The following is a 288358-nucleotide window of genomic DNA, read 5'->3' as shown; positions in this document are numbered from 1 at the left end:
CAGAAAAGTTCCTGCAGTTGCTGTTCAGTGGAAGTAACCTGTTGTTTAACACATCTTCTTCTATTTTCAGAACTTCTACTAAGCAAGAAATCTTTATTTGGCACTATGTCTAACCTGTGAGTTAATTTTAGAGATGTTTTCCTGAAAGCCCCTCAATGCTGGAGTTCAAGTTAATCTACAGCAAGTATTCAGCTGATAAATGTATATGTATATATATATATATATATTAAAAAAAAAAAAAAAGAAAAAAAGTTCTTCTATAATAATGTTGGGAATTACACTGTGCACTTAATGGATCCCCTGACAGCATTTATGTGACCTAGGTTAGGCAAAGTCAGTGACTCTATCACTGGAAAGAAGACATGCCTAGGTAGCTAACTACTACTCTGTGACCTGTATAATGAAAAAGGCATGTTCCCACAGAGTGGGTTAATGTCTTTAAAAAAAAAAAAAAAAAAAGGAAAAATCAGAGAGCTTCAGCACATCAGCAGCTATATCTTGCTGCTGTAATCTGGACAGAGCTCTTTGATATCAAATGACTGTTTTGTTTTAATATGTTTGCCCCTCCAGGGCAGAAGTTGTCAGGCCTTTGGTCCATGGAGTACAATGAAGTGTTTTATTTCCTGATATTTTGTACAAACTGTTTCCTACCCCAGTTCATTAACTAATATAAACTTTTTGAATGATTCACCTCATAGTCAAATGGTTAAACCTCCATTCGCTACTGTACTGTACTCCGCTCACAACTACTTAATGTTGGGTTTTACTGAATTTTTCTTAAGCTTTTAATGAACCTCAACCAAACTGGTGGGAACCATCAATTTTGGTAGCCCTCCATGAAGCAGAAAGGGGAATAATCACTGCAAATCTGGCCATCACCAAAAATTCAATGCATTTGTACTACAGTAGATAATTTCTGAATGTTTTCTTGTAAAGATTTTGTCATAGTTTTGTTTGCTGTTGTCAAAAGCCTATCCAAATAGATCATCTGCACAATTCATGAGGGAATGTTGGATGAGTCTGTGACAGTAGATATTAGACTGTACCCAAAGGCTCTTTCAAAGAAAAATGTTCATATGTATATTGAACTACAAATTATGAGAAGAAAATATATTTTGTTTGTCACACAAACAAGCATTGCACGGTAACTGCAGAAGACGAGTTGTGGCATTAAGAACACAGTGTGTTCAGATTCACTGAAAATGAAAAGTTGAAATCACCTTTCACTGCTTCTTGTGTAAATGAGATGTCTATAATAAATTTAAGAAGAAGCCGAATAAAGCACAAGCCCCTCCCCAATGAAGATGCTTCAGAAAGCCCGTGAGCTTTTTATCTCCCTCACATATACTTACATTTTTAATGCCACAAAGCATACATTAAATTAAAGATTCTTGTTTATGCAATTATAGCATTTTAAAGAGTTTGTTCAGCAGCTGTTGAAAATAAGTATCAGCCACTCTGGGCAATTAAATTTCATGGCTCAAAACGACAGAAGGAGTATTCTCCATTAGCACAATCAGTAGGGAAGCAGATATTATCTGAACTTGGAAATTATTCTCTTTAAAGGAAAACTGGAAAGGCAGTTGCCAAATAAAATTATTATATTTAAAATATATATTAATTTATGCTGTATACTGGAGGGACAAAGAGTTGCTAAATCTACTATATGCTTCATTTATCCGTGATGCATATCAGAAAGCTTATCTGTGTTTTCAAGAACAAGAATTTTCTTCTTGACACTTTTTGTACCATTCTCAGTACAACTGAGCTCTAGTACCTGTGAATGTGCACTATAGTCTATGATAAGATTAATTATTTTATTAGTGTAATGATGGAAGAGCTGGTGGGGCTTTTTTTTTTTTTCTGTTTTCATTTTCACAACAGCACAAGGACTTCAATTAACTATCTACACCCTTACAACATTCTCACCCTCCCCAAATCACAGGTTGTCTAAATATTACATATTGTTTAAAATTAGTGGGTTGATCAGGAAAACAAGTCAACATATGTTTTTCATATTCAATAAATCTCCAGATGGTATATATATATACGGATGGTATATATATATATAACCATATACTGTAATTACATGATGTACAACATGATGTACAAAATTTAGATTATTTACATTCTTAAAAAAAAATAATAATAATTAATACAGGAGATGGTGGCAGAGATGCTTTCTAGCATCAACTACTGTCTTGTCACCCAGAAAGACAGTATCTGCCCAGCTTTGTATACTGTTGCAGATGAGTAGTTTCACATTATACCTGAGTCTCAGACTCTGAGACACACACAAAAGATATGACATGAACAGACTAAGTCACAGGCAAGGTGAGACCTTGAAGAAAAAAAAAAAAAAAAGAAAAAAAAAAAAGTATTATAGGTATTATAGAGGGGATCTGCTAACTGATTGCCCATAAATCAGTGGTGGCAAAACCCCGCAGTGTTAGAGCCTGCTTAAGCAGTGTGACATGTGCCCCAAACTGAGGGTCATACTATGAGTCCCAAGCTTCATGATATGCTTTGGAGAATGGTCTCTACAGAGACTAGGGTGCTGAAGATATTTGTCTTTATTCTTCTAAAATTTGTCTATAACATTGCTTTCTTTAGACTAAAACTATCCTGCAATGCATAAGGAGGAACCAGGCTATATCATATTAGTGTACCTGTGCATCCCTGTTGTTTGAGCAGGAAACCTGGGTTTGCCAGTTCTGGGCAGGGACTGATCACCCCACTGATCTTAAATGTCAGAGCAGCTCCAGCTCCTAAATCAGGTACCTATGGCATGTCATCTGTATATAGCCCTTTGTTCCCACTTTTTGTGCAGGTTCAGATTAACATGCTTCCAGTTAACATCCACAGTGCACTTTGGCATTGCATTCCTATGACAGGAGTAAAGATAGAAACATTCTTTATTGTGTTATTTTACATCTTAATTTTGCAATTTATACTTTTTTCCATCTGCCATGTTATGGGCACAAAGATCAAGCCCAGAATATTTAATTTCTTATACCAGGTTTCCTTTTTGTGTTTTCCTTATAATTTCAGGTTAATAGCCATTCTGCAAAATTTACCGATCTATTCTCTGCATACTATCTAAGGATTTGCATACATAAGTCTTATCTCTGTTAATGGTGCTGAGAAGGATGTGCATAAATCCCTGCATAGGGAGATAAAAGAATGGGACTCTTAAGGCTTATTTATTTCATACTGGAAAACATGATATAGTTACTGCAATAATCTCTATAGCTCAGATTTAGTATGTGAAAGAGCAGGTATTCTATATATTGCTATGTAACTTCTTTTAATGATTACTGTAAAACCCACAAAAACCTTTCTGTAAGAAATTTTGATGCATTTCAAGTGCTTCTCATCCATTATAATATGTATTTTGACTGGTAATTAATACTCTCTTTTTTTTTTTTCTTTATATATAAAACATTTTTTTCTTTATATTATAATACAGTCTAGATACAGTGTATGCCATTTTAGGTTAATAAAATTAGACTCCTGCAATTATTCTTCACAGAATCTAGTGATAGTATTAATCATTCCTTCAAATTGTTCTTCCAGATAATGTAATGTTCTTCCAGTAAAATGTACAAGATGTTCTTATTGAACATTTCATTAACTAGTTCCCTTAGTACTCTTTGGAGTATGTTTACTATGACATCCGTGTGTATATAAAATATTTAGAGCTTTCCTTTAAATTCTTTGTATGCCGGCCTTGATATACTTTTTTTTTTTTTTCCACCAGAAAGGGGCTTATTTATGCATTATGCTATAGTTACATAGCCCTATTTTGAACTTCTGCTATAACCTACCCATTTCTTTTCTATGTGAGTAGATAAAAAATATGGGTCAAGGGTAAATCTTATCCTAGTGGCAGTGAACAGTGAAAGCTGAACCTAACTGATCTGGTAGGTGTCTGTAATCATGTGAGCTGAAATTGCTGTGGATCAGATGTCAATTCTATTTGAATATTTGGAGAATCAACAAAGTGAACTTGCTGCTAGCCAATAAACATTTGTTAACTACAATGGTTAATTTTTAACTTGAAGAGAAGGGCTAAAAGTATAGCAAGTTATTAAACCCCTGGTTTTTAAAGTAAAATGCTTCTCTGTTTTTCAGTAACTGATGACAGAAAATCAATACCTTAGGGTATGTGCATATATTCATGGGCTCAGCAAATAAACATTCTTGAACTTTAATCTGCAGGCTAGGAAGTATGGTCAATAGGGTTTAGAAAAAAAATATTGTAGCCTGAAAACATTTTCTTTTCTGAAAAAAAACAGAGGGGTGTTATCCCTTGCCCTTGGTTAAGATAGTTGTTCAAATATTTAAGTTTCTGAATGGACTTAAGGAGCTTAACCAGCAGATGTCTTAATCTCAAGTGTGCCCCCATACATGTCACAGCATCCAAAACAAAAGTATTTGTAGACACACAGAAACAGAGGAAATTTTCTGAGTTATGCTTCTACAAAGATGTGAGCTCCAAAGCATGAAAAGGAGCAGAGGATCTTAGAGAAGCAAGGAGAAAAAAAAAAAAAAAGGAAAAAAAAAAAAAAGAAAACATGCAGAGAATCTATGAGAGAATGTATGTTGAGTAAGAGATATTTTTATATATATATAAATGCCTGAAGAGAGAATGCAATGAAGGAAGACCCAGGCTCTATCAGTAGTGTCAAGTGCCACAACAAGAGGCAATGCACACAAACTGAAGCACGCGAGGTTCCATCTAAGCATCACGAAACAATTTTTACTGTGCAGGTGACAGAGGACTGGTACAAGTTGCCCAGAAAGATTGTGACATCTCCATCCCTGGAGATTTTCAAAGCTGCCTGGACATGGTCCTGGGAAACCTGTTGTAGGTGGACCAGATGATCTCTAGACATCCCTTCCAACATCAGCTGTTCTGTGATTCTGTGAGAGGAGAGGAGGAAATATCAGAACTAACTGCTGGGGGAGAACAGGCTGTCACCCTGAGCTCCATCCCAACTCATACTTAGCACTGGAGAACACGAGATTGTAACTACACATTGCAACTCACAGGCACTGCAACCCTACCAGGTGGTTCCCCTGGCTGGCTGTCCCCACTACCTGACAGCTCATGAGCAAGACAGGACATCTATCCCAGCAGGCCACCCCCTGCAGTTTCATAATTGGGGCATTTATGGATAGGCAGATCAGAAACACTGCACTTCCACTGTGGCGGAAGGAGTGGGGTGTCCATGCTTTCACTCCACCACTCATGTGGCACCAGGTTAGTGGTCAGTCTGGCCACAGCTGTGCTGGGAGGTTTGAGATGTTAGGCAGAATTTAGGCAGCTTACTGTAACAGAATTTGGACAGGAACTGCAGCCACTAAGGGAAATTGCAAAAAGCTGTCAGGAAAGATCTAACACATATCAGTGCAGAGAGAAGCAGCAGCAGCCACGCTGGGACATAAGTAGAGTGAAGGTATTTTTGTTGTAAGGCAGGATTTCATAGGATTGGATTTAATCTGTATGATCTCATTTGCATAGGTGGTGAAATCCTTTTGGCTTCAATATTTAGATCAGGGATATTATATTATACTATATGACAAGATATGGATTGAAAAACACACAATTTTTAACAACCGTTTTCCAGAATTCTTCTTTGATGCAAATGGTTATATTGATACACCTACATAAAAAGAACCATCTCCATAGAAACCTCCCGAACCTTATGTCTTAAATAACTGCTTTAAAGGGCTTATCTTGAGAGTTATTGAGGACACTTAGCTCTCACTGTCTCCTAAAATAGTAATAACTAAAAACTGCAGTGCTATTTTCCCCTTTGTATTGACAAAAGCATAGCCATTCAGTGCAGATTAATGTAAAGAGTTCAATATTTTAACAAATCAAAAAATAAATCAATTTATGTATTTAGCTATATCCAAATCTTCTTTAACTTATTTTATATTTTATTTTGAGCTGAGCACATTCATGCAATGCATATGAAACTTTAGATGCCTTTCCACTAGAAGGAATTAATCATCAGATATTGGTCTCAGACAGTCAGCCCATTCTCTGTCGTCAACACGGAAAAACAGATGCTTGAAGACAAATATTTATTCTATCTGGTTCAGATGCCTTCTTTGCACAGGGTATCAAAGAGGTCTTGGTGAGTGACACAGACAAGATGCCTATCTTCTGGATGACCGAAATTGGGTGAGATGAATCCTGTTTCTTGTTCTAGTCAACTGCTAAAGCCACAGCCACCATCATTCTAGCTAAACCAACATGAGGTATCCAGCTGACATTAATTGTTTCCTATAAAAATACAGTAAGCAAAAGCTCTTTGAAAATGATACGTATAAAATAGTTTTCAAATACCAATAGTTAATACATTTAGTGAGAAGATGGAATTATTTACAAATCTGTATTACAAGATATTTTCTTGGTTGTGGGAAAATTAAACAGCTTATTCAAATCCTTTGTGTATCTCTGTTTATTAGTTATGAACATGTACTCCTTGAAATCAGCAGGAATTTAATTGTTTTGTGTCGGCAATGTAATGCAATACATGGTGTAACATAAAGCCCAATACTATGAAGTATCAAAAAATGAAGTGCTGAGTGCCTTCATCTCCTGTTGGTTTAAGCAGGGCTGAATGTTAATGGGACTTGAAGTCCTTCAAGATCAGTTCTCTGAGGGCCTGTTCAGCTTCCTCACCTAGACAGTACCTACCTGAGAACTGACTAGAAATTTTGGGAGGTTGTTTGCTTCTGTTAGGGAAAAGCTTTTACCTCTCCAAACCAACATCATACTCTGACCAGGAGCTTTACAATACCCTACTAAGTACTATCAGTGCACAATATTTTGATCAAATGTGGAGCCACCCATAATAAGTGAAAACTGAAAACTGCACTTCCAATTGCTGTTTGTAAGTCTGTTAACAAGTATCCTCTGTTAAGTACTGATACCAGGTTACTATTCTCAAGCACCTTCGCCAGTCTGAGAACTTCGTCTTTCAATCTTGAGATTTTCCTCAGCCTGAGAGCCAACTGAGTAAAGCTGAAGTCAAATCTTACAATACAAAAAAGAAAGAGAGAAAGAGAGAAAGAGAGAGAGAAAGCAAGAGAGAAAGAGAGTAAGCAAGAGAGAAAGAGAGAAAGAGAGAAAGAGAGAGAGAGAGAGAGAGAAAGAGAGAGAGAGAGAGAGAGAGAGAGAGAAAGAAAGAAAGAAAGAAAGAAAGAAAGAAAGAAAGAAAGAAAGAAAGAAAGAAAGAAAGAAAGAAAGAAAGAAAGAAAGAAAGAAAGAAAGAAAGAAAGAAAGAAAGAAAGAAAGAAAGAAAGAAAGAAAGAAAGAAAGACAAAAAACTCCTTCACTAGCCACCTCCACAAATAAAAAGAGAAACAAAACTTTCATTTTAAACCAGGTATGTTGCCTACTCCTGAAAAGCTACACAGCTTAATCCTGGAGTAGCTAAAAGCAATACTTGGTATCAAAGGATAAATAACAAGATTTGTAGATAGAATTAGATACAGAATTGAAGACTATCTCAGATTTACTTATGAGCAAGGATTTTCCTCAGACTCAGTCCTGAAGTCATTATTCAGGAATGCTTCCCTCAGTGACGATGTCTCAAAACAACTAGTATAAAGCTGCCTGGAAGGCAAGTGAAGCAGTTGTGCCATGCTGCCATGGGTTCTAAAAGGAGAGTAATAAAGCAGATGTCTGCTCAGGATTAGAGGGCACTGGAGAAGTAAGTATTGGTAATAAGTATGCAGGAGCTTATCCCCATAATATCCAAGCAACTTTGAAGCATATGATCATTTACTGCTGTCTTTATTTTAAAGGAAGCAATAAAATGCATGTTCAATTAGGTGGAGATTTTTTTTTAAATTAACTTGTGATTTGATTGTCAGGGGCTTTTTAAGGACATCACTGACTGGCTCATTTCAGGAACATATCAAGCACCAACCATTTGGAATTACCCAGACTCATCTAGTTGCTGAGAGTTATGCATCTAAAAACATTGTTCATTTCATTTACAAAGAATTTAGCTTGTATGCATAAGAATAGTGATTCACTCATGAAAAAAATAAACAAACAACAGCAAAAAAACAACTTTTACAGGATGCCTTGTATGAGTAGCTTCAAGCATCATCTTCCACAAACAGCCACTCTTTTGACCCAGAGGACAGCAGATTTCCATAATGATCTGCAACTCCAGTTAATATATAACATAACATAAGTGTAACAGGAGACTATGGGATAAAGGGGAAAGGCTAACTCTGCTTCAGAAAAGCTTTGGTGATCTAGTATCTACAAACTGCTCTACTTCTTTGGAAGTGTGCATACACATTAAATTCTATTTACCAATTCCACTAAGGTTATATTAAAGTAAGCATGAATAAGTTTTAATTACCAAGGCCAAAAAGGAAGTGTTGTTCTTAATGCATTGCCTAAGCACATGGCACATGTGTGTTTTATATATGACTTTAAACCCTGAAAAGATTTCTTTTGCATCATCCTAAATTAAATACAGGAAGGTGATGGGACAGGATGGTTTTGCTCAAACCAAAGATGACCTTAGTGTAATAAAACAGAGCATTTCGTCCCAGTTGTTCTTCTACCTTTTGCAAGATCACAGACTATGAAAGGTAAGGACTATCTCTTTCTCATTTTTCGCCTTCTACTCAACACTGCAGGAGCCAGGAGCTTCTGGATCCTACCACAAAATGGTAATGATAAATACATGTTTGGATACTAAGAAACATGACAGCAGTAAACACATTTTTAAATGTTTTGCCCTGCAGTTAGAATAGGTGTTTGCTCGTTGCAGCACAGCATGTTAGCTGAGGTTCAGTGACTCACTAAACTGTAGTCACATGGGCTTTTTGTGAGCTTAGAGCATGGACAGAGGTTGCTTGTGTCTGCCTGCACTGCATGCATGGATGTAATCCGAGTCCTTTGTGGGTCTGGGTCTGAGTTCTAGAGCTGCACGGATAATAGATCTTTTTTTAACATTGTTGCTGAGTCAAAAAGTGTGTATGTTTGCATACATGTATGTGTGGTGAAGCCAGCAATGTGCAAGCAATGGTATTTCATTCTGCTTTAGCAAGAGTAGTTTGATTTGAGGGTAACCCTCCAAGTGGCCTTATTTCTGACAGTCTGTGTGAGTTTCTGCTTTCACAGGGCTACAACCTCTGATCAGACTGTAGGAGCAAAAGTGACAGTAACTACATATTGCAAACAAGACCAGATACTGGCATTACAAGATGAATCTGGATAGCAGAGGTTCTTGCAGAGAAAAGTTAAAAAGTGCAGCCAACACAACAACACCAAAACTTCTGCCCCATCAGCTTCACCATACTAGCACTGCATGCTTCATTAGTGTAGCACTTTGGGGAATTCTTCATATTCCCAGTGGAGACCAAGGGTGGATTTCCCTCAACAGTTTCAGGCTTTTCTATGTTGGAACTGTGGAGTGCAATGAACAGTCCAAATTATGAAGCAAGAGAGACATTGCACAGCCCATCTTTTCCTCCTTTGACATTGTAGCTCTAGACAGCTCCAGGTGCATCTACTTGTGACCAAGCATTTAACACCAACTTACATTGTTCAAAGACAATTTCTTTCCTGCTTCCTGTTAGCAGGACATTTTTGATATTAAAACCACTAGTCAGAGACAAATCTTTACTCATCAGCTAGTTTCACGATCAGGCTATCACAGGAGATGGGCACAAAAGCCACAGCTTGTTCCCAGCCTTATGTAAGTTCATAGGAAATGCTGCTGGTATGACATATTAAGCATAATGTACCTCCTGCATTGCTGATCAGCCAGTCATATGCACCCGACACACATGTACAAAATGCACATCCCCTCTGCTGGGAGTTTCATTTCAGTGCACTTGTGATACAGGTTTATTCTGAGTTTATTCAACAAATCACAGTATGAAAAACTGTTTTGTACAAGCCATTGTACCCACCCTGTTGAAATAGGTTTCTGGTTTAGAAAAATACCTGACACTCTCCTTGGCATTCATGATCTCTTTCCCGTTGTCATTGCTGCTTTCTACATATAAAAAGAGTTTGAAGAAAAAAAAAAAAAAAAGATATTTGATATTTTCAAGTTACTATTCTTAACAGATTGCATCATACTTCCTACAGCCAGCGTCAATGGTTTGGCCAGCCTGAGGAAGGCTCTGCCCAAGGCACCCAGGGTGCTAGAAAGCGAGTGAGCTCAGCGCCCAGCATGATCTGGCCATGTCACAACAAAGTGACCTGGTGAAGGAGCAAGTGGGCAGTCCATGCAACTCTTTGGAAACAGGTGGCAGCATGATCATGTCATTTCCTTTGTACCAGAAGCCTGGCAACTGCCCTCTGAGCCAGACCTGGAGCTCTGGTCTCTGGCCAGTGCAGGTTTGTGAGCTCCTGCTGTAAAGGTCAACTACAGCTTCCATCAGCAAAAGCCACCTCCTCCCCCCTCCCCCACCCCCACCCCAAAAAAAAAAAAAGTAAAAGAAAGAAAGCTAGAAAAATATGCTAAAAGTTTGTCTCTCAAAGCAAATGGGCAGCTGTGTGCTAAAGGTCAAATTCCAGTTGTTGCAAATTGCTTTTGTAGCAATCTTGCAAGAGCAGCTACCAGACTGTCAGTGGGGAGAGTCCAAAGTGTGATGTGCCTAACATTTGAGGAAGCCACTAAGAAACTACTGTATTAAAAAAAAAAAAAAGGCTTGTTCCTGCAAAACTATTAATAGAATGGAACGAGTTACTACACTAAACATACCAGTCAATGTAACAAACTAAGAAGATTTCTTCACAACTGTGTATATAACCAGAATATTTTTGAACAGTGTAGTTAAACCACCTATGATAGCTATTTTGGAAAATACAAATTCTACCTGCACATGATCAAATAGCCACAATTTCATTACTTCATTGCTTTAGACAATAAGATCAAAATTTTATCCCCTAAGTTTCCAAGTGTTTATATATATATATATGTATATTTTCAAAATTGTTAGTAAAAAATTTTTTCTTCTATTACTTGTTTTTTTTTAACTTCAGCAAATAGAGTTCAGCTATTTCAAAACAAAGAAATAATTAAAAAAATAAAAAGATAAAAAATAATAATAATAAATTCTGTCCATCTTTAAAAATTGTTTAAACCTCTTTATAGAAAGGCTATGAGTGGAGCTATAAGCACAGTATCACAGTATTTTCTAGAAAATATTTTTTCCACTCCCATAAACTGCTACCTTTATGTAATCAGTACTGTACATTTATAAAGTCTCCATTCAGTGGGGTCTTGAAATCTAACAGCAGAATTCTCCGAAGATTTGTATTACAATGTACACTCTGTCCCCTCAAATTCCCGAGATGCTTATTTGTCAGACCATGAGTGGGACAAAGATCTTATGAAATAACAGTGATTGCCTAATGAAATATAGTGCATCATTCACACTTGGCAATAGATTGCAAGAGTTCAACTCTCTTCATTGTTTCTTAATATGTGATCTCTTAATGGGACATTTTAAATATTTGCATGATTATTTTGGTCCTTTAGGTAATGTGTTTGCGCCAAGCTAAAGTACAGATACATCAGAAATGTTATATTTACCTTTCACTGTGCTGGGAGAGAGGTTCCATGAGAAGATTCCATGGCTAGTGCCACACAAGGTAGTGCTCAAATTGGAAACCACATAGCCATATCAGCACAAATGCCATTCTAGGCCTGGCCATAGAATTACACCATTGCAGCCCTTTTGGGATTCATTCCTGTGTCAAGTCTCTACATAACACTGATCAGACATAGCTAGACATAGCCTAAAGTAGCATCAGAACTGAAGACTTGTATTAGCAGACATATTAACATATAAGTTCAGGATAAAACCATTCCTTGGCACTCGAATATAAGAAAACCACCATATACACAGAAAACATCATTATTTCTTAGGCTAAACTATCTGAAATGTGATGTTGGTGTTTGGGAGAAATGAGATTAGACATTTTAAAAATATATTAAATAAAAAAATGTCTATGAGGTAACCTCTTTGAAAATACTGAACACCTCCTAAATCAGTTCAGATAACAGATATTGATCTCAGAATAATATAGAAATTGAAAGACATATCCAAGACAGCTGAATAACTTTCATTAATCAATTGTGTTATATCACAGAATCATAGAACAGCTTGGGTTGGAAAGTACTTTAATTATAACCCCCCTACCATAGGTAGGGATGCCACCCACAAGATCAGGTTCCCCATGGCCCCATCCAATCTAGTCTTGCACACCTCCAGGGATGGGGCAGACACAACTTCTCTGGGCAACCTGTACCAGTGCCTTAACACCCTTTGAGTAAAGAATTTCTCACTAATATCTAAACTAAATCTCCCTCTTTTAGTTTTAAACCCCTTGTCCTATCACTATCTGCCTGTGTAAAAAGTCACTCTCCAACTTTTTTTATAAAAAAGAGCTGCTGGCCACAGCTTTGTTGATGCAGCCCAGAATGTTGTTGGCCTTCTGGGCTGGTATGGTTCATATTTTGCTGATAGAAGTGTGTTACAGGCCATGAGTATTGTCACCTCAGTGGATGAATGGATGAATGAATGAATGGGTGAATGAATGAGTAAATCATTACAGAGTCTATTAAGAGCAGACTCGGTGTTATAATCAAGCCTGGGAACAGCCTGAGATTTCTTAGGTAACTGATTACCATTAAAATGAAAAAGCAACCATACAGAGTCCTTTACAGGAAGCTTTTTCCAAACGTGTTTATTTTTGTATTTGAGATTATTTAACAAAGCCAGATTGATGTGTGATTTTACAGCACTGAAATAATGTAAATTAATGTGAGGGAAAATAATAAACTTGAGCTTTACAGTGTATTTGAAATCATTTTATCAAAAATAAAACTGAGAGGGTATTATAAATGTCAGCTTTTAGGCTAAAATTCTGTATGATAAAATAAAATCATTAATTTAGATTTTACTTCTTGTGGAACAGTTGTGCATCTGCATGCAAGTCACTCAGCCTTTCTAGATGGATTTCTTCAGCTTTATTCTGTTTGTGCCTTTGCCGTGGGTCATATATTGCTCAAGCCTATAATAGCAATTAAGGTCTTTGAGACGTGACCCAACTCTTGAAATTGGTTGAAAGTGGTTCGTTAGGGGTGTAATCCTATAAGCCTAATTTTTTAGGCTAAAAATACACCACTTACTACAACTCTTAAAACAGAAACAGACAGAGGATGCAGGCATACACACTCCTGACCTTTACAAGGGTTTGAGGAAGAGAAGGGTCCTAATCCTTAATCTCTGTTTGTGATACCCAGAAAGTAGAAATATTTTTGTCTTGGCCAGTCTGAAACCAAGACACGTGAGAAGAAGGTGTTTTCAATTGTGTGTATGTACGTATATATGTATTTATTTATTTATTCCTAATAACTATAAAATTTTTGGATTATAGAGCAAGTGTTAAGTGGAAGAATCACAATGCTACAGTGAGTTCCCTAATTTAGGCTCTATTTCTGAATAATGGTTGAAACATTAAATTTATTTGTAGGCATCTGCAGAGAAACATGAACGTTTATGCTTATTACATTTCTCTTCAGTCACACAGATGGTGAACACTGTCTACTTAACCATTAAAAAGGTTACATTACTTTTATGTTATGAAGTATTTCAAATGAAAGGCCTAGCAATTTACAGGAAAATCACCAGTCATATTGGCTAAATGAAATAAAAAACAGATATTATTTCCTTATAAATATTACAATGTAAAGCAGCATCAAAGATTTAATCCTGGAAAGCTGTTAGCCAATTTGATTAGTAGAAATTGTAACAGTGCTCTGAACCTATAGTGGAAATGCTCAGCTCATTATGAAGTTGTGGTTACTTGAAAGAAATTCAGCAATGATAAACAGCTGCTTGTTTCTAGATCATTCTGAAAACACAGACTTCTTAAAATCCTTAATTTTAAAATATTTTTTTTCTAAGAGTGTAGTCATTTCAAGCTCTCATCTGCTTTCTTTTCACAAAATGAGCAAAATGCCACCAAAATAAATAAATAAATAAATAATCACTTTTTCATCATCACTCTTTTTGTTCTGAGAACAAGAAAATCTTATAGTTGTGGAAAAGGTCAAAGGCTTCCTAAGTCTTCAGCACCTAACACATCAAGTGACACTCCCCTGATCATAAGATTAAATCAAGTCACAGGATGTGTGCCCTAAGGGTATTGGTTAAACTATTCTGGAGCTGAGTGGATTAGACTGGCATCCTGCATTTTACTTGAAAGTGTACTATGCCAAAAAGGTCAACAATGTTACAAGGAAGTTGTTAATTGAAATCAACCAAATGTGACAACTCTCTTCCTGGAGGAAAACTTTGTCCAGCCCTGCTTTGCCTTTGGAATATTATGTATCAGAATTCGCATTTAAAGCTTTTTAACCAAAGTATTGCTGTTGATCAGCTTGCACAATTCATGCATTTTTTCAAATCTCCCTTACCTTTCAGAAAACTACAGAAGTTTTTCTATATATCTTGATTATTCTTATTCACACACACACACCAAAAAAAAAAAAAACAACAACAAAAAATGATGATTTGAGGTAGCAAGCTTTTATTTACTGTAAGTTTGTAAATTTGTAATTAGGGCAACTTTTGTCGTGATCTTATCAGTACCCTGTTAGTTCTTGCAGATGTTTGGATTATCAATGCTTTCTGGGTAGTTCCTAAGGAGTTACTCACTGACAGAGGGTTTTAGGACCAGTTTTATTGGCTTTGTACTTGAAGGAGACACAGGTGTGCTAATTTTCAAAAGGAATATAAAACACAAAGTAGAAGCTGTGACCAGTTGTGGTCAGTATCTGGGCACTTATTTTTTTTTTTCCTCTCTTTCTCTGTGTTTTTTGTTTGCTTGTTTTCTTTTTCCAGGAAAAATTAAAACTTCATTTCTGGAAAAATGCCAACTCAGTAAGTCTTATTCTTTCTGTCTACAGGTGCAAGTAGACTTATAGATGAGGCCCTTGGGAAGGTTACAGGTAGTCCTTATATCTAAGCCATTTCCAGGAGAACACAATTGCAAGTTCCTATCATCATCACTGAGACAGGATTAAGGTTTTATGCATTTCCCCTCTTTTATCACAGCAGCAGTGATATTTTAGTATTTAAAAAGTGACCCCAGTCTTACCTAAACAAGCTAAGTGGTGATAAATCTTTAGAAAGCACTTTGAAAATCCTTCAAATCCTTCATGAAAGGTATGCCTTTAACACACTGCCCTCATTGGAAAGAGTTGCATCATGGACAAGTTGTTGGCTCTTCATGCCGTTTAAGGGCCAAATCATGCTACATGCATATTCTTCCCATAGTTTCACTTCTACCAGTGGATAGTTGGCAAATTGCTTCAGTCAGATAATGTATCCAGCAAGTCTTCTTGAATGTTCAGTTCTTAGAAACTGGAGAAATAATTCTCTCTGAACAGTGCAGTTCTGGTGGCACCAGGTATCTGGGAAGATGTAATGTCTTCTGTTAGGCCAATGGATACAACTGGGAAAAAAAATATATGCAGAATATATAAAGAAGTTTTTCTTGTAGTCCTTATAATGAGAAAAAAGTTTTGTCTTATCCTGAGAAAAGACTGAATTTTACAGGTGGTGAGGGCTGAATTGTGATTCCCTATTCTCCTGTTAGACTTCATCTCATAAATGTTGCTGCTTCACACAGAAATTGTGCTTTAGATCCCTACCAGTTTGTTCCTCTGTTTTTTGTTCTCTTTGAAATATTTCTTCTCAAGTGTTAAATTCTTTGCATGTCACAGGACGGTATGTCATGTTTCATAAATTCATGCATATGCATAGAACATGAATAAATATTTTTCAAATATATTTTTCCAAAATTTTGATGCAGAATTTCTTGATATCCAAATGGTCCATTTGGAGTCACTCACATGTCAAGGGGAATTAGGTTCATCTTATCTAATTTTTGATGATTACTGTATTAATATCTACACCTGAGTTGATGATACAGAGCCTATTTACACTAAATGGGCCGTAGTTGGGATATCTGCATCATAACTGATTAGATGTGGTTTATATGTCTACTTTGGGTTGAGTTGAATTGGCCTCTGAAACTGGAGATTTATTACTATTAAAGGGAGCCAGGTGTGAAGTTTAGATACAGACCTGTCTGCATTGCAGGTGCTTAAAATCTTGCACTTAATTACATCCAAGACATGAGAGTCATACAATTCAACTAGTCATTAATTTCAACTTGTCAGAATTCAGCTTAAAATTCTATTCCCAGCCCCTTTTGTTACAATATAACAACTTGATTCTGATTCACATTCCTAGACATCTATTAATATAAGAGCATCATCAGAGAAAACTTTGAGCACGGAATAATGTGATTTCCACTTATCTTGGAGCATTCTGGCACTGGTGCTGATATCTGTAGACTGGTGTCTACAGTTGTGTCTGCCAAAGGTCTGGCAAAAGTTGCCAGATGGCTGGCTAATTCAGTTCTATTTACTTGTTCACCATGAACAGGTTGCAATTTTTTCCCAACATTCTGTCAGAAGATTTTGCAGATTTGTGGTTTACTGCTAAGAAAACTAAGCAAATAAGTCAAAATTAAAATATTAAAGGGCTGAATATCCTTTTCCATAGTGGTAGTGCTGAAGTTTAACTGAAGATAACAGCGTGAAGGTAAGGAGAATGAATAAGAATCTCAGATATTCCAAAATTAAATTTTCTTTAAGGACTACATGCCAAATGTTACCCATATGTTTTACAAAAGTGTCCTAATTCAAGCCAGAAGATTTTAGTCATTTATTTAGACCCATGCTGCAACAAGTCCTATCAATTAGAAATCTCTCCTTATTAAAGTCTAGAAAACTAGTTTTCCAAATTAATGACAAAAAGGCTTTTGTTACTAACTTTCAAGCACACATTTTTTACTCATGTTCCTCCTTCTGTACTGTTTTGTTTCACTGTGCTCAAGAAGTGGTGGAAAAGTTTGGCTCAATAACTATGGCTGACAATTTACACCAGATTCTTCAAAATAAACATCTGTTCTAATAAATTAGCCACTTGAGTAAGCTTAACCCTGTGAATGTAATATGAATATGGTGACAGGAGTATATTGTCAATTAACTTCTTCATTCCTGCCAAACACAAAGAGTTCAGCAGTAGCATTATAGAGATGCTGAAACAGCCATGTGACTGAGACAGCAAAAATGTAACACAATTTTGGAGGAAAAAAAAAAAAAAAAACACCTGCTGTGAGACTTCCAAAAAATGAACTATCCACTGAAGTGAGAGTACTTTGCTCTTAGTTACAAAATCATCCCATCACATGAGTTAGTGAAATTAGTTAGTTAAATGAAGGAGAAGAAATAGTAGTATATGTAACACTGACAGCCTCATACAAATGCAGACTTCCATCCTCTGTAATTACTTTCTCAATTTTTTTTCCTATAAACTTAGTCCCATATGAACAGTAAGAGTCTCACCTGCTTATATGTCTACTTACTGGTGTCATGGCTCTCTGTCATGTCAGATGCCTCAGAAGGAATAAATAGCCCATTGCATAGGCAATTTCTGCATGCTTGCTATCTGGCATGCAGCATTACTGTACTCAACACCGTTTCATGGCTATCTTTTACCTTCATACCATTATGCTTTTTTTGACTTTTGATTTCTTTTTCACAAGTGTTTGTCAGAAAGATGATGGTGTTGGAACACCTGTGCTTTAGCTTCATTTCCCTAAATAGTCCAGCCTAAGTTGTGTTTATTTATATGTTCCATACCTACAGCGTGGCTTCACTCAGAAGGACAGCTTAATGACAAGGAAACTACCCTTATTTTAAAGACTGGCAATTTTCCTAAATCTAAGGTCTGATTAATGTGGGGGAGTTTTAAATAATATATGATGTGCTACATTTCAGTGCTCTATCATATATGTGGATGAGGATTTTCCACCTTTGACATTTGACAGGACATCAGAGTTTATCTCTGAAAAGAAAAAAGCCAGTTTCCAGAGAAATGGTTTCAATAGCTATTTTCAGGGAATACCCAAAATAGTTTAGCTAGGATGAGTCAGAAAGACAGAAGCACTTTAAGACATCTTTATTGCCAATACATCTGGGGGCATCTAAACATCAAAGCTGTTCCCAGATTGCTGCGTTACTGTTTCTGCACTTGCTGTGTTTATGGGGAAATGACCAGTGGCTCCTCTCTGCTAAATGCTTTAGCACTCTTTCTTGGAAAGTGGTGTTAAGGCTGAGGTGATCTGTGCAACACAAGGAACAGTGGGCTAGCAGTGGTGAACAAAACCTAGGCAGAGAGAGAGTAGAGAACAATCCATATACATGGAGGACTCTGCTTCGACTTATGGTCTAAGGCTGAGTGACAGCAGTGCTCCTAAGGAGCTCTCATTCTATAATAGTTACATCACTGCAACTTATTTTTAAAATATGTTGCCTATTAAATAGATAAGGACATTAATATAACATATGATTATAGTCTATGCACATATGTAATATACTGAAGTAGTACAATGAAGTTCTTTCATTGACTGAATATTGAATATCTGAGAAATTGAGCTCTTCCCTGAGAGGTGCCTCTGCAGTGGAGAGACCTGGCACCCGGGAAGGTGCTGGGAGAAGAGCTAGCCTCCCACTGGTGGCAAGGGTTATTCAGTTTTCAGGTGTTATCTCAAGAGCGTTTACCATTCAACAGAACACCTTGTTAGTATGTCAGCATGAAACAGCCCCAGCTGCACTGGCATTCTCTCAAAAATTATATCTATCTGCATGTGACACTCTCTGAACTACCACACACAAACATTCCTGGTCTGAACTGCTTTTAGGCATTCTGCCACCAGCTTCTGCAGGCCTGACCTGAGTGATCCTCACTCTGAATCACATGTTGGTCACTGCAATCATTTGAGTGAAAAAAAAAAAAAAAAATTCCAGAGTACAAACTGGAATGAATTCAACTCTCATGTGACTATGTCCTGTTCATTGTATGCTTCATTGACTTTAGCACAGACACACTGTACTTGCTACAGATATTTTGTAAATACCATCAGCAACATAATTTAAGTCTGCTCAGATGAGTGTGCAAGAATTTTCTTATGTTGTACTTTTAATTATCTTTTTTTCCTGGAAGGTACAAAGCTCAGCACATACTTTCTCAAGAACACAGTGAGTCGTACTAGAAACACCATATACAAGAAATGAAGGTTACATGGTTACAATAAATAAATAAATAAAACCTGAACATAATATTTTATTACTGCAAGTAGCATTTTAGCATGTGCAGATAACTATAAGTTACTAGATAGAAGTAAATCCTTCCACTTTCTTAGCAAAAGTATATTTTAAATCGTTAATGAGAAGTACATCATATCTCTTGATTCACGTTCCTAATGACAACCTGTTTGTTTGTTTGTTTGTTTTTCTTAAAATCCACCCAAATAAACATAGTCCTCTCATTCTCTTAGTTAAAACCTGGGAAACACAAATTTAGAAGTTAAAATGATTTTTATTGCTAAACAACAACAGCAATGCAGGAGTGGGAGGGGGGAGGGAAGAGAGAGAGAGAGAAAGAGAGAGAGAGAGAGAGAGAGAGAGAGCAGGAAAATATGGACACTCCTGTACATGTAAACAATACCACCTAAGTACTTTGATCCAAAGTCATTTCTAGTTTACACAACTGTTAATGGGATTATTCCAGATTTACATGAACATGGCCAAGGAACAGAATTTGCTCCATTCAGAATCTGAATCATTTTTATATCTGAATCATTTGCTCCCTTCTGAGTATTGGACCCCAGCTAGGATATAAGCCTTTCATAATTTCTGTGCAGCATGAGAGAAAAAGGAGTAAATATGTTCAGTCACTGTTAGGTCAGAATAGATCATCAGTCACTCTGGTGAAGCACATTGACTCCACAAGCACTAAGATAAGAAAGGGTGAGACTCATCTCATCAACTTAGCCATCAGGTATTTGGTCTGAAGAAGTAATTGTTCTACAGCCAAAAGTGAGACAGGCTTCCCAAGGGGAAATATCCCAGCAGGCGTTATGCCATTATGCCTGTCTTAGACACCTGTCTTAGAATGGTAAATTTCTGGTTGGATTACAGCTCTCAAAATAAAAATAAAAATAAAAATAAAAATAAAAATAAAAATAAAAATAAAAATAAAAATAAAAATAAAAATAAAAAATGTGAATTTCTGATTGGATTCATCTGTATCTGATTTTCTGAGTCCTTTTTTCAGTGATGATAATATGAGTTTGTGACAAGACCTCCTTTTTAAATGGTTATGGTTAGGCGACTTAAATCCCATCTGCAGTGTGACTAATACCACCTGAGTGCTTGAGGATATTGGGTCTTTAGAGGTTAGGTGACGGCTTAAAATTCTATGTCTATTGAAGTAAATGGACTGAAAAACTGAAATTAACTAAAAAAGGAAAAATGGGAATGGAAAATCACCGCAACACAAACAGAACCTTGATATATAAATGAGTTGCTTGTAAACAGAACTGCTCTTCACTCACATGCACAAAGTTAACTGATTGCCAAATCTGTGGTCAGGAAGAAACTCTCCCCCACCTCCCTCCCCAACATATCAAAAGAGATATAAATATTTTTGTTGTCTTCTTGGTCACACTGAGTCAGGCATCATCTGCTCCATCAAGTGGGCAGGTCCCCATGACCAGTATTAGGTAATTCTAAGTAAGAGTTCAGACTGCTGGCTACAGCTTCTTCCACTTCTCTAAAGGTTTATGATTAAAGACTAACTGAAAAATGATGAAACAAATAATAAAAGAAAAGAAACACTTTTAAAAATGTATTTTAAGTGCTAAACTTAAAAAGGCACTTTGCTTACACAAAGAACAGAAGCAAAGGCATGAGGAAGTTTCTTTGGTTCATAAATTTAATTAGGCTACAGTTATGCCAATTCTTCTGACTAATAGGGAATGATGAGATGTTGGCAAGCCCTTTAAGAACTCCCCTCTCAGACATGTAACCCTTCACAGACCAAAGACACCACATAATAAATAAACATATTTGCAGGTTGCAGTCTTTATTTTTCTACATGAAAAAAGAAAACTGAAGGTTTGCTTAAGCTGCCACAGAAGACACCCATCACAAGAATAAATGTGATGAGGTAAAAAAGATAGAGGGAGAAAAAAGTATAGTGAGAAAGTACTTTCTTCATTTGCCATTTCAGAAATTCATAAAAGTAGTACTTCGAGGCAGAGATATTTTTCAAAGGTATTCTTCCAGTTATCTTATGTCTGGCTCAGTGGCTAGTGTGTTAACCATGCCATTGACAAAACTATCAAATAAACAGACTTTTCTTTCCTGATCTTCTATTGACATAGGTTTTTCAAACATCTTACAGCAAACAATGACCAAAAAATGAATATTTTTCCATCACGTGTTTTCATATTTTGAGTTGACTTGGCTAAGATATGTCTTCATAACTCATTGGAATGGCCAGTTTAACTTGCTATTTGTCAGGTTTGTCTGGACATGGGTGAAAAGAGCTGTCTTCAGAGGAAACTAGGAACAAAGTAGTGTTGTAAATCATCACAGTCTATTTACTGTAAGGTCTCTATTGTTGTAGGTTGTCTCCCCATGACATACCTAAATTTGTTATTATTAGTAGATTAGACAATAGAATAGCTGGTAAGAATGTTCTTGTAAGACTTTTATTGCCACCTACCATGACAAGAAGTTAACAGTTTAGAACATTGTGGCCAGGCCCAGTTCTTAGTTAATGCAAATCACCTTACATTCATGAAAATGAATGGAGCTAACTTGCTATACGCAATTAAACATTTGACCCTTAAAGAGCACAGATGAAGAGCTGAACTAAATCACTTGTAAATGAGCTAAAACAGATGTTCTTAGATATCTCTATATGTTCAAACAGCAATGTATGGCATACTTTAAAGTGGCATATCACAGAATTACAGAATTATAGGGGGTTGGAAGGGACCTCAAGAGATCATCAGGTCCAATCCCCCTACCAAAGCAGGTTCCCTAGAGCAGATTGCCCAGATAGGCATCCAGATGGGCCTTTAATATCCCCAGAGAAGGAGACTCCACAACCTCCCTAGGCAGCCTGTTCCAGTGCTCCATCACCCTCACCATAAAGAAGTTCTTTCACATGTTAGTGCAGAACTTCCTGCGATACATTTTGTAGTCATTGCCCCTTGTCCCGTCCCAAAAAAACTGTGAAAAAAGGTTGGCCAAATTCCTCTACCTCCCACACTTAAGGTATTTATAAACGTTGATAAGATTCCCTCTCAGTCTTCTCAAGGCTGAACAAACACAGGTCTCTCAGCCTTTCCTCTCAGAGAAGATGCTCCCGGCCTCATCTTTGTGGCCCTCCACTGGACACTTTCCAGGAGATCCCTGTCTTTTTTGCACCGGGGAGCCCAGAACTGGACACAGTACTCCAGGTGAGGCCTGACCAGAGCGGAGTAGAGAGGGAAGGATCACCTCCCTTGAGCTGCTGGCCACGCTCCATTTTATGCAAGCTCCTTTTTATGCATTATGGCCTGCCATAGACAGGATAGGATAGAATAAGATAGGATGTCCTGAATTACCTTTTGAGAGGTGTTTTTTACTCACTGACTGACTCCCAGGTGGCAGGACACTAAGCACATATCTTATAATGTTCCCAAAAGACATTTCCCAGCCCTTCCTTTAAATTCCAATGTTCAATGTATATAGAAAGGGATTTAATGCTTTTTTTTTTTTTTAATTATTTTATTTTTTGATGAATTTAAACATTTTATTAGCTTTCCTTTGCAAATTTTTTATCTGATAATAGATGTTATGTTATTTATTATTGTTTTGCAAGTCTGTAGTCTAGACTCCTGGATGAATTCTGGAATGTAGGTACAATCCAGGGTTCACAGTTGCTCTTCTGAGGGAAGAACTTAGAGGAGGAATGTGGGGTTTGAGACTTAATGTTAATCCAGTTCTGAATTTCCAAGTCATTAAATATTCTTTGAAATAATTTCACAATGTAGAAATGATTTTATTTTTTTTCTCAAATAATAATGACACACTTTGCATCCATCCATTGATCAGAGCATACAAGTAAAATGGAACTAAAATCAAGACACTTGAAAATCTCACTTATGGTAACTATACCACAAGTGAAACACTATAATGTTTTATTACTATAGTCTTTGCACTGCCTCTCATCATTCTCATTTGCAACTCTGGCTGCTCCATTTGTTCCATTTGCTGCATCTAAGCTGTGAATTATTTGGTGTGGGAGCTGGATCCTTATTCTGTTCTTTACATGGAGATCATATCAACAAATTCTAAGGTAGAATTTCACACTGTTCCCACTGCTGTCAATGGACATTTTACATTGAAATCTGCAGAAGAGTATGACCCATTCAACACACTTCTGAAAAACCCAAGCCCTTCATGCATGAGAAGTAATAAATCCAGCTTAGTTTGTTCTTTTTCCCTGTTCTCATTACTTTAACCACTTTCAGCATAGGAGAAAAGAAACTTTCACAATCTAATTTGCAATTAACTTTAGCTTGCTCATTTTTAGGTAATAGTGTTTTTGCAAACCAGAAGTGTTACTCAACTTCATTAAGCTGATTTTACAATACTATTCATTCCTATGCTCTTCTGAGAAGGTTGTGAAGTCTGGTGATCTCAGCAAGTCTTAGAAGCAAAAGGTCAAAGTTCTAACAAAGGAGAGGAGTTGATTCACTAAAGAAACCATGAGTAAACCATCTCATCCCTCTGTGTCACAACCAGATCCACTGTAAGTCTGGGGAAATGTGAAACATTACAAGGCATGACTGTTTGCATTAGACTACCTGATTCCAACACATTGGCTGAGATTTCCAAAACTGATGAGGGAAATTCCCTCACTGGATTTGAAAACCTCAAACACTTTAAAAAAATGTATTTGCATTTCATATGTGGAAAGCATGGCATACTTTATGGATCATTCATTGAATGTTTTGTTCATTACAAGTGCAGGAACTTGGTGTTCACTGTGAAATACTTCTTTCATACACTGCCTTGTCCTTTCATAATGCCCTTGCAAAAAAAATGTCACTGTCAAAGTATTTTAATCATTATTAGAAAACAGCACATGGAAGCATAGTTAAACAGAACTTGAATTTTTAAAGGTGACCATCAAATATTTTGCATGTATTGTGTCAGAGTGAGCAAATCAGGGACATCTTCACTTCTAGCTCATTTCAACTTTCCCCCAGTTGTCATGCAATTATTTACCAGAAGGACAGTGGAAATGACGATTCTGCCACAGAAGTCATTTTTTGTATGCCTGCTTATTCAGAAAATTTTCAGTTCACTTTGTAGGCAGGCAAAAATATTTAAAAAATTGACTAGAGCTGGAAATCTCTGAGAAGCTATGCTCTTTCCTGTTAATTCAGATTCAAGGCAGGCAAAGCCTGTGAATAATGGAGGTTGTTCGAGGGCATAACTTTGCTTACAATGGAGGGAGTATGAATCAGCAAAAGAACAAGCACCCACTTATGTTCAAGAATGATTTACACAAGCCCATAAATCATCCAAATGAGGAAAGCGAGAAGTGGAAGTCAAGAATGCCACATGTGCCATGACACATGGTGTATTATTTAAAGATCCTCTTACAGAATGATTCCAAGTACCAGCACAGCTATCCAGAATAGAAAACTTTGTCAATTAGAGGGCCACCGATCTAATGCTTGCAAACATCACAATTTACTCACCATCATACTGTGGTGATTGTGGAGTTGCTGAACAGGGTTATTAGCAAGGTTTCCTGATTTAATACTTCATTTACAGACTAATGTGTTTGCCCATTGTGAGCTCAGTCTTCCAGTCTTGGGGCAGCAATTAATGCTGCCTCCCCCAGAAACATTCACTGGAGGTCAGAGCTGTGGGGGAGGCTTCCAAAAATTCCCTCTGCCTGGACACTGCTGCCACCCACAGTTTAAGAGACAACCAATAACAAAAACAGTTGTTTTTTTTTTTTCCTTTCTTTTCCCAGCAGCTTTTAGAGCTCTTGCAGCTCTTGATTTCTCAACACAGTGACTACGTCTCACAACAGAACACCTTGAGTCAGTCGCACCCAAGCTTGGACACAAAAGAGTAACCTACCCTGACTATACTGGTACTCATGGTGTGCAGGTTCATCTCAGCACTTCAGTGCAAATTACACCGCATTTATATGGATTATGAAAACTCCTTACTTAAATTGACATGATGTTCATGAGGAGAAAAATAGGCAAAAATAACATGGAATCATTCATTGATTCAACATAGATCCATATATATTGTAGATGGAAATTTATCTGCACTCCCAGGACAGTTTCAAAGTAAAGCAAAGAGTTTTGTTGCTTGAGTTCCAGTAAAATTGTTTGAATTTGTGCCACTAGAGCCTTTCTAAGCTTTTCAAGATTTCCTCTGTTTTCTTAAAATGCTTTGTAACAAACAGCATAATATCTACTCCCTGGGAACATCAGTATTCCACGGGATATTTCAGTCTCCACAAGGAAACAGTGATTTTTTTAAAGACTATGTATAGCCTATAGAAAATGAACACTATACACAAACTGCTGCCTTCTCGCTATTCAATATAACTGCAGGGACTCTCAGCTCTGGGCCACAGTGGGCAAGGAAGAGAGGAGGAACTTTCCCTGCTCCCCTGGACAGGAGCCATGTTAGAGGAGCCATCCCTCCCTACTGTGGGAGCACCAGGACTGCCCTTGCACAGTGCTAGGGAAGGGGGCAGCGAGAAGGCTGGTGACAAATCCTTCTCTTCCCCACATCAAACTGCACATGAAGAAATACCAAATGACAGAGCACAGGTAGAGGTTGCAGGAAGCAGACAGCTACCTCTCAAGGGTAGCTGTAAACCCATGCCGGCCAGTGGCTGGATGCTGTAATTGCTCTTTAATTTTCATGCTATTTATTTTTATTTCCCATTTTATAAGGTAAGGTTAAACTTGGAGATAATCTACTGAAGAACAGATCTGCAAATACAAAAAGGATGTCTTACTGTTATTTTTTATTTGTCACTGCATTTTGGTTTCTGTTTTATTTCTCTGAAGTGCTGGAGAAAATGATCTGAAGATGCCTTGACTCTGTGAAGCATCTTAATAACTATTGCTTTTGCAACATTTTTTCATGTGTTGTCTCAACCTTAATTTTAGTGTTATTATTACTCACAAGAAGTCTCAAATATGGATCCTTTGGGAGATATTTTGGAACCAAGAAATGCAGAAATGCACAAGACCATACAAAATTTCATAATAATGAACATTTTCAGATGTTAAACATTACACTCCATTGCCTTCCCAATATGGCTCTTCAAATTCCTTGCCTTCTATTAATTTAATATTAAATCCTATAAAATCCTTGTGTAATATATTATTATTTTACCTCTACCTTAACTGTCTAGGCTGAAAACATACATCACACTGTGCCTTGTGAGTTCAATCAGATTTACAATAGAACTAGATCCCTTGATAGCTTACATGAACCAACTGCATAGCATACACCAACTGCATATTAAGGATCTGGCCTTCTGAGGTTCTTTTTAGGCTGTTTTGGATAAATAAGTGAAAAATTGTGAAGTACTATGTTTGCTGTTGCATGACACTCAGCACCAATTAAAAATATTTTGGATTAATCATTGACCCTTCTGCCTGGAGATACACAAAAAAACACATCTCACCCACTACCTTTTGTTATTTACCATACATATGAAGAAGAGGGAAGAGACCTGTTAAGATGCTATCTGGAAAAAGCGATTGTGACCTTTGCTTTCCATTGTCTTTTTTTTTTTTTTTTTTTTTACACTAAATATAAAGCAGAAATTTCCAAAAACAAGCATTCAAAAGGGGGAAAAAAAAGAATCCTTAAACAAACTACTGTGGTTAAAGAAAAATTACTCAACATTATGGGTTAATCTGACATGTAACATATGTAGCAACACAAGTTCCGTATACACTTGTTCTTCAGTGTCCATATAAACGCCACACTGATAACACACTGTACTTCTAATATTGCACAACAGTGGCTGTAGCACACAGAACATCACAGAGGAACAGAGTTTTATTCTGCAGTTATAAAAAGCAACTGACAAAAAGTAAATGCAAAAAGAGCTAAAGACAGTATAGAATTCACTTGATATTAAAAATATTTTTTAATGGCTTTTTCACTTTGTTTTATAAATTTAGAGCTAAATGAATAAGCTTCTCTCCTGTTTTCACAGTCACTATAGTCATGAGGCCATAGAGAAAATCTAAGTATGCAGACTGGATTTTTAAAGGGACATTGTGTCTCATAACCTTTGTAATAAATGTTTGAATGTTAGCAGTGTGGAAATAGACATAGGAAATGGTTTCCCATGCATTATTATTCAATCCAAGAATTCAAATTCCATATGTTTGTTTGATTTCTAACCTGAAGAAATCATGTTTTTCACAAAAAATTAAGAGTGAGGATTTAACAATATCATTTATATTTATTGTAGCTTAGAGTGACACTTCAGATTTTCATCTCTTAGTTCTGGAAAAACTACACATGCCTGTTCATTAAGACTATCATTCAAATGATATAGCACCATGTCTGCACTAAATGAAAATGCTTATTTACCTGATTACCCATCAGAGTCATATATCAACATTAAGTTCCTCATTTGTGGGAAACCAACTTACATAATAAATTTCTCATTTCATATCAAAGATAAAGCTTTGGAGCTTCTAGAAATTTTATTTTAATTGGTAAAAGCAATTCTACTGGAGTTCTTTGTGTAACTGGCTCAATATTTTCCAGATTAAATGCTATCTGAACCTGTTTATTTAAAACAAGGTTACTAAAATCATCAAATTTTCAAAAGCCTTAACTGTAACAAAACTTCAATTGTCAAATTAAACAATTAAATCTCATGATTAAGCCATATAAGTGAAATCTGATGTTCTGGAGAATTTGTCTAAGAGGTAATTTAAATAATCCCAGTTCTTGTTATGAAATTTCTGTCATTAAATGCTTCAATGCATAGCTAGCTATCAGAAGACTAGTTTTCCAATATCTTTCTCCACCATTTTGAAAAAAGGTACAACACAAAAATATCATTAACGAGAGGATGAACTAAAGAGAACGTGTATTGGAAAACCTGTTTAAGCTTATCTTTGGGGAAGTACATGGGGGAAAAAAAAAAAAAAAAAAAAAAAGAAAAAAAAAGGAAAATCCCCAAACCAAAGAACAAAGAAGCTTTCTTTTGTAGCAGAGGGGTTCTTCTTATTGAGGTTTCAGTATAACAAAGAGAGGGAAAGACCACAGGAGAGAAAAGGATTTGGGAAACAAGCTTTATGAGGAAAGAGGAGCTTGGCCCAGCCTTACAGAACAATAAAGAGAGGCAGGGCCTCTGTCTGGTCCCAAACCCATAGCTACACTAATTCTGTCACAGCTACACTGAGGAAATATAAGCAGAAACAACCTGCAAGGGGTTCTCTGTTCTTTAGTTGTATCTCTCAAATGGAGTGTCAGAGAATACTCCAAAGCTCTGAAACTCACTCGTCCACAGTTACAAACTGCCAAGATGGTTCCTGAGATGGGACCTGTGCCAAACTGGAGGCTCCCCCAGAACCAGACGTTCCATGACAAGTAGCCAGTTTGGATGGAGCAACCTTATTCTTTTTACTGTGAGTTGTGCTGGCTGCAGAGCCTGAGAACAATACCAGAAATTATTATTTTACTGGTAGATATAGTCATTGCTTCCACAGATCACTGGTCCCTCCTCAGGCTCTGTGTTCTGATGAGGAAGCATGTTTGGGTACCATGTGATGGCAATGGTATGGGAGATGTCCAGTAGCAAGTTCCTCTCACAAGTAAAACTTTCCTCTGTTTCATTTTGAATCTAATAATAATAATAGTAATTACAAGGTAAATCAGAAAGAGATGTTTTCACTGATTGCTTCTTTTGTCCTCTGCAGGGGTGACCTTGCAAAGTTTTCAGTGAAAGAGAAGATCCAAAGATCTATTTTTATACTGACATTGATGGATGCTGCTGAAAAGCCAAGGTAACATACAGTCAATGAATGACCAGTCTATGATAATAACAGATTGGAGATTGTCTTTTAATATCCCACCTTTCTCTGGTTCATTCTGTATAACTATATATTTTTGTCCAGACTGTCAACATCCATGTGTTTTTCACCACTTCCATGTAATTTCCAATAGAGAAATAAATAGATTCCAGTAGCGTCAAAACTGTAGTGTCTATTGAAATATGCAAGCTGCTTAACCTTCAACCGGCATACCAAGGTCCCTGTGTCCAGCCTCAAGAATGATGTGTTGTTGATACATTACTGGAATGCATCCCACCACATCCCAACATTACAGTAAGCTCCATTTATGGCCCTATGTCCTAAAGCTGGACGATAATTGTGCCATTTTCCATTGTCCAACTGCTGGTCCCCTGCTCCTTCCCTCCCACCACCACCTTTTCAAATACTGTCCAAAGTCACAGATTCTACAGGCACTATATACCTGGTGGCTCACTGTAAGTGTTCTCATTTCTTTTTGTCTGTATTTAGAAGAGTTGTCCTGTAACCTCTGTTTTTTGCCTCAGACACAAAAATGCACATAAGTTTCCTCAGACCATTTAATAATGTTCAGATGGTAAATGAAAAGCTTCATAAATGCTTTCAAGGCCTGGACTTCTGTTGCAGCACCTTTTCACTTTCTTTGAAAGGTAATTCCTACCATCCCAGGGGCATGACTGAAAAATAATGGCACAGTTCTCTGGCAGGAAGGATGTCTTACTGTGTAGCCCTTTGAAATCGAAGGTAGTGGACACAGGTACTGCCGGAGACTGGAGCCACATAAACCCTGGGAGGTAGAGTAAATGGCAGGGATAAGAAATTGGTCAGAATGACACATTGGAAAGGAGATTTATTATTACCCACAATTTTCCCTGTGTTTTATGTTCTAACCTCCTCATTTTTGCTACCTGGACAGATTGAAAACTTTACCTATTACATCTGCAGTGTGAACTTCTTTTCTCATGATATACAACTTCCACATCCCATTCCACATTTCATCAAAAGGCACCAGGAAGACCTACAAGATCTTTTACCAACAGAAGTACAAATAGTGAAGATAAGCACTGCAGCTATAGAAGCTTTGACCTGTAGTGCTCTTGCAACTCAGTTTTGTCATCACAGATGATGAGTTAACAGAGCTACGGGTACCAAATTCTGTAACACAGAGGAAGCTTGAGCTGAATTAAATTCAATTCCCATAATACAAATTAGCTGGAAAATAATGACAGAGATCATGTCTTAAATGCTTACTCTGAATCACACCCTAAAATTGACAAAACTCAATTTTAAGGGCACAAATATTTTCTACCTTTGTGAATACAATGCAATGCTCTTAAGTTAATGTTGGTTCTTCACAGCACATAGCCTGTTATCCAGATGACTAAATCACAAATGCATGCTCAAAACTCCAATTTAGATTTGGCTTGGCTGTCTCTGTACACACTGTATCTGTCATGTTTAGCTACTGCTGATATTTTGCTATCAATATAAATGAATCATCCTCTGAATCACATCAGATTTTCTCTCAGAGCTCTTTTAAGAGCCATTATAATATTGTTATTCTGAATGTCAGCTCTCAATGAACTGAAAGGTCTGAAGTCAGTGGTAAGATTCATCGGCAGCTGGAACAGGCTCCAAATGTCACATGACAAATCATCTTTCCAGTGTCTCTCTGTCTCTCTTTTTTTTTTTTTTTTTTTTTTTTCTTTTAACTGTTTTCTCCTCCGTGTCTTCAGCTCTTTGCTTGTCCTATCCTGTATGCCAGATTCATAAAATTTCAGGAGGGGCAGTTCCTCAAGTTATTGAATCTGTAATATATAATTGATGTCCAGACTAGCACAGATATTGACTATAAATCTGAAAGGTGAAGATAGCTTCCCACTCCACTGGAGCAGGTGTCTGTGTTCTCTGAAAACATTTCTCTCCTCACTACAAATGTTAAATTGTCTTTCAAAATTAAGATTTTTTTCCTGCTTCTAAATGAAACCTTAAAATAGAAAATCTTACCAGTTGAAAGAAAAACTAATGCCCTGGTAGTGCATCATTGTCACCTGAATTTCAGCCCATGTTTTTGTAACAGCTCTGATTCTTAACTGTGTCTTCAATCAGCAGTTTTCATTTCTTACCATGATTAATTTTTTATTTTTTTCTGGAAGACTATGTTTGTTCAATGCTGTTTATGGGAAAGACATTCAGCACAGAAGAGCTGAATGAAATACTTGACTGAGTATATTATTATAAAAATATGCATTTTTCCAATATCTGTATATTTCAAAGAAAAGTGCTAATCTCAAATAAAATTTGTATGCTGAACAAAAAAAAAAAAAAATCAATATTCTGACGATTTTTATTATTGTTGTTGTTGTTGTTGTTGTTGCTGTTATTTTAGTTTAGCAAGAAGTTATGGCTCTTTAATTTACCAGGCTGGAACAATAATATTTTTAAAACACCAGAATTGCCTTTTGAATAAAATACTTATTTTCAACTAGTTTCACTTAAGAATACATTGGTGAAACAAATCTTCTAGGGAAGTACCTTTTGTTTTATGCAGTATGTACAAGAAATTCTGCCTAGGGCAACAATCCATGGCATAAATACAAGGAGGTCCAGAAATGCATGATTGCAGCCAAGGAAAGTTAATGTCTCCAGAAGGGTGATGCCCACACAGATCAGGTTCAAAGGCTTGCCAGGCCCACAGAGCACTGTGAGTGGCGACCTGCAGCTCTCAGAGTTGCTGTTCCTTGTGTGAGAACAGAGCATCCACAGGACAGAAGACCCAGCAGGCTGGCACACATCTGGATCTAGGTCAGTCCCTCCTACTGTGATATATTTACTACCTCTGCCACTCTTTATCAAGTATCTTTTCAAATGACCAGATACTCAAACCTCAGCAAGGAACAAACAGAATCAGCTCACCAGCTGGTAGTGCTCTTTATTCCATCTGTAAACCTCTCAGTTCTAAATTTTGGTTTCTGCAAGCTTTACACAGCACATGGTAAGAGGTTTCACTGTGCCTTCCATCACTCTGAATTAACAGTGATAATAATAATACTTAACCTTCGTAGAGTTCTTTTTATCTTCACAATGCTTAACTAACATTAGCTAATCATATTACAATAGCTGGGCTGCTTATCATTCCTACTCTTGACAGTGCCATGAATAATCTGATAATTATTTCTTTAGCTCATATAAACAGCTTGTCCACTCTCATGTCATTTTCTATTTTGCTTAAGCTATAAATATCTGATATTAACTGAAGAAATGGTGAAGTTTGCCAAGCTCATCTTAAACTAAAGCATAAAATTGCATTAATAAGGTATGTCTGAGACTGAATATAAGCAAATTCTGTGCATGTTCTTTTGCTGTATTTTTTATATCTATATCTCTAATTATGGGAATTTGCTAAGGATTGTATTGTGTGAGAGTTAGAATGACTGAACTAGTTTGCCTAGAATCTGTTCATGCAGATTTTTTAAAACCACTCTGTATTTATTTCAAACATTGAGTATTGGTGTACTATTTGATACCAGGCTGTGGTAGTGTATACACAGTAGTAGGCAGAGACCATGGTTTAATCAGTTTACAGCTTAGTGTTCAGATTCTGTTTTATTGTTGAGAAGCACAAAACTCTGTGTCTTTCCAACACACTAGTCAGAAAACTAGCCTTAGGTAATCAGCAGTAGGATCAGGAATAGGAATTGCGAACTTCCTGTGTTTTATCCAGTGTCAACTCTTCTTGTAGAATGACCATTTTGTAGGGAAGAAAACACTTCATTTCAATATTCAGAGGTGAAATAGATTTCTTTGGAAAATAACTCTCTCAGTGCCCCAGTTTTATCCTTTTTCAGTGGAATAGCACCATTGCATTATCCCATGAGATGTATTGTGGTTTGGATCATGGTTGTTTGCCAGAGGCATTGAGATACTCAGCTGTAGATAATGCAAAATATTTGCACTGATGGTGCATTTACTTTGGGTCCCTGGCCTCTGATTATTGTTTAACATCAGATTGCTTTGAGCTTTCATCCTTGGGTCTTTATGCTTTACACTCCTTGCATTGTCAGTCCCCTGCTTGATCCAAGGTAGACACAAATGATACTACTACATCCTTACTAGCATCTGTAACTGAATCAGTTATCCCTGCCCCGTCTCTAAGAGACAAGAAGATCCCATTATTATTACTTTATTAATACAGTTTTGCATGCATGGTGCTTTATAAGGAAAAGATGAGTCACTGTTCCAAGAGATCTCACTCTATAAATTAGATGTGGCACATGGAATGACGACAGTGAAATGATGGGGGAAGGAATACATTTTAATATATGAATTTATTGAATGATTTTATGAAAAGAAAAAAAAAAACTCATTATGAAAAAAATCTATGCAGCTCTCCTGTCTAAGATATACAACTCAAAACCAAAAGCTAAAGAACTATGTTCAAAATGGGGCTAGACCCATTCCTTCTGCATACTCAGCTCTGCTGTAAGTTTGGAGAGGACAGCACTTGTTCCAAAGAAGGTACGGCAGCACTTCAGTAACAACTTTATTCTTAGTCACCAAAAGAGATATTAAAATTAATAGTGACTCATCTCAGCAGGCATTCAACTGCAGCCTTAATTCCAGTCCTAGTGGAAGGTTAGCAGTCATAATGCTTTAATGTAAGAAGCACACGTTTTTACAAAATTACAAATACTCCAAAAGCACAAGTGAGCATTTCTTCTGTTTCAGTCTGTGAAAGACCAGCTTCCGTTGTCTCTGCAGCAGGGCACTTGAATCTGACAGAAAACCTACTCTGGCACTAAAGATGTGCCCTGAATATGCTCCTTTCAGCCACCCAAGTACCTCTGCACCATCTAGTGGTACAAACTGCTACCAATAGGAATCAGGGCAAGAGAAGAGAATTTTTACTTCAGGCAGAAAACATAACAATTATTGAAGAGGAAAAAATAGCAGTTTTGGCTGTCCTACCCATACACTATAAGCATCTTGTACACCTGTATACATGGACTACATAAAGTGCTTATCATCCTAGGTGTTCCTTATGCATGTTAAAGTCAGATTCACTTAAGTCCTTCAAGCTAAATTAGTACAAAGCAAAATATTTAAATGCTTGTCACCTGAACAGTCACACAGCTCACCAAAGGGAATGTTTCATTGAAAAGAAGTAACACTGTCACTGTGAAGCTCAAGAGAAAGCCACAATCCAGGAATACTTGGAGGCTGGGCATGCCATAATCATGCATGACTGCACAGTTAATTAAAGGAATTTCCCTCCCTGGAGATCTTTACAAACTGTCTGGACATGGTCTTGGGTGACAGAGATGTTCCTGCTTGAGCAATGATTGTTAGACCAGATGACCTCCAGAGGTCCCTTCCAACCTCAGCCATTCTGTGGTTCTATGAACAAAGAGAGGGGATTTTGGATACAAGCAGGGGAAGAGAAGGTGAAATTGAGGAACCATCAACACTCTTGGGCAGCATTTATCTTGGTTTGCTGTGGTAGACAGCTTTCTTACAAGTCCAGCAATTTGGTATAGATGCATCAAACAGCTACTAGTGCAGAGAAGGCAGGCTTTGTGGAATGCAGAAGCTCCTGAGAGGCATAGCACAGGGCAGCTCCCAGCAGCACATCACGAGGCTGCCTGCTCTATTTCCTCTGGCAGACCTGGAAGAAATTCAGCCTGGAATGAGCATGGCTAAACTGTAAATAAGTGCAGTGTGTTTGTCTCTGTCTGGAAGGTTTTGCATGTATGAGAGTCCCGCATGAAGCATGATGTTTCTTCAGGACCACCCTGTCTTGTTTTGCATGGTGTTCACAGAAACCTGAGTGTGATGCTAGTAAATAGAGACAAGACTGTGTCTGTGTCAGGAAAGCTGGCTGCTGGCAGCCTGGAGAAGCTCCCACTAGCTGGCCATCTGCTTATTTTGTGTTCTTACATTGCCACCCTCTGACAATCTGGTGGATTTAAACACTGCCACTCAATGGACAGCTGAAGTTTGAGAAAGGCATGTACATAAAGTACAAGCCTGAATACAACACTGTAGAAATGCATTGCTACTGCCATTGTTTCATGTGAATTGAGTATCTTTCAGGTATATCCCTTGTATATTTCTCATCTGCTGCTGTGAAAATTTGTTTAAAAGCTGATTTGGTGATGTGTAGCAGAGACTGAGAATGTGTAACAGGAAGAGATGGGGATGTCTAGCAGGGAGAGATGGGGATGTGTAGCAGAGAGAAAATTTGACTCAGTGCAAAAAACAGATTAGTCTCCATGAGTGTTCTCCAAGCCCTCAGAAGAATTAGATACAAGAAATGTTACTCTGTGTATTGTTAAAGAAACTACACCATTACTGTTTAGGGAGGCACTCTTTGTCAGGGTGTGTAGTGATAGGACAACAAGTAATAGTTTAAAACTTAAAAAGATGGATTTAGATTAGATATAATGAGGGAATTCTTTACTCAGAGGCTAGTGAAAGACTGGCACAGGCTGTCCAGAGAAGCTGTGAAATCCCCATCCCTGGAAGTGTTTAAGGCCAGGTTGGATGGGGCTTTAGGTCTAGTGGAGGGTGTCCCTGCCCATGGCAGAGGAGTTGGAACTAGGTGATTTTTAAGACCCCTTCCAACCCAGACCATTCTATAATTCTATGAATGAAAGCAGGGAGTATTTATTGAAAGTTTGTGGAAGCAGGAATATGAAAACTTTAAGACCAAAACACACAAGTACACTGTACACAGAAACTGTGAATATTAATCCTAGCACAAAAACAGAAGCTACCGCTGTATCATGTTGAAATCTGCTCTTTCCCAAATATTGAAGGATATATTCTCTATTCTTGGCCTACCTTTCTTCCTGACCTACCTTTCCACCAAGAGCTTAGCTATGAAAGTCAAATAACATTTGTAGCTCTTTGAATGTCAAATGTACAACAGATAAAGGGAAGAAAGTGCAGTATACTGGGTAAACACTTGTATCTTTTCATATAAAATGTTCAAAGTAATTTTATATAATAAATACCTTCACCCAGAATTGCCTACATCTGAGAGAGTAGTGCATTAAGAATAACTGGAAAACAAAAAGCTATGCATATATTTTTTTGCAATGGGAGGGATGTTGTATCCATTTCAGAAATCATTTCAACTCCCTTTCAGTATTTGTGGCTTTGTTAATTTCAGCTGTGTGTGGCATTTTATGTATTTATTTTTTTAACAGCATCTTATCAGTAAAAAAGAGATGTCAACAATAGTGAGCATAGTGAAGGCTTACCAAGACAGTTAAGGGGACAGGGACAGAGTCATATACAAGGAGATCCTGAAGAAACTAATTATTTAGCATAGATAATAGAAGACTAGTTCAGTTTTCTAACTTCAGTTATCTGAAAGGCTAAAGACTTTTCATATGTTCATATGTTTTCATATGCTCCTATGTTTATATTTTCATAGCCAGACTTTTCATATGGGAGCATAATGAAAGAACAACAGGTAACAACCATGAACTGCAGCAAAGTGTTTTTGTTTTGATTTGTTTTTCTTCTTTTATTCCCTTTCTGTTGTTTTATTATATCAATGGAAAGAGCACCTGAAGCTTAAAAAAATAAAAAAAAATAAATAAAATAAAAAAATAAAGAGCATTTCTGGCCTGAGTTTAAATACAAATGAACAGAGACCCTTAAAAAAGACAAGCATACAATAAGATTATGAGGTTCAAATTCTACAATTGACACACTATGGTAGTAAAGAATAAATAAATGTGGCTGCTAAAAATAGTTTGATTTCCTCTGATTATAAGAACAGGTGCTTCTGTTTATTCACGGGAATAATGACTAGGCTTTTTACACCATGTTTATTGCCATAGTATTTAACTGGAGTTGAGAAGATTCCTAATTGCTGTTCTGTTTATTTACCCATCTAAGAGATTATAGTTATATCTTAAATTTTTTATACCTTAAACCATATTGTGATAAAAAGCAGATGTTAAGGACCCTGAAGTTAAAATCAGTTCTCTGGTTAATAAAAAAGACTGAAGTAGGAAATAAGCTTTAGAGCTTGAGTCATCTAGTAAAGGAATAAAAATAACCCCGTAATTAAGAATTATCAATAAATGAGAAAACTCAAATAAATAAACTAAATAAATAAATAAGAAAAAAATGTATACTAACATTTTAATGAACAATTTGAAAACAAAATGAAATATATATTTGTTTGAAAGTGATTCAGGATTAGAAAGCAATAGAACACAAAATATTTGCTCAAATATAAAAAGATATTTATGTTCAGTGTTAGCCTTGGTTTTGGTTAAAACTCAGAACTTGATTTTCTGTACCTGAAGGGTCTATATTTCCAAAAAATCTAGATTTATGAGAAGGAACATATTTGCCAAAAGAAAATATTATGCAATGGGGTAAGTATGGCCAGCTGAAACCCAAGTAAGAACTAGACAGATAATCACAAATAAAGATCTCTCCTCTCTTGGATTGTCTACAGCTAAAAAGACATAAAGAGAGATGAAATGAGAAGAGATTTGTCTTCTGCTCTTGTATGAGGAGTCAGGAATGAAGGAGTGAAGTTGAACCAGGAAAAAAGCAGGGGGTTGAGAGGAAGGTGTTTGACTTTGTCTTTGTTTCTCACTGTCCAAATCCATTTTCACTGACACTAAATTAAATTAATTTTCCCTATCTGTTTAGCCTGTGACAGTAACTGGTAAGTGATCTCCTTGTCTTTATCTCAACCCACAATCTTTTTCATCTTATGTTCTTCCCTTGCCCTGTTGCAGAGGGGGAATTAAAGAGTGGCTGGGTAGGTGTCTGGCAGCCAGCCAAGGTCAACTCACAACAATCACAGAAGATGGTGATGTCACAAAAGAACATTAAGCAAGAAAATACACTGGTCTAATCAGGACTGGAAAGCTACTGATACGTGCTCAGATAAATTCTTTTGAGAATGATCTTCAGAGACAAAGGAATTAGTTCTATATATATTAAATACAACATTCTGGATACATGCAGGTAAAGGACATGTCTACAGATAAATAGCGAAATGATATTCACAACCAGATAAAAATAATGCATATACAACGTGAGTATTATGGTGTTTTCTGGCAACTGTGATTTTAGTTGTAAGGATTTAATAATAAATTGACAACAGAAGCAAGAACTATACTTAAGCTGTTTCGTCATGGAAAAAACATGATTTTTTTTTTTTGGCTTTGTGAAACTAAATTGTCTAATTTTGTTGCCTTTCCCGAGAAAAACTCTGGTCCAGAAAGGAATCATCACAGCAAAAATCAGTCCAATTTTTTCTTGCTTTGGAAAGCTATGAGCACGAGAAAGCATGAGGTTATAGTGGAAACTGTTTTGCAACTGTAACTACAGTGGCCTAAATGAGTGCATGTTCTGATGTGCAAAGATGTCCCAGATGAATACTTCTACTTCAGAAAGTATCGTTGTGCTCAGATCCCAGGCAGCTGAACAAAATGTCCTTGGTGTTTCCACTGCAGACAGCACATAGTCTCAGTATGTTGCTCTGAAATGGGAAAGAGTAGGTGTACACTGGGGTGTTCACATGATTTCCTGTTTGGGGCGGTATTTGTCTGATGTTCATTTTAACATTCTACTTAGGGTAATTTTACTTCTAAATTCTCAAAGCACATAATTAAGGAAGAGGGTTAAATGGTTGATTTTATTAAGTTAAAAGCTCTATCTAAAGTATGTGCCAGCTTCCAAAAAAAAAAAAATTAAAAAAAAAAAAAATGGAAAAGATTCAGTTTTATCCTTACTTTCCGGAGTGGGCATTCTTCCAGACTCTGAATCAAGAGAAAAGAAAACCTGCTTAGAAAACCTTATCAAGTCAATACACATTCTTCTTCTCCCACATCAATGTCTGCCAGATGCCTTGAAGTGCCAGCTTTAGCAGCTTCCTGCCTAGTTCCCCTAGACCAGTAATCTTTTGAGGATATTAGTAGGAGGAGCATTGTAATAGCACCGATAGGATTCTAGCCAGGGCTAGAGTCTTGTTCTGCAAGAGCTGCAGTCCAAGAATGGCAAGACTGAAATCGTCTATCTCAAAAGGCTTAACAGAAGCAGGACGTTTAAAGAACAGAAAATGAGACCCTTGAACTCTGTTCCCATGCCATAGGTAACCTTGAGAAAGCATACGCAACTTTCCCCTCTCTTGAGTGGAAGAGGTTGAGAGCCTAAAGGTGCTGCCAGCTGGACATGACTTTTAGGTACAGGTAGCTTGGAGCCTGTCTCATCTCTTTTTTTTCTCACCGTCATCAGTTGCTGCATAGTATCCCAGCTATAGTGTGCCATGAGTTTGCATGGGACAACATCTAAACTTTGCCAGTTGCAACTTTGGAATGGTACAACTGAATGGGAAAGTATTGCAGCATGGGCATGGAACTTCAAGCAGGAATAACGGCACTGACCTCACATAACCTTAGCAGACCTCACATCTCTCATCCTCTTCTAGGGTGACTCAATGTGGCATTGACATAAGCGATCCTCAGTGTTAACCAATGGTATACATGGAAGGAAAGGGAGGATTTGGAAGTAAACAAGTATTTAGGTGAGGGAGCCTTTTTAAAACACAAGATGCTTTGCTTACACTGTATTTCAATGAGAAAGGAGGACTCTGCTGAGAAGTGAGACTTGAAGAAGATGAGACAGATAAAAGCTGAAAAATATGAAAATGATGTCAAATCTAAGCAAATAGGGCAAAGTGACAAACTGCCAGACAGACATGGAAGATCTGCAATTAACAGTTTAAAAAAAAAAAAAAAAAAAAGACACCCAATTAAAACAGAAACAAACCAAAAAAAAGTATCCACACAGGCAGACTAAGTTCACCTCCTGATATTTCTTTCTCTAACTCTGGTGTCCTTATTAGTAAGATAACAATTAAACAACTGTATTGAAAAACCTGGTGAGGAGTGTTAGGTCTTATCTCCTACATGAAGACCTGCTACATGTGGGTTGGATCACGAGGTTTGTTCCATGGCAGAGAGCATGTAAATTTGTTTCCCATGAAATCATGGAAATTCCACTGTGTGAAAATATTGGGAATCTAGGAGTACATAAGTTTCTTTCTCTAAACATTTTTTTCCATGAGAGAAAGTAATACAGCTCTACATTTTTTAAAGATAAACACTGTAGGTTCTTTCTATGGACATGTATACTTAGACTATCAAAGACAGAACATGTGAGAAAATATGTTTATTTCACTTGCAAGGGAAACATATAGTTCCTCTGTCCCCTTCAAGTTTCAGACAGACATATGCATGACCACTATTTTATGTCTGTTTTGGGCACCAAATAGATTTTTTTAACCTTGGAAAGCCTTAGCTGGAAGACTTGTGTTTCAATATTAGCTGGAACAATAACAAGTTGAAATACAATATGTATCTTGGTCTGGAAGTGAAATAGCTGATACCAGTAATGAGTTGGATAGAATTTCATGAATATGTACCCGTTCACATTAGTTCTTACAACATAAAAATTATAGGGCATAGATAATAATAATTTTCCTACTACTTAATTTATGTTGCAAAATGTTCTAGGAAATCATTCCTTTGTTTGTTTGTTTGTTTCCTTGCTTGTTTTTCCTATAATATTGACTGAAAAACAATTCCCTTTTTGACTACATCCATAACCTTCTTCCAGCAGCTTTTATTAGCAATGAGAAATTTGTTCTATCTTTGCCAGTATTGGTAGAACTAATAGATGTTAGAGGAAGAAACAGGTGACAACCAGGCCTCCACTAACATGCTGTAGAACTATTTTACAGAGTTCCACTGCTGTTCAGATGAGAGGTCAGAGCAGAAGTGGCAGGCTTTACTGTCATGAAGGGAGGGGTGTGCATATGGTGCTTGTTGTCTATGAAGTGGTTGCCCAGCTATTCTTCTGATAACCAGGGTAATGTTGTTGCTTAGAAACATCAAAAGGAATATTTTATCAGGAAACCAGTATTCGCAGCAGAATGTGGCTAGTGGCATGTGGTATTTCCACCTTCTAGGTCACCTCTTTCTCTCTCTCTTTCTCTTTCTTCCTTTCTTTCTAAATTTTTTGTAACCACAAAACTTTTCTGGAAAGGTAGGGGGAAAAACACCCTCAAAATCAGTGAGCTTCAGGCCTGTAATGCCAAACTGCATTGATGGAAAATAAAAGAGGAAAAAATAAAATAAAATAAAATAAAATAAAATAAAATAAAATAAAATAAAATAAAATAAAATAAAATAAAATAAAATAAAATAAAATAAAATAAAATAAAATAAAATAAAATAAATAATAAAATAAAATATAAATAAAAAATAAAATAAAATAAAAAATGAAAAGAAAAAAAAAAAAAGAAAGAAAGACTGAGTCATTCTCAATGGAAAAACTGCTGCAAACTTTGTGCCATGGCAATGGGTTCAGTTTTGTAAGGGCTTCTACAAACATTTAAACAGTGCTCTTGTGAACTACTAGTTAGAAATTTGAATAACTGTCTTACACAGAGCAGTAATTCAGCAGTTGACATTTTCCCATGTTTAAACAGTGAGACCAATGCAGTTTAAGCCAACAGAGTTTATTGGGATCAAAAGGAAAACACAATAATACAGCAAGTCAAGGAAACAAGAATTAAATGGCAACATGCAAAATTACCATTCTCTGCCCCAATTTACCAGTCCTCTCCCCAGTCAAGATAGTCAAGATCACTATATTTTCACTGCACTTACATCTAGTTCATTGCCCCAGTTGGCCAGATCCCTCATGGTATGGACAATTTTATTGGACTCCACAGGTGATTTCAGCTGAAGCGTTCTAAATTCAGTGACATGCACTAGTGCACTGGTGCAACTGCAGCTGCTCTGCTCTGGACTGTTTTGTGCTGTTGGCCATGGGTCGTTGCTCAGATCCCAAACTGCTGGACACATCTCCCACCCATCTCTTTAACTGTTGTAGAATTATAGGCAATTTAGGCCCTCAGTGAGTCCTTTGTCTAGAAGAGAAACATTTCCCTAGTCAAATGTCACTTTCTTCCTCATTTTTATCTTATTTTCATTTTCTTCTGGCTTTTTCCAGAAACCATCTGTAGTGGGCAGGGGGACTCCCCAACCCTGGGCATGTTTGACTTTCAAAAATGAAAACCAACATTATATTCACTTCAACAGTAAAACTTCACAGCTTATTTTTAAACACAAAATTTATAAACTGTTACACAATTGACATGTAAAAGAGGCCTGGCCTATGCAGTTAATTCTCTCTTACTTTTTTTTTTTTTTTAATTTATTTTTTTTCAACAGCTGATGAAGGCAGATCATTTCTTGACTTGACATGAGTCTCTGTACCTCTCCAGGCATTCTAGGTTTCTTTTCTTTCCTACTTCCATGTCAGGTTTTCAATAAGCTCATCCTCTTTCACAACTCCCGACTACTTGCTTTACAGCAAATTATAGCAGCTCTAGCACCTCCAAGATAAACAGATTATAGATAGTGACATACACAAGTGATTCCATGTATTCTTACATGCTCTGTCAGTGACAGGGACAGAGACCATCCAGAGGCAGAAGAAATACTTGGATGAAAGCTGGGTTCCCACACAGCAGCTAACCAGGCTGAAGTAATCCACTGTGTCTCCTGTAAAGTAGCTCCTAATATAAGAAAAAATCCCTCGGTTCTGGCAACAATTAGTACTTCTTAACCTACTTTACATGGTGAGGGAAAAAAAAAAAATAAGGAGTGATTGAAGTTCCAGTGTAATAAACAGTCCCCTCAGCCTGAAGCACTGCAACAGTGGACTGAATAGGGGGGTTACAAGAAGGACACAGAAAGCCCAGGTCTCCCTGGTCTTAGTGGTTGTCTACGTGATTGTGGTTTCCAATACAGAATCAAAACAGTTTCTACTAGCAACTAGTTGTAAACATTCAGGATCCTGGAGGTAATGAACTCACTCTTCAGTTAACAAACAATAGAGTCATCAAGTACTACAATTTCAGTGCTGTAAATATAACACCGGTGGATATTGGTGAGCTGCTTCAATCCAAACACCTTACTTGGGGCTAGTGCTTTTCTTTAGAAAACAAACACAAACAGATGGGATTTGTTGTCAGAATAGGATCAGGACTGTAAATGAATGAAGGTCATTCACAATTATGCTGCTTCTGTAGGAGCAAGTCCTTGCTAGTTGCTAGGCAGAACATGTTGTTTTTTATCGGGTAAACATATAATGTTAGTCTTCCTCCACTTAGACACAGAGCCACTTAGTGAAAGAGTCATGTGGACTACTTTTCAAAACTGTAGAGGAAGTCTCTTCCTTTTAACAATGAATTTGCATAATAGATGGAATTCTATTGCAAATGAGAGGTAAATACAAATCTGTTGTGTCACATGACTTCTATCTCCATTCACCTCAAACACTCTTCTCAGGAAATTGAGCCTTGTTACACCTGGAAGCAGTGGAGCACAGGAAAGTGATGCAAACTCCCCAGGAAAGGAGTATCAGCAGCAAAAGCAGACTTCTACATCTGAGCCATTGTTCTGTGTATTTATCATGTGGTAGTGTAGAAATCTTTTGGTAGCTTACACTTAAAGACACTGAGAAGAAGCAAGATTTTTTTAATCTTTTTTTTTTCCCCAAACAACACTGAAAATTTGGCCAAATATGCCTTGATCCTCCTCGTGTGGTTTAATGGACCCATCGATATGATTGTGATATATGTGATATATCACTAGCCAGGTGATATAAATGAGCAAACTTTTTCCTTTGGACTTGTGTCCCTCTCCCCGCAAATTGCTGAGGGAGTCTAGGGGTCTGTTACTACCTTTGATGTCCCATAAGGTACCTAATTGTATATGAGATATACCTGTGCCCAAATGTCCAAATTAGATGTGCTTGATTCTGACTTCATCAGGCTGTCACACAGGTAACTTCAACAGAACTACTTTTGTGCAAACAAGATTTAAGATTTTAGAGGAGGGCATTCAGTGTATTTTAGTTCACTCATCTGAGATCTACTTCAGGATAGCCAATTTCTTTCTCATAATTTTTATGGAGATTCATCTACCATAAAAGGATTTATAGGCTAGTATCATCATGTACATTAGATACAGGATTGAGTGTTTATGTCCAGGCGCTCTGCTTCAAAGGACTGTACAAAAAGTTATTTTTCCATGAACGGCTGTGTTGATCTCTTCCCAGCACTCTTGGAAACTCACATAACATACTTCATATGGGTGCAGCACATTCTCCCATCCCACTCAATATCTGGCTAGATCTGCGATAGCCTCTTTTCATTCTTCTCCACTTCCACATATGTCCAAAATTGGACTTGGAGTGAACACAGCAATCAGCCCTGTTTAAGGAATGAGGGAAAATGAAGTTTTCTGGACAATCCTCCTGTTTCCAAAATCGTACAGAGACAAGAACTCATCGAAGAAATACTTGACAAAGAGATTGAAAGGAAGCTGAGGACAAAAAAACTTCTGAGAAGTGACTCATCCATGAGATAAGACCCTTCCTACCTGTGATTGATAATGCCTATTCTAGCCACAGCTAGAATATACACCACTTAGATTTATTTTTTTTTAGAGTGTGATAGAAAGGATGTGTTGAAAGAGGATATTATATTTACTTAAAATATGACATGTATAGGGTAATGACACCATAACTCATTAAACATAAATTCCACAGTGATCTATAAGGGTTAATCCCTCACAATACATCCTATATTTTACATGTAACATAATATAGTTAGCAAATTGTGGAATCCCAGTGTTTTCTTATACTGGAAAAATTCAGAGCTAGACAATTAGGTAAGTAGAAAGAGGAATCGAAAGCTGAAAATTTGATGCTAGAAATGCTGGAAATCAAATGTTGGAAATGCAGGGCCTCTATTATCACCGAACAGGATGGGCTGTGTATACAGAATAGCAGCACCAGTGCCTCATCACTTATTTTTTAATTTGCTAGGAAAGAGTCATATCCTTGTTATATATGACATTTGGCCAAAAACTCTGTACTGTGGACAATATATAAATATTTTTATGCACTAAACGTTCAGAAGAAACTTAGATCATACTGTTTTTATGGCAGATGTGTTATTGGATTACCCTCTGATTCAATGCATTTTGAAGAATATAAGAAACAGTATTGTCAGGAATCCTGACAACTATATCAGTTTTAAATTATGGAAACATATGGAGGGCAAACCATTTACCATGGATACAGCCTAGTGTTCAGAAATATTGAATTATGTGACAGGATGTAGAGGAAAGAGTATGACCAGCAATTTATTTTGTTTCAGGTATATTGTCATTCTCATCTTCTCATAACACAGTTGAGGTTGTATTTCAAATCTGTGTCAAAACCAAGAAACTTCACAGTTCTTTTACCCCAGAACACATTTAGAAGTGTCCTTCTTAGAAATGTCCTTCCATCTGATCACTTAAAATCTTGGAGCAATAGTCAGTTTTGTTGTTTTGTTGTCAGTAGAGGGAATGCCTCTTTACATGTGTTGATAGTCAAAGGACGAGGGGGAATGGTTTATACTAAGATAGGGGAGATTTATGTTAGATATTAGGAGAAAGTATTTCACTTAAAGGGTGGTGAGACACTGGAACAGGTTGCCCAGAGAGGTTGTGGATGCCCCATCCCTGGAGGCATTCAAGACCAGGCTGGAAGCGGCTCTGGGCAGTCTGTTATAGTGGTTGGCAATCCTGCCCAGAGTAGGGGAGTTGAAACTAGATGATCTTTAAGGTCCTTTTCAAACCAGGCCATTCTATGATTCTGTGATTCTGCTGTGTAAATTAACATGCACCAAAAATTCTGCCACTGGAGAGAACGTCAATCAAAACAAGAAGATCCATGTAGAAAGCAAGAACAGATGGTAGGTGATGAATGCTGATTTTGGAAAACAGAGGAAGTCATATAAGAGAAAGTTTTGCCCTACTAAATGATTTTTATTCTGGCTGCCACCATTTGTTACATAAGCAATTTTTGCTATTTGATATGTCCTTTGAAAATGATTTAAACTCAGTTTATAAATCAGACATACAGAAGCACATAGATTATAGATTTAAAATGAGAATTGTGGACAAGTATGTCATGGTGGAATCTGCAAGAGGTGAAGTAGTTTTTTTATGTTGTTTTTAGGGTACTGTTGCCAGTAATTGAAATCTGGAATGACAAGTATTATTCAAGCAAAATACAGAATAAACTATTTCAAAGTGAGAAATATATTCTGTAAAATGTTTCTGCTTGTCTGAAACTTCACACAACTTTAAAATTTAGGGTTATAGGTTTGTGAATTCTCTTTAGACTGCATAAATTATTAAAAATCTCAAATGTTGGTATAGATCACCATCCATGTGTGTAGATCTTACATGAAAATACTTTGCTATAAATAAAATTAGAAAGAATTGCACTGTGTAATCCAACAGGTCTTTTTTTTTTTTTTTTCATTCTTTTCATCTTCTGCATATACTGTAGAAAAGAGTCTTAGGGTCAACAAAAAAAAGCTGAAGCCACATTTTCTGACCTCTAAGCCTAGCTGCCATAAAAACTAATTCTTGATTATGTGTATGCATTGTTTTCTGTGGCCCAAGTTTCCTAAAGTCTAGCAATACTGGGTCCTGCTCTAAATCCCACCCTTAAAGTTACACCTCACGAGCAAAGTATTTCAGAGGTACAGAAACAATCCATGAATCCTAGAATACCATGACTTCCATGTAATAGATCACTGTTGCACCATGGTGTTGAACAGGCTACAAAAATCTCAGGGAAGAGCAATATCAGTGTCTCATAAACTACCTATCAATAACACATAGAAAAAAAAAGTTATTATGAACAGCTGTAATGTGATGGATACTTGCAAGCTTACATAGCAAATGAAAAAACATCTTTACTACCTCTGAAAACAAGAGAGGATAAATTCTCAAAGGGCCTGAAACTCTGCTGCAATAATAAAACATTGGATTTCATTTTAATGGATGAAGAAGATTTAGTCATTAACCTAGGAATCAGTGGCTGTTCAAGCAGAGGTGATTATGATTTAGTGATATAATTTCTGTTCCAAAATAGAATGTAGCAGTAACCAGTGTTATGTAAAGGGACTTTAGTGCATCAATTTCCAAAGAATAAAGTGTTGTTGGAATTACAAAAATGAGTAGTGCAGGCAAAATTAGCCATCCAAAATTATTGATTCCACTGATAGGAACAAATGTAACATAGGCATGTTACACAGATACATGGAAGCAATGTTAAAACATCAGCAAAAAATGACATAAATAATGGGGGAAAAAAGGAAGAAAGTAAATAGGAAGGATTTATCATTTAGTAAACTTTATGAAGCTAATAAAATAAAAAGGAATTTCATAAAGGAATTATTACAAAACAAAGCCACTAGGCAATAGCTTAAGTACATTGTTAAGTATACATAATGAAACTGAATTGAATACAATTTTATGTGAAAAAATACATTTTTATGCAAAAAAAAAAAAAAAAAAAGACAAAAATACCATATCAGTGGAACAGCAAGCTTTTCTTTTGGGAAAAAAAAAAAGGGGGGGGGGGGAGACTGTGAAGAAGCAGCTGCTAAGGTTGAGCAGTTATGAAATAGTATGTTCATACTTCAACCAAAATCTTAAACAAAGAGAGCTAGAAGTACCATAAACTATTAATCGTCTTTAAACAAATTCAAGAACACTTCAACAGACTCAGAAATAACTGATGTTCTTCCAACATTTAAGAAGAACAAGAGGCATTTATTACCTGATGATTGATTCTACAGGGAATTAGGAAATGGTAATTTGAGATTTAACAAATAAATAAAAGTTATAAATATAAGAAGGAAAGTTAGCATGCTTGTTTGCAGAAAGTCTGCCTGATCCAAGATTTTTTTTTTTATTTTTTTTTCTGGAAACACCATAAATCTATATTGGAAAATGCAACTACATTGATATTTTAATCTTGGACTTTTTTGAGTCAATTGAATTATTACCTGGACATTTGATTTAAAAAAAAATTGTAGAAAATAATACTAGCAGGGCATTTGTTTCAGACTAAAACTGGCTAAGAAGTCTCAAAAAGTAGTTAATGTAAAGTTCTTGATGTGTAGGACTGTTTCTAGCAGAATTCCTCAGATTTTTTTTTATTTTTATTTTTGATCCTGTGGAATTTTATCAGTGACGTGAACAGGGATAAATTGTCTTTTCTGGCCTCCCTAGAAGACATAATATTTGATAGGGTAGTAAATAATTAGGGAGCCAAATCATGCTAAAAGAATAATCTGAACCGTGCCTAAAAACAATCACAAACAAGTAAAATATGCTTTAATTAAACATGCAAATACTTTGTTATGGGAAGCGGTGGTTTCACCATGTCTTTAAGTGGTTAATTTATCTGTTTTTTGTGAACTTCATCCAGTTTCTGCAGAAAATCTTCAAGGATTGTGAATACAAAAGTTTGGGCTGGATTATCATGACCAGAATGTCTTCTGATTAGGAAGTACCTGATGGTGGCAAACTTTGAATCCCTCTCCTTTGGGATCTGAAGAGAAGGTAAGAACTTCTGGCTGCATTCCTTTTTCTCATAGTTTCTGAAGCCCTGTGTTATGAAAATGCCTATATCTCATCTGGCCCTGAAAGATATATATATAGTGATTTCTTTGTCATGTGAATGATCAGCAGCTGTCCTTACAGATTGCAGAGGGGAAGCTGGACAAGGAAAATGCAACAGAGGGTGTGAACTCGACAGAATAACTTCTCTGTCATATGTCTGGGTCTACAATGTCATTGAACTCTTCAGAACAAACTAATCACTGTATTTCAGGTCAGAAATCAATTTCCATAGATTAGGTTTGCAAGACTAAATACAAAGGTGCATGGGAACAGCAGAAATACATCTCTGTGTAAGATGTAATAGATATCACCAAGATACATCCAACACAGTTGGCTTCTAGCAGGAGAACTAGACCACGGTGGGAGTTTGGACCAGCTGTCTGAGGCCTGAAATGATTGTATCTGAGGGAAGCTGTTGTGCTTCTCAGTCCGCTCTCCAGGTGAGTGTACAGAGGCCATCAGACAAAAAATCTTAACAGTTGTTTTTGGCCTCAAATTCTGCTAAGTGTCTGCCCTACCTATTCGAGGTTTCAGACTTTTTTTAGGTCTTTCCTGCTTTGCTTGCTGAAGACAATAGTTGATCAATTGTTCAAAGAATATTCTACCAAAAAATAAGCAGAAATTAGATTCAGCCTGTTTTCAGAAATCTGTGTGCTTTGAAAGAAGAGAGACAAGATAGCAAAAGCAACCAAAACAAATATTTTCCTCCTGAAATCTCTTTCAGCTAATTTAGTTACATGTAGTGATAGTAGATTAAAAATTCAGACTGAAGTGTAGCTTTGAAGTATCTTTCCCATCTCAATATTTTTTCCCCAGCAGTATCAGAGACTTTGATTTGGAATGTACACAACAAAGGTATAATCATTCAATTCAGATTAAAGAAAAACAAAAACACAGTTCTTGTTGTGTGAAGCCGGTAGATTGTCCAGGCTTTTGCATTTGTATCATCCGGAGTTGGTCACCTGGGATACAAAATTATAAAACTCTAAATCCTGCAACCAATCACCATGTCTTTTAAGGGGGTGTTGATTTCACGTGCAGAAGTGTGTGCACCAGTTTATAGCAACTAAAAAAAGCTCCTTTCTGTTTGCCATAAACTGAGCTGAATCAAGTAACTACAGTAAGATGGTTGTTTAAAATGGGTTTCTCCATGTGTGGCATCTTGATCAACATCTGGTTCTAGTTAACTTCTTTTCTGATGTTTTTGTTTACATTGCTGTGTTGAATTCATATTTAATTTTAAAACAAGACAGAGTATAAAGCTAGAAGTTCATCTGATTTGTACAAAGAAAAAGACCACAAAACAAATGTTATTGTCCAGTTTGTGCATAGAGAATTAGATGCTATCATATGATGGTTTTTGACCTAAATCTGCTGTTTGTGATTTTTGCTAGAAAGGTTCACTTAACTATCCTATATAGCCATGCCTAAGGGTGCATTGAGGTCAGCTTTCTCTAAGATCTTTTATTCACCACCTTGCGCAAAGTAAGTTTTCATGTACTATGACTGCATGCAGCTTTTGTCTGATAGAATCGGAAACTAGCATTTTTTATGGAATAAAATTAAAATTAAAATGTAGTGGTTTGTTTGCAATTAACCAAAATATATTTTTATAAAAAAAGAAAAATCACATTATATATCATAGTTTAACATTTTAACATTTAACAGTTTAGATTTAATCTTTTAAAACCTACCATTAATACATATATATATATATATTCATCCATATTTCAGCTGGCTAGGTGGGTTAAGCAAACTAATTTTTACCATTTGGGCATTTGTACAATCACATCTCACTTCTGTATCATTTTTCATGTGATTTTTAGTGACCTCAGAATAACATTTCAGCTTGTCCAGGCAGCACATCACTCCTGTCAATCAAATGGCTTGACCTTATCCTAACAAACTACTGGCAAATAAACTGTGATTAAACCAACCATTCCAGAGGACATCACAATACATATTTTCTGACAGAATTTAAAAGCACAAATTTCACATATATGTATTCACAGAACCAACAATCTGTATTTAGCTTTATTGTATCTTTTTTCATTCCCAAACATGCCCATTTTCTGACATGAATTTCCTGCCACTGCAGACCACAGGTGCAACACAGCACAATCAGCAAAATCTCAACAGTGAAAGCAGGTATTTGGTTTAGCAGCAGCACCAGCAGAACATTACTTCCTATTTCTGTGGCTCCTCCCACCATCTGAACACAGTGATTTCATTAATTCACCCCAGTGTATCAGATTGCCATCATTTACATTGACTGACTTTTCCAACACTAGTTCACTTGTCTTGTTTTTTCTCTATTATGTCTTTCCTTCTTAGAATTTGAATCTCACAAATTACTTACTAACTTTTATTTTCATTATTGTGATACTTATTAACTCTCCCAGACTACTTATGAAAATACTTGATTTAATTCAAAATACTTTTTCTGGCTTTAATTCTCAGAGATCTGCAGGTCAGCCTCACCTTCATCCCAAGAAGGTAATGGAACAACTAGATCTGGAAACCAAATCCAGGCACATGAAGAACAAAAAGATGATTAGAAGGAGTCAGCAAGTGTTCACCAAGGTGAAGTCACGCTTGACCAACCTGATAGCATTCTATAATGAAAAGGCTGGTTTGGTAAACGAGTAGAGAGGAGTAGAAATTGCCTACCTAGACTTCAGTAAGGCTTTTGACACTGTCTCGCATAAGAACCTCATAGAGAAACTGATAATGTGTGAGCTGGATGAGTGGACAGTGAGGTGGATAAAAAACTGGCTGAATGGCTGGGCCCAGAGGGTGGTAATAAGATACATAAAGTCTGGTTGGAGGCCAGTGATGTACCGCAAGGATCAACTCCAGCTCCAGACCTGTTCAACATCTTCATTAATAATGTGTGTGATGTGGTAGAATGCACCCTCAGTAAGTCTGAAAATAAAAGTGGGAGAAGAGGCTGACCCCAGAGGGTTGTGCTGCCATCCAGAGTGACCTGGAAACGTAGGAGAAATGGGCAGGCGGGAAGCTCATGAAATGTAAAGTCCTAGAGTGGGTAGGAACAACCCCATGCACTAGGACATGCTGGGGGCCACACATCTGCAAAGCATCTTTGCAGGCAAGGACCTAGGAGTCCTGGTAGACACCGAATCAAACATGAGCCAGTAATGTGCCCTTGCTCTAAGGAAGACTAATGTTATCCTGGGCTGCATTAGGCAAAGTATTACAAGCAGGTTAAAATACAATTTCACCTTTGTACATCAACACTGGCTACTCCCAATAAAATTAAAACATACATATATACAAATATACATATTTAAATAATTAAATAAAGTGTATATGGCAGCCATTGAAAAACCTGAACAATAGTTTGTTTGTTTTTCCTCCTCTCCTTAATTTGGTTTACATTCTGTAGTCTAAGAAAGAGGAACAAGGATAACTTCTTCCACACAGCTTCCTAAGTAGGAACCTGAATGACCTTAAAGAAGGCCAAAAGAACTTCTGCAGTTCCAGCTCTGGGGACATTATATGACATATGCCTGAAAGGAAGAAATAAGAATTTTTGTCATTGAGAATTAAGAAAAGTATCGAACAACAGATTCCTTAGGGAATATGGAAGCTGACAATTTTTCAAAATCTATTAACTGAAAAGTAAAAATATGCAAATATATCAATAATCAGATATTGAAGCATTTCAAATTAACTCTATGACTCAACAAATTCAAATATGGATAAGGACATTATCTGTTTTCCATGGAATAGCTACATGTCAGTCAATAACAGAGATATACTACAAGGAAAGCAGAATTTATTATTCATCTGAACTCAAACTAATTCAACAATATAGCTTTCAGGCTTTAAGATATATATGTCACAATGTTGGATACTGGGTCTCCGAGACATTGATTATTAGATATGACATGAGAGTAGAAACTTCCTCATTTATGAAAAGAATTTAAAATATATTCAAATATTTTTGCATGAGGAATGAATGGAACCCAACAATTTAGTTCTACTGACTTCACTGAAAGCATCAGCATGAAGAGAACTTTGCAAGGTAAACTTTTAATAATCCCTACTATCAGAAAACTTATTCTATTGAAGAGAAAATCAGAGAAAATCTACTTGTTAATAAATTATATTATGTCTTGTTCTATTTGTACTCTCTTCTTCTACATATATTTTTAAAAAAAAAAAAAAAAAAAAAAAAAAAAAAAGAAACATGGTACAATAACAGGTTTCATAAAATAAATGGTCAGAAAACTACACCAGAGTGTACCATAAGAAAAATATCTGTGTCCAGGTTTGTTTGGTTTTGTTTTACTTCCAGATCATTACTATGAGAAAGCATCAGCTTGAACTTAATACAGTCGCATTGGTGATTTTTATAGAGCTCTTGCCATTATTGAAAGTCGACTCACTACTTCCCCTAAGCATATGCCTGAATAACTGAAAGATCTGTGCATCAGAGTGGAATTAAAGAGGGGACAGAGTCATATTAAAAATAGTGCATAGGGTAGGGGAAAATATTTTTTATTTCTTTGCCTTCTTTTATAATAATGTAAGGTCAGTAAAGAGACAAGTATATTTTTACTTTAACAAGATGTGAAACCAGGTATTAATGCAATTTGGCCTATAGTGAATAGCCTTATCACAGAGATAAAGTTTTTTAGAGTCTGCCTCTGTAGTTCTCCACTTCTAGAATATTATTATAGAAAGTATGTTGAAATCAGATTCTACACCTTCTGCTGAGGACTGACACCAGTCTGCAAGCTCCAGAACATCTGCTAGTGCAGGAAGTGTCAGGTCATCTTGTTCTTAAGACTGTAAACAAAAATCAATATGTCTGAGAGTAGATTAAAAATAGAAAAAGGTTCTACATAATTACAGATTTTTACAACTGACAAAATATTTTTCATTTTAATTAACCTCTCTCCTGCCCTGGCTTCTGAAAATATCCCATCTGAGACCTTAGTCATTTGTTTAAACAGAAGCAAAATATTAAACCTGCAATTTCACACTATGGAGGTCACCTTCTATGAAAAAAATACTGAACCACTGCATAGCATTACAAAGTGTTTTGCTGGCAAGAAGTACTTTGTTCACAGTATTTTCATGGAGAATAACCTGAAGTTTGAGTTTAAGAAAATATTCTCTGATAAAGATCCTAACTATGACTCTCAAATGACTGAATAGAATATAAATCTGATATCTAAACTGTTCAAGGTCTTCACCTTGCTATAACACCATTTTTTGTTTGTTTTGTTTTGTTTTAAAAAAAGTCATAATAAAGATTCTCTCTACATTATCATTCAGAATAATGTCTTTGCCAATAGCAGGGGTCTAGAATTATATGATCCTTCCAATGCAAACTATTCTACAATTCTATGATGATTCTAAGAATCCAGAATAAGGGACAGACAGTATACAGTTCTTTTAGAAGTTCAGAAGGTGCAAACAGACAATTTTATATTCTTTCCAGTATAGTTTCAAAAAAAAAAAATGCTTATATATTTGATTTTCTTACCCTAATTGTTTAGTTGATTGTCTAAAGAAAAAGAAGAAAATAACAATAATGAATCACAAGAAGCGAAGAAAAAAAAAAAAAAAAAACGAAAAAAACACCTGTTTTTAGATATTGTTTCTGTACTATAAATCACGTGTGAAGAAAAAAATAGAATATTCATTTTCAAATATTCTCTGCCTCTGCTTAAAAAATTACTTTGCAAAGTTGCTGAAGAGAAAGTCTTGAGATAATAATGTAACTGTAAATCATAAATGTATATTGAAAAATAGCACTGATCTAGAAATTAAAGGAATAACAATTGGTCTTTTTTTTTTTTCTTTCATTTTTTGATAAATTTTTGGGCATAATTTTCGAAACATATTCTGGAAATCTAGACATTAGTCTGCTTTGAAAGTTCTTTCTTCCTTTCTCTCTTTTCCTTCCTTCCTTCCTTCCTTCCCTCCTTCCTTCCTTCCTTCCTTCCTTCCTTCCTTCCTTCCTTCCTTCCTTCCTTCCTTCCTTCCTCTCTAACACTTTTTCTCTCCCTTTCTTTTTCTTTACCCTTCTTTTTCTTCTTATTATTATTATCTGAAACAGAACCAGTAAAAACTTTTCATAATTTCCTCATAAATTGTCTAACAGAAGGGTTTTGCCTCAGCCTAAATTGCCTGCTTGCACAGTCTTAATCTGACAGGCTGTTCAAAATATTTTTTAAGCCAGATGAAGGAATGGAATAGGTACATTTCTATGCAGCAATGAGTCAGTGGAAAGAGACCCAATGACTCCAGGGGAAACAACTTACACATTTACTTGTCTTTTGAGCAGGTATTAATTATCTGGGGGAGATTATAAACTTGGTAGCCTGGATCCATATTAAACAGGTATAGTAGCTTATTTGTAAATGATTCATCATTTTGTAATGTGTTCTTCCTTTTTTCAATTAGCCTTGTGGTCACTTCTATATTTCATGTGATTGAACAGAAATCTATTACTTATGCCACCTGAGAGATTATTTTAATATTGTATTTTACAAATTATTTTCTTCTGGTGGTTTGTCTGTACACTTCTTGCTTTAAAAAGATAAGCCCAAGAAAATAAACAAACAGTCCTAAGAATTTTCTGATTTAAATACATTCTCCAGCTTCAGGGTTCCAAGAAAGCATGAATCTCATGGCTTTTCCAGGGCATTGCAACACTGAAAGAGTATGTGCAGAAAAGCTTGAGATATATTCTAAACGATATGCATTTAATCTATGGAGGGTTGCACTTCTACCCTTAATTCAACAAAACTGAATAATTTGATTATCTGTGCATATGAAAAATCCCAGTGGGAGCTGGTGAAAATATAAAATTCCCATGTGTATCTGGCATGTAAACCATGTTCAGATCCATATGTAGCCAGAAATACTTCTGAGACCGAGACAGTCATTTTAAGTTTAAAACAGAAATTCTTCCACCTGTTTTGTATTTCCCATCTAGCAAGTTACAACTCTATTTACTCATGAGGAGAAGATCCTTACAGTGCCATCATACTCCTGGTAATGGGCAATGCCTGGTACTCCAGTATGATGTTCACTGAATACAGTAAATGACTTTGTAAAACAAGAAAAAGAAATGTTATTAATGAAATGAAATGAAATGAAATGAAATTAAAATAAAATAAAATAAAATAAAATAAATAAATAAATAAAATAAAATAAAATAAAATAAAATAAAATAAACAGCTAAAAAAGGCTTTTGTAACTAAAACTGTATATATTCTTATCTATGCATTTACAGTGAGGGAACTAATTTTTGCATTTCTGTGTATATCTCATTAGACAAAGAATCTGATTTTGACATTCATTTTAAGGTTCCCATGTTTTCGTTGCTTACAGCAGACCTTTGAGATTCAGCAAGAAGAAAGTTCTGGAAGATAAATATCTCCATTGTCTCCTATGAAAAATTTGTCTATGTCACAGGTACACGTGGTGTCATTCCCATCTGTCAGCAAAGGCATGGCACCACGCCAAAATAATAACTGATCTTGAATGCTCGGACAGCACAACCAAATAAACAGCAAAATATGCTACAACAGGAGCTCTGAAAATATAACCTCCCTTGCAAGAGAGCAGAACAGAGAGCGAAGCTTTCCTCCCTAAGAGACTTTCTCCTTCAGACATGTTGCATGAGTCTTATCCTTGTGTTTGAAGGAACCACGAGAATGAAGGTTTTCTTATTCCTTCTCCACAAAAGCAGGGACTCAAACCAAACTGCTGCAACCATTTCACAAAGCCAATACAAGGCCCTAGTATACATTTCCTCCCTCATCTCTTCCTTCTTCCAGATGCAGTAGTTACTTGGAATTCAGCCTGACTGTGAATGTGCAGTGCTTGATAACACTGACAAACCTATGTTATAAAGTTGCTATAGATGCTTACAACAGAACCATTTCTAACCTCGGGAAGAAACATAGGCAGTGTATTTAACAACATTAAAATAAAACTACTGTTCTGGTTGCAAAATCAATAATCTGTCTGTTACAAAAGGCCAACATTAAGACTTTCCGATTCATTGTCCTCTTGCAAGTAACTGAAACATTCCTTCACAACACGTCATGGTGCTTTTCTGCATTCTCTGTCCTATTGGTCAAGTGGAGCAGTGCAAAGGAAGATGGCTTAGGGCCCAATGACTATAGCTGGTGACTGAAGGTTTTCCTGACATGTTTCTTCCAGTAGGCTTGATGGACTCTTCAAGAAGAAGGTCACTTTTGTGGTTCCCCCAGAAGTTGCTATAGAGAAGAGCTCTGGCCTGTTATTTTCTGGGTCACAGATTTCTTACATAAATCTGTAAAAGTTTTCTTAGATATATATAAAGTACCGACAAAAGATTGTTATTTATGTCCCACTCACTGTCTAAACATCTACAAAGGAGACATTTGAGAAGTTGACCTGACAAGGGCTTCACAGGGACTTCTTGCTGCAAAAAGAGATCAGCAGTAGCTAGGATTGTTGAGCACTTTGGGATAAAATAATGCATTGCTATAGTACACACCTGAAGAACAAAGGAAATCTTAAGGAGGACTGAGTGGGTATGTAGAATTACACAGTTCATTTAAACAATTTTCTTCCTGAAGATACATTTGGAGTTGATTAACATATACATAGACATTTGGCACCCTGGCTGAAGTGAATTTCCCTTCAAGCAAAGTAACAGCTCTTTTATTTCTTTTCATTCACTGAGCTCCATCAGGAAAAAATAAATAAATAAAAAAAATAAGTGTACCTGGATTCTGCAAAGGGCCCCTGTGTCCTAACACAGCAGAAACTCCAGCTTCATTAGCACACATCATTAAACATTTCATACAGAAAGGCACCATCTGCTCTTGAAAACGCTGGGACCTCTGCACATAAGGTGTTTGATTGCCTTCAGCCAAGAGGGACAGACTTTTGACTTTACCTACTAGACTCAGAGCTGGGGTTATTTCACCTAAGTGAATATTTTTCTCTTTTGCACAAACTACTGCTCCCCAGTATCAATAGCTGACTCCAGCTCCCTCATACATATTCTTTTTGGTCCCAGAGGATGGGAAATCATGCACTGGTTGGGCAGTAATATTCTAAACTATCAGTTACTTACCCATTTCCCCTCTTGCAATCCTCTTGTTAGATAGCTCTACTCTTACATCTGACCATACAAAAAGCATGTTCAGAGGCTTACAGTGAAGCAATCACAAGGGCTGTTCTCAGCCCCTTATTTTCTACTTTTCCCTTTCATGATCCCTGATCACTGCCCCAAGACTAAGAAGGACAGGGCTCACTGCTCAACCTCCATCCTACCTCACTGTGGCCAGATTAACAGGTGTTATATGCTGTACTCTTCAGGGATGCCAGAGCCCATGGATGGTGTTATGTCAAAATGCCCATGAGCTCCTCAGGATGGACTGTAACATCAAAAACCTCCTAACTATGTGATTAATGCCTTAAATTTGTGCTAGAAGAGTGATGTGATACACCTCTTCTCTGATTTGTCAGAAAAATGAATGCAGAAAACAACTTTCAAGACACAGAAAACAAAACTTTCATGAAGATTGTACACTCCCTTAATTGATCAGATTTGTATTAGGGAAAACAAAAACAAAAACAAAACAAAACATAATTTCTGGATTCATTGGAAGAATTTGCATATTCTTAGTACAGTTACTTAGTAGCTATTTTCTTCTACTCTTCCTTCACCCAGTTACTTGTTATGAACGTATGGAATTATCTGAACTGTGAAGAATGCTGTTCCCTACATTATTAGTGTGTAACTGGTTTATATTTTTAATTATTTTTTTTTTCGTGCTTCATTTTTAAAAACTTTTTTTTTTTTCCCTTAATCATTAGAGTAGACTGAAACATTTCCATTTTTAGTTCTGGGAATACTTATCAACCATATAAATAGTTACCTTTTTTTTTTTTTTTTTTTGCTCAGTTCTTCACCTGCCTACCATCTGATTGCAGTGACTCCAGCACTGCTACGCATGTTCCAGCCTTTTGTTCATAGCAGTTATTTACAAAATTCTGGGACCATTTTTTCACAATGTAAGGTCATTTTCCTTATGTATCTGTATTTGCCAAATTTTATTAACACACCTAAAAAAAATAATAAAAAAAAAATAAAAAAGATTCATAAACTTTCCTGTAAAAAATATTCCTGGTTTCCTCAATACATTTGATATGTAGCTGTGGCACAGAGTCATTCCTAGTAAACAGAATTAGCATTCCTTCAATTACTTATCTTTATAAGAATTAAAATTCTTTCCAGGATATTTAGTTCTTAGAGCATTTTATCACAGCATGTTTCAGTTATAAACATGCTCTTTCTTGCTAGGAATGACACTAATTTTCCAGTTAGTTATCAAAGCAAATTATTCCTAAATTTATAGCAGTCTGCCATACATTTACAGAATTAGATCATAAATCTATATTGTTATCTTCAAAAACATGATGACGTGCATTTTTCCAGTCACAGTGTATAAACAGATGTATTATTTTTTCCAAGCAAAAAATAGAATAGAATAGAATAGAATAAAATAAAATAAATAAAATAAAATAATAAAATAAATTAAAATAAAATAAAATAAAATAAAATAAAATAAAATAAAATAAAATAAAATAAAATAAAATAAAATAAAATAAATCCTCTCCCTTTATCTAAAACATATCTGTCTATGACTTTATAAATATGTTTCTTTAATTGTATCCTCACCTTCATGACAAGAATAATTTCTAATGGGAAAGACAAGACATAGACAATATTGATCTGTTGTTCCCTAAATTTGTACTATATCCATGAAGTGACATTGAATTAAAGGATAACATATCATTACTAATTCCTCACAAGTACAGAACTAAGGAAGATAGTCCACTGTGATGAGCAAAGAGAATCCTACAGTGAAAATTTAGTGGGGGAGTAAGACTGTTATTTCAGTATCAGGTCATCTGTCTTGGTTTCCCACCTCTCCCTCCCATGGTTGATTAGGTATATGCTGATGATTCTTTGTAATGATTCCTTTGCTCAAAGCATGAGAAGCTCTTTCACTCCAGGACAAAACAGAAAAATGCAAACAAAACACTTCTTTTGCATTTCTGAGGGGCCATTGCTCTTCTCCCTCTAGTTGACTGGCACTATGCTCACAGTCATGACTCTGCCCTATTACTAATATTAGCCTTTGGATTCTTCAATAGCGAGCAGTAGCCTGCATTTTTTCATGTTTTCATGTTTTTCATGTTCTTCATGTTTTTCTCTTCTGACTCTCCACTCTCACAAAGGAGAGTGAACCCCTACTGTCTTCTTATGCAGTGGCCTTTGTTGGATGATAATTGTTTTCTTTATTCTTTTCCCTTTTTAACCTATTTTCTCTCCTGGTTTGTGCAACATCTGCTATTGACTTCTGTGTCAACAGAACATTATCAGTAATAAAAAGGGAACAGAACAGACTATTTTTTTACTGAAAGTTTTCCCTATTAAACTGAGTTTTTATTTTTTGAAGGTAAAAAGAATTCCTTTTGAAATATACAAGTAATGTCTTTTGGATAAGTTTTATGTATGTTATGGTAAGGTAGTCTTTTCATCCAACCCTCTAATACAGAGATGAATTATTTTAAATACTGTGATGGTCCCCTGCAATATTGGCATTAAATGATCAATAGACAGTCATTTAGATGAGCCTCTATTGTCTTCTCCTATATTTATTTCAGGAAAATATCTAGTGCATCTCTGAATAGCATGGTAGAAATACATATTATTGTGACTGACAAAACAAGTTTTAAAAGGAAAAAGTTCTGAAACCTTAACTGCAGCATATGTAGAAAGAATGTGTTGAGAAATGCAAGAAGGTCAAATATTTATTAAGAATTTAATTCACTGGAATCTCTACGGAAAGGTTTGCAGTTCCTTTATATGGCAGTGCAGACACACAAACACACATACACTTTTAAGTGGTTGTTTATATACCAACTAACATATTTACATTCCTAATAAAACATTGAAACATCTTAATCTGTCATCTCAGGATGCTCAGAGCCTGATGAGTGAAACATCAGATACAATTTAGAAATAATGACTAAGAACAGCATAGGTACCTTGTCCCTTCCTGATGTATCCAAAGACAAACTGGCAAATGTCACAAAAAGTTATTACTACATTATCTTTATGATAATTTGCTACTCTTGAATCATCACTATGTCAGTGAGCCAAAGGTCATTGTAGCATTACGATACATAATTTAATATAAAATCTATACTTTGCAGGGAAATCAGCTTTCACCCTGCTGTGGCATGTGATATCATAAGTAAATATCCACACAGAGTATCTGGCATATTTTGAGAAGACTTGGAGTAAATAGACAGAAATTTGTCATCAAGGTTATTTTCATTAAAACAGAAAATGCTTGTTCCATAAAACTGATTTTTCCAGTGTTTATATTCAGTTTTCTGTTCTGTTATTGAGAAGAGAGCTACAGATGTTCATGTTATAGCCCCCCACATCTCAGCCTTTGAGGAAAGCCACAAAGTTGACAGAACTCCCTGATCAGGCATCAACAAAGAAGAGCAGGACAAAGACTTCACATTTAGCTGCTAGTAACTCCAGTAGAAGACTAATAGAAAGACTAATAGACTTTCACTTATGGAAAGAGGAAGAGGAAATTGAGCAGTACTTTCTGGGCAGCCAGACAACTAGCACCCCAAAACTTTCTGTAAACACCTTTTTTTTTTTTTCAGAAATCTCTTTCTGCTAAAATGAATAAATAACTATATATAATGTTTGGGGGTGGGAGGGGGGATTGTTCATTTTACTTTTTACCCCAAAACAGAAGAAAATCATTTTCCAAACTCAGCCCAGCAGATTTCTATTTTCCAAACAGATCTAGCTAGGATCACTCTGGTTTCTGACCAGGTGCCAAACGCACAACACGTGTCTATATGGGGTTTTACTAGAGGAAGGTTTGCATGGTTCGGTAAAATCAGTTCCACTCCTCTGTGCTCCCACCAACTCTCCCAGAAGCCATGTCCTGCCCACACATGAGGCTGCTTTTCATCTTCCCTGCTCAGTCCACCCTGCTGTACACCCAGAAGGACCTCATCCTGCGCAATCCTCACCTTGGTCTTGTCCCCAGGTGCCCTAATCCTGCTAATATTTCACAGGCATCTACTTGTGTTTCACAGATGTCAATCCACTTTACTAATAAGGAAAGGGGTTTTATTCACTAATTTCTTTGTTATTTTCTTAGTGAAAGTCAATAGTTGCATGGAAATCAGAAACGTTTGCACGGTTTAGTGGCATTCTGAAATACATGTATTTATATGTCATTTGTAATTGACTTATCTTCAGCATTTTATATGGTCCTAAATTTTTATTCTACCACACTGTCTTATATATATACATATATGTATACATATATATATATTCCTTTTTATTTTTTTTTATTATTATTATTATTAAAATATATATTAACTCAGTTTCTTGTCTGGTCTCTAGCTGGCAGATTTTTTGCTTTGACAAACAGCTGTTTAAACAAAGTAATCTTTTTACAAAGGAATTAATAATGAGGTGAACAGTGAGCAGAACTGATGCAACATGTAGGGCTTAAAATAAATAAGGGGAGGTTGCTATGGCTTTTCACAAATAACTTTCTGTATAATACAAACAGAAGCACAAGCTCAAAGGGTGCCTTCCATTAACATAGCTGTGATTTTCTATCAATGCGAAGAACAAAAGTCACAAGCTGACAGAATCAAGCTACTTACACAGGTAGCAACTTTTAACTGTTTGGGAAAAAATATATTTAGTTAGTTATTAATATGTTCTCATAGTTATAGCAGAAATTAAATTAATATAATTTAGAAGAAAAATAGTATTTTTTGAATAGTCAAACAAGAAGTCAATCAAAGAACTTTATATTAATGTGCATTTCCTCAAAGCTGGAGCAGGCCCAGGGTCAGGTATATCGATAGGTGATAACTTGTTAGGCTTCCACAACTCTACTGTGTTCAGCTGTGTACCCTGCAGCTTATTAACAGTGTTGCCAGCTGTCTCACTCATTGTATTGATTCTTAACTTTTGCTATTGATATTTCACATTTGTGATATGCAAACCTTCCACCTGGGTAGTACCAGCTACATCTGAACCAACAACTCCCACTCAGTGGTGGAGAACATCAGTAACTGTCACATTTTATAAGCTCGAAATGCATTATAAAATGGGGGGTTATAAATTTACCATATAAGTCCACTAACTCAGAAAAACAAGATAACGTACATTCCTGTGTGTTTACCACTGTGGGCCCCAACACATAGAGATAGCTGCTTCAGTGCACAAAAATAAATGCTATGTCTTGAATCCTTTATGGGAATACAAATTTTTCTTTCAATGTGTTCTATGTCATAATAACATATTCAGGGAATTTGCGATTCTTACAGATTTGAGTCACTCAGTTGAATCTTAGAAAGCATCACAAAAGGTTATAAACTAATGAATGCACTCTTAAATAAGGCAAAACTAAATAAACATTGGCTTTTGTAGGGGGTGTGAAAATATTCAGGAGGAAATTATGCTTGATGCTGTCAGAGTGTGACCTATCAGAGCCCCCAAAGCAATCATGTACATGACTGAACAAAGGAATTCTGACTTAAACTTGTGAACATTTTAATAAATTATAACTTGTACAATGAGTCATAGCACATGGGATTTAGCTACCATTGGTTTACAGAGAAAGAGCAACTCAGGTTAAAATATTCAGCTGAGATATGTAAAGAATCTTTATGGATATTAAAAAAAATAAAAATAAAAAAAAAATCCTGATTTTCTCAGGACTAAAGGACACACACACTAGCTTATATATCTTGAGCAAATTACCCCCTAATACATCTCAGCTGATACCACCCATTATAATCATATTCACTTCCTCACTCACTTTCCAAGAACGGGACAGCTTCAAGCATGAATTTAAAGCAGTCTTCTCCATTACCCTAGGAAGAAAGAATGTGAAGTCCTTCCTTCATGCCCTGCATTTGTAACACCAAGGCAGTCTATAATTAGAGAGCACTGGGACCAGTGACTAACTCATATAAAGTTAAAGCACAAGCAGCTACAGTGTTTTCATTACTTTTAATAGTAGACTGGAATACTAGATGTCCTGATGCTATTCCTCATACTGCAAATATTGGCACACCCTGTTCAAATACAACCACAGAAAGAAAAAACAAAAGAGAGAAAAATACCAACTGCAGACGCTGTGTCTTCTCCTCCAGTATGTATAATGCAAAGGTTCACACCTAGTGTGACCATACTCACAATACAAAAATCTCATGCCACCTCCATAGTGACTCATTTATGCTTGTGACCAAAAAGACATCAATTTTAAGTTGGTCTAGCATTGGCTTTGCTATCTTCTTCCTCTCCTTTCACATTTTCATTGTGTGCAAGAACTTTTTGATATCTTGGAGCCTTAACTGAATATAATTGAAAACAATAAACAGCTGCCATTATTATTCACTAAGACCTGAAATAACAACTTTAATAATTCCTTTGTTATTACTTTCCCCTTCAAACCAAGCAGCATCTGCAGTACTAAATACTCAGTCACTGGACTGTCACCTTCTTCCTGGTAAACACAAAACTTGAGTAAATATTGTGTAGTTGCAGAAAGCATGGATGTTTTGACTGATGAAGTGGGAGGGGGGGACAGCTGGCTAGAAAGAATTGTCCAAAATATGTAAACACAAGATAAAAAATGATACATTGTCCCAGCAAAACCAGGATAGTTGGTGTGTATTGCTATGTGTGTGTATCTAAACAGACTCATATTTTCTACACAGATATATAAAATTTATTGATTCTCATGAGTTTTGCACTTTGGTGAAATCCAACTCAGTGCCAGGAACTAGTTATAGGATCAATGCACCTTTGAAGTAGTGCCTAGGTTTATGTTGACCTTTGATAAGAGGATAAATTTCACCCTGTGTCATTAGTGCTGCCCACAAACATAAAAGGGATATGTTTGCCTTGCCTTAACATCTTTGATATTTACCCACTGCTTTGCTTGAGATATCAGGTATAAAGATGACCCTATCTTTCCTGACTATGTTGAAAAGGAGAGATATTTGTATTTAAAATAAGGTTCAAACCTAGGCCAGAGAGTTTTAGCTCTTGCTGAACCTTTTCCTAGCATAGTACAAGAAGCCAATGTAGGTAAGCTGATGTAACTTTACTGTAATACAGCAGAGCTCAAAAAACAGTGATGATTTGTCAACTTAGAGGCCAAAACTTACCCTGAGACGGAAGGTCATGATACTGCAGAGATCAAACATTACCCAGTGACTGCATGACCCCAGCAGAGGAGAAAAGCTCAAACCCATACTTTTCCAATGTGTGACAAGCACAGGTTTAGCACAGGTGCAAATCTCACTGCCCTGCTGCTGAAACCGATGGTTGAATTTGACTACTCTAGGGTAATACTGCTTCTTCTCCCATCACTCACAGCATGTTCCCAGTGTCTTCATCCTGCTATGATTTGGTTTGGGTAGTGGAGTACAGAATCAGACACAAACATTTTAGATACAAACACTACTACTATCCAGAGGACAGTTTCTGGTTCCTCAAGGGAGCTTGTATCTTCCTCAAAATAACTAGGTCCCATCTCATAATCTTCTCAGCCCTGCCTCTTCTCATCTTTAGATTTACTTGTAAGTTAAAGGCTTTCTGAGGGCTGGCAAGCTGACTGACACACAACAGATAATGCAAGCTGCCTGCAGAAGCTGAGTGACTGAGGCCATCTCAGCCTGTAAATAAAACAGGCCTTGACCTGTCTTTTGAGGCTGTTTCATGTAGGGCTTCTGCATGTGACTAAAAGGCACGTACACACAGAATGCAAAAATGAAATTGATCTGGGGATCCTAAAGGATGAGGGTAACAAGTGAGCAGGCTAAGGTGTAAATTCCCTGTGTGACACACATGCACAGATTATGGTATTCTCAAATATGGAGTGTTAATTGACAGAAAGTAAAATATAAGAAAACAAGTGTACAAGTATACATATTTTATTATAGGGTTCACTTAACCCACTAGTAAGACAGGATTCCTACTATATACAAGGAATCATATCTGTAGTCAGTCTTTTATTAATTTAGCATCTTTCAACTCCATCACATAGGCATGATATCCCTGTGAACCCTTCTGAAAAAGGGGTCCCCAGAATCTGGAAGGTCACCTAATTACAATTTAAAGATACCCACAGCAAGGATGATTAACTAAAGACAGAAGTCTCCTGAGAGCATCATGAAAAGAGAAAGGACTGTGAGAGGAGCTGTGGGTGTTAGAGAGAGGTTTCTCTTCTCTCTGGGTGAAATGAGGAGAATTGCACTTGTCCTGAAGTTTTGCAGTCAGTGCAGTCAAGGTACCTGGAGTTAGGTTTGGACCTGCTTGTTTTTGTTTCTTTCCTTTGCTATATATGGGACACATATTTATATGAAAAACTTATACTGATTTTTATGGAGTTTTTAAATTTACATGTGTTAACAAAAACAAGAGGCATAAGGGATGCCTCCTGATCATGCATTCCCATCACATGCCCATCATAGGTATTGCAAACTATGAAATGGCCTAGTAGAGTGACCAACTGATTTAGAAACAGCTGAGATTGACTGCCATCAAGCCCATTTATTCTTCTTTATTGCAGTCATCTTCTACTTGACTCACCTTCCAACCTCACCTGCTTCAGCAGCATGGTTGTGAGACAGTGCACGCCTGGGCACATGTGGGAAACTGCATTATTAAGCTGAGACCAAATGGGGCCACCCAGCTCACACCATACAGATAAGATCTTTTATCTCTCCTAAACTGAGTGGCCTCACCCATATGGCTTGCAAGGAATGCTTCCTGGCCCACAGTATCCCACAAATGGATCCTGGACATCATTTCAGGTAGTGCCAGTGAGCCAAAACTGTTCCATGGGGCTACTTTACTGCTAACATTAACAGTTAAACAGGGGTAATTGTAGGCCAGATCAAGTTTGTGCCCTAGCATGTTTATCAGTAAGTCATAGCCTAACCCTTCCAGTGGTTGCACAAAAAGCTCTTTCTCATCAAGGAGAGAACCTGTAAGTTCTCACAAGAGCATATGAAAGATTATTCAGTGAAAGGATTTACTTGGTTTAGGACTGTTCCCACAATTTCTCAAACAGCAAGGGGGAAATTAGGTAGAGCAATGAATAGACCAACCAGTAGATAAATGGATAAAAAGATACATTGACATGCTTCACAAATAATTAATAATACAACACAGTACTCATTAGAAAACTCTGAGCTGTCTATTGTTCAAAGAAAAATAGGTCTTTTCAGCTTTAGTAATAGTATCATTAGTACTTATCAACATCTAAAACATTGATCTGTCACTAAAATTATTTCTAGAAATGGATCCTAGATTTACTATGTAGAATTCTGTAGAATTTTCTCTCTCCTCTTATATTGTCAGTTACTTGTTCCCTAATTTTACTCTCCACTAAGTCTGAGAACCCAACAATACCTTATATGTGCTTAAAGAAATGATAGCATGGATTGTAGCAGCTTTGCACATCTGCACTGGGTTTATGTGGCAAAGGCTTGGTAGCAGAAGGGCTGGAGGAGTGGCATCTGTGAGCAGAGCCCAGAAGCTTCCCCATGTCAGATAAGGGCCAGCTCCAGATGACTCCAAAAGGGACCTACTGCTGGCAAGAGCTGAGCCATGAGTGACACTGGTTGGGCATCTGGGAGAGTAGATTTGAGAAAAGGAAAAGGAAAAAAAAAAAAAAAAAAAAAACTGAAACACTGTTGTGCAACAGCAGCTGGGACAGTGATGAGTAAGAACCAGCCCTGCAGACCCCAAGGTCAGTGCAGAAGGAGGGCAGGAGATGCTCCAGGCATGCAGCAGCAGTTCCCCTGCGGCCTGTGGAGAGGGCCCTGGTGGAGCAGTTCGTCCCCCTGCAGCCAATGGGTCCCACATGGAGCAGATCTCCACGCTGCAGCCTGTGGAGGAGCCCCCGGTGGAGTAGGTGGATGTGGCCTGGAGGAAGCTGCGGCCCATGGAGAGCCCCTGCGGGAGCAGGCCCCAGGCCAGAGCTGCAGCCCATGGAGAGAAGCCCCTGCAGGAACAGGCGATCTGGGGGGAACTGCCGCCCGTGGGGGACCCATGTTGGAGCAGTTTGCTCCTGGGGGATGGACCTTGTGGTACAGAGCCATGTGGGAGCAGTTCTTGAAAAGCTGCTGCCTGTGGGCAGCCCCCACAGGCTCAGTTCTGGAAGGACAGCATCCCATGGGAGGGACCCCAAGTGGAACAGGGGCAGATAGTGACCGTGAAGGAGTGGCAGAGACAAAGCATCAGGGACTGACCATGGCCCCCATTCCCTGATCCCCTGTGCTGCTTGCGGGGAGCATGTAGAAGTGAATGGATGGGTGGAAAGTGTTTTTACTTTGCTTTTTGTTCTTACTGCTCTAGTCTGTTATTAATAGGCAATAAGTTATACTAGTCTCCCTTATGCTAAGCCTGTTAGGCTTGTGACAGTAACTGCTGAACAATCTCCCTGTCCTGATCTCAACACCTGATTTTTTTTTTATATATATATATATTTATTTATTTTTTTTTTCATGGTATTTTTTGTCATCCTTTTGAGAAGGGTGAGTGAGAGAAGCATGGTGGTGCTTAGCTGCTCATCAGTGTCAAACCACTATAACGTCTTCATCAGCATCAGATCAAAATCACTTCAGATAGCTGCCAATTCCCAAGCCATGGCTGTGGTGACATGGAACCTCACTGCCTGAGGGGAAATTCAAGAACTGGTTGCACCCAGGTCCAGATCTTTGTGGGATGGGTGAGTGTACTTCCTTTGGCTTACCTCTCCATGCCTCAGCCTGTTCTACCCATGCTTCTTCATCTCTTTTAGGGTAATGTGTCCTTTGACTATTATATGAGAAAAGTAGTCCATATTATCCTCATATAAGGAAGACGAATTATTTTTGCTGTATTTCATATACATTCTTGCTAAGGCACTATAAATACTGGTTTTATGATATTGGCATAATCCATAACTAGAGTGGTGCATGTTTGTGTTTGATTGATTTATACCAATTTCCTTTAGAAACCCACTATTAAGAAAATTATTTTTTGGAAGAATTAGATGAAGCACGACATAGCATTTCATGAAGTTACTTGTTCTGGTGCCTGAATTAATGGCAAATCACCATGCTGAAAGATGGATTTATGGATGATTTAGCTTCAGCTCAGTTACTCTGTTTATCAACTTTCCCAATGGTGGAAAATACAGTATTCAAGCAATGCCACAATAAGAAAAAAATAAATAAAATTTATGATGACAATTTTCCAGTATAATTGTCCCAAATATTTTACTATTTTGACATCTACATTAATAAACCAAATTGCTTCATTTTCATCCAGTGACTGACACTGGAGCTTCAAATCTTTCAAATGTCAGTGAAATGCATGTACATGAAACTTCCACTTTTTTTTTGATGTACAGTCACCTTCTTGGGCAGATCATCTGTGCAATGAATATTGGTTGCCTCAGCATCATGAAAACACAGATGTACTGCTTTCTGGGCTGACTTGGCTCTGGCATTAGTATTATATCTTCTATATGACAGCCAGACTGAGCTAAAAAAAAAACTGTATGGGAACTGATGTGGCTTTATGAAGGACAAACAGCTTTGAAATCCTTTTCCAGTATTGGGAGGCCATAAGAAAACATACAGACAACCAATTGACTCCAGACTGAACTGCTACAGGTGCAATTGGGTTTATTAATTTATATTTTGTACAAATCCTCATTAATTTCATGATAAAGCAAAGAATGGCAGCAGCTCTGATGGCTGCTGGAAGCAGAGGAAAGTGACAGGTAGTATCTGCAGCATATTGCTCGGTGTAAATTAGCTCATGTGTAGAGCATGACCAGTACATAGAATCACCTGGAAACTGGTGTTGCATATAGTCCTGGAATTCAAAGCACTGGGAAATATGGAAATATAGAAAACCACTGGTGCATCTGCTTGTAGTGAGCAGCAAATAAGAACATAGGAGCACTGAATGAAGCTTGGAAAGGAGCTCTGAAAGTCATTTGGTTCAAAACCATGTTCAAGGCCAACTTTGAAGATAGATCAGTTTGCTCAGAATCAGGGTATTGCACAGAACCAGCCAAGTAATGTGTTGCCTGGGACTTTTGCCTTTCTGTATGTCCAAATTCCTTTAAATTAAATAAAAAAGGAAAACCACTGGATAAATTCTAGAAGTCCTGAATTATGTTCTTCAGCCTCCTTACTGACAGACTGTTTCATACCATGACATAATGAACCCAATTCTAACTTTTCTTGTTTTTGAGAAAGCCAGTAATAAATCCACTAAAGTCAAGAGTAGTTCCATAATGGGAAATGGGTATAAACAAACAGAAAAAACAAAGCTGGATTCTGCTTACGGCAGCAATTTTAATGGAGAGAAAGTTCTGCTACATGTTTTCTCTCTAAGTCTTCTTCCCCAAGGCTCTACCTAAACTCTATACACTGTGTGGTTCTCCAAGCCAAGACTGGTGGGAAGGGGTGCACAGAAGTGTACATCGATCTCCTTTCTGAATTAAGAAACTCTCAAAGGCTTCATTGGTCTTGTTTCATTTTACTCCATCCCTCAGCTTGCAAAGCCTGGAGAACACTTTGTGGTTATACTGGTTTTCAGTGTATACTGGCATAAGGTATAATGGTTCTGTCAAGATGCAGGTTGCCATGTCCCAATAGCGTGGTTTCTCTGTAAGTGTGTTCTGTCTATCTGGAATAAACTGTCTTTGTACAAGAACCTATAAATTGGTATAACTGTATTGTGTTAAGTTTATGCAAGGCAGATATTAGAGAATAATTACATCCTTGGGTGGTTTTTGTTTGTTTGTTTGTTTGTTTTTGTTTATTTTTTAGCTAACGATATAAATCATTGCACTTTAAATAAAACAATTACTAAATGGTAGCTATATGTAAGTATAGTACACATGGCTAATCTATAGCAAGACAGCTGGGAGCTGGAAGCAATTTTATGACAGCAGAAAGGAGTACTGCACAATGTAATCTACTAGAGATTAACTCCTTCCAGTGACACAACAAATCTGACCATTCTGATCCCTCTTACAAAATAGTCTGTAGAACAAATAGGTAGCTTCTTTCTTCTTAAGTGTCTGAATCAAGGTGCATATATGAGGTGTATAGATTCAATGCAGAGGGGAAAGCATCATAAGAATGCAATCAAGCCCTCTTAAACACTCTACAAAATGAAAGTCATTAATTCTGCAAGAGAGAGCTTCAGGAAAAAAAAAAAAAAAAAAAAAGTAGAAATTTGTTGGAAGAGCTTCTAGAACATCTATTCCTCGTAAAATTAGTCTGAGGAAATCTATTCAATCTGCATCTCTATGCGTTCATGATATTTTCAAAGGTCTGAGATCTTTCAGGATCTAGTTTCTACACTCTTTTTATTGTCTTGTGAGCTACAGCAGCCAGTGAACACGCAATAAAAACTCAAGTTTTCCCCTGTTCAAGTGGTTTTCCAGGTATTTGTTGAGATTAAGAAACATTTTTACATGAACCTGGCCTACAGAAAAGTGTTCAAGAGTACAGAATTTAAATAAGCTAATATCCCCAAAGCAAATATAATCAGAGGCCGAGAAAGCCTTGAGGTTAAACTCAGACTTTGAAAAATCTAGTGAGAGACCTCACGCATATCACAAAGTCTTTCTGTCTCCATTCTCCAGCTGTAACACATAGATAATTTTTCTGTAATTATCCATGAGTTTATAGCATAAATTCATTAACATTTACAAGGCATTCAAATGTATCTAGGAGCAGAATAAGAAATTGCTGCTGGTGAATGAAGGTCTTATAAATTGTTATATAAATAAACTTTGATTCCTTTTATATTTCCTTTGGAAAATTAAACTTTATTGTGGAAAAGAATATAAGGATAGAAAATGGGTTCTTTGATTTTTGTCACTGGAGATCACTAATATCTCTATTGGTGGAAGGAGTAATAAAAGGACCACTATTAATCTTTGTTTTTTAAAATTAAATCTTCCTAATGTTTGCAATCTCAGCTCCTCTCCCATTTCACTTTCATATTATTTCTACCTTTCTTCTACTTTTTCTTTTGCCTTTCTACTCCCTGTATTTATTATGTGTGCCAAGAAAAACCTTCCATGTAATATAACATCAGGTTATTTTAGTGAGACTGTCTGAAATTTAGTATTAATAATAATTAGAGATAAGTGATGAAATCAGTTATGGCCTCACTGAGATCAGTGGGAGTTTTCTGTTGACTTAGCAGAACTAGAACTTCATGTAGAATTCAATACTGATCCCTTAAACCTGTTGGCAAATTTGATATATCTTTAATTGAGAGTGCTTTGACTTTGCTACGAATCCTAACAGGAATAAATGTCTTCAAAATCACTCTTTGAAATGTTCATTTTCTAACCACCAAAAATAATGGGTACCCAGGAAACAGCTCATGTAGGAGAGTACACGTCGTCTGATTCCCTTATTACTCAAGCAATAAATGAAGGTAATTTTTAGATGACTTTTAAACTCTTTTATACTTGAAGGCCTGTTCACAGGCAAACAGTAGAACGTATTAAATACAAGGAATATAGGCAGGCTGGAAGAAAACTTCTCAATGTAGCTGTGAAATCAACAAGTATTTAAACATGTTGACACCTGTTGATGAATACATGTTGATCAACATGTATCAACAAGTATTTTTGAACATAAAAGGGCTCAGATTTTTATCATAACTGAAGTGCTAGGCTATAAGAGCATGTGACTGGTCAGCATGATATAACCAAAATTCACCATGGAAGTGAAAATAAATAAATAGATAGATAAATAAAAATTTCAAGATAGTTAAGATAGTTAAACTGTTTGAAACAGCCAATTAACAATGTTAAAAGCCATTAACACCTTCCCTTGTGTTATCTTCCTTTTTGCTTCCAAATTCAATAATATTCTTCAAGCTGTGACTTATAAACAAGCATATCATTGTTCATCATGGAGAATATTTTCAGCTACAAGGAGCTAACTGTGGTGTCAATTATGGGTACATACGTATTACAGATTACAGATTACTTTTCTCTATTTGATGGAGGTTTTGTTTCCCCAGATATTTCTGTTAAGATAGAATTTAAAAGAAATACATAATTTAATGATAATAAAAATGTGCCCCATCTTCACATGTAGCACCTGTTGTATTAATTTGGGGATAAACACAAGTGTCAACAACAGAAGAGTGAGTGACAGGCAAATTGAAAAGTATGTAAAATTTAATGAAAAAGACTACAGAAAATAAGAATGTAAAGAGAAGTTTTTGTAATTGTAAAAATGCAAAGTAAAGATTTTGATGAAAAATCTTTAAAAAAGCAATGTGTTATTTGACATTTAGGAAATTTGCTGTTATCAATGTGCTGTTTATTTTGATCTTTTGAGTAGTGCAAATACCTATGGCCCAACGTATTGACTGTCATTCATTCTAAAAGCTCTAACTGAAGAATGCACTTTTTACATTACTGAACTCATCCCAGTGACTTGGAGATTTTTTGTCTGATTTCAGTGTTTAACTATTTTTCAATATAAATCCATGACAACCTGGGCTGTTGTTATTATATCTACCTTTGTAAAGCATTTTGATTCAATATGACCAGTTCTATACAAATATGCATGTCATTTTTATCTTTCTTTGTTGACCACAGCTCCTATGAAAGAACTAGATCCTGCCAATGTAAATGCTAGGAGGAAAACTGAAGGGGTACCCAAGAAGTCTGTTAATTTACTAATTAGTTAAGAGGTAGGTGTAATGTTCCCTCCTGCCTGAGATCCTAATTCCATTTTGACTGATGGACAATGATTCATTTTTGTAAGTCTTATTCATAAGTACCAGACAACCCCAGGGGGAAAAAAAATATATAAAATAATAATAATAAATCAATTATGGCATTCAAATCAGAACACAAAGTTCCCATGGACCTATGCCCAGAAGTTATTTCTGTGGATGCCCAGAAGTGTTTTGGTCTGAGGACAAACAGTTGCCCAAGTTCTGATATAACACAGTAACACCCTGTTTTTATAGTGTAAAACACAGTTACTATGTTTTTGTGTACTAAAATTCTGTTGCTATCCTACCCGTCATTTGGGAGTTTTGTCATAAAGCATGCTAACAGTTGTCATTATCCCACTTTTCTGTCCTTCACCCTTGATTAATTTAATTGGCCTGGATTAGAAGATAACTGATGATGATAACGACTAGGATGAAAATATAACAAGTCAGAAAGAGAAGTCAAGAAAACATGCACTAAAAATTAGTGTCAAACATTCAATCTTTTATGAATTGATGAACGTTCCCAGAATGGTGGCCTGCTCCAAGGACTGAAAGAGCCATCAGGCAACTGCAAGATTCAGTCTCACCATGTAGTGAGGCACCAATCAAAATCTCAGGCCACTATACATCATATCTCGAACTGTGTTTTGAAATGCAAATTAGCATTTTAATCATCATTTTCAGCTGCCAGCAACTCAGCTGATGAGAAGTCAGCTTCTCTTCCAGCTGAGTGATGATCCTAAGGATCTTACTTCTGCTTCTCTACCCTCCCCATAGCATACCATGACCCTGTGTTTTTATCTTGTTTATATTTTGTGGCTTGCATTACACCTTACAGGAGCACTGAAAGCAGAGTATGCCTGTAGTAAAAGTAAGCACAATTTGCCTCTCTTTGATAAACTGTTGCATATCCTTCTTACTGCAGTTAGGTTATGTACCAGCTGAGAGAGATGGAGGGGAAAACACTTTCACTCAAGTTTCACAAGAACACCTTTTGCACCACTTTACAAGTGAGAGTCAAAGAGAAATAGAAATATATATTGTTAGTAGTTAAAGCAGGAACTAGAATCAACACCACCACCTCCCCTTCTCCCTCCTGTTCCTACAGGTTCCAAACGGGCAAACAAGGAGTTATGGTATGCTCCAGCCAGGACTCTGGCTTAGGTAAGCCAAACAATAGCTCTGGAGGGTGCAAGAAGGCTTGGTAAAGCCATGTTTCATATAGCTAAAGCCATCTGTAGAGAGCATGTTTAGAAAGGAGAACGAGATGTAAAGTATGGAAAAGCATCAAAAGTGGCTTTATCATTTTTATTCTTACTAGAGAACAGTTTGGTCCATCCCAAAGTGCAGAAATGCCAGAAGGAAAGGATTATCAAGGGTATAAATCTGACAACACAAAGTAAACTTAATCCTGGAAAGGAAGGGTGAATTTCCACTTCTATCCTCAAATTCAATGATATTTCAGCTCTTTACAGAAGTCATAGTCCAAGAGACTATGAGAAACCTTGGCATCCTTTACAGAAGATAACATAAAGCCAGTAAAAGATTCATTTGTTTCAACTGGTATTTACAAAAAAACTATGAAGGTAGCTGAAATGCTTGTCAGTGAGGAAGTACTTGCAGTTACATTGCAATGTGGGACCAGTCAGTTGCAATTTTAAAATAAGTTTAGACAGCTGAAATCAGAGGGTGTTCAGAGCTAGTGAGCAGGTGTGATTGACTGTACTGCAAGAAAGTAAAGTACACATACATGGTCAATGCAGACTAACAGCACACAGATGCATAGTGTTGGTCTTGTTTTGCTCCCTGTTATGTAAGCTGAAGCCAGGACTCAGTCCCTAGAGTATTCAGCAATTATATCTTGTGACATTGGGACACAAATTTGCCATATCTGACATTACAAAATAGAAGTTAACTGTATCTTTATGAAATTGTGCCATTTGTTATTGACAGAAAGATCAAAGCATGACTTCAGGGTCACGTGTAAAAATCTCTAAACAGAAGCTTAAACCAGTTAAGAAGAGCATGACCAAGCTACTATTGCAGTGTTTGAAGCAAGTAAACAAGAGCAACTTCTTGTTGCTATTTCATAATGTTTTAAATAAGCAACCATTTGAAACACAGGATTTTACACTGAAAGGTAGGCAAACCATGTTTCATTATGAGCATTACTTTATGTAATCAGAAACAGCACCAACTAGATCAAAGTTGTGGCTCTTTATTGATTAGTCCTCGGTGTGTGTTTAATCAGCTACTGGCCTATTCCAGGTGGACCGAGGATGGTAAATTAACATAGACACTCATCTGATCTGTTCTTGGAAATCTCATGTTGCCAGTCATTAGGAGGTACTTTAACTAATGTGCAATGTTTTAAAAGTGAATTCACATGACCGTGGTCTAATTTATCAGCAAGCAGAGGATCAGAGATGTGCTAGTTATCAACTAATAAACAAACAAACAAATACTTTGTATAGTATATAATTATACTGTTAGCCTTGACAATAAACTAATCTCTTTTCTTCCTACAGTTGTCTGTACTAATGAAACCAAAGCATATCTTTAACTGAATTTATTAGGTACTGTATTGCTGTTGCTAGATTCAGTTATAAGATTTCTGTTGCATGGAAAGCCCCAGCAGGGATTTTAAATGTTCAAAGAGCTACAAAGTGAAAAAAATCTCTCTTAGCTTCTTTTAAATAGTTTTACTTTCAAAAAGAAGTTCTCTATGTTCACGTGTTCTGAAGACAGAACTAGACTGTTTTCGAAGGTTATGTACTTGGTCCACAGAAAATGTTCACCCAGGTTTATCAATCCGTCTTACAATTCTCATACCAGAAATTCGCTTTGAGTACCCTGGTCATCAACTAGTCAGTGCACTCTCCAGTTTGCCTGTGAAATACCTATGGCTCAGATTATAGATAGGCTGTGTTACACAAGGATCAGTAAAGTTCATTGTCCAAATGATAGGAGACCCAGCGCTCTTGTTCCAGGAATCAGCTCTCCATCATTACATGGCACCAGCACAAAGGCAGGTGGGCAGTGTGACTGAAGCCAGGCTGACACAGCACCCAGACCCATTTGCACTGAAGGTCTGTAGGTACGTTGCTCTCACTTCACATTTGTAAGCCTATGGTCACTATCCTGCACATGAGGTCAGTCTGGCCTTGGTGAAGCTCGGGTCTATACTTACATGGGATACACATACAGTAAAGCCTTTCATTACTCAAGCTGGACCAGGTGTTCTTATGCCAGTAAAGGAAGGTAGTGGGTGGCACAATCTCTTTTTCCCATAGATGTAGAAAATGCAGTTCACTGTGAGTTCAAGGGCAGGGCCTCTTGACCCCCAAGCCCTTCCAGTCTGTTTCTAGTAATCCTGCATGCTTTCAGCTGGTGTAGTCTCACAAATAATTTGGGCTTATAACATGTTTTTGCTATGAGCTTAGTCCTGCTTATATTGTAAATGCAGTATGTGTAACTCATTTATAGCGAGGCATTTTTTTTTCCAACCTTTATAGAAAGTTTGCTTTCATAATCTTTCTTCCTACTATTTTACTGGGAAGTGCCTCAACCCAGAAGAAAGTTTTGGAGTTGGGATGTTAGTTCTGGTGAGCTCTTTTTTTCTAATTTCTAATCTTTAATGCAAGGTCTCTGAAACTTTGTCTTTAAGGGATAGAAAAAATTGTTATGTGTGTAAGTGAGGTCAGAATGTAGTCTTTATTTGAGACCTTGTTTGGCATTTATTGATGTTTTTAAGTTCCTCAGGGATGTTCAAGCTTCGGGACATATTACTGTTAATGCTGTGCCAGTCTGCTCACTGCCCACAATCCAAGACCTCCTGCATTTGTGCACAGCTTAATCAAGACACAACGTGGCTTAGTTTTCCTGCTGTGATAGGGATATCCACACAAGCTCCCAGCATGAGTACAGGTGTCACACTTACCCTTGTCACAGTTACACTAGGGAAGGGTATTTGAACATTTCAGAGCCTGAAAATGGGCTATAAAGGAGGGGAGTATTAACACTCTTTTGTAGCTCATGAGGTAAAATACAGACTGTGTGGACTGAACCACATGACAGAAAATCTCAGCCTCAGCAGAGATTCAATCTGTTTTCCTAGGCCTGTGCTTGTTTTGTAGGGGATTTCTTTTAAATTAGCTGTGTAGTAACAGGTAATACCATATAGCAGATATGAAAAATTGACAGTGATGATAAAAGCTCTTCCCAGAACAACATCCTTATACCTTTGTTGGAAAACTCCTTTCTCAGGGAAATAGTACTACCTGATTATTACCCAGAGAAGAAAATCAAAGTGACAGCTATACTGATCCTGTCATATTAAGGGGTTTTAAGCAAATATTAAATTTAATGAATTCACTTCTAGGGCAGTTCTTTGGCTCAGGGCAATGGAAGATGAGAACAGGAAGCTCTGAAATTGAAAAGCCAACCCTTAAAGTGACATAAAACAGTTGGTTGAATTTGCAGCAGTCAAGGTGACAGCACTTCATTTGGAAATCAAAAGGATATGTATGTATGACTAGCTGTAAATCTTGTCTGAATAGAAGGGGGGGCTATGTTTTCTCTTATAAATTAGTATTTTAGTTGCTGTGGTAATGATCCTTGTATAACTTGTCTATGTAAATGAAACTCAATCCCTGCTGTCTCCAACCACAAAGGCTGGAACAAAGGAAAACAAAACTGAACCAAAGGAACCCAGTCAACTAAAGCCTTACGATGAAAAATGTAAGAAAAAGTTAGGAATAAAAGTAGTTAGGTACTAGTTTATGAGAACACAAGCACATTTGGTCTTTTTGTTGTCTTCATTTTGGCAAGAAAAATAAATTTTGGAAATACTTTACAAATGGGAAACATGGCAATGATGTTAAAACAATCATGAGCAGCTGCATCTGTCTCTTGCACCTGCCTCTGGTGCCTTGAGTAGATGTCTTAGAGGAAAAACATAGAGGTGCTGACTAACAGGTGATAGAGAAGTTTGGGGATGGTGGTGAACAAAGGGTGGGGTGGAGTACTATGAGATTACAGGATGGATTTGAGACCAGATAATAGTCTACTCTCACTATAATTGATTGCACACAGTAATTTTATTTCTTTTAAAAATGCAAGGCAGTTGAAATCCATCTATCCTCAGTACACTGGAAATTTCAAAGCAGAGACAGTTATAGTTTAGTAAATAGCACTACACCATAACCAATGCTTTACTGACTTTATCACTATGTGTAAAGTGTTGCACAAACAGATTCAAGCTGATGTATAATAAAGCAAGAAATTTGTACTGAGTGTAGCTGCCACCCTACAGTAAACAACCCTGGTCTAATCATCAAATATTATGAAGCCCTGGGAACAGTTTCTGGAAGACACAACACAGAGCTTTATCCAAGTGGCTGAAGCTGTTGGCTGTGGCACAGCAGTAGCTCAGGTCCCTCAGGGAAACCCGTCTGCTTCCTGACACTCATGGCTTTCTTTGGCTAAAGAGGATCCAAAAAAAGCAAAAGCAAGTGGACAAATGTCAGGATTGTGTAATCAACCACCTTATTAATTGTTCTTTTCCCATCTCCAGCAAAGGACAAGGGATATTAATATGATGTATGCAAGTCAGGAGGGAATGGCTTATTTCTCTTTGTATAAGTCACAGATTTAACTCTGTCTTAATAGCATAGGTTTTCATATGCCATGTGTAACCATAGACCTAAGTAATAAAGGCTTTTCTCCTTTGCTGACATGTAACTGAGCTGTAAAAGAAAAAGAAAATTCCTCTGCTGTATCCCTTTGTAAAGGCAAAAATTTCTGTCCTCATAGTGTTTACCTAAGATTCCTGTATTGCACAGATCAGTATTTGCTGTTAATCATTAAATTATCTCTCCACCTAATTACCTACCTCTCTGACTAATTGTATCTGGGAGGCCAGTGAATAAAAGGTAGAAAAGTTTATATCTATTTATCTTATATTTGCACCTGGCTAGTAATGTAAACATGGACTCCTCCCATGGTTGAGCTGACATGGCATAACATGCTTTTCCATAGGAACTACATCAAGCAGTTATTTCCTTTCAGACTATGCTATCATTTCTAGACATGTCTTTTTTACCTTGGGATGCTAAGTTCTCTGCATGTCCCTAGATCCTGGGATCATCTAGTGGCCCAGTCTGATGGTTCATGTAGACTTCCTGAGAAGAGCCATACACACAGACAGTGCTCAAACCCAGTGTCTGGTGAATGTTTCCAGGTGGATTTCAAACTGTTTTGGTTCTTCAGCCTATGGGCAACATGTAATAATGTCTCTGCTGCTCAACACAGAGAGAAATGAGGGCAGTACATGTTTTCGCTTCTTTCCTCCCCTATCATTTCGGTAGGAATATATAGTATGAAACAGTTGTACGCCTGGAGTGGTGTACAACCTAAATTCCAACTGAATGGAGAACACCCATACGCTGCAACATCTCACAGCTGAGAACAGAAAAGATGCTTGTGATGAAATCAACATCAACAAGAGGAACTATCAAGAAGAATTACCCCTATCATTGGTTATAAAACCTGTCCCATATGCCCAGGTCCAAAAGAGACTAGATTATTTTTAGACTGTCTTTGTTTGGGTGTGCTGTATTTTTGGTTTTGTTTGTTTTTGGGGGAGGAGATTGTGTGTTTCTTGCTGTTGTTACTTTGTTTTTTACATTTCTGAGCATTCTTCACTGAGTACGGCTTTTTCATCTATTTTTGAGACAGCTGGAGCAAGGATGAGTTAAAATCAAAAGACTTTGGGATATAATATTTATAAAACACGTTTTGTCAAAGCTTACAACTTTTTTCATTTCATGAGACAAACAAGCAGAGATCTCAATAAATGCTAAAGCTACATTATCAAAATATTAATAGGTAAACATATTAACAAAAATGCTGGAAACTGATGAATCAGCTGTAGTTTGTTTGTTTGTTTGCTTTTATTTTCATAGATGAGAACCCTAATGTAGACCACTGCCAACCTCCTTCAGGGCTCAAAGCTACACATAACTCTGAGTTCCACAATTCATCCTATTTGTCTTTGCTTCCAGAGTGCAGGTCAGTTCATCGTCAATGGTACTGGAGGCAGCTGACATGTCTAAAAGAATCAGAAATGACACCTGATCTTCATCCATCATTGACAAGGATTATCAGCCAACACAAATATGTGCTGTGAATTCTGTTTCAAGTGGTTTGTAAATAACCATGCATTATGGACTGAATTTCAAGTGAGCTCAATCCAAAAAGAAAAGCAGACTAAAGCTAAAGAGCACTTATGTGTGCTGACAGGAACTTACCCAAAATCAGTGCTCATAGCATATAGAGAGTAGGATTATCTGGACATTTACTGAAGGATGTGGGATCTGACACAAGGATTTAGGACCAATTTCCTACAGAGCAGAGATATTTAGGAAACAGCTAAGATGAAAGTGATGCATGTCATTGTGTGGAAGAGTGTCAGTTTTTAAACTTAGATTTATTGGGTACAATTACTGTGAGAAACAAGTTCAGAAACATTAAGTTTCAGTCTCTCGAATCAATAGTCATATAGAAAATGTTCATTTGGCACAATAATTCTCCAGAATCACTCTGAATTCATGTTACTTATGACTCTAGGGTTATTCTCTATGTTATTTAGTCCAAAAAGGGTTATTGTAATTGCTGCGAACAGAGGATAAGGGAAGGGATGTTCTTTGCAGGGTGACAGGGGGACAGTTTTGTGTACACGTATGTGCCTCCTGTAACATCAAGGCCCATATAAAAAATATTTGGCAGGGAGCAGATTGGTAACCCTAACCTCCCCCTCACAGCCTACTGCCCTCAGTCCCCGCCGTCCAAGGTCTCAAATTCCTGAGTCTTTCCACCTAAAAACTCCTCCAGACTCTTTCAGTTACTAATATCTTGTTCCATGTTGTCATTTCCAAAGGTCTCCACCACTCCAAAATACCTTCTTCCCATACCAAAGCCATCCATATTCCTTCCCAGCTCTCTCTGCTTAGATTACCTTCATATCTCAGTTATTTTGCCATACCTTTCACCAACGCAATCGTCCTATTCCCCAAGTTCCAGTCTTCTCAATCCCCAAACCATCACACTAGAGAAACAGGCTATTCCCAATCCTTTTTGAACCCCAAAACTCCTTTCTCATCTGCCATCATTCTTCTCCAAACTCTATCAAGTATTTCACCAGACCTTAATTTTCCCCTCTATTTCCAATTCTTATTTCATCTCCTGCAGCCCCTGAGCTTCACACCCTCTATTCATTATTCCAATCTTCTGAATGGTTCTGTCCTTTTTTGCCCCCTTTTTAGTGTCATTAGTCAGTACCTATCTTCTCATCAACCTCTGTCTCTGGCAGAGCCCTTCCCTTCCTCAGATTGTCCTGAGAGAAACTTATTGTCTGAATGCTTAAAAGACAGTTGAAATTCCACTTTTACTTATATTTTTTTTATCTTCTGCATGACATCCTTGTCTCTAAGTTGGAGAGACAGGGATCTGATGGATGGACAACTCAGTGGGTAAGGAATTGGCTAGTTGGTCATGCTCAAAGTTTTGTGGTTGACGGCTCAGTGTCCAGGTAGAGATCAAAAACAAATGGTATTCCTGAGGGTTCAGTATTGGGCCTTGTGCTGTTTGATATCTTTGTCAGCAACACAGACAGTGGGATCAAGTGCACCCTCAGCAAGTTTGCTGATGACACTAAGCTGTGTGGTGCAGTTGATATGCTGGGGGGAAGGGATGCCATCCAAAGGGACCTGGACAGGCTTGAGAGGTAGGCCTATGTGAACCTCATGAGGTTTAACAGGAACTAGTGCCAAGTCCTGCTCCTAGATCAGGGAAATCCCAAGCATGAGTAGAGGTGGGGAGATGAGTGGATTGAGAACATCCCTGATGAGAAGGACCCAGGGGTGTTGGTGGATGAAAAAATGAATGTGAACTGGCAATGTGCATTTTCAGCCCAGAAAGCCAACCATATCCTGGGCTACATCAAAACAAAAAAAAAAAAAAAAAAAAAAGCATGATGAGCAGGTCAAGGGAGGTGATTCACCCCTTTCACTCTGCTCTCATGAGACCCCACCTGCAGTACTGTGTTCGGCTCTGGGACACCCAGCACAAGAAAGACATGGACATATTAGAATGAGTCCAAAAGAGGGTCACAAAGATGATCAGAGGGCTGGAGAACCTCACCTATGAAGACAGGCTGAGGGAGTTAGGGTTGTTTATCCTGGAGAAGAGAAGGTTCCAGGAAAATCTTATAATGGCTTTCCAGTACCTAAAGGAGACCTACAGGAAAGCAGGGTAGGGACACTTTACCAGGGAGTGTAGTGATAAGACAAGGAGGAATGGTTTTAAATTAAAGAAGGGTAGATATAGATTAGATATTCAGAAAAAAAATCTGAAGTGGTGAGGCACTGGAACAGGTTGCCCAAAGAAGCTGTGGATGCTTCCCTGGAAGTGTTCACAGGCAAGTTGGATGGGGCTTTTGGAACTGGCAAACAGGACCAAGAACTCTTTTTCCTTCCCTGTGATGTTTATTTTATAACCCCTAAGTTTCAGAATAGAACTTCATATTGTTCCCTCTTTTTGATTTCATTAGTCTTTTTTTCTTTTTTTTTTTTCTGTAACATATTCCAGTTTCAACAGAAGATGGAAAAAAAATATACAGAATAACCTGAATCTGAGTAGTTAAAATGCTTGAATGAAAGGTGGAAGATGCGACTTTGATCTTTCTCAGTCTACCTGAGGATGGTCTAGCAACCAAATTTCAGTTTTTGTATTAGAAATGCTACACTTACCATATTATGAAGAGATGTACAAGTTCCCTTCTGGTTCCTTTAAAAAATATGCCTAACTGCATTTTGCAAGCAGTGCATTGTTCTGTGTTTGTTAGGAATACTCTGAGGATGCTTTACAAGTTAAAGGGAGAGTTAAAGGAAAGAATCATATTTCTGAAATTTGATCAGGTGTTGAACCAGCTGCTGAGCTTCTCATACTAGGACATTGTGAGATGGGCTGCACAGAACTGATTCTCCTAATAGAAAAAGAAAAAGAAAAAGTCCCCTGGTGAACTTAGGTCTTTATATTGTCTTAACTGCAGCTGAGTAGTTGGTTTGGGAATCATCATTACACTTAAATACACCTAAGTTTTTCCATAAATTCCTCAGGTCTATATTAGATCAACTGCTTTTTTTTTTTTTTTTTTTTTTTTTTTTTGATCTGCTCTTGTTTTGATTCTTTTTTCAGTGTCAGTGCTCTAAAATCACTTTCAGACCATTCATAGAAACCTATTGTTTCTAAGTGTTTTTCTTCTTTTGTCCTCCACACTTTGACAAGTGACAGTGGTTCAATAATCTAAGAAAGCTTTATAGGAAGGATTATGAGATTCTGTCATAGAAATTTGCAAGTTCTTGATGAATATTCATAATATCTCCTCCCAAAAGCCAGAAACTCATAATGAGAAAACAAAAAAACTTTACAATTGAATAGAGAAGAGGGAAGTGGGAAGAGAGAGGGAAGAGAAGGCCTCTGCCAGAACAATTTTTTGTAATGAAAAAAGGATCACCAGTCACCAGACTGACTTTGCCTGTTATCTTTTGTCAAGGGGTCGTGTGAGGAGATCTTGATTTCTTCTCCATCCCAGGGTTCTGGGATTCCCTGTTGTCCTCAGGCTGAAACCTGTAGCTGCTCTATGCAAAACTGTTCTAGTTGGGATGTGGTTTTCCCAGTTGGATTGACAACTGTCTGCTGGGAAGTGACTGAGATGTCAAAGTTGTTATGTAAAGGATGACAAAGAACTGTCATATAACCACTGTCATTGATTTCTGTATATAACTTTTTTCCAGTTTATACAATATTTCAAATGTGAAATATTATATTATATATATGCACTTCATAAGTGGGAAAAATGTTATTTTTCTCATTCACATCTTTTTCCAGAGTATCCTTCCTTTACTCTTTTCTTACACCTTCAAGCCTTGCAATAGTCATTTAAAAGCTGAGTAACTAACACTGAAAATTATGGATGAAATTCATTCCAACTGTTCCATCCATGTTAGGGACTTACATATGAGGCAGATTTGGCCCTCCTTTTAAAAGTTTTAAATTGGGAGTTTCAAAACAGAGGTTTCATAGTAGCCTCCACTATTTAGCAAGCTTTGGAAATAAACCTGCAAGTCTTTTAAAAATCCATTTTGCCTAAACAACAACTTGCAGGTAGCAATTGTTTCTGAGACTAAAACAACAGTGTGAATAAAGAAACTTTACACTGAGAAACTGTCCCAGTTTCTTATTCGGTTTCAGTCCGAAAGAATGATTTTAAATGGTAACTCCTTGAAACAGAAACTAATTTCTACAATGATTATCACTCATTTCTGTAATACTTCTGAAAATAAATAAATGAGGAAATATCTGTCAGAGCCATGATGAGCTGCAAAGCTGCAAAGTAATTTTTCCATTTGCTTCCTCCCTGAGCAGGCTTCTGGTGCTTTTCCAATAAATGTTAAATTGAATGGTCTATAAATCTCTGCAAATGGTTTGCTTTCATTTCAGTACAAGAAAGATTTTTTCAGTACTAGTGTCTATCTACATTATAGATAGACGTGCTTTGAATTGACCACTTAACGCTCAAATCACTCACCTTTTGCTTCTGATTCAGACACCACTGACCCAATGTTACCCTGAGCACCTTACTGCCCATCTTGTTCCCATGTAAGTGAGGCCTAGCTGAAAGACTTGTTTCAAAGACGCTCCATGGCTCATAGATAGCTTCTACACAAATAGCAAACCCATCCTTTCCAGTAAGACTTATTCTCTTGCTGTCATTCAGCTCAACTGAGCAGAGCATTGAGCATGAAACAACCAGGCTGAACCAGCAAGGGAATCCATGACAATGGTAACCAAATTTGGTGACTTAATACTATGCATGTGTCTCTGCTAGATGGAAGATTTAAAGGCTACCCAGGGAACTTGGGAATTCAAGCTGCTTTATCCAGCAGCCACATTTCTTACTACATGACAACTGAAGGCCTGCCCTAGGTTAGCTCTTTGATCAGTCCACTATGAGAGCTCTGCTGTTAATTTAATTTTTCCTTATATTGATCATGTAGCATGGTCTCCTACTTTGTGTTAGTGGCAGCCAACAATTGGGCCAGCAGCGTGATAAAACATGAGTCAGGAATAGGAAAGTCATAAACTGAGATTCATCAGGAGCTGTGTGAGTTGTTCTGTGCAGAGCATAACCACATACAGAAAATGCTGATTCCATCCAAACATATAAAGCCTGACTTTAAGCTGATTTAGCTCCTTCTTTTCTACTCCTTGTTGAGTCATCACCAGGTTTTCTCATCCAGGATTAGAACTAATCTTTCTGTGACATCATCCTTTACAGTGAGTAGTGTATAAAGTGAGGGCTGGACACCAGTCACAATAGCTTTCACAGATATGGGAGTCATAGCACACATAAAATGTTCTTTCCTGTCTTTGTCATAAAATACTACTTTTGTGTTTTCTTTCCCTAATTTCTACACAATAGCTCAATGCAATTTCTTCCACTTTAGCATTTTTATAAAGCAATATGTAACATAGCTCAACACTTGTGAAAGTCATGATATTTTATATTTCCTACAAATACTTGTGTTTCTTCTATAACCTCAAAACTCCCTCCCCCCACCAAAATAAATAAATAAATAAATAAACAAATAAACAAATAAACAAATGTATTTAAATAGTGAGGTTTACCTACCTTAATTTTAACATCTAAAATTCCATTAGTTTAGGTAGAGAACCTTTTTCATGATACCTATATTCTTTCCTTCATTATTCTACTATTATTTTCTCATTTTGTATTCTTACTTTTCCTATGATTCATTCATTTTATTTTATTTTTTTTTCCCTTTAGTTCTGTTGTTTCAAGATCTCTCAGTCTCTTGTTCCTGTTACAACACACAATTCTTCTTTCCTTTTGGTCACCTTCCTCCTCTACTTTCTCCCTCCTCTACTCCTCCTTGACCCCGATTATCACTCTCTGTTCTTTTCCACCTACTACTTTTTCTGGCCTTTACTTTCTCCTTCTCTGAAAAACTGTCCTTCTTATTTCCTCCTTCTTCCACCCCTGCCTGTTCTACTATATGTTATTTTTCTTCTCTGTCTTTTCACCCTCACAACTCTCATTCTTCCAGCCTGCCCCTTCTAAGTCACCATCTCTTACTATTTCTAAGTCTTCTTTCTCTTCCTCTTAGCTTTAATTGTTTGTTTTTGTTTGTTTGTTTGTTTGGGTTGGTTTGGTTTAGGTTAGGTTGGGTTTTTGTTATGGCTTCCTTTCATTTCCTTTCATTTCACAATTCTATAAATTATTGGCCACTTTTATTGTATTTACACAGTCTACGTGAGTCCAAAGAAGCAAAATACAAGTTCCTTAACATGAAACCATTCAAAGTCCTTGAACTTTATGAATGTTTATCTTGATAGGTGTCACAGCTCTTCACTGACTTCACTGACTTATCACTAAAATAAAATTTTGAATTTAAGTGGTTGAGAGAAACTTCCTTTCTTCTGGTCTCAAGTCAATATAAGACCTATCTATTTAATCTTCTACTTTTGTGTCCAAGTTTTCTTTAGAAGCAAAATTTATTGCATTCCAAATGGTCTTTTTTTTTTTTTGTCTTGGCCACAGACTAGGACTGCAGCCATTCAGCAGAATGCATGAACACAGAAGCACTTTCCATCTCATGCAGACAGCTGAGCTGGGGGGAAAGGAGGTTGCACTTGTGAACCCCAGGTAGATTGTGTCTTGATTTCCTTTGAATGAATTGTGTTGTTAATTCTGCTTCTTTCTCACTCTACTAAATATGTACTACACAGTATACAGGACACAGAGGACATCACAGTTCTTGCTTAAAAACATTCAAGTGGTAAAAAAAAAAAAAAAAAAAAAAAAAAAAAACAAATAGGTTATCTGAAGAATAGGAAAGGGACAAGAGAAAGGTACCATAAGTGTACCAATTGTGCATTTTCCCATTTTGAATGAGCCAAATGAGTTAAGAAGCAACACTTTCGATTCTAGAAAGCCTGGAAGATTGCTAAAACTAAGAAAAAAGAAAATAGAACAGAATTTGCTTCACATTCAGACTGCTGTAGAAAACAATGAAGTTACAGAGGGCTTTCAGCAAGTAGGGCCACCCTCCTCCTCCAACTGAAAGCTCTAACTGTTCTATCCATTTTATAGTCAGTCTTCACTCGCTGGAGAAAATATTCTTGATTTTCTATGGAACAGCCATCCTTAATGTGAGAAAGAGCACCAAAGCATGCACAGTAGCCTTTAAGAGATAATAGCTGTCATTGGTTTCAACATTCCCAGGCAGCAAAGACAATTGTACTTTGTTCTCTTAATTTCTATTCTTATGCTAACAGTTAGGCTATTAAAATATATATGATGAAACAGAATTTTCTGAATTACAGTTTGGAAGCAATATAATTTTGAAACTGTTTTCCTAAGCCAGTTTCTAGATATCACCCAGAAGCAATAAGACATAAATTCTTAAATATACTTATGTTCTTAACTCCTATTTGTTTTGATATGAACTTCACATGAATTGGAAAGAGCATAATCTACCCAATTCTCAACAATCCCAGCTCCACTAGAGTCAAAGAGTAAATGAATGTAGACAAGTAATTCCACTACAGCACTGGGGAAGGCAGGGCATGCTCAAGAGATGAGGCTAAGGTTTGAGATGTAAAAATCTTCAGTCACTAGGACAAGATCAATTCAACTTATTCAAGGTAAAACCAACGAAAGAGGAATTGCTATGTTAAGAAAAGAAAAAAGAGCAAAGAGGGATCTCAGATTAGAAAAGAGCAATATGTAAGTGGCATGGCAGAACTTACTTCTTCCATACCCCATAACAAGCCAAGGTGGTAAAATAAGGAGCCAAGCAGAAAGAAATAGTGCAGAACTCATGGCTTCAAAAAGAGTTAATCTGAAGATCTAAGTCCTATGGTAGAGACTGCAAACACAAGGGATGTACAATGCTCAGGGCTGGTGAGGTTCCAGGCAGGAGATTACAGCAGCCTGAGGAGTGATTTGTAAAATAGACAGGACAATATCCAGACTGTATGCTTATTGTCTAAATGACACTAGAAAAGTCTCAACTGAAAGATCTCAACATCCCCTCGACACCATATTGTCACTTTAAAGTCCAAAAGCTCTCCAAACATTTCAGACAAGTGGTAGTTCTGAATATGCAGACAGGTCTGAAAACAAAAAACAATTCCCAAACACAATTAGCAAACCCAAAGGAAAGCAGCCAGGAGAGGTTAGAACCAGGCAGCTGCTAATACTGTATTATTCCCAAGTATCTTTGCTGGATGCACATGCTGCACTGTTCAGTCACAATCTGGACTCTTTTTCAGGCAGATGGAGTCACCTCTTTGGAGAAGAGAGGGAGAATATTCATTTTGCCACTACCTCTCCACTTGAAAATCTTGTTTATTTTTCAGCCTTGCCTAATGCAGCCTAGGAGTGCTGTGGCCTGCTTTGCCCCAAGGACACATTGATGGCTCATGATCAATTTGGTGTCCAAGAAGACTACAAAGTCTTTCTCTGCCAAGCTGCTTTCATGTTAGTCAGCCCCCAGACTGTATTATTCCCTCCCAGGTACAGGAGCTGACATTTCCCTTAACTTGAACCTCATTAGGATCCTCTTGACCCATTGTTCAGCCTGATGAGGTCTCTCTAGATAGCAGACCACATACTTAGTCCATCAACCTCTCCTCTCAATTTTATACCGTTTGCAAATTTATTGAGGTTGCACTCTGCCCCATCATCCTGATAAGAGACTAAAAAGTGGGAAGAAACTAAAAAGTATTGGCCACTGTGTTGTAGCACCTCTCCTACAAAGAAAGGCTGAGAGAGCTGGGGATGTTCAGCATACAGAAGAGAAGGCTGCAGGGTGACCTCATTGTGGCCTTTCAGTACTTAATGGGGACCTACAAAAAAGATGGAGAGCCACTCTTTGCTCAATCAGATAATAACAGGACAAGTGGGAATGGCTTTAAACTAAAAGAAGGGAGATTTTGACTAGAGGTTAGGATGAAATTCTTCAGTCAGAGGGTGGTGAGGCACTGGAACAGGTTGCCCAGAGAGGCTGTGGATGTCCCATCCCTGGAGGTGTTCAAGACCAGGTTAGACTCAAGACGCAGGTTAGCACTGAGCTAGCTGATCTAGTGGGTGGTATCCCTGCTGATGGCAGGGGAGTTGAAACTAGATGATCTTTAAGGTCTTTTCCAACCCAAGCCATTCCATGATTCTATGATTGACCAATAGTTGACCTGATATACATTTCATCTCCTGGCCCCTCTTAGGAACATTTTGTTGATGACATATCAAATCTAATGAAAATTGTGTAGATTAAACTTTCTAATACTCTGATGCTTCAGCCACTGCTCTTTGATTTTCAAAGCAGCATGTGGACACTGGGCTGGAAACTTTTTGTTGATTTTAATGGGAGTCATATGTCTTAATTCAGACATAATTTCAGAGACTTTATGAATATTATTTTCTTAACTACCTTATCTGCTCAAGTATGAAAACAGAGTTGTCAGGGGAAATCTATCTACTAGGAAATAATTTTACCTAATGGTGTCGATTTTATTATTGAAATATTACTGTATTTGACTAACTTTTATCCACATAACAGTATTAAACAAATTCCTTACAAAATGAGCTCTGATATATGGCTAGGATTCCCAGTATGGTGATAATGTGGTAATTAAGTAATAGCAATACTGAAACAAATTCATTTGGAGATGCATTATTTTAAATCACTTCAGAGTCTAGTGCTAGTCTTCAGTATGTCTTTCCTGAAGAGTTGTTTGGACTTTCACTCAATTAACTCAGCATCTCCCAAAGTGAGTAAGCCTCCAGATGGTCTCTTCTTTGAGGTGGCTAAGATATTTTTACTAGGAGGGGGATGCAATTTCTTTCAGACTGCATCTGTGAGACATTTAGGAAGTTATATTGGTGTTCATAAAATAACATTGCCTGTCCTGAAAAATCATCCTGCTCTTTTATGAAAGTTTGTTTTAATTGGCTGCCTACCTAGTGTAGCTGTCTTCTCAGCCTACATTTTTGCCTGAGCTGGACTGAGATGTCAAAAATGGAAAAAGAAAATGAATTATTTAAACCTTCATGTAGAAAACCACCCAATTTTCTTGACATTACACTGATTTTACATTAGCACATTCAGTTTACCTTTTATATTAGTGCATTTTATGAAGTCGCTCCCTATTGACAGTACTGTGAGATGTCAACCAGACCTTAGAAGCTTTATTCAGACTTAAAGTTGAGTCTTCATTCTGATATTTGGATTTAGCACCACAACCCTCTTGGACCCTGATGTATTTGAATTTATGGCAAAGTTGATTTTGCATCACCAAGTTTGGATCTTAATCAGAACCCTCAACAGCTACTGAAATTGCAAACCCAGTAACCACTTGAAAAGTGTTGCTCACTTTTTGACAGCTCTTCTGAACCAAGCTGACAATTTTTTTAAAGTATTTTTTATTGAAGACAGTCTCAAATATGGTGAAATATGGTTTCCTTTATTTTATTTTATTTAAAAATATAAAAAAAATAAAAAATAAATAAAAAAACACTGGTATTTGTTAACTTCAGATAAGATAGATAAGAAAAGTTTGTATTTAAATCTCAAATAATTCTTTCTGGGGTTCCACCAAAAACTAAAAAAATCAGCTTTGTTACTTTAACTCAGATGATTAGTTTTTGCATAATTTAAAATCAGTCTCTCCACCTTCCATTTCTGCACAAAATCACTTCAGTATTTCTTTTGCACTGGTGGAAATAATTAGAAAATTTACCTTAAATACTCTGGTTCATAATTTAGAAGGTTTGACAACTGTCATTATAGTCCCGGTGATTTGTACTGAAACATTAAATTTGTACCAAATACTCTTTCTGCATTCTTATTTCTGCATTGTTACCTCTTTCTTTTTTTTTTCCTCCCTTATTAACCTCTATGCTGTTACTCATAATCAGGTTTTCTGTCAGTGTTCACAGATACATTAAGAGTTCTGTAAATGTTTCCATCTTGCAAATGGGAAAGGAGGCCTCTTTGATTTAATCTGATTTATTCTGTCCTTTTCAGATCTCATGAAAAATAAAATAGTGAGCCTGTCGGTTTGTGTTGTCATTGCTCAACCATGCCTAGAAGGGGGGAAAACACACGCATTAGGGGACATACAAAGAAACAATTGAAAATAACTCTAAAACAGTTTTCACCACTACCACAAAGAAATACATAATAAAAGCAAGGATACTCTTATTTTTCACTCTTTGTGTGTGTACCAGGCAAAATTCATGTCCGTTACCTTTTAAAAGGTACTTTAAATCAATAAATATGTTTCCATTGTTTCAGAGTAAATACATCTCCATAAATGTCCAGTCAAACTGGAACCCAAGGTTCACCTGAAAATTCCAAGGTTCTCAGAATTTCACTGTAACAAAAGGATTTTTTATGAAAGCAAAAGACATCAGGGATCCATGTTTCTAAAGAAGCAATTAACTCCAGTCAGATGTCTTACTTTAAAACCTAACAAATAAACTAAAACATATGGTCATTCAAGGTCATTAGGTAGGAAAATCATATTGCATTTTCTTGGAAATACTTCAAAAACTGCTAATAGAAGATGTGAGGCTCCTTCCTTGACTGTTTCCAACAAGCACTGAATGGAGCCATGTGGTAACAAAGGAGGGGAATTTTTTGTGACTTTCCTGTTCAAGAGGTTGTTCAATATTGACCCCATCCCCACTTGTAATCTGGATGAGTCTCAGGGCTGCCCAGCCCATGCTGACTGGCCAGTGTTCCCCACTGTGCTCCCCATAAAAACCATCCTGGGACATACAGACGAATCTGCTGTCTCCTTCCACTGTCCACCAAAGGATCAAGCCAGACAGCAACCTGCAGCTGGAAAACAGTCCCCACATAGCTACTGATAGCAGCTTCTGTCAACCTCTGGGTTGCAAACAGAGCACCAAGGGCTCAGAGCAGGTCTGATGTTACTGCCTGCAGATTTTATAGAAATGGCTGTAACAAATTAAGATCCAAAACTAACTTTATATAATTAAAAATCACTCTCTTTCCCTTTCTCATTTACTTTAAAAATATCCTGGAACATGATACAACCCAAGTACTAGTTGTACATTACTATCAAGCTGAAAGCTTGAGTAAACATGAAAGTATCGCAGATAAATTACTTCTGACTAATGAAAGCTAAAAGTGAATTGAGGTGTAACAAGGGCTAAGTGTCCTGTGATAAGAAAAGCTTGATCTGGGAAAGGCCCTTGGTTTCAATTTGTTAATTTCCCTTCTCTACAGCACTGGAAATAACAAGGGCATAAGGGGCCTTTTTTTTCTAATTTGTACTGTGTTTTTGGAAAATGTCTTATGTCTTCATTGATTCAGACATTCACAGGGTGTGGATGGCACTGCTACCCTGTGTTAGCCAACACTCCTCCACTATTTCAATGGTTTCTGTCATTCTACATCCTGCATTGCTAGCTAAAGTAACCCTTCATCCCAACCCATATTACCACCAGGGGATATAAAACAAAATAAAAGGAAATTAAGTTGGAAGAGAACTGGCTGTATTTCTAAATACAATGAGATCGTTAATGCCAACCATGCTAAATCAACATCTAAATCAGCTGCATTTTTAGCGGCCAAATTCTTCTCCAATTTACACTCATGTAGATCCAGATAAATTACATGGAAGTGAAGGCACTAATCATGGAATTATGTCACTGTAAATCAGAAAAAGAATATACCCCTTTGTTTAAATTCCTCACAGTTTCAAGAGGGCAAATGAATTGGGAAGAGGCTTTTTTTAGACTTATGAACTCAATGGAAAAATAACACTGCAAGACAAAGGTTTCTTAGGGCTCCTATGTAGCCACCAAAACCACAAACAGGGTACTACACGATTATAGCTCTGAGAGTAGCACTCCTGGGAGAAGAAATCAAGCTCCAACACAGCAAAAGGGAAAATCAGAATCATCTAGTCACCATTCTGCATAATAGATTTTCTTTGTATTTATTTCAACTTGGAAACAAGTTCTGCTTTTGAGTTTATAACATGTAAATACATCATAAACTCATTTGTGTGAGGGCCAGGGTTTTCTCTGGTTTTGTATTGCAACACACATGATGAACTGAGAACTACCGAATGAAAGTGAATCATCTCAATCACAAAGTATGACTTTTTCTCCTTATACAATACAGCACTAGTTTTCACCGTTTGTTTTTGTTTTTCATGATATGTTTAGTGAGACAGAAGACTAAATAACTGAATGCCAAGCCTGTTATAATGATTAGAAGGGTGAAAGGGAATCACTGCTGCTGGAAGAGAGAAATGTGTTTCCCTGCAGCAAGATACAAGAGGGAGAACTGGAGAACTAGGCCTGAAGTAGCTGAAGTATTATCATAAGTGGAACTAAGAACAACCCTGAGCTATGGGATACAACCACAACGGTTTGGTATTGACAGCCTAGCTTCATCTCCAATTCTCATACTTCACTTTAGTGGACCAGCCACAACAGACATTGCGACCTTTCCCTGAAGCAGTGCCAGGCACAATATTTATGATGATGTACATGAAAAATAGAAAACAAACCACTCCTATTCCAGAGAATCCAGCTAAGGGAGTACATTTCCAGAGGAGATTGGGAAATTTCCCAAAAGACACCTTCCAAAATACCCTGTCTACAAAATAACAATGTAGTCACAACACAAACTCCTACCCAGTCCCAAAGAATGGCAAAGTGACCCTGTCAAGTCTGCTTCCGGGGACGGAAGATGTGCAGATTTGAAGCAGTATACAGACTATGGACAGATGGCCAAATTGATATGGTTTTCTTTAATAAAAGGTTTAAATTCAGTTCAGGAAAAAAAAAAAAAAAAAAAAAAAAAAAACACCTACGTATATCTTGAGCCCTCTTAACAGTTTTCCTTTTTATTCATTCAGGACCTGGCAGAGATGTTAACCAATTCCCTTAACATTGCCAGCAGTCTCAGGGGTCCAGCATCACTAGCAAATACCATAGCTTCCAAAAGTATCTGTGATATTTGAAACAGAGCTTTGGTTATGGACATTTATTTATAGAGCACTTTCATTCCAGACTCCCAAAACACTGACCACAAACCCTGTTCTGGTACTGACAGGAATCCCTTTGCTGGGTTATTAAAATCTCTGGCAAAGGAGCAGCAGCTCTTAATACAGCAGCTTTGTATTACAGTATGAGACAAGCAGGGAATAATAATGTATCTAACTAAATTATATGCAAATGTCAGTTAGGCAAAATATCGTTACCCAAATGGAATTTGGACGGAGCCTTTGTGTTAACACCCCAGTTTTTGGTCAGAGTGCCAAGGTACTTCTGAAGGTTGAGAGTGGCCAAGAACTCAGTTTTACAGCTCATCCAAAAGCCCATAATATTTGCATTAACTGATGGATTATATAATAATTACCTTTTTGAGGGTCTCTTGCAGCTCTGCATATTATGAGAGTTTTTTATTTTTAATGTTGCCTGTCTTCAAACAGCCTGTCATTCACTGTTGTTTTTGGTTTTATTTTCCCAGTTCTGGGCAGGTTTAGTCCATTTAAATTATTGCAGGCACTGTTTTGTTTGTTTGTTTGTTTGTTATCTGTCTCTCTTAATAAAAAGAATTTCTGCAAGAGTCAGTCATCATGACAATAAAATCAAGAAAGATGTTTCAGGCAATTTTTCAGAGAGGCTCTCTTAGATTTAAGGAAATGGAAATCTTACACTCTGGTCTGCAAAAGTGCACTGCAATTCAACAATTCAAGGATAGCCAGCATGACCTGTTCACAGCAGATTTTGGCAAGTCACTCTTTTTTTTTTTTTTTTTTCTTTTGTTAGGCAAGTCCAGGTGAAAAAAAAAAAATAAAAATGTGTGCAGCAGAATTTATTATATTCAGTTGAGCACCATAGGGAGAACTATAAAGCTTCAATACAAGACTGACACCATCTGGCTACTACAGACTTTGCAGGTTTCTGTGAAATACTGCTTGCACCACTGGAAAAATAGAGCATTTTTCCAGGAGGGGGATCCTCAGTGAGCAGCTGGCACCTCCGGAGTGCACCCTGCAGGAACTGCAGAACCAAAGGCTCCTTGGCACCTGCACCCTTCTCACACTGCTGCCCTCAGGACACGTGCTGTTATTTTATTACAACAGCACTTTGATGTTCCCAACTAAAAATTGTCACAAGCTATTTCTAGTAAATACCAATTTGGATTTTTATATTAGCATGGTGAACTGCTACTGTTATCTTTGCAGGAATGTCCAAACAGGTAAGGGTAGTGGCAAGAATGCTCTTTGAGGGAACCCTAACGTTTCTTCAAGTAAATCAATAAAGGCTTAAGCTAATGCACTTGAACAATATACAGAAGTCAATGAAATTGCTTGCTTTCTTAAACTGAGGTGACTGGATAAACACCTCTGAACAATGGTCTGCAATAGAAATTTAACCAAATATATTATATTATTTACCTGAAGCATTTACTGGGCTTGGATTTGCAACCTAAGAACTTCATTCCCTCAGTCAGAATAAAAATAAGATAACCAAAATTACACTGCAATTGAATGCTGTATGACAGTAAGTAATTTCTCACTTCTCTGCTTTCTCCCAGATCCTTATGACTTAATTATTTGCATTTATTGGGAGTGGGATTGATACTTTTTGCACTTTCCCAGAAAAGAGTAAAGCTCAATGCTTTCTCAGCCAAAGTGAGTCAGAATGAGTCAGACCACAAGGACAGAAGAGGGGCACAAAATTTCTCTCTGAGGAGGGTTTGAGGAGGATGAGTTACATGCTGTACACTCCCTTTGCTAACACATCCTAACTATGCTGCTGTCCCCTGCCTGGATCAGCATAGAAATTGAATTTAGTCCTTGCAGCCTGACAAGGTGGGTATTTGCATTCCGGGGGAAGGAGTGGAATTATGTAATAAACAATGCATATGTCCTGAAGAAACCACCATTACAATTACACAGAGAGGCACTTGAAAGATATTATAAGCAGATGGAGAAATAGGATTTTCAAAAGTACGAGGTTTCCTTAATAAGAACTCCATCTGGGATTGAAAGTTTGCAGCTTTTTCTAGTTTCCATAGAAAACTATTTGCATATCTTAACATAATTCAGATTATTACCGTACGTCCACAGAATTTACTCAAAGAATGTTCAAGCTCTCCCCAAAAAAAGAATTTTTCATTCCTTATATGGTGCATGAAGTTCAAATTTATGTGCTTCACCTTAAAGAGAGTCATTTTTTCCTTCCTTGCAATCCTGAAAACTGAATAAAATTATAAAGTAACAAAGAATTACAAGATTGCTATTATACTTCCCTTCCTAGTAAGTGGCCTTGTGGGGGCCTGATTCCCAAACACTTACTGGAAAACTGCCATCACCAGAACTACAAACTAGAACTATGTGAAGACTGTTTTGTATGGTTTGGTTGCCAAAAAATGATCAAATAATGAAATAAATAAATAAATAAATCCCTTTGACCCAAAATGAACTTTTCTCATTTCCTTGGAAAAACATACAAATCAGTGTAAAAAATGTGAGGATCAAAAAGTAATCAAATATCTTTCCTTAGAATTTATAGCTTTTTTAACATGTTTAACCTACTTCAAATGTTTGCATTTGTTAGCATGGAAATATTTTTTGTTAAAATAAGACAACTAATTTTAATCAGGTTACCAGATTAAAAAGAAAAGCTTCATCCAGTGATTTTTATTCTGTGTCCTGTCCTTAAGAAACGTAGTGCTTCTGCCCATAGCCCTATTAACATTGCAGCAGTTCTGGGAGATGGAGTCAAATGCTGCTGCAAGGAGGTGTTTTTGAGGAGCACAGAGCACTCCCAGCACCTTGCTGGAAAGTGCTGGACCCCTCTGTGTGAGGGAAGCACCTCTTTTCTGTACGGTATTTCCTTGCTACATTTATGTGAAGTTTTCTACCTTGTATCATAATGGGCTAGTGATAATTTATTAAAAATTCACAGAAGCATTTCCATGAATTCACACTCTGTTCTTATCACAGATGGACCCAAACTGCAAAATCTGGATCCTGAATTAAATGTTCTTTTGCTTTGGTACGTCAGATGCAAGGTCTTGCCTTCACTAAGTAAAGGGAAGAGAAAAAAAAAAAAAAAAAAAAAGGAGAAAGAAAGAAAGAAAGAAAGAAAGAAAGAAAGAAAGAAAGAAAGAAAGAAAGAAAGAAAGAAAGAAAGAAAGAAAGAAAGAAAGAAAGAAAGAAAGAAAGAAAGAAAGAAAGAAAGAAAGAAAGAAAGAAAGAAAGAAAGAAAGAAAGAAAGAAAGAAAAAGAAAGAAAGAAAGAAAGAAAGAGAAAGAAGGAAAGAAGGAAAGAAAGAAGGAAAGAAGGAAAGAAGGAAAGAAGGAAAGAAGGAAAGAAGGAAAGAAGGAAAGAAGGAAAGAAGGAAAGAAGGAAAGAAGGAAAGAAGGAAAGAAGGAAAGAAGGAAAGAAGGAAAGAAGGAAAGAAGGAAAGAAAGAAAGAAAGAAAGAAAGAAAGAAAGAAAGAAAGAAAGAAAGAAAGAAAGAAAGAAAGAAAGAAAGAAAGAAAGAAAGAAAGAAAGAAAGAAAGAAAGAAAGAAAGAAAGAAAGAAAGAAAGAAAGAAAGAAAGAAAGAAGTGTTCTTTTTGTTATTTAACAAGGTAAAATCCTAGCAAAGGCAAAAGAAACTCACAGTTATCTTTTGGTTCTGCCCTGGTCTTCAGCTCAGTGTTTAATTTATTTGAAACCTATAAATAACCTTGACTTCAATGAAGTAGTATTATGCTATGAGCTATTGACAGATTTTTTTTCTTTAGTGAGGAAAATACCCAAGTACTGAGCAAGGCCTAGCTCTAACCTCAAGGACAAATACTAATATTAAAGTACGGAATTCACTTATCTGTCACACTGGCAGCAGGTTGAGCTGCCAGCACGCTGCACACTGTCAGAGGCAGGATCTCAGGATAACAGATATCACTCGGACCTCCTGCGCCCTGGCGGAGACTTCTGCAGAAGATACTGGTAATTCACTCTTTGGCATGCAACGATGGGAGAGCACCTCATTTTGCCTATGCTGGTTTTGCTGGTAGTAACAGCATTTTTTCACACTGTTATTTTTGGCTGGTCTGTGTATTATGACACAAAGAAGGGAAAATGAAGACCAGTCAAAATGTAGCATAAATGAGATGATAATGAAGAAAACACTTTAATTTCAACATGTACTTAACAGTTTTTCTGAGCCCAGAAATGCTTGGAACAAGATGAACATGTTTTGCAATATTGCCAGATCCCATAACACTTCCCAGGACCAGAACTGAGGACTGCTCTCTCCAGTGATCCCTACGATTATGTCCTTCCACTCAAGGTTTAACATTTGGTAGTCTTTGAGGAAGAAATGTTTTTTAAAACAGAGTAGGAAATAGAAAAGATGATCATGATGCAATTATGCAGAAAAAGAATTCCAGTTTAAGGAACAGCACAGAAAACTTCACAGATAGGAGTCTGGGAGAACTCAAAGCAAGGGGAAAAAAATGTTTTTGTTCTGTTATGTCCAGCATCCAGAATTTTAGTAGATTTCTCAGTGGAGTGATTACATTTAGCCACTCTATTTCTCTTTAACTTCAGCCATATTAAAAGATCCTTCTGTCACATTCTGATTCATGTAAAGGGTTAAATATATATGCTGTGAACAGTTAAAATTCAGTGAATCAAAAATATTGCAACCAAAGCCATAATCTTTGGATTGCAGTGTCAGCTTTGCGATAGTACTTTGTAGCACAAAAGGTATCTATTTCCATTTCATAAGCATTTTTTATTTGTCATGCATTTTATATGTCTTTTGAAGTCCAGAAAACCTTTCAGCACAGCATGCTGTATCTCCAGACAATTTTTCTTTTAGAATTTTCTTTGGATATTCATTGGAAGACTGTCGTTGTGAAATTTGTACTGTTTTATGATTTATGCTTTTTCCCTTTGCCAAATAGATACATACTAATATACTACAACATATGCTCTCAGCATAGTGTTTAAACCAAACACAAACACATAATCTATTAAATGCCTACAAAGTTTACTATATTAGATCATTTACATTATGTTTAAGTGACTCCTCTCCTCCAAATCCATTTGAAGCCTAAAAAGATAGCATTAGTCCAGAAGAAATCAGAAGGAAGACCTACAGGAGATCAAAAGGAAATTTCAAATTTAGAGTCTTTGAATCTAAACTGCTGACAAAGATGTCAGGAAAAAATAAATAAATAAATAAACACGTGTAAACTGGTTAATAGCTTTTCTAAGTAAACATTCGAGATATTGGATGCCATGAAGCTTTTCATACATGTAATCTTCACTCTATAATCTTTCTTATACCAACAAATGAAAGATCTAAATCCAAGAGAATGAACAATAGCTATCCCTTTTTTAAGACAGAGTTGACTGAATATTGACCATGTGACACTGAGTACTGTCAAGATAGACTTTGTGTGAAAATATCTTCTTTTTCTTATTTTTATTTTTAAGCAGTGATTAAGTATAGAAGCAGCACCACATTTATGCTACCATAATTAATGTAGTGACAGCTTTTCCATTATAAATTTCTGTTTTCAGGGATTTATAACTCATCTCTAGAAGCCTGTTCCAGGCAAAAACTTTTTGAAGTGTAAAGATCAAAGATCACATTAAGCTTTGTGTTTAAAAGAAAACTGTACCCTCTTTCCAGCACAGCAAGCCAAAAGTTCAAAACTACAGTGTAAGAAAGGATAAATGAGTCTGGCCTGCTTTATTGTGGCTTCACACTGGAAGAAGTGATAGACTTTATATTTTTAATAGTAAATAGCAATATCAAAAGAGCATTAAACTGCTTCTTAGACAACATGGAAACTGGCATTCACTATCACAAGTTAAATTATGTCAGTTCTTTGCAAGACAAGATTGTTTCAGAAATAACAATTTTCATTTAAATTTTGGATAAACATCGATTTTAGAAGAGCTATGATTTTGCACCTAGCAGCTTGCACACAGAAGGAAAAAAAATGTTTTCATCAAGTGAATGTTTGGGTAATAGGGATAAATAAAATGAAGGCTTATTTAAATATTGAAAAGAATGAAAAATATTGAATTGAGCAGAAGATCCAAAAGATTAAAATGGCCTAAAATATATTACTTAAATCTTGTTAAACAAAACAAAACAACCTTTCTAAAGTATTCCTCTGTGTCTGCACTTACACTGAGGTCTGCATTTTTGCCAGCTGAAATACAAGGATATCTATAAAAACAAAAACAGATAGGGATGAAATCCAGACAGACAAACTATCAAAAAGGAATCCACGTGATTTGGCAACAAAGAAGCACTGCATCTATGCCATTTAATCACCAATATTTTTGTAAGTAGCTTCTTCTGTCATTTTTAAATATGTGCAGTAGTCTTGATTTTGCAGAATATACATAAAATAATAGGTAATAAATTGTTAAACCTGACAATACTGTTTCATTTAGCAGCTGTTTTATTCATGTGAGGGAGTATTTTGCTGTCTGTCTCTAATTATGGGAAGGATTTTATTATTTTTTTTTCTGTAATTTATTTGACACTCTTCACCACTTCTCAACATATGTGTATGAAGCCTCACTACTGCTTCCACTTTAGGGGCAGATAAGGAAAGCATCCCTTTAAAGTAGTCTTTAAATCTCATTCAGTTAAATATCAATCTCAACATGCCATTGCAAGTCATCTACAAGTAAGGTCTGGTGGAGAATTTTATCGATGGTTTTGTGGAATTAAATTCAACATGACAGTTTTGTCTCTTCACTTTTTAATCAGAAAACATAGCAGGTGAATTGTGCCCATGGGTTGCACAACCATCCATGCCAATCCCACCATCACAGCATGGCACTAGGCTGGCTTTGCACACACAAGAGGAGCTCTGCCCACAATTGGCTTTAGGTGGCAAGGAATGATAGCTAGGAAGCCACGGTGAACTTCAGTTTTCTCTACAGGATATCGACTCAAACGCCTCTAAGTCATGCTGCCATGCATTTTGCATAGATGCTTCAGTAGACACATATAAAACCGATACAGTTCACTCCAGGTTTATCTGTCCTGATCCAGGGCTGGTCCTTCAAGGTTTAGCCTGGTTCCTGCAAGAGAGCAGAACCTGCCAGGCAGGCTAGCATTTCATTGCCTTGCTTCTGCAGGGTTATGGATGGTGTCTATTCACTCCAGACTAGTTTGCTCCACGCAATACACAAGACATGCATCTCCTTCCCCATTGAGAACCTCTGTCTTCTTCTTGGGGCTTGTTCTCAAATAAAGAGATAAAGTGCAACTGCTGGACATAACTTGCATAGGTTTCAGCAGACAGCCCCAGTGGTGGAGTTCTTTGAAGGCGTTTCCTCTGGGCAGTTTCTTGGCTTTGCAGAAGCAGCTCAGGGATCTCACATGCAAGTCTTTGGCTTCTCTGACCCCAAACTGTTTCTGTAAGTCTATTGCTTTAGATCATCTCCCTTTATCTCTTATCAGTTTTTAAATACATACATGGCTATTGGTAATTTTAATTTCTAACAAATTATATTTTACAAATTAAATTTTAAAATGCATGAGATTTTAGTGTTCAGAAAAAACTTATGTTAACTCTAGTAGATTCTTAGGGAAAAAATAAATAAATAAATAAACAAACAAACAAACAAACAAACAAAAAGTATTTTATTTTTGTCTGATTCCTTATTTCTACTTGGCTGACTCATTTATGGAATAAATGAAAATTCTGAATCCCAGCTGTACTTTATAAGCATAAGGTCTACTCTCCAGCTGCACACAATCCAAACCCTACTACATCACTCTTCTACCAAAGAGACATGCATTTTTGGGAATCAGAAGCAGTGAGTGGAACAAATCTAAACCATTCACTCAAAATGATAACAGTAGTGATTACTGTATATTCAGGATTTATAAATTCTATAGTTCCATAGACAAGGCTAGATCTGTATTCTCACACATTACATTTTATCTGCATATCTTCTTAAAAACATAAATATTTAATTTTAGGACTCTGAAAGAAAAGTTCAAGAGGTCTGAGTTGAATTAAGCTGTTTGTAACATTAAGTTTTCTACTCCTTCCTTTTCCCAAAAGCTGCTGCTCTTGTAGCCAAATAGGATAATTTTTGCAGCCTGCACCCTGTTGCTCCACCTTTAAACAAGGAGGGAGATAGGAATGCACAGCTGAATGTAATACCACCTTCAAACACAGAAACTAAATCCAAACCTGAGCTCATCTCTGAATTACTTAGACCAAAATATTCTGAATCTTCCTCAATTATACTCTTTACAACAGGGGAAAGCAAAGTCTCAACAGTGTCCAAGGCCCTGTATGATAATAATGATGAAATGATTTATATTGTCAATCTTACTATTTTCTACATTTCCTGTGTACACAATAGTGAGTTCAAATACAAACTCAAATATAAATAGAAGACCCGTTTATCCCAGGGCTCGGCACACTCTCAGGGAACACCTCTGAAGTTGATAGAACGTTCACCAAGAACAGTATTTGGTCTTTCTATTGTCTCTGTCACCTAAAATACAAACCTCTCTCTATGGCAGATCACTATATTTGAGTGATCTTCAGAAGAAAGTGGTCATGAAAAGCTGCTGATTGGCTGTGGAAAGTTCTCCATTGTCATGTACCTTCCCACAACTGCATTAGAACTGTCCTTACTGCCTGCCTGCCTTCTACTGCTTGGCTTTTGACAGGGGATGCTTTGGGAGTTAGGATCTTAAGACTGTCAAAAGGAAGGTAACATGTCGGGGTAGATCTCTGTTGTTTCCCATTTCCCATGGAAACTTTTCTTCTACAAATGTCCATTAAAACTCCTGCTGTAACTTACACTTGGATCGGGCATCCTGAGATCAGAGACCTGTCATCAGTCTCCTGAACACCAGAGACTATTTGTGTAATGCCACAAGGTGCCCCAGGTAGTTAACTCAGCTGCAGCATGCATACTAACATGGACAGTCACCATTTGATAAAGCACTAATTTCCCCATGCATGAATCAGGGACACAAATGCTTGCCAGTTTGCTTATGGCTACATGCTAATACCTTCTTTTTGCTTTCTTATGCAGGTTTTTGAAGGAAGCTGAGATGAGGAGATGAGGATGTATGAAAAGACATTGGGAAGACTATTACTTCTGTGAGAAGCCTGGGTGCCATGACCTGTTGATATGGGAGCAACAGACTAGCGAATTTTTGTGTTATATTAGCTTTATTTCATGAAACTTGTTTATATTTATGCAAATGAAGTTGTATCCCACTGATTAAGGCTGTTTTATTTTCGTTTGAGTCATCTCACGATGCAACCACTAGGAAGATAAACCCACAGTAGAAACATAAAAGATGAAACAAAGTTCCTATAAAAGTTGTCTAGATTAGCTCTGTGATGGGGGCCACAAGGGCCAGCTATATGCAGAAATAATGCCGATTTAACTAAAACCTTTGAACTGATTTAATTAAAATCAACATAACCCCTACCTGCTTCTTTAAGAAATAAATGTATTTGGTTGGATGTATATTAATTTTAGGCACAGAGACAGATTGAAGAGTTCTTACAAATGGGAGCAAGTCCCAGTTTATATAAATCAATTTACAAGTTGATTGAAAACCTCTCTATTTTCACACTGGGAGTGAGAATGACAAATGTGGTCTTTTTTTTTTTTTTTTCATATAGCTGTATTGACTTAAATGATTACAGTCATGTAACCCTGATTACTGTAGAGAAATTAAACATTCTATGTTCACAATGCCAAAAAGAACTAGTGTAGTGAGATCTTTACTAAAAGTTTTCCTAGAAATTACTGCACAGCCTTCTTAAAAATCAATAAATTGTTTTTCTTATCAAGTGAGAAGATTATTTATGCATCATATCAGGGATTATCTCAAACACTTCAAAAGGCCAAAACAGGAAGGAAGGAAAGAGGAGGGAAATGTCTAGAAAATAAATCTGTTTGACTCCTGCTGAGTTTCTGGAGTGTCAACTATTTTTAGCTATGTTTTGTATTGTTTGTCTCATAGACTCCACTATGCCACATACCAAAAGGAAAATGTGCTTCCTGTCCCAGTAAGTTTCAGGCTGGTTTTAGATTTTAGATCAGTGGGAACACACAAGAAGAAGCCAAAGCAGAAAGGCTAACATTCTAGAGGAATATGTCACAAAGAAACATTTCTATCTCAGTTTTATTATAACATCAAAAATCAATCAATCAATCAGTCAATCAAAGATTAGAACTAACAATGTAGGTTGTTGGAGTTTTTAACTCATCTTTAGGATCAGAAGAGTTAATAAACCCAAGCAGGAATCATGTTTTCATGTTTCTGTACAACTTATTTCAGAGGGACTGAGCACTGAAGGAGCTTGCATTATAAAAGACTACTGCTTAGTTTGGTTCAAGTGTTATTGTCTACATTAATACCAATTAAATGGATATTATAATGACAAGGAAGAAAATTAAAGAAATGTAAAGCCCAAAGGCCTGTCCTTTAAATTGCCAGTCTGCTTGTGTTTGTCCCCTTACACTGGTGCTGCATGGCATCCTATGGCAGCAGTTTTACTGCTACATTACAGGAGCTATTGCAGATTCTGTTGAATTGCTTATTACTTTTAGAAAGAGAGAGAGAGAGAGAGAGACGAATACAAAGATGATGGTGGATTAAGCTAAAAAATAATACTCAACAATGACATCCATAGGACATGGAAAGTTCCAGTCTGTTCTTGGTATTTAAATCCCCATCATCCAACAGATTTTCCTTCAGCATAAAGTCACGGGCCTCTCTTAGTTGCTTTTGTGCTATAATGTATTTGCAAACTTCTCAGAGGAAGGACCAGAAGAAATTTCTTACCTGTACAGTGTCTCACCCATCAGCCATAGGGTTAGACCTCTGATTTCTTCTAACCTTTTTTTCCCTCTTTTTAATGAATTGTGCAGCACTTCCTACACAATAACTGAGACAAAGATTGAGACAAAGAAATCCGTTTATCCAGTGCTGGATTTTTGCAGCCACATTGAAGAAATCTACTAAGTGTTTAATGTCATGAAACAGAAATTTGGTTTAAAGAAGGTTAATTTGGTTTGGAAGAGGAATGCCATTGGTCTGCAAAAAGAAGAAAAGGGAGTTGTCATGAGCACCTTCTATTGATATGCTCATCTGCCCACTCTCTCTTGATTTTGTCACACTGTACTTACCAGCTTCAAGCTTCAGACATTTTCTCTCTCTCTGCATAAACTTGCAAGCTCCCTCCCCTCATGTTGTCTCCTGAGAGATGAGCCCTGCTAGACCAGACAAAAGCAGTGAGTGCTCATTCCCTGTGGTGAATGCCTGCTCTCCCCTGTTCTCTGGCATCCTGACACTTCTCCAGGAACTGCCCAAGCTGAAAGTGCTCCAACAAACATTCAGCTCATCAAGAGACATAGGTCAACAGAAACACAAAATTTTTCTGGGCAACCTGGAAATTCATGCACTTTGTGCTTTGTTTCTCCACCTGTAAAACATGACTAATAATCCTTTTTTTCTACTTTTTTTTTTTAATCTGCTTTTCCTAATGTTTCAGTCATACTATAAGATGTAAATATTAGGAAACCTCTATACAGAAATAAAAAGTCCTCTTAGCTTTAGAGCATCTTGGTTTTGCCTGGCCCTGAAAAGAACCCTTCCTATAAGTAAGCCTCACCCTCTGTACCAAAGGTCTGTGTATTTATTTGTATACAAGTACAGTGTCGACCAGTGTAGCCACAGTCTTGGCTTAGGATCCTGCAAATCTGCTATAATACCACTGTGAGATGCTGTGTAACACTTTCTTCTATTGCCTTTCAAAACGTGTATTAACAGAGACATACCCAAAACTACACCCCTAGGAACAAAGAACACTGGCCATGCTCTCAGGTAAAAAGGCTGTATGACGGAGAGTCACGAGTGAAGAGCATAGCATTAACAAAAGCAGTCTAAAAGTAAATAAATAAATAAATAAATAAATAAATAAATAAATAAATAATGTCTCCAGACAGTGCAGTTAAACCACCTTTTCATTGCTCTTCTTGTTCTGGTGGATTTTTTGTTTGTTTGTTTGTTTGTTTGTTTGTTTTGTCTCAAGTTAAAATGGATGATCAACTCTGACATACGATCAAAAATCATTTAGACAAATTTTTGGAGCAATATGTGAAAGAATTCATTGCTAAAGACAAAGACACTATGTCAAACTACAGAAGCCCCTGATTGGCTGGGAGAATGTTCTGAAATTTATCACAGGGTAATATCCTGTTAATATACTTTCCTTAGGTTTTTCTATGACATCATACTGAAATGAAAGGCTGCTATTGAGGTGAGATTAAGATATTCAAGTGCTTTTACAGAAGAATCAGTGTGTCTAGAGATCAATCTAAACAATCAATTAAACAATCTAGGGCAAAGACAGCTAGTACCATCTTTGGATCATCAGTTAAGCCTCAGTCAGGCATCTGAGCTATGCTGTGAAGGGGAGAAAGATGAGGGTCTTCACAGTTCTCTTAGCTGCTGTAATGCTGACCTTGACCTCACTGGGTGGTAACTGGGCACAGAAAGCTGGACCTAAGGTGTTTCTGGGGCAGGAGACCATCATGTAATGGCTACATCTTCTACTTTACACCTTTCCTGCCACCCCAGTACTCCAGGTGTTTATCCCCAGTACTCCTATGCTGTTTATTCCCTTAATAATGTGTTGTCCTCACAAACAGAACCATAGATCCATGGGAATGTGCTTGTCTGCATGTGTGCACACAGGTATACACCTGCACGTTTAAGGATGTCACATCTGAACACCATCAGGAGCCAGTGTGTGACTCTGATACCACTTCAGAAACCCACAGACCCTGTCACACCAAGGCGGCAACAAGCTGGGACCCCAATACAGCATGCTATGTGGGCATTTGTTTGTCATTCTCCCACGATAACTGCATGCTCGCAGCCTCTCTGCATCTATTTATTTATTTATTTTATTGGCATTGCTCATGAAGGCTTTAAATCAACCTAAATGAAACATTTGAATAAAAACGCCTGAGAACTGTCAGCGTGCAATCCCACTCCATGTTCTTTTCTGAGCTTTGCATCCAGGCTTCACAGTACAGATGCTTGCAGTCTGGTGTGTTATAACTTGCTTTTATTTTCAAATAGTGCATTTGTCAACATTTCAGAGCCATCCAACCTCCATCAGGACACTATGACAGCTGATCACAGATTTTAAATAGCTGCCTGGTATTTGGGAATACAGCTTTTTAAGTATCCATGATTATCTCCATGATTCATTCAAAGTTGAAAGAAGGAAGGCAGTTACTCTCCTCTGATGCACTATGGTTATAAAGATGATCTATTTTTAAAAATATCTGACTAGTCAAATTGTAAAGAAAGGAAAAACTGCTAGTGTGCTAGTGAGTGACCACTGCATAATTATAAAGGAGTGTCCCTTACTGACACATCCAGTGAGACACAAAGACGTCCTTCACCACCGTTCACTGTAAGCTGAGACTGAATTACCTATAAAGCCTTCAAAAAACATCAGCAACAAAACAAACCCCAGCAAATCTCTTCTTCTTCTCCATTCTTCAGTACATAACCAAGAAAGAAGTGGAGCTATGCAGGCCTGCAGCAGCAAGACCTGATTCTAGCAGAGCCCACAGGACATGTCAGTAGTTTATCAGGGCACTCAGTGCAGAGCTGACCCTAGTGGCTAGGAGAGCCCAAGTAGTGTAGTGATGGTTGAGCATCTCTGGGCCTAAGCTAGAAGCAGAATTAGTTTAGGATCAGAGCAAAGCTCACAACATTATATTGTTCCTATGACCAAGACATCTTTGTGTCTAGTGTTGCATTACCCTTTGTAGACACATCTTTCACTCAGAGACAGCTTAGAGCTCTCTTGAGCATGCACCATGGCAAAATATAGCCTTGCCTCAGTGGTGGCAGGCTAAAACACAAGATCAGAAATGAAATGCTGACTGTTATGTTTAACTTACTCCTTCATCTGCTCACTGTTCACCACCAAATATACGGTACAACTACTTGCTTTAGTACCACAGTATTTTTTTTTTTACTTCTGCAGTATTTTTATGCACTTAGACACGTTTTTTATAGAGTGGAAAAAATGCAGACTCTGAAATCCAACATTGTAGGAAGCTTTGAAAACTGAGGTAACATTCCAGAAGGAAATATAATGCTTCTTTGCATTGAGCTATTGGCAAATTGTGAAATGCACTTATTTTTGAGAATTGACTACTAAAGAAACAGTCATTGGATGCTACTTGATATGAGTACAAATCAAGTCTGTTCTAAAAGTCAGCAGTTCAGGATGATTGATCTGATATTTTGACAGAGGTACAGTAACTAGTATCAAATGTGGTGGTAAGGGAAAGTCTTGTTTATATAACCTTCTTAAACAAACAACCCCCTTTACTCTTTATGCAAATGTTGGCCAATGACATGTCTCAATGTTTCATAACATTTCAGCTTCAAGTTTGTTATTTAGTAGAGTTTTCAATGCTTGTCAGAATGATCCATTATCATATTGCTGTATCAGGCTTTGGTGACCACCAAAAGAAAGGCTTTGGTTACCACCAACCAGGAAGAAAATGGTTTAAATTTTATTTACCCAGTCAGTGGTAGTTTGGAGATAAAAGCATTCTAGTCATCATATACATCCCTTCCCTTAATCTCCAGATTTCAAAATTCTGCCCTCATTTGCACACATTTGTACAACACATTTGTAGATTGTAAAAAAATACCTCTCACTGAACTTAAATGTCTTTGTAATATCTTTCCTCTGAAAGTGCCTATAATGCTAAGAAAAGCGTTTTATGCCACTGTGATCATAGATAATAAATGATAGCTGATTATAACTCAAGGCACTGCCAAAATTCTTCATTGAAGTCTCCTATTCTTGCAAACAATATTACCCTGTATAAAGAGAAACACCAGCACACCCTGCACCATTCTCTGATGTAATGGGACAACATTTATTTAAAATATTTGGCAAGATGCTTTAGGTATTATTTTTCTACAAGAGAAGGATCCTAGCTATTTGATTGACTGACTGAGAGACTGATTTGCTTTGTTTTGTGCCTCAAACATCCTGTTCTCTGCTAGCCTGGAGCTGTAAAGAATGACCTGGGTTTCTGAAGTTTTCAAATCTGACTTAAAAGAAATAAGAATTAACTTTTAAAGTTCTAGAATACCTCTCCTGTCCCAGTGATGAAGAAAAACAAACCTGAAGAAGAAAGAATAGGACACTCAATAAATTCATACTGTATCACACATTCCCTCAGGTTTCTTAACAGAGCCCATGGAGTAGAAGACAACTAGCACCATGAGTTTGATTTTTTATGAAAACAACTCATTTAAATAGTCTGTCTTAATTTCTGAAATACCTTCAAATATTTTGAGGATTAACATCCATTTTAAAGAAGCTTTAGATATGATAGGATGCAGACAGGTCCAAGGAAACTCCTCCTATCTGGAAGTGAAAAGGTCTTTGAGTTCAAGCAGCTCTACAGAGCATCAGGCTTTACTTGCTGAAAATCACTCCAGTTGTGCTCACCCACCACCTGCCCCACTTGTAAAGGAGGTCACCTGCAAGTCACCGCCACCAGAATGAAGCTTCTCTCATACTCTGGAAATCAAAGTGGCTATGCCTGGGCAAGGGGTCCCAGAGCCAAGCAGAAGCCTCTGTGGTGAGTTCTAAGAAGACTCCAGAGCTGGGGTAGCAGCATGATGGCCAGATCCTTCCCTTTTCACATGACCTAACACTAGGGGATGAGAGCAGAAGTACTACCATTATATGTCCCAGCCTAGGAAGCAAGCAATGGTCATTTAGAATGGCATATACACTGAACAAAAGAAAAAAGATTTTTCTGTTCAGAAATCTGCAAAGATGGCTATTGTCATTTCTCACTTAAACAAGGAAAAATGACACCAATTCTCCATTATGCAGTTCTTCACATTGGCACAGCTCACTGCAAACACCCTTCATGACAGAGCTCCTTCCTGGCTTTCATTTCTTATTTGTCCTGTGCCACAACTGGCAGCAATGGCGTTGTCTGCCTGCATGCTCAGCAGCTGCTTTCATGCCAAGCAATTTGCGAACCTATCACCCTCAACCCATTCATAAGACTTTAAACTTCCACCTGCTGCCATTTTCTCTGTGAAAAGGGACTACTGGCAATATTTTAGCAGCAATCACCAGCACTGAGTCATGGTGACTATAGATTTAAAATTCTACACTGTGCCATGACTGCGTCATACAGCATAAAACCCCTATCAAGGTTTTCTCTTTGGCAAGAATCTACCTATAAATAGTAGATCACAGAATTAATTTTTTTCTTGCTGTGCTCCCATCAATTTTGCATTTTGCCTGTAGAGTAGATGGCCATCACCACATGCTTGTTTGTAGACTGCCAAAGAGTACAGTCCCTGGGAAAGACAATCTGAATCTTCCTGAGACAACCAAAATATTAGCCCAGATCTCCCCATTTTTTATTAACATCTCTAATCTTGATACAAAATGTTGTGCAGTACGTAACACTTTCTTCATTAGTTGTGGTCTGGCAATGACTGTTTTGCTTTGCAGTGAACTCAATACCTTCAGTATCTGTTAGGCAGGTGTAATTTGCTCCTAGATTGACCTAGGTATAAGACAGATCCAGACACTGGACCAGACAGCTCCACTACCTGTGACTCCAGTGCCTTGAGGCACAAGCCACAGAGCCTTGGCCACCTCTGCATGTGCAAGGAGGGTGGTGTTGCCAAGCACATCAGTGTCACCTGGAGGCATCCAGGCATACTCTGACCAACCTGTCCCAGGTTCTGCAGCCCATGCAGTTTTCCTGGATGAACTGGCATTGCTCCTCATTAGCCAGGACTGATACACACATTAGCAGAGCTATTCAGCTACGTAGCTATTGGTATGACTGCTTACAGAGTCGTATAGATGTATTGTTACTGGATATTTCCTGTCCCCCCAGCAGGGAGGGCTGAGGAGCACAGCACATAGGTCTGAGCCACAACAGCTTGTGTGCTGGAATAAATTCAGGAACAAGTTCATATGGTCAAGTTCAGTGCAGTGGCCTTTATGAAGCAATGCTTTGAACTCTCTCCCAGTTTTCTCTCTGCAAAATGAGGACAGAGGTATTTTCTCCTTATTAGGGATGTTATGAGAGAAAACACTAAATGTTGTGAAGCTCACAGACGTGTTTAATGGAACTATGCAGCTACCTTAAATGCATTGCTAGAAATCATATAATGCGCTTGTGAGTTTTTTAGGAACTGCTGCTTTCTGATTGCTACATCTATATATTTACAAAGCTATAGAGGAGTTAAACCCTTTGCATTTTCCAATAGGCTAGATTTTTCCTGTCTACAGTCTGTCCCAAGGTGAAATATTTTTGAGGAAATTTCAGTAAGTTATTCCATTCACCCCTAACTTCTGTCAAGGTCAAAAACAGTTCTGTTTTGTTTTGTTTTGTTTTCCCTCCCTTTTACAAAATTAGAGGTGTAGTTTATCCATCACAACAATAAATCAGGAACATTTGAGGGGAAGAAACAGACTGCCTCCTACAAAACACACAAAGCAAAATAAAAATGCATATCCTGTCCTTCATAGCTACTTCTACTTTGCACGTGTGAAACATATTCTCCAAGTTAAGGGGTTAATTCCATATAAGCAATTATGTCAGTTACTACACACTAAATTAAAATGGTAAAATCAAGCTATGAAATGTTCTCACATAAGTCTAAATACTGGTGCGAAATACTCCTTCAGCAGTTTATCTGGTTGGATTAGCGGATAACAAATTGGTTAAAGTGTGGTTGCTCCCAGGTGACAGGTCTACTCTGTTGAGGTTGGGTGACTGCTTGTGTACATAGATGGGAGCCATCTCCAGAAACCAGTCACTGTACACAAACTGCAATCAGTTACCTGACACTATCCAGGTGAAACCCAAGACAACAGAAGGTATGAGTGATAAAGACAGAAAACTCCTCTCATGTCAAAGGCTTTGAGTATCAAGGTTCAAATGATGCAGTAGAAACTAGTTATGGCTTCACTAATACCTTGAAGCATATTTCTTGTGCAGTGCCATACAGTGCCCAAAAGAGATTCTATGACATTCAGTGGTGATGTATAGGTGAGAAGTAGCACAACATTTATGAACAAATTAAATTACTTAGATCATATTTGGCTCAAGCTTAAAATTGCTATGGTAAGCAAAGTAATAAAATGAACTCCAGCGGCTGTATTCCTGTTTGGGGAACAGAAGGTGCTTAGGTGCTTTTCTCCTTTGTACTTTCTGGTGGGAAGCAAGCCCTTTTCCCTGCCCCAGACTCCTGTGTCTGAGAGGTTCTGTGACATACTAAATTTTACAGCAAATCATTACAAAATGTGTCAGTAGAAAATGATCATCTGACAGTAAGATGAATAAGGATATTGTAGCTGCTTGCAGGGTATTGGACTGTACTACATGACATTCGCACAAAATCATGAAATAGTGTCTGCCATGAAAATCTCATCATCTTGATTAAGGTCAGAAGCAGAAAACATGAAATAACACAAACAGCAGTGCAGAAAAACTAACCAAATGCTCTTCCACACCAAGGGTTGCTAGAAACAGGGTGCCATTGTTCTGGAGGAAGAATTCTTTTTTTGAAAATTTGTTAAAGGAAAGAAAGAAGAGGAAGAATAGAGAGAAAAAAAAATAGGAAAAAATAGGAAAAAAAAAATGCTTAAGTATCATTTATGGAATGTAGAAGATACTGGATCTTCCCCAGGTATGGATGCTGGAACTAGTTGTATTTAGTACCTTCATCAGTGACCCAGATAAGCAAGTGTGCATGTGAGAGAATGCATCAGGGAAAGTTACCTGAGCCATGCCAACATGTTTTTGGATTTTTAGCTGGATGATGGAGACAGGATACAGCCTTACAAATTCACAGGTGATGCAAAACTGAGAGGAGTGGCTGTTACACTCCAGGTTGTGTTGTCATTTGAAAAGGCCTTGACAGAATGGATACAGGGGTTGATAGGAACCTCATGAAGTACAACAAAGGGAAATGCCAAGTCCTGTACCTGGGAAGGAACAACCCCATACACCAGTACATGCTGGGGGACAGTCGGATGGAAAGCAGCTTTGCAGAGAAAGACCTGGGTGTCTTAATGGACACCAAAATGAACATGAGACAGCAGTGTGTCAATGGGGAAAGAACAGCCTCCTGGGCTGTAACAGGTATAGCATATCCAGCAGGTGAAGGGAGGTAACCCTTCCTCTCTGTTCAGCACTGATGAGACATATCAGGAGTGCTGTGTCCAGTTCTGGTCTCCCTGTTATAAAAGAGAGAGGGACATATTGAAGTAAGCCTAGCAAAGAGCAACTGAGATGATTAGGAGATTAGAACCAATCCTGACATGCAAGGAGAGGCAGTGAGAACTGAGATTTTTTTGTCTGGAGAAGAATCACTGTATAGAAATACTAAATGGGAGGCAAAGAAGATGGAGTCAGATGTTACTGAGTGGTTCTCAATGAATCAAGAGTCAATGGGAACAAACTGGGATACAGAAAAGTCCATGTTAATATAAGGAAAAACTTATCTGCCGTGAGGGTGGCCAAACACTGGAATGTTTCCCATAGAGATCATGGCATCTCCATCCTTGGAGGTATGCAAAATATATCCATCTGAACGCTAACCTGAGCACTTTTCTCTAGGGGATTCCATTTTGAACAGAGGGGCTGGGCCAGATAGTCTCCTAGGTCCCTTCCATCCTCAGCCATTCTGAGATTTTGTGATTTCTTCCTTCCATAGAGTCTCCTGGTATTTGGCCTAGTGATTTTCATGCTTAATATCTTGACTAGTAGCTTCCCATCATGGCAAACCAGATGAGAGCACCCAGCAGATTTTTAAAGGTATGGTTGAGACTATTTTTTGTAATTTTTTTCCCCATGTCCACAAACAAGAAGTAGAGAAAGGGACTCCCATTTGCACCAACTTCACCAGACACTAGAAAATCTAAATTTCCACAGTAGTATCTGCTTATTGAAATCATAAAGTCTATGCCACTCTCACATCCTTGAAGTGCTGGTGAAATATCTAGCATAAGTGTAGCTGTGACAAGAGAGTTTTTATCAGATTACTTTGTGTCATTTAAGGGAATAGTAAACTATATTTTCAGAATATGCCACACCCATGCTAGTGTGCTTTGCTGACATACCAGAGTAGGAGATGACTTCTTGTACAGTAAAGGCTTTATTCCTTCTTGTGTGGTCATTATCTGTGAGATCTTAACAGCAGATGGTCTTCATTCCCAGGGGTGAATCTCAAACTTCATTTCACTAACAATCGCAAATTGCTGTATTTCAGAACAAACTTGAGGCTCAAGGAGACCTTGCAGCATAGATGGATGAAATGTTGCATTGCATAAATAAAACAGAAAGAACCACAGTAACATCTCTATCTCCAGACTGGATTCAGCAACTGATGACAGCTTATTATGTGTGAGAATACTTAGAGTTGTTCCATTCATCATTATTCATAAAGCAATATTTTTTACTTTCGAAATTTGAAAAGTTGTGACACTCTTTTGTTCCTGAGCCATGCATGGAAGGACAGATCAGATTCCTTCCTATTTGCAAAGAATAATAATTAGGTCTGCTGTCTCTCATCTTAGTCTAAATCTGTTAATCCTCTCCAAAGCCTATATCATTACTAAATCTGTGTGATACTGATCATCTAGTTACTAATGTGAGCATACTGCTGGACCTTTGCAAAGCTGATATTCTGAGGTCTGTTGGTTGGAACTGATATCAGTGAGTTTTAGAAGTGGGATTTAGCAGTAAATTAAGACAACGAGGCTTTGGTGTCTTGTGCTACTTTAAGTACTTAGGTACTCCAAGCCATCAAGGTATCCTCCTCACAGGGCTAGCATATAAAAGTGAATTTGCAAAAGACTTTAAATATTTTTGGAACAGCAGTTAGAGACCAAGTGGGATGTACCACAGCATATAAAATGACACTTAGGCATCTATATTTAGGTAGCAAAAAACAGATGCATGTGATTCTAACCTAGGATTAATTAAAATTGAACTTTGACTTCTTTGGTTTAAGTAACTAGGGTTTTGAACAACTTCCGTAAGATGAACTTTGTTCCTACCACTTTCGTTCATGTTATGAATATGTGTTTTTTCCACATTTTCTTCTCAACTTGTACTCATTACACATATCTGTTTTTAACTATCAGTGATACCCTGTTCCCAAATGATCAGGCAGTGTGCAAGATCATAGCCATAAGATCCACAGGCACACACTCCATATGTGCCTTCAACAAGAATAGGAGGTGAATGTCCAAGTCCTCATATCAGCCACTATGCTTTGAAAAATGGACAGCAATGTTGTCTTGGCTCTGGGCTGTGCACAAGATCATCCCAGCTGCTCTCCATCATCATGGCCTTCCTTCTACTTGGTGATCACTCCACAAATGTGCAGGATCAGGTTGACCAGTGGCAGCTGGCATTGTACTTACAGACCAGAAGGGAGACTGCTACTAAGATTTAAAATACATGTTTTACAGCATGCCACTTTTATCAGCTTTGGCTGATATAACTATCCTCAGTGTTTTAGGGAACTAAAAATTAAACAGTGCCAAATATGCAAATTCAAATCACTCTATTCGATACACACATTTTGCTAGTATGATATTGTCTGACATTTATTTTCTCAGCTAACTCTGTATCTGATTCATTCCTCATCCCCCAGCCCAGCACTTCACAATTACCAGTTAGAGTAATAGGGCTTTGAAATTCACCTAGAAAATTATTAATTTGGGCTTTGATTATCAATGTCTGCATAACTCATCAGAGGTCATTTGGAGAGACATGAGAACCAAGTGATCCCTTGTCTCCACAGTGATATGATCTGGCTGCGACATTGCAATGTTGCTCAGAAATTGACATTTATATCTAAAGAATAAAATTTGTGTTGAATTTGATCTTTCTTGAACCATTGCACTATGAAATGTTTATACAGAAGAATTAATTTACACTTATTTTTTATTTTTATTTTTATTTCTTATGTATTTTTGATTTTCAATCTGCTAAAAACCCTGCTGTAAAAAATTCTTGGGCTCCTACATTTTTCACTACTCTGTGCCCTCAGTAATACCGTTAAGTGAAGTTTTTCATACCCTTGTCTAAACCAAAGGGCACATTTACTGAAGCATACTTATGAAGAATGTTTGAATAAAAAGCATCCTTCCCAGTAAGTCTGAAACCCACTTCAACCAGGCATGCTTTAGCAGGTTGGTATTTGACTGACGGATGGGAGAGGAATGTTGTGTGACATCCAAGGTCATGAAGCACCTTACAGGCAGCAATCAAAAGTGAGCACAATTAAATCCAAACTAACCATATGAGCAGGAGAGCAGCAGGCATTCAATATCAATCTCCATTTACTGGTAGAGTTTGGCTGTGAAAGAGTCCATTGTGTGTTTATGTGTGCATATGTGTCTCTGTGCAGATACACGTGATGGCTGGCCCTTCATGGCAGACCAAAGTCAAACAGTAAGTGAAAATGAGAACATTAAAAACAACCTGCTCCGCAATCAGTTTGGTTCTTTCTTATATTCATTTGGATTTATTTATTTATTTGTTTGCTTTTATTTTAAATCAATGAGATCAGTCAGGCCAAACAAGCAAGAAACCATTCAAAGCAATTATTCACAGTCCGGAACAAATCTGTAACCAAGCAGCAGAGAAAACACACCAATAAAAACTTGCAAAGATAAATAAGTGAAAAATGGGAAATAGTACATGTTGCTTAGTGTTGATATGAGTCAGATAGGGTCTGGTGTGTATACCACAGGCTATAAAGCACTTAATCACCTGTTCAAAGCTAGTGGCTGAAACCTTTTTTAACATATCCTGGTTACTCAGAAGCCTTTTTGTAGTATAGGTTGTTACAATTTTAAAGTCAGCACCACACCTGATGCCTTTCACTGTTGGAGAAGAGAAAAGGGCAATATCTATGACTCTCTGAAATGAGTAACACATTTCCAGCTGGCTTCAAGAGCCCTGGACATAGTCTATGTGACTGTGGAGTTTTCATTCTCTCCCTACCTGGGGTGATTGACCTAAATCACAACCAGTGTTTAAGATGTCAAGTCACTTCTCAGAACCCCACGGTTAACACAGAAAGACACAAAAGCCCTATTTCTCACTGCAGCTGAACTGCAGTGCCTGCTTCCTCCCTCCTGACACTTCCTTATAAATTGGAACTCAGGGGATTCCCTCTCCCATTGCTTTTAAAAGGGCTGTTTCCAGGCTGTCCTCATTTTCCCTTCCTGGACGCACTGCTGCCTGTAATGATGGTATACTTTTGACCTGCAGTTGCCTTCTTTTTTTTTTTTTTTTTTTTTTTAAAGGATTTCCAGCTCATTTTCTTATATCATCTGGTTTCTGAGAAGCCACTAAATCTTGATGATTTCTCTCATTTCTCTTCTTTGCTCCTCTGAGTATCTCAGAGTGCAGAGTACCATGGAGATGCACAAATCAGACAAAATGAGTACCACTGCTGGTGGGCTCCTTTCCCCTGCTGAGAGGCTCCTGTATGCCATCAGGCATGTCCAGCTCCAGGCTGGCAATCACTAACTTGGCACTGCATTACACCATGTCCTCCCATGGGTATACCAGATGCTTTGAAAGCTTCACTGTCTGACACCTTGTCCGTCACATGGACCAAAGGCAGCAGAAGCTCAGATGAAGAAGACTTCAGGTTGATTTTTAAAAGTAAACAAATCTTCAGCGTGCTCTGAGAGTACAGAGGGTGCTTTAGGAGCTAGCTCTTGGCTAGCTGAGACTTTGAGAATCAAGTGCCACATGCTCAGGCATTTACATACATTAAAGCTACTTTAGTGACAACACATGATGGTTTACACAGCTGGAAGCTTATTCCAAGCTAATTAACATGCTTCTCCATCTCACAAGTACTGAAAAGCATAAGATAAAGATCACAATTTATAGAGCAGGAGGGAAGCTTTACCCAAATTAACAGAAGTTAGTGAAATATTTCTAAATGGCTCCACTGACTGCACAAACTGGACTACCCAAAAAGTTTTCAAGGCATTTTAGAGTTTTGAGAAGCTTCAAGGGAACAATATATCATGAAGGTGCAGTAAAGCAAGATGGGACCTGGCACAGCACTCAGACGTGACAAGGAATGATGCAAGAGAAGAAGATGTTATTATTTATGCTCAATAGAAATGGATACGGTATTAGTATCATTACTACAGGATCACTGAGCTCACTGAGCTCAGCGGCGTTCTCTTTGTCCCAAAGGACACACATGGGTTTCTTCTTTGAAGCCATCACGGCTATGTAATGAACTTTAGGGATGTAGAAACAACAGTAGACATGAATTAGGTGTCTCAACTCTATCAGAACATCTACTGTCCCGGCATACTTCATCATGTGACTGTTTCTGAATAAAGATCAGAAGTTACTTATAACTGTACAAAGTATTGCTATATCACCAACATCATGTATACCTATGTGTGTACTCACACATATTTTAAGCTTTCTGCTTTCCATTAGAAAACTAAATATATTTATGATCTACAAAAGTATTACTGAATGGGCTTCTTGTGCAGCCAAACTTGCATACACTTCTATCTTGGTTATTGAATTGGGGCTCAGAGATATTAAGGAAATAAATTTTTCCCTGACCAGATTTCATTTTCTTCTGTGAATTCCTACCAGGATTCCTGGTGAAACCAGTAGTCTCATACCAAATACATCAATTGAGTACATGTAAATATCTAGAGTAAGGTGTCCACAGGGGTCAATAGAGGATTTGGGGCCACCGTTGCCCTCCTGAAAGCTTGGTCAGATGTTGACATGACTGTAGCAGCCTCCCTCCATCCAGCCTCGCACACGCAGTGAGGCTGCCAACACCATCCCTCCTCCCACAGCTTCCAACTGGGTGAAAGGGAAAGCTCCAGGCACAACCTACCTCTCTGCTGTGTTAGACTTATCACAGACACGGACCAGACCTGGCAACGAAGCATTAAACAAACGTATTAGGAACAGAAAGTCCGTGCTCAAAAGCCCCTAAATCCGGCTTCTCCAGCACAGAGTCACAGTCCCCCCTAGTGGCTATCTGACATCATGGAAACCCCACCAACACTAACAGGATCGAAGGTCTGGTTGGTTTACACAGGTCTATGCAACTCAGTGAAATCGACAGGCAAACACACACATACACATTGTACAGAAATAGGTTAGGATGTATGTGCACAATATATTTTCAGTTATGAATGTAAACATTTTAGGCCAGAAAGACAGGCTTTTTAGGACCAAACACACCATATTTAATGCCTTTAGATGTACATATATGTTTATTCATATTTTGTAGTCTTGTTCACTTTGTGTTGGATTTTAAATTAGCACCTTGATAGATAGCTTTTCTCTTCTTATTTAGACACTTGCTGCTCATAAACAAAACATCATATTCCCGGACATTTTTCACTCCATGAAGGGAAGAGGAAAAGCATTCCAATAACAGGATGTAGATTTCTTTCAACGGAAAATACCAGGGAAACTCCCAGCTTCTCTCGGTAAATCCGAGCAGTTTTCTAGCCAAAAGCTAAAAATGACCTGATGAGCCAGTGGTACTTTTAGTAAGGAAAAGGGCACTCGGGCTTGCTGGACTTGGCCCACAGCAAGTATTTTAAGCATGTGTTTGTGCATTATGTGAAAGTGGTGCCAGGGAAAGTCATTGGCTTGGAATCCATGTCCTTAGCGGACACCGCTGGTCCCTAATACACAGCCACCAAAACATGCAGAGGACAATATGTGACAGCAGGTTTTCCGGCACTGCTCTCAGTGAGCAGTCTTAAAGTCAAAACCACATAGGTTTAAAGGAGTAAGGTAAGGACATGTAGATACTCGCTATCTGCATAGCTGAGTAAAGAAAAGAAACATCATGAAATTTCGCTGGGAAACTGAGAAGTCAAAAATAAGATTTGTGCCTGTGCCGTGACTTTGCATAAAAATAATGAGTTTAGAAGGTGGACTTCACCCATGAAGGAGAAAAATGTGTCGGTGTTTTCCATTTCTGTTTGCTTGCACTTAAACAGGTTTCACGCCTCGTTGTGTACAACCTAGGAGGTTGCTGCATTTCACATTATTTGTAAGTTCTATACTTTTCATATCACCAAATGAAATATGTTCTGCAGAATTCCTCTCTGTCTCTGTAATAGGATTCATTGCTCACATCTATTGCATTACACAACAGAAATAAAGCTCACAGCTACAACCCACATTCTGAGTATATCACACAAAAGAGGCACAATAGAGAAGACAGACAGAAATAGAAATCATGGGTAACGTCTTAGGATATTAAGTAGAAATGCTTCCATCTAGTCATGGAAAAGCGTCTTTTAGAAGAGCACAATTAGGGGTGATTTGAAATGTCAAAATGCACTCCTATAAAGGATTAGTCTGATTCAGACTTCTGTAAAAGCATCAGCATTGTCTTTCCTTACATGATTTCTTCTTATTTTTGGTAAGAACCATAAGAACCATAACTCATGTAGTGCTCTCAGGTCAAATGGGGGAGATGGGTGGGAAAAAGTGTGGGTTTTTTGTTTTGTTTTGTTTTCCAAAATGGTTGTAATATTTCAAAGAAAAGGTATCTTTCTGGACTGAATTGAACCCTAACATTTTATAGAAGCTAATTGTTTTCATAGTGGTTCGTTCGGTTTTTGGTTTTAATTATAGATCCTAACCAGTTAATTTCATGGAAAAGAGAGAGAGGCTTCCACGATCTCAGAAAGGAACAGGACATTTTGCCAGTTTGCTCCATTAAAAGTATCAAGTGTGGATGAAAGTGAAGGTCAGGAGTATGGTCATATACTGAACAGTATGTTTTTATTAGTCAATAATTCTCACACATTTTCCAAGACTCTCTCTCCCTTCAGGCTGACCTCAGTCTTTTCTTTTCCCCTCCCCTGTCCCTGCAAGCTTGCTCCTCCCCATGCCAGGCCTGCTTCCCATGCCCTGGACCGCTCATGCAGCCTGGGTCCCATCTCACTTGCATCCTGTCACTTCTCCCTACCCTAAGGTCTTGATCACAGGAGCTCAGAGTTCTATTTTCTCCTTCAAACTCCTCAGCCAGTGCAATGGCCTTGCCCCAGGCACCTCAGTTCCACTGCTGGGGATCATGTCCAGATGGCATTTGAATATCTGCAAGGAGGGAGATATCGCCAAGCTCCTTGCTAGCTCTGCCATCTCTGTTCTCTGTCCAACTTTATCTTGTAGGTTCCTTTTCTCCAGTTTCTTTGCTTCCTTAACAATCTATCAGTCTTTACACCGTGCACTGCTTCCTTTCTCCCTTTACAGTCCCAATTTCCTTATCTAACAAGTCTCAGGCAATGTGGTCAAGATATTCAGTTATCATAGGGAACTTTATCCAAGCTTCTAAAGTCCAAAAAAAAAGTTATGGAAGGAATGCCAAAGGAAAGGCTCACAGAGATCCATCAGACCCCTTAGTTTGTTGCATTAAATTCTTAGGAGTGAGCTGGATATGTCTCAGAGGAGCATGCCGAAGAAACCCCCAGGAACAGGAATCCCTCTCTGTGCTGTCCCAGAGTAGAGTTGTGGAAGAATGAGTCATTTTGCAGATCAAAAGGTCTGGGAATGGTTCTTGTTTACAGGAGATGTGGATTCAAGATCTAAGCTGAAAACACACTGATTACACAGGAGATCAAAGTAAGAACATCAAATACATCTGACCCAGATGTAACATGGACACAAGGGCCTTTATGGTTTTGTCATGTTATGCCAAGCCATATTTCCATTTAAAAACAAACAGCACCTTATCTGAATAGGATGGAACATCACAGACAAATACAAGTTTCACCGTTTTGCTTTGTCAAAATAATATATGTAGTTTCGGGTTTTTATTTCTTTATCCAGGTGCTTGAATGCATAACATCTGTTGCTTTCATCCCTAATTCCCAAATGATCCACTGCCAAGCCATTAAGGATGGAAGTTTTACAGATGCCATGTGCTCCTAGTTCAAGCATATGTCATTTCACTATTTTTCCTGAACCACTTTGTCCCCCCTGGGAAACCTGAACAGCACAGCAAAGAGACACCAAGCAAACATGCTTTGCATAGCTGCACTGGCTCCCAGCACTGGCAAGTCACCTTTGTGTCGCTGGAGGGCTGAAGGGAAACTGGCTCTGAGGAATCGAATCACAAAGACATCCCATCATCCAGCACAACAAGCTCCTACATCTTCACTCCAGGCCAGTGCTGCAACAATGAGGCAGGCTGGATAACTGTGGTTTTTCAAGCAGATATTAAAACCAGACTTTGTAGCATTAATGCTTATTTAACCATGCATGCTGCAGAGTGAGTGTTGACAACATAAATGTCAATCACAGGAATGTCGTAATTGCAGCTAACAAGAAGTGCTAATGTGTAATATACTTAATGATATCTGAATTACTAACAGTGCTTTCTGATGATCAATTAGCTGCTATTGTGCAGCAAACCATTATATATAATGTGTATAGCATACAGCCATCTCAGAGGCAATTTCTCGAGAGTCTGAATGCCTCACCCCAAAAACTGATGCAATTTTGCTGTTTTGACAGCTAAGGAAAATTTTCTTCCCCCCCCCCCCCCCCCTTTTTTTTTTTTGTTTTACTTATTTCATTAATTTAAGTAAAATAACAGAAATAAAAGATAAAGGGCCTAAGCAATGAGTTCCCGATGTTTGGAGACATAGTGGTTTCAAATATTAGTGCAACAATCAGTTGCAGTTAGGAGCACACTAGTACAAAGAACACAAAGCAAAGGCTGTATGTGATTGGAAACAAGAACACCTGGCATTTCTGAGAACAAGTGTTTGGACTGTCCTTATAAAGGCAGTAGTGTTAGAGAGAGCTACCTATTCCATACCCTAAAAATGCTTTTATGGGGTTTTGAGCAATGCAGGGAGAGTGAAGTCCCAAAACATTTCCTCAGTACTGGCCAGCAACAGAAGAGACCACACAGAAGGAATGCATCATCTGCTGGCCACGGTTACAAATTACATAGTGAGCATACAGATGAAGTCAACAAGAACTGGCAGGGCACTCACAGGGTAAAGCACCACTTAACATCAGTATTAGATTTGTATCTAAGCAGGAGACCATAAGAAATGGAAGCTATTGTTATGGTAGCTTTCACTACCTCCAGCTGGAGTGAGAATAAAATGTATTTTGTGCACTGCAGTGAGAACATCCAATGTTTTTCATCCTTAGATTCCAAACTAAACTCAACTCACTTAATATAAAGCCTGGAAAGAATCCTACATCTTACACAGCACAGACAATTTGAGGCCAAATTTCTAGTAGGTGAGGTTTATGGTCAAGTAAACTGAAACTATACAAAAGACACTGAATACAAACACTTGGATTTAAAGTGGAAAAGAAGGGGACATGCCACTTCCCTGGTAAATAAGTTCTGTGCAGGTCTTTTAGCCATGATTCCTCTTCAGGACTTTCACCGCTCTGTGCTTTATATGTTGTGGTACTCTTTTCTAGGGAGGAAGTGGAAACAGGTGGTTTCGGTTATTTTTGTGGCCTATGTTTTAAGATTTATAAATTGTTATATTCTGCAAGAATTTATTTATTTATTTATTAAGAACACCTGGCAGAGACTGGGTTATAAGAATATGGACAGCACTTTCCCACCATAGTTTAACTCTTCTAAAGTCTAAGAGAACTAAGAATCTATTTTTCTCCTTCCAGATTTCACCAAATTATTGTCTCACTGAGAGGGCCTCAGTGGCTGAGGCTGGCAGGGCCCTCTGGAGGCCAGCTGCTCCAACCCCTGCCCACACAGGGCCACCCAGAGCAGGCTGCCCAGGACCACGTCCAGGCGGCTTCTGAAGGTCTACAAGGGGGACACCCCACAGCCTTCCTGGGCAGCTTGTGCCAAGGTTTAGTCACCCACATAGCACATAAGTGCTGCCTGGTGTTTAGATGATAGTTTTGCTTAGTTGTAAGTTGAGGGGAGGAATATATCCTAAGAAGAAAGTAATTTCCTGTTCTGATTGGGTATAACCAGTGAGTGTCTAGTATTTCACAGATGGTTTACATTCCTTAACCTATTCCTAACCTTAACCTCTAAAACAGCTCCATAAACACAGAGATCTATCTCAGAATCACAGAACTGTAGGGGTTGGAAGGAACCTCGAAAGATCATCAGGTCCAACCCCCCTGCCAAAGCAGGTTCCTCAGAGCAGGCTGCCCAGGTAGGCATCCAGACAGGCCTGGAATATCTCCAGAGAAGGAGACTCCACAACCTCCCTAGGTAGCCTGTTCCAATGCTCCATCACTCACTATGAAGAAGTTCTTTTGCATGTCAGTGTGGAACTTCCTGTGCTCTAACTTGCAGCCATTGCCCCTTGTCCTATCCCCACAAACTGCTGAGAAGAGGTTGGCTACATCCTTCTGTCCCCCACCCCTCAGATATTTATATACACTGAGGAGATCCCCTCTAAGTCTTCTTTTCTCCAGGCTGAACAGACCCAGGTGTCTCAGCCTTTCTTCATAGGGAAGATGCTCCAGGCTCCGTATCATCTTTGTGGCCCTCCACTGGACTCTTTCCAGGAGATCCCTGTCTTGGTGCTGGGGAGCCCAGAACTGGACACAGTACTCCAGGTGAGGCCTGACCAGGGCAGAGGAGAGGGGGAGGATCACCTCCCTTGACCTGCTGGCCACACTCCTTTTAATGCATGCCAGGATCCCATTAGCTCTCTTGACCACAAGGGCATAGTGCTGGCTCATGGTCAACCTGTCGTCCACCAGGACCACCAGGTCCTTCTCCTCAGAGCTCCCCTCCAGCAGGTCGTCCCCCAGCCTGTACTGATACTTCGGGTTGTTCCTTCCCAGGTGCAGGACTCTACACTTGCTCTTATTAAATCTCATTTGGTTGCTTCCTGCCCATATCTCCAGCTGGTCCAGGTCTCGCTGAATGGCAGCACAGCCTTCTGGCGTGTCAGCCACTCCTCCCAGCTTTGTGTCATCAGTGTACTTGCTGAGGGCAGACACTATTCCCTCATCAAGGTCGTCATTGAAGATGTTGAACAAGACCGGACCCAGCACCGACCCCTGGGGAACACCGCTAGTCACAGGCCTCCAACCAAATGAAGGTGCTCATGCAGGTTGTGCATAGCAGCCCTTTATCGAGTTTGTCTGACATGTTTAGCATCAGGGGCCTTGTAATGAGAAGTTTATCTTGCCACAAATTAAGGAGGGGGCAGCCTTCCCACGCTGGGGAGCACATGGGAAATAGGGATGTACTTTTCTATTTGATAACCTTCAGCCCAATGTGAGGCCAAAGTTGCTCCTGTAGGGGTTTACAAAGGTTACTTCAAAGTTAGCAGCCTAAGATCTGCTACTGAGAGCTATGTTTCTAATTAGGATACAGATCTGTCCTGCTGCTGTGTTGTTTTAAATCCATTCTGGCAACTTCTGTGCAAAGGGAATCCTTGGCTGGCCAGCTGGGCAAATCACCACACATTGTGCAACACAGGAGTGCACAAGAACCTGTCGCTGTGTGCACAAAACTTCCTGGCTACAACCTGTGAATCTGGAAGTTTTGTTCTACTCTTAGACATCTGGATGAGGATTTCTTAAACTTGTCTGCTGCCCGCAGACAAAGCTGAGCAAGGGTCCCCATGCTCCCTCTCTGAAGCGAGCCCAGAGCCAGGGGGTCAATGCTGGACATGAACACAGATGCAGAGCCAACACATCTACATCAAGGAGCCCCTGAGGACCTCATGTTCAGCATCTCTTGACTTTTAAACAGCCCTGGCAGTATGGCTAGCTCCATACAGGCAATCTATGGCACAGTGCACCCTAGGTATTATAGAATAAACTATATATGATGTGCATAGTTAGGGGAAAAAATAAATAAATAAGAGAAGTTTGACAGAGGAGCAAATAATTCCTAAGTAGCCCTAAAGCTGCCACTATTGGTCACCATGAATTTTATATTCACAAAGCTGGACACAGAAAATTTGTGTGTTATCACAAATACCAAACAATTTAATTACAACATACACGTCAGGTCCTAAATGCTACCTAAGGCATATGATGACTTACCACAAACTGTTCCATATAATTAAATTTTTAGTCAATTCTGGAGACATTGTGAAATTCATACAGAAAACAGATTTTCACAGGCAGTTGTTACCAACTGAAAGACACAATCAAATAGCAAATTATTTCATGAATGATAAAGGGTAATTAGGTTGAGAAATATATTTTATTGAATTTGTAAGCATACTCAAGCAGCATAACAGTAGCCTTACATTGCAAATATACTCCTTGCATGAAAAGCCTCACCCTCAGAGAAACAGCTTGCTATTTAATAGTAACATATAGTAGCACTTAAGCTACTAAACAACTAATGGGATTTAGGATTAATTATCATTCCTCTCTCCCATGACACTTCTGCAGGCATAAATTGTTACTGATTTGAAAAAATACACTATAAAATACATTTATCTGTTGACATAGGGGTTTAATCTGCCAAAAGAAATATTTCCAATAAAAAAGGACATATCTTTCTGTTCTTTTCCTTGGTGAAACTGCAATGCAGATCTACCTTGAAAAATAATGCTGATGCTGAAGTCTTAGTGCTTTTGCATCCAAGCCTCGTTTGTACCTTTGGTGCGCAATAGCATGCATTCAAAGTGGCGCAGTACTCCACAGGCAGGCTGGATTTTCATCACTGTACACCCATTACAATGACATCTCTGCTAATTCAAACCAAATTAAGCCTCCCTGCAAGACAAAAGACTATAAATTTCTAAAAAAGGGAGGGACTGATTTTGTCTGCTGAGTACTACTTACTCTGTTTTCTCAGCTTCATTGGGATATAATAGTCAGGTTTCATATTAAGCCACAGACACATCCAAAATAAGCAATTAATCATCAAGATAACAGCATTTTATTCACTGATGGGTAATAGTCTTTGTGTTCAAAAATATTACCTATGTTTTACTTGGAGGACAGTTTCATAAATATTTTTATTTGCAATTTTACTCCGCAGACTATCAGGCTGTTGGTTAAGGCATACAGACACGCTGCCAACCCTCCTCATTACTGCTTAACCCGTGTGGAGAAAGCCTGCAGTCATAACAAACAACTCACCATATCTCCGTGAGCACCTACTGTGGGCTGGCACCGTCCCAAGAGATCTCCAGCCACCCCAGCCCTGCCCTTCAGGAGAAGAATGTTTTTTAGAGGCGTTTGGCACCTGCAGGCCCCGAGATGCTGCTACCAGTATCATCCAAATTCCTGGCATTGGTCACATTTCATCCTTCTTATTTGCAAGAACTTCCCATGTGAAGGTTTGGTATGCAAAGCTACTGGGTTTTTTCTTATACATAGGCAAGGGAAACCTTCTGCTATTCAATAGTTGGTATCTATTCCTTTGTTTCTGGCATTTCTTTGGAGCTCAAGATTTTTCTTTGTGAGAAGATCAGACTAAATAAAGCACTCCCAATTATTTTGTAACACTCCAAGTGGAGTATTCAGATAAAATTTATTTTTCTTCTCTCCTTTTTAAGTTTTTGTCCATTTTTGAAAGTTCATTCACTACAATACAGAGGAGTCTCCAGTGACAGAGGTATTCTCCTTGTGACAGACCTCTTTAAAATACTGGCAGAAAGATTGCTGCGTTTCCTCATTCATTTTCACTGCTCTACGGTCTCAGACATGGTCCTGTTCAAAGCTCTGGGCAAAACTCCCACTGATCACAGCTACGGTCAGACCTTACTTGCAGCTATATCTTAAAATGGTGGGGTTGGCTGCACAATTCAGGCTAGTTACATGCTGATTAGCCTCTTCCCTTCTGCAGTGTTGAATCCCCAGGAATCATCAAGGGTTTTACTGGGGAGGGAAAGCAGCTGATGCATCTCTTTAGATGCCAACAGAAGGGAGGTAAGCTGAGACAGAGAATGGAAAAAATGTAAGCAGCAAGCAGAGGACAGCTGTGGTCTGAGAGGAAGGAGGGAGGCTGAGATAAAAGCTAGGAGGGAGTGGGGAGGAATGCAGCAGGTGGGGAAGGGAGGGGTTAGCCAGAAAGAATGATCTCCAGCACTGCTTAATCACTATCACCAGTCATTTTGAAAATCAGTTTGGTGTCCAGAAGTATTCTTCAGCTTCTCTCCTGCATGCATGCAAGTTCAACTTTGCTAATCAGCTAAATGCTTGGGCATAACTTTGAAGTTGTAGAAGGTCATCCAAGTAAAATAACTTCAGCTGCATTTGCAGCTGGAAAATAATAAGAATTCCTTTTGTCCAGTTTCAATAATTTTCACTACAATAAAGACTCTGAAAATCACTTTCTACTTTAAACATGAATCGCTGTATCTAAGAATGTTTTTTTTTTCCCCCCTCTGGTATGTCCAGACTCCTGCTAGCAGAAACAAGCATTCGACAAAACCATTCATCATTTGTCACCAGGACATCCATCACTTGCTGTAAAAGTATGAGAGGTTAAAGAAGTTTCATGAAGTTTAGTATTTCTTGACACATCTCCTCTTAAGGGAGAGTTGGTTTTACTAAGAAGAAACAACAATTTGTCCTGCTGCTAATGCCATCTTCTAACAAGCTTTGTCTTTATTAGAACTGCAACTTTTTTTTTTTTTTTTTTTCCCTTGGGGGGGGAGGGGATGGAGGGGGATTTCATAAGTTTTCATTTCCAGAAGAGAAGATATGCAGTCACCACGTTACATTTTGTCATTTTCTCTGTACAGCTATTTAATTATTGCTGTGGGAACGCAGCAAAGCGGAGATTCCCTGAACAAGACGCTGTGTAAATTCCAGTTATGAACACACAACCAAACCTTGTATAATCAAAAGCAACTTTTTCTCCATGCTTGTATTTTGCTTGAGTTCTTGCCAAAAATTGCAGCCGCCTGTCCTTAAAAAATCTCCATTAATCCTCAGTTTTGTTTGAACTGCTATGAGATACACCCCACAGTCCAAAATCTTGTAGTTATTTCATCATTTTAGCCACTTCTCATTGGGGCATCTGAGTGCATATCACACTTTGATGGTAATATGGACTTCACAAAACCACCAGGAAGCACATACACTTTTTGATCCCTGTGTTCACCAGGGGTGTTCTGTTTGCACCAGATGCCACTGTGTTCATCTAAGGCCCAGGGTGCCACAGGCCTGTCACGTTCTCCAGAGCAGCCCTGAGGATGCTCTCAGTAACACTGGCTATGGGCCACCCTGCCAACTGAGTTTTGTTGTTGTGCCAGCTTAAGGCCAAAGCTTTCCATTTCTGAGTCTGGCTTCCAAAATTCAATGGAAGGTGCTGAATATTCCCTGTGTATTAAGAGAGATGATACATTAAGATCTTATCTCACACTAGGATAACACTCCCCAAGCTAGCCAGGCTACTGAGTCTATCATGTAGAGGCCTGCCCAACAAATAAAGTACACAGCGGTGAAGCAAAGGATCCCAAAATCACACAGGTAATTTACATCAAAACTGGACCTACATCTCAGAAATCTCCTCCCTGGCAGCACACTTCAAGACTGTCCTTTCCCACAGATTTGTCTGAGGGAACATCCACTATCGGAACATCCTGTGCTTTCAGGAAGGTGCCTCAAAGATGTCCCTGGAAAAAATCGCAGCAATCGTTGCTGTTATCTTGCACGATGCAGCTAATTGATGCCTTGGTGTGCTACCATTACACCGTCTTAGTTCATAAGTCATGTGTCCTTGCTGTTGTCATACCAGCACAAGACAAAAAGCTTTGGAGATGTGCTACTCCTTTAGAAGACCAAAAGCAAAATGTTGCTGTGCCATTTAAATAATTTCCGTGGCAAGGGTCTGCTCATTCCACTTACAATTAACTTCATTGTAAATTCAGGATTATTCTAGTTTTCATAAGATTCTATGCTGTATTCTACATGTCATCACATCTGCTTTTTCCATTTGTCTAAAAATAATAATACTGGAATGAAACTTATCAATAGTTTGGATGCTGTGGTAAAAATCTTATGTTTACTGTGTCTTTAGAGGACAATGGCATTAGATTTGCAAGTCTCAACATTGATAGATTCCCACAACTGCTTATTTTTATGAGTCTCCATTATCTCCTTAATCCTGCTACTAAGAATTGTAAGGTTTTTAAATGCTTTCCTGGGATCTTAAATACAACTGCCAAGCTTAGTTTGCAGAACTATGATTTTTTTTTCTCTTTTTTTTTGTATTTGTAAACAAAAGGACTCAAGATAAAAAACATAGCATTTCCATTCTTTCACTGGAAAACTCAGAGCGCTATGATCCCAGGATAAAATCCCCCTTCTGCCCCAGAGAATAGTGAAACTTTGTCAAAGCACGGATATTTCCTGGAACCATTTTAAAGTTCAGAAATAAACAAATTTCCCATGGAAGTTTATTCAACTGCTATTCAAGGAACATTAACTCATATAGTCGCTCCTTTCCAGTACTGCGCTTCTAACTCATGTAAACATTGTGTTCTTACTTCATATTATGGGAAGCCCAAATATTATTACAATAAAGAATGCAAGCCAATAGGGAGCTTGTACTACAACTGGTGATGACTTCCCTGGTAAATATCATACTATTCTCAGACAGATAACTCTTCAGAAGAACTACATTTTCTTGTTTATAGAAGACTATGAAAACTGGCAGGTTTTTAAATCGCTGTTAACAGACACATAAATTCACAGGATTTGGAACACATGCTCTGATATAGCTAAATTCAACAACCATGGATGTTTCTCATGGAAGTGTGAGATGTAGAACAAGGGTCAGCATCTTTTCAAGTGCAGTGTGCCAGACTACTTTTTCTTCCAAACAAGAAGCTAAGTGCACTGGAAGAAACTCAGTGGGAGTTAGGAAATATGGCTTCTGAAAAGAATGATGCAGCCAATTGTTTCACCTCTACATGAATCTTGTACTTCCAAGCTCTGAACTCAGAAAGAAGTCAGAGGAGCCACCAAATATCTTGTCAGGACTCAGTAGCTCCTGCCCCTTATTATTATTATTTTACCTGAGTAACACTCAGGTGAGCTCTCCCCCTTCTTTGGCACTTATGCCATATGTTGCTGATCCTTGTTATAGACTGAAACAATTCAACCACCATGTAGATCTCTCTGTTTTCAATATTGTAATGTACTTGAACTCTTCAAGCCAATGACAAATCCTCTTAAACGTATTAAATTTTAATTGCATTAGTCACACTGAAGACAGTGAGATTATTCATAACCTTATAATGATGCATGTTATTGTTCATACAGCATTGAGCACACATCCATGCTGATGTGCTTGATTCAGCAAATTGGTTAAACCTATGCTTAAATACCACAGGTTTTACAGGAAGAGGGCTACGTATAAGTTTGGCATTGAGTATTTTCTACTTAAACTTTACATGTTCCTTGATAAGTATGGATGTATATAGTTCTTTGGATTTACATTCTTCTGAATAGTACCTATACCAGGTGAGATATAAAGACTTATGCAGGTATAGGTATATAAAATACATATACAAGGATTTTATGCTTGAAGCAATGCATATCCCTCATGCCAACCTGAAATTACATTTGCAATTATAATATTTAGCATTTCTATACCATTCAAATGGTCTTCATCATAGCAAAAAGCAGAGTTAAAGCGTTTAATTCTTTAAATTTAATTTAAATTTAAATCTGCAAATTTAAAGTGATAATGGTTGAAAAAATAAAATAGCTTTAAGGTGCAAAAGACTGACCTCACCTCCATCCTTCTTCAGAAACAAGAATGTTAACTGTCTGGTCTATACATATTCCACTACCTAATTCCCTCCTTGCTTTTTTTTTTTTTTCTTCCTAAAAATCCAATCATAAAAAGAAATACTAGGAGTAGTACACCAGACTATGACCTTTACAAAGCCATACTTTTACTGCCCGAGTATATTTCCACAAAGTTTTTGGAAGAAAGAGGTAGAATTTAATTGGCTGTAGTGTCAAGAATCTACAAAACAGTACCATTCTGCTCCTAATAAGTAATCAGGTTTCATTAAAGCACATCTGGTTCAGGGGGTGCCAGGTTGCAAATTGATCATAAAAGTGGTCCCATTACTCCTAGTGCTCTGATGAATCTGGGAGCTCCAGATGTGGCGGCAAAAAAATCCTGAAGAGGTTCCAGGTGTTTCTGGCTACCTCATTGCTCTGTTTCTAATCTGCGGAAAATATTCAGCTGTAGGCAATAGGAACAACTGGTGATATAACTGACTGGCAGAAGAAAAGACTGAAAAGCAGTAAGGGAGCAAGTTATGCTCTTATCTGAATAAACTGTATTTGTACAGGTGAGTAACGGCATGAATCTATGTTTTATAGATAAAGATCATGAGCCTTTAAAAATGAAGACTGTACTTATTATGCAGTTTATATTATATTGTCAGGTGTAGTGAACTGTGCATTTGTGCCTTATACCTTGACTATCACATCACACAAGAAATATATGGGACTATTTTTTTTTTTATTTAAGAAAAGATAAAACTCTGTTCTTATTTGCTGAGTAGGTTATAAATCCATAACCTAATTTACAGCTTTATTTGTAGTAGTTTTATGTATAAATCTGTATTCACATTTCTGCACTTGATAAGGAAGGGCTCCTTGCAACAAGTCAGGCTGGGGACTGCAGGCTAGGAAGCAGCTCTGTGGAAAAAGCCCTAGGGGTCCTGGTGGGCAGCAAAACAATCACAAGCCAGCAGTGTCTTGGCAGCAGAGACGGCCACCAGCCAAGCCTCCTGGGCTGTACCAACAGGAGCAGAGCCAGTAGATCAAGTGCAAGGATTCACAACAGCGCACACGAGCACAGTAAGAGACACCCAGCATAAGATGGAATAAGACAGGCTGAGACTGAATGTAGAGGAAAAACACTTTGATCATGAAAACAGTTGTCAAAGGGATTGCACAGCCTACAGCCTTAGACTTTCAAAAGCAGATGAGGCATCTCTTGATGGTCACACCTCATGGCTGCCCCTACTTCAGCAGATAGTTGAACAAGAGACATCCTGAAGACTCCTCCAAGCTGAAGTTTCCTGTTTTTAAAATCATGTTTTAATATGACTGAGAATATATTGTTTGTGCTCATGGAAGTAACATAGTGTAGAAAACTTACTAAGTATATGAACTATTCATCAGTTTTACTTAAATGCAATCGTGCCCATATATTGTCATTAAAGGGAAGACATTTCTGTTTTCTCCCCTTGGTACTGCATATCATTTTGACATACTGGCCTCCTGAAGCAGCATAACATTGTGGAAGCTTAAGAGTACCCTCTACTGGCTTAACATGAAAATTGTAAAAATCTGTAGCATGATCTAATGAAATAGCATTGTAAAGATATACTTCTTTCCTGGTGCAGCACAGCTGTGCATCTCTGCATGGGGCAAACAGCTGTGCAGTAACATTTATCATCTACAAAGGGAATGCCTAAAGCAACATTGAACTGTGCCTGCTGTATAGTTCTCTTTCCCAAGCAACAGGAATTCCGGAGCTGTCATCCCATTAGGATGCCTGTCTTGTCAAATAGCCTGTCAAACGCCATCTGTGTGAAGAGCTTGAACATAAAGTAAGACTTATTCTGGGGACACTGTTTGTTTTGAACATGAACAGTGTGTAATGAATTGATAGGAGAAAAATGTCCTGAAAGACAGAACAGCTTGTGTCCTAATGACTCATCTTTCTCCCTTAGAATCACAGAATGGTTGGAAGGGACCTTAAAGATCGTCTAGTTCCAACTCCCTCGCCATAGGCATGCACATCTCCCACCAGACCACATTGCTCAAAGTCTCATTCAACCTGGCCATGAATACTTCCAGGGACGAGGAATCAACCACAACTTCTCTGGGCAACCTGGTCCAGTGTCTCACTGCCCTCTGAGTAAAGAATTTCTTCCTAATATCTAATCTAAATCTACACTCTTTTAGTTTAAAGCCATTATCCCTTGTCCTAGCAATACACTCTTTGACAAAGACTCTGTGCCCAGCTTTACAGTAGACCCCCTTTAGGTATTGGAGGCCCTTGTGAGCTAACAGGAAATTCTTCTACCTCCTGCAGCTCGCACTGCAGTTGAACTTCTTGTTGCATCTTTGACATCAGATAGGAAGAATTTCTGCTAATCTCACTAGAGAAAAAATAGAAAACTACATATATCATAATGTTTAATTATAACAGATAACAAAATATAATTATGAAGTACTGCAATCGAAAGGTGCTTATTAATCTACAATATGGCTCGATTTGTGCATATATCTACGTATACCTACGTATGAAAATATTTCTTTAAACACATACATGTAAGCAGTTAGATTTAGACTCAAAATAAAACTGAAAATGGAGTTGAGACATAATTCTGTGTTTCTTAACCAATTACTAAGAAGCTGCTGCTTCAGTCCAGACTCCTGGACTGCAGAATTAGAGTTCCAAGATACTGCCATTGATGGTGGATACCTCAACATTCCATTTTGGAGGCTGTTACACCTGGTAACTTCTGACTTGCCCTCTTCTGTATTCTCAGTGATATGAGATCTGTTTACGACAGCTGAGCAGCCAAAGCTAAACTCACTATCATATGATAATGAAATAATAATATTAAAATATGATATGAAGACACTAGGGGATGCACTTGCACAGCAAGAATTCTGAATGAATTTTCCAAGAGCAAGTTGAAGTGAGCCTCTGAGCCAAAACTGTACATTTCATCGCTGCTAAGGCTTATGGTTAGCCCTTTCATTTAGGAAATGTTTTTATATGAAAATTCCAGCTGTTATGATTTTCTAAATGGTAATTTCTAGCTTTCTTTTCTTAAGTGCTTGAAAATGTGATAATGTGACATTGCCCAGCCCAGGAACAAGGAAGGAAGGAAGGAAGGAAGGGCTTCACATTATTTACATTAGATGTCAAAGATGAGCCTCAGTTCTCTGAAACACTTGCTCTTCCACTTATGCAAGGCAAATATCTTACAGAGGCAAATATCTTACTATCTCCTCTGTAAGATTACTACCTTAAACAAATGAGGCAGGGATCACAGCTGCATGCAGACTGTTCTTATTTTGCTGCTCATTAAAAAACTACTATCAAATACATACTTGACAATATGTTCTGATTGATCAAATTATAGGGAATGATGGAAAAGACATTGCCTCAGCAATTCTGGAATTAAATATTGCATTTCCAAGTGTTACAAAAAAGAACAATCCCACTTGGCTCTATCTTAGGGATGAACAAGATGACCCACAGATCTCTTCTGTTAGAAGACCAAACCGTTTATTCACACATCCTTTCTTTGGGCAGCCTTGTTTTCTTACTATAGAAGAATACATATAGGTCTTGTTATTTTTTGGTTTTAAGGTGTGTGTTCCTCCTCCTCACAATCATTAACTTTAGTTTTTATTATTATTCTTATTTTTTACCTTAGAAATACTGAAGAAAAACAATGCAAATAATTTTGGAACTGGAAATAACTTCTTTCTTACTGGCATAAACAGCAGGCAAGAGTAACAGGACCCATATTGGATTCCTAGAAGATACTGAAAAATCAATGTGAAGCAATTTAATGTTCCTTTTCTTCTCTACTCAAGCAAGATAAATATTCTTAGTTCGGGTATGATCTCTCAAAACCCAAGAATTGAGTTTAAAGTTATTGTATAGAAACTTTACCAAAATGGAAAGACTATACTGCACCAGCATCACTGATTTGCAGAACATAAAGCATCACCACCAAATGGTTTCTTAAATATGCTTAGTAATAACTAGAAATAGCAGTCCCAAGATGCATTTAAAGACAAATGTCCCAACACTAACAAACTTAGCTTGAGCATTTGTCTTACAGCTACTGTGATCCATTCCTGCCCTAGATGTTCTGCCCTGTGAGTACAGATGAATTGAGCAGAAGAATGTTTCTCCTAGATGCACAACTTCTAGCTACTATTCAAGAAATTTCTGCACTAGTGGATGTAGCAGTGGATGTAGATCCCACAAATGAAATGCTATGATGCAATATGAGGGAATCAATCGCAATTCTATTTAACAAAATCAGACCAAAAATGTGACCTTCAGTCCCAGAGAGACTATAGTCTACCTACTGAGCAAAGATAAACTGGAAGGGTCATATACAATAAAAGAGCACCATTAAGAAGAAAGATATTTGTAATTCAAACAGACCAAGTTCTGTAAATAGCACTTTGCAGCAAGGCAAATAGCCAGATCGTACTATTCGACTTTAGGAAATTAGACATTGGCCTTCTCCAGGATCTGCTTGGAAGGGATAGCTGAGGCAAACAGTCCTAGACAGATAGGTCCAGGATTTTCACCAATTGCATTCTCCAATTCTGATGGATAGGAAATCAAGCAAAGCAGGAGAAAGCCTACATGAACAAATACAGAGCTCCTGACTAAACTCAAAACATAAATACGAGATGTGGAAACAGAGTTGGGTGACCCAGAAGGAACACAGAGGCATTGTCTTAGCATGAGGGGATGTGGTCAAGAAAGCCAAAGCCCACTTGGGAGTAGAACCTGGAAGGGGACTTGAAGAGCAACAAGGGCTGCTACAGGCATGTCTACAGTAAGTGGAAGATGACAGAAAATAGCCTACTGCTGAACAGGGCAGGGGACTGGATGTCAAAGGGCACAGAAAAGGCCAAGGTATTCAATGCTTTCTTTGATTTGGTCTTTACTAATAAGATTTGCTTTCAGGATTCCCAGGTCCACGTCAACATCTAGTATAACAAAGATCTGTCTGAAGGAGGATCAGATTAGGAAATGTTTAAACAAACTGGTGAGACACTAGTCCACAGGCTCTGATGGGATACACCCATGAGCTGTGTAGGCTAGGCAATGTTATTGCAAAGCCATTCTTGGTCATCTTTGAAAAGTTACAATGATTGAGAAAGATTCCAAAGGACCTGCAGAAGGCAAATGTCACTTCTGTTTTGAGAAGAAGGATCTAAGAAACTATAGGACAACCAACCACCCTCACCTCAGTCCCTAAGAAAGTGATGGTAAGAAAATAATGGAAAAAATATTCCAGGAAGCCTCTTCCAGACATACAAGCAACACAAAGTTGTTTGAGCTCAGGTCAACACAGGTTTACAGCACACTTGAGAAAGCTGACAGCCTTCTACAATAAAATGACAAGCTTGATATATGTGGGCAGAACACACTTGACTTTAGTAAGGCCTTTGACACTGTCTCTCGTAACATCTTCATTGATAATGTCATCAAGTATAGGTAGACAGTGATGTGGACTGAAAACTGGCCAAGCTGTCTGGCTCAAGCGGTTGTGATCAAAGGCATGACACATAGCTACAGGCCCACAATGGTGGTATTCCCTAGGGGTCAATCCTGAGGGCAATATTGTTTAATATCTTCATTAATGACGTGGAAGATAGGACAGGATGCACTTTCAGCAAAATTGCATGATACAAAAACAGGAGCAGTAGCTGATAGACCAGGTGGTTGTGCTGCCATTCAGAGGGACATTCAGAAAGCTGAAGAAATGGGCCAACAGAAACCTCCTGCAGTTCAACAAAAGGAAACGTCAAATCCTGGAGACAAATAACCCAGGACAGGCTGTGAGACAAGAGAACAGTTTTGCCAAGAATCTGGGGATCCTGGAAGACATTAAGCTGACCAGGAGACAGCAATGTTCCCTTGAGGCACGGAACCAAAAGCCTCCTGGGCTGCATTAGAGGTATTGCCAGCTGACTGAGGGAGGTGATCCTTCCTACCTACTCAGCACTGGTGAGGCACATCAGGAGGGCTGTACTCCCCAGGAGAAGAGACATGCAAGTCTAGCTGTGGTCCACAAAGATGAGTAGGGGATTGGAGTACCTATTACACAAGAAACTAAGAGATACAATTGTTCAGCCTGGAGAAGGCTTAGGGTAGATTTTAGCAGTGTGCATAAAAAACAGGGTAAAGAAGGTAGAGCCAGGTCCTTCTCAATGGTACCCAGTGACAGAACAAAAACCAACGTGTACAAACAGGATGAAATGGACTTTCTTGTATTTTTAAGAAAAATCTTTTCACTGTGAGGGCAGTTAAAAAATTGGCATAGATTGCCTAGACATGTTGTAAAGTCTCCATCTTTAGTCTTATTCAACACCCACATAAACAAAGCCCTGATAAGCCTGCTTTAGCTGACCCTGTTTTGAGCAGGGCTGTTGGACTAGATAGCATCTAAAAGCACATTCTACCCTCAACCAGTCCGTGATTTTCTCATCTCAGAAATCCTTTTGGCTTCTATTCTTGGCAGTGGCAAAGTTCAATTCTGTTGAGTGGCAGAATGAGTTCTGGCTGCAGCAAGGGTAAGTGCAGAAGAAAAATCAAGACAATATAGACTAGGGAAAAAAAATCTAATACAACTAATACAACTTCAAAGCTACTTTCAAGAAAGAAAGAAAATCTAGTATGCTGGTTTACACTAGGAAAGACTACTACTGTAGCACTTACTAAAATCTTACAGAAATCATAGAAAAAAGAGTATCTTTGCAGACACGTTTGAGATCTATCCACTGATCATACTTGGATTAACAGAGCTGAAGCCAGAAAGCTAGTCGTGGTGTGAAGTAGCTGAAAGAGATGGGTAGAATTTCATTTTGATCCAAAGAAGGGAAAAAAAAAAAAAAAAGAAAAAAAAAAAGAGACAGGCAGCTGCTCTGAATAACTCTAGAAGCTTTACTTCAGAACACATACAGTGTAATCTCAGAAAACAACCCATGACAGACTGATGGAAGAAGGAAAGAAACAGCAAGGGTGTTAACAAGCCAGCTGGGACCATTACAGAGCACTGTCATTCATATTGTTGCTACACCTGATCCAGGACTGCTTGGGGTTTTTAAATCTTTCCTTTGACACCTTCTTTTCAACTAGTCACTTGTTAATACGGCACAAGATTAGGTGTACACATCTTTAAAGCTTGCATTAAAAGAATGGTCTGAATGTAACTTCAAGGGAAGGGTGCACCGTGTTTCTCAGGGCTAATTGTCTTATATGTATATGCTGAGCACTTAATAACCAGTGTGAGTTGGAAGTTTTCACAAATTTTGGTGCTTTTTCAACTTGCAGATGTCAGTTGAAAGGTTGGAAGGACAACTGCCTGAAAAGAACCTCTTCCCAGGTCATTATATGTTATATAATCAATCCTTGTCAACAATATATTGTACAAACCCAGTACTATTTCTCCATTTATCCTACATATTTTACAGCGACCTGTATCCTGATCTCATCTATAACCTATGGGCTTTGGCATAAGAGAGAAATAAGGTAAGAGAAATAAGATAGTGATTTGAATCCTGTCAGATCTCTGCCTTACTGAATGAACTAACTAAATTATCCGATTATTCAGCAAAAGAGGCTTCTTTTATTGTATTTATGAATGGATGACACATTTTGCAGAGAACTCAGTGGCTACAATAGTTATGGTAGGAACACACATCAAAGAAAAAATTTAGTAGTGAGATTATGTTCTAATACTCAGATGAAAACATTACTGTACATGCTTAGATGCCTAAGTTTAGGTACTGCAAAAGTACCATGGTATATATGGTGCACAGGTACGATGACTTTCTTGGCCTTGTTTAGAGTTTTAATTGAAGTAGACTGGTTTGTAGGGTTTTTGTTTTTGTTCTTAGAAAACACCCCTATTTGAGTACAAACTGGACCTTCTGTGATGTTCAACTGTAACCTGACAGAGGTCTTTTCCTGTACTGACAAGATGATACTGAGTGGTTTATCTCCCACTGCAAAAAAGGGCTTACTCTTTGGCCAAGAAACCCCAGAGAACTAGCAAGACAAACTAACAAAAGGGATATAATTTTTAGTTTGATAGTCCACAGCATTAACTTTTTAAGATAATAGACAAGAATCTGAAGTTCAAGGTTCACCAATAACTTTAGCCTGCAGTATTTATGATAAAGGTACCTAACCAACACCTAAGGGACATCTTGTCTGTTGGATATCTCAGATCACTTCAATGTGTTCATATAGTTTGATATGAAGTTCGTTTGAGACCTGTAATTCCAACCAACTGTAAGAACAAAGCCTTGTACTATATAAACAGATCTTCCTGCAAAAGGAAGAAAGTAAGCTGTTGCTCTTACATTTTAACCCTTTGGTGATAAAAACATATAACATTCATACCTTAGAATGGCTTGGTTAACACAAAGCCCTTGACCTTAATTGCCAATGCCTTCCCACCCAATTCAATGCTCAGTTTGATGAGGATTGTCCTATTTTTAGGAGACATTTCTTCTCAGGAAGAGTTGTCAGGCATTAGAACGGGTTTCCTAGGGAGGTGGTGGGGTCACTGTCCCTGGGGGTGTTCAAGGAAAGGTTGGACCTGATGCTTAGGGACATGGTTTAGTGGGTGATACTGGTAGTAAGGTGATGGTTGGACCAGGTGATCTTGAAGGTCTCTTCCAACCTCAATGATTCTGTGATTCTATTCCCATTCTAGGCAGGTCAGAGAGCCAAAAAGGAATGAATTCAGTCAGAACAATTTTTAGTTCTTGACCTTTAAAACAGAGCACAGTTACAGTCACAGCCTGAAGTAGTAAAATGAGGATACAGAACAAAAGAGGACCAACTCTATAATGTTAGCAGTCAGAGGGCTTGAGGCAGTAAGCATACTTATTGTTAAATATGTATCAAATACATACCTCAGTAAAGTTCCCTTACAGAAAGCTCTAAATACTTAAATTCACTTTTACAGATCCTAAACAGTTCAAGTTTATCCACAATAATTTAAGAAAGCAACAGGAGCTAATCATCTGGAGTAGGGGTAGAGGGAGTGACAGGATTATGCAGAAAGATAATAGCGACTTGTAATATGCAGGTACAGTGTTATGCTTCCTAAGACAAAAGTGATAGTTTTACTGTGGTAATGGAGAGCTGAAAGCATGCTCCAGAACCCAAACAACAATTTGAATATATCATATATTATCATTATATTCTCATTATTTAAAGTTTGATGCATTTTGTGGTTCATCATAGGAAGAGTTTCTCTTCTCTATCACCAGAGAAAAAAAAAATCTTGAAGTTTTTTCATCCCATCAGCGAGCTTAACTAGGATCAAGTCAGCTCAGATCTTTTTGTCCTAAAAAATAGAAAAAAAAAAAAAGGAAAGCAATGCTTCCACATTGAGGTGTGCTGTAGTAAAGCACCTTGTCAGATACCCCCTAAAATGCCAAGTCAGCTTGAAGGGAAATTAGAACAAATTCCTCTTCATGAGGGAGCACGAAACATAAATGAAAGTTTATAATGGAGAGAGAATTCTATTGAGTAGCACTTTACAGTAGTTCCTAGATAGCATTGACATTTCATTTCACTGTTAACAAGGAGCATTTATACCATCATCTATAACACCTGGGAGTTAAGTGTCAATGACTGAGCGGCAGAGACAAGCTATACTCCTTTATGATCCTTAATGTTTGATATTATTACCATGATTGGCTATACCAACACTAAAAAAAAATAAAAAATTGAAGTCTCCAAGTTGTATTTCTTGTGTTCCCAGAACTGTCTACTTTTTACTCTCTATTTTAGCACTTATTAAATAAAACATCTATACAACAACTCTAAAGATATGCAGTATACAGGTCTACCTCTGATATCTAGAGTAGGTAAAGCACTAAACTAAAAGATTTATTTCTCACTGTCAAACTAAGAAACATCTAGCTGAAGGAAAATAACTTGTCTTACAGAAAACTGTCACATTTTAATACCATTGGGTATTTAAACTACATCTCACAAAATCAGCTTAGACAGGTTTTAACGTAAGAATCCAACAGAATCCTCTTGTTTGTGCAAGTATCTATTGCACATATAAATCCTACATGCACTGCTCACAAACTGAACTGTGATGAAGACATTTTGAATACAGAAGTCTTCAGAAGTATACAGAAAGTGTTTGGATTTCCTTGCTCAACAAGTCTGTCCTTTCTATTTCCACTTACCTCAGGGTACTGTTGATGGCTTCCAGACTATAGCTTCTTCATAGTTGAGCCTAAACTATGTTCTTTTCACCTATATTCTATACTACTTTGTTATGCTCCCTGTATCCATCACCTTAATGTATGTCAGACTTCCCTTACTTCCGTAAGAGCTTTAAACACTGCAGCAGGATGGTCCTTGCCTTATTTACAGTGACGGTCCTGCAGAATATACCCATTTTAACACTTACACTTGCCTTTAAGCTTAGGAACAAATGTAGGAAGCGGTGTCTATGCTAAGCTTATTTGCTTTACCTCCAAAACAGCACAAGAAACAACAAAATTGATTGTAGTATGCTTGCTTTGAAAAAGACAAGAAACTATTACATGCAGCAGTAGATTCTAATGAAAAATAAGTATTCATCAATTCCAGAGGCCACTCATAACAGCTTTGAGTGACTGAGTGCGGCTATTAACTTACTTGTATTTAGTGTGTAAACTAGTTTATACAGTGATGGGAAATATCTGGAAGAAAGATTTGTCTGCCAGCCTCTGGAAATAAGTTTAACATAAATCTTCCTTTAGAAAAAAGTGATATTTCCCTCCCCACAACTGCAGCACAACTTAAGAAGTGCTCAGTGCTGAACTGAAATACAGTGCTTATAGGTGTCTGGAATTTTTTTTCCCCACTGTCCAAATGAAAAATAGACGTGACAACACAACAAGGTATTAACATCTTAAAAATTTTAAGGCACATTCCAACAAAATAAACTTTTATTGAATGCAGTGTTAGGCATTCTGTTTTGTTTAAGGGAACAGTTTCTCCTTCCCCCCCCAAAGATATTCCCTTTGACAATTTCTAAAAGCTGTATTTCAGTTACAGAAATATTTCTCATGTCAAGAAACACCAAGCTTCAGTTTAGATTTTTTCTTGAATTATGAAGTGCAACTAAGTCCTTCCTAAAAAGGATGATAATTACCAGTAGGCACTAGAATGAGAGATCTTCAGTTTGTTTACAGTTGTTGGGTACAATGTTATGTTAATTCAAATTTTATACTTACCCATCTAGACCGTTGTTCTTAAAGAACTATAAAAAAGTGGTATTTAAGAATAAAGAAATGCAGCTTAAAGAGCAGTTTATCACCATTTAAAAAAATCTTAATGGCAACCTGCATGTTTAATACCATTCCCACAGTAAGTCAGCTAGCAGAGACTTAGTCCAATAATTTAAAACTTGAGATAGGAATGTCTTTTGGTTCTGGATGCACATCATAAGTCCTCATGTCCAGTATGTGAAGGCTCAGTTGTTTCAGTCTCGACTTCCCCTCCTGTGAAATTAAGCATCATTACTATTAGAATGCAAAACTGAATGTGTCAAAGATTATATGATATAATTAACAATACATTAGGAAATTTTAATAGACAAACCCAAATCAACATATTTTGCAAGACCACACAGAGAATGAAGGTATAGACGGAGCTACTTGCATCAGTGTCAGGGTCCAAGCTTACGAAATTTATATCAGAAAAAAAAATAAAATTCAAATAAACTGGTTTGATACTGGTAGTTGGAGATAAAAGCAGTATGGCTATTTCTATTCCAAGTTTTTGTTTTCAGCTATTCACAATTAATTTTCTCTTTTCCGTATCACCTGTCAGAAGACACTCAGACTATTTGAACACAAAAAGCAAGTATTATTCAGAATTACTTTCTATATTGCAAACTGCTTGCTTCAGATGTTAAAAGAGCCTTTAAAAAGCAGAACAATCTAAGAAAAAAGTTAGGTCAATTTGTAAATTGTTAATTTTGCTTTTATTCTCATGAAGTGTCAGACTACACTGAAACTGCAGTTATGTAGTTTTCCTGTGCAGTTATGCAGGAGACCTGTTACCATGTGCTTTTTTTTTTTTTTAAATAGACTAATAACACCACGTATTGAAAGTAAAGGTCTGAATTGAATAACCTTAATGAGCAGTACTACATAGACCATCACAACTTAGTAATGCAAGATGAAAAAGTAGACCACAGGGCTTCGGGGAAAAAAAACAACACTAAGAAGTAGAAAGAAAGTAAAAGTTATAATAATGAGTCTCATATATCCTCCTACACTATTTTTTGAAAAATAACCTTGTTTTCACTTTGGAATTGTACAGTTTAAGTCAAGCCAAACAGTTCTCTACTACTGAAAGATGTATCATCTTCTCATTCACCAGTTCTGGCACTTGTGTAATCACAAAATAAACAAAATCTGGCTCACTCAGCCAACAAGAAAGAATTCTGCTTAGTTTTCTGAAATTTCAACAAGTTGAAGCAGCTTGAATGCAATTGGATAAACCCCTAAATCATGAGAATAAAGAAAAAGTGGGAAGGAAGATGACCTCCTTTTTATGACAGCAGTAGTCTGCTAGTTCACTTTAATTATGTAGTGAAACCAAACATCTTATACAACCTTAAGAAAAAAAAAATCAACACAAGAACATTTAAAACACAAATACTCATCTTTGAACAAGAAAAGATGCATGCCAGAATACATGGCCAACCACAAAAACTTTGGAAAGACTAATTTTAGGAAGATGAGAAATTATACAGATTAATTCACAAGTGACTAGACCCTTAGGCAGAAATACACCTCCAAGTTGAAGATTTTATATGTGTGTGTGTACATATATATAATTTTAAAACATCATTAAAAAGCTACTTACCTGGTTTTACAGTTTGAACACATGTTCCATCCTTATCTTCAAACCCTTCTGAACATACACACTTGTAACTACCTGAAGTATTAACACAGTCTTCATTCTCTTTAATGCATACCTTTTCAGGAAGGTTACATTCATCTATATCTAGAGACAGGAAAAGACAGAGTCCACTGGTATTATTTTGTTATATAACTTACTTATGCTCAGTCAAACGAGATTCTACCTCAGCCACTTCCAATGCAGGAATTAATTGCTTAGTAAAAGCACTGAAGAGCAGAATGCTGCTGCAACAGATTTGACTTCTGTTAAAATAAACTGCTACAGTTCTTCATCTTTCAGATTGTGTATCAAACTTGCTCAGATAGAAGGCTATTTTTTTTTGCTTTGCAGGTCCAATGTGCGGAAATTAATTAAGCTACGTCATTTGTCTTAACCTACTGAAGATTTCCCATGGTCGTTTTCTGTTGATGCCACTAAGGTAAAACAAAAGGGAAGAGAGCCTGTAAATACTACATCATCACAGTTAAGAGCTATTTAAGATTGTATACCTTCTCTTCTCCCACACAGAGAAACTCTGATTTCACTCTTTTACTGTTGTTTTATATGTTAAAATTCACTACAAATTTGTATCATTAGAATTTGGAGATTAATGGATCAACAGAAAGACTCCGTACTGCATACTTTCCTTTTTGCTGCAAAATGAATATAGATGCACACTTTTAATGAAACGATAGGTAACCGACAAGGCTTGCATATTTGGTTCACGAATCAACTATAAAATACTCTGATTCTTTTGTTGGAGTGTTTCACCGTTAAGCTTTGTCATGCATATTAACATAAAAGAATAAGTAAAATATTATGAAGTCTTTACTGCTAATGCCACAACAACAGGGATTATTTTGATAGGCTTTAAAACTCAACCAGACTAAAGTGAAAGCACTTTAAGAGCTGCTCAGCATGGCTATCTTGAGTGAGCTAACTGGCACTCTGCCATATATAGTTAAATCCACCAACCTGTACACTTTTCATCTTCCTTCATGTATCCAGATGCGCAGGTCTTACATTTGTCAGAACCTTCCCCTGTGCAACCTACACAGCTAGCATGACATGCTAAAGAAAATATTTTAAACATAAGAATAAGAATACCTCAGGTTTAAAATACCACCCCTTAAAGTCAGCCAGCTTACACCCACAAGAAATAGCCAGAAATCTCTCACCTTCCTCATATTATCATATGTCTAAAGCCTCATCCTTCCCCAGCCCAGTCAGGATCAGAACACATTGTACTAAATGCCTTCTCTAGTGTTATCTCTAGCATTAGATTAGGATTCTAGATGATACAGAATACAAGCAGATTAAAAAGAAACCTTTGCATGAGAAAGATCCTTCTGTGTTCAAACAATACTGCTCATCTTTGCAAGGAGAAGAAGCACACTCATCTAAATCTGAAAAATAAAAAGTGACAAGTTACCTAAAATAGTAGTCATGGTTAAATAGACAGATTAATATTTGAATGCTACACTTAGATAAGAACTGGCCCACAAAAACTGTAAACAAACTGCCTTGAGAGTAACCATTACAATAAGTTTATGCTCAGATATGCCATGTTGCAAATACACGTAACATGGTAACTTATTTACTCTTTTGTTCAGCATAAGGTTATATTAACAAACTAAAACTGTGATCCACAGAAGCTGTTCCATGATGATAGCAGACATATCAGAAGAGATCGAGTTAAATAAAGCTTCCAGAATACCTGCCATTCTTGTAATTTCCAAGTCAGTGTTATGCTATTTGCATAAAAAGCATAAATACATGCAAAACAGACAGACAGAGTACTCTTCTGGGATATTGTTGATTTTCTATTCTATATTACCAAACCATGGAACTTTCTAAAGTATAATACAAACAAAAAATCCATTCAAATGCACACACAGAAACTATATAGTTTTCTACAAAAAGCATACTGAAAAAAGCCAAGTTATGGTTAGGACCAGCCAAGTTGAAGAACGGTTTTACCTAGGAAGTTAAAATACTCTAGTCCTGTGAATTCAAGGAAAGGGCACAACAGTATTCATACTAAAATATTTGGACAAAGAAAAGCTATTTCTGTCATCGTTGTTGCTGTTATCACTCCTACCAGCTCCTCAAGTAACTTGCACTTGATCAGTTGCAATGACTATTTGGAAAAAACAGCTGTACAGAAGACAATACCAGACCATCTAAAAACCCTCTTACTATGTTTTACAGTTGTCTAAGCAGGTGTCGCAGTAGCTGTAATTTAAATCTTCGTTCTCATCAACACTTTTCTCAAGAAGCCACATTCGCATAAGTTTTAAGATATTGTTTCCAGACACTATGTTAAGGGTCTTTTGCTGGTTTGATTTGACCAGTTAGATACGGGATATTGCATCTACTGATCCCTGTTACAGAATTTAAGTAGAATATGTTACTCTCAGATTAGTCCCGTTCTGCACTGGGAGCGTACTCATTATTAGCATTTTTCCTTAAGTGTCCATATGTATCTCCTCATAAACCAATTGAAATGTGAAGATAGGAATAGATGAGTGCGGAAGAAATACTGCTTTCCTACAGCGTGAAAGAAGTCTGGAAAAGAGAAACTGCAGACTGCAGAAATCTCAGCAGATTTCTTTCATAAAACACTTCCATAAAATATTATAAAACTTGACGTAATCTAATCTTATTATCCAATGTTGCTGCAAAACCTGTTTGAAGTGTACTAAATATTACTCACCCACACAAGCTGCTTCTTCATTTTTGATCCAGCCTTCTTTACAGTCTTGGCAGTCCTTATTACTTGAACCAGTACAAGTTTTACAAGCAGCATGACAGGCTGAAATGAGAGAAAGCTACACTGTGAGCTATGCTGACAGATTTCAAGACAAGTTAATGCTCACAAATTCTCAAAGAAAATCTTATTTAGGATTCACTAGAAACCATCACCTTTTAGTATTTTGAGCCTTGCATTCACAGGATTAAATCTTGACTATACAGAGACATCATTTACAAAAACGCAGTTCTGTCCTAACAAAAGTACAGGAAGCCAAACCTGGCAATTAATAGACTTCTGCACCACTTAAAACTGAGTGCTGGGAAATTCTACTGCCTAAAAGTGGCAGGTCCAGTTTCTGAAATATTTGAGAAGAAGAGAGCAAGAAGGTAAACTGCTCAGCCTCTCAGGGCTGGGACAACAGCTTAAGCACTATAGGATTCAATACTCCTTCCTACCAAATGTGTGAAGTGATACCAGTCTTCAGAAAACAAGGAAACATACTAGAAATCTAGCTGACTGAATGCTTGTTATGTTGCAATATAAAACAAATCATATGGAAGAATTACTACACTTCCAGGTTAAAAAAAAATAATAATAATAATACCAGAAAAAAAATCATTAAATCCCACAGTCAGGATTTAGTTGCTACAGAATCTTATTCAAAATGTACAAACAGATGAAAAATCTGGACAACTGAAAAAAGATGAAATTTATTCCTAGAGCCTGATGGACTTTGTTTCTTAATTGAAATTAGATATATTTAACTGGAATCTGTAATACACCTTTAAGTAGAACCTGTGTAGTTTACAGTACAGCTCTGCTGTTCCCACACCTACTTATTCCAGTTAATTTATCTGAAACATGAGGTAAAACTAGCTTTAAAATAGTCCACTATATGGAAATCTAGAACTGAAGTGACCGTACGGGACCTTATAAAACAAACAAAAAAAAAAGCACAAAGCTTGCTCGCCCTTCTCATCTCCCTCACAATATACATGAATTCTGCTTCTTAATTTAAAGAAAGGAAGTGGAAGGAATGGGGGAAAAAATCAAGGGCAGTCTGGGAAGGTGACTTACCAAATTCTTAGAATTCCACCAAAATGACTGGCATGTCCTTTATGGACAAAGCTGAGCAATCAGATTATTTTCCTGTAACTACTTTCTGTTATTAATTTGTCTGGTAGAATTGTTTCTACTTTTGTTTACAAAAACTAAAATTAGAAGACAAAGATCTTTGCATACATCTAAGATTTTATTACCTGTACAAACAGAATGTGTGTCATTTCTCAAGGTACTATAGTAACCACTAGTACAGTCCAAACAAAATTCTCCTGTATACTCCTTGTTGCAGCTACAGGAACCATCTCCACCACGGGTTCCGTCCCCATCACAGTGACCATTTCCATGACAGGGTCTTTCTGATCCACCACGACAAGCTTGAAAGGATGAAAAACACTTTTTAAAAAATTAGATGTTACAAGAAATAACTTCCTATTCTCAGCCACAACCACCCTAAGTGCCTCCCTCTGCATAGACAGTACGATGTAAAAGTATATACCCTTAACAGTAACCAATTTTCAAAATCTTTTTCTCTTCAGAGCAACCAGAAGGCATGGAACACAAAATGCTAATATATCCAAGTATAAGGACACTCAAAACAATCTCCAGGGAAGCTTAGTTATAAAATTTGTTATGGCTAACGACCGTAACTTCTAGTTTTATCTATTTTTGCTGGCTAAAGTTGGTGTCTTTATTACAGATATCTAAGGATGGTCGCACTGCTGTCGAAAGAATCTACTAGCAAACAGTAACTTAGGATTGTTGGATTGATGTCAGGAAATAACACTTCATTTTCAGTAACTGTCAGTGTAAGAGGACAAAACTGACCTGCAACAAGTGCAAGGGTTTACAGATTTATAAATTATACAAACCTCAGTGGCCAAAACTCCTTTTTTTTTTTTTTTTTTTAAAGTGATTACTTTTGCATCATAGACCTTACTTTTAATACAACTGTCCCCCACCTATTTCTCCCACTCTCTTTTTAACTCATTCTCAGTTGTGAATTTCTTCCTTTAATCCCCAAGAGCGTTTTGTCTGATTTAGTCTTGAAACCACTCAAGGACTGTTGCCTGTATACCTTCTGAAAAGTCACCTAAACAACTGACTTCACCACAGAGAAACTTGAAGCAGAGGTCAAGAGTAGATGTAAACGTTAATCAGATGGATTCTGCACGAGTACCATACAGCTTTATACATTACTTCATGCCTTAAATACCTTTCTTCAGGCAGGAAGCTCACAAGGCAGCTAAGCACCATGCAGCAGGCAGGTACATACTACACAGCAGCTACTCTCTCAAGCAAAATATCATACTTCATGTCCTTGTTATGAAAGACTGAGACAAACAAATGGTTGAAGAAGAACACATCTGTGACTATATTTTTTAAAAGAAAAATTACCAAGGCAATCTGGTCCATAAGTTCCAGCTGGGCAACAAACTTCTATTGTTTCTATGCAAAACCACTTAAACAAATCAGGATACTTCTTCTTTCTGTGTATGAAAGACATTCATTTACAAATTAAAAGAATTACATTTTTTAACAGTCAACTAACAAAAATGAACCTGCACACTGTCATCCAAAAAATCTGTTGTATATGACATGAGATTAGAAACCTATGTTTTCTCTTCTGAAATTACGACTACCTTATTTCAGGAACCAACTACTACGAGTCCCCCTAGTAACTGGAAGACTTTTTAATGTAAGTTTTTGTTTGTTTGTTTTTTAATTTACTATTTGTTACTAGACTCTACCTAAATTTTATATTTATGAAAAAGTGAAATATGACCAACAAAATGACTTCAATGTCACCTTGACCCCCCTCCTTTTTTTTTTTTTTTTTTTTTAAGCACCTTACCTTAAGGGAAAATTCGTAAATAGTTTAAACAGTCATATTTATATATTCCTCTTAAAGATAACAGTTGTGTGCTTACCTCAACTACATGGAAGAGAACCCAGGACAGATATTAACATTTGTTCAACTTATAGCCAACCTGACTTCATGGTAAGGTGCACATTAAAATTCGTCTTCCTATTTTTACTTTTTTTAGCACGAATCAAGTAATATTTCAGAAAGATTTTTTATATTAAGATATTATAGTTATGTGATACTCTAGCACTAGAGTATACACCTGATTAATAATAAAATCACTAAGTATTATTTTGCAAGCAAGCACAAGGACTGCTGCAGTTTCAAATGACAAACAAAAGATCTCGGTATCACACAGACACTAAATTCCAGAAACTTAACAAAGGAAAGCCATAAGGAAGGTTTAGAAATTATGAAGTCTGAAAGAAGTTATGTCTTCAGCAACTCCTGTGGCATGTACACCTTCTCCTTCTAAACTATTAGAGCTGATTGTATTCACTCCAAGGCCCAGACCCTGAAAAGTAAACCTACTGAGACCTTGTTAAAAAAGATTTAAGGTATCCATAGCCAAAGAAACTGTCTTTGGAAACTCACAATCTGAATGACATTTTTAGATTAAAGGACAGAAGGCAAAATTGATCAACTGCACTCAACAGATCTCTTAAATAAGGAAGCTTTCCAAAAAACAATGTTTTTTTTTGTTTGTTTTTTTGGTGTTTTTTTTTAGATTTTAGGAAGTCTACTTGGTCAAATTCTCTATTTAAGATCAGTTTCTTTCAGTCCTGCAAATTTTAGAGCATTCTCTGAAGCAGTCTTGTTTGATCTAGCTTGCTTAACTCCCCTTTCCTTAGTTTGACTGTTAAATGTATACTCAGTACCGCACAGCAAGGTAGAAGTATGAAGCAATAAAGCAAACATTAAAAAAAATGGATTATCAAAAATCCTTATCCAGTGATGAAGTAATTCATGATAGTTCACCCTATTGAATTACACCTGACTGGAGGTTGTCCACCTCTGCAGGGGACACAGAAAAAGTAGATGAGCTACTCTCTACATGAATTTCCAGCTCCTTCATCCACATTGTATGATCCCCAACACAAACCACTCAGTATCACTACCTGATAGTCACGTATTCCAATACCAAAAGCATTCCTATACCATGAAAACAATACAGGGACTGGAAAAATCTTGATCTAGTACCTTATCAACTCAAGGTAATAAAAAGAACACCCACTTAATGATTTTGTTATCTCTGAATAAGAGAATGAGTATTACTCACTTTGAGTAAACAAAATATCCTATCAAGCTTTCTTTTTCATCCAAAATGTGTATAGATGTTCTCTTAACTTTCTGCTGTTGTATAGCTGAACACTACTTTCATTCAGAAGTGGCTGCAATTAGCAGCACTGAATTAAATTTGGAATGCACAGCTCCGAGTTGCCTCGTGATGACTCTTGGAACCTCCACAGCTACCTGTACTCTGCAATTGACAGGAGAATAAAGTGGACTTATAATTATACACTTTCCATCTCTGTGCTACAACGAATATATTCCTATTGACCAGGTACCAAATATACCGTTAATATTTCATCCTCTTTGATGTTTATCAGCACAGAGATCTACACAGAAAAATTGATACTTACAGTTTGAACCACCATTTCTCTATATGTTCCTCATGCTCCTCTACCATGTTGTTACATTCAAAGTTACTGCTGTCACAGAGATTCTCTATGATCTCTACAAGACGAATTTCACTACAAGCAGAGAAGAAAAGTCATGATTTTAATTTTAAAATATTACTTGGCACCACACAAAACATGTTACAGAAGCTAGACTTCAGCCTAAGATACTTTATCGGTTTAGAGTGTGTTCTGAACTAGTTCCAAGACAAAGCAAATATAGTAAAGTTCATTAGTTCTTTATTCTGGTAACTAAGAAGATTAGGACAACCACAAGAAAAGCTTCAGCTTGCTTGCACTTATGCTTGCAAACTGTACGTTGATAAGAGTTTTCTAACAAGCTCAACAGTAAAATTTAGGTATTGCTAATATACGATAAAAGCCCATGTAGCTGGACAGTAACTGAGGTTCAGAAATCCCACCCTTGTTTTTCAGTATTCCAATTAAGAATAAAAACTGAATTTGAGATACTGCTCAGTCATCAAACATAAATGAAAAGGAGTACAGTAATCTTAGCCTGAACAGTTTCCTATTCAGTGCTAAAATACTGAATACGGAGCTGTTACTGCTTTAATTCTAAACCAAGTACTGCAGTACACTAAGATATGTACATCCCTTTTAAGACAAACAATTAACTATGGACCATTATTTAAAACTGTCACTTTAGGACTCCACTGGGTAAATAAAAAATACCATGACCAACAATGGTATTCACTTTTGTTGTTTTCAGAAGCAATACAAATCAAAGTGTTAACAAGGGATGTCAATCTTCATTTTAAACTGCAGATACAATGTAATCTGCTACATTTTAGTCAAAATGAATTCAGAATTTGGACATATGAAACATTAGCTGCTACATTCAATATTCAAGTACCAGATGAACACCAGTTCTGCAAAGTTACATGCAGCAGACATGAAACGCTACTGAAGCTGAAGCGCTGAGACAGTTTACCTGGACTCATACTTCGACAACGTCTTCTCTTCCCAGGCAGTATTTCCACCACCAAAGTTCTTCTTTGCAGTATCTGCTAATCCCTGGTAAGCGAAAAGCACCAAAAGAATTTAAGTAATATAGTTTGTTTCTAACAAAAGTGAACAGCAGCATTAAACACTTCTATGTCATTGCAGAAACTTCAGTAAAATTCTGAAGCTGACGATCAAATTGTTCAATAAAAAAAAAAAAAAGCATCTTGCGCTATAACACATAGACATGACTATGGGAGAGTCTTAACTTATTAGGAACTTTATTAAAAAGTCAAATGGGCCCTCTGCTTCATTCCATTTTGATAGTATTTAGCCCAAACTTTGCTATGTTGTAACTTTAATATGTAAAAAGGCAACAATAATTCGGTGTGACCTGCACACCTTCCTGAGTTACAGCCAGTACTCCTCTAAATATGCCTTGTAAAAAAAAAAAAACAGAAGTTCAAGCATACAACAGCGAACACAAGCACAAAAAGTATTAAGTATCTGTCCCAAGCTACAGAGGTCCCTTGCTGCCTCTGCCACAATGCAAGATTGTTGCAGGTGACAACATGCAGAGAATTGTAGAACCATTAGAGTTGGAAAAGGCCTCCAAGACCATCTGGTCTAACCATCCCCCAAGCACCACTACTGCCCACTAAACCATGTAACTAAGCACCATGTCTAACCTTTTCTTAAACACCTCCAAGGACGGTGACTCCAACACCTCCCTGGGCAACCTGTCCCAGTGCCTGACTGCTCTTGCTGAGCAGAAATGGCTCCTCATTTCCAACCTGAACCTCCCCTGGAGCAACTTGAGGCCATTCCCTCTGGCCCTGTCACTATATCCCTGTGAGAAGAGGCCGACCCCCAGCTCCCCACACCTTCCTTTCAGGTACCTGTTGAGAGCAATAAGGTCTGCCCTGAGCCTCCTTTTCTCCAGACCAAACACCCCCAGCTCCCTCAGCCGCTCCTCACAGGACCTGTGCCCCAGGCCCCTCACCAGCTCCGCAGCCCTTCTGTGGCCACACTCCAGGGCCTCGATGTCCTTCTGGCAGCGAGGGGCCCAACTTTTAGGGCACGGTGCCCTCCACCAACACCCTACCCCACACCCCACACCACGAGCCCCTCCCTCCCCATTAAAACACCAAAACCACCCCGCGGCTGGAACCCCACCTCGGCACCACCCCCACCCCGCACCTGGTTGAACCTGTCCACGATGCCCCGGCAGGTGGAGCACGCCAGGCGGCGCCGCTCACCGGCGGCAGGGAGCGGCGGCAGCAGCACCACCAGGGCCAGCAGCAGCAGCAGCAGGGCCGGGCGCGGCGCGGGGCCGGACCCCATGGCGGGGCCGGGGGGAGCCCGCAGCCGCCTCAGCGCCTCAGCGAGCGCCAAGCGCCTCAGCCCGGCCCGCCCGGCGCGGCTTGGCCCCGCCCCGGCCACCGTAGCAACCGGGGAGGCAGCGGCCCGCGAGCCCCATTCGGATTTCCGCGTCAGCCGCCCGCACGCTCGGCCCGCCGGCGCCCATTGGTGGAGGCAGCGGAGAGGAGGGACGTGGTCCAACCGGCGCCCGCCACGCTGCGGGCCAATCGGAGCCCCCCGCGTGCGCTGGGAGCCGGGGGTGGCGGGGTGGCGCCCAGCGGCTGAGCGCCGCGTCGCCATGGTGGGTGAGGGCAGCCGCGCTCCCCGCGCCGGCTTCAGAGCTGGCCGCCATTTCTCCTCGGCGGCTGCTTCAGAATAGAGGGGATGCGTGTGGGGCTGGGGGGGGGGGGCGGAACGTGCTGTGCCCTCACCTAACATGGCCGCCGGGGGGGCGGGTCACGTGGGCGCGGCGTCCCTCATCCCCGTTCCGGCGGCGCCCGCTGTGAGGCGGCGGCAGCGAGTGAGGGACGGGGCCGGGACACGGGGGGGCGGAGGGGGGAGGGGGGAGGGGAGGCAGCGGCCGGCCCCGCCCTGGGCTCAGAGCGGGCTCCTGCAAGCGGGTCCCTGAGGTGGGCCGGGGTGGGGGGGCGGCCCCCGAGGCGTTCCCCGGCTGTGCGGGGCGCGGCGGGGGGAGGTGAAGGCGCGGAGAGAGGCCTGGGGGCGCGGGGGCTGCGGTCTCAGCTTCGCGATTAGCGCTGGGGGCGCACGGACCGGCTGCAGGCGTCCGCTGTGTGGCTGCTGAGCAAGGCAGAGGGCCTCCAGCACAGAAGGAAGGTGTTAATTGCTAATTAGGGCTGTCACGTGTGGCACGCAGCGCCCTTCGTTAAGGGTTTGCTCTGTTCACAGCTCAGTAGCCGCGACGTCGCTGCACCTCGGTCACTGACGGCTGAAGGAAGGAGGAGAGAGCCGGGCGGCTGCAGGTGGCCCGGCCCCGCACGCTGCTCCCCCCCGGCTGACACAGAGGTAGGCTGGTGCCCGCCGCCGCCGCTAGAGGGGGGCCGCAGGCTGTGTGGATGGCCTCGGTGGTCACCCAGCGGCAGGGCGGGTGGGGGGCGGGGGGGTGGGTTGGTTTTTGCTGGTTGGTTTTGGAATCTGTAGCATTCTGGGTCATCTCCTCAGTCCCAAGAGTTAACATCTTCTGCGTAACTGCGTAGTGCCTTCGTGGCTGGTACTGTCACAGTCTTCGTTTCTTGGCTGAAATTTCTCATCTCCGTTGCTTTTTCTTCCTTTTACTAAGTCCCTAGACTTGTGAGGATACGTATATAAAATAGCAACGGTCATCTTCCTTTTTATAAAAGAAGAAAAAGTGATCCCAGCAACTACAAGGCTTAAATCTGACTTCTTTTGGAGGTCAGCTTTAAAGCAAAGTTGAAACAGCTATGTAAGCATGGCAATAACATAAAAATTATTGATAATACTGTGTACATTCTACACAAGCTAGATCAAGCCAAAAGGGGAGGACCTCATGTTGGGATGCTCTTGGTGGTTCTGCCTGGATGCTCCCAGACAGAGCATGTGAGGGGGTGAAATGCAGTCTCTGCAGATAGGTTCAGCATTCGGGTTGGCCGCCAAGCTCTTAACATAATTATCCCAAAGCGTGCCCAAAACACATAAGTGAGCCAAATATAATGGATTGTTCATGAGAAGATTAAAAAGTCCATTCTTGGAACTAATGACGCTTCCACAGAAAAAGTATTGAAAAAGTCTGCTTGGGGAAAAAATGTTCTAGGCTTTTCTAATGAGGAAAAAAAATGTTGACACTCAATTCCAGGAAGGGGTGAATTCCTCGCATTGAAAATCTCTGCCTTTCAAGATTCAATCTTGAGGCAGACCTTTGGGAGGTGTGGGGGGGGAGGGGGAAGATATAAGTACTGCTGTGTTGTGTAGCTCTGATTAAGATTCTTCGAAAGTTGTCAGAATGTTAATGATGTGAAAATATTTGTATTTGCTTACTATATTCCTCTATCGGTCATTATTTAAAATTCTTTATTAAGTGAAATTATGTTTTTGTGCTTTTAAAAATAAAAGCTGTAAATTGCATGCATTTTGTGTTTATGTAGCAAATTTATTCTAAACATCAAATTCGGCGTCTAGTTGTCTGATAAATTCCACTTGAATCTTAAGCTTTGCCAACATCAGTTTGACAGAGCTGGTTATCTTGAGACTTGACATGATCACTAAATTTGTTAGACTTTATCTCAGAAACCTAGGTGTTGTCTTCATGCTCTTTTTTTTTAATCTTCTAGTGTGTTTCCCTTTAGGGAATTTTAGTATGTATAATGCATACAGTTATCTTGAAAATCTATGAGTATGCTGGCAAGCTTGCTTACTTCAGGCATATGCTAGGACTGGAGTCAACAAGATTCGGGGGGAGTATTGTGATAAACTGTGTTTGGGATATGCAGCTTCACTGCAATTTAGAAGGGGTTATGTGCTGATCAGTTAAAGATAGCAGTAGCAGTCTATACTAGAAACTTTTTTCTTAGGCAGATGATGTAATTAAGAATGAAAACATAAAGCTGTTTGACACCTAGGACCCAAAAATTCTTGTAAAAGAACCCAAAATATCTGAAATGTTGAGCTGAGAATTGTCATTGAGGAAAACCCAACCTGCTGCTGTGCTCCATCTGCTTCATGTGAAAGTCACGTTGTTCAAATGCCTGTTTTGCTGTATAGCCTGAGCTAGACTGATCCTTCAGTGTCCATTTTTCTCTTGGGTGGATTTGGCCAGAAATGTGAGATGTCTCTGTACCTAATGGAAGAATTCAACAAGAGAGCTTTCCAGAGGCAAGAATGTGCGCGAGATGCACTGCACAGAGGCTTAATTCCTACCAAGCACTTCTCTAAGTGCTGCTGGTGGTAGTCCAATATTTCTTTTACTGCTTCTGTGGAACAATGATTCTGCCTTAGCATAACTTAATTTTATCCATCCCTGTATTTTTTTTCCTGTTGTTTATGTTTTAAAATACTAGGCACAGGATAAAAAGATGTTCTTCTTCCTGGGATGTTGTGTTTACTTAAGCTCGTAATATCGCAAATCAATCCAAAAACTATAAGACTTACCACAGAACTCTGTCTTTGTGCCTGGGATTAGAGCTTCATAGCAGTAGGAATTACAAGAAGTAGAAAATTATTACATGATAAATGTAGGAATGCGTGTGTGTATATATAGTATAATATGTAGATACATACAATTTACAGGGATTACATAAATTTCAGGATTAACTGGTGTTAGCTGTGGAAAAAAGGAATGTTTAGGTTGCTTTATCTGTTTATTTTTACTAATGAGCAGGATGTATCAATTGGATGTACCAAAGGTAACTCTAGGAGGCAGTTGCTAAGTAATCTTAATAAATTTGCCAGCTATCTTACATCTGTTTGGTCTACCAAAACACAGAAGTAAACATCTCTCACCAAAATCCCAATTGTACTTTAAAGATGTTAGGTTAAAAGTTTATTCTTGTTCTGTTCACAAAACAAAATCTTGTCTCTTAGTAAACTGTAAACTCAGAAAAGCGGGAAGCTTAAATTAATAGAAAGTAGACTACTATGTTTTTGCTCGAAATGGACATGCAACAGAAATTTTTCTTCTTTTTACTGTTCTGTAAACTGAATCTAGTAAAGATGAGCTGCATAATCATTAAAATACCTGTGCTTCATGTGCCCTGGATGTTGCCTAAAATACACCACAGATAATACCATAAGTATGGGTCACCATAGAGTCATGAAACAAAGCACAGGGGACAGATGGCCTTTATTTCCAAGTAGGAGTGTAAAGGTCTGGGTTCGGATGATGCTGACCCAGTCATGGTGTGGGTGCCAAGGGGGATTCATCCTTTTCTTGCCGATTCTAGACCTAGCCACTGGCAAGTTAGCAAACTCAAAAGTTCAAAGTACTCTGTTCCGAACAATTAATCATTCTCAAGCCTCTTCTCCCACGAACTTCAGAGTCCCAGACAAGAGAGATAGTATGTTCTAAAGATCGTGTGTAATTCCAGTGTGAGATTAAAGTGAGAGTAAATTACAAAGCTGTCTCTCCCACAAAACACAGACATAATTGAGATGGTGCTCTTGGCAGTGGTGGCAGTATGGGGCACAAAGGGAAATGTCTCCTTAAATAGGGTCTGTGTTGTCTGATGTCTTGTAGATTGAAAATTAAGTCTTTGCACTTGCAGAAGACAGCACAAATCCTGAAACGCAGCCTGAATATGTCTTTACTATCTATGTTATTCATTGAATGCATACGGAAATTGTGATACGTGATTCAAATGATTCTTTGTTTAGACTTGTACAGTACTGTAGTACTTTTTCTTCCTGTATGAACCAAGCTTATCAATCTCGTTTGTTAGTTTGCTTGCTTCATGATGTTTTATTAATGTATGGTCTTTTAACCTTTAACAATAATAGAATATATGCAAGTTTCAGTCCCAGGATGGCTCAGAAGAGGAGCTCGAGTGGGAGGTCATTCCCACTGCTGCTGATGATGATTGTTGTGGCCTTTGTTCATTTAACTGTCTGTCCATTCACAAAAGTGGAGGAAAGCTTTAACCTACAGGCCATCCACGATGTTGTGTACCACCAGCTGGACTTGGATAAGGTGAGTTGAAAAAAGTGTTCTTTTGTGGATGCTGTTAAAGCCTGCAACATCCTTCTGTATGAGTAGGATACATGCAACATGAATATGATTTATCCTGATTTTCCTTTCTTTCTGGTTTGGCTATCTTACTTATGTTTTCCCTTTTGCAGTATGACCATCATGAATTTCCTGGAGTTGTCCCAAGAACGTTCCTTGGACCAATTTTTATCGCTGCTCTTTCCAGCCCTGCTATATACGTACTCTCTCTGTTTAAAATGTCCAAGTTTTACTCCCAGCTGATAGGTATGAGAACTTCAGTCCAGTAGTAAACATACATATATTCAAACTTGTTTTAATGTTTAACGTTGTTGTAACAGTCAGTGTTTGGATCAGTGATTAAAACTCTTTTTTGTAATGAGGGATTTTGCAAACTATAGTTACTTAGAGCCAAATTTCACCTCTGTTTTTTGGACTAATTAGCAGCACAGAGAAAGTTTTTTGCTAACAGATGTCTAACAGTGTAGAAGAAGCAAATGTCTTCAGAGAATACATTCTCATGTATACTTGCATGAAGACTTCAGAAAGTATTGTTTGACTTGGGCATAGAAGCATTGACCTCTGTGGAAAAGTATCAGGCAAGTTAAAAGTGGGTTAAACTAAATAAATTAATGTGGGTAGGTGTTTTTCTTCTTCTTTAGAGTGGCTTATATTGTGAGATCTTTTGTATTATTCTTAATAGCTTCCTATTAATTACATGTTTGTCCATGAGAGATCAATCTGATATCACTCATATTTTCCTACTTTTTTTCTTCTAATAGTCCGAGGAAGCTTGGGGCTCAGTGTGATTTACACACTATGGAAGTTGCAAAAAGAAGTTAGAAAGCAGTTTGGAGCAACTACATCAACCGTCTTTTGTCTCATAACTGTTACTCAGTTTCATTTGATGTTTTACTGTACACGAACCCTTCCTAATGTGTTTGCACTTCCTTTTGGTAAGTATTTGCATAGAAATAATTTTAAAATATAAAAAAAAAAAAAATCTCGTGTGGATAGTTAAAATATAGAAAAAAGTATGGTTAGACCAAATTTATATATATATATACTTGGTTACGTGGTGTGATAATGAGGTGAGAAAACTTAAGCAAGTGTGGCTTTTTTCTTTTTTACTGTGCATGCTTACAATGACTGTTGAATCTAGTTGTATTGAATCTGAATATACATGGAGTTTGTCAGACAGTCTTGAGTACACATCTCTGCATAAAACAGAGGCATTGAAAAGGCAGTAGGTACACCTGCAGTTTAAAAAAAAAAAGAAAAAAGAAAATCTGTGAACTTAATCTACACAGGAAACAGCTTTCTCATGAGACTCTGTAACAGACTCCCACAGCAAACTCTCCACCTTCCTCTTCTGGAGTTAAATGTAGCAGTTTGTACACTTAAAGAGACAGGAAAAAAAAAATCAAGATCAAAACCCTACCCTTACACATACAAGTTTTTTCCCAGAGATGACAAGAGGAAAAAATAACCGCATATGACAGATATTAGCTTAGTCACTTAATGCTTCAGTGGAAGCTGTTCAGCTAATAAAATCATGAGGTTGGTATAAGAACCTGTGTAGAGCTGAACTGAAAACAGTACAAAGAATGATTGAATTGTCAAATAAACATTGTATAGTAGCAAACTTTCCAGATCATTTTTGTAGATATTAGAAAATATAAGTTCATTTATGTGTCTGTACTGTTACTGTTTCACAAGTAATCAACTGGTATTGTTCTCTTGTATTTTGCTTAGGGTTCATGACTGCTTTACAGTGTAGTCAGTGTTATCGTGTGATTTGAACTGTAAAAATGAAGAGGTAACTTCATCTGTGGAGATAGGGTGCATCTCTGGCTAACCATGCAAATGGATTTAGAGTTCCTTCTTCCTCAGTGATCGTCGGTAGTCTCGTTTTCATATTTGAAGTGGGTTCCAGTTCTCATTAATAGAGGTTATGCTTATCCAAGAGAAGAATCATAGAATAGCCGAGTTGGAAGGGACCCACAAGGATCATTGCGTCCAACTCCTGGGTCCCCTAAAGGACCACCCAAAAAAAACCAGACCATGTGTCTGAGAGCATTGTCCAAATGATTCTTGAACTTCAGCAGGCTCGGTGCCATGACCACTTCCCTGGGGAGAGAAACCTAACTCTTCAGCAGATATTGAGCAATAATAATTATGAGCCTTAGTTTGAAAGGCTTTTAGTACTCCCTTAAGTTTGAAGGAGATGGGGATCAAAAGCTATTAAATGTACTGTTTAGAAAGAGTTGCCAGCTGTTCCTTCACTGGTTATGCTTTTCCTAATTACTTAATCATCAGCTATAGTATGTTGCTTGTTTTTTCTAAATCATATTTCTTTTATTAGTTTCTCTGATGAGGGAGAATGTCTGGACCAGAAATAATAGGAAGACCAAGGTGGCAAGGGGTGGGAAGTTTGAGTAACAAGGTGCCTGTATTAATAAAAGCATTACCTTGTAGGAAACAAAAGATTCAGACAGTTTTGTTTTATTTTTACAGTGTTGCTGGCATTGACATATTGGATACAGCAGAAGCAGAGGCAGTTTGTTTGGTTCTCAGCTTTGGCAATTATAATCTTCAGATCAGAGCTCGCCATATTCTTAGGCCTCATGCTTCTGGTAACATTATTAACTAAAAGAGTCTCCGTTTTAAAGGTGCTTTCCCATGCTGTTCCTGCTGGAATTTTTTGTTTGGGTAAGTATTTGCTTAAGGGGCAAAAAAAAAAAAAGCCACGTGCTAAATTTAGCGGAATTCTGGAGATTTGCCTGTCTTCTCTGGTGACCTGGCCCTTGTGGCTTTGTTTTTTTGTGTGTGATCCCATTTGCTAGTAACACCGCAAACATAATTATTTCTTAGAATGTTTGTGAGTTAGGAACTAATTGTGCACAGAGCTGTAGAAAGATTCTATGACCTCTGCCTTTAGATGCTTACAGTATCTAAAGTCCTGGCTTGGATGTGCATGTTTAGTTCAGTATAATTAGTACCTGTCTTCAGTCACAGGTGCATCATCAACTGTAGTATGTATTGCTGTGATGACAAATGAAACCTGGATAAAATGGAAGTGTGACAGACATAGATGCTGAGCAAAAGGGTTGTGGGGAGTGTCACAGTTCAGCTTTGTGGGTGCTTGAGGTTTCAGAAAATTCTCTTTTGTTTTGCTGTTTCTTTATTACATTAATTTGAACAGCTTGTGTGATTATCTGCAATAGTTTGAGAAATTTTCACAGAAAGCTTGTGCACATAAGTAAGCTTTTCTGCCAGCCTACCTAATAAAAATGCTGTCATCAGATGGCTGATGATGAACTCTGGTAGTGTGCTGTGCTTTGCACAGTGTGGACAGTAGAAACAATGAATAATCATTGCATGTGCGTTTGGAGGTACCTCATAGTGTAAGAAGCCCAATGGGAATTTTGACTAGTACTCCCAATCTCACCTTGGCAAAGTTTGCAAATAACCAGAGCAATTCTCACAGAGCTGAGTGGAGGAGATGGGACTGATGGATTTGCTGCTCTTTGTCTGCCTTTAATCCCTTATCATTCTTCCCTCCCACCTAATAAATAGTAACAGAATTCTTAACTTATCAGCTTTACAATAAAAATCCACTTAGTATCATTTAAGTTAAAACATATTTCTTACCATTCATTATACTTAATGCTCTAACATTCTTTTTAAAACAAACTTTAATTAAACCATTGTATTTCACACCTGGGGTTGGAGTGGGGGAAAGTCTCAAATCAGATTCCTATCTGACATGCTTCTATTAAGACTTCCATTAAGAAGTGCCTCCCTCTCCTGCATTTCCATTACAAGACTGACAGATTCAACCTACTCTGTGGCTTTGGGTGAGGCTTACAGTACATGTTCCAGTTTGTGTTATTCTTGTCAGTCAGTGTGCACTGTGGATGTGCTTGTTTGGTTTTCTGTTTTTTAATTCACTCAGATTTGTATTTAATTCTTTCAGGGCTAACAGTGGCTGTGGATTCTCTGTTCTGGAGACAACTCGTGTGGCCTGAAGGGAAAGTGCTCTGGTATAATACAGTTTTAAACAAAAGTTCCAACTGGGGAGTATCCTTTGAAACATTGGGGGGAAAAAGATCTTTAACACTGTCAGTTAAAGCAAAAGCCTATTCTTGAGACTCAGTTTTGGTGTTGACGAAATACTTAATGAAAAGTTGAATTTATTTGAAGTGTATGAGGCAATGTCCATTTCTTAGACCTTTCCTTAAATTTAAACTTTATTCTGTTTACTTTTTCTTTTTGCTTCTTCATGTTCTACCGGTATAAATCCAAGTTTCTTCCCTGTAATTTTTCTGTATTTCCTTATTATTAGCGTTGTTTGATATATCTTCACTGGACAATAGGCAAGTAACTAGGCAACTACTTCTATTTCTTAAAGAGTAAGGGAGTAAACCATATCCCAAGTGATTTGTGTTATACAAAAAAGGGTATTTGTAAGATGCAGAAAAAATCTACTGCATATTTGCAAAATTTATGTATGCTACTGTAAAAAATAGGTACTTTACTTGCTAGTGAGAGCATCCTTAACTCTCCTTTTTCACCTTGAAGACCTCCCCCTTCTTGTGGTATTTCTATTCAGCCCTGCCTCGTGCGTTGGGATGCAGCATTATATTTGTACCTTTAGGTGCAGCAGAAAAGAGAACTCGGATATTACTTTTGCCAGCACTGGGCTTTATATTCTTGTATTCATTTCTCCCACACAAAGAGTTGCGTTTTATCATGTATACTTTCCCGGTCTTCAACATAGTGGCTGCTAAAGTATGCTCACGAATGTAAGTTTGAAATTACTTTTTTTCTTTGTGAAAATGTTTAAAAAAAAAAAAAAAGGAAGTAAAGTTGTTACTACTACTTTTATGCACATCTTTCTATCTTGGAGTGTGGGTTATCTTAAGATGTAGAGATGCTCTAGAAAAGAGGTCTGCATCATTGTACCCATGCTACTAGTGAGGGAAACTAAGAAAGAAAACCGATAGGATTTGGAAGGATAATTTGGCAAGTCCATGGCAGAGTCAAGAGCAGAGTTCTGATTTTTCTATCATGCTATTGCAATTCAGTTTATTTTATTCACCAGAGAAAAAGATGTTCCAGGGTACTAGTATGCTGTTAACTTAACTTTCCTCAGAAGGTAGTTTAATATATAAGTGGAGCTTATAAAATATGGAGTTTGTATTAAATAGTTAAACTTGGGTATACTGAGTATACAAATTTAAGTTGAACTCTGAACTTATTTGGAGGAGAATACATTCATAGCTAGAACTTAGAAATACTTAGTTTTACTGATAAGCTTTCAATAGCTTTATTAATGAGAATATTGAAATGTGTTTGTCGCTAGAAGCTAGTCTTGTAGCAATTAACAATAAATGCATTCCTTATACACAATTGTAATAAATTTTGTACTGATCTTTATTACCTAGCAGTGGGGTTTTCATAAAAGTTTTATCACAATAATAAATAACCATTATGAAACAAAAGTAAGTCTTTTCTTTTTCTTTTTCTTTTTCTTTTTTTTTTTTTCCCCCCCCTCTCAACAGCCTGAATAACTATCGGAAGTCCTGGCTGTATAAACTTGGATCTTTTTTTGTTATAATGCATCTTGTAGTTAATGCTGCCTATTCAGGGACATCGTTATATGTTTCACATTTCAATTATCCCGGAGGAGTAGCAATCCAGAAGCTTCATGAGTTGGTACCTTCAACAGCAGGTATGTAAAGCCGTTCTGAGGTATGTTCACCTAATTTCAAATGTAACTTTAGTGATAGTGTATCTTAATATGTATTGGACATTGCTTCTTTGTACTATTTTTTTGCATATTTTCTGTTCCTATTCTGTTTATTTAATAAAGTGTTCTTACAATAATTTTAAAATGTTTTTGTTTATGTAGAGGTCTCCGTTCATATTGATGTGGCTGCAGCACAAACAGGAGTCTCTCGGTTTCTAGAAATCAATTCAGATTGGAGGTATGTTATGAACATGGTATTTTGAACTGAAGATTAGCATCTGCTTTTTTCCTTTTTTCTTTTATTTTTTTAATATACACAGGGCAAGCATCACAAATTAGTTTTTTGGTACAGCATATTTATTCAGCCAGGTCAAGAACAATGTGAATCTTTGGAGATTTTTAAAGAATTTGGAAATATGCAGTGCTGCCACTTGAGGAGTTGATCACTGCAATGTTTTTGAATTGTATTGGTTATTTTTTGCCTGAATATCATAGAATCTCTAAAGATATCAGAACAGTGTAAAAAAACAAACAAACAAAAAAAAGTACGTTACTAAACCCCCAAATATCTTTAATACAGCTATGTTTGGTATTTCACTAGATCTTATAAAAAACAGAAGTAGAAGAACATTGTTCTTGGTAGAACAGTATATATAATTGCGGGAAAATCTCATTTTATTTGTTTTTAAGTGATGTGTTGCAATGTGAGGCTTATCTATGTGTTAATATTAAAAGTCTATTTTAATGTGGAACATCCTTCAAGTGGATGGTACTGAAGTTGCTGTCATGTGGATTATTGGTCGTGTTCGTTAGCTCTGAGGGAGAGCAGTTGAGTGCTTTGTTACCATGAGCAGCAGTGATGTACAAGCCATACTAAGAATCAGAATCATTATTAAACGAATAGTAGGATATTTTTGTGGAATGGCGTTGTTTGCTTTTCAGGATATATACCGAAAAGGACATCTTTCTGGTCTTAGGCCTACCTCATCAGCTGAAATCAGTTTCTAATTTAAAATGTAAATGAGAAGCCTCACTTTATACTTGCACAAAACAAAAGCAGTACAAACAGATTTTGGTTTACGGTTAAGATGTATTCAGAACATGGAGTTTTCTTCCCAGCCGAAGTGTTCAGAATAAAATGAAGAAATACAGTTAATTTATTGGCATGTTTTGAGATAAAAAGTATCTTGAAGGAAAATTGTGCTTCTGGGACAACTAGGAATAATCTAGCTTGCTATGCCTTACTTTATTGTTATGCTTTCTTGTAATGTTGTGATGGTACTGACAGCTAAAAGCTGAATTTGTCATATTTACCAATCCAGTGTTTATTTCTTTTTTTTTTTTTTTTTTTTACATGTTCAATCTAGAGAAGGTTTTAATACGTGAACAGTCAGGAAGAGACAATAAATTTTTAGAGTACAAGTGATGGAGCATGTATGATAGTTAAAATGTTACATTCTGGTTTTGAATATATTTAAACATGCACTACTCTTAAATGTGACTATAAATGCAACTTTGCTTCTAAAACAATGCTTAATTTCAATGGGCTTTTTCAGATGGTGAGGGTTTTTGTTTGTTTGGATGTCTTGTTTTTGTCTTTTTTCCTTCACTTTTTGCTTGCAAGGCTGTAGTGCAGTGGAATTGAAAAGCAAATGAATAATATCCCCGTCACTGATGGATGGTTCATAGCTTTGCAGCTATAGGGTACTTTGTCTGTATCAGTTTTATCTTTTCCCCATCATAAAAAGGCCTCAAGGGAGGGCTGATTCATCGTAAAGTTTCACAAAAAAGGGTCAGGCAAAACCTTCAACAGAGCATCATACACAGGACTACCATGTTGTCTGACAGCACAATAGCGCAGGGGTTAGTGACACCAGCTGTCCATTTTCTCTTTATCTAAGGATGTGACAGTCTTTCAGATAGGTGAAATCTAACCTACCGTCTTCATAGACAGATTTATGGATGGAGTGGCTATGAAGACTGATGATTCATCAGGATAACTACAGTCCACAAATAGAAGTGTCTTAAAAGTTAAAAGCTTTCAGTGGTGTGCTTAGATTAGATCTATATGCCTCAAGAAAAATTCAAGGGATCCATTATTTTTCTTCAAAGGGTGACTGAAAGAGGCTTGGTGCAGATTCTTACACAGAACAGGTGTTACAATCTTGTCTTCAATTAGTGCAGTCTCTTTGAACCAGGAATAAATATGCTATGTAAGCTTAAAGTATTTTAAAAATAATAAAATTCAGAAATGCTTGCAGCCAGATGAAAGGCCTTTTATTTGCTGATGAAAAAAATGCAAAATTAGTACTTGGTTAAGCTGCTATGAAGTATTTCATTCTTTCTGCCAGCTTGAACACACGTACTATCCTAACTGGCATTACAACCTTTTTAGAAATAGCAGATTAAATTAGTGTGCAAGATTTTTAGAAGAAAGCACCTACTCAGTGTGCAAGGTCTACTTCTGCATTTCATTAATAATCCACACAAATCCTCCAGTTCGCTAGAGTGCTTGTTGCTTTAAATACCTTAAATGTTAGTGACTTTGCTATCTCAGGGAATGCTGTAAAATTATAGTGAGGTTATTGTTACCAGTTTTTCATAGAGAATTCAGGCAAGTGGGAAGCCAGCTCAAAAAAAAAAAAAAAAAAGGCTACACATGGCTGAAGATGCAACCAGGATTTATTCCTAGGTGCATCTAAGAGTGGTTAGGGTTGGGATTGCACCACTTTATTACTGGTGTCCACTGCAGTAACAAAAGCCACAGACTTGAAGAAGCTACTTGTGAAATGGGTGGGAGGAGTCAGGCACCTAAGAACAGGAGCTACAAAAGCTGGTGGAGAGTAGTTTGCAGAAAAGGGCAACAGGAAGGGTGAACTACGCCACTCTTCACTTGGCTTACAGAATATGAACACTCTGTATATAGTTAGTTAGATACCCGAGACTGTCATGTCATAAACTAAAGGTAAGTAACCTGCAACTTAACCTCTACCATCTGTACTGTTTCCCATTGTTAGCATAGAATATCTTTTTGGAATATAGACCAAAGATTTGAACCCAGGTCTCGCACTTTCAGAAATACAGGAAACAATGGTCTATGGAGTGTTGTGGGCTTGATTTAACTTACTCTTTCCCCTTTTGAAGATGTTGGATTGAGGACTCCATTAGGACTGAAGTGTCCAGTATGAGCATCCTAGCCTTTGGGCTATAAATTCTACCTGCCTCTCCTATCTTCAGTGAATGAATAAATAACTGTTGCGAAATAGCGCGGTGTCTTCATGGGACAGTAAGCTCAAGATGTAGAAAATTAGGTTCATACATCTCTGTGAGAAAGACACTTCAGCTCAGTTCTGAGCTTAGATCAGACAGAGTGACTGAACTTACACCTGAATTACTCACATCCCCGCCAAATGCTTAAGTCACTTGGTTTCTCATCACTTAAAGTCTCTCTACAGCTAGACTGAATATAAACCCTTTCAATAAATGTATCAGTGGACATGTTAGTTTGGAAACTCAGTAGTTGGCTTTTATAAAATACATATATATGTGTGTGTATATATTTAATAACATCTGTGTTAAGGTACTCAAACAGGTTTATAAAAGCTGACCCAAAGTGACCTGACTAACACTTAGTAGATCAGGAAATAGAACAAATAACAATGCTGGGTTAACACTATAATTGCCAGGCTGTTCTTCCTGCAGTGTATAGGGAAGCCTCTTCCCTGCTCTTTTCTGGGGCTCCTACTTTAATGTTTCTATACCAGAAGAAAGGTTTCTGCTGAAGTGTTTCATAACTCTTTTTGAAAATAAAAAAAAAAAGTCTCATTCAAACATGAGTTCTTGTAGAACAAAACTTAGAAATAAGTCCAGAGTTTTCTGCAGTCTTAGGTTTTGCTGCTTTTTCCACAAAACTCAGAGTACTAGATGAGAAATTTTCGAGGAGTCCTGAAATAGACCACAGTAACAGCAGAAAGACTTTCCTGGATCAACTGGTTCCCTAAACTCTTCAAAAATAGCATTTTCTTTCCCAGTACTAATTGATTTTAAAAAGGGATGTGACTGAGAATGTTGCAGTTGTATGAATGTAAACAAGCCTTCTGTATTCCTTACAGGTATGACAAAAGAGAAGATATTAAACCAGGAGACCAACTGATGTTTTCTTACACACACATACTGATGGAAACGAACCCTCTTCAAATATCACATTACAAGACAACCCACAGGCCACTGGCAAATATACCTGGCATCAGTAAAATTGGGCTGAACCTTACTGCACTACCTCCTTTTACTTTAAACTTAAAGCCAAAATTAGTACTGTTGGAAAAACTTCCTTTATCATCCTGACTGTGAATTTTAAGTCTTTTGATGTAACTTTGCTGATGACTGAATAATGTATGACAACAGAAAATTGTCATTCCAGCACTGCAATTCAGCTTCTGTGAAAAGGTACAGAAAATCTTTGTACTTATCGATATTTAGCTCCGTCCTCTTTCTTACATTAATAGTACAATGCATTCCTAGTCCATATATACTCAAATACCAAGTTAGATATTATTAGGTGTGTTTAAGAGAAGCTACCTCCAAGTTTAGTGCTCTTAATTAAAACTTGTCTACTTGGTTTGGGTAGCTGTCTGTTTCATAATGCAGCACAAGTATGTCCTAATTGTCCTATATAAGATACATTATGGAACAGGATTGTGCTATGGCAATAATTTGATATGTAATCTACGTGTGCACAGATGCATTACTTGATTTATCTGCTGGACTGTAACCCCCTTAGTTGTCAGATTGCCTGTGTGAAACTTGAATGATGTTATCAGCCTAGGAAAGCCATATTCATTGTAGCTTCATCACAATACCTAATTGTGCCCTGTGGGCTACCAAACTAATTAAAGGGAAAGGTTCACCTAAAAAGCAGTTGGACCTCTTGGCAAGCACTGTCTTGTAACAGACTTGAGCATTGGTTATATTTATTCCAATAGTTCATGAATAAGCAGTACAACTTGGATTTCACAGGAAACTTTTTTTTTAAATAGTATTTTCCCTCTACTGCAGTATCTTAATTTGCAGTACAAAAGTTTACCTATGAAAATATGTAATCAAGTACACTTGAAGATGATAGGTGTTGTTTTGTTTCTTTATTAAATAGTCCTTTTGGAATTAAAATGCTGTAACATAGCATGTTCTGTAATCTCTTCTTTATTAGATGTCTTTGTTAGGGATGTCTGCCTAGACTGCAGAATGGAAGAAGTTAAGGGGTAAACTAAGGAAGAAAACATTTCAGTTAGAACCAGTTGTAACATGACAGGGACTGCACTAGTGTAAAAAATCACTATTTGTGAAATAAGAATGGGCAGAAAGCTGTTTGTTGCTGACTGAGAACTTAAGAGTAAAAAATTCTTATTGAGTAACTTTTTTTTCCCATTCTTTGAGCATATTTCATTCAGGAACTACATTTACCTGCATTATGTTTCAGTTTTTAGGATCATGTTTTCTTTTTATCCTCTAGATTATGTATCAAGGAACTGATCTGGTGGGGTGGAGCCTGCTCCACTGTGGGTGGCTGTTGTGCAGGCTTCCTCACACCAAGATCTGGCAAAGGCGACCTGCAGAACTTGTCAGTCCAGTCCCTGGCTCCTCTTGAAATTGCAATCATTGAAGTATTATCTATTTGACTTGTCTTTGGAAGAAAACTCAGCTTCCTTCAGAGCCAATTTGGACATCAACTAATTCACATGATACAGAAGGAAGTAAATGTGCAAATAGCTGAGAACTTGGAACACTATGAAGGAAAACTTTTGAGTAAGGATGTAAGTCCTTATATGTAAAGCCTAATCATTTACTTTATATAACTCCCCCACAGTGTAAGCTGTAACTTGAGAACCTGAAGTGAAATTTATCGTGCCCAAGGTGTAGACAAATATCTGGCGGTGGTAGCAGTGTGTACTACTGCTCGCAGTCTTGGTGCTGCTGAAGGTAGAAGCTATGAGCTCAATTTGGCCTGTTTAGTGTGTGTATATATATAAATTATATGTTGGGGGGAGAGAAAAGAAAATAAAAATGCATATGTAAAAGGCAGAAAAGAGATTCTGAAGTGCAGTTTTGGGCAGTCTCTAAGTTTCTCCTGTTACATCTTGAGCTATATATGTGGTTCTTGGAAAGTGCTTAGTTCTTCGATCTGAAACCTGGCTGGGATTGTAGATCATGACCCATGCAGCACTGTAGCACCAGGGGCTGGGTAGCTGACGTGACAGTCAGTAAGTATAGCCCCCTACAACATAGGCTGGGAGTGTTACTGTAACCCACGCTCTGAATAAGACAGGGGCACCTGTCAAACTGCAGCAAAGATCACTGCAGTTTTTCCCCAAAGGCCACTTTCAGTAAAAAAAAAAAAAAAAAAAAAAGTCATTGGAAGAGAAAATAAAACCATCTCACCTTTCTTTCAAATAATACTCTCATCTGGTATGTCTTGTGTTGCCTTTCTTTAAAGCAAGTACCTTCCACAAGTGAGTTTTTTTCTTTTAATATAGATCAATGTCAGGATATTTTCGTGGAAGAAAGCATGTGTGTAAGCCCCCTCAGATGTAAGAGGACATTAAGGAAATCTCCCACTCCCTTTACAAACTTGGGTAAACACCCAGTTTGCTTTTAGGAGCTAGGGTTAGAAGAAGCCTTGAGTTACTACAGGTGTGGTACAGGAAAGAGACATGGTCTGAAAACTTACTAGGAAGTTACAAAGGGACTTCAACATAATAAATTTGTCATTAACATTCATAAAACTCCTTTTGTCTTGACTGATTACAAACAGCCTTGGCTTAGGCTATAGCTTTTCATAATGGAATGAAGCAAGCATATTCAAGTAATTGAAGGTTGAAATAAACAAAGCAAAAAAAATGGTATGGTCCACCTGTAAGTTATGTTGTGACTATGACAGTCAAACACAGAATGGAGTTGTAAATAAAATGCATTGAATGTGTATAATGCTGCTATAGAACAAAATTTTAGCACGTCTTATGAAATTCCCTGAAGGTCATTGAAGGTTGTGTAACATCACATTTGAAGCTTGACTTAATTTCTTACAAGCAACATTTGTTCCTGTAAATAGTAAGGCTAACAAAAGATTTGGGCACAAATGTCAAAATGTTGTGTCACCAGGAGTAGCCCAGAGATGGTAGATAACCACTGTCCTGTAGCATAAGGCTTAGGAGAGCTTGTGTAAAACTAAATAAAGCAGTTGCATATTGCATGTAAAAAGTTGCAGGACTTACTGGTAGAAGATATTTGGATGACGAAAGTAAAAGCAAGTTCAAAATAGGATTAAACAGCTCACTCTTCCATTACAAACTAAAAAAGATTAAGGAATAATTTCCAGTTCACAGATTCTCTTAAAGCATTCAGAACTATATTTTTATCCATACTGCATTTACCTTATACCTGTCCTCTGTATGTGCTGTGGGTCTCAAGAGAATGTGGGGGTGAGGAGGGCTGGAGAATGGTTGTCCTGGATCAGACATAAAATATATTTCTCTGTTAACGAGAGAAATACCTCTCTGAGAATGGTTGGAACCTTACTCAAGTTCTTTCCTTTACCATCTGTGTCATTCAAGCCCTCAGAATACATCAGTGCAACATAGGCACATAACATGTTTGGAAGCAGTTTGATTGTGTTCCTTTTTCTAGTCCATCCATGGTCCTGTCACACATCCTCTTGGTGAAACAGATTACACGTTGGGGTGAACAAGATGGAGAATGTGCTATAGTTAACTGCTCTAGGACTATACCACTATTCCTAAGCACTTCTTTCTGTAATGCTAAGGAGACTGAAAGCTGATTGATTGATAATAAAATTCATGGACTCCTTTACTGTATCTCAATTTCAATGTGAGTGAGCATGTGTTTCCCTTGCATCTAAGCACTTTTCCAGATACAAGAGAAGCTACACAAAAGACTAGTGCTGCCTTCCTCACTTTATTATGTTCATTCTTAAATTCACCCCCCTGGAGAAGTTTCCTTGTAATTTAGTATTCAAAGAGTCTTTCTTTTACCGATGACTTCACTTTCTATTTGCAGGAAAAGAACAAAACCACAGACTGAGTTTATCACCAATGTCAGCAAGACTGTTTAGCCACAGCTTTCTCAGTTAGCTGGTTACATAATTAGTCTCAGCTATGTCTTAAAATGAAAGTTGTCACTATCTGCTTAACATACAACACAGAAGATTACAATGGCGTTTGCAAAAGTTGCTGGTTTGGTGACAAAGAATACCTCACAACAAAGATTTTCTTTAAATCAAATATGATTCTTATGCTTAAGTAAATGACACATTTTATATGCAACTTAAATCAACTCTTTAGATTACCATGAGCAAATACAGCTACTTCTGGTTGTCTGTTTCAGACCTTAGTTTAAGATAGCAAGGACAGTCAGTGGTTTTTTTTCTTCTGAAATTCCGTATCTTACTGTCATGGACAGTCTTTCAGAAATTCTGCTTTATTTCAGCTGCAATTGCTTTTTGTTCCATAGCAAGGCTTGATTTCTGTCCATTTACGTCAAGTGTAAGGTAGAAATGCTTTCTGAAATGGAATCCCTCTTTTCCTTTAAAACTGCCAATTTAAATCCAAAGACTAAAACAAGGTATTGGTTCACACAGAGGAAAAAAATAAAAAAAAGTGCAGGGGGTTGGGGGTAAGGACTGTTTAGGCATAGCTAGTCTTTGGAATCCAAGCTGATACTTAAGTTGGGCACATCACTGTGGTTGCCATTTCTGGTTGGTATGTGCATTTTATGAAACAAAGCAGTTTGGGGTCAGTTTTGCCAGGAAGGTAAAGAATTGCTCTTCCTTGTTGCTAAGAATAAAGCAAAGGATGAATGTACTTGTCTTGTGGGAGGACTATAATATTTGGTTTTAAGAAAAAATGTAAATCTGTAATTAGAAAGTGATATTCACTAATTACAGGTTTATTTTTCCTGGGTTTGGAAATACCTAAATGCAGTTACTGTCAGCTCTGTATAGTTATGAAAATAAATACTATTTTAAGGGACAGATGTTTCAACAACTGTACACATCTGCTTTGAGCTTGTCATTTCTATCTACGTTTTATTAATCACATCCTTATGCCACAATTAAACTGTTCTAGATTGAGATTTCTATCCTTTGTAAATTGAGAAGGTATTCTTGGATGGTGGGGAGAAGCCATGAACATTCCTAGTAGATGGTCACCAGCCAAATTCTGCAGTCGGGCAGGTTGACTTCATTTTTACTTGGGTAGGAAAAGAGGCCAAATGGGAATGGCAGTATGGGAGGAGCATTATTCACAGGTTACTTTTGCAGAATATATATATATATATCAATAAATACATTATACACCTTTGCAAGACTTGAGTTTTTTTAAAAGACCATTACACATATCTACTTCTTCCCCTTCCTATATTCAGTACTGCAAAATATTTCTTGCTGCAGTATGCATAGTGGTTACACCTGCCTACTCTTAGAAGACACAGAAGCTATTGGATCCTTACAATGACATCTCTAGTACCATCTGCTCCAAATTTATTTCTGAAGTTGCTAATGTACTAAAATTAACTGTTTAAATAAAGTTTGTATCACCATTGGGGATCCACCAAGTCATTACATGTTAGGGAACTATGCTGCTGCAGGGACTGGTCCAGCAAAAAACTCAACTTGAAAGCTCCCACTTAACAGAGCTTGCACTTCCTTATAGTCTGGGAGAATATGATGTAAAAATAAGAGTTTTCAAATAAAGTAATTTCATCACATATATTAAGTTGCAATATATGAAAGCTTGACATCAGGAGGGGGTTCTTCACAGAGAGGGTGGTTGCACACTGGAACACGCTCCCCAGGGAAGTGGTCACTGCACCGAGCCTGTTTGAATTTAAGAAGAGATTGGACTGTGCACTTAGTCACATGGTCTGAACTTTTGGGTAGACCTGTGCGGCGTCAAGAGTTGGACTTGATGATCCTTAAGGGTCCCTTCCAACTCAGGATATTCTATATTCTATGATTCTATAAAGCTTATCATTCACTAAGATTAAAAATAATCTTTATAAAGTAAAAATCAATACAAAACCCATGCATACTACAACTTACCTCAATACTTCAATGAAAGCTTTCAGCTTTTGAAGTCATTCATTTCTCAAAGTCAGTGCTTGAACTGGAAATGGAAATAGCTTGTATAGAAGAATCAAGACTTACATCCAAAAAATAGCAGCTTTGTGCTTCCAGTCTCTCCTGTTTTTATTTAAGAGATTCCATGTCTGATTTATTTTTTTTTACACCCGTGTACTGTCTCTTAAAAAGCTCTAATATAAGCTTAATATTCATTCATAACCAAGCTGATACTGCAACAGTACATTTTTAAGAGCTAATACCCTTCAAAAATGTAAATTGCACTTGCAAATGAAGTAGGCTGCTTCTTAAAATGTAGTTTTATGAAGTAGTTTTGCTTCTTAAAATAGTCACTAGTTTTCATGCTCTCAGGAAAATTTTTGACAACACCCATGACTATACAATTAAGTATCCCTAAGAAGGAGAAGATACAAATTGAGTGCTATCTATTTCAGAATGCCATCATTACAGCTTTCCACACAAGAGTAGCAGGAGCTACAGTACAGTCTGCTTTAAAGCATGGGAGCCACAATCCTCGTTTCCAGAGAACTGGGATTTTCAAGTAAGCTCCTGCTGGTATGGCGTGGCTCTACAATGCTTTAAGCCTAAGGCTGTATTCATAGTCATATGCAAGTCTTGAGTGAAAATTATCCCTTGTTTAAAAACAAGAAAAGTTCCTTCACCCTCCACCTACCTCTCTCCTGGTTTGGAGAGATTAAACATCTTACAAAGGTCAAGGCTGTATTCATGGTTAAAATGTAGAGGAAAAAAAATTGAGATAATAATTAACCAGTAGCCATTTAAATGTGTTTCTCAATAAACTGCTTCAAACTCACCTAGTTCAAACTATACATGAACTAGAACAAGTTGTTTTATTACTGCAGAAAAAACGTGTACCTGTTCTCATGTAACCCTACAATAACAGAGAAATGCTGGCTATTCATAGTATTACAAATTACTGCATTTTGTCTTCAGTATTTTAAAAGGTATTAGTTCTTCCTAAGTGCACTATATAATTTACTGAAATAGTTCAGGTCTAAGTGTAACTGACTGAGTAACAATTAAAATACTTGAAAGGACAGAATGCTTAGAGGAAGATCTTGGAAACCCAAAAGTCACCTGGGAAAGAGTTCAATAAATCTGTTGATTACCTTGAGTGAAATTAAGAGAACTTGAATCTATGTGTTTATGTCCAAAGAGATACATGGAAAACCAGTCTTTTCACACAGCATGTTCTGATTACATATGTATGATTACAATTAAATTACTGAATGGTTGTCTTTAATCCATCTAAAAAAAAAAAAAAAAAAAAAAAAAAAAGGCAGTGTTGACTACCAGTAGAAAATTGCAAATAAAATGTTTAATTTCAGAAACTGAGTTCACCATTTATAAATACACTAAAACATAGTAAATGCAAAATTAGATTAGGCATAGGTACAGTATTTTAACAAAGCTACAACATTTCTAAAAGGTCATAGACAAATGATGACTTGTTTCCCAAAAAGTATTTAATGAAAACTGAAATGAGGAGATTAATCTTTCTAGAGTTAAAAAAACATTGGAGAACATTCCTTTCAAATTAAAATGCTGGCTATTCTTTTTCCCACCTTATTTGAAGTTTTGAGGGCTCTATGTCCCATTTGCCCGATGGCCTGTGACAGTTAAGAACCAACCCTACTACATAAAATTCTAAGCAGTGCACCATATCCATAAGGCTATTACTGAAAATCAGAAGATCAGTTATTTCTGTACTAGGAGCTTTAAGATGGGCTGTTCTACACAACTGAAATTACTTTGGGAATAAGGGCTCAATTTTTACAATCGGGAACCTTACAGTTTCGATGCACTACAGATTAGAAAAGGTTTTAGAATGACATTACAGTCTTCATTATAGATTTCTTGCTTTTTTTTTTTTTTTTTGTACACAGCATTAAATAACAAGCATTGATTCATAAACTTTGATAAACCTTCCAAAGAGCTTTTATAAATAACCAGAATATTTTTTTTTAGTTCATTTAAAATGTAAAACCTGAACAGGAGAAGCCGGGATGGGAAGCTTTACTACAGACTGCTGGATAACCGATGTTCCACATCATCTCAAATTTAAGATTTGTTTTCAGATACTAAGTCAATAGTCTCCTGTAAAAACACCTTCGTCCATAACGCTTCTTTATCTTGTAAGTACTTTCGGGCTTGCAGTTAAGAACATCACATAATAAAAAGATGGCTCAAACCCCATCTTTCATCTACAGCTTTCTTTCAACAACTACAAAAGCTGTTTTGTTGCAATTAAAGCAATGTTCAACTAAAATACAGTACCTGGTTTATGGTGTTTACATAATAATTGAATAAAAAACTACAGAATAGAACTGTTTACATCTTTTTTTTTTTTTGCCATTCTATTAAAACAAATGACTGAGCTTTTTTAAAGTTCATTTACAATTATGGATTAAAACCTACATAACTTTGTATAATTTGACAAGACAGACTATCTCTAGTATGAACTTTTAAAAAACATATATACAATATCTGGCCTGAAGTACTATGAATAAGGCACATGTAGACATATTGAAAGCTGAAAAAAAAAGGAACTAAAATTTGGAATTATAGTCACTGATTAGATGTCATACATGGCCCCTATTGGAGCAATTTAACAATCCAAGTTACAGATAGTTAATATCCAGTGAGCAACAATAGATTTAGTCTAGCAGTTTGTTCATTATTTTCAATACTGGAAGTATATTAAAGGAAGATTCACTTTCAAAAAGATAAGTTTTTCAAAATGTTCAATCATTAATCTTGACTGACTAAAGTTGTTGCTTTCATTGGATGTATTGAACAATCTCTCTGAAGGAACAATGCTTGGTGGGCAACCCAAGAACCTGACAGCCAATTTTGACAGTACTGGCCAAGATGACTTCTTAAAGTTCCAGTAAGTTAGAGGATCACAGTTATGCTCAAGCACTTCTTCCTCCAAGTAAGAAAGCACCATTTCTTCTGGTAACTTTGCTCTCTCTTTCAGGTCTTTCGTTTTCTTCATGTCACCCATGAGTGACCAAAGATTATCTTCCCCATATGAATTTGTAGATGGTGAACCTATATCACATCCATTGGAAACAGGTTTATCATCTTCTGAGGTAGAACTCATTATTTCCAGCTCCCTGATTAAGTCTTGTTTATATTGTTCAGCCTCCTCTTCTGTAAATAAGGATGTTTTATAGCGGGGATCCAGAAGCGTTGCAAAAATGTACCTTGGATCATGAAGCGTGGAGGACAATCTACTCACCATAGCTTCTTTCAAAGATTTCAGCATGGTATCTATGCCCATTGTTTCCTCAAATAGCATTTCTATTTTCCTGTTAAGTATGTGAATCATTGGAATCACCTGGCTTAAAGTAGACATGTGGGTACTCATCTCCCTGCTTGCAGCTTCGAAAGGCTTAAGAGCATGACACACTGACTGCATAACTTCCCACTGGTCACAGCTTATTAGCTCCCGAAAGCTGCACTCTATTGACATTTCATCAATTGCTCTTTTCTGTTCAATGAGACGTTCAAGCATATGAAATGATGTATTCCACTTGGATGGAACATCTTGTATAAGCTGATGCTGAGGTAACTCGTACTCTTTTTGCAGCTCAGCTAACTTCTCTTTTGCTTTTGCTGACCGATGAACACGTTCACAGATCTTTCTTGCAATACTAAGCAAATTCTGAACCATTCTCTGGCTTTTAATAGCCTCATTTACTATGACATTAACAGTGTGACTAAAACATTGTACACTTGAATGATCACCTTCATTTAAAGTTTTTTCTATACTCTGATTATCAGTAACAGTAATCCCAATCTGAAGACCAATGGAAGTAATCCATGTTTCCCACCAATACTCTAACTGCTTTTGAATACTGATTCCATTGTAGTCACAATCAATCTGTGATACATTTAATAGTGCTGAACAATGGTAATCCTCACACTGCGGTCGAAATGAAGACTCAAACGTTACCCAATGAGCTGTAAGGGTTAGATATTCTCGTGTTTGGTTGCTCATCCATATTCCAGACGTAAAATGGATCACTCCACTTTCAGCTTCTTTAAGATGTGAAATAATTATTTGTTTTACATTATCATACATATTGGGAATTGCTGTCCTAGAAAAGTAAGATGGAGAAGGTAAAGAATACTGAGGTTGCAAGTATTCAAGCAGCCTGTTAAAGCCAATGTTGTCTACAAAAGAATATGGCTGAAGGTCAAGTGCAATCATTTCAGCTACAAGACTTGTTATTTTTTTGGCAACTGGGTGAGAGTCACAAAATTTGTCATTGGTTTCATCAAAAGTTGAAGACGCTAACAATTCTGTGCTCAGTGGCATGTGATTATCCGTAGATGAGGATAATACAGTCTCTGAGACATCAGTTTTTAATACATTGTTATGAAACCGCTGCAAATGTCTAAGAAGGCAACTTGTGCCTAGATTTGTTGGCTTTTTCCCCCTACTTATTGTACGTCCACAGTGCATACATATTACTTTTGTTGAATCTGCAGAACAAATTGAAAAATGATTCCACAGTTTTGAGGTCTTCTTGCTAGTAACAGGAAATATAATTTGATTATCATGTGTAACCATCGTGGGCAAGTCAGTCAACTTTGAGGATGAACATTCTGCAGAAGCCAGAGTGGCATAAGGAGAATTTGCCAAACTAACATCAAGACAGCTCTTTTGGTTTCCAATTATATCGGGATGGCGTCTATATAAATGTCTCATCAAGCAGCTTGTGCCCACATCTCCTTTTTTACCACGACTTATCATACAACTGCAGTATCTACATACTGCTTTTAGACTGTCTGCAGGTGACAGTGAAAAATGATGCCAGACTTCTGATTTAAGCCTTTTCATTATCCTTTTATTTTGCTGAAATACAGCAGTAGGTTCAAATATTAGCGGACCTAATCCCTCACACTGTTTCTCAGGTGAGGAAACAAAGGAGACTTCACCTATATCATCAGATGACGACAGCATTGAATCTTCCACTAGAGCATCTCCAGAAGAGAGATTAGTATGGATCTCCTCAGAGATTCTGTCTGGAGAAGAACAAACAGAAGTTGGTTCTTTCATTAGTTTTCCAGGAGAGGATGACATAGAATTCAGATCACTATCCGAGGGTAGTAAAGAAGGCAACAGAGTTGGAGGTGCAGTGTAGAGAGGTGGTATGCTGGTACCACCTCCGTTCTCTTGCAGGACAATGGAACGATGGGCTCTCCACATGTGTCTTATCAAACAACTTGTTCCCAGGTCTTTTCCATTTTTTCCTCTACTGAATTCATTCATGCAGTGGATGCAAACAGCTTTAGAATTATCTAGAGGTGATAAATAAAAGTGTTTCCAGACAGCAGATCTCCTCCTAGAACCCGAGGTGCTCTTTGGAATTACAACAGTTTTTTCTGCTACATTCTCCACAGTTTCATCATACTGGTTGTTGGGTAGCTGTGGAGATGACCCAACCATGACTTCTTCTTTGTTGCATTTTTCAGAAACTGAGAGATCTGCTATTTCTTCAGAAGAAACAATAGAAACAGATTCCTCAATTATTCGATCTGGAGATGGTATTTTAGAAGCCATTTTCTTGACCAGCTTTATAGGGGATAACATAGAGCTCAGATCTCCAACGTCTGTGGACTGAGGAGGCAGTAACAATGTGGGTGAAGGAAAGGAGGATATACCTGGCATACTTCCATTTTCTTGGATTAGTACAGTAGGATGGGCTCTCCTCACGTGCCTCATGAGACAACTTGTACTTAGGTCCTTTTCATTTTTACCCCGACTAAATTCTTTCATACAGTACATACATATTGCTTTAGTGCTATCTCTAGGAGATATAAAAAAATGGTTCCAAGCAGGTGACTTTTTTCTGGAGCTTATGCTTCTGCTAGAAAGAAGGCTTTGTGTCACAGCTTCCATTGCTACATCGTACAGCGTACTACTATACTGAGAAAAAAGAGATCCATAATCATCTTCATTTTCTGTGGATAAATATTTGCTAGGGTTGTTGCTAATAAAGTTCTTTTCTTTGTCTTCTTGTTCATCACTGCTGTCTGCATGTTTGAAATCATCTTGTTCTGTTTTTATATCCATTCGTTCTAGAGTACAGTTAATGGTGTCTTCCTCTTGCTCTACTTTTAAGTTGTTGATTTTACCCAAGACAAAATTACCATCCATTTGGGGGCAACCTGATTTACTGTTTTCCATGGCTGACAAATTCTTCTTGCCAAGTCTTCATTTATTAATAAATATAGATAATTTAAAAGATTATTTAAACTTTGATTAAAGTGATGTATACTGAGTGCACAGACACAAATGTGCGTGTTAAAATAATCTCTGGTTTATGAATTCTGCATCTGTGTTGTACACAAGCAAATATGATTAGTCATAAGATTGCATTAAGAAATTATAGACTTAATTAATGGAATCTCATTTTTTTCCCAGGATCAGGACATTTCAGGTCATAGATGAATGTTCTCAAAGACAGCTACTGTTAAATGCTTCATGTTGTAGACATAATCCTAAAAAATGAATGTTCTGTTTTCTTGGTCAAGGAAGCCATTCTGTTCATCTTGTTTGGACAACTGTGATTCCTTTGCACCATCTAGAAATAAAACAATCAGAAGACAAAGGTGACTAACACATTCTAAATAACTATTGTAAACATCAACTGAAAACATGCACTAGATGTTCTGTGTGGTTTTTTTTCCACACTTTAAGGTAAAAAAAAAAAAAAAAAAAAAATCAGCAAAATGCTATTCACCTTCCCCTCCCCTCTAAAACAAAACAATTTATTCAATGAATCTACGGTGGGCAAATGCACGTCTACACACACAGCACTGGGCCAACTTTGTCAAAATCTAGACTCCAAACATCACTTCTGTGTTTGCTTGTACATACACACACCTCACCCTACATCCTAATTCAACCACTGTGTAATACATATGTACACACACATATATCCGTACAGCTAACTATATCCATAGATACACATATAAAGACAAGCAGGCATTTAGTCATGTTAGCAACATATGCACTTAAGAACAAATGGAAAAGTATTCTCTGGTACATATGAACCCTTCAGTATTGACAGCTGTGTCTAAGAAAATACAACCTTCTGCAATAAACCTTTGTAAGGGTGTCCAGCATTTAGTTACACTCATCTCTGTTCCTCTGACATGGTCCTCATGGTTATATTCACGCCATAATGCTCCCAGACAACACCATACCATAGAAACAAGCTACTTTTTGACTTTCAGGATTAAAAACTAAAATGTTTAATTCAGGATAACTGGGCTATGCACGTGCTATATATAAACACTGAGGTCACCCAATAGCAACAACATCACTCAGACACAAAGATATATACAGGTGCATATGTTGCTGTCCAGTGCAGCACTGCCAGCTCAAGTTCCTGACATATCTAATAGGAGAAATCCCATTTACACCAGGACAGCTAATTTCTCTCATGGGCAAGGATTTCCCCCACTAACAATTCCAGTACAAAGAGCTGGTCTGGAAGATGCATATTATATATGTATATAATCAATCACTGAGGCTCAAAAAAAAAACAAACAACCCCCACCAGCCCCACACAAGCCTGGAGATGTCTGCTGTTGTCAGACCCTTCTTTTCTTGATTTTTCTTTTTAACTACAGTTTTACCAGGGTTCTATATTTTGCCAAACCCTCACTTATTCTCTTGCATCATTAACTTAGTTATTGGTATCTTTATTAATGATGGCAAATATTTTTTTTCACCACACAGCCGATGCTACACTATCCAGTCCAGTTTGTAAAAAATGGATTTTATGGGACTTTCATCTAAACTGAAGATCAAACACACAGATTGAAATTTGATATTTTAAAACAGTTGCACAATTTTCATGTGTTACTCAAACACAAGGAGGATTTCAACAGACAAAAGGTGAGATTAGTCACAACTACAAGACACGATACGTAGGTCAAGGTTGTTCAAGGTTGTACTCGCACAGAGTTTTTTCCTTTGTGTCAAGACCAATGTCATATCAGCTTTGTAATTCTCTATGGTCTGTTTGCATGAGAGGTCAAAAGGAACAGCTAGGAACTCTGTTTTTCCATGGATTTCAGACTCCTGTAAAACCTATTGTAGTAATAACATTCTCTTTTCCAGTGCAGCAGAAGGGGCTGGGAAAAGGAGAAGCAATCAGCTTATTACAGCTATCTTAAGATAAGGGAGATGGAGCCATCAAAACTTTTGGAAAAAGAGGAAAGCAGCCACTCTGCCTTTTTTTTTCTGTGCAAGTTTTAGTGTTTCTGCTCTGCTTTTCTCAAGGGGAGGAAAGAAAAAGCACAAATATATATTCAGATACCAAAAGGGAACTCTAATTCTGGGAAAGGTAAAGAAGAGACCTAAAGAAGAACCATCTTACATTTCTAAGATCTATCTCAGTATCACACTACCTGGTACTCTCCACAGGTTTGTAAAATTACACTTGAGAACAGTCCCAGCAGCAGAGATTAAATTGACATCACTCAGTATAATAATGACTGAAACTGAAGCTAGCAATCACACATGTTGATGATATGGAGCAGGTGCATCTGGGATGAGGGAGACAGCATACGATAGTCAACATTTTGAATAGAAATCAATCAAACAGGATTTTTATATTTTTCATCTGAATTTGGATCTATGTTTTGAATCTGGAACTTGTACTGCAATGATGCAAAATCATGAATATACAGGAAATTGTTGTGACATGGGATCACAGAACAGAAACGCTCACAAACCATTCACTCCGTGCAGAGCTTACAAAACATAAATTATGCATCAAGCACCAAGCTACAGCAAGCACATTACAAATCTTTAGCTAGATTCACAGAAAACATGTATCCACTAGAAGGTGATGCTGATGAAGTAGAGCACAATTTCTTTGCCTCAGAACAGGTACTGGTATCTCTAGCTTGTGATTTCTTTTGTATGAGGAAAAAAATACAACAAACAACACAGTTCTATTCTTTTAACAGATAAATCCATGTAGATACTTCACTTGTCCTGATAACCACTTACTGCTTAACACAGTTAAGGTAACTGTAATGGGAAGATTTGGAAGACTGATAAAGGAGACTAACTGCAAGGTTCATAACAATACCTTACTAGATTGACATTCAACAATAAACATTGACAATGGTTGGTTCTTAATCACTAGCAATCATTATCACTACATATTCAAACAGTTAGGTCCTAATCATCTTATCCTACATTAGCATTGAGTACACAACAGCACTGAGATGATGCCAGGCAGTTAAACACTGATGGCTATGGTACCTGATGGTCTGATTATTTGCTGAAGCAGAGATGGACAGGCAAGGCAGCTATTTAGACTCAAAGCAGGAATCATAATCATGGTGGTAGACATCTTTTTTCTCAAATGTTCCTTCCTGTTGCTTGTGGTTTCTAATGCTTGTCATCTCCTTTACCAAAAAAAGGGTGTGGGAAGCAATCCCATCTGCTCCTGGCATGACTTACCTCATTTTCTTTAGTACCAGAAACTGTTCCGGTTCCACCAGAAATCCTTACTGCTTATTCAGTACCCTTTGGTTTTATCTGCAGATTTTACTTCTTGAATTGTTGATTTACATGTTCTTCTGTCCCATTTGTGCAATTAAACATGGCTCTCCATTTGCAGCTATGTATTATTTCTATACTTACGCTTATCTGTGATGTAAAACGCTTTCATGATGTTAGGAGGGCTAGGCTATCAGCACTGTTACGAAGTGCTTGTGTACTGTGGCTGGTTACGCTACTGATGTGTAGTTATATCTACATTTAAGGCAAAAATAAATTAGTTATATCCGGTCTAATTCATGTATGTGTTACAGGTCTCTGCACAGTTTTCTGGACACGATTGCTGCCTTCTACATCTGCCGAAGAGCTAAGATTATTAGATGAGATGAGTTAGGGCTGCTATATCCCTTCTCAGGAAATCCTCAAAGTTGTTTGCCCCTTGGAAAAAATACATGCAAAAGTCTTCTATCTTCTTTCAAACACCTAAGTCTGATCTCTGTTACTTCGAGTGTTACTACATCAGACTGTTAAATTAAGCCAAACCCCCTCCCCGCAGAAACCCCTGAAGGTACTTCAAACCAAATTTTCTTTAGAATATAGTCCTCAAGATGTGCTGGGGTAGAAAGAGTCTCTGCCTCCTATGCCAATTCCTTGCAAGAATAGATCTGTTTTAAAAAAAAACAACACTCCATCCTATTTTAAAATTTTATAGTACTCTAGAATAAAGTATGAATTTGCTTATGATCACCTTAAGTAGCTTAATTATCATTGGACACAAACTACACAAAATTAAGAACTGCTGTTAAATAAACAGGATATTCAAGGAGACAGAAATTTCTTCAAAGGTACAGAAGGCTACAGGCAATCAACTCAAAATTAGAATGGATTTATGTCTTTAAAATCTCCTCAGTTAGATATAGGCAAGCAATGTAAAAAAATAAAAAAAAAAAAAAAGAATTAAGAGTCGCCTTGCAACAAAAATCTTCAAAGAAAATAAATGGAAAGAAAAACTAAAGAACAATTATCTACTCAAATCTGCTCTCAGACTATTAGTTCCTAAACGGCAGTAGACAGTCAGTGGCTTGCTGTGGTCAGAAGCCTGCAGAAACATTTTATAGGATTTTCCGTTCAAAATTGGATTACTGAGAGTGTACAGTGGTTGACAAGAAATGTCAGGAGAATGTCACTGATCCAAAGAGTGCCACATCACACTGCCATGACCTGAAGAAATCACTACTGAAGGAAGGGGGGGCAAAAAAAAAAGGCGTTTGGGGATTGTGTTAATATATTTACGTTACCATACAGAGAAGCATGAAAAGCGTACAAGAACACTGAACTATCTGAACTATGAGCAGATTATTTGTAAAGCAGACCATGCCCTGCAAGTTTAAAACAATTTTAGACAGAGTACTCAGGTGCTAAATCATGGACTTGATTATGTTACAGAATGCAACTACCTGAAAGGAGTTGTCTAGAGAAAATAATTTGAAGTTTGTAGTTTTAAACTATTATGTAAGTGCATAATGTAAATATAGACACGTGTGCACCAGTAAAATGCAAGGGTAGTGGTTTCAAGAAAGATGCAAAAAGTGGAGACAAAGTGAAAGCAAAACTATTTACTAGTTTCAAAGATTAAAAGCAGCGATAGATTTTGGGAGTCAGAAGTAGTTAAAATGTATGTAAAACAATTTGAAGAAATGGATGTCAGTTTTGGAATAAATGGTGCTGATTGTGTTTATTTTTGGAAATGTACAGGCATCATCATTAAGAGTGTCAAGTAAAAAGAAAATCCTTAAAAGTAAAAAAGCAATGAGGAGGAAACATTTTAATAAATTTTTATTAGCTTACACTTCATTGCCAGGTACTATGCTAATTAGAGAATATTTGATTTAAAAAAAAAAAAAAAACACATAAAAATAAGCAAACAAATCTTTATAAATGTCTAGCCTAGAGAAACCTTACTGCCTTCCATGTTACAACCCCCCTGAATAGGAAAACAAGAACAGGAAGAGATTTTTTCTATAGCAACTTACTCTGACAATCAGTCACAGCTCACCCATATGTACAGTTTGCAAAAATACTGAGTGATTAAGATGTGTTATTAGAATAGACTGCAAAATTAACATGTTAGTTATACTCTGCCAGGAGGTGGGTCCTATGCTCAGGTCTCAATGAAGTTCACAGGCACCTGCACAGACATACAAGCATGAACTAGTGGATGCAACTGAATAATTGGGATCAAAGTAGAGAAAGTTAGACTTAATGAAAGAAACAAGTTGTTCTGGACCTAATGATTTGTAGAGGATTGTTGGGAGAGAAAAAAAGAGGAAGTAAAGCTAGCTTTACTATTCCATTACCTTTCTAGACACCTGAAAGCTGGAGCTGCAGCTACTTCCTTTAATCCATAATGTCAATGAGCTGCACTCCAAATTACATTAACCCATAACTTCTGTGGTTTTATGAAGGTATTCTCTCCAGCTTGCAAAATACCCTCTCATGTCTGCAACCCCAAATGCTCCATCTGGACGCATAAGAGTAAAGTGTGGAAATAGCACCATCGATGGTGTATATTGTTCCTTGTTGACAGGAACATTCTTTACCCTAAACTAATATTGAAACAGAATATAATAATTAGGACAAATAACATTAGACATTTTTCTTAACTTCATATCAAAGATTTGAAGTGTACTTCAAATTTGTGTACTTCACAGCAACTATGTAAAAAAAAAATCCAGTTAATGGAATGGGCAATGGTTAATGGAATGGGAAACAATCACCAAAATTGTATCTAAGTCAAAAAAAAATAAAGGTGTAAAGAGGAAAAAAAATAATGGAAGCTATTACCCTTAAAAGTGCTCTCTTACTGGAGGAAAAGACAACCACCCTGTGGTCAAAACAAAGTATTTTTATTGAAAGTTTTAGCAACGTATACTTTTTTCTCTACATTTAAGATTGATACATGGAAGTAGTGAAAAATGTAACCTTTTTGAATATTCATTGAATCACAGAATCACTTTGTTTGGAAAAGACCTCTAAGATTATCTAGTCTGACCTTTAACCTAGCACTGACAAGTCCACCATTAAGCTGTGTCACTAAGCTCTATGTCTACACACTTTCTGAGTACCTCCAGGGATGGTGACACAGCTACTCTCCTTGGGCAGCCTGTTCCAATGCCTCACAACCCTTTCAGTGAAGAAATTTCTCCTAATTTCCAACCTGAACCTCCCCTGGAGCAACTTGAGGCCATTCCCTCTCATCCTATCACTAGTTCCCCTGTGAGAAGAGGCCGACCCCCAGCTCCCCACACCTTCCTTTCAGGTAGTTGTAGAGAGCAATAAGGTCTGCCCTGAGCCTCCTCTTCCCCAGACTAAACACCCCCTGTTCCCTCAGCCGCTCCTCACAGGACTTGTGCTCCAGGCCCTTCACCAGCTCTGTAGCCCTTCTCTGGACATGTTCCAGGGCCTCGATGTCCTTCTTGTAGTGAGGGGCCCAAAGCTGAACACAATACCTGAGGAGCAGCCTCACCAGAGCAGAGTACAGGGGTACCATCACCTCCCTGGTCCTGCTGGCTACACTATTCCTGATACAAGCCAGGATGCTGTTGGCCTTCTTGGCCACCTGGGCACACTGCTGGCTCATGTTCAGCCAGCTATTGACCAATATCCCTGGGTCCCTTTCTACCAGGCAGCCTTCCAGCCCTGCTGAGAAATAATAGTATCTAGGTTTAGCTCGTTTAATCACAAGCTACTTGGTCTTGCAGAAGTCTAAATTTTTCCCTACATGACCCTAATCTACTTAGGATGCCTGTAATACTTCATCTTTCATTTTTTTCTTCTGTCTATTCCACTATGATTTTCAATTTTTACAAAGTCATCACATGGCTCATCCATCAAAGTCTCATTCTCACTAAGGGCCTCTAAGTACTCAAGTACTCCTGATACAATTCTTATAAAAAAAAAAAAAAAAGACAAAATAAAAAAAGATATTTTGTAAATATTTTTTAAATGCTATTTTGGATCGAGACAAATACTTTGGTATAGAAAAATCCTAGGGGACAAACAGTTTTATATGTTTGTGTAAATAAGAAAAGACTGTTTCAGCTCTCGGACTGGGGCTGGTGTTGGGGAAAAAAAATGCAGTTAACTCCCAATTACTTCCCAAGACTGAGGATTTTCTGGGTGGGTGGCCAAGCAGGATGCCACACGTAGGAGCTGTACCAGGCAGGAACCAGGCAGCTCCTGCTGGACAGAACAGGGCAGCATCTTGGCAAAGCAGCTGATGCCCTTAACTCCCACATTCCCTGAAGAGAAGCCAGGACAATTCACAAAGAGAAAGTAATATATCCAGAGTAGTGCACAAGGAGGGAGATGAAAATATGCTCTGAAAAGTCATGGGACAAAAGTACATGCTCAGAGGCTCGGGATACGAAGCAGAAAGAATGAGAGCTCTCAAAGGAAGGTACATGAGCTCCAGTGCTTCTGTGCTACCTGTCCTGACACAAAACAGAGACTTCTGATTTCTAAATGCATAAAGACTATTCATGCCTCTTCACATTGATAAAATCCTCAGTGCTTGATATAAGCTGAGGCCTAAAGCAGTCATTCATCCCTGTCAGAGAAAAAACATGTTGTGGAGAGACAAGTATTATAGCCATAACTATCATCATTAGAGCTGGGTATGTAACTCTAATTACAAAGGCAAGAATTCACATAAAGCACAGAGACTGAAAAGTAAGAGATACTATCAGCTACATGTAAATACTGCCCCTTTCCTTGCCTCCCACCCCACAAAACATCAAGTAATTTTACTGGGAATCTGGATTGTTTTATATTTAGCTGTATGACAGACCAGCTAGTGTCACATTTTTCAGTTTAGCAGTTTCTAGACTTCTCTCTCTCTTTATTTTCCCCGCCACTACTAAATGCAAAGTAATGCAGGAAGATAATAATCAGCAGCACAGCTCAGAATTGACACTTTTTGTCTCAGGCTCTTGCTAAAGGGACAGTGTCAAGTTAAAATCTAACTAGCACACAGAAGGCAGGTAACATTTCATCAACACAAACTGATTTACCTTCCTTCTCTTTGAAAATCCAGTTTGTTTGTTTGTTTTTTTCCTTCCTTTCTTTAAAATAAACAAACCTGTGTTTTCCTCTTATTACTGTAGACATAGGAAAGTCCATGGAACTCTTTACCCATCATTTTCAGATACCTGAAACCTTGGGAAAGATTCAAGAAGTGTAACTTTGTTTCTGCCATAGCTTCCCCTGCAAAGAACTATACCTGCTCTACACTGATGCAATAAAGATGTGAAAATAATTCATTAAAACAGCAAAGCTAAAGAGCAAACGGTATGAGTATGGTATCAGACCAATGTTACAACCATTTTTAAAAATACTTCAAAATACACATAAAGCAGAAGTGAAGTAAGGTTTCATTCTCAAAAATAAAATTAAAAAAAATGTTCTTCTTTTATCTTTTTGTACCAGCATATCCTTAATCAATATTCCTAACTTTTGTAAAGGTAGTGTGTTTTTCTAATACTATATATTTGCTATTCATTGATTTTGAAGTCTGATATAAATGAGGGTGTTTGTGCTGGTGTGCACATTACTCACTTCCAACTGACGTTTAGTTCTTGCATCCGTGTTAAGTGCCCAGCCAGATTTGTTAAACATGCTCAGTACCCAAATATTTCATTTGACCTCAATGGTACAGGCTCAGCACGTTTTAGGATAAAACAAGCATCAGATACAGGCCAGGAATCAAACTGACTTCTGGAAAACATCAGACTTTGTCATGTATTTGTCAATTTATTAAATATTGATCTATTTGAATACTCAGCCTCCATTATCTAGATTTAAGCAACACTATGTTTTAAACACTATAAAGTCCATAACACAGAAATCCATATTCCACAATTTCAAAAAGCATTTACTTCAAAAACAAAATAAGAACACACAACTAAGACTAACAATAACAAAAACCATCAAATTTCATCTCTGCCTAAACAATCCCATTCCAAAGTTACACAAAAAATAAATATCATCACTATGTTGTATCTACCACCATACATAATATTGCACATCACCACACACAGTACTTCTACCTACATCCACCTGATATGCCTTCAACTGTTGCTATTTTTTTTTCTTAGTGCACTAAAAATACCAATGGATCTCAAATGGGGCTATTTTCCTTCACATGTCCTTTGCTAACTTCCCATAGTTGCACACTATAAGAAAAAAGTAGGATGTACATATAGTAATCATTTCTGTCACAGCTTTTACTATGAGATTGCTCATTGAAAAAAAAAAAAAGACACAGGTTTGTCATGGTAAGTAAATTATGTTGATATTTGTCTATGATCCAAACTGTCTCTCAAGAGTTGAAGAACCTTCTTTCTCATTATCTGGTGTGATGCTACTAAAGTAATGCTTTCAGGATCCATTTCTATGCTATTGTTCACACCTACCAAATGGCAGATCTGCCTGTCACTTGTTAAAGTGCTGATGCTTTAAGCACTGATTTCAATAGTTTCTTAACAGAATTTTCATAAGTCTTACGCATCAGTTCAATGTTGCTTCAAATGAAAACAACAGATTTTGGTTCTATTTTGATATTACCATTTGCAATTTTTAGACAAAAAAGTATTACATGCTAATAAAATGGGGTAATTCTTACAATGCTAGAAGAAAGTTTTCTTAATAGAAGTTTTTGTTTGTTTGTTTTGATTTTTTTTGGTTTTTTTGTTTTTTTTTTTTTAAACAGCTGAAGTATGTGCTGTTTAGCCTATAGTATTTTGTAGTGTAGGACATCAAAGCTGCTTTCAGTATCTCATGTTGTACAATTTGAGGCTGTGGGGAGGGAAAACGAATGAAGGCTCCAATAACAAAATTGGAGGTTAAAATGCAGAAGATAAAATAAGAACAGAAGTAGGGAACATGCATCAGTATTATTGTGGAACAGGAAACAAAGCACAACCAAAAACACAGGAATAAAAGATAAGTTCTGAAAGAATTAAAGACAAAACACAAAACATTTATTCTTGTTGCTAGAGAACAGCAATCTGCTTTCAGAAAAGCATCAGAAAATTCAAAGCAAAGCTCCTCCAACACTTCTTTCCCCTCAAGTGATCAGTTCCTCTGTCTAGCCCATAGGACTCTACTCTTCTTCCTCCTGTGCAGTGTACAGCTGAGAAAACAAGTGAGATAGGATTAGGACAGGATTTTTTCTTTTTTTTTTCCCTCCCCTTCCTCCTGATGAATCTTCGTATTTTGCAAGGTACATATACTTTTGTTTTATATATATGTACATATATATATTTTAAGATGTCCATCTTGAAGCCCATCAAGAGTGAAACCTTAAGAACTTTAAGGACTATTCCAAAGAGTTAAAAATGAGACATGTGAAAGGCAGAAAACTGAGGATTACAAAGCTGAACAAGTAAAATGGCAGAGAATGAGAGAGGAGTTTTGAGATGTATGCCATGCCTAGAGTAGGGTAAGACTTCCTGGAAGTCTTGCTGAAAACATTTTTATAAGTATTAATAGAAAAAAAAAAGCCTCACAAAATGTAAACACAATGTTTAACAGAACATACAACTATCCATTAATTTAACTTTCTCTTCATATTAATGCCAGTTAGCTACACATCCTCAGATAGTTTCACGTGTGATAGTTTCATGGAGAGGTTTTCCATTATTTACTTATATCCTATTTGTATACATGTAATAAGACACAGTACTACTTTTTTAACATACAGGTATATCCTAGAACTGGTAGCTTCTGCGCATCAAGGCAGGTTAGTTAAGAGAACACAATTCACAGTCCCTGAAAAGACAGAAAATATTTTCAAGAGGATAAACGGTATTTTAAATACCTCATAAGGAATTTTACAGCTAAGTTTAATCACTCTTTTGTCACAAAAAAATATTTCAAACCAGGTTATCCTAAATTGCATATGCTTCTCTGAAGAAACATTTATTCTCTGTACAAACTCTTTTTCTTTTCCTCAAATGACAATTTGAAGAAATACATCTAGCTTTCACTTGATGAAAGGAAAAGCCCATCTACTTTATTAAACAAACAGAAAATAATAACCACAACACCACCCAAGAAAAATTTACAGGATGAGTGTAGAAGTACTGTTTTATCTTGCCAACAAGAACTAGAACAGGAATAAGTCCCGTAACATGTGGGCATAATCGACCATACCCATGATTGGGGTGAACTTTTTAAAGCTACTTTTAAGTATATTTTTTGTCATTCAGTATTTCTAAGGAAACTGTACGAACACCATTAGCAAATGACATATCCATCTGATATCCTGGTTTAAAAACCCAGTAACTTCAACTCTGACCCTCTTAAAGCAGGCATTCCAATTCATAACATGGGGGAGAAGGAGAGAAGCATGCACAGAGGTTTCCCGTTCACTTGCCAACCAGCCCGTGCCTAACCTCCATGACAAAGGGTCTTTTCCCACTCAGCCTCTTTGCAGTTCTCTCTGCCTTCTTCCAGACAAGGTGAGACTTTGCTGCAAAGACACAGCTGACACAGGCAAACCAGCCAGGAAAGCCAGCATTGTTTCCACTAGCACCACATTGAGCATTAGCAGGAAATCCAAAAAGACACTCCTGTCCCTGGCAAACAAATAGCTTAGTCTTCTTCCCCCCCAAAAAATGGTTTATAGGAGAGCTATACCCTTGCTGTAGACTCGTATTTTAATGTGAGCAAACAGGATTTTGCTCAGGGAGCTAATGAGAAATGCAGTTTTAATTAAAAATAAAGCTTTTTTTGTAGAACTTACGCTAACAAATGCAAAGCTTTAATTTCTGTAATGGAAGCTGTAATTTAAATAAGTTTCACAGAATACAGATATGTGAGGTTTTTTCAGAGCACAGTCTAAGACATTTTTACTACAAGTACAGGTAAAGAAAAAGATAGCCCCTATTGTTTCCATTTGTTTAATTTCTGTCATTACACAAAAGCCAAAATAATAATTTCAATAAACCCAATGTTTTGTAAGATATGCAAAAGGGAAATTAGTAAAAACATTTAGAGAAAGGAGAAGGATGGGGAAGCTCCTTGTTCTTTATGAGCATCACTGTGTTTCCTGCCATAAACAGATTACGGTCTCCCCACAGCGCAGGAAATCTCAGAGGACAACTCCACGTTACTAGGAAGGGAAAAGAAGAAAGCAGCCTCAATTCCTCCAATTTCCCAGCATCAAATGCAAACGTACTGCCAACAGCATGGTTTGCCCACTGCTTGGCTCTCTGAAAGTTGGCCCACACTTCATTTAGGTGGCTACTGATGCAAGTCACAACAAGCGAAAACCTCCCATGTAATGAGGATTATCCCACTGCCTTCTGTTTTCTTTCTGTCTCTGGATATGCTCCAACAGTGTTATCAGCATATCTTGTTCCTACCTCTAATGAAGAAGAAAAAAGAGAATAAGAGCAGTAAATAAAAAATATGATTGCCATCACCTATTTCAGCATGTCTTTGCAGTCAATAATTAAATTTCTTAAATAAGAAATGCTGCCAGAAGCTAGGAGACAAAAATTTGGTGGGAGCTCTAAACAGGCAGCGTTTTCAGAACTGCCCTTTTCCTCTCCACCTTCTCATGACACATCAAGGGATCTATGAGATCCCTTTAATCAGGAACTAGATCTTCTTCAATGATCTAAACTGCACATAAAAGCTACTACATTGAATATGTGCTCAAAGGCTATAATTCTTATACTGCATGTTAAAGGATGCAGAAGACCTGTAATATTTACAACCTACTGAAATAAAATGTTAACGTTTGGACAGATTAATATTTCCATCTTTGTTCTCAGGAAACTCTTCAGCTCTGTATAAGTACGCATCCTATTACGAGTGCCTAATGAATCACTAATGAAGAAACATCACCAAAAAGAACACTTGCGAAGTGCTAGCTCTTCAGGCCATGCATGCTCAGCTCCAGGAACTAGTATGCAATAACTAATTCATTCTCAATATGCTGTATGGGGCAATCTGCAGTGGTAAATCACATCAGATATCACGTATTGATATGCTGAAATGCAAAGGAAAAACAAAGTCAGCCTATGACTACCACGCCAGGAAGCAGAAATCTTTTTATGTGCAAGCTAATTTGATAAAGCAGAAAAGCAATCCCCAGCAAGAAATAGTATGAGACCGCTTAACACATTATATATTTGGCATATTCCTCATATTTTATGATCCCCAAAATAAACATGTAAAAATTACTGCCTTCTACTAAACCTTAACAAAATAAAGAAAAACAAACAAACACACACTTTGTTGCAAGGAACTCAGACTATGCTATATGAATGCTCTTTTAGGCCAACTAGAACTACCACAACTCTATTTCACAGTGTACACAATCTGAACTTCAAAGAACTACACAAATATGATAATAAGTAGGTAATAAAATGTATATACTTTTCTATTGGAGCTCATATTGGCATTTAACTTCTTTAAGAGTAACCACTTACAGATTTTATTATCTACCAGAACAATTCAGCTTACTTCAACTGCGTTATAGTTCAAAAAATAGTGCTTGAAGATGCTAAGGCAAGATACTAATTTTCAGTTGACAGGTAGTACTAAAGGGGATATTTTCATTGGAGGCTTTTAACCTTGAATGCCACATTAGAAAGACACTTTAGGTAGAACTATAAAAAGCTACAGTGCTTGACATCATATAATGAAACAGAGCAAAGCATAAAGTGACCCTTAGATGAGCATACCAGAACTCAGCATCAAATACATGAGTTAACTTTTGTGTGTCCTGGCAAAAATGACATAGCCCCTTTTATCAGATGGCTTTACAGTGGTCAAGAACTGACTTGTGAGGCTGCTGCAAATGGTGACTACACTTTCCTGTTATTTGGCTCTGCTATAGGCTTGGAAAGCACTGATAATTAATTTTTACTTATATTTCAACAATGAAAGATCCTCAAGCAGATTTAGTATGTAACAAAATTCCCCACATCTTCCAGATGTGTCACACCTAGGAAAAGTTTCCTTTAAGAAATGAATGAGTCATGCTTTTATTTTTCATTTCCTATGGAGGCCAGTCTTAGATGACCCCAACAAGACTTTGTAGCTCAGCGTTCTACCTGTCTTAAACCTTCTGTCAACCTGTAGCTAACATGCATGTTAACCAATAATACAGACAGCCTAAAAGTTTGTTTTTTTTTTTTAAAAAAAGTTTAAATAGGGGGAACAGCATTATCTGAAAAACTGTACAAGAATAACACTTACTCTTAGGCTTCATATAAATGTTAATCTACATATAAACAATTTTTTCATGCATGAAAATAACCTTATGCTTCCAAAAAATCTGAATATATAAAGAAAAAAAAAAAAAAAACATAAAGAAAATACTAAAGTTTATTCTATCTGCGAAGATGTAAAAACATGAAAAAAGCAAATGTAACTGGGGTACAGGATGAACGTAGGGCATACAAGTTACTTCCCCCTTTTTTTAAGGGGTAGTCTAGAGGATAAGGATGTAAATGTATCAGCTGTTACCACAGAGTAAATGGTGCACCATAAATCATAAGCTGGTTACTATTATTGTAACACTGTAAAGATAGCCAGGCTTCCAAACTTGTTTTTTAAATCTCAGACACTCACACAAGCTGCCTGCTAAATTACTAAATAAGCTAATTCATATATATAATTATTCATACGCTTTATCCATTGGCTTACTCTAAATTAATACTAATAACAACAATCATGTAATACCCTAAACAAACTGTCAGTTAGTTCATTGAGGGAAAAAACAAAACAAAACTTACATCTGTTCCACTGCATGCAGGAGGATTCATTTCAGGTTAAATACCTGTTACTCAAAGATGATGATTGTATCTAAGGAGAAGAAGAAAGTAATGCCTTTTAATAGAATTTTTTAGTCATATTAACTGTCGCAGTGGCAAGTCATGGGATGTTTCGAGTTTAGGTCACAGCTCCAGGAGCTGCACTTATACAAATAGCTCTCCCCTTTCTTCAAGATCCCTAGTCTTTATAATTGTCAAGAAAAGTTAGACATCTTCAACTCTAGGGCACAAAAGCAAAAAATAATGACATTAAAAGTCATTTATTGTACATGTCTTGGTGTTGACCCATGATTTTTTTTTCCTGCCTAGGGGTGACTGTATGGCATTTCATTCTCAGGAATGAAAGAAACTAAGGCAACATACTTCACACTGAAGTGGTCTGAGCTACAATACAACATTTCAAGGGAGCTTATGGGCACCTGTTAATGCACTACAGGATTCATCTGGCAGCTCGTTATGCCTTCCTTTAATGAGCCAAACATGCTTACACATTGCACACAGCATGTCTATTAACCAACATGCAATAACACAGGGTGAGCACAAGACTCATTCCCCATGTATAAGAAAGGAATGACTGAAAGTGGAGCACATTAAGTCAGATATTTTGGCTTACAACCAAAACCCACCAAAACAATCCAACACAGGACATATTTTTGGAGTTTTGCTTCTTTAGCCCCACTGATTATACAGACCTGAGCAACCTTGTGCCAGAGTATCCCCCTGTCTGTTTCACTGCCCCAGTGCATTAAAAAACACCAGGACATCTTTTTGCTATCCTTAAAAACCCAGTATGGCAACTTCTACCCAAAATCTGAACACACACACACAAAAGAAGCTGGATTCTGCAGTTTAATGGTCATGAAGATGTTTTGTCCTCTTCTTCTAAACATCATATGGACCAAGCGTCAACAGGGGTTAAGTCAGCAAAGCACTTTCAACCCCAACAGTCGGTGCTTACTGCACATGTTCAGATTGTTAGACAGAAACACATGCCTACAGATTTGTATTTCTTGGTAAGCAGAACACCTCTCAGAGGAAGGAAAGTCCTGATTGCTTGCTTACTGTGCAGTAGTGGATGAATTACACGTAACCTCTTTTACTGACATTTTCCATTTAAAAATACCTCCATACTCCCTATTAAGCAAGTGAAAACATCTCCAGAGCCCTGTGGCTGGCTAATTTGACTGTTAAGACGAGACACTTTGGCTGTCCCTTCTATAGCAAACATTTAAATAATGTACACGAGGTAGAAAGTGACAGCCAAGGTGATCAGGACCCACCCCATTCCCAAGGCTCATCAGACAGCGTTAGGGAACTCTCCAGAGACCTGAATTCAGCTCCTCAGGGCAAAGAAGGGAAGCTAACCTGGCTCTCCCGCATTCCTCACAAGTGCCACTGCCATCATACTACAGGCAAGAAAGGGTACAAATAACGTGCCTTTATCCTTCCTCATGTCTTTAAAAAAAAAAAAAAAAAAAAACCACAACACCCCTTTCCCCTCTCATTTGTTAAAGATGCCTGTAAAACAGTTTCAAGCTGGGTCAAACATTTCATTAAATTCAAATTAATATTTGGGTTCTCATTGTTTCTTCTAGCAAAAAGAATAACAAAGAAAAAGTCATTTTAGCTGGCTCTGGTCTTCTTTTCTGTGCACAGAACACGAATTTGGAAAACCGCATACAGAACCACAGCAACAGGTAAATGGCATAATTATTGAAATGCTAATGAAACGAAAGCAGTTGGAGCAAAATCGATACAAATTCTTTGATCACTGTCATACAAGACAATTACTAGTATATTATTAACTTCAAATACCTTTTCCATACATTTTGTATAGAATTGCAAAGAAGTATTGCTAGAATATATCACATGGGCCAAAACATGCCTGTTTTCAGCCATAAATTTCAGGCTACTGACTACTGAAATCCAGAACTGGCTTTTGTATTAGATGTACAGAAAATCAGAGCACTTAGAGCTACAATGACTGCACCGCACCGAGGGAAAAATATACATGTACAGCAGGTATGTTATATAGACTGCGAACTACCAGGCATGACTTGAAAAAATGAAATATTCAACAAGCTTTCAGAAAGCCATAAAAATGAAATAGCAGACCCCTAAACCTTCAACGGATGATTGTTTGCTGCTTTGTCATTACAAAGCAAAGTGGGAGGGGAAAGAGGAGAGAGACTGTAGGCAAGTGTGCAGTAGTGGCTGAAGAGCACACAGCTTGCAAGTTTAAATAAAGATAATGGTAATACTTACTAATGTCAACATCCACTGAAAATTAGTATTACACAGGTTACAAGAAACACTGATGTGGTACTCTCCAACACGTTCAACATCAAAAATTTGACAATTTGTTCTGATTACACTTGAACAGAAATTAGAACCTTAAAAACCAAGGTCCTTCTCTGCTTTTATTTTAACTGGCCATCACATTATGCTCTGCCTCATTACAAAAGAAAGAAACACAACTCTGTTACCATGTTTAAACTATTTATCACTATATAATTTAGGATAGCCATTCCTACACTTTGAAAAAAAAAAAAAAAAAGGTAAAAGTTTTAATTGTTCTTAGTCCTTCTTCAGTGTGCTTAAAGTTCCATATTTCACTTAAAAGGTACCTTTAGGCTATAGAAACTACACCATTTTTTCAGCAATTGGATGAAATTAAACAATCTCACAGTTGATAATTGCTGACAGAAATTGATGATGCCGGTAGCAAATGCAAAATAAGCAGCTGAAGCTGTACAGAAAACAATGTCCTTTTGCCACACGCAACAGGACACCTTTCTGTTAAGCCCATTTGAAAAGTGTGCACCAGAACAGCAAACATTATGCAAATTACATTTGTTACGGATGATACTAGTAAAAATACCTAAACTCTCCTTATTTAAGAGAAAGTCAAACAATGATGGATTAAACACTATGGCCTACAGTGTGCAAAATCCGCAACTAAACTATCTATAATAGTGCTTCCTACCTAAAAGTAAGCTAATATACATGTATAATCATGTTTATTTGCATAAAGCAAATTTTAATCGTACATTACAGTGGCAAGCTCATAACACGATACACTCATTTCGGAGATGAGAACTCCTGTAAATGAAAAGCAAGCCTCAAAAGATAGGATTTATAAAATGCTCCCTTACGGTGACTCTACGGTGAATAGTGGTAAAATGCTGCTAAGTGTTCAGAGATATGACCCAAAACCTTTGCATTCCTTAATTTAAAATTTCTCAGAGACACAAAGAAATCTCAACAAAGTCACTATGGTTGGGGTTGTAGAAAATTAGAATCAACTTCCAAGAAAAAGGGAAGGGGTAAAAAGATACAGCAGGCTCAAAGACCACATAAAATAGCAACTATTTTTTACAGCCCAAGAGTTTGCCAGAACTTCCTTCAGAATTACCTAGTTCTTAAGAATTGATGGATAGAATGATATAATTTATTCTACGTTACGTATAAGATGTTAAGACATAGATCATTTTAAATAAACATCTGTGGAATTCAGCTGCCCTCTTACATTCCCAAATGATAAGTTTTAGTGATGTACTGTGTGTACTAAAGTAGCTCCCCCCTTCCCTAACCAGCCGTGACCCCATGATACCGGCTGTTCTGCAAACACAGTTCTCACTCAGGATATTTGCAGTCTAGGTTTAAGGTGTGCCAGAACAGCCAAACAGAAACAGAGGCCATAGCACGCCAGGTACCAGTAGTTAAGCTCACCACCTTCCAGCCTTCCACCACTGCAGGCTTGGACTTTGACCTTACCGTTGGGGATGCTGCATCCACAAGAATTTTGCTTGATACAGAGTACCAGTAAATGATGACAGGTGTTAGGAAGTACAAATGCTTAGGAAACACTTTCCTCTGAGATGCTCTGTTACTTCATTTCACATATTCTCAATCAATTCTTAATCCAGAGAACTTCTACAGCATAAATTCTTCGACATCTGTTAAAGTAGGAAGACACCAGCAACACTGTAAATCCCAAAGGACTGAGATATCCGAATATATAGGAACTTGCAGATCCTTGACTGTTGGTCTGTAGCAGGCAGCACTCACATTTCTAAGAGTCCACAAAAGGAGTTCTTCTGCTTTTAACAGACAATAAAGTGACAGATTTTTTTCCTCCCCCAAAACCAACCTCCATAGCAAATAATAACTAGAAAGCCCCTGCCCAGTATTTGCATAGGACTTTTAAAAGCAGCTTGGTATCTTGGGGATGCTTGATAAAGTCTTCCAGGCTTCACTACCCCCAGCACGTACTCCACAAATGTCCCCCCAAAGGGTGCCTGTCTGTGTTTGAAGGGAAATGTTGCATTCCTAAAGGTAACCTTCAGAAGGAAACAACTCTTTAAAAGCAAAACATGCACATACACCACGGGCCACGCGGAAGACAGCGCACAAGGAAAGCCTGAGAAGCATGTTTATGTTACAGGGGCTTGAAAGACTTTCTCTGCTTGGCTTACAGTTGCAGCATGACAGCTCATGCTGAATTCCTGAAACCTCTCAAAGATACACCCCAGAAACAGCACATGGCTGCTTCTCACACAGAAGCGCCAGGGAGAAGGATGGGGGAGAGCAGACTTTCTTCTACGCTGCAAAGCCAAGCACTTAAACTGCACAATAATGAACGGAATCGTCATTAAAGCAAGGCAGGACTTTGACTGTTTTAACTTCCCTGGGATTAATAAGTGTTTTTACACTTTTAGCAGACTGTGCATGCAGCAGGCAGCTCTAACGCATGCAGCACCCTCCAGCACCCGGTGAGCACCGTAACACTGCCTGCTGTCAGCAGCTGTCTCGGGGCAGCCCTAGGAGTTACAGGAGACATTTTTAAGCAAAAAAACGGCCCCCGAAGTAAAAACAAGCGGGGAGCAGAGCAGTTCAGCCCTGCAGCCCCTCCACACACACCTCCCCGGAGCCCACACCGGGCTCTGCCGGGGAAGGACGGGGCTGCAAACTTCACAGGACACGCAGGAAGAGATGCGCTGTTTACACTGCCACCGAAACCAGCGGCGGACGCCTCCCCGGTCCCGGGGTGGGGTGTGTGGGGGGGGGGACATCTCCTGGGGCTGCCCGGCCCTTTCGGCCCCGCAGCCCCGCGGGCGAAGCCCTGGCGGAGGAGCCCTCCTGCAGCCCGCACGCCCCGGGCCCTCCGAGATGGGGACGGTGGCCACATGGCGGGGCCCCGGCCCGGTGCGAGCGGGCACCGAGCCCCACCGGCCCGGCCCGGCCCGCACACAAAGCCGGCCGCCCCCAGCCCCCCCCCCCCCCCCCCCAGCCGCCGAGCCCCCGGGGAGCGGCGCCCCCCGGCGCAGCCCCCGCCCGGCGGAGCCCCCTCCCAGGGCCTCGCAGACAATGGAGCCCGCACCGCGGGCCTAGTCCCCGGCTTCCTGCGCCGCCCCGCCGCCGCCACACGCCCCCTGCCCGGCCTGGCGGCGCTGTCCCGGCCGGAACGGGACGGGGGAGGGGGGGGCACCGGCACCACCGCCGCCGCCGGGCCCGGGGCGAGGGGCTGCGGCGCGCAGGCACCGGCACCGGGCGGCGGGGAGCGGAGCGGTGCGGAGCGGAGCGGGGCGGGGAGAACCGGCCCGCCCCGGCCGGCCCAGCCCGGCCCCCTCCCGGTGCCGGAACGGGGCCACTCACCTCCCCGGGCGGCCGCCGCAGGGGAAGCCGGAGGTCGCCGCTGCCGCCGCCGCCCGGCCGGACCCGAAGGGGTTAAAAGGAAGGGCCGGGCGGGCCCGTCCCATTCATTAGCCGGGCGCTTTGTCTCCAGCCGCCGCCGACCGCCGCCGCCGCCGCGGCGCTCAGCAGCCTGCCCCGGCTCGGCCGCCACAGGGCGCGCTGCGCAGGCGCCGGGCTCCGAGGGGCGGCACCGCACCAGCAGCAGCAGCAGCAGCCGCTCGGCGGGCGGGCAGCAGCAGCAGCAGCGGCGGCACGCACGACGCACAACGCACAACATGTCACCGCGCCGCAAAATGGCCGCCCCCGCGCCGGTGGCGGCGGCGGGGACGGGGCTGCTGCTGCGTCTCCCGCCTCCGCCTGGATCTGAGCTCCCGTGTGGGCGCCGCGAGGGGAGGCGTTCAGGATCGGTGGTGGCCGTGGTGCCGGTTCCTGCTGGCTTGGGATCCCAGCGCTCTCCGGTTCTGGTGTCCGGCTGTTGCTGGCTCGCTGCCTTCCGTGCTTGGGAAGGATCGGTCAGGGTCCCCAGGCGGACCTGACCCACGCTTTGCGTTCGGGGAAGGGGATGAAGTGGGGTAGGTGATGGCTTCTAATGTATGGAGAGCCGAGTGGAAACATGGTCTGGTGAGGCTTTGACGTTTGTTGCCAGATTCCTGGTGGCGGTCACAGGCATCCATTACTTTGACTTCAGTGTCATCAGTGACGGTAACTCGCATCTTGCCTTCGGCAGGAGAAAAGCAGTCGCAGTACTGATGGTAAAATCCTTTTTTTGTTGTTCTGTTTTTTAAAGCAGTGCTATGTTTTAAATTGAGTCAGTGTTTAGAGAGAGAAGTTCATTTTCTTCAACCATCATATTTAAGCAAGTACCTGTTTCTTGATGTGAGTCGTCTTCATCAGTTAACTGATTTTATTTATTTATTTATTTTAATGAACAAATTGAGGCCATAATGTCTTGGTGGATTATGTGTGCATATGGGGGGGGAGGGGGGGAGGGGAAGGGGAACAGCTGATCCTTCTCCAATATGAAATAGTGGAGCTCTTGATCATTTTTCTACACTGTTTGTCATGGTTGTACTTCTGTACTGTTTGCTCAGCCTTCCAAGTGGATGTTGCTGGTCAGCATAAAGTAAATGGTCTGTTATAGTTAGTGCTTCCTTGGGAAATCTCTTGCAAAGTTCATATACTGCTCAGACTTGAAATAAAGTAGGTATTAGAGTGTGTGCTGACAGTCCTTCTTGGTTCCACAGTGTAACTATTTAACTTATGTTTTTGCAGTTGAGCTGCTACTATAGAAAATTGAGGCCAACTAACTTGGAGGCCAGAGTAATTTGAGACAGTGTTACTCTGGCTTGCCCAGTTTCCACTGTTACAAAAATGCATTTATATGGATACAGCTGCCTAAAAACAAAGTTTGGTCTTGGCCAGGTCTCTTGGACTCTGTAACAAATGTGGGAGCTTAGCTAAGGCACTGTCACCAGTCTCTTGACTAGCAATCAAGCGATCATGGTGATTATTTAACATGCAATAATAACAAACAGAAATGTATCGTCTCAAAAAGCATGTCTTAGAGAACTATGAAATTGTAACAATGTGTTGAATGTTACTTGGAATTATATAGTTACTCTCACCGCACAATGAAAGGCATGACAACATAAGAATATGTGCCAACTTTTTTTTTATAATAGCTATGACTTTCAAGAGTTTTCAATTTATAGTTGAAAACTGTACAGCAAGTTTTTTTTTTAAAAAAAAAAAAAAAGAAAATTCATTTTGTACTCTCCCACTGCACATTCCTGATTCTCCACACATTTTTCTGAATGTCTTTTTTTTTTTTTTTTTCACATGTTCTAGTATGGAAATTTCAGCAATGGTTAAAGAAATTATCTACTTTGATTAAATTATCTCAGTTACATGAAAACCAGTCTGTGTATAGATGTATATCACACATAGAGTGTGATATAGCTGTAACTTCCTTCTGTTCTACAAAAACACACCAGAAATGTAAGAAAGTCAGTCTCAAAAATCTGAACACAACAGCTCAAAAAGACTTATCTCAAGCAATCAGTTAATATGAAGAATAAAACAAAGAGATGGGGGTGATCTGATAAGGTGACTGCAGAGGAAAGAAAGTAACTAGTACCTGGGGAAGGCTCCAGACTGCCAGCTTGTGGTGGATGTCACAGTTTTGGGTGTAGTGATAGTCTAAAGATATAGATTCTGCATAAAGCATGCAATCTGAGGTGTAAGTATGTGAAAGAACATAAGCCTTTGGAAAATGGATATTAGGAAAGCTTACACAAGGCATCTTGACAGTAAGTAACCAAAAATTTTCTTATTTAACCTCAAAGAGTATCTTCCCCCCCCCCCCCCCCGTTTATATATTTTTATGAACTTGTTGTCTGTTTCAGGTATAGTGAATAAACACTTTTATTTGTACTTTTAATTTAACCTGTCATGAATTAAAAGTGATCTGATACTAAATGAATGTCAAAAATTCATTTCTCAGTCCCTGGAGTAAACTGCAAAGTACCTAGCTCCCTGTTGTGTTTTGTGGAGTATCAGAAGGCTAAGAGATCATGGTCCCAAAGAAACTGTTCAGATTCTCTGGAGAACAGGTGTTTTGGGCTCGGAGAAGAAGGAAATATCACTGCACTAACCGTAAGTCAATAGCTCTCTGTCATTCTCAATACAAGGGCAGGCTATAATAAAAGCCTAAAATCAGCAGGCAACTGGGTGAAAACCTGGTGTCCATTCCTACCATGACAGACAGAACATATATATTCCTTAAATGTATCTGTTTCTCTGTCAATATGCTGTTACAAGCTATGAGAAGATTGCAGAGGTGCAGTTGCTGCAGATAGAGCTTTGTGTTCTGTGGTCTCAGAGTCTCTCCAGCCACTAATCTTCTCATCTTAATTTGAATTTATTTTTCTTATCTGTTTGTATTTTTTTCTTGGTAGTAATGGTAACAGTGATGGTGCAATGATAAGTTAATGTAGTTCTGTCTTCCTGAATGTGTATGCTACTGGAGATAGTTAATGTTATAATGGTATACTGGTAATACCAGTGGTGGGAGCAATAACCATTTTGCTGCTATTACTTGGTTTTAGCAGAATTTAACAGCAAACCTCTTCATACTCAGTAACAGAAACAAACTTATCACTCAGACCTTTAGCTTCACCTCAAATGCCTCGTGTATTGGTAGTGCATTTTCCATATGAAATCATTAAGACAAAAACTGCCTTAAATAGTACTTCTTAAATCAAGCATAAAGATTCGGTGCCTCTTGTATGCACTGAGATAACTTATTTAATAAAACAATTTATTTTTTTTGTATAGACTCCAGCCTCTTCCAGGACCCTGTGTAGACAGTGCCAACTTAAAATCAAAACCTTAAAATAAAGGTCAGAAGTACTAAATTTGGACGTCCAATTTAGTATCACAAGGGTATGGTTTCTAAGAACACTTAACATAGGAGAGTATTTATATATTTAGCATACATACCCCATTAACTTCAGCAGGCACTTGGCTCTGCTCATCATATCCAAGGTGTCAAGCTGGATGCTCAGAAAAGAAAGAATGAACAATTATGCAGTGGTTCTGAGCAAGTTTAAACAGCGTTTGCTGCCAGTGCTTTTATATTAATTACCTCATTTGTCACAAACAACTGTCTTATCTCTGGTTTTTTTTGTCCTGGATTTATAGCACATTAGGAGTGTATGTTGGTAATTTTGGTGTGGAGTTGTGCATATGACAGGAAGTTCAGAGGATTTATTCATATGGAATATGAATGAGAATATGAAATATGAATTCATATGGAATGAGGATGATGCTGGAATATCTGGAGTCCTATGTGGAGTGATCACATTGAAGACCCTACTTTTTTTTTTAAGATTCATTTTGCTTTATGAGGCTATATTATATATTAGAACTGATTTATATATATGTGATTTTGGAAGATCTCTATCATCCATCACCAGGCACTGGTCAAGGTTGCCAGGTCTGAGATAAGGCAAAGAAAACCTACACAGGGCTCATTACTGCTTGCTTGTTATCTGATACATACAAGTAGGGTTTCTGTGATCAGGGGACGTCTTTCTCTGGACTCCTTCTGAAGCTATGAGCTATATCTGGTTTTCCTGTTTGTTAATTTTTTGGTGGATATCATGCATTCAGAATCTTGCTCCTGATTTATTTTTTCACTTCCACAAGGTGATGTCACCTTGCTTTGTTGTCTTTCCTCATGTAAATGAGGAGACAAGGTTTTAATTCTAAATGAGCCCATCTATTCTGGGATTACTTCTGCAGTAAATGACTGGGGATTCCAACAGCAAGGCTTCCTCTGCTACATACCATCTTAATCATCTGCAGACCAGGTCTGTCCTTGAGAATGAATGAGGAAGAGGTAGTAAAGTAATTAAGGCTGGATTTGTTTCATCGCTGATTGAATTTTAATTTAATTATACCAGAGCTGAAGTATTAACTCGGTGTAAACACTGGATTCTTTCTCAGAGATGCACCTTTGAGAGTGATCTAACTAGGAAAAAAAACTCAAAATTTGTGTTTTATTAGATATTAAGAGTTACAAGTTCTGATACTGACAGCAAGAAATTGGAAATTCCTTGGAAGTCTCCTAAGTGATTTAATACATAAAGTGCGTAAGTTATTAACCTTTTCCTGATCCCTTCCATAAAGTTTATCAGAGAAAATAAAAATGTGTTTCTAGTAATACTGTTTACATGCCAGCTTAAGCAGTTGCCTGAATTCAAGTTGAAAGAAAAATCTTCTGAAACCCAAACCTGATGAGGAGAACAACTACAGGAAGAAGTTATAAACTACTGAAAATGATGTTTGATTTGAAAAATCCATTGTGTGACAAGTACTTTTGTGGAGAGCAATCCCCCTCTCTCTTCCTCCTCCCCCCCCCCCCCTTTGTGGCTGCTTTTTGACACAAATTTTCAGTTCAAATAATTTAATTTGTTTCATTAACCTTCTATAAATAGTCTTCATCTGCTGAGTTCCTCAGGACATCTTGGGGAAAAAAAGAAGTCAAAATACAATGTAAATTGTTTAGCCACAGTGGCTGTAGTTCTTTGCTCTGTAAGTACGATATATTTAGAACTTTTCACATAGCAATTATTGTTTTGCTCTTTGATTCCCACCCATTACCGCTGACATTTTCTCTTTGCCCATAACTTGGCTCAGTTACTTATTCTATGTGAATTGACACAGACATTCCCATTCTAAACATGCAGCTTCTTTTGTCAGCTTAAGCTAATGATGCCTAATAATTAGGAACACTAAAGGGGCACTCAGACCCTGGGTTTACTTTTCTGCTGCCTTCCTTACTCTGGCAATCATGTTTGTCTGATTGTGCAGTGAGGCAGTTCAGGGGACTAAACAGAAAATCAACAGGCTAAACAGTGAAGGGTTATTATAATGGCAATTACCATTTGGCAGGGATAGCTTCCCATAAAGGCTTCTGCAGGTGGAGTTACCATACAGAACATATTAAAGGTGCCAATCTGTAAGCACTAGGAATTGAATAATTAATGCCAAAGAGGCAATGACGGGAGAGAAGGGGAATAATACTTCCTTGTTTAAGGCTCTGTCTGCTCTTCTGTAAACAACAATATCATTAGGTATGAGTCCAAATAACTGCTCAAATTGTGTTTTTTTTTTTGTTTTGTTTTTTAATCAGCTTAAGAAGAAATACTAAATCATATAGCTTTATTTCTGACCTGCTTCTGAGCTTTTGAATCTTCTTACCTCACAACAATCCTGAAATTTCAGCAATGTGGTTGACATAAGTTCTGTGGTTATATATCTTGAATCACCAAGGATGCATTCATTGTATTATCCTTTTCGTTTTCATTAAGCATAGTTCCGTTTTGCTGTTTAAAAGACCTACAGGTGAGTAGATGGGTAATCTCTGTGCTTTTGGTGCAGCGTTTTGAAAAAATAGAAGTTAATTTGGGATGATTCTTTTGTGAAGTGTAACACAGATATGCTTTAACATATATTCTAATACAGTATATTTTTTTGTTTGCATGTTTGTTTGTTTTTTAATATTTGCAGTGCCTGCGGGGGTAATTGCAAGCCCCACCTTCCATTATGCAAAGGTTATATGCACAATCCGCAAAGAGAGCCTTATAACTGCAAAATCCCAAAGGTATGTGATGTTAAAGGATTTGGAACAGTGGAAGGGTAAGGGAGGCAGGAAGTAGGTTTCGTTGTCAATTCTGCCTCTCAAAGAGCTGTTTAACTACAAAGGCTACATAACTTTTCTTGAAATAGGTGACTCCAAGCAGTAGTTCATACAAATGCTTAAATGGAAATGGGGTAAGGACCTTTGCATAGCAGCTGTACAGCCTAATGACCACTCTGTCAAATGGTCTGTAAGTATTATCTATAGATAACATTCCACAGGACTGCTCAGCACATGTAAGTCACAGAGGTATTTCTTAGCAAGCGCAGTGATGTAGCTTGAATTCTAGTGGAGCTCTGATGATAAAAGGACTCTGTCTTTATCAGTATCATAGGAGGCACTGACAGAGACTGCAGTCTGTTTTAAAACATGTTTCAGAGAAGGCTGTTCTTTTAGATCACCATGAACTCTCCTTATCAATTTTATAGAGAACCTCTTTCCTTCTGAGGATGATAAAGATGGAGCATACAGAAAGTAAGAGTTAGTGAGGCCAAAAGAACCAAAATACTTTGATTCCGTAGCAGTTAGTGAACAGGGGTGAACACCTATATTATTTCATCTTACCTAAGCCTTTGTCACAGTGTGGTCAAAATCTTCAGGACTGAATGAAATTAAAAAGGAAATGCATGATTCTTACTAACTAGAGAACAAAGAAGATGTGCAGTAATCTTGTAGTGAAAAGACTCAATGCTTTTCTTCTGTATTTGAAGCTAAAAGGTTCTGGAATTGCCATCTAGGACTTTGGACCATATCTCCTCTTCAGTCTCATATGAAGATGTTGTCTTTCTGTCTAAGTATTGATGGATCAGTGATACGTGGATTTGTATTTAAATATAGCAGTTCATGGAGATCCGCCAAAAGAGGTGCAGGGACATTACACCACCACACAGACTGAGAATAAACAGTTGTGTTTTTGTCAGCATGTTGCTGTAACATGTCTTGTGATAGAGTTGCAGCATCTTAATCACAGTGTATGCTGTCTGGACTTCCGCAATATTTGGGAACAACCTTTTTTTAAGAACAGCTGGCCTTGCACAGTCAGCCCCCCTGAGTAATTTGCCAGCACCACAACTGATGAGGTAAGTGAAATGGAAAAGCATCCCCCTTACAGGATGTGAGAAACCACAGTAACATATGTTATCAGACATATTTTGGGGGAATATAATTATGTATTGAGTGTAAAGAAGCAAACCATATAGTGGGGAAGTGAGACTTAGGAAATTTTATGGGGACAGTTTGGTTTGTGGAATCATGTAGTGGTGTTCAATGTCTTAGCGAAGTTAGGCAGAGTTGTCGCCATGCTGGTGTGAAGACCCATGCATGCAGTCCAAAATCTATCTGGAAACAGAAAGGTTCTTATGACTTCTAAAGAACATGTGGCATGGGATCTGGCTCTTGCTTGTCCCTTTAGCAGCTGTCTGTTCAAAGAAGGAAAGGGATACAGAGTTCTGTCCAAAGAAGATCAGTACCACTGCCAAAAATTAAAGGCTGCAGCAAGTCCAAATTGATCTCTATTAATCTGGAACAAAAGTTTTGCTGTGCAGGTGATATACTTGAGCAATGTAGTAATGTCTCAAAGGTTGATTATGAAAGGGAAAATGAGCAGATGGATAGCATTTGAGTTTGTTTACATGATTCTTTCCTCTTGAAATGTTTGCCTTAAGAATTTGATAACTACTGCAGGTGAAAGCTGGTAAGCAGAAGATATTCCATCTGTGAAAATCTTTCTTGGAGAGTGAGTCAGCAGTGGCAACTTGAATCAAAACCTGATGCTGCTAAGCAGGAGTGTGAAGATTGTGATGGAGCGGGAGCAACCCCCCCCTCCCCCCCCCATTGAGTTAGTGCCAAAAAAGGTGATGAGGGTCCTGTTGCCATCAAACTATCATGCAGAGGGCCAGTTATCTTTTTGCTTGAAACTGAACGGCATCCCATTAAAATTGTTTCCGCCTCTTCCAAAAATGGAAAGAAAACTATTTTGAGGTGCTAGGTCTCACTTGTGAGATGGAGCAGGCAAGGAAACAAATCTTTGAGATTATAGAAGCATGTGCTCAGGACTGGTCAAATATACCAGGCAATACCATACATTTTTGCATTTTGAAATAATGCAAGCTAACATTACAGATTTTTAACATTGAGGATTGAAGATCCTGATCTAGCAGCCTTTCATAAGGTCAATGAGAAGAGGTTTGAAAGTGTAAGGCTCCTATTACTGGACTGTGTGTCAGGCCTGCTCTGATCTTTGTGCCATTGCTGTGAAACACTGTATCAAGGAATTGCATGCATTCTGTGCCAGAGCCTGGGCAGTCCATAGTAAAAAAAATCATACCTTCTTCCTGAGGTTAATTGCAAGGATCCAGAGCCCTGATGAACCCTGCCTCTAAGTTAGTAATTTGAAGTTGATTTACTGTCTTTAGTATGGGCACTAGGAAATGAAGCTTAGCAGTTCTTTGAAACTCTGCAGAGAATCTGAGGAGCACAGAGGCCTTTCTGTGTTACGCTAAAATAGATCAGAAGCCTCTCATTTCAAATCAGTTGGGAGATCAGATCCTGGCACTGTAACACATTGTCATGATTGATTCAGGCTGTGCTATGAGTCCTTGGTCAACAGGTCGTGGGAATCAATGATGCTGCCACTGTCTTTATAATGAAATGACTTTTGAACTACCACTTCCTTTTTATTTTTTTATTTTTTTTATCAGCATGAAGTTTAAGACATTACACTTTACGGATGGGGTGTTTTTACCAAATGTGCCTTGTGCACAGGGCAGGCAGAGCTGGAAGATGAATCTCAACAAAGTCATGTAAGTAGAGCTTACCAGAGAATGAAGCATGAGATCAAACTGCAAAAAGATAGTTAAATGGTGCAAATACATGTATGGAATGCTGCATTATTGAAGGCATGTGCTGCAGTCCACCTGGCAGGAAAAAAAAAAAAAAGGAAAAGTGCCAGACTTACTTGCGCATCAGACACAGGGAAGTATGAACACCATCAAGCTCTGTGGAAAACTTGTCTCCAGTTATAAAGTGCTTGTACAGCTGCAGGACAGATACATATGTGGATTATCAGTTAAAAGATGAAACAACATGGTTTTTATCATAAATGGGATTTTATTATATTATTAGTTTGTTGACAATATTTGTAATTTCTAGTCATTTTTACTGCTTGACTGTACACTAACATATATGATTTAGTACGCTGCTTCCTCTTTAGTATCCGTCACAAGCTGAATTCTATATTAATTTAAATCAACGTGTTGTAAGGCTTCTGAGACTGATGGTATGACCATCTAACCAGAGAGTAATTCCTTATAAGCAGTACACAGATGACCTGTATAGTTAACATGCTTTTTTTTTTTTTTGAAGTCAGAAGTTGAAGTTACTGTGCCAATGTGATCCTACAGATCTGCTTTTACAGGGAGTGCAGTGCGCAAGTGTTAGCTGTTTTAATACCCTCTGCTTTGCTAGAGAGCAGCCTGCTTGGATGGTCCTTGGGGGGGGAAGGAAACGAGATGGAAAGTACTTATATTGCTTGTTGAACAAGATTTCTTTAGCTAAGTTACTTGAGCTGTTAGGACCTTACTTCACTTTTTGCAAGTAATGACAGGTGTATCTATACCTGATTTCCTAGCCATAAATCTGTTGTTGAAGTAACTGCTGGTTGAGGCAAAGGATTCTAGTGAATATATATATTAAAAAAAAAAAAAAAAGTTATAAAAGAGTTATGAAGTTGTTTTGAAGAAAGAAGAGGGTTGCAGATGGGCAAAGAGCGCCACACCTACTCTTTGCTGTTTTTCACTGCACGCAGGACTCTTTCTGTGTGATAGGCAAAGACAAGTGTTTCTCTCAGACAGGGCTAGCTCAGAAGTTTTTGAAGCATGTGGGTGCAGCTGTCCCACGGAAACACACAGTAAAATCCTCCAGATCTCGAACATGGCTGTCTAAAAATAATACTCCACAAAGGCTGTCCTTTGCGCGGGGAGCTAGAAACAACCCGGTTTTTGCCCACTCAAAACGTAGAGGCCGATCCCAGTTACTCAAAAGCAGAAGCGCGACCCGGAGACGACGTAAAAGCGAACTTCTGAGCGAAGTCGCTAAGCTCGAGCTTGGACTTTGCCCGCAGAAATAATAAATCGCAGTTCCGCGCAGCTCCCAGCCTCGGTTTTGCAGTGCAGCAGCCCTCCCCCGTCCCGCCCAACACACACACACACCCCGTTCGCCCGGGTTTAAATCCCCCCGCGCTGAGGCATTTCCGTGCCCCCTCTCCCTGCCGGGCCGGAGCTTTCCCGCCCTGTCCCCTGAGGCGCGGCCCGGCGCTGCCTCCGCCATCGAGGGGCGGGCGGGCGGGCAGCGGCGCGCAGGCTCCGCCCGGCGGCGGCGGCGGCAGCAGCGGCGGGTCTGGGCGGTGCCTGGCGCCCTCCCGTCCCTTCCCTCTCCCTCCTTCCCTCCCTCTCTCCCTCCTTCCCTCCCCCCCGTCGGCGCAGCGCTGTGGTGAAGCCGCATTGTTTGTGCCGAGGGGGGAGGGGAGCCGCTCAGCCCCGGGAGCCGAGCGCCGAAGCCCGCAGCCGGAGCGCGACCCGCGCCGCGCCTCACGAATGCGCCCGGACCGGCCGCAGCAGCAGCAGCAGCAGCAGCAGCCCCGCAGCCAGCGCCGGGCCGCCGCCGCGGGCAGCGCCGCCCTCTCAGCGCCCGCCGCCGCGGGAGCGGGCGGCAGCGGCAGCAGCAGCAGCAGCAGCAGCGGCGGGAGCTCCGCCATTAGGGCGGCAGAGGCGGAGCGGGAGGTCTGTCAGCCGCGCCTCGGCGGCTCCCACAGCGTGAGTGAAGCCGGAGCAGGGCGGCGGAGGGCGGCGGGGCCCGCCGACCACCGGCCCGGGAGGGAGGGTGGGTGAGGTGGGAAGGGAGGAAGGGAAGGGCCGGGCCGGGCCCGGCGGTGGCGGCGGTCGGGGAAGGCTGCGCGGGGGGGAAGCGGAGCGCGGCGGTCTGGGGGAGGGCGCCGCTCGGGCTGTTTTGTCAGCCGCCATCTTGGTGGGCCGAGTATTTTCGCGGAGGGGAGGGAGGGCGGGAGGGAGGCGGCTGTTGGGAAGGGCCGGGAGGTGATGGGCCCGGGCAGGAACCATCCTCCCGGGGGCGGAGGGGGGGAGGCGGGAAGGGAGGAGGAGGCGGAGGGGGGGGGGGGGGAATGCCGGGGCCGGGCAGGAACCATCGGGCGCGGAGGGGGGCGTGCGCGCTGGAGGCTCCCTGGGCGTGGGCAGGAAGTGGCCGCGCAGGAGCCGCCGGGGGCGGGGCCTGAGGGAGGGGGCGGGGCCTGAGGGGTTGGGGGGCGAGATGGCGCCGGGGGCCGGGAGGCCTTGGGGGGGCTGAGGGGGATGGGGGCGTCGCGTTGCGGCAGCCCCGGCGGTCACCGCAGCGGCCTCGGCGAGGCCGAGCCGCCTCCCCCCGCCCTCCTCAGCCTCCTCTGCCCGCCCCTGTCCTCCTCAGTCTCCCCCGAGGGGAAACGCTCCCGCTCCGAGGCCGTGGGTGGTGCCCCCCTCCCCCCCCCAGCGGCGCTCGCCTGCCCTGCCTCATGGTGTGGGGCTGAGCGGCGCCCCGGGGCGCGCTGTGTCCGATGGCCCCTTGGGAACGGCGAGGTCCGGTCCAGGGAGCTGGGCGGTTAGGGCGGAGGTAACCGGGACCGAGGCTGTGAGAGGAGTTTGTGAGCAAGGGGTGCGTCGTGGTGCCTCTCCTGCTGGTGATCCCGTGCCTCCTGCCGCCCTCACAGACAGCTGTCTTCGTGCGCTTGTGCTGTGGCGAGGCAAGCTGGCTGCTGGCGCCTCTTCCCAAGCAGCTGAGGTAATTCCGAGAGGGAAGAGCTGCAAACTTTCCTGTCTGACCTCCTACACTCTTCGACTTGTTGAAAGAGGCAGAAAAGTTGTGGCAGAAGTATATTGAAATTACTCCGCTACAAGCGTGATGTTGCTTTTTCAATATCAACTGGGAACTGGTGGCATAGTTCACTGCTTTTCAAAGTTACATGCGTAGCCTTCATTCCTGGGGGCCTGCGGGACACTGCAGAGGGAGAGGGAAGAGAGCTGTCTGATAATTAACCAGGAAAAGCAAACTAAAAGCCGGTCATGAATTTGTTATGTAGAAATCCAGTCTTCCTCTGGAATATTTATGGGACACTTGCAAATAGAAGACTTGTGAGGGCAACAGAACAAAGCTACTGCTGCTTTGGCTCCTGGAGTGCTGAGGTTATTCACACTTAAGTTTTTGTGAAATTATGCCAGATTAGTACCAATTCCAGATCTGTGTTCACTGTGTTATATGTGTAGGGTATCCATTGTACCAGCAAATCATAATTTGTTTCATGATTGAGCTTTATGTACAGTTGAGTACTACAAGGAAGGTTCTTAGATGTTAGCTCAGCCACGGTTTAGCATTGATTCATACAGTTTGACGTTTCTGGCAGTAGTCCTTGGTGAGAATGCACGTGCTTCAAAATAGTTTCTTCCTCTTGTCTGCTTGCAGCAGTGCCTAAGAATTTCAGGAAGATAGGTGTAGAGAGATTGGAAATTATTATTATAGTACTGTAATACTGGGTTAGGTTAGATAATTAAATGTGGACAAGTAGCACAATTCTTGATTCTGAAGGCTACCTCCCATGTCTCCCCCAGTAATTTGTTCAGAACACTGGCTGTCTTCATGAATATCTTGGCTGGTTATGTATCTGTTCATAATTGTAGGAAGAGAGATTTAAAGAGAAAACAGACCTTTACATCTAGACAAAATTGCGCAACTGTGTGAGATGAACGTAACTAAATGATCAGGGTTATTGTTTGTTTGTTTTTATTGGTGACTAAATTCAAGACAAGTATCAAAAAATACCGTAAAATGAAACCATACTGATCTGTAGTAGGTTGCTGTACACTGACACATCATGTACTAGCTATAAAAATCTCTCATGTTTGTTCACGTTAATAAACAAATCAGGGTCATTGTGATATCTTTGGCCTCTGAATCACAAAATCTATTGTGAAACTGTGGGAACTAACTTCTAATTGCAGTTAAATTATCCGTATGCCTGTTTCTAGTTAGTGGGCCTTCTATAACAGCATTAGTGGTATAAACTTCTGGAGTTAAGAAATAGGTCTAATTTAATCCAATGTCATTTAACAGAATTAGATTATTAAATATTTCTCCAAACTTGTTTGAAGAGGTGGAACCTTTTTTATTCTTCCGTTATTTATAAAGAGCAGATCAGAGGTGTGTGATGATTAAACACTGACTTGTCTGGTTTTGAGCTTGTGCTATAAAAACAAGTAATAAGAATTAAGGAATATCTGTGTAAAAGTCAGATCTGTGAGTAATACGCTTAATCTTCACATGAATAATAAGGGTAGCTTAGATTCATCTTTTTAATTTCTCTTTGGGAAACAAGGTCAATTTGTGATAGCAGATAAGACCCTCTCAAGAGTTGCTTTTAACACTTGTTGCCTAAATTGTCTAGTCTTCCCTTAAAATGAGTTCCTTCGGGACTTTGAAGGTGGATTTCTTGAAATTGGTGTCAGACAACAAAAGCAAAAGGCAGGCTGCACAGGATGTTTTGTGTATTAATTGTTCTAGTCTTTGCTATTTTCTTCATAAAATAGCTACAGTGCTTTGTTACAATAACTGTGCTCTGATCTCTGTAATTGTCTGCTCTTTTGGCAATACATGCTGATGCTAGCTGAGTTATTTTAACTAATAGGTGACACTGACGTGAATTTGTCAGTGTTGCAGTATTTCTGTCTGATCAGAATTAAAATAGGAGGCCCTAATAATATTTTAAGCAGGTGATTAAAGATCAAGAGTTGTTTTTTTTTTTTTCTGTACCTGAGGTTGAAGTTTGCTTTATTAATGATTTATTAGGAAGGGGAGTAAAAGAACTTTTAAGCTTGGGGTTATTGGTTGGTTCTGTAATAGTGTTCAGCCTCTTTTTTTTATTGGGGGGGGGGGGGGGGGAAACGTGTCATATAGACTATAAGCATGGAAGCTGTTAATGAGAATTTCTGTAGTCAAAATGCATTCCTGTTCTAGTCACGGTGCTTCATTCTAGGGAAAAAAAAAGGTCTATTTCTTTGGTATGTTGTATGTAATGGGTGCTGATCTTGTTCCAGCAGCTGATAAACTTGGAAATGATGTCATTTATATTTTATAAAGAGCTTGGGCTTGAATTTAAAGACAGGGAGATACTTGCCTACTCCAGTTGCTGAGGAGAACTCTTGAAGAATGGATTGAGGGACAAGGGTTTGAGGGATGCGTGCACGCACAGATGCACCCAGTGTGTACCCAGAGCCTAAGTCAAATTACAAGCGGAATATTTCATAACTGTAGCCCATACTTCACTGTATCAGTCACTGCAAGTTTAATTGTGTTCTTGTCATTTCGAGCATCTCTTTGTATTCAAAAGTTTTGGCGCTGACTGGGATTCAACCTACTAGTATGGGAGTTATGTAAAACAGTAAAATGTGCATTGATGCTGGTAACTCTGTGGCCATGGCAATGATGTGATTCTCAGATACAATGCTTGTAGAACCGTTTCTGTGGTAAGTGTAGTAAGGTAAAGAATAATAGATTCATGAAGAATTTAAAAAAAAAAAAAGCTGTCAAGCTGCATGCTTGTCAAATTTGGAGTTATGCATGTTTTTCTAGCTGTAAGCATAGGTGTACTAACAGAGCTGTTAATGTATTTCAAACTGCATTGGATACAGTTGTGGGAAAAACTTTCAGGATTATGTAAGTACTTTCAGATAAAAAAAATTTCAGACGGAAAAAAAAGATGAAAAATCTGAAGCTCAGGGAAAAAAAAAATGAAACTGCATTTTTAATTGCAATTCCAGTTACTCAGCAGTTGTAAGAAAATCTTTAATACAGTAATTCCAATGTAACAGCTCTATTTTTCTGTTGCATTTCTGATTCTTTTTTTCTTATGCAGAGTTGTTCCCGTTAGCTCTTCTGCAGCATTTTTATTATGGATTTTATATAGCTGTGTTTACTTAGAGAAGCTAGCATTTAGGAGATCATTTCATCATCAAGTTACTTTGTTCAAGCCTGAGCAGTCTTATAAACTAAGGGTGAGAAGCATTTTTCTGTTGTTGCTTGTTTTTTTTCTTCTAATTGGATAGGTGGTTTGGGAGCCATAGGACTTAAGTTATTTCTTTTAGTATAATAAAACTAACACTTTCAAGTCATTTTTCAGAGTTCGTAGTTTTAACTGTTGCTTTCATTCTAGGTAAACATTACCAAATGAGGAGAAAAGGAAGATGCCATCGAGTATCGGCAGCAAGGCATTCTTCTTCCCCATGCAGTATTAAGCACTCCCCTACACGAGAAACCTTGACGTACGCTCAAGCTCAAAGAATGGTTGAAATAGAAATTGAAGGTCGCCTGCATAGGATCAGTATCTTTGATCCTTTAGAGATTATATTAGAAGATGATCTTACGGCCCAGGAAATGAGTGAATGCAACAGCAATAAGGAAAATAGTGAAAGACCACCAGTTTGTCTAAGAAGCAAACGGCATAAAAATAACAAAGTAAAAAAGAAAAATGAAGTTCTTCCGAGCTCACACGGTATACCTGCTACAACAACTCCTCTTCCAGAACCAAAAGTACGGATTGTTGAATACAGTCCCCCTTCAGCTCCTCGGAGACCTCCGGTTTATTACAAATTCATTGAGAAGTCAGCAGAAGAACTTGATAATGAAGTTGAGTATGACATGGATGAGGAAGATTATGCATGGTTAGAAATAATAAATGAAAAGCGGAAAAGCGATGGAGTGTCAGTTGTTTCACAAAACATGTTTGAATTCCTTATGGATAGGTTTGAAAAGGAGTCTTATTGTGAGAACCAAAAACAGGGTGATCATCAGTCTTTAATTGATGAAGATGCAGTGTGTTGTATATGCATGGATGGTGAATGTCAGAACAGCAATGTAATCCTGTTTTGTGATATGTGTAATTTAGCAGTACATCAGGAATGCTATGGGGTGCCATATATACCTGAGGGTCAGTGGCTCTGCAGACACTGTCTGCAGTCCCGTTCTCGGCCTGTAGACTGTGTGCTGTGCCCAAACAAGGGAGGTGCCTTTAAAAAGACTGATGATGATCGCTGGGGACATGTTGTGTGTGCTTTGTGGATTCCAGAAGTTGGATTTGCCAATACAGTTTTTATTGAGCCAATTGATGGTGTCAGGAACATTCCCCCGGCCAGATGGAAGTTAACATGCTACCTCTGTAAACAGAAAGGTGTTGGTGCCTGCATCCAGTGCCACAAAGCAAACTGCTATACTGCATTCCATGTGACGTGTGCTCAAAAAGCCGGTCTATATATGAAAATGGAACCTGTGAAAGAACTAACTGGCAGTGGGACAACGTTCTCTGTAAAAAAGACTGCCTATTGTGATGTACATACTCCACCAGGTTGCATACGGAGACCTCTAAATATTTATGGAGAAGCTGAAATCAAAAACGGTGTTTGTAGGAAGGAGGGATCAGTCAGAACTGCTAGGTCTACATCAAAAGTCAGAAAAAAGACAAAAAAGGCCAAGAAAACAGTGGTTGAACCCTGTACAGTTATGCCAACAGTATCTGCTCCTTATATCCCTCCCCAGAGGTAAGCAAACCATCCAAGTGAGAGAAACCTTTATGTATTTACCTGTTTAATCTTAAGCCAATGCTTTTAGATACTGACTTAAAGCCTTTGTGTGTTTCTTCTATGTCTTCCTTAAAGGCTGTATTCAGAGGATTAATGTGAATGATGTACCTTGTACTTCAGTGAAATTGCATTAAAAATGCAGTAACTTCTTTAGATAAATTAGTAAGTGGTCTGACTTCTTGAATTCAGAAACTTTTTTTTTGTCAGACCAATTGATGTTGTGTGTGCAGTTGTCTGCTGTACTTTTGAAAATTATCCACTGAATTCAAAATAGCTTGTGTAGTTGACATTCATTTTAAAAAGCCAAGCTCAAGGTTAAATGTATTTATAATTTAGGAATCTGAACTTATTTTCCTAACCTTAAGACCTCCAAAATAAAAATTAAATTGGCATATATAGGATTTGAATCTTGTTTCATCTCACATAACTTAAGCATAAATTTGTACCTTAAGATCTATGAGGGTACAACAAGCCCTCAAAGAAATACTCTTCTTGCAGTGCATAGTAATTTTTCATTTTTCTCCTGTATCTGCATTTTCCTTTTGCAAATACAGTAGCATTTATGAAGAATTTGAGGAATTTGCTAACCTATGTACTTTTTTTTATTTTAGAAAAGTTGATTGTAAATTAGTTGCATTCTTAGTCATGTAACCAAAAATGAATGTGCTCTCCCATACAATTCTGCTATAAAATCTATTCTATAACTTCAGTGTAATCTTTCTGTTTGAACAAAAAATAATTAATGAATGTGCAAATGAGTTTTAATCCTAACCGTGTCTTCACTTACAAATTCATTTTTTGTAAGAAGATCTGTTTAAGCTGATTCTTCTACTAGTGTACCTGTTGCAGTTCTTGCAGAAGCTTTTATTACTACTGCAAATATAAACACCAGAGCTGAAGTTGCCCTTTACATTTAACGTGCCATGTTTTTGTATTTTAACAGTGATGAACAGGGGGCTTGCAGATGGCTCTAGATCTGGTGAGGCTAGAGGAGTGTTGCCTGCTTGAGAAAGTGGGGGTGGTTCAAGTGGTGTTTTCATATGTAATAACAGAATGGAGCAAAATGGAAATGTTGTTTATCTTTGTTTCAGGGGTTAAAGGTTTTGGAACCAATTAGATTAGCTACATCGTAGTTTAAAAGAGCTGTATTGTCTCATTTCAGATTTCTTTCACTTCTAATGCATTTCAGCAGTGGAAATACATGTTTTGGGGATATGAGTAATGAAGAAAAGCTCTGGGTTAGAAAGATACAACTTTGGTTTTGCTGAACATTTGATAAATAACTCACTGTGCTAAAAAAATGCAAAATTGGACTATTGGGACTAAAACCAAGTTTGCCTTTATTGAGTATTTGTTTTGATACCAGCTTTTACAACATCAGTATGTTTGCTTAACCCTTGAATTAAATTCTTATTGAAGTTAATAATAGCACTTTAGAAAGTTTCTCCAAAAAGGCACCAATTCCCATGTGCAGCTTAATCATGTACAAGGTTCTTAGGATAATATAAATAAACCATGCTTTTTGAAAGCTGGATCCAAAGTCTCAGGTAGTGAACACTTAAAACTGCTTAAATTAATCTAAATAAGTAATGTTTTGAGATTGCAGTCCCTTCCTGCAATAAGATTTGCTAATGTATGTAGCTAGCTATATATTGACTTTGACAAACAGCCTTTAGCTCCTGTGTGGTGTTTGCAAACATCAGATAGTTACACTGTTCAGTTCTGTGATTCGCTTGGTTTTGTTTGGTGATACACTGAAGAAAGGCTTAAGTTGACAGTTAGCAACAAATCTTGTTATTTGAAATGGTGCTTTTGTCCATGGGAGGGGGAGCTCATATAAAAGAATTTCCTTTTGACTGAATTAAGACAATCCCGATTGATTTTTTTTTTCTCCTTCTCTGAATAAACTACAAAAGGCAATGGGCTATGTGAGAGTTGAGAACGAGACTGCATGTTCTCAGTTGTAGCACTGGTAATGCTTGCCACAGGTAACTTGTCAGACACCAACACTAAAAGGATAGTATCATCAGAATTGTGTTAGTTCTTTTTATGTGTTGTTGCATGCAAGGAACAGACTTGTAAAGGGTATTCATTTCTAAACTTCTTTCCAGAACTGCAGAGGGTCAGTTGTATTCCATGTATGCTCAGCTTCATGTTACTGGATGCAAGCATAGATATTTGTATTAATTGACAAAATACAATTTCCTGATACTGTATTCTGTATCAGAGGTGCACGCTCGTGGTGGTGTTTGGCTTGGTGTAATTTCTTCATCATTAATATCTACACGATAGCTGCAGTAGTACACAAATGTGAAGAATATAGTGAGCGGGAAAATATTTGGTGGATGTAGCCATTGAGCACACCTGCTCAGGGAAACCATTCTTGTCATACATGTTTAGCTGAAGGTAGAAGGGGTGTATATTGTTGGTGAGTGTATGTAGAAGACTGGACATTACACTGACACCAATTATAATAATTCTGTACTATAAGACATCTGTCTTAATATTCAAGGTATGTTAAAAATACTGGTGTAAAACAATGTACTTCATAATTTTTGACAACTTTTTGTAACTCATTAATTTCTGTATCTACTTCAAATTACACAGGTTGTAATTCCTTAGTCATTTATAATCTGTCTATTATATGGCCCCACAGGCTTGTCATCTGGGAGCTACTGAGTGTAGGGTCAGAAGATTTTAAATGGTTTTAATAGGAGATGAATGCTTGTTTCCCCTCCCTTCTTTTTATTTCTGGGCATCTATCCTCTCTTACCTCATTTTTTTTTTTTAGGAAGTCCATACCTAAGTATCCACTTTCAAAGGTGTGGGATGTCACATTAGAGCCTGGAGGTGTCTTCAGTTTTCAGTGCTGTCAGTGCAGGCTCCTTAGTAAGTTGCTTAGCACTTGGAATAGTACATGAGACTAATGGGGAATCTCATATTCCCCATTGAATGCGGGTCCATAGAAGGGCGACGAAGCTGGTGAGGGGCCTGGAGAGCAAGTCCTATGAGGAGCGGCTGAAGGAGCTGGGCTTGTTCAGCCTAGAGAAGAGGAGGCTTGGGGGTGACCTTATTGCTCTGTATAAGTACATTAAAGGAGGCTGTAGCGAGGTGGGGGTTGGCCTGTTCTCCCATGTGCCTGGTGACAGGACGAGGGGCAATGGGCTAAAGTTATGCCAGGGGAGTTTTAGGTTAGATGTTAGGAAGAATTTCTTTACTGAAAGGGATGTGAGGCACTGGAACGGGCTGCCCAGGGAGGTGGTGGAGTCACCATCCCTGGAAGTCTTCAAAAGACGTTTAGATGTAGAGCTTAGGGATATGGTTTAGTGGGGACTGTTAGTGTTAGGTTAGAGGTTGGACTCGATGATCTTGAGGTCTCTTCCAACCTAGAAATTCTGTGATTCTGTGATATGTATATACATGATTTGCATCAGACCTTTCTGTTTACAGAAGTGTGTTCTCTCTTCAGTAAGAAATTCCACTCATTTTTTGTTGAAATATAAAGTGTTGAAAATTGTTGCTTCTCTTGAATTCATCAGCTTTTTTTTTTGTTTGTTTGTTTTTTTTTCAAGGCACAGAAATGAGCTTAATCTAGTCTCATGCTTCTGGGAAGTGTCAGAGCAGCTACACACTTTGTGGGAGGAGGCAGCGGAGAAGGATGTTGCCTCCAGCCAAAGCTCTGTGTGACAGGGACAGGCAGTACCTGGGTGCTTTGGCAATAAAGTCAGAATGCCGACCTCCTGCTGTCACCAGCTAATTTGTCTGGAAACAGTGGCAAATTGTTTTTGCAGTGCCAAAGTGCAGGTGCATAGTTCACCGATGATGTGTGATGGTTGAATTTTGCCTAGTTAAATAAATTAGTCTTTTTTTTTTTTTTTTTTTTTCCTTAATTAAGTACAAAAAGTATTGTCTTTAGATAGCAGGCCCAAAATTTCTGAGTTACGGAATTCTGGCTTTTATGGTTGACTTGACAATCTAAACCTTGTTTCTTGTCTGCATGAGTTAACTTGTACTAGCTCTGCACATTTCTTGTGTTTTTTGTTTGTTTGTTTGTTTTGTTTTTTACCCTGTTGCTACCTATCATTGACCTTTATATCAGCTACCTTACTCAGTGAATAGGATGGATGCACAAAGGAAGTTTTCAGATAGAACATTACAACTAATCTGGTTTCTCTTATTTTTGAATGCTTGGTTCTGTATTATGAAAAACATTGTTTTGGTGTAGTCTCTTGATTTTGTGTGCTGAAAGAGGCATCTAGGATGTGATTGCTTTATGAAAAGCAAAGCTAATAGTAGTGTTTGTGTTGTCTAAAAATCTTGTATAACAAGGATTTTGTGGACATATACTTGGGGGAAAAGTAAATAAAATACTTAATCTTCAGTATTTTGGAAATACATGCTGAGACACTGTAATCTGTTTCATTAAAAACACCATTCGTGCAGTTACTGCTCTAGTAAATGGAAGCAGACATTTTAAAGTATATAAATATTTGCTTTCGTTTTTAATTTCTGTTTCTATGTGGTATATATGTAATGTCTGTAATTAAGAAAGCGTTTGAAATGCAATACTTGTACAGGGAAGAAAAAAATAAGTGAAAGAACCACCACTTTAATAATAGATAGGAACAAGGCATTGTGCTTGCTTTTCATCTGTCAGCTGTGTTACATCACACTATTGAAAAAGCATGAAGGGTATTTCTGAAAGTAGCTAAGCAGCAAGCAGATAACTAAGAAAAAAATGTTAAGACAAAGATATTTTCAGCTGTCTTTAGAAATTAACACTTAAGTGTTTTGTATAACCAGAATTTTCCATGTTGACCTTTGCTGTGTTTAGAAAGCACATTGTTCCCGGTGGTACAACCGGCTTTCTGTAGCTGTGTGTCTCAAGGCAGAACTGGTGTGTTTGTTTTGTAATTAATCTGGTAGAAATTACCCTACTTTCTTAACAATTAACTGTAGTTATATCTAGACACAGGAATCTTCATTGCCTCTAAAGTGGAGCATGGACCAGAAAAATAAATGAAGAGAAAGTGATGGATGAAACACCATATAAGCGGGAAGAAACATACATGAAGGCCTTTGAAATACTGTCAGTCTGCTCTTGTGGATGATGCATCTTGACTGTACATGTGGCTTGAGGGTTTCTTCTTGGTGTTTATTTTGATGTTTTAGTGCGTTGGTTTTCTCTAATACTTTATGAAAGATTGTAAGTGTGGGAAAATAACAATAAATACTACTTAAAGTTCAACATCAGAAAAAAACATTGGATAATGCTACTAGGACCAGTGTTGCAATGAAGCCATATAAATGCAGGCCATTGCTTATTAGCCATATGCTTATTAGCTTGAATACATGCGTGTGTATATATACTTCCTCACAATGATCCTTATTTTAATTATAGGAGAGCATGATGGAGATAGGCCTTATGGCTGCACCTAGTAATGAGGTGGTGGAACCACTTAGGTGTAAAGTATAAGGGGATGCCACCAGCAGTCAGCCACCGATGTTTCTTATCAGGTGGATCAACTTCAAAACCTTCTCTATGCGTAGAAGTCATCTATTGAAGTCATCCTACCCCTCTTGCTTAAATTAAAAATTAACAAATAATTGCCTAAATCGAGAAAAGAAGTTCTAGAGTGGTCTCCAGCTTTGCCTCAGTGTTATTTAAAGCAAACAAGATAATAATAAAAACAGTAACTGATGAGCTTTATTTTCAAGCCAGTTCATCTTGACTGCAGTTGCCTTTTTAGATAAGAATTAGTAAATGTGTTTAAGGAAAAAAAAAGAAGTGGAATTTCATTTAAAAGGGAGGGAGGGGGAGGGCAGAGCATATTTGTATCTGGCAATAAAAGCCAAATATTGGCTGATTTCTGGGGGGGGTGATTCCTCCCTCATCCTTAGGGTAGAAATGATGCCTCATATTTAAACACTGCCTTTTTACAAAAGGGATGCAGGAAAATACTATAGGTAAAATTTTCTCCTTTTTTTTTGTGTGTGTGTATTGTTTATTTCATGTGTACAGGTCAAAGAAGCTTAGAAGTGGAATTAAAATATGTTAGATATTTTGGCATGGTGCATCATTAGTGCCCTGGGCATGCTCAGGGTTTGATTTAAAGTTAGGGAGGTCAAATTTCATGACCTGAATTTAACAGTAATAAAACACCACAGCTACTTGAAATAATTTTTTCCCTTGGTACTTTTGAGTTTCACCAATTGTGTGAACTTCCATTATGTGTGCTTTTTGTTTTGTTTTTGTGGTGACTAGAGGGTGATACATCTAATTCTATACAAAATCAAGATTTTCTGTGTGAATTGTCTGAGGAACGGTTTATTTTTTTTATTCAATAGTCCAAGTTACAAAATTCACAAAAAAAAAATAATGTAAATTAAAGTTTTAATTTCCATTATAGAGAAAAAGCTGTTTTGGGTTAATATTTTATTAGTTTGCTAATGTGAGTTTAGCTTTAGAGATTATATTTCAAAATCATAAACAGTATGGTTATGACTCCTTCAATGAAAGCAAATATTTTGAATGCTTTCAAAGAAAAGTCATGACCCTAAGATGTATAGAAAGAGGCAGAAGGAAATCTGTGCTTGTGATTTTTTTCTGAGAAGGCTAAGGAAGTTTTCCAGTGTGACTGGGTTTTGTTGTTGCTGCAGTTTGTGTTTTTTTCCTCTACCTTATCCAAAGGTTTGGAAGGTCACAGAGTTCATTGGGAGGATAGGAACAAAGCAACCTGTTATCACTAATAGAGAAGGGACTGGAATTAATGTAGCATTTTCTAAGCCCTTCAGTGCAACATTCTACTTTCTACCTAAGAAAACTTCCAAGCTGCTTGCTTAGTTTCAGTCACTTGAAGCATGAAGCATGTTTCCTATGTGTTCAGTAAAAATTAAATTAAATACCAATAAAATTTTGAGTAATAAATAGGAACCTGAAGACACTTCGAGGCTTTGGGAAATATATCAGAGGAAAAAAAATATATTATCAGACTTAATCTAACAGAGAGAGGCAAATTTACTAGCTGGAATGCTAAAACATATAAAATATATACACCTCTGAGAGCTGAAGTTTTGTATACAGAGCTAGGAGGAGTGCTTGGCCAGGTGCCAGAACTCATTCCAATTCCCAAAGCAGGAACTTCCCCAGTTTTTTTTTTTTCCATTTTTCCGTTAATTCTTTTCCAGTCGGTGTCAGTGGAATTACTGTAATCGTTTGTAGTTAATATTTGTGTCCTTTTTTTTTTTTTCCTGTTTCCTGGGAGTCTCGGTATGTTCTCTGGAACTTTGCTGAGCAAGGCTTGAAAGCCTTGGATGCACGGTTTCCTTAGTAACGATTAATTCAATTTAGATATTTCGTGTTTTGTTCTGACAGCTTTTTAAAAACATATCTGCAGCCTTCGTATTTGAAAATAGGGGTATTTTATTTGCACAGTGAAGTGGAATGTCATTTGATTGTTTATAGGTATTACCACAGTTCAAGAGACATTGGGTATTCTAGTGATGCTAAATATAATTTTATGGAGTATAAGTCAGTCTTTGCTGGTATTTCACATGAAGCTTTAATCCAGCTGTGATGGATAAAGGAAAATACAAAATCACAAATCAATACTGCAGGCTTAGGAGAAGTACAGTAGTTAAAATACTAGTTTTAGTTCATGTTTAAAATTTGATTGGTTTTAGTGGGTGGGTATTTACTGTTACTGAATCTTGCTGATTCTCATCTGACCTTCCTTCTGCCAGAATTACTTAGAGTAATCCAGGGAGTGGAGGGGGACAAAAAAAAACAAACAAACAAAAAAAAAAAAAAAAAAAAACCAACAAAATTAGCCTTAAGATGGAATTTATCTTTCTGGATTGTATTTTTGAAAACTTGAGGATGGAGAGATACTGTATAAATCTTGAGGTATTAGAATTCTTAAAACAGTATCAGTGGGGTTAGACAGCAAGCATTGTCCGTGCAGCAATCAGTGATGATTAATAGAAAATAGTAGGTTATCTATTGCTGGCTTTCCAATGCTGAACTGCCACATAGTCACAAAAGGGAATGTTTTTACTCCTCCATGTAACCAGTTGCTGTAGTTGCCACAGAGACAGCTATGCTGAAACTGGTAGAGGGAGGCAGCCACCCGTAGGAAGGAGGAAGCTCTGAGATTGCTAATATCGCACCAGCAGATCTCTTGTGTTGAGGGAAAATATTCTATGCACTTAGCTAAAAAATGAAGAAATACAGGATTAGTGTTACTTCTCACAGCTTAGTTCAGATGTCTTTAACCATTAAGAGTACTGCTGTTGGCAGGGGAGATATCAAGCCTCTCCATGTGAGGACGGGTAGAGTAGGGCAGCTGATATACAACAGCTTGGGTAAGGAATTTTTGTTTATTAACTTTAATCTTAAATTTGAGTCTGTTTTACCTTTTCAAAACAAAACGGTTTCCTCTCCTTCTCCTTCTGTTGCTTTTGTAAAGCCTTGTATTTTTAATGCCATAATTTATTCTCAACTAGAGTATAGTTTCAGGCTTGGGACTGCAGATGGTGTTTGAAAGCTTCAGTTGAAAAGCAAACTGTCTCTTTTTTAAGATAAGCATGGGATTCTAAGATATTTCCATACCATGTTTGTAGCGCATGTCAGTGTTTTACAGTAGAAGACAAGTGGGGCTGGGGGAGGGAAGTAGTGTTCGCTTTCTTGGTTGCCTGTGACACAAATACATAATAGTTCTGAAAATGTTCTTGTAACTGCATAGCATTGGGATGTATTCCCCCAGGAAAAAAAAATCAATAGGAAGTATGCCTGGTGGTGCCAAACATCAAAAGGCTGCAGTGGTCAGACAGGGTTCCTTGAGAAAATGGTTGGGTCGGGATGCTACAACAGGCATCAGTATCGTTGGGTTTGTGAACTCGAAACCTAATGCATCTGTTATGGGACCAGTTACATATTGAGAGTACCAAATATAGTGGGAGAACAACTACGGTTGAAGAAATTTTGAAAAATCTAAAATATGTTTTTTTTTTTTTTCTGACTGTTAACTTAAAAGGCTAAAGAGAAACCATTTAGAGAAATATATAAATCTTATTTATAGGTTATCTGTGATGCTCCAATATTATTTATTTTAAATAAGTGAAAAGTTGAGGGGTAAAAGCAATGTGCTGTGAGCAATGCTGAGCTGCTCTTCAGGCCTGAGAACATCAATTCTTGCTACACTGAATTACAGCTTGAAAACTTGTTTAGCTTAATTGTGTTGATTAAGTATTTAGAAAGGAAGTTGTTTAACACAACATCATCCATTTCAGAAGACTTCTTGGGAATTTTGTCTTAACTAATTCTCTGTTCCCTAAGGAACGTGGGCAGCAAGGACAGTTCTCATCTCTTGTGCTTGCTTTCTGTAGCCATTATAGTTGTGACTTTTCATTTTCTGACGTGTCTGAAGTCGGTTATAGAGGAAGCAATAATGCTGGTAGTTCCTTTCAAGTGTGTGATCCTATGTTCCCTTCTTTGTGGGCTGTCTGGAACAGTAGTCTTAGCTTCTTTGGCAGTCTCAATATATATTATATTAAAAAAAGAGGGAGATAAAGTAGTTCATTGTAATGAGAGTTACCTATTATTTCTGAAGATATAGCACTATGGGTTAAATTAATACACCTGTGTTTAAAGTGCATTTTAAATCTGATTTATATTCTCTTAACACAATGCTAGATTTACAGTAAACACTTGCTTTTACAAAATAAAAACACTAGAGAAAATTATTCTTTCATGATGTTATAGTTGGCAAAAGCTCTAGGGTGGATGGGTACCTTGGCAGTAATTTCTGTCACTGGTTTCACTGACTGAAAACTCTTCAACAATTTCTTTAATATTACATCTCTTTATTGGAAGGAGGAAGAGGGGGAGGTGAAGCATGCAGCAAGTTCCCTAAGGACATCAAAGGATTTCAAATTTTGTTTGAAAAATTAGTTTCAATGTTTCAGACCTTAGTTCTAGCTCAGGTAGCAGAAAACACCATGTTCAATACTGATACATATGTGTGTTTAATTCATGTGTGTGTTCAAGTTCACTGCAGCTGAATTTATCTTTGAGTCCGAGTAAGAGTTTCCTATGATGGTAGTTAGCTCTGTAAAAGGAAAGACCTTCAAAATCAGTACCTGGGCTGAGCTACTTCTAGGGTTTTACGGCAATAGGCGAATCCTGTCTTATTTCTCCCACATCTGTCAAAATGTGAAGCATTTCAGACAGTGAAAGTCCTCCTGGGAGTATCTGACTAAACAAAAAGTTGATCAACAAACTGTACTATAGGGTTTTCAGGGGCTAATGGCAGATGTAATGTCTTGAGTCATTGAGATCATCTGCTCTGTAGATGTGTGTGATGTGAAGAGCCTCTGACCTCTGCATTCTGAGAAACGAAAATGTGATTCACGTTGTATTTCTACTGCCGAAGCCTGGTGTCTAAATGAAATATGAACAGCCAGGCTTTGGTTTTATTTGGAGGGTAGGGAGAGAACAGTAGGTTCCTACAACTTGTTAGGTCGTTTCTACACTGTGAACTGCTTGTTTTTATTTTGAAAGCTGGAAAATATCTTCTGCAAACATCTCTCCTAAAGCTTTTTCTAGCACACTGCTATCATAATTATCTAAGAATAGAATGGTTTGTTATGTGAATGGGCAGATGTACTTAAAGCTCTAATTAAAGATGTTTGCGTAGTCTTGCCACATCTGATGGGCGTGAAGCCAGCGCACCTTTCTTCATGTGGAGTTATGATTCTCAGATCTCTCCAAATAGGTATATATTTGATTGCTTTTTTGACTCACTTCAGTAGGTTTTGCTATTTTCAAGACAGAGATGACAGTAATCTTTTTTGATTAAATTATGTAATTAGCTGTGATTGTATACAATTAACTTGTATATGAAGTTTAATATAGTTATATTAATGCATATTTTGCCTGTGAAAGGCTTTTAAGATTAAGTTAGTGAAAGACTCTCTAACTTACCTGTAAGTTACGCTAGAATTTATCAAGAATGCTGAAGGACAAAGTGGGACTGTATTTTCAAGACCTGTGTTTGCTCTGCCTGTACCCTATGATGATTGAAAGCTCTGTAACTACATGTAGCATAATCTTGAGTAGACCTATTGCATCTTACCTTTTACGTAGCCAAGAAAAAACAACCGGGGATAAATGGCCTTTGTCAAGCTCTGGGTAGACTTGCATGCATGTTTGTTTGAAGAATACTGTTGAAGCTTCCAAAGCATTCTTAAAAATAATTTTACTAAAGGACTACTCATAACTTTATATTTTGTTTATGTATTTGACTACTTCTATCATTTAGCTGAGAAACTGCTTTATTCCTAATACTAAAAGGGAAAAAGCTACAAAATACCAATATGTAAATGTTCAGAATTTTTATTTAAATGCTTCATGGTACTGTTTGGTACATGGTACAGATGCCTCTTTTGACTTTTTTTTGCCTATTTTGTTATTAAATTAAATTGGACAGTCTTTGACAGATCTAGTGCTATGCATTGTAGAGTTTTCCTACAGGTAGTAGTAGACTGCCTGGAGAACAAACAGATTTTTGTTCATTCATATTATCCTTTCTATAACTCTGTCTTACATCCAGCTCTGGGAAATTCTTTCCTCTCTCTGACTCACCCAACTGAATGAACAACCCTTCTGACGGTGCAGGTGGTTGATATATTGGGACACCTGGTGTTAATTTTGCAAGGGCTGCCGTCAGCCACAAATCCCTGCAATATCAAAGAAAGACAAAAACTTCTACAACCATCAAGGTTTTGTACTTTTGCACTGTGAATTCAAAATGTTGTAGGCACAGCGTTGAAGATCTATTTCAAAGGAACTTTTATTTGTAAATGTTGAGATGTTTATGTCATGTTTTGTGAGACTCCTGTTGTTTTAACAGGCAAGTTTGTCATTATTTCAAAAAATAGCACTTGAGGTAGTTGTGCATGTTAGATTCTAGGAAAGTGCAATGTGAACAATATTTGTGTATTAAACAGAGTTTGGAGAAAATGCTGTTTATTTAATCAAGATATTTTGCTTAACTTTTTATCATCCCCTGTTGCAGCTTTTCTGTGTGGATGTTTTCATATGCATCGTGTAAAAATCATAAGCGTTTAGCTGTTTAACGTTTCTTTTTCTTCCCTTTATTTGCCAAAAGATTCATATCAGTAGATCAATAATACAAGTTCTATTGACAAGTACAGAGAGTATTCACGTGTTTTTATGTTAAAATTTTGTAGATGTATTGTCTTTGAAACAAATTATTCATTCTGTGTGAAGATAATATTAAACATGCAACAAATGATACAAAAACTTCAGTAGGGTTTTAAAGCTTTCTGTTTTGTTTTCAGAAGGAAATTTATTCTAAAATGTACATTAAGTTTTATTCTCAGCCTTAATCTGGAATTGTTCTTGAGAAAACTAATGATCATGAAAAAAATTGATGTCCTTAAGGATCAGTTAACATTAAAGTACCTTAACATATCTGTTAAATACATCTGCTTGATGCTGTATTTCTGATTGTAATATACTGTTGAGAGATAACTGTCCTGAAAGTGATGTAATTGAAAGAAAAATGTGGTGATACATTACACTGCTGTTAGTACAGTATACATTCATATATATATATATATATATATATATATATACCTGATGTTAAATTTCCTTAGACAAATATGTTTTATGCTTTGCTGGAAAAAATACAATATCAGTTTTTCCATATTTTAGATTAAATAAGATTATGAATCAGGTGGCCATTCAGCGGAAGAAGCAGTTTGTTGAACGAGTGCACAGTTACTGGTTGCTTAAAAGGCTGTCTAGGAATGGTGTTCCTCTGTTGAGAAGGCTGCAGTCCAGTTTACAGTCACAAAGAAACACACAACAGGTAGGTGACATAATTTTTTACTTAGAAAAAGAAATCAGAAGGTCTTATTTTAAAGAGTAAAAGAATTAATCAGGAAACATAGCACCAAGTAAAACATTTCTCTTATTCAGCATTTAGTAAAAGCTTTACCTTACTTTTAATGTACAGTTTCAAATTCAAGTTACGTTTAACTCTTTATTTAACTCTTTTTACTTTTGAAATCTGAAAAAATATTCGCACAGGGTAATCTTTTATTTGCCTAAATGTTTCACAAAATATTTAACAAAACTATCTAGTATTATTTATTGATTTAGATTTGTGTTTTTTTTAGAAATCATTCATCAATGTGCCATGAGTTAGTCCATCCATTAACAGATGGAAAACAGATTTCTTCTTTGACATGCATAACTAAAAAACAAAACAAAAAAAAAAAAACATGAACTTTTACAGAGTAAAAGGTTAAACATCATATGAGTTCTGTGTTCAAGTTAGAACCTTATTGTCCACATTGTTTGGTAGTAACAAAAGAAAGAACAAGATGTGGATGAAGTTCAAAGGCCTGATGATGCAACTTTTAGTTTTACTTTTGACACAATTCAGTTGAGTTATAGGCAGGCATAAATTCATGCTTATATTTTGTTCTAGTTAAATTCAACCTATCTTTAAACAACTTTGATTTATTTAAGTTGTAAGCATTTACCAGTTAAAATTTGTAAAAAAAAAAAAAAAAAAAAAAAAAAAATCAGTGCAGATTTGTATCACAATCATAAAGCAGTTCTATTCTGTTTCTCATTTTTGTAATATGAACAACTTTAGCAACATTAGAGGTTTAGGCAGGTCTCCTGTTGTCTGGTTTCAAGGCACAGAGTAACTTTGAAAGTAACCAAAACTTTTTTTTTGTATTCTGTACCTGGATCCATGTAATAGTCCTTGAAGCACTGTGAAACATGGTGTGAAAATTCTTCCTGCATTCCAGTTACCTTTTAAAATGAACTAATAATATCAGTTCTGAGTTCTCTCCATTCTCCAGATGTTTGATTTCCAGTGGAATTGTTACTGTAAAGTAACCTCAAGATCTTCAGAATGTGTTTTATAACTTTAAAAACTTTGTATATGACTATCATTTATTTGAATTAAATTGAAAATTTTCCCCCTTTGTAGCTTAACTATTAATTTCGTTTGTATTACGCTGCTATTTGTTGATCAATCGTGAATTGGTATAGTCACAAAAATAACACTCGGCATTCCTTCCTAACTTACTGATCTGTCCTTTTTGTGTGCATTTATTTTATTATTTTTGGTTTTCTACATAAAACAACTAATCATCAGTTAAGAGAATATCATAATTTTGAAGGGACTTCCGGAGGCCACACCCTTCTCAAGCAGGGCCACCTAGAGTAGGCTGCCCAGGACCACATCCGTGTGGCTTCTAAAGATTTCCAAGGAAGGAGATCCACAGCCTTCCTGGGCAGCCTGTGCCAGCGCTCCATCACCCACACAGCACAGAAGTGCCTCCTGATGTTCAGATGGAGCCTCCTGTGTGCTCATTGCCACTTGTCCTGGCACCACTGAAAAGAGCTTGGCTCCACCCTCTTTGCACCATCCCTTCAGATATGTGCATATATTGACAAGGTCCCCTCAGCATTCTTTTCTCGAGGCTGAAAAGTCCCAGCTTGCTCAGCCTTTCCTCACAGGAGCGATGCCCTTATTCCTTTTATGTGGAATTAAACAAGTGGCCAATTTACGTTCAAAGTTATCTTTTGTATGTTTCAATATTGTTCCCTTTTTTATACTATTTATTCTTTTGATTAATCCTTTAATTCTGTAATAGAAGCTTTTATTCTACAAAGTAGTGTCTGACAGTTAACCTGATAATAGCTCAAATTAATTATTCAGATAGTGGGCATCAAAGCAACATCAACAAAATATTAAGTGAACTTGAGTCCTTAAAATAAATAAAAACAAGCAAAAAAGTCCAGGACTCGTGTCCTGGATTTAAGTACAGACTTAAACTATAGTTATGGTGTCTGAAAAACATTTATTTACTAGTTGGTAATTGGGAAGTGCTTCTGCTATTGAGATGGTGTGTTCTGTTCCATCAGAACTGCAACATTTGTAAAGATTTAAATAATGACTACCACAACAAAAGGATTATGATCAAACATTAAATATTAAAAATGTAGACCTTGGATTTGAGCTCATTAAAATGCCTTTACATGTTTGCACTCCTGTATAAACACTACTTCATTTCTTTTTCTAATTACAGAATTAGACAAATACTATTTTAAATTAAGTAAATAATGAAAATATTTAAGTAATTGGAAACGGTTGCTTTTATAAAAAATGGAGCACTTGCTAAGCTTTATTCTTAAAAATTACAATTGAATTGGACTTCATCTTTTGAAAATAAAATGCAACTTTCAAGCAAAGTTGAATATTAAATTGACCTGTTTGATGATAAACATGTAGGTAGTGCTGCTCAGTGAGTAGCAAGTGCCCTGTGTGTGACACTGTCTTCTCTGTAACATCATCTAGAGGTATTTATAATACCTTTTACAGTAGTCATAACTACAAAGAATTAGATGTGTTAGTCATCTTCATTACTCAAGTGTAGGCCAAACCATAATGAAGCCTTTAATTAACAGCCATAGCTGTATATAAAAAAGAAATATATATATATTAAAAACAGCTATGGCTGTTTATTAAACTCCTCAGAAATTTGAGATGCAAATTACTTTTGCCAGTCAAGTGGGGCAAGTGTGCATGATTTTGTTAATTTCGGTCTGGATGAGAAAATTATTTTTACCTGATTTTAGGTTTGAGGTCAAAATGTCAAAAACTCTGGTTTTCAGTCAGTCACAGGAACATAAGTGCCAGTGTAATACAGATTCAGAAGAGGTGGTTCTGTTTTTTTGTTGTTGTTTGGTTTTAATTTAAATTGAACAGAAATGTGAAGATCAGGATTCTGAATTAAAACCCGAAACTGATTCAAGATGTCAAGTGTTTGTGATCCCTACTCAATGTTTGTTTACTAGAACAGACTTGGCAGAAGAAGTGTTCCCAGGGTTTAAAAATTACTTCTTAATGACTGTGTTAGAGCTTAGTTATGTTGGGCTTTTGAAGGTGATACCTATCAACAAATGGTTCTAAACAAAAGAGATTTTATGTAGCACTTCACCAGCTGAAGGAGCAAGGAACCCTCTGAAAGAATGGTTTGTGCTGTCACTTCTTTCTCCACCTGCATAATCAGGAAAGATACTGGAAATAATAAACCTAGAGCCCCATTATTTTCATGCAGTTAGAAACTTTTTGAATAAAAATAAGACATGAAATAAAAGTGGAATAGCTGTTGCTGCTATAGAGAGGTTGTTTGAAAACTGCTCTTTGGAAAAAGAATGGAAAAGTTGAAAGTGCTGCTGGTTAAGGTTATACCTGCAGTGACGATTTCAGTAAGAACACTAATTGCAGTCACAAAATGGTTTTGGCTGGCATATGAATAGCAGCAGGTAATCTAAGGATTGAGGCTGTCCCCATATATTCACATCCAGTGACATACAGTGACAGTGTGCCCACTGGTACCATGTGCTTTATGGTCAGAGATGGAGCTGAAGATGAGTTCTCAATTGGTGTATGTTCTGTGTGTAGACTTAGAAGTGTTTTCACACAATATTAATAAATATCAGTTTTAGCTTTCCTGGATAATGCATCTTTTGGTGTTCGGTAAGATCTATGTTCATTGTAAAGCATCAGTTTTGTTCTAAATTTGTCTTCTGTTGTCAGCAAGAAGTTTTTTTCTGGCTTTGTTATGGGAAGAAAGTTTTGGAGGGAAGAACTCTTTATCAGGAGGTTAATAGAAAATGTGCTTGTCATCAGGGTTTTGAGAAATTAAAATTTTGAAAGGGACTTGTTTTATCCAAGTTTTCTCTGCATAGATACAGGAAGCCAGTGCATCAACAGTTCTTTTCAACTTGCCTGTATCTTTTAATTTAATTAAGGTATATGTTATCTAATAAAGTATAAAAAGAGTTTGTATCAGCTAGTATAACTGCCAACATCACTTTGCACATAAGTGATGCAAAACTGTAAGTTTGCCATTAATCCCTAGTCCCAAGTGACTTTCAAGGAAGGAGTATAGTGTATGTACGCCCAAGAAGAAAGCAGACAAGGTGCTGTAGATGCTTTGGGTCACATCAGCACATTTAAACCTACCTGGTTATCTTAGAGAATGAAATATTATGTTTATCTCATAGACATATCTGTAGCAGGTGAAACAAGTGGTTCAGTTTTTTAAAAAAATCTTGAAAATACATGTTTTTAAGTGCAACTGCACCTTCAGATTTAGCCAAGTGAACTACACCAGACCTGTTCCAACAAAGCTACTTTTCTTGCTCTATTTAGGTTTCCTGACACACCTTAAAACTAGTATGGTTTTGTTGTCGTAGCTTTCAGCAGAATCAGTTCCCCAATCTGAACTATGCAATTACATTAGGCAAAAGAACAGACTATTGAATGAGTGCAAGCAAAACGGTAAGACTGCCACTTTTGACAAGGGCCAGAGCTGAATTTTGACTCTCAAAAACAGTAATACCATGGGGAAAAGAAGTATAAATATGTCAGTCAACAGGTTGTTTCTCCACATGTGGGATCTGGACTTGGAGATGGAGGGGTGTACAAGAACAGCAATTAGTGTCAGTGCAGATTTTCTGTTTCAGTGAGTCTCTGGAAATTCTATGGAATTAAAAATGTGCGTACTAATATTTGTACTGCTATCGAAGTTTACTCAGAAATATTCTGACCTTCAGCAGTTACTAGGTGTCTAACTCAAGACATAGCTTCTTTAAAGAAATGAAAACCAAAATAACTGTCAGTGGTAAAAGACCTTAGGAAAGGGAAGTAGAAAGTTCTAGTTACAGTTTTCAGTCTTTTTTGTGTTATTTTGAAAAGGGGAACAAATTGCTGTTACCAGATTGCTCTACCAGGATACAGACCTCGTTAACAATTAAGGATTTTTCTAATTAAGAAGTTTTATTTGAATAAAACTATCTTCATAGTTTCCATGGGTATTGATCTTTACTTTTCCAAGGCATTTAAAGCACTAAAATATTCTATAGATTACTCAGCACTCACAGATCTGTTAGATATTTTTAAACACCCTTTTTTTTGTTGTTTTTTTTTTTTTTTTTCAATTTTAGGACCTTTTGGCTGAAAAATTGCACAAGCTTTATTTAAAGGACTTATAATTACCTTCTATTAGGGATGTTTTTTCTATGAGTGTCACAGTTTGTAATGTGTGGTTACTGTTCACCTGCTTAGCCTGTTTTCCTTAATCCTCTTTTACTTTCTTATAACTTATGGAATTTATTTATGATTTGCTTATTTGTTTTAGTTAAAAAATAACAAATAAACAAAAAACTTACCAAATGTATATTGCATTATGCTAGTTCCAGGCCAGCATACAAAACTGTGGGTCTTTTCATGAGATTCCTTATTAAAATATTCTCATAAAATGTAATAATCCTCCAATGCATGTTTCTTCTGTGCACTTGGTACTAGTAGCAAGACTTCTACTCTTTACCACAGTTCCTGAGTTTATGAATCTCTTTTGAATAATGTAGGTAGTATTATTTCAATATCTTTATTTTTCTTATGAAAAATAGTAAAAACAAAGAGGAAAAGCTGTATTCTGTGTGTACAGATCCAACTAAGTACTACAGGTATTTAAACAATTCTTCCTAAAAGTGCATTGTCATCCAGGTTGTATTACTGGATTTCTCTTTTTTTTTTTTTTTTTTTTTTTTTTTTCAGTACCATTTGAAGTTAGTATTTTATTTGACAATCTGCTTTTCATTTCCTGTCCTCACTAGTCAGAATGATCTTGATGCTTTTACAAGCGTTTCCTGATTCTTCTGGGGGTGGGGGAGGTGGACTGTGTTGAGCACAGTAAGAGTTCATTTCTACCAGGCTTCTGTGATGTTTCTGAAGAAGCTGGTGATCATTAGAATAGAATAGAATACAATAGTTTAGTGGGAAGGGATCTACAAGGGTTATCAAGTGACTGACCACTTCAGGGCTGGTTTTCCTGGTTTGGATTTTGGTGTGAAAATACCAAGTTTTTGCTGGGTTGCTATTTGTTATATTGCTTTTTCTGATGTAAATAACCTTCACTATAGGCCTTTTCAGCTTTACAATTTTTGCTTTCAGCTATATAGTTGAAAAAATTAAGAATTGTAGTATGAAGCTTATTACTGAGTATGTATATAAAAAAAAAAAAGTTTATTCTTTCCAGTGAATACTTCTATATAATTGCATAAAACTAGCTTATAGAAAGAGATAAGTGTTTTCACTTCCTGAAAATCTATTGATTCTTTTCTTAGAGAGAAGATGATGAAGAAATGCAAGCCTTAAAAGAAAAATTGAAGTACTGGCAAAGGCTGCGCCATGATCTTGAAAGGGCACGTTTATTAATTGAACTTATACGTAAGCGTGAAAAGTTAAAAAGAGAGCAGGTAAATGTTTCTTTTAATTTTACTTTTTAATTTGGTGAAACTCTTCTGAAGGAAAGATAATTTAAGTATTCTCACACAGTTTTTGTAGTGCAAAGTCTGTGCTTTTTGTACATGCACTCTCACACAAGCTGTTTAAAATATGTAAAGTTACTTAATAAGTCATTGTAAAGTAAATTGGTTTCTGAAGAAATGTATAAAATTTGATTATCACATTTTCCCAATAGGTACCTTTATTGAGGAACACTTTTATTTGTTTGTCATAAAACACAAAAACCAAAAAGCTGCATCTAAATCATACAGCATTATAGGGTTAAGATAGCTAGGACAAGAGATGGGAGGAAGCAGTACTGCAGGAAGAGAATGTTTTATATGAAACTGTGAAAGCAACAAGTTTGCCTTTAGGACTCCTTAATTGTTCTTACTTGTAAAACGTGCTTTGTCTGTTTATGTGTATGCACCCACACCATAGATGTGTCATAAATAATTTATTTTTGCCTTGGCAAAACTGTTTCAGTGTTGATAACTCTTGAAATGTCCTGAAAATAAACTGTAGAGGAGTTTTAATACTGTGAAAAAATAATGACAATTCTGAAGGGTGACCAAGTATTTGAAGATGTAGATTCTGGTTGTTTAAATGATGTTTGGAATCTATATAGGACATGGTCTTTAAAATTACATTTGTTTGGGGTTTATATAGCCTGTAAATGTTTATCAGGTTCTCTTTTTGCATCTTGAAATTGTCATTACAAATGAAGACTAACTTTAAATAAATTGCATTTAAATTCTTGTTATTTTTGTTGGCAAAATATGAATCTCTTATGTAATAACTTCTCAGTGAAAATAATTACTATTAAAAATGAAGCAAAATTCAGTTATTACAGATTAAAAAAACGGGCTTTGAGAGGATGAGAAGCTAGAGTTGAAATTGAGTGAACAACAAAAGGATGAGTGATTTTTTTTTTATAAAGTTATCAGCTGAAAACGTGTTAGACCCATGCCAACTGATGATACTGAAAGTAGCATTAAGATCTAGAAGTGTTATTTTTGAAAACTCACTTTCTTTGGTATTTCAGCTGAAGTTGAAGTAGTGTTTTTTAATGTTTTTCATATCTAAAGTACTGTTACTGAAAGACAACTTACATTAAAATAGTATCTTAATAAAAAGTAATTCATTACGTAATTATTACTTCTTTAGGTCAAGATAGAGCAAGTTGCTATGGAACTTCAGCTTACTCCATTTACTGTACTTCTGCGATCAGTTCTGGATCAGCTGCAGGAAAAGGATTCTGCACGTATATTTGCTCAGCCAGTGAACCTTAAAGAGGTATGTTTTAAGCTTATTTTTTCCAGGGTTTTCCTTATGTGTGACCAAGTCATACCTAAACATAAGTAGCAGCAATTCATGGCATCACAGAATGCAGTGTTGCAACCGAATAGTGTTACTTTCTAACCTGTATTCTGATAACTTCAGTTATGCTGCTATGAAAATCTGTTCATATACCAAAATAATTTTTAGCAACTACACGTGCCAAATAAGATGGCAACATACTGATCTTCTGTTATAAGATTCTTTGATAGAGAAAATTTGAAGGGTGTCTTAAAAATTGAAATATGGATACTGTGTTCTTATTTGGAGGTAAAATTGTTTTTCATTTACCAGGAAAATAGGCGATATATACATGTGTGTATGTATGCATATGTGCATATCCATGTATACATGTATAGAAATATATATATGCAAAGTGTTTTTTTACATACATGCGTGTATGCGTTTACATATATGCGTATATTGTACGTGCAATAATCAAAATATATTTATAATACGTAAGATAAATGTATTTATACATAAACACACATATTTTTAGAACTATGTGTTTCATACGTACATGTTATAAGTAGTTTCAGCATGTGTTAGTAGACTTAGGCTACAAAGTCTTGTAACATGTACTGTTCTACTGGTGTATAAATGTTTACAATATCAAGATATGTAACTCTGCTACATTTTGCAGTTCTTGATCTTAGGTGTTAATATGTTAAAACATGCAGATCAGTTAGTAGCTGATATTATCTTATCCATAATATGAAAATTTTATCATAGTTTTACCCTTTTTTGTTGTTGTTTTAAATATTTATTCAAAGGTTCCAGACTATTTGGATCACATAAAACATCCTATGGATTTCTCTACCATGCGAAAACGGTTAGATGCTCAAGGCTATAAAAACCTCAGTGAGTTTGAAGAAGACTTCAATCTTATCATAGATAACTGTATGAAATACAATGCAAAAGATACAATATTCTATAGAGCTGCAGTGCGGTTAAGAGATCAAGGAGGTGTAGTTCTCAGGCAAGCTAGACGAGATGCTGAAGGAATTGGTTATAATAATGAAACTGGAATGCACTTACCTGAACGGCCTAAACTTGAGTCACCACAGCCTTTCTCTTGGGAAGATGGTAAGATGTTTTTGGATTGTTTTTGAACATTTTTGTCTTGTCGCATTTTTGGTGTGTGTAAATTCCATACAAATGCTTAAAACTGTAGCTGTTCAGTCTACTGACTAGAATTTGTTTTCTCCACTAAAGACAGTGTTTGAAAGTTTCAGTTGATTCTCTTTTACTAGATCTGCCATTAGAAAGCACTGTCAAAATCAGAATCTGGAAGACAATGTTAAAGCCTAATTTAAAGAGATACATGAAAAAAGGTTTTAAGTTCAGCACCTTCTTCCATATGTTGTATCTAGTCATATATAGTGGAAAATGACTACCAGCATGTGTAAACTTCAGTACATTTTTAAATAACCCGTTGAATTAAAAAAAATCAAGCACACTTGTAATACTAGGAAATAAACAGCTTCCTTTAGACATGCACATCGGTTCTCTGAGTTGTTGACAGTGAAGGAAAATAACACTACTTTTATAACTAATCTCTCCCTGCTCTTTGACAAGAAGGAAATTACCTGATAGGGTGGAAAAGGTTAATTGTATTCCTTCTGACCTTGCTCAACTGCTTAGATTTCTTGAACAAAATTCAGATTAAGAAGAATTGTAGTAACATTATACAATTGGAATTCATGCCAGCATTTCTTTACTGGTAATGGAAAGCGACTGAGACTAATCTAAGTAGCTTCTTGATAAGTTTTCAATTTCAGCACGTGATTATTTTTTTTTTCTGTTAGTATGTGGGAGACACTAACACATTTTCAATTATACATATTTTGACTTCAGTGGATAGATTACTGAATCCTGCGAACAGAGTGCATATGTCCTTGGAAGAACAGCTGAGAGAGTTGCTAGAAAAACTTGATCTTACCTGTGCAATGAAATCCAGTGGATCAAGGAGCAAAAGAGCAAAGCTTTTAAAGAAAGAAATCAGCAGTATTCGCAACAAATTAAGTCAGCAACACAACCAAGTTCCTCAAATAGAATCAGGTATTGGAAGTTTTGAAGAAGAAAGTGCAGCACTAGAACAGGATGGAGAAGAAGAAGGTAAGATTTATACCTTGTTTAAATTAGTACTACTGTGGACTTCTTCAATCAACTGCTCTAATCACATGAATTAAACAGTGCAATAAATTAATATAATGTTTCATTTTTAAATGGATGAATAGCCTCTTAAGTACAATATGAGAATGATCCTTTTAGTTAAAACCTCTTTTCAGTGTAGTAATACAAAAAGGAATCAACTGTCTGAGTGGAAAATATGTTTATACTTTCAGAAATCCACTTAAACGCCAAAATATGTATTAGGGATCATGTGAGCCTAAGTCAACCGTGTTGAAAATGTTGGCTCTTGTACAGTCATTTGTAGCTTTTCTATGATCTGCAGGCTCTTTGGGGAGGGTGGAGGGTAGGGTTTGTTTATTTGTTTCTTTTCTGTTTTAATAAAGCTAACTATTGATGGGAGTCATCAAACTTCATGTTGTAGAACCAAGGCAGCTAAATCTAACCAGCCCTTCCCCTTGTGCCTCTCTTCCTCCTTGAAATACTGGTCTCAGAACTACATCAACTGTTCACTAGTTCCCATTGATTTCAGTGAGAGCAACATAATTGAAAGACCCAACTTTTTGTTACAGTTCAATATTGTATTTGATTCTTTTGTTTTTAACACAGTTACTGAGGTCTTTATTGCTCATTTTTAAATGAAGCAAACAAATCCAGTCTTTAAAAAAAAATGTTATTGAGAGATTTTATTTTGTAATCAGCTCTTCTCTAAAAAGCTAATCTATTTTTCTTTAGGAGGGTTAGAGGCATGTTTCATTTGGCATAACACTACCGAATTGTGGGAGGAAAGAGCGGAAGGGAAAGTGGAAGCATGATAATAAATAAAACAGTCCTGTGCAGCTTGATGCTATCAAAATTTTTGTGAAGTGAATAAAAAGACTGTCCTTAACTGCCATTCAAACAGCAACTTAGTGTTTGTTTCTTACTGTGACTAAGAGTGGTTTCCAAACATAATGCGCTTGAGATTTGAACGACAACAGTAGAAAAATTGTAATTGGATCAGCATGTGATTTACCTCGTTGTGAAGCTGTTAAACATTCTTAAGATGTTTAATGCTGTTTTATTTATTTATTTAAATCTCCTTCAAGTGATGATGCTTCTGGATATAGTCATTTAACAATGTACTTTGTCAGATAAAAAATACACTAACTTTTTATTACTTGTAGCTTAACATTTTTATTACTCAGCCTTTAACTTTTGCAGCTCTTGTGCAAATAATAGACTAAAACTGAGCAGTAACTGTTTTCTTAAATTTACAATATGTTTAAAAATAATTATAAAGAACATCATCCAGAGTTGATTGGCATTGCTGTTACAGTGAAGAGTAGTAGTCAAGTTCAAGTTTTGGCTCTCAAATACTTAGAGGAAAGAGAACAAATATCTAAAAAAGAGAGATGAGGAAGGTAGCCACAAGAATCCTGTGCCCAGGATTACAGAAGCTGATGCTAGAAGAGCTGTGAATTAACACCTGGCAATTCTGTTTTTCAATTTCTGATTATGTTAAAAATGTGGTGGCAGAATAATGCAGTGAAATTTAGTTTTCAGTGTCTAAATTAAGTGTTTTTCTGTGCTTTAGTATTTTTGAGAATCTTTTCTAATTCATTGTGAGAAAAATAGAATTTGTTCAAAAAGAATAGTGATCTTGGATATTCTAAACTACAGTTTTTTGTTTTATTTTTTTAATTGGTGCTACTGTAAATATGCTTATCCGACCCTAAATTTCATTCTAAATGTGCTCCAGAAATATTATTTACCAACTCTAATACATGCATGCCTTCAAAGGATGTGAGCATAGTCACACTATTTTAGCACTATATTTTTAATAGGAACTGTGCTATTGTTCAATTAAACCTAAAATGATAGGGCAGAGTTCTTCTACGCTTTATTTTTTAGTCATTTTTTTTTTAGTTATTTATTTTTAATTTATAGTTATTGATTTCAAAGTAAAGATTGCTAAGCCAAAACAATACGTAGATAGTATTTAATTCACTACAGATACAGGGTTTAAACCCTTGCTGTTCTATGTCTTTTATCAAGTGACATAGAAAATTAACTAGACTTTAAAAATTGATTTGACAGCATACATGTTCCATTGGTCTCATGCAGTTATTTGTACAGAATAAGCATCTTACTATTAATTCACATCTTAAAAGATTCTCTTGGAAGCTATAAATTTTAACATCTATGAAGCTATGAAGGTATATCATCTTTTTTGCGTTGACGGGTGAGGTAGTCCTGTTACTTGTATTTAGGAATGCTGCAACAGTAGAATATATATTTTCTTTCCCATCACTTGGGAAGAAAAATTGAAACTAGTTGTTCATGCTCACACTTACATCTCCATTGTCTTCTCCCAGTGTGGAATTATTTAAATAATCTGGGAAAGGATAATGAGGGGAGAAAAAAAATGGGATGAAAGAAAATTGGTAGAGGGTGGTTTTTCTGACTTCTTCTATCAAGTCTGCATTGTCAAGTCTGTATTTGTCAACGAGTGTCAAAGCTGCAAGGCTTAGGGGATGCTTTGTTGTTGTTTTGCAAATGAATCTGCTAGTCACAACTGCAAACAGCTTTGCAGAAACTGCCTTTCTGTAATTTTATATCACATTTTAACTTACTCTAGTAGATCAGGTTACAAATACCACTTTTTTAATGTCTATCTGATAAAACTTGTCTTAGGCAGTTAAGGTGAATATACAAAGTTTGTAAAATGTATTATATCAAGTATTTTACTTGAATGGCAGTGTAAGTGCATTTAACAGATAATCATCCACCACCCCAACTTGGTATTAAAAAAAAAAAAAGTAGTTTTCTTAGTTTTTAGTTAATGAAACTAACATAATTGCATGAGAAGTAAGAAGTACTGATCCAGGTGTAAATTGTTAACACCAACTATAAACACCTACTTTTCTATCCATGTTAGACTCCCAGTATAAAAGTAGGAACTACTAACTAGGACAGATTGTTGCTAGACAAGAATTGTTTTTAAAATGTTATGCTTTGTTTCCAAACAACAGTTTATTTGGTGGGCTGCACATTTATAGTGAGTTTTATAATAGACTTTATAACGACAAGTTTTCAAAAATCACACTCTATTTATAATTTTTTCAGGAGATAAATCTCCCCCTAAACTTGAACCATCAGATGCATTACCTCTTCCTTCAAACTTGGAGACTAATTCAGAACCACCAACCCTCAAACCAGTAGAACTCAATCCAGAGCAGAGTAAGCTTTACAAAAGAGTAAAATTTGATAATGAATTATATAGCACTTCCATTCAGAAAGAAATAAATGGACACACTCCAGAACATTTACTTGACAGTAATCTCAATGAGTCGACTGTTTCTGCTGTAGCTGAGTCATCAACTGATGTAAACAGACGTACATCCATTCTCTTCTGCAAATCGAAAAGTATAAGCCCCCAAAAGTCTGCAAAGAACACTGAAACCCAGCCAACTTCTCCACAGCTAGGGACCAAAACCTTTTTGTCTGTAGTCCTTCCAAGGTTGGAGACACTTCTGCACCCAAGGAAAAGATCAAGGAGTGCATGTGGAGATTCTGAGGTTGATGATGAGTCCCCTGTAAAGCGCTTGGATACAGGTAAATGTTACAAAACTTATTTGAATGGATGCATCTCAAAAGTTAACATACCTGAAATTGTTAATCTTCAGATTTTAGCATTCGAACAGTTTTTCCTCGGAGTTCAGTACTCAGATGTAGTTACAGTTCAGAAAATTACCATATCATTTTCTTTATGTTGGCCCTTTGCAATTGGACTTAGTGAACCAAGTTTTCCTTTCTCACAGTTTCACTTTAGCAATGGAATTTTCAAGTTAACGTGTCTGGGTGGGTGATATTTTCATTTTTATTTACTTGTTTTCTTATTTCTTATTGTTGCAACCAATGGGAAATACGAATCAGCTGTTGTTTTTTTTTTTTTTTTTTTGAAATTCCCTGTTAAATTAAAAGGAAACTTCATATAAGGTGCCAAAACTAGAATTTTTACAAGGAGCATGGAAGCTGTACGTTCCATGTGTGGCTTTATTTGATATAATGCATAGTTTGCATTTATTTGATATAATGCACATACTAAGCATATTTTCACATTGTGAAACTGATGACTACGTGTGAGGTGCTTTGCCTACCCATGTGTTTTATGGAAGCATTAAAATCCCAAATAATGACGACATTTCCTGTGCTTTTCTTCTTAAGTCTGTGCACTTTAAATAGATAGATAAATGCAATTTGTATTAGCAAACTATAGTTCTGTTTGGAGAGGTTTGAATAAAACCCTATATGAGGAGGAACAGCAGCATAAGGAAATTACTTATGTATTTCCTTAATGGCTCTTGCTATGACTTCTATATCACCTTCTGAAATAAGCACTCTGTTTCATTGTTACACTGATAGCCTGTATGCAAGTATGAAAAGAACATGCAATTTTTCTGTCTCTGAATGAAAGACGTAGAAATGTATTTCAAACGTTTATTGTGAGGATGTGCTTTAAAAGCAGACCTAAAGGATCAACCTAATCTAAGAGACGTGCTTTTAGTTTGTTTTTTAATGATCAAAAGAGAAGGGAAATTATTTTATTGCTAGAAAAATAAAATAAGAAAATAATAAGTTTTGGTGCAGAGATATTTTTGGTGTCTTTTTTTTTTTTTTTGGCTTGTTTGCTTTCCCTCATTGGAAAATCCCTGTTTGTTTTGTTTTGTTTGTTTTGTTTTTCTATGAAAGCTTGGGAGGAGCCCATACATCTAATCTGATACCTTAGTTCTGAAGCAGAAATCAGGTTAAGGTGGTGTGTTGGTAGAAGTGTACTAATCTTCTTTAATAACATGAAAAGCTTTGGTTTCTAAATATTCTAACTTACTGGCCTTTAATCTGGACAGTAAAATCATGTGTCTTTATACAGATTACATTTTATCACATGCATAATGATTCACTTTATGCTAGATCATGCAGGCAATTAGTCTGAACTATGAAACTGTTATCTTAAACATTCTAATTTTTTTTTTTTAATATAGGAAGACTGACTTAATTCTTTAAATAAGTAAATCAGACTAGCTGAATACATTTAAAAACTGTCATGTCATTCATTTGCTCTGTGCAGTGCATGTATATGGGGAAATATACTTCTAATTATATTAAAAGAATTATGAATAATTTCTTTTGATTTTAATAGACTTCCCATTTCAGAATTTCTAGGTATTTTGTTATTGTATAATATGCAGGTCAATGATGGGAATAAAATCCAAAGGGTTAAAAGATTTTTATTACTGTTACTGTTTTTTAAGTAGAATTCCATAACTTCTTCCTGAAAGAAATGGAATATGCATTATGCATGGAATAAAATCTACACAGAACTTAGGGAGGTGTTTATGTTTTTGTTTGCTTGTTCAAGAAGAGACTCTGTTAACTGAACTCTTCTGGCCAAATTATTTTCAACTGGAAGTATTCTGTTTTTTCCTTGAAAAGCACGTGTTTTCTTCATACAGATGTGCCAACTTATTAAATCTTACTCTTGTGATTCTTTGTCAATTTGAAACAAAAATCTTGCTTTTACATTGCAGATTTTCTTCCTTATATTATTTTTGAAACATGTCTCCACAGTAATTTGAGCCAATTTGCAATTGGCAGCTATTTTGAGCTACAATTTAACAGGAAACCAGCACAAACCTTAAACACTTTCCAAGATATAAAATTAGTTGAATTATTTTAGTTTTGCCTATGCAAGCTGTTGTAGATTCATGCAGATGTCTGTGTTCTGATAAGATTAAAAAAAAAAAAAGGTCACTGTATACACAATTTCTATTTGGAAATTTTTTCACTGAAGTGTGATTGAATACTGCTGGTGAAATGTTTTTCTTGAGAAGAATTCATCAGACGTGACTCTTTCCCTTCTGAGACATGCCATGCTAGATAAGGCATGCTTCAGGCTCCTTACATGGATTCTTGTGAGTTAGCAACTCCATGATCGATCACTGTCACTTAGAGAGAATGAGCATTGCATGATTTACTCGTATGAATGCTAAATATATTCAGTTCTAGTGGATATAAGAAAAATTTAATTAACAGGGACTTCACTTAATAATACAAATATACGTTGAAACTTTGGTCTCTAGAAAGAAAAACTGGTCAAGAGCTGCACCCAGGCTGCTGGGTGCATGTCATTACTGGTCAGGCACTGCTGTGGAGTTTGTCTGCTGTCACATCTCTTTCTCCTTACCAATGTTGTTTTTTGATTTCATTTCCCCTCTCCGTCATTCTTTAGAGATGCCTTGTTGTTTTGTTCCTCGCCTTATCCTGTCTTCAAAGTAATCCCCCCTTGATGTCACTTGTGTATTTCTACATGAGGTTCAGAAGAAGACTCCAAACTTTACCTAGTTAGTTGAAACCATACTTACTTTGTCTGACATTTCAGTATTGTCATAGACTGCCTGCTATTATTCTCTCTATTATACTGGAGTACAGTTGAGGCTGGTGTGCTCGCTAGTTAGTTGCAAGAAAGATAAATACAGGATCCATTGGTCTACTACTTTCTAAGTATGGTGTCCCATATGTTACTGGTTTTGTATACAAAATAATTATTGAAATACTAGATTTTTTTCAGAAATAACTGATAATTGCACAGTATGATTTATCCTTCAAAGAGGCCCAAAAGCAGTCTTTAATATTCTGGCCTCCCTTTATATTTGAATCCTTGTTTAAGAAATAGGAAGCAATATTCTTCTACTGGGGCATTATCACATACATGCATACATATATGTATGTGATAATATATACATAATACATCTTTCTCCGTGGTTGCTATTTGTAAACTGAAAACTACGTACTGGGGGAGGTGTGTTTAATTTTTTTCTATTTGTACTAGATAAATCATCTTGTTGCTTTATATAGCATTAAATAATTTCAGCAAGAAGAAAGGTTTTACTCTGGCAATTTTGGTTACGCTGGAGATCGCTGTATGATTCTTGAAGTTCTGGTGCGTCAAAAGTTAACTGCTGCAAGTTCAGTGACCCTCCTAAAGTATCTATCACATACTTACAGTGCTCTTTGTTATAAATCTTAGTCCTTCTCATCAAGTCAGGTTAATGTCAGAAAGTTAAATGGTGCAGTTATTACATCTGAGGAAAATAAAGCTGATCAATATATATATGAGAGATTTTTATGAAGCATTTAAAAGTTTGCTTTTATCAATATCAAACAAATGAAATCCTGGGAAAAATAACTGTTTTTAGATGCCTTTTGATTGGTTATTATAAGATGATAAATTAGGCTCGATTAAATTTTTGAAGATGCTTTTGGTTTTATCAGTCGCTTTTCATAAATGTAGGATAGTAATTTACACTTGCAGTGTTTGTGCTTTATATTTTAAGCAGAAGCTATGTATTTAAAATTTGCCATTCTAAAGCAAACACTTTAACTCACCACAGATTTAGAATTGCAAACAATGACTATTACAGTGCAGTTTTCTGTTACTTCTTGGCTAGGCAGCAGTAGTAGTTTGGTGTAACTCTAGTTACTCAGTATTCTTCACACTTCCAGCTGCACAGATTTCCTTAGGGCACTGAAACAGATGTACGCATGCATTTAAAACAGGGATCACTGAATTTGAGAAACACTGCAAAAAGCACAGATTTGGGGGAAGAGGGGAGATTATTGTTTTGTAATAACTACTTTGCGTGTAGTTTTCATTATACAACAAACATAATTATACCTTTATAAATCTATTAATAAGTGTTGGCCTGACTTTTGTTTCTGCCTGGCTACTACAAAATATTTTTTGGCACTTAATTGTTTTTAAGTAACCAGTACATGGATTCCACTTGTATGTGATATGTTTCAGATTGTAGGGATGAACGCTTTTAATCAATTTTATTTGGTATGATAAGGACAGAGATTGTATGTGGGGTAAAATAGAACACATGTTGTTTCTTGGATTTTTCAAAATGATTTTTGTTAAATCTTCGCCTCTGGAGCACAAATAAACCCTGAATTTTAACCAAGCTGACATGTGCAGAATTCAATCACCATTCTCTAAATGAAAGAGATGGAAGTAAGAAACACTCATCTGAGAACATAATTTATGTTCTCTATCTAAAGCAAATTCTAAGCTAGAGTTAGCTGAGTTAAAAAAAAAAAATGAATTTTGAAAACAGAATTATTAAAGTCTGGTTATCATAGATAAGAATGGCAGTGTCTGTTGCATATTCATGAGTAGTAAAATGCAGTAATTTGACTAAACCTGTGGACATATCCAGACTCTTTATATGTTGAATTACATCTACTCTTTTTCTTTTTCTTTAGATTCATACTGATTGCTTCCTGTAAAATATGACATGAAATTTAGAAATTTAAGCACTTAGTGATGTCCAAAAACGTCAGCTGCCTTTCTTCAGGAATTTCAAAGCATGAAATGTTTTAAGGTGTAAACGCAAACAAAGCATTGGAGATTGCGAAGGTTTGAAAGGAATTGTCCCCTGGCTTGTTAAATTTCTCAATGTACAGATACGGGGACTTCAGGAGCTCAACTGCTAAATTGTCAGGATAGAACCAGACTGCACAGTAACACATAAGTACCAAGGAGGCTGAGGAAGCTAAGTTTGACTAGAATATTGCCAACAGTTCTGTGGTGAAGGGGGAAATGTTAGTCTAGTTTTGTTTGCTTTTGATAAATTGCCTTTTTATTTTTTAAAATGTGGTGGTAGGCCACTGTAAAACTGACAAATCGCCTAGAGCAGGGGGCAGACTATGGAGAGAAGAGGGGGGCAAAGGAAGAGTACTCGTGTTGTATTTGGCCCACTAATGCTTCAGACAATAATTCTGGCAGCCCTACTAAATTTTTTGTTAGTTGGATTTATTGAAAATTTTTGAGAAATAGGGTAGGATTTTGTAATACATGTGGAATAAAATAAGAGCATAAGTAAGGAGGACAGGAATGTAAACTATTTTAAACCAGTCAACAGTTGCATCAACATTTAAGCATAAATGCTCCTTTTGGTTGATTGCATCTAAAGTATGATACTAACTTACTCACCATTAAAAAAGATTTTGCTTACTGCTTCTTTAGAGCAGCATAGTCAAGAGCAGTGGGGCTTGATGAACAGCTGGATAAATGTTCTGTTTCTGTGGAGTCTGTGCATGCATAAGCTAAAGTATACAATTTTAGAAACTTTTCTTGGGTCTTAAACCTGTAAATCTCTTTAAAGCACTATCTTTTGAATGACAAAAAAGACAATTATTAGCATCTAACTTAAGAGTTGCTGTGTTTTCTAAGATCAATATAACTGAATCTTCTGTTATAATAATAATAAAAAAATATTTCTAGATGCCCTTCTGTTTTTCTTGATGCTGTAGGAATTGTGGAGGCTTTTGCTATATTTTGTCATTTCATATTTTTTGGACTGCTTAGCTCATTCTTGGCCCAGGTTTGACTTTCTAAAAAATAAAATGTCATAGTACCCTCTGTGCTTCATCTGTGGCATTTAACACTAACTCATTTTTCTTTGTGATACAGATGGTGGGATGAGAACTGGGGTTTATTGAAGGTAATTAAAAAAAAAAAAAAGTTTGGAGATCCATATTATGCTTATGAATTAAGAACACGCTTCCCTGGGTGGTGGGGCTCTGTAGTAACCTACCTTAAAATTCACGCTTTGGTGTTACAGAATCCCTTGTATCAGGAATGTACAGTACCAGAGTTTATCAAATCACCAGTATACAGATCACCATTATTTTTGACCTCTTTAGAACATAATTTGCCTACAGGTCTGACTTAAGAGATGGATGATCATAAAAATGAATATGACTCCAGTGGTAACTTCAGGCAATGAATATAGAAGTAAAAAATACAGGTGTCTTGTTGTAATACGAGTGGAGAGAGGGTGAGACAGTCCCCACAAGATGAAACACACTCTTAGAGGGTGGTTTGTTAGTTTTTTCCCCAGGTGAGAAAAGATTATATGGTTACAAGCATAAAGAGATCTTCTGCATAAAGAAGAGTTGCAGAACATGGTGGTGTGTACGCTCTCACTGTGTCATACACGCTGAGTCTGTCCATACTGAGATGTAATTCTTATGTCTGGATCACTCCTTATATCAGTTAGTTACACGTTACTTTTCATTCTTCTCCTGTACAATGGTTCTTATTCACCTGAAGTACAAAATGTGACATAGTAAATTGTAAACCCATAAGTGATAAATTGTTAATCCTTCATTTATTGTATTTTTCTAGCTCTTTCTGCTCTGATAGAGCAAAATTCAGGAATGTCAGAGTTTTGTCAGCCTTCAATCATTCCCTTGATTGCACAGTCTTTCTGTGCCTGTAATCTGTCAGATTGTAAAGATCCCCCATAATGATTTGGAAGAGGGAGGGGATCCTGCCATTGTAGAGTGCTGGACTTGCATTCTCTGCAAAAATAGAGGTTCAAAATGTTTTTACAAAGTCAGAAGGAAGATAAACAATGAAAGTTTCTGCTGAGGCAATACTGTAAACAAAATTGAAAACTGGAAGTAAAAGGAAATTCATGTCCTGAAGGCTCCTTTCCATGAAGGAAAATTGGTTTAGAAAATCATCTGCAGCAGTTACACAATACACTGTCAAAGAAGAACCTCCTCTGATTTATCGAAAATGCCTGGGAAGTGTTTCACTTCGCCCTTTCAAGTCAGACCTCAGGCAAGATTTCCTTTTTGACTGGAAATGCCAGATAAGGAGTAGGGATCCATTCAGCCAAGTAGGATTGAAGTAGTTACAGCAGAGATGACACTTGAATTGTGGTGCTGTGTATTATTGTATGTGTATGCTTATGCATGCTTGTTAGATAGAAATGCCTAGACAATCTTTTCCACAGATACAGTGATTGGGAACTGGCACTTTGATGCTCTGTGCTATAGGAAAATACAGTGTTGGTCTTTTAAAACTAAAATTTCTTATTTTTCCTGTAATGCTCATAATCTTCCACATAATCATAGTGTTGACAAAATGCCATTGGTATCTTCAAAGTAGCAGCAATTATCTCCAGTAGATTTAGGAAAAGACAATTAAGTTAATCCTGTAAATCTGGGGATATATGCAGAAGATCCTTAACTATGTACTCTTCTTGGTTTATTAGTTCACTGTCTTCCTACATGAAACTACTCTTCAGTTTATTCTTTGAAGTTCTTGTAGCTAGATCACAAGATCACAATAGGAGCTGTTGTAATGGATTCCACTAATACTTCAGGGAAAAAATAGTAAAAACAGTGATACGTCAAACATGACACTATATCACAAAGACTTGCTTGTTTTGTGTTTTTTGTTTTTTTCTAGTAATTGCTCAAGATTATAAAACATCTACAGTCTTTTTCAGCGTTAGGTTGACCTATGTGTCAGTCACCATAAGGAGATGGGAATTATAACCTAACCATTTTGTCTTGCAGAACTTGATCAATGTGGCAGTATTAAGTAGCTGTGTAACATTACACATTTTTATATAACTGCTTTTCAGCTGTTCGTTTGACAAGGACGCCCCCTAAGATGGTAAAACTCATAAGTTTGTTGCAGCAGGCAGGCAACATTATGCACTTTAAATATGAATGCTGATTGAAGACTCATTGAACACCAGACGTTGACAGAAAAATCCAATAAACTGAGAAATTGAGGTAGACTACTTGAACAATAACCTTCTGCAAAGAGAATACAATCAGTTGTGGGGGTTTGACTTTCTGTGCACCCAGCCGCTCACTCACTCCCACTCCTTAAAAGAATAGGAGGAGAAAATAACATGAGGAAAAACAAATTTAAAAAACAAACAAACAAACAAAAAAAACAACTTGTTGGTTGAGATAAATGAAGTTTAATAAGAGGAAAGCAAAGGCCATATGCAGAAGCAGAATAATAATAATAATAATAATAGTAAATTATTCTCTACTTCCTATCAGCAGGCTTCAGGGGAAGCAGGGCCTCGGTACACATAGCAGTTGCTTCAAAAGACAAACTCATTCATAATAAACGTTCCCACCTCCTCCTTCGTTCTCCTAGCTTTTATTGCTGTGTGTGGCATCATATGGTACGGAGTATCCCTTTAGGGGGGATAGTTGGGGTCAGATTGTCCCAGCAGTGTTCCCTCCCCACCTCTTCCCCACCCCAAGCCTGCTGGCCTTGAAAGCCAGCCTTGATGCTGTGCCAGCACTGCTCAGCAATAGCCAAAACATTGGTGCATTTTAAACACTCTTGTGCACAAAGCACAACACTATACAGGCTACTGCTGGGAAGCATAAGTATATCCTGGACATTTTTACTACACATAAAATACGATTTCAATTCCAGTAATATATAATGTATATGCAGTCTTGTAATTGCAAGAATACAGAACAAGAGAGCAAGAAAAGTGTTGGTGGTGACCAATGTACTTCTTGCAAAAAAATCAGTATAAGTGCTTATCAGAGAAACAAGAAGATACTGGGAAGAAACAGAATATTGTTCTTGAATCTTGTTCTTTGCTTTTTCATCGATTTTTCTGGGTATTATTTGTAAGGCTTTGCAAATAGAAATGGTATCAAGTGGCACATATGCTTGAGAATCCTAGATAGTCCTGGAGATAGGTAGATAGGTATTTTGTTGTTTCTTTTTTTTTTCCTTTTTTTTTTTTTTTAGGGTATTTTTAATTGATAACTCTCTTCTGTGTTTCCCATTGAAGTAACCAGTGTCCTTCAGCGCTAGTTCCTTCAGCATCCATAGAGGAAACTAGTTTCTGCTCACTGTACTGGAATGAGGCAGAAATTAAGAACCAATTTCTCTAAACAGGAAATGCGTGGTAAATGGCATGCTTTCTTTTTTCTTTTTTTCTTAATAGAGTAGGATTGTTGGACATGCTTATGCTCTGTTTCTTTTCCTTTTGATACCATTCCTAGCAATTGTGTTCCCACAGTTAAAGGGAAATATTTACTTTAAAAGAAGGAAGGAAAAAAATGTGTTGGTAAACGCTGTGTATAAAATCCTTAAGATAATAACGTAAGAAAAATAACTTATTAGGAAATGACATAGTCTGCCTCTGTAGGTACTTCTGGGCAGTTTGTAGTAAGATCAACTGACAGGCAGTGTTCGTGCTCTTTTCGTGATACAAGTTGAGAACAAAGTTTTTAACAATGCCCCTTCAGTTCTCCTTTTTTTGTGATTTATCTCAAAATTTGTTAGATGTAAACATAGAAAACTGAAGTCTTTGAAGAAGTCTTCAAAAGTAGTCTTGGCCAAGATAATTAGAAGTAAATGTTCCTAAATATTAATGATTTTCTATGGTCATTGTATTTCTTGTATCCTGAATGACATATGATAGATCTATGTGTCATTCAGGCTCTCGAGCCTTGTATTTTGCAACCATCTGTGAGTGTTTTACACATCATAAATTGTATCAACTAGAGCTGACTAAATAATCTAAATTTTTGGTGAATTTTAAATTCTTTAGGCTTGTACTTATGCTTTTTGTGGCTTTTAGTAATACTACTACTGCTGTCATCAGTCTTTTCTATACCACCAGAACAGCTGATGCTCTCTAGAAGTTTTAAAACAATTTTTATGATTTGTTTCTGCTTATATTCCCTGTTTTTCTTTTTTTTTCTTCTTTTCTGGAATGTTTTCAAACTCTCCCGTTAGTGTTCCCTCTCAGTTGTGTATTTTAAATTGTCTTGAACAATCATCCTACAGTACAATGATCCCATTGTTTCGGTGAGAAGAGCAACAGATAATCCTTGTCTTTTGAAAGTTGCAGTTATTAAATATTGATCACTTTTCCTTCCTATTGTGCAGTTCGTGTTCAGCTGTTTTAGCAGACAGAGAGACTTCTTACTCTCAGTTTTCAAAGCAAATTAGTAGATACAGGATGAATTCTTAAGCATTCTTTTGAAACATATCAAAATGACTCTTCTGTGAGCCCCTAAGCGGTATTCATTACATGTTACCTGAACCAACAGAAGTGGAATTTTCTGTTTAGGGTCTTGAAAGCTGTTGTTATTCGGTATGTAGGTGCCATTTCAAGGGCTCACACTGAGCTTTCTTTGCTTTCTTAGAACAATTGTCAAACCAAATTTTAAGCAACTTCATGTTTAAAAACTTAATTTCCAGGGGGACTCCTAACCCCCAAATTTGACAACTTCATGTTAAGAATAACTGGCTCCTATTTTGTCTGTGTACTGTTAGGACTGAGTTAAGGAATGTAAACTCTGACATGCTCAAATATTCGTCTGTATATTCAGAAAAGAATAATTGTTTCTATTACTCTCACTACGCTGCAGAGTTTCCTGTTGGAAAAAGGCATTTATAGATCTACGGTAAAATTCAGTTTTTAAAAACTTTGTGGATGCCTTCCTCTTGCTATAATACGCACATTTATGTGTTTAAGAATACAATAGCTTCTGATTATTTATTAACTTAAAGTGTTCCTCTATCCTCTCTGTGCATACTTATATACATAAATCCTCTTAAGATAGGGTCATCCTCTTTCTACTTCTTATTGGAGGGATTTTTCGATGCATTTCAAAACCATGTTCTTGATGTGTATCATGCACTTGGAGATTTTATTCTGTGCTTTTAGTGACTTACATATATTTTCTCTTTCAACAAAGAGGACTGAATCAAAGTAAAACCTTTAATCTAGTTTTCCCCTTTTTAAACTTAAGCTGAGAATCAGTATTAGAATACGTGGAGCACTTGTACCATTTTCACTGTCTCTGACACTGACGTAGGGATGGCTTATTTATTTAAAAGCTCTGTTTCCTTTCAGAGAGACTTAATGGCTTTTTCACTGTCTTCCAGGTTCTCATATTAACTAATATCATGCTGGGTATTTATCTCTTTGGATCCTAATTATTTTCTGTTATCCTCAACATGGAATGGAATCCAATTAAATGATCATTTTGGAGCGCAGAAAGACAATTACATTTGAAGTAATTATTTTGGATCATGTTGGAGACACCAGCCATCCTTAAAACAAACAAACAAAAAAAAGAACACTGTTGGAGGAAGTCTTTGACATATATGAAACTATGCTCTTCATTCAATATATTGCCCCATTTCCGTAAGTTATAAAGTTGTACATGTTGTAGTATATGTGACTCAAATTGGTCGCAGATTTTTACTAGTCCCAGTGTTTTATTCCCCAAACGTGCTTTGTGAGAGCAGGTTAGTTCAGAACACTCCATCTTCCCTGCCCAAACACCCAGTCTGATCTTCTTTGGAGAACTAAAGCATACAAAAGAGTGCTCTATTTTGTGCATTTATATAATTTTAATAAAATACATTTTTTTCTTTATATATATATATATATATATATATATATACACACGCACATAAAGATATATATATATATATATTTACTGAAGGCTAACGTTACTCGTGCTGGGTAAGTGCACAAGTCAGGACTTGATTAGTCCTTGCTTAGTAAAAATCAACCAAAATAGTGTTATATAAGTGCTGGTGACTGTGTAAGGCATTTTTTGAATGTTCCCACTTTGTTGGAGTGGTTGAAATTATTTAACTGTTATTTTCATTTCTCAGCTCTTCAGCTGTGGTTTTAATATAGCACGTCATCTTATGTTTTGATATGCTTGTCTTTGCAGCAGGCTATGCATAATACATTTTTAATTGCTTTAGAATAATTTTATACAAGTTCTGCTTCTTTATTTTTGTTTCAGCAGAACTGCAAAATCAGATTGCAGTCTAAAATGCACAGCTCTGTGTTATGTGGTAGCATTTTGTATGTTCATGGAGTATGCTGCTCCTTGGACTATCCCGGGTTTTGTTCCTCTTTCATTTTTCCAAACGTATGCTGCCTCTCTGCAGTTATCTTTTCCTCCTTCTGTTTATGTGTTATCGACAAGAAGATCCTAACTTGCTTGACATAGACAGTCAGCCCAAGTTTTGACTGCACTTTAAGGACAAACTGCTTCTGTTAAGAAGCTGAAACTTTCCATGATAAACATAATTTTCAGGGAGGAGAGAAACCTTTGAACAACTATTAAGCTGATCTTCTTTGACTTCTTATTTTCTTTTTAAACTGCAGTTAAGATTGACAGTAAACTTCATTATTTGTGATTTTTTTTCCTTTTCTAGAAAAAAAAAAAAGTTCTGCCTTTGAGTGCTTTTTTGAAGAAACTTAAAAATAGAGGAGAAACGAAAAAGAAATCATCCAGTAATTAAAGGTCTTAGTTTGATTTTGGGGATTTTTATTTGTTTGTTTTCACGAAAATCTCAAGTTTTAGTGAAGGGTGTGTGTGTAAGTAGTTTAGTACCTGACCTAATGAAGTTCTAGTTTGTGTTAGCTCATTTAATCTAACCTAGTTGTGAGCTCTTGGAAAATTTGAGTGGCTCATGCCAGTTTGTTGCAAACTTACCCAGGCTACTAACATGGAAAAGCAGGATGAGTTACGTCTCTAACAGATTTTCTTTATTTGACCTTCTTAGTAATATCTTTTGAGCCAAAAAAAATTAAATTCCTCAAAAGAATTGGGAATCTTCTCTAATCTCACTTCTTCCAGTAGACGGAGGAGATTGGGTATTTCTTGGTTCTTGAGAGAAGGAGTTTTATAATGATCTCAAAAACACATTTCCAGTTATATCATTTAAATGTAGTATATTTGTTCGTGTTTTTTTGGGCATTAGTGATACCATAAAGCACATAAATTTAATTGCCTGCTTTTCCTGTCAAGTTGAGGTCACTTGGGAACCACTGCATTTGTGTGACCACATATGGGTGTTTCGCTTAAACTAAGTGTTTGAGGTTCCTTTCTTAAAATACTGCATATTCCTTACAATTTCTGCATATTACTTACAGTTTCTGACAAATAGACTGTATAAACTGAGCCTCCTGGACTATGTAAGCTGATATCATTAAGGGCTTGATACTCAGGAAAATTGCTCCTGCTGATAGTCTCATTTTCTTCATTTTTCATTCCACAAGCGAGGGATAAATATGTTGGGGGGAGGACAGGTGGAATTACTGTAGTCTTCAAAACCTGCATTAGTGAAGTAAATGAGTCGTTAAACTTCTGATATAGTCTGTTTAAACTGGAGTGCCAGTGCAGAGAGCCATCCGCATTGTTATAGTTGTATGTTCCTGTTGCTTCACTTGTTTCTCAATATCAGCAGTCATGCAGTTACTTGGTTGCTTTTCCCAGTGTGTGGCTGAAAAGTAGTTCAACACGTGGTCTCGCATTTCTTCGTACTGACAGGGATCAAGATGAGACAAAACCATTGGAAGGGACTGAGAGCACTAAACCATCCCTTTCAGTGGCAGCCCAATCATAAACTTACTGAAGCGATCAAAATGGGAGGCCAGTCCCTGATCTTTTTTCTCCTAGATATACGTACACACACAGCACAGGAGTACACAGACACATAGCCAAGTTGTATTTGGGTTGAACATACCATGCATGTTTAATCTCATAAGAAGATGTATTTCCTTTCACTTTCTCAGTCCATTGGAAACGTGAACCCTGCTCTGGTTCTGGTAGCAGTATTTACTCGATCTGTCTGTAGAATTAAAATGAAATCTGTGACGTAACTTGTTTCTGTGGTTGGTGTATATTAACTAGGTGCCTGCTTGTAGCAGGGTGAAAACAAAACAGTCTTTACAATCCACTTGAAAAATAGGCCTCACATATCTAAGAACAGAAAAGTTACTTGTAGAGACTTAAGAGAGACTTAAGATCACCTTTCTATCTTTGTAGAAAAGTTGTTTAGTTTTTCATCTTATGTGCTATATAAAGTGTACCATGATAGTTTTACAGGGGAATTTAGGCTTTCTCATAAAGCCTACTCTGTTTCAACAGGTCACTCAATGTAGTCTAGGACAGAGCTTCTACTTAATCCCCAGCTATTTATAGTGATTTGCTTCAAATGAAAACAAAATTAATATTCTTAAATATTAATAAATAAAAAAAAATACCTAAGCACTCTTAAATCTAGTGTAAAGTAAATGCTAATGAAAGGGAATGCTCATATTCAGTAATCTCTTAGATTACTGAATAAATTCTTCTTTCTCTTAAAAAACATTAAAACTTAATTGAAAGGGAACGTCTTCTGGAGGGGATCATTGAATGGAAACACTTTGAAATATGCCTGGATCATACAAAGTGACTTGCTAAGCTAAAGTTCATAGTTCTCATCCTTCTTTCTATAGAGGGATGCAACAGACAAACTGAAACAAATAGAACTTAAAAAGGGGAATTCTGTCATAATTTGCTTTTATTTCAGTGCCCTATGTAGAGATGTGAAGATATGTAAGCTGAAATAACTGTGTCTGAATGAACAAAGAATATGATGATTTTTAAGACTGATAATATGATGGCTATGATGGATAGTTCTTTCTTGCATTATGAGAAGCATGTAGGTTATGCACACAGAATTAAAATTTGTAATTTGTTGTAAGGAAATAAATGTGCTCAGAATTGAGTTCAGGTTAAAATTTTGTTCTCCTTGTGGTAGTGTATTGGAAGCTAGTTCCATTGTTTTAAACCAGTTCACTTTTGATGATATCCTGGAGTCTGTGTTAGATACTTTATTTAAAAAAAAAAATAATTCAGAAAACAGAAAAAAGTTCTAACTGTTTTTTCCCTTTGGGAAATTTCTTTAGAATGTTAGCTTAAACCACTTCGTTGGTCTGTTTTAATCAAATTTATGATGGGTAAATTTACATTTACGATGGGTTTCACAAACTCACTCCATGAATTTTCCAGCAAGTTCTGCTTATAAGAACTATGTTTTTAGAGAATTAGCAGACCAGACCAGGATTGATGACAGCCCACCAAATTAGTAGCTTGTAATGTAAAAGCTTTCTGTTTCATGTTCATTACAGTTGTGAAGTAAAAATACTCAGATGTATCTGAACTTGAATAAGGAGAAAGATTGTAAAAAAATAAAAAATAAATTAAAAAAAAACATATGCATATTATTGATTTTTTGATCCCAGAAAATTGACATGATGTTAATTTGAAATTACTAAAATGAAAGGACTTCTTTCAGGAAGAGCTAGCTAACTTCATAAGAAAATCCCTCCCACTTTTTACTTTCAGTAATTGAAAAAGATTTTTCAGTAGTTCTGGATTGATGTTTGTAACCCTGTTTTCAAATGAATTTTCTGTTGACTTGGTAAATCTGTCTCTGGTTTGTAACATTTTTTTCCTTGGTTTTTCTACCCAGCTTCTGCAGCTTGACTGTCTTAATGTACTACATGTTGGAAGCATTACGTACAGAGACTAACTTGATATTCTGTTTGGCATTTCCCATATTGAAATCTTCACCTTTTTTTATGTTACCTAAATTTCCATCCTAACTTTAAAAACTGGACTACAGGATCCTACTATTTATAATACTGTGTTTTGAAAATGAAATATTTTGTTCATGTTCTTTCTTTTTCATCCTATCAAAATACTTAAGAGGTACACAACAATAATTATACAATGCGTGTGTATATAAAATTGTTAATAAAATGGTGTGTTTTGTTCCAGTTTGATGCAGTTTATTTCTGTGTTGTGCTGTAGGTCTCTCAAATGGTTTTGGAGATGGAAGTAAAGAGAGAGCATTAGATGATACTCCGGGGAGAAAAGTTGAACCTCGTCGTCGCTGTGCATCAGAATCTAGTATTTCATCTAGTAACAGTCTTTTGTGTAACACCAGGTAAAACTGAATATCAAATACAAATTTGAGGTTGAATATGTCAGTTTTCTGTGCTGCTTGTGACCCACATAGCAGGATTGAATACGTTTTAGAAAAAAAGAGTGCATTTCATTTTTCTCAGTGGTGTGTTAAACATGAGACACCTAATAGGATTGCTAGTATTCCTTTGTTGTATTCAGGTTATTGCAACTCCAGGCACACTTCATACTTGACTGCACTTGTCTTGCTCTCCTGCTCTGTATAAATACATATAGATGGATAGATATATATGCATGTTATGCGTGTAGAACTTAGTTTTAATTGCCTTCACAGTCCTGAACACTAAAAATGTGTGTGTTTAATCAGTGGGGGCGGGGACAGGGAGCAAACTCCAAAGCTGAGTCTTCTCTGTAGGGAAGGTGAATTCAGCAGCCGTGAAACTGTGGGTTGTCAGTGTGTGATTCAGACCACCGGGTATTTTCTGCAGTGGTGACGGTACCTACCCATATACCAACTGGTGACTGTCTCTCTGTGAAGCCCATTGTTAAAGATAGGATAGGACTGTCGGAACGGTCACCTCTGTCACTACTGATATCTACTTCTCCATCACCAATGGTGCACCGTCTTCCAAAAGCCTTCATGTAACTATCTCCAGTCCTGGGCTATGAGAGTTGAGGAAGTAACATGTCAGTAAAGTTGAATGGGTTTGTTTGGATCCATGGAATGACAGTTGCTGATATGTGTTGTCTTGGCCTAGAAATACGGGTGGCAGTGGTACACGACTTTCATGTTCATGTGATGAGAGATGCGAAGAAGTTTGAAAATTAGTAATAGAAGAACAGAGCTTGTTACAGTAGGATAGAGCATACAGGAGTATAGGATGAATCTGTGGGGTTTGTGTGGGGGAGGGAGTTTTTTTATTGTTTTTTAAAGAAGACACTAGTTCATTTGTTCATGATTGGTATTAAATTACCTAAGGAAGTGGTGTTAATGCATTCATGTCAAAAAGGCTTTCAGGAGCAAAGAGAATTTAATATTGGGTCTCTTGTGAATGTGATATATTGAGGATACGACTTAGAATAACTACTGTTCACATTCTTTGATCTCTTGAAGAGAACTCAGGTGTACACTAAGACTCTTGAGAACAACTTTCTCACTTTGTGTATAGACATTAGTATCACAAGTGAAAGATTCAAATTTGTAATGAAAAGTTAAAGAGAAAATAATTGCATTTTCTATTTAGTGGGACTATTGGAGCAGAGGGAACGTGTTTCTATGTGTCCAGTATTCATTTTTTAACACTGGAGACAATGCAGCAGCTCGTGCTGAATGTGTATAACCTGCACTAAAGTTGAAGTGCAATTGCATACTGCTTGTCTTTTGCTAATAACAAACCAATTAAGTGCATGAAATTTTGTAGCTTTTGTGGTGGTTAACTTTTTTTTGTTATATGGAATCCATTCAGAGTTTGTCGCTCTGATTTTTATGATTTTTTATGATTCCAAATTCTTGTTCAGAGTCTTCATTTGTAGGGAACAATGTTAATTTATCAAGGGATGGTCTTTAATATCCATACTTCTGCAGTTTCAGCCTACCAAAGTGTGGTAAAGGTAAACCAGCGCTTATACGAAGACACACATTGGAAGATCGAAGTGAATTGATATCATGCATTGAAAATGGAAACTATGCCAAAGCAGCAAGAATTGCAGCTGGTAACTGCTATTTATAAATAAATGTTTTCTTAATAATACTATGCAACTATATTTCGTCCATTAGTTCAACAAATTCTAACGTTCTTATTTTCTCAACTGAAAGAGTTCTGAAAGTTGTGTTGATAGCATGGTAGAAAATGCTAGATTATGCTTACAACTTTTTACAAATTTAAAGAAAAAAGAATAATATCTAATGTTGTTTTGATCAATAAGTGGCATTTAAAGTGAATTAGCTTACTCTAGTAGTACAAGCAGAACTTGGACTTCAGTACTGTTTGTGGTTCTGTTAGCATTTTTCTTTGGGCTTTTTGTTTTAGCATTTACTCCTTGTATACTCTACTGCAAAAATGTGTTGACAGGTGGGTAAGACATAGTCTACTTTGTTTCAGGAAAAAAAATGGAATAAAGCAAGAATTTCTAAGAATTCAGTATAATAGGTTAACATATTTCAGGGAATTAATTATGTTTTGGTGATACACCTTTCTTTTATTTTAATATTTTTAAATTGTATTGCACAATTTAAGTAGGTCATCTACTTAATCTGTAGATCTGTTTGTAAAATACAGTGTTCCCATGCTGCAGTTAGGGGTCAAGCTTGCCATGTCTAGCAGGCTTGTTGTTAGTCCCTGACCTTACAGCTCCTCTCGCTTATCTAGAATTCTTTCATGTCTTTCCAGTACTTTTTATCTGACCCTGCTTGTCTTACTCTGTTCTTTCCTCCTTGTAAGATTGGTTTTGTTTTCTTTCTTGCAGCTTATCTGTTTTCAGCTATTGCTTCATTACTCTAAGGTTTAGGATCTTTATTTGTATGGTAACCTACTATACAAGAAAGCCTTTTCCATTTACTTTCCTTATCCTGTCCTGGCTAGTCTTACTTTTAACACTTTCCACTTAGAATTCCTGTACTTGCTTTTTCAAACTCTCCTTGATCCATCTTAATTCTGTGTCTGTTCTTAGATATATTCTAAGTCTGCCTCAAAGGAGAAGTGGTATTATTTTATGTACTGTTATATGTTCTATATAATTTTAATTCTTTCAGCTACATTCTTACTGGCAGATAAAGAAGAAACAGGCAGGACTGAAGTGAAATATGTTGCTTATGTTGTGTGCATAACTGGAACTTTGTCATGATTTACTTTCATTAGTAAACTCCTGGATTTTAAAACTAAAACAAAGTTTTGCCCATGCTTAGTAAAATGTCACAAGCAACTCTGCTTAATGGATTACATGTGCTTTAGAAATGGACACAGTGCTTACAGTCATGCTGTCCAAGTAATGCTTTATTTTTATTTACAAGATGCTAACTCAAAACCTCTGGTATGTTATGTTGTAATACTGCAGTTCCAATGGGATGCAGTTCTGCACTGATTGATATAGTCATTGTCATACATGCACACTGATATACATGCACATACACATTGACGTATGTGCACACTGTAGTTCAAACAATTTTACAGTACTGCTGTTGAACTTGCAAAGCAAAGTAGAGCATGCTGTCCACCTAATGTACATAATAAGTTAAGGATATTACGGAAAAATACATTAAAACCTGAAGACTACGTTGAGGTATAAATACATGCAAGAGGATAAATTAAGGTTTCAAAAACAGTTTACAATTCTGTCTAACTTTTGGGGCTTAGATTTGTAGGCTTAGTTAGGTTTTCTTGTCTTTCGAAGAGAATCATCTGTTTGTAATCGGTTGTTGTCCTTGTTATGCAGGAGCACTGGAAGATGAATAGAGACATGCTATGAGTGGTTTTCATAAATAGGTGCTGTATACAGAGGTACACTAAGATTTGTAGGTCTTGACTTCCTTTACAGAGTTGGGAACTTGCTGGGCAAGAGTGGCAGTGCAGTCTTCTGCCTGTCTCCTCCTGAACCTTGCCCAGTCCTTTTGCTCAGCTGTTCCTTATCCAAGATTCTTGTCTTGCTCTCCTGTTCCTAGTCTGTCCCTCTCATTCTTTTTGTCTCAACTTTTAAACTCTTTGTCCCCCCATCTTTGCCAAATCATTTTCTCCACCATTTTGTCAAACTTCTTTCTTTCCTCAGTAAAGCTTAGTGACAGTATCTTTTCCAGCAGTGTCTAGATGCTGTTTTTCCCTTCAGTAATTTTGGGCTGGTAAGCAGGAATGGGAAATGAGGAGGGGGGCAGGTTGTAGGGAAGGTCTCACACCGTTTGACTCAAATAGCTTTCTTCTGTGCACAGTCTTCATTTCAACAGGTATGGCAGAAAGAACACTTTCCAGAAGTTAAACAATAAAAGGAAAGCCTCAGTATAAATTCTTGTGCTAAAGAATGATCCATCTGTGCTGGAGAGATCATAGCTCATTTTTAGGTGTCAGTATTTTTGAAGCTTAAATATGTTCCGTATCTGTGGCTTCATCTGCAGATTTAGATGATGTTAAAATTAAAGTTGCCTCTAAGTAATTTGAGAGCAAAACAGCAACAACCAACAAACAAACAAACAAAAAAAACACTGTGCACTCTTACTACTCTGGTCATGGTTCAGTTATTTAAAAAAAAAAAAAAAAAAGAAAAAGAAAAGGAGACTTTCTTCTTTGAGGCTGAAGTTTCTGATTTAAAACAAAGTTCATTACTGAACTACAAAAAAAACTCTTGGTCCTTGCTGAAAGCTGTGCAGATTTCTTGAAGTTTGGGGTTTTGAAGTTCTTAACTCTGTTTTTGAAGATAAAAGTGTCTTAAAGTTTTGAAGCCTGCAGTGCTGGCACCTAATGGGTGTTTTGCTCAATCTACTCAAAAAGCTAAACTCATCAACTTCATTGTGAGAATGCTCATGAAAACAAACAAACAAACAAAAAAAAACACAACACAGTAGTTGTTTTTAAAACATTGTGAGAAGTAAGAAGTCTGTAAGGGGAGGAGGAAATGTTTAGAAAGACATCCTTGTCTTTACCCTGAACTATGTAGGATCTTTAGTCTGGTGTCTGGTATTTTGTTAGTGTTTGTTTTCAGATAGTGTGAGTACTGTTATTTTAAAATCCTCAGCAGTACATTGTCATGACTGCTAACTTAAATGCATTGTCTCTCGTAGCTTGAGGAAATAAAGAGTTGTTATGGCATAAAACAAAACTACTAACCATCTGTGCTTGTAATAGTAAACTAAACCCTTAACACCATATGGAATAAATTCTTACTAGGAAAATATTCTGCGACTCTTCCCTACTGTTTATACAGCCGAGAAGTCTCTGAGGGAGTCTTGCTGTGTTCCTCTAGTGAGATTATGTATGACCTTCTACTCTGCATTAAAATATCATTTTTTTCATTTTTGTATCACCTCTACAGCTGAGAATAATGTAGGTTTCTTTTCTTTCTTCTATTAGCTGCCTCCTCAAAAAAGAGGACTGGTACTGTTTTTATGTACCAGGTACAGTTTTGTACACGTTTTCAAAATGGTTTTTGTATAAAAGACACGTTAATCTAAAAATTCATGACTGTGTCTAGCCACCTTGGGGATACTTAGCATACTGGTATTAAAGCTGAGAAATAAAGAAGTTGTCTAAATTATTTTTTTCAAGGTGTTAGAAATTGTTTTGATCAATTGTCTTTCTTGAGATGATATCAAAACGGTTCATCTGGATTTGACATGTATTTCCATAATGTCCAATGCTTAATGAATTCAGCTATAGTATTAGAAGTATAAGAATGCCTGATTCTATTATTTCTGACTGTATTGTATTTTTTTTCATCTGAAGAATATTATTATGGCTTTCAATGAGAAAGTGAGGAAAATCCTAATAAGACTTCTAAAAATATTCAGAAAGGAACAAATAAATAAACCCATAAATTGTTTAGTAACAGGTCTTCCAAGGTTATGTAGTTCAGTTTCAACAACAACAACAAAGAAAATAGAAGTAAGACTGCATTATTTCCACGGTGTTATATAATGGAACCACTGATTAAAGTTCTCATCTGTAAAGTCTGTTGGAATTGGTGGCAAACATCCCAGTTTTCTTTGGGACACTTGTTTAAAGTCTTAAACGCTGAAAAAAAAAATGCATTTGGTGCTATTTCTCTTCTGATATACACAGCTGAAACAGAACCTGCAGCATTTTTTTTAGCTTCAAAAGCATCTAGCATCTTGGTTAAGCTGTTGTGGCAGATTACTATGAATTACTGCATTTTGAGAACTCATGCTACAGGGTTGTGAATCTCTAGCCTTAAACTTCTCAATCCAGTATTTTTTTGGAATGTTGATACCGTCATTGATTGAAAATAAGCTATAGTTGAATGAAAAGCCTTTGGTTGGAAATTGATGCAGAATATGTTGTGGAGAATGACTGACCTCTTTGTTTAGTGATCACCTCAAGTGTTTTTTTCCTCACTTTCAAGGTTTGAAGCCATTTTCTTGATGTTCAAATGGAATATGTATCTGCATGTCAGATTTCATTATAAGCACTGCCTATTTTAAAAAGAAGCAAATTAGGAAGAATTTAACATACTTTCTTTTGGCAATTAGAAAGCTGCTTCTACCAAGTATTGTCTTGCTCCTAAAAAAGTTGTGCAACTGCAGCTTCTGAATTATAGTTTGGTGTTAGGTTTCCCCATACAAGTTTTTCCTCACTTTTACAGTTCATGACCTTTCATTCTCATCTTCATACATTCTCTGCCCCAAGTTCAATCTTGAGTGGGCAACTCATGGTCTTCTGCCCAGTCTCTTGACAGGAGTCAGTTGTGGGTCTAGTTGACTAAATGGCTTAAACCTGTCTCGTGCTTCAGTCCAGTGGTGATTGAAGCAACAGATACGAAAACTGAGGATTCTGGTAGAAGCAGGCAGTAACATAAACTTAGCTTTCTGTTGTGCTGCCTCCTGAGAAGGAGAAACCACTATTGCAGCTGCTTCCTTGAATCCTGTTGGTCTTTTTTACTTTGCTTCAGGGAAGGGCTAGACAGAGGGACAAGAGCTCTGATTTAAATTGAAAGAAAATGAGCATCAATGACAAAAAAGCAAGTTAGAACTTAAACACGTTTCTATTGTTATGTTTATCAGATAAGTGCTGTAAGTGACATGGGGCTGATCTTGTTATATGTTATATCCAACATCTTAGGAAGATCATGCAACTTGCATCTTTAATGCCATCACAACTTATATCTTTCATACCATCACCTATTTGATAGGTTTGTCATAATTTCAAAACAAACACGTTTTTGGAGTACCATAGCTTTGTTTTCTTTCATGTTTTTTTTCTTTTCTTTTTTTTTTTTCCCCAAAGTAAAAGGGAATATAAGATTCTGATGGCACTTGGTTTCTAAGAATTGTTCTATGATAGGCAGTTTCTTGAAGCTTCTAAAAACTCATTGTTAATCTGCAAACTTGGATTAAGCTACTAGTAACATTTCAAGAGCTATTGTGAACATCACCTGTTTTTTTATTGAAATTTGCACATAGGTAATACTGGTATACATTTGATTTCTAATGATTATGAAAATACTGTTGAGAAAACAACTGCTGATTTGTCTGAGGTTTTATTCTGTAAAATACTAACCTTATATTTAATTATTATTTGTTCTTAGAAGTTGGGCATAGCAGTATGTGGATTTCAACTGATGCTGCAACATCTGTTCTTGAGCCTCTGAAAGTAGTATGGGCCAAATGCAGTGGATATCCTTCTTACCCAGCTCTGGTGAGTACACAGCTTTCCATCAGTATGCTAGTTTCTGATTTGAAAATCTTGATGCATGAACTCAGCGTGAAGAGGAAGTTACGAATTATCTTGAGTAGAAGTGGATTACTTTTCCCTCTTTACAGCTTTAACATGAATCCTTTTTGTAAAATTACTGCAATATCAGATGTTGAGCCTATTACCCTAACTGTCTCACTAGTCTTTGTCACTGCAATATTGTTTAGAGGATCAACTGAATAAGCATTTGACAGACATTTTGCTAGTGTTGGAACTTAGGAGATACTTTCTGCTGCAAAACAAATTTAAAATATTCAAATTCAGCAGCTCATTAAAGAAAAAAAATCAATGGATAAAACCGTTTATTTTTTTTTTTAGTTGTGAATGATATGCTGGAAACTTAAAGCTGTTGTGTCCATGTTATTTTAAGAGAAATAAACACAGTTCTGCTTAAATCAAGAGTTTGTAGAGAAAATGTTGCTTATAAAGTGCTTGAATGGCTTCAGGCAGGCCTTTGGGGTAATAAAAAGAGTTCATGACTTGATTTATATAATAAACTGGATAATCATGTGACTGGTTTAAGGTATGCCTACTGGGGAGCTCAGGAACATAACAAAATCAGGTTAAAACTAGTGGAGGTGAGATTCAGAGCACTTGAGTTTGTGCCCAAGCACTTCAGTGGGTGACCCAAGCACACTTCGGTCAGATGCTTAAAATTTGATTGTCTGTTGAATGGTGCAGTTTGGTGTTAGATTTAAGCCGATCATGACTAGGAGGTGCCAAAAGTCTCCTTTTCTGTCCACTGTTTTATGTAAACACTAGTGTTTCTCTGTTGATGAGCTGATTGAGGAATTAAACCTCAATCAAGAGGAATTAAACCTCAATCTTCTCAAGTCAAGAGAAGAAAGTTATTGTGATTTCCATGAACTCTCCACAGTTACTAGCTATCTGTTGGCTTAGTTCGCATAACCAGTTTATTTTGAATTAAGATGGGTATCAGTGGGGAAACTGGCAAAATAACAGAAGTTTGTAGGGCAAGAGATGGATGGAACAGCCATGGAGTAATATAACTGTTCCTCAGTGGCAACTGGGCAATTATTAATACTGTGAAGTATCTACAAAGGAGTTTTATTTGTGACTGTCACTTTACAATTTATTGAAAAATTAGTAGTGTTTTCTGATAATTAAATATTATATGCAAGATATTTGAAAGTTACTTTGTTATTTTTTTCTTCCTGTTCTTTTTTTTTTCCCTTTTGATTCTATTAAGAGCTCATTTTTCCTTCAGATTTTAAAGGTATGACTCTGTTTTTGCAGAAACAAATATCCATACCTTAACATAGGCTACATAGGCTGGATTTATTTATTTATTTTTTTCTTTTATGTGTAAGATGTAAAATTTAAATTAGGAACTCTCCTTTCTTCTCTTTTATAGATTATTGACCCCAAGATGCCTCGTGTTGCTGGCCATCACAATGGTGTTACTATACCAGTGCCACCCCTGGATGTACTCAAAATTGGAGAACAAATGCAGACCAAATCAGATGAGAAGCTATTCTTAGTACTGTTTTTTGACAACAAAAGAAGTTGGTATGTTCTCAAAATACTTTTCTCAATACAGAGACTTAAAACTTTAAGTCTGTAGCTTAAGACTAAGAGAAAACATTAGAAAAAATAAGACATTCCTACTTATATATATTTTTTCATACAGATGTATCACCTATAACGTTAAAATATTGGAGTCTGTTCTTGCACCAACGTGTATCATACTGGAAGATACTTATTTATGGTCAGTTTAGAAGGCAATAATATAAACTTACTTGTTTTGATCTACAAGCTGGTTTTAATATGGACAGATCTTTTTTTTTTTTTTTAAAGGTTAGTCTTCAGTATTTGTCTGTATCAGCTTTCATCATTGTTTTCCAAATGACGATGCATCTTCCAAACTGTTCAAGTGTCTTTTCTTTAAATTTTTAATCTTCTTAGTTAAATGTTGTATTAATATGCACTTGAAGTACTTAACTCTTTCTAATTTGTCTGTGGAAACCTTCCCTTTTTCTGTTTCTTTCATTATCAGCAATATGCTGTGTGGAGCCTGAGAGGAGAATTCACATAATATTCACACAAACATTGTCTTCCCCTTCCACTAGATCTTTTTTTTTTTTTTTCCAGATAAGGAAGTTTTTCAGCTACTTCTCTTTCTTCCTTTTATCGAGTTACATCTCGAGTTACATTCCGCTGTTCTTTTTAAAAATGGCAAATCTGACCCACTAAATGGGAAACACAGTGTAGCAGCCCTTACAGTTCTGGACGAAGTTTGTGATGTTATTCTATACTTAACATAGTTATTTTACCTCTTCTTACAGGCAGTGGCTTCCCAAATCCAAAATGGTTCCCCTTGGGATAGATGAGACTATAGACAAGTTAAAAATGATGGAAGGCCGCAACTCAAGCATTCGAAAAGCAGTAAGGATTGCTTTTGATCGTGCTATGAATCACCTGAGTAGAGTACATGGAGAACCAGTCAGTGACTTCAGTGATATTGACTAACAGATTCTACCAAGGCATGAAAAATACCACAGACTTGAACTCTTCTAATGAACCTCTTTGTCTAAAAGAATGTATTGAAGATACAACCCCTTAATTGTTGATTCAGTGGCTGAGTTCTGCAAACTTGAAATTGTTGAGCAATTCTTCTAAATCACCATTGCCATATTGATTAATGGTTTTATCGTGTTGTAGTTTGGAGGATTTTCCACTAAACCTGTTAAAATGTCTTGTTCATAGTGTTCATAATTGTACATAAATGTATATTCAACACTTAACTTATTCTGATTTTAGAAGTAGTTCTTTAATTCCTTTTATAATTTTGCTGGGGAGGGAGTTGGTTTTCGTTTCCATGCTGTTTATTTTCCTTCTTTCTTTCTAAGTTTAAGTTACCTAAGCACCACCTTCCAGCTTAAGGTGTTTAGTGAATTGTAAAGCCTAATATCAAAATGGCATCAAATATATGTTTGCCTGAATCATATACAATATGGTGCTGCTTGTATCATTTCTTCCTTGGTCTGTAGCTTCTGAAAAAGACTTCTGAATGTTTGTGTAAATCATTGCTCTTTGCACAAAGTACCACATATTTAAGATTGATGTAAATTTACAATTACAAATATGTATTTTAAGAAAGGAAGTTGCATTATTTTGGAGGGTACTTTGTGAGAAAGACATCGAGAAAAAAAATTATACTATGTACATCACTTGCAAATCACCAAAAACACTCCATTGTTGCCCAAAATAACTTAAGATTGTTTTTGTTTTAAACAAATCTGGCTTAAAGCCTGCAAGCACATTATTTCTTTCAAAACCATATCCCATTTATCTCCCATTGATTTTATTTTGTTGATATATGTGCCTCCCTGTGTTTTATTTATTGTAGAAAATGTATTAATTTGCTTTATAATGAAAAATAAAATCGACAAATATATTGATATGCATTTTTATACAGGCACATGAGAAGACAACTTGCTTTGGGAGAAAAATGTATTGGAAATTGTATAAAAATAACTTGATGGTTTGTGTGTAATTTGATTTTTTTTGTAACTTGTAATCTTTTGTTTCCAATGAGGGGATTTATGTAACTTTTAATTTAGAACACTTTGGTAGCAATAGAAACTTTGGATACATTTTTGTATGGTACATGTGATGTATATAGAATTAGTACTTTATTTTTATTTTTAAGAAGTAAAGCATTATGTTTGGGCAGGGGGAAGAAGGAGGGTGGGTTTCCAGAATTGCATTTTTATATTAAAAAAAAAAAATAAAGTCAAGATATTGATTGTTGTAGCTACTTTATTCCTACCTTCACTGAGAATACTGAATTTGTAACAATGAAAATGGCAAGGTATGTTTGCAATGTGATTTATAATGACTCCATTATTTATAAATGCACTGTGTTTGAACTCTTTTGCAGTGATATCTTAAATACTGTACCAAGTTATATAGTATGAAACACCAAATAATGCATATGAATGCACGAAGTATTTATGCCCAGCTTTTTTATAAAGGATTAGCAAATACAGCAAAACCAATACTTTTTAAATCTTTTTTTAAAACTTCATGAATAGCATACTTCATTGTTAAACCTGCTTGAATCTTTATTTTAAAGGGACAATTACTTTTTAAATAGTTTTTAATGTTTTTATTCTCTATTGTTTGTAATACCCCCTTAGAAGCTTGAAATAAAATTTCTTTCTCAACTGTTAATTTTGTCCTGAATTTAGCCCCTGAAATTTTGCTGTAGTGCCCATTCTCTTACTCCATGACTGAGTTGTTAGAGGAGCTAGTTAAAGAATCCAATTGTTTTCATGCTATAGCATACAGTGTCATCCTTACTGAGCCCTCTGCCTGGTAGGTATTCTAGTTATGTTATACTAGCTGAGAGCAACCACCTATAATGGACTCTCCTAATTACAGAGTACTTGGATAAATTTCACAAATGAGCAAGCAAACCATTTTCTCAGTCTTGACCATAAACCTTGCTTTGCAGGAAGTAGTGATGGCAGGTATCTTGCAAGGAGCATCGCAGGTGTGCTGCTCCGATATAAACAATAGCCACATCAGGTAGAAAACTAAAATGAAAATTTGGTTGTTGGCTTTCATTAGTACTTTTGTGTAATGACTTTGAAAATCTGCTATTTCACCATTCTTACCTTTGAAGAGAATGGAGCTTGCACTTTGTTGAGACGCTATAACCACTTTTGATCTTAGGTTTGCTTATTAAGAGAGTCTTCAGCAAGTAGCCTGTATCAGATCATATTTCAGACAGCAAATATACTTAGAATCAGTGTGTATGAAATGGGATAATGATTGGCAGGCATAGAAAAATGTGGTTTTTTGGATTTTTCAGATCCCTGAAAAACTGTAATTGCAGTTTGGAATAGGATGATAATTTTGTAAATCTGATATATGTGAAGTATGAAGTACCAGTTCAAAAACAAAAATACACAGTTGAAAATGATTCTTCAGAAGGCTTCCCAAGTTCTCAACTGCTTCCAATGGTAGGAACATTAGAGGGAGGAAAAGAGCTCCTTTTTGCAAATAAAAGTGGAGCTTTAATTCTGTTGTTCTGTAACAAATTGTTTAAGCAAATCTTAAGTGGAAGCTTTAGTGTGAATTTGGCTCAGGCCTTCAAGATTCATTTTCTTGGTTTTATCTTCAGAGGCAGCTTCATCAGTTCTTGGAGAAAGTAACGATGTTTTTCTTGATCTTGAGAGAATTCTGGGCTGGAAAACAGTAATGATTCGAAGAGGCCCTTTAAGCATCCTATACAAACTGGATATTCTTTTGATGAAATGCATGGAAGGCTGTGTTACTTTCTCTTTTGTGCATGTGATGGAAACTGTCCCAGGACATTGTCTGCGAGGAGGTTGCAGCAATGGCTACAGCTTTTCCTATGCTCCTATGCCCAAGTCAGGTATTTTCCAGTGGCTCTTCAGGTTGGTTTCAAATATAAAATATTTTCTCAGACTTGCTGCTCTTCACTGATGTGTTTGTAAGGAAATGAATACCTGTTTAGAATTTCCCAATTCTAGGGTTTAACTTGATACAGTAGCCAAATGAATACATAGGTATCTGAGAATGTGCTTCTCTACAACTTAGTGTCATGTAAGAGCATGGTCTACTAATAACTGTACAATAATTGTGGAATGCAAATTAGTATTCTGGTGGAGGAAAAAGAAGGGAACAACACTATCTAAATATATCCTATTATTTTCTTGAGGAGTGTTACAACAGTAAATACAGCGTGCAGATTTGCATCTTCACTTGTCAATTCTGGTGTGATCATCCCCAGCTAATAAAGTGCAAGAATCCCAGATCAGAAGCTGAAACAAAGTTAATCTGTCTCTTTTGTATTAAAATGTGAGAAATCATGTTTTAAATATTTAGGGAAAAAATGGGGGGTAATGACTTTAAAAAATATATATGTATTTGTTACCAAACAGTGATTTTTGCAATGTTTGCTGATTGTGATTTTGTATTTTTACACTAGAGGGAGCAATACACACAGACCATCAACATTCACCAAAATAAATATTTAATATTTTCTTTTTAAAATGCTGCTATTAAAACTTCTTGCTGTAAAACAGTCTTTCCTGCTTCTAGTTTTTGTAGTCCATTAAAAGCGGATTTCTCTGATGGTCCTGCTGCAAGTGAACCTTTCCCAGAATGTGTGTTTTCCCCCGAAGAGCTGGTAGGTAGGGCAGCTACACTGGATTTTCTGGCTCTCTTGGTTTGTATCTATATGCTAGTGACAGGCAAGTTACCTTTTCACAGTGATTTATTTAGCTGTTTATTTCTGTTCAGAGATGTACTGCTATGCGTTCGTTCTGGAGGATTATAGACAGAAAATCATCCAGAGCTTCTTGCTGCTAGTAACATAGTGCAAGTTGAGTAAAAGGGAGTTGCTGACAAAAATACTCAAATTTGGAGGTGAAGGTGAGAGATGAGACAATCACTTTACCCAGCAGGCTGGTAGAGAAAATTTGTCTCAAGGATATTTACAGGGAATTTAATAAAAGCTCTCCCGGGTGATTGTGTTGGTAAAGGTCATTATCTGTATTTAAAAACAAACAAACAAACTTTTTTTCCTGCAAGTCTATAACACATAGAAGTGTAAATAAATGCAGGAAGCGTTTGCTGTCCACATTCTACTTAACACTTCCTTTTTCTTGTGTACATTTCCATAAAACAACATTCAGTTCCAACATACCTACTTTATCAGTTCTTCCATCAAAAAATCTATTTCCTTTAAGACTTCTCTGATATGGTAGAAAAAGAGCAAATTCAAGCTAATGAAAATTTTTAAAGTTGCAAGTGCTCTTTTAGAATAGCATGAAATTGGTAAAAGCAATATATACATGTATTTTAAACTTTTTGGAAATCAGCATTTGGTGGGAGAGGTCTGTAAACTTATTTTTATCTACCTAATTCGTTCATCTTTCTTTCATTGCTTGTGCAACAGAAACTGCTATAAAGTCTGCTGGTACAGGAGGAAAATGCAAGATCTCAGCATCTGTATTTTAAGGTTATTCAAGAGTAGTTTGTTTCCATAGTTTTAAAAATTCAACACTTAGAGTAACTGTGGTCATCCTGTTGTATCTTCTGCTAATAATATATGGGCAGAGGGGGCAGCATATACAATATAAATCTATTAAAAAAAAAATAATAATCCCGGTGTGATCTTCTGGACAGACTTTTTTTTCTCCTGCTTGTTGATTTCACAGTGGGTATAAATTCAGCTCATTTTTTGGTTGTCTATTTTGATCTCCTCTGCAATAAGCAGCACTGTCAGCAAATCAGGCAAGCCTCAGCTTTGTGGAAGTACGCAAAGTTCTGGGATAATGTAAATAGTTTCTATGTCCTGTCTCCTCTTTAAACAGTGGGCAGAAGCATGGCCAGTTTCCCCATTAATCTGCAAATTTTTGCATAGTTTCACAAAGAAGGTTGTTTTGAAATTAACACAATTCTTTTTTTTTTTTTTCTTCCCCAATATTCCTAGTCCTTTTAAATAGCCGAGAATATCTTCCATATCTGAATAGTTTTTAAGGCTGTATGAGCTTGATGTGCTGTGCTCAAGTAGATGGGGAACTGCAAGAAGAAATTTTTATCAATGGAGGACTGACTATATGAAAAACTTTAAATCATGAACTCACAGAGGACTTCTGGACTTTCTAAAGAACAGCTGAAGTGCTAAAGCAGTGCTTCCGTTAAAAAGGGGGAGTTTGGGAAACTGACCACCAGTGTCTGACACCAGCAATGAAGCCACTGCAAAGATTTGGTGAAAGAAGCGATGGTGGCTGAAGCTTAGGTGGAAAGCTAATAGCTGAGATGGGCTGAGAGAGTACAATAGCATTTTCCTAGTTTCCTGCAAAAACTTTAAAATACTAGACCAGATTTATGTGTGCGTGTTTGTACCCGCATCTCTGTTTTGACTGAACTTTTATTTTGCTATAGTAATTCTTTGGCTTATACTTTGCTTCATATGTGGTGTGACTTTTCTATCTATGATAGGGACGTCCTAGAATTAGTTTTTCTTTTCTGACATGTAAACTTCCCTGAGTTAACCTTAAAAAGTGATGCTTAAATACCAGCACAGGGGGAATTGGGGATTAAATAGATGTTATTTGTCCAAACCAGGACAAGATGCTACATTTTGGTAGCGCTTCCTTTATGAAGTAAAATTAAGACCTGTGTTAAGAGAGATGTCTTTTCTACTGCTGCTACTACTTCACTCTTCTCCTCCCCAATGAAAATAGCTGTTTTAATAGACATATTTGTCCAAAGAAAATGACAGTAATTAAATGGATTTAAACAGGAGGAAAAAACAAACAAACAAACAAAAACACTACAGACTGATTGTACGTGAGCTTAACTAGCAATCTAGATTTTCTGCTTTTTCTATGACAGCCATATTTACAATGGTGGAACTGAGTAGTCTGTAATGTACACATATTAGAAGAAAGTGAAATTGAAGTTACTCCTCTGCACTTCTTTTGGTTGATGATTATGGGGAACGCATATGAGATGCAGTTAGGATGCTGATGAAGCTTGAAGATCAATTTTTCAGATCAATTTCATCAAATAATTTGAAGTGAGCTAATCTAATTTGCTGCACAATTGTCTGTTTCTTCCCACAGATGTTTAGTTCTTCTGAAAATGTCTAATAGAGTACTTGTCAGCAGGTGTTCCCAGCTGAAACAATACTTGTCTTGGTTGCATTGTTGGTTATATTAGAAAATGATCCTAACTTTTAATGAAAATGTTGCTCTCTGAATGGAAATTTCAGCAGTGTAGATTTAAAAAAAAAAAAAAGTTTTTAGAGTGTCTGACTAGAAGAGATTTATTGAGATAGTTTAAGTGCTGTATGAATACATGCATTCTGGACTTTACATGTTATTCTGCACAAGATCAGTCCTGTTTCTTGGACCTGGAGCTGGGGTTGTTGTTGACTCTGAGGGTTTTAGGTATAATGAATGGAGGGTTGTGTTGAACTGCAACAATTCTTGTGTTCTCAGCTTGTGATGTCATGGAGTCACAGGACGGTTGAGGCTGGAAGGGATGTCTGGAGGCCACCTGGTCCAACCCCCATTCAAGCACAGAGCAGGTTGCACTGGATCGTGTCTAGGGTGGTTTTGAAGATATCCAACGAGGGAAAGTTCCCAGTCTCTCTGGGCAATCTGTGCCAGCACTCAGTCACCCTCACACAGCACAGAAGTACTTCCTGATGTTCAGCTGGAACCTCTTGTGTTTCAGTTTGTGCCCACTGCCTCCTGTCCTGGCACTGGGCACCACTGAAAAGAGCCTGGATCCATCTTCTTTGCAACCTCCCTTCAGGTACTCATAGACACTGACAAAATCCTCCCCCCAAGCCTTCTCCAGGCTGAACAGTCCCAGCTCTCTCAGCCTTTCCTCAAAAGAGAGGTGCTCCAAACTCATCACCACTGTGGCCCTTCACTGGATTGTCTCCAGTATGTCTCAGTTGTACTGGGGAGCCCAGAGATGGGACAGCATCCCAGCTGTGGCCTCACCAGAGCAGAGCAAAGGGGAAGGAACACCACCCTTGGCCTGCTGGCCATACTTCATAGAATCATAGAATATCCTGAGTTGGAAGGGACCCTTAAGGATCATCAAGTCCAACTCTTGACACCGCACAGGTCTACCCAAGTTCAGACCATGTGACTAAGCGCACAGTCCAATCTCTTCTTAAATTCAGTCAGGCTCGGTGCAGTGACCACTTCCCTGGGGAGCCTGTTCCAGTGTGCAACCACTCTCTCTGTGAAGAACCCCTTCCTGATGTCAAGCCTAAACTTCCCCTGCCTCAGCTTAACTCCGTTCCCGCGGGTCCTGTCGCTGGTACTTGGCCTAATGCAGCCCGGGATATCTTCTTGATGAAGATCATCTTGTTTTTCATTGTGCAGAGTTTACGTGGGCGTTTTAACACTTAAAAAGGCCAAGTAAAATTTCATTTGACATTAAAATATGTGGTGCTGTTATTTATTAAAGTTTTAATTTCTAGGAAAAAAAAATAATAGGAGGCTGCATATAAAATTAGGTCAGAGGTTTCTTAATTTAAAGTTGGAATAAAAATAAATGAAGTCAGAGACAATCGCAGCAGTGGGTAATCGCATGACATTTCTTCCAGAGCCTTGTATGCCTTGATGCCAGAGATCCTGCTCATGCTGGTGTCTTATTATTGCAATTGCTCAAAGTGTCTATCAAATCTTCCATGCTTCGTATAAGCTACTTGCATAAAAATAAACTATTAGCATTTTAACACCTCAGCAATAAAAAGTTTTGGCTTTGAAAACTCTGTTCTTGCTTCACATTTGACGTACAGTATATTCATTAATCTTAGTTAGTGTGACAGTATCTTCTGTGGCCAAGGTTACTAAAGCTGACAGTGATGTATTCAATCAGTCCAAGAGTTAGGTGTAGTTAATGAACTACACAAGTCTGTTTTATTACCTGTCTTTCTAAAATTAGTTTGGGGGACAATCTGAAGTTCATATTAGCTCCTGTATTAAAAGTCTTTTTAATGCTAGCCATATATGTACAACTACTGACTAAAGAAAAAACAGATGGAAAGTCAAAAAAGTTACCGAGCTGAAGGTGACTCTGCTTAGCTCTATTCTATTCAGTAAGAGAACATTTGAAATCTTTGTAGTAGACATTAGTTTTCTCAAGTTCATGTTATCAAGTTACCGCTATCTTTTCTGATCTTCATGGGATGTGTTATAAAATAAGTCACCTTTGTGAAACCTTAATATAAATCTAAATAATTGAAAGACTGTAATCTGATTCTTTTAGATCCAGCTAAGTTACTTTGAAGGCTACAAATATGCCTTTAATTTTTTCACTCGTGTCTTACTTTTTTGTACTGTTATTTTTTTCATTTTATTTTATTTTATTTTATTTTATTTTATTTTATTTTATTTTATTTTATTTTATTTTATTTTATTTTATTTTATTTTATTTTATTTTATTATTTTATTGTTGGCTTACTGTTGGCTTAATTTTCTCCAAAATCTAGCTTTGTCCTTACATCGAAGACTGCAGAGATGAAAAGGGGCAGTTTGACTGGACACCTGCTGCTGGAGTACAGCAGGAGTGGCAAATGATGATGCTGCTATGCAGTCATCACCCTCCATGTCATGATTGCAACCAGGCATGCATAATGTCACTTGACATTTACAACTTAGGTTTAAATCCCACGTGTTATTGTTCTTAATTTTTTATACTGCAAAAACACATCATTGCCAACACTTACATACAGTATAAAAATAATTTCACAGCAAGAAATCTGAACAGAAAATATAGCCTAGAGAGAAATGTATTAATTCATTTTTTTTATAAATTAAAATTGTCACATTAGTAGCCTGTAATTGATAAAATTAAGAAAGCACTATATATATAGTATGTGTGTGTATGTATGTATGTATGTATGCAGAAAGAACAATTGCAGGCTAAAGCCAGAGGCTATATGGCTATAAGCACAGAATGTTTAATTTATTTAAATTATTGTTTAATTTAAATACAACAGGATGGAAAACAGTTCTAGAACAAGACCAAAAAAAAAAATAAAAATTAAAAAAATAAAAATTGGTTAATACTGCTGCTAAAGACAAAAGTTAGTTTTGTTAAAAATAGAAACTTCAAGTTGGAGGAAAGCTACTTAGTTTAAAGAATGGAGGGAAACTTAAAGGATGGTAAAGAAAAACTGTAGGAAAAGAGCCTCCAAACTGAGATCACATGGCACATGTTGGGCACATACAGAACCGTGTGACAACCTGTGAACACTTCCCATAACTGGCAGCAGAGGTGAAAACCTCTTTGGATCTTGTATGTAAGTTTGCAACAAAAATTGCTAGCTGCGATGGCCCCATACTTGAGTCAGGTATACCTGATGAATAGACAGGCACGTGTGGCATATAGATATGTATCATACACACAGAAAGGTACTTCAAATTATAATTTAAAAGAAATGCACTTCTGCTCCTTGTGTTTGGTTTTATATGGTATCGTTTACCATTCTACTTGGCTTCCTAATCTCTTGCTGGTGTTTGACCTGGCATTGCACCACACCCTTCCAGGGGCTTGTCTGTAAATTAGATGTAACAGAAGAAAGTTATAAGTGTCATTGTCTCTGGCTGATGGATAAACGGATGAAGAAGAAATTCAGTGCCTTGTCCAAGGATGCAGAGGAAGCTTGGGATAGAGCTAGGAATTGAACTGAACACACTTCTGCATCAGTTGCGAAATTATGACTCCATTTTTAATCAACTGGCAAATTTGGAAGTTAATCACTAACTCATCTGCTCAGTGAACTTTGTTAGATGAAAAAGTGTGGTGGGTTGAACCTGGCCAGCATCCAGACATCACCACAGCTGCTCAGTTATTAATCCCCCACACTAGTATGGGGGAGGAAATTTAAAGAGCAAAAGTGAGAAAACCTGCAGGTTGAGATAAAGACAGTTTAATAAGTGAAGGGAGGGAAAAAAAAAAAAAAGAGAGAGAGAGAAGTGATGCAAAGGCAATCACTCACCACCTCCCTGGGTGTGGAGTGATTACCCATTCCAATGCCTAACCATCCTTTCTGAGAAGAAATTTCTCCTAATTTCCAAACTTTCCCTCACGCACCAGGCAGATGACCTGGTCACAGAAGGACAGAAGGGCACAGAAGGTTGGTCAGGCAGGACCTACCCTTCATGAACCCATGCTGACTGGGCACTGTCCCATATACATTGCATGATTGCATTCAAGATGACCTGTTCTATCACTTCACCCAGAACCAAGGTCAGGCTGACAGGCCTGTAGTTCCCCCTAAGGGTCCTCCTTACAACCCTTCTTACACATGGATGTCACATTATCAAGTCGCCTGTCAAATGGGACCTCTCACAATGACTGCTGATATGTGTTGGAAATTGTCTTGGCAATCACATCTGACAGCTCCCTTAGCACCCTTAGGTGGATCCCATCTGGCTCAATGGACTTGTGACAGTCCAGGTGGAGCAGCAGGTCTTTAACTGTTTCCACCTGAGCCGTGGGGGGTGGGGGTGAGGATTATGGGATTATTCTTTTCCCTGTCCTAGGGAAAATTCTTTTTCAGGTCAGGAGGCTGAGTACCCCAAGGATAACTAGTCAGACTATTAAGGACAGATGTGAGCACACTTGGCCTTGCCTTCTATTTTGCCTGTCTTCCTTGATCTTCCAGATTTGTTATGGTTCTGTCTGTAACAGTCCGGCATTTCCATTTTTCCCTTTGGTTGATTTGCTTTCTCCTTCTGCACTTTAAGAGAAGGAATGAAAATGTTGACTCCAAGGAAGGTGAACAAACTGAGAAAATCTTCAGAAAGGAAATTCTACCTTTGTGCAATGAGAGGTCAAGAAATTGCACAAGACACAGTTTAGCCAGGTCCTGCTCTATTGACCCCAACATATCTGCTGAAGTAAATGGTCCTAATTTTTAAGACTAACACTAAGACAACTGCATGAAAATATAGATCAAATCAGAAATTTCAAAGTAATATTTTGAGTAGACTTCTTGTATTCACTTAAAAATATTACAGACAAATATGTCTTCAATTTCAGAACTGTTGTCTGATTTCCAGACAACACGCTACGACTAAAAGCTCAAACAGAACAAACATATAGAAATGATGTAAAGGTAAATGGAATATTTGTTATTCAGTAAATATGCCTACATTTTTCTAAGTAGAAGACATTCATGTTCTCTTTATATAGAAAATATTTATGTATTAATAAATAAATGCATTTTAGATTCGCACTTCTTTTTGGATTATGCAACACCTGTAAAAAAATATAATATATAAAATCAATTGTTTTTCACTCAATTTATAACTATTTGGAATGGTTTAATTCAGGCAGTCCAGAAATGAGAGGCAGATTGCAGTGTCCTTCAATCTTAACTGAAACACATTGTGGACTTGCTGCTAATGATGTCAAAGGATCATATAGATAACAGCAATGTCAACAGGCCTTTGGCAGAGAAAGTTGATAATTGTCTAAGAATGAATTATGAAAATTAACTATTTAAAAGACCATGGCAAGCCCTAGAATATGACAGAATTAAATCCTGACTTGTCAGGGAAGATATACTGGCAAAGGATAAATCTTTATGGCATAACTGTTAACAACTTTTCCATTAAAAAGTTTGTCAAAAAAGGTCTGTTTGCTAAGCCCCGAACTTCCATGACAGCAAGAAATTTTAACACTGGTTTTTGCAACTGAGTATTCTGAGGCATAGAATGGACTTTTTAGTCAACCCATCAAAGAAGCAACTCTCATTGCCTAGGTGGGCTTGCAGTAACTGTGTGGGACAGACATGTGTGATCAGCCCTGTGACCTTCTTGAGTTTGCCAAGGAACCTAGCTGTGCTGCATCTATTGCAAATGTCTTCACCACGTTCTTCATGGCTAGAGTGCTATCATTTTTTTTAAAAAAAATACATTTATTTATTTATTTATTTATTTATTTATTGGTGGAATAGCTTGACTCTAGCAAATTTTAATCAATTTCTGCCATAAACCATGGAACAATCATGAGATGTAAGACCTCTGGATTGAAATTCCCTCCCTGATAGATATTTAGTTGCTTAATTAAAGTGGGATAACTTCATCAGCATCTGGAAAAGACTTTCTCACTATAGGCAAACTAATTAACCGTGATGATTTAAGCTTATCTGTGTGACTGCTTTGAAATGAGGCATCAGTGCTGACCCAGAGGGAGTCTCTGCTCAGCCAGCAAGGGCTGTTCACTTTTGTCTTTCAGTCCTTATTTTTATGTGATCTACTGCGTACTGGAGGGCATACAGCATGCTGAGATTGGACAGGTCTCCCTGCATGTCTTCCAAGACTTTCCAGAGTGAAGGTGGCCTCAGGAAAGCAATTAACTTTATAGATTTTGAAGGACTTCAAGTGAAAAGCTTGGGCTTAAATCATAGATGCTTTGTAGATATTTACATTGTTTTAATTTCTCTTATGTTTTCCAAAGTCTTGGAGTAAATAATTATAATTGCTTTTGTTTTGTTTTGTTTTGATTTGATTTAAATCTCAGATTAAAGATCTGAATCTTCTTACTTTTGATATAACTAAATTTATTTCTTCAGAAATGTTGTTGTTTTCTTCATAACTGTCATTTTCCCTGCAACATAAGTTATATCCAGGTGCCTATAAAAGTAGTCTAATTCTCTAAGGTGCCATACCTTTAACATATAGCCAATTACCAAATATTATGATATACTTTTCATTCCTGCCAGATTGCCCATGTTACAGAATTAACATAGTTTGGGGATACAACCTAGTAAATTTTTGCTTGTTTCCCAAATACCTTTTGCTTAGATCATTTGCAGAGCATTGCTATTTCCTTTTCCCCTCTATCTGAGGCAGAACTAACTTCTGACTTTCCCTGGTTCCTGACAATTAAGCTGCTCTTCCTATATGCTAATTCATCACTACCTGTCCAACATATCAAAATATATTGGCAGGGTTACTTCTAAAATTTACTGAAGTTTTGAGTAACTTTCCATTAAATCAGTATTTGTCAGGCTAATGGGCTGCAAATCCACCAGTTTGGAGTATATGTGACCAACATAGCACAATTTAGAGGAAGCTGATGCTGAAGCATGTATTTTATGACAGTTGTTCTACTGTTAATGAAGGTTTTAAAGTGACAACAAACCTCAAAGGCTGACCAGTGATTATTTTATCTTGAAGATTGAAAAAGTACAGCTTCTCTTTTGTATCTGTATAACCAACTGGAGTCTCAAGGCTACAGAAATAGGTAGCATAAAAATGATTCCTACTTCAAGGGGCACAAAACAAGCAATTTCAGATATCTTTAGAGCATATGCAAGCAAATCTATGCCATATAACTTTTTGAAATTGTTTGCATCCCTGCAGGTGGTGTGAGTCTGGGGCAAAGAATTAAACCAGTTCATGGTGGTCTAGAAATAAGAAGCAATATCTAAATAATTACAGGAAATGTTCTGATAAATCCACCCGTATATTCAGCTTTTATGTGTACGTATGCATATATTGGTAAACTTGTATGATGTAATTCAGTTTACACAGTGACTGCTCATTCCTTGTGAGTGTTTTATGTTGCATAAGAATCAAAAGTGTATAAAGCTAAGAAAAGGTTCAGGCAATCTCTAACCATTCCCCAAGACCTTCAAATGAGGATAGACTATTGCTGCTGTTTCCCTTCCTCCCTGTACAGTGCAGTAAAAAAAATATGTAGTAAAACATAAAGCTACACAGAAAAGCTAGCAAGGAATAACTTAAAAACTTTATGCTCTACTAAGAGCTTGGCATAGTCCTAAGAATTTTTGCCGGTTTCTTTTGCTAGTAGTCTGGATGGTGGTCTTGGTCCTATTCTTGCAGTCTGATTATACAAGTCTGACTGCAGGATTCAGGCTCAGACAAATATTTACAGAAGAAAATTGTATATGCTAAGCACATACATTTTTAGTAACAGGTGGCCAGGTGGGTGAGAAACATTTGCAAAAGCAGAAGAGTTCAAGGACTATTTTCTTCTAATAGTATTACTGATCCAGTCATTTATTTCCTGTCTTTCTCAGGAAAACAGGACCAGGAAAGACAAAGTAGGATAAGCCCTGCCATCTTCATCTTCCCGGAGGTTTCGTGCAATGTGGCAATGTGAAGCTTACTTTTTTTTTTTTTTTTTTTTTCTGACCACAGAACAGATTTCATTTTCAGCTGACAGAGATAAACGTTTCAACTCTGTCTAGTGGTACATACTGGTAGTGTTTAGTTCCAAGATGACTGAGTCTTCAAAATGTAAAAATAGCTAAACATAAAGAAACCCTTTTCTACAGCAATTTTTGTATAGGCAAAGAAATAGTAAATTTTAATTGCAGTCAAGATGTTTTATATTTGACATTAGGGAAAAAGCTCCCTCATAGTAAAAACACTGCACAACTTAGATTTAGACAGCCAATGGATATTGTGGGATTTTAGTTACTAGAGATTTACAACTCAAGGTAACATTTGTGATGAAGATTTGAGGTAGTAACTTGTGGAATGGAGGAATGGAAGAGATGAGTTCTCAATGTTCTTTCCAGTCTTTGTGTGATTCAATAAAGAAGATATATACAACAAAATACAAAGTGCATGCATATATCCATTTCAATGTCAGAGTCCTATAGGGCAAATTAAGAAGATTGAAGATGTCACACAAGAGTAGAGCAAATGAAAACATTTAAAATCTGTGAATGTAAAAATAAGTGATACTTTCTTTCATTTCTCCTCTGAGAAAATCTTTAAAAACATGACTTTGATTTGAAAAAAATGAAAAGACTTTTCTCCTTCTCCTTCTCCTTCTCCTTCTCCTTCTCCTTCTCCTTCTCCTTCTCCTTCTCCTTCTCCTTCTCCTTCTCCTTCTCCTTCTCCTTCTCCTTCTCCTTCTCCTTCTCCTTCTCCTTCTCCTTCTCCTTCTCCTTCTCCTTCTCCTTCTCCTTCTCCTTCTCCTTCTCCTTCTCCTTCTCCTTCTCCTTCTCCTTCTCCTTCTCCTTCTCCTTCTCCTTCTCCTTCTCCTTCTCCTTCTCCTTCTCCTTCTCCTTCTCCTTCTTCTCCTTCTCCTTCTCCTTCTCCTTCTCCTTCTCCTTCTCCTTCTCCTTCTCCTTCTCCTTCTCCTTCTCCCTCTTCTTCTTTATTTATCTTTTTTTTTCTTTTTTATTTTTTTTCTCCAAAGTGAAAATAATATTATTTTAAATTACAGTTTGGATTTTCCTAAAAGCTTAGAAACATTCCTTTTAAAAGGAATTCCAAGGAGATTGAAAGTTACTAGAGTCAGCAGAACTCTAGTAGATGTCTGTAGCAGATATTGAAGATGTCTGCTTGACTGTAACGTGGGACAAACTTTAGTCTTTTTTTTCCTGTTACTTGACTTTTTCTTTCTATCTTTACACTTTTGCCACTCTAGAAGCAGTTTTGGGGTTTGGTGAGATTTCTAGCACTCAGAAAAAATTCATGGTAAGTTTAGTTTCTAGCTTTCCTTTCTGAGATAGATGTGAATTTTGAAATGTGTATGTATGTGAAAAATATATATATGTGAAAAGTGATTTTTGCAAGTTGCTATCTTAACTGAGAAAATAATTAAACTGTTTCAGATTGATTTTTTTCTTTTCTTTTTGTAAAATAATACTTCAATCCCCTTTCACTGTAAATTTCATTGTGATCAAAATTTCCACATCGTATGTGAAAAATATTTAGTTTTTCCCACTTGCACAGAGTTAAAAGTAAGCATAGTTTCTGAAGTAAAATGTTTCAAAGTGGAAAAATGCATACATTTTAATTGATACATTTTAAAAATGGCTCTTTTTTTTCTTTTCTTTCTTTCTTTTTTTTTTTTTTTTTTTTTTTTTTGTCATTTTCTGGCTGAAATTTCAATCTATATGAATTTACAAATATTTTTTTGTTGGCAGAAAAAAGGCAAACAATTTTATGAGATGAAATCATCACCAACATTTCTGGAATCAATGGAGAGTTACACAAATAAGTAATTTTCTTGTTTTTACAGTGTTTGTGCATGTGTGTATGGCCAAATGAAAAAAGTGAAAGTAAATTAGTATGTTAAAGCTGCACTTACTCATTCTCAATATGCTTCACCTGACCTGTTAAAAATTAA

The 288358-nt window shown here is 37.5% G+C and overlaps 4 protein-coding genes and 2 long non-coding RNA genes across 25 annotated transcripts; 4 read left to right on the top strand and 2 right to left on the bottom strand.

Moving 5' to 3' along the window:
- The first annotated feature begins 31741 nt into the window (after positions 1-31741).
- LOC106017517 (uncharacterized) lies at positions 31742-62069 on the top strand. 2 transcript variants are annotated; one of them, XR_011806652.1, is made up of 7 exons: positions 31742-31906; positions 48500-48633; positions 50792-50841; positions 51154-51189; positions 52670-52741; positions 55016-55071; positions 56068-62069. It is a non-coding gene; the product is annotated as an uncharacterized lncRNA (long non-coding RNA). The 2 variants fall into 2 exon arrangements; XR_011806650.1 differs by lacking the exon at positions 31742-31906 and adding an exon at positions 31975-32096.
- A 14500-nt stretch (positions 62070-76569) lies between these two features.
- On the top strand, positions 76570-105104 carry LOC106017518 (uncharacterized). The gene is made up of 3 exons (XR_001191012.5): positions 76570-76688; positions 87276-87380; positions 103829-105104. It is a non-coding gene; the product is annotated as an uncharacterized lncRNA (long non-coding RNA).
- Positions 105105-143548: 38444 nt separating this feature from the next.
- CRELD2 (cysteine rich with EGF like domains 2) lies at positions 143549-155532 on the bottom strand. 2 transcript variants are annotated; one of them, XM_027458555.3, is made up of 10 exons: positions 155056-155532; positions 153845-153927; positions 152857-152967; positions 150745-150836; positions 149547-149723; positions 148249-148347; positions 146861-146938; positions 146508-146603; positions 145497-145637; positions 143549-144121 (listed from the first exon to the last, which is right to left on the bottom strand). In XM_027458555.3, exons 1-10 carry the CDS (start codon positions 155515-155517, stop codon positions 144063-144065), a joined length of 1398 nt encoding a protein of 465 aa, XP_027314356.1. In that variant the 5' UTR covers positions 155518-155532; the 3' UTR covers positions 143549-144062. The 2 variants fall into 2 exon arrangements, with proteins under 2 accessions (XP_027314356.1, XP_027314366.1); XM_027458565.3 differs by lacking the exons at positions 143549-144121; positions 145497-145637 and adding an exon at positions 145669-145966.
- Positions 155380-172048, top strand: ALG12 (ALG12 alpha-1,6-mannosyltransferase). 7 transcript variants are annotated; one of them, XR_005266807.2, is made up of 12 exons: positions 155596-155737; positions 156124-156240; positions 159685-159874; positions 160024-160156; positions 160672-160845; positions 162407-162601; positions 163869-163972; positions 164474-164697; positions 165457-165626; positions 165807-165882; positions 169757-170090; positions 171154-172048. XR_005266807.2 is itself a non-coding variant. In XM_072033051.1 (11 exons), the coding sequence occupies exons 3-11, from the start codon at positions 159710-159712 to the stop codon at positions 169986-169988; spliced, it is 1473 nt and encodes a 490-aa protein (XP_071889152.1). In that variant the 5' UTR covers positions 155380-155518; positions 156124-156240; positions 159697-159709; the 3' UTR covers positions 169989-172048. The 7 variants fall into 7 exon arrangements, 6 of the variants coding, with proteins under 6 accessions (XP_071889152.1, XP_027314345.1, XP_038037544.1 ...); XM_072033051.1 differs by lacking the exon at positions 155596-155737 and adding an exon at positions 155380-155518 and having other exon boundaries at positions 159697-159874; positions 169757-172048; XM_027458544.3 differs by lacking the exon at positions 155596-155737 and adding an exon at positions 155380-155518 and having other exon boundaries at positions 169757-172048.
- A 5052-nt stretch (positions 172049-177100) lies between these two features.
- On the bottom strand, positions 177101-203067 carry ZBED4 (zinc finger BED-type containing 4). 4 transcript variants are annotated; one of them, XM_027458638.3, is made up of 4 exons: positions 202867-203067; positions 200986-201167; positions 197170-197239; positions 177101-182414 (listed from the first exon to the last, which is right to left on the bottom strand). In XM_027458638.3, exon 4 carries the CDS (start codon positions 182015-182017, stop codon positions 178499-178501), a length of 3519 nt encoding a protein of 1172 aa, XP_027314439.1. In that variant the 5' UTR covers positions 182018-182414; positions 197170-197239; positions 200986-201167; positions 202867-203067; the 3' UTR covers positions 177101-178498. The 4 variants fall into 4 exon arrangements, with proteins under 4 accessions (XP_027314439.1, XP_027314450.1, XP_027314445.1 ...); XM_027458649.3 differs by lacking the exon at positions 197170-197239; XM_027458644.3 differs by lacking the exon at positions 200986-201167.
- A 117-nt stretch (positions 203068-203184) lies between these two features.
- Positions 203185-275779, top strand: BRD1 (bromodomain containing 1). Of its 9 annotated transcripts, XM_072033013.1 has the most exons (15): positions 203185-205560; positions 208981-209074; positions 209821-213921; positions 218358-219738; positions 232520-232676; positions 239030-239161; positions 240357-240485; positions 241301-241613; positions 242385-242645; positions 245769-246257; positions 262173-262308; positions 263872-263999; positions 269532-269641; positions 271074-271228; positions 272005-275779. In XM_072033013.1, exons 4-15 carry the CDS (start codon positions 218372-218374, stop codon positions 272186-272188), a joined length of 3561 nt encoding a protein of 1186 aa, XP_071889114.1. In that variant the 5' UTR covers positions 203185-205560; positions 208981-209074; positions 209821-213921; positions 218358-218371; the 3' UTR covers positions 272189-275779. The 9 variants fall into 9 exon arrangements, 8 of the variants coding, with proteins under 8 accessions (XP_071889114.1, XP_071889100.1, XP_038037495.1 ...); XM_072032999.1 differs by having other exon boundaries at positions 203185-203657; positions 205409-213921; XM_038181567.2 differs by having other exon boundaries at positions 203185-210189; positions 211810-211911.
- Positions 275780-288358: the final 12579 nt, after the last annotated feature.

This window comes from Anas platyrhynchos, chromosome 1 (assembly GCF_047663525.1).
Source record: "Anas platyrhynchos isolate ZD024472 breed Pekin duck chromosome 1, IASCAAS_PekinDuck_T2T, whole genome shotgun sequence".
In the NCBI taxonomy this organism is placed as follows: Eukaryota; Metazoa; Chordata; class Aves; order Anseriformes; family Anatidae; genus Anas; species Anas platyrhynchos.
Note: the sequence above shows the minus strand (reverse complement) of the source record. Positions and strands in the feature narration are given on the sequence as shown.

Excerpts from the sequence above, each read along its gene's own strand:
- CRELD2 (XM_027458555.3), bottom strand. The coding sequence starts at position 155,517 with ATGGCGACGCGGCGCTCAGCCGCTGGGCGCCACCCCGCCACCCCCGGC. Across the intron at positions 148,348-149,546 it reads CACACATTCTGTTTGTACAG|CCTGTCATGCTGCTTGTAAA; the intron begins GTAATAAAATCT and ends CTCTCATTTCAG. Across the intron at positions 144,122-145,496 it reads TGTTCAAACTGTAAAACCAG|GAGGGGAAGTCGAGACTGAA; the intron begins GTAAGTAGCTTT and ends TTAATTTCACAG.
- ALG12 (XM_072033051.1), top strand. The coding sequence starts at position 159,710 with ATGGCTCAGAAGAGGAGCTCGAGTGGGAGGTCATTCCCACTGCTGCTG. Across the intron at positions 159,875-160,023 it reads ACCAGCTGGACTTGGATAAG|TATGACCATCATGAATTTCC; the intron begins GTGAGTTGAAAA and ends TCCCTTTTGCAG. Across the intron at positions 163,973-164,473 it reads ACAAAAGTTCCAACTGGGGA|ACCTCCCCCTTCTTGTGGTA; the intron begins GTATCCTTTGAA and ends TTCACCTTGAAG.
- ZBED4 (XM_027458638.3), bottom strand. The coding sequence starts at position 182,017 with ATGGAAAACAGTAAATCAGGTTGCCCCCAAATGGATGGTAATTTTGTC.
- BRD1 (XM_072032999.1), top strand. The coding sequence starts at position 218,372 with ATGAGGAGAAAAGGAAGATGCCATCGAGTATCGGCAGCAAGGCATTCT. Across the intron at positions 239,162-240,356 it reads AAAAGTTAAAAAGAGAGCAG|GTCAAGATAGAGCAAGTTGC; the intron begins GTAAATGTTTCT and ends TTACTTCTTTAG. Across the intron at positions 262,309-263,871 it reads AGTCTTTTGTGTAACACCAG|TTTCAGCCTACCAAAGTGTG; the intron begins GTAAAACTGAAT and ends ATACTTCTGCAG.